At 38.7% G+C, this 213,297-nt stretch overlaps 9 protein-coding genes across 13 annotated transcripts; 4 read left to right on the top strand and 5 right to left on the bottom strand.

Annotated features, from left to right (window-relative positions):
• Nucleotides 1–8,676: 8,676 nt before the first annotated feature.
• YIPF3 (Yip1 domain family member 3) lies at nt 8,677–22,459 on the bottom strand. Its single transcript, XM_070950091.1, has 9 exons — nt 22,222–22,459; nt 16,552–16,752; nt 15,779–15,885; nt 14,962–15,007; nt 14,177–14,269; nt 13,810–13,941; nt 11,857–11,970; nt 10,155–10,278; nt 8,677–9,134 (listed from the first exon to the last, which is right to left on the bottom strand). Exons 1-9 carry the CDS (start codon nt 22,315–22,317, stop codon nt 9,019–9,021), a joined length of 1,029 nt encoding a protein of 342 aa, XP_070806192.1. The 5' UTR covers nt 22,318–22,459; the 3' UTR covers nt 8,677–9,018.
• A 435-nt stretch (nt 22,460–22,894) lies between these two features.
• POLR1C (RNA polymerase I and III subunit C) lies at nt 22,895–30,624 on the top strand. Of its 2 annotated transcripts, XM_070950080.1 has the most exons (10): nt 22,895–22,979; nt 23,879–23,950; nt 24,397–24,504; nt 25,333–25,465; nt 25,578–25,694; nt 26,058–26,207; nt 26,989–27,138; nt 28,398–28,514; nt 29,119–29,174; nt 29,885–29,954. In XM_070950080.1, exons 1-10 carry the CDS (start codon nt 22,911–22,913, stop codon nt 29,891–29,893), a joined length of 981 nt encoding a protein of 326 aa, XP_070806181.1. In that variant the 5' UTR covers nt 22,895–22,910; the 3' UTR covers nt 29,894–29,954. The 2 variants fall into 2 exon arrangements, with proteins under 2 accessions (XP_070806181.1, XP_070806172.1); XM_070950071.1 differs by lacking the exon at nt 29,119–29,174 and having other exon boundaries at nt 29,885–30,624.
• Nucleotides 30,625–31,815: 1,191 nt separating this feature from the next.
• Nucleotides 31,816–72,829, bottom strand: XPO5 (exportin 5). 2 transcript variants are annotated; one of them, XM_070932488.1, is made up of 32 exons: nt 72,673–72,829; nt 70,470–70,591; nt 69,701–69,773; nt 69,020–69,157; nt 68,406–68,588; nt 67,579–67,605; nt 66,660–66,845; nt 66,147–66,223; nt 65,605–65,704; nt 64,191–64,274; nt 63,670–63,795; nt 63,324–63,414; nt 62,783–62,911; nt 61,861–61,976; nt 59,882–60,037; nt 56,897–56,938; nt 55,806–55,895; nt 54,256–54,455; nt 51,888–51,987; nt 50,130–50,311; nt 44,128–44,228; nt 41,600–41,696; nt 41,179–41,315; nt 39,963–40,060; nt 38,578–38,624; nt 37,465–37,559; nt 36,673–36,735; nt 36,095–36,177; nt 34,518–34,625; nt 34,233–34,373; nt 33,878–34,042; nt 31,816–33,371 (listed from the first exon to the last, which is right to left on the bottom strand). In XM_070932488.1, exons 1-32 carry the CDS (start codon nt 72,775–72,777, stop codon nt 33,231–33,233), a joined length of 3,603 nt encoding a protein of 1,200 aa, XP_070788589.1. In that variant the 5' UTR covers nt 72,778–72,829; the 3' UTR covers nt 31,816–33,230. The 2 variants fall into 2 exon arrangements, with proteins under 2 accessions (XP_070788589.1, XP_070788588.1); XM_070932487.1 differs by lacking the exons at nt 69,020–69,157; nt 69,701–69,773; nt 70,470–70,591; nt 72,673–72,829 and having other exon boundaries at nt 31,816–32,926; nt 33,306–33,371; nt 68,406–68,583.
• A 2,017-nt stretch (nt 72,830–74,846) lies between these two features.
• On the top strand, nt 74,847–88,417 carry POLH (DNA polymerase eta). Its single transcript, XM_070932486.1, has 10 exons — nt 74,847–75,067; nt 76,126–76,260; nt 76,913–77,130; nt 77,908–78,077; nt 80,803–80,906; nt 81,160–81,279; nt 82,564–82,687; nt 83,438–83,503; nt 84,095–84,264; nt 84,782–88,417. Exons 1-10 carry the CDS (start codon nt 74,931–74,933, stop codon nt 85,578–85,580), a joined length of 2,043 nt encoding a protein of 680 aa, XP_070788587.1. The 5' UTR covers nt 74,847–74,930; the 3' UTR covers nt 85,581–88,417.
• Nucleotides 88,418–89,481: 1,064 nt separating this feature from the next.
• GTPBP2 (GTP binding protein 2) lies at nt 89,482–103,519 on the bottom strand. Its single transcript, XM_070932485.1, has 12 exons — nt 103,262–103,519; nt 99,124–99,150; nt 98,560–98,744; nt 97,420–97,528; nt 96,886–97,083; nt 96,608–96,782; nt 96,041–96,260; nt 94,845–94,980; nt 94,093–94,151; nt 93,524–93,695; nt 92,447–92,611; nt 89,482–92,048 (listed from the first exon to the last, which is right to left on the bottom strand). The coding sequence occupies exons 1-12, from the start codon at nt 103,436–103,438 to the stop codon at nt 91,851–91,853; spliced, it is 1,821 nt and encodes a 606-aa protein (XP_070788586.1). The 5' UTR covers nt 103,439–103,519; the 3' UTR covers nt 89,482–91,850.
• A 2,534-nt stretch (nt 103,520–106,053) lies between these two features.
• On the top strand, nt 106,054–110,090 carry MAD2L1BP (MAD2L1 binding protein). The gene is given in 4 exon segments (XM_070950062.1): nt 106,054–106,138; nt 106,141–106,191; nt 106,375–106,649; nt 109,254–110,090. Coding segments are annotated over 4 exon segments (948 nt in total). The 3' UTR covers nt 109,791–110,090.
• Nucleotides 110,091–111,295: 1,205 nt separating this feature from the next.
• LOC139321372 (epoxide hydrolase 1-like) lies at nt 111,296–128,847 on the bottom strand. Its single transcript, XM_070950047.1, has 9 exons — nt 128,734–128,847; nt 120,556–120,766; nt 118,044–118,224; nt 117,225–117,455; nt 115,796–115,925; nt 114,393–114,604; nt 112,382–112,490; nt 112,000–112,125; nt 111,296–111,631 (listed from the first exon to the last, which is right to left on the bottom strand). The coding sequence occupies exons 1-9, from the start codon at nt 128,760–128,762 to the stop codon at nt 111,427–111,429; spliced, it is 1,434 nt and encodes a 477-aa protein (XP_070806148.1). The 5' UTR covers nt 128,763–128,847; the 3' UTR covers nt 111,296–111,426.
• Nucleotides 128,848–151,116: 22,269 nt separating this feature from the next.
• Nucleotides 151,117–177,896, top strand: RSPH9 (radial spoke head component 9). 2 transcript variants are annotated; one of them, XM_070950037.1, is made up of 5 exons: nt 151,117–151,343; nt 155,271–155,430; nt 159,056–159,140; nt 160,991–161,137; nt 177,736–177,896. In XM_070950037.1, the coding sequence occupies exons 1-5, from the start codon at nt 151,117–151,119 to the stop codon at nt 177,894–177,896; spliced, it is 780 nt and encodes a 259-aa protein (XP_070806138.1). The 2 variants fall into 2 exon arrangements, with proteins under 2 accessions (XP_070806138.1, XP_070806131.1); XM_070950030.1 differs by having other exon boundaries at nt 159,011–159,140.
• Nucleotides 177,897–178,884: 988 nt separating this feature from the next.
• MRPS18A (mitochondrial ribosomal protein S18A) lies at nt 178,885–200,557 on the bottom strand. 2 transcript variants are annotated; one of them, XM_070950010.1, is made up of 6 exons: nt 200,442–200,557; nt 197,419–197,450; nt 195,480–195,584; nt 189,462–189,585; nt 188,309–188,378; nt 178,885–179,246 (listed from the first exon to the last, which is right to left on the bottom strand). In XM_070950010.1, exons 1-6 carry the CDS (start codon nt 200,539–200,541, stop codon nt 179,102–179,104), a joined length of 576 nt encoding a protein of 191 aa, XP_070806111.1. In that variant the 5' UTR covers nt 200,542–200,557; the 3' UTR covers nt 178,885–179,101. The 2 variants fall into 2 exon arrangements, with proteins under 2 accessions (XP_070806111.1, XP_070806119.1); XM_070950018.1 differs by lacking the exon at nt 200,442–200,557 and adding an exon at nt 200,223–200,405.
• Between the last annotated feature and the right edge of the window lie 12,740 nt (nt 200,558–213,297).

Below are 213,297 nucleotides of genomic sequence, written 5' to 3'. Positions count from 1 at the left end.
GTGGGGGGTGTTTTTGCCCTCCCCGGGCTCTGGAGGCTTTCGTCAAGCCTCCGGGAGGGCGAAAATGGCCTCTCCAGGGTCCGGAGGCCCTCTGGAGGCTGGAAGCAGGCCCATTTCCAGCCTTCCTGAGCTTCCGCGCATGCCCTGCACTTATCTGCATCCAAAACAGGCCACATGGGAACTCCGGGGAGGGGTGGGTGGGGCCAGCCAGAAGTGGGATTTGGGCGTTCTCCGAACTGCACAGAATCTTAGCTAGAGGTTCTCCTGAACCCGTGAACCCCCAGCAGCCCACCCCTGCAATTATATGTGGGCTAATAGGCAAGATGGTGGAAAATCAATTATTAGTTTCCCACTGCAGCAGGATTCCCCTCTCAGCGATTCCGCTCATCTTGGAAAGACTGTGTATACAATCTATTACCCAGTCCCATTTGCAATATCTTTGGTGAGAAACAGATTGGTGCCTAAAGGATATATTGGAACATGAGTTATAAATAAGGTGACCAGACGTCCCGCTTTTGGCGGGACAGTCCCGCTTTTGAGCAATTTGTCCCGCGTCCCGCGGCGTTTCAAAAAAGTCCCGATTTTTCTTGAGCCCCAGCTGATGGCTAGAAGAAAAAAAAACTGTTTAAACTCTTGCCCGGGGCTTCAAAGGGCCGCCCTACAGGCAATCAGTGTAAAGCAGTTTTTTTTCCCCCTAGCTAAGCTTCAGAAACGAAACTGAAACCGAAACCAGGGTCTTTGGTGCAGCGTGACAAAATGAGGCAGAGAGAGATTTATTTTTATTTTTATTTTTCCTCCCCAAAAAAGGTAGGTGAAAAACTGCAAACAATGGGAAATTTAGGAGGAGACTTCAAGATTTTAAAACACAAAGGAAAAAAAGCTGTATTTAACTAGGGAATTGTAATAATTGAGATACTATTAATTGTATATTGTGTTGAAAGCAGAAATGGTTAAGTTGTGGTTCGGAGGAATATATGGGAGAAATTATTTGGTTTATTATTATTGGTAAATATAATTAATTGATTTGTAAGAAATTGGATTGCATGGAAATAATTGGAATATTCATGTTCATATTGATTAATATACAAAAAAGATAGTTTTATAACTAATTGATTTATATTAAAATGTTGAATTTGTATTAAACAACTGTATTACATAATTACATAATTAAACAATGTGAGGATGGATATAAAAATAGATGATAATGGGAAGGGGTATAATATAGAATAGAAGGGAAAAATTGAATTTGATTAAGATTAGAGATGAGGATGAAGGGTAATATTGGTTTTTTAAAAAAATAGATGAGGAATAAATATGGCAAAAAGGAAATATAGAAATTGTAAATTTAATTGAAATGACTAAACGCTGTTTAAATTTGTGAACCAGCCAAATATTCTGTTCAAAGAAAATACATTGTATGTTTGTATGTGTGTTTCTAATTATTGCTATTTATTCATATTTGTTCTCTTTTATTCTTTAAAGTTTAACAATTCATTCTTTATCTTAATATCTTTATATTTGCTTGGGGTTGGCTTTCTTCCCTTTCATCTTTTTTATTGTACAGCAATCTTTCTCCTCAAACCTACCACCTCTCTCTTTTCTTTCCTTCTTACTTTCTCTTCCCCCCACCCTCTTTTTCTCCTCCCTACTTCCTCTTTCTTTCTCCTTCTCCTCCTCTCTTCCTCCCTCTCTTACCCTCACTCCTACTCTAATTTCCATTCCTTCATCCCTCTCTATTGCTGTAATCCTTTAATGCATATGGACTACTCAGAGGGCTGAAAAAGTTATTTTTGACTGGTCCTCACACTTTTGACCAGTCCTCGAACTTATGACTGTCCTCACATTTTACATTTTTGCCCTATCTTGTCATCATGGTGAAGAGAAGCAGTTGTGAAATGAGTGACATGGTTGTTAAGAATGCTGCATGGGCATAAATGTGAGGATGGTCATAAGTGTGAGGACCAGTCAAAAGTGCGAGGACCTGTCAGAAATGACTTTTTTCAGCTCTCTGGTTAGTCCTTTTGTGCATATGGACTACTCAGAGGGCTGAAAAAGTTATTTTTGACTGGTCCTCGCACTTTTGACCAGTCCTCGAACTTACGACTGTCCTCACATTTTACGTTTTTTTCCCTATCTTATCACTATGGTGAAGAGAAGCAGTTGTGAAATGAGTGACATGGTTGTTAAGAATGCTGCACGGGCATAAATGTGAGGATGGTCATAAGTGTGAAGACCAGTCAAAAGTGCGAGGACCTGTCAGAAATGACTTTTTTCAGCCCTCTGGTTAGTCCTTTTGTGCATATGGACTACTCAGAGGGCTGAAAAAGTTATTTTTGACTGGTCCTCGCACTTTTGACCAGTCCTCGAACTTACGACTGTCTTCACATTTTACGTTTTTTTCCCTATCTTATCACCATGGTGAAGAGAAGCAGTTGTGAAATGAGTGACATGGTTGTTAAGAATGCTGCACGGGCATAAATGTGAGGATGGTCATAAGTGTGAGGACCAGTCAAAAGTGCGAGGACCTGTCAGAAATGACTTTTTTCAGCCCTCTGGTTAGTCCTTTTGTGCATATGGACTACTCAGAGGGCTGAAAAAGTTATTTTTGACTGGTCCTCGCACTTTTGACCAGTCCTCGAACTTACGACTGTCCTCACATTTTACATTTTTGCCCTATCTTGTCATCATGGTGAAGAGAAGCAGTTGTGAAATGAGTGACGTGGTTGTTAAGAATACTGCATGGGCATAAATGTGAGGATGGTCATAAGTGTGAGGACCAGTCAAAAGTGCGAGGACCTGTCAGAAATGACTTTTTTCAGCCCTCTGGTTAGTCCTTTTGTGCATATGGACTACTCAGAGGGCTGAAAAAGTTATTTTTGACTGGTCCTCGCACTTTTGACCAGTCCTCGAACTTACGACTGTCCTCACATTTTACATTTTTGCCCTATCTTGTCATCATGGTGAAGAGAAGCAGTTGTGAAATGAGTGACGTGGTTGTTAAGAATACTGCACGGGCATAAATGTGAGGATGGTCATAAGTGTGAGGACCAGTCAAAAGTGCGAGGACCTGTCAGAAATGACTTTTTTCAGCCCTCTGGTTAGTCCTTTTGTGCATATGGACTACTCAGAGGGCTGAAAAAGTTATTTTTGACTGGTCCTCACACTTTTGACCAGTCCTCGAACTTACGACTGTCCTCACATTTTACATTTTTGCCCTATCTTGTCATCATGGTGAAGAGAAGCAGTTGTGAAATGAGTGACATGGTTGTTAAGAATGCTGCACGGGCATAAATGTGAGGATGGTCATAAGTATGAGGACCAGTCAAAAGTGTGAGGACCTGTCAGAAATGACTTTCCAGCCCTCTGAGTAGTCCCTATACACATAGCCATGGCCACCCGGTCACATGACCAGCTAGCCACGCCCACCCAGTCACATGGCCTCCAAGCCATGCCCACACAATAAGCCACGCCCACAATGGTGTCCCTCTTACCAATGTTAAAATCTGTTCACCTTACCCTATACACATAGCCATGGCCACCCGGTCACATGACCAGCTAGCCACGCCCACCCAGTCACATGACCAGCTAGCCACGCCCACAAAATAAGCCACGCCCACAATGTCCCTTTTTACCAATGTTAAAATCTGGTCACCTTAGTTATAAAATTCCTATCCTCTGGCAGAATATTTGGAAAAAGCTAGGAAGTTACGCATTCTCGTAGAGACAAGTTCCCTAAGGATGGCCTCCAGCACAAGTCCAAAAGTTCTGAAGACTAAACCAGGGGTGAAATCCAGCAGGTTCCAACAGGTTCTAGAGAACCAGTAGTGGAAATTTTGAGTAGTTCAGAGAACCAGCAAATACAACCTCTGGCTGGCCTCAGAGTGGGGTGGGAATGGAAATTTTGCAGTATCCTTCCTCTGAAGTGGGGTGGGAATGGAGTTTTTGCAATATCCTTCCCCTGCCATGCCCACCAAGCCACGCCCACAGAACCAGTCAGGAAAAATTTTGGATTTCACCCCTGGACTAAACCTTTGGTCCCGGTGACTGACCCAGATTGGATCCTGCAACATTATCCTGGGACACATATATTAGCCTTCATTTATAGGAAGTTACATTTATTTTAGTTCTCCCATTAATATAGCTGCCTATTTCACAAATGAGTACAGTACAATAAAAATTAACTGGCAGTGGCCATCTATTCAGTAAAATAGTCTGTTCCCTGTAAAGTTTAGTGTCTGAGCTGATCTGGCCATGACTTCTTCGTTCATCCTCATCCTAGAAAGTAACAGCTGGAATTAAAATAAAACTGGGAGGCACAGTTTTCATAAAGGAGCTTTGCTTACTTTAGCAATTAAATTGTGCAGAGGTTGCTTGGCTGAAGCTTTATGTGATTAATTAAATTCCAGGAATGCAGAGGAAAGGAGAATTAATTCCTGCTGTTGCTTTCCTCTTGCTCAGTGGATTATTGCAGGGTAGAGAATCATGAGGAGTCAAAGAAAAAAAATGGCAAACTGAATATAAAAAACATACTCAGCCCTTAGTTAAGGAAGAAAAAACATTTGTCTTAGATAAATATTAGATTAGATTAGGAAGAGCAGGATAATCAACCATAGTATTTCCACCCAGGATTAAAGTGCAAAAGCACTTTGAATGACAATAAATAAGACGACTTCAAGAATTTAATGCTAAAAGTGAAAAAAAAACCCCACAAGAGCTGGTTGCTCAGTTTTTAAAAATGAAGATTGAATCAACAGTTGATGCCTATTCCATGCAAATAGGCAAAGAAGATGTTAAAGTAATAACAGACTTCTAGGTTCAAAGGTTTACAAGGATGGTGACTAACAATCAAACGTCTGCTATTTTGGAGAAAGATGTATATCTAGACAAAATATTAAGCACAGAGAAAATACACTGATTACAAACATACTCATTACACATACAAATCCAAGACATGATACTTAGATTATTCTGGATTGGAGGTAGCACCAGTCTGAGCTTATCCAACAAATTGGCAGCAAATTGATGATGGGCTATTGTGAGGATTTTTTTGTTTTTCAAGGATTGGACATAACATAGCATGTATACCTTATACACAATGCTTTCTTGTAGCACACCTCTTCTCCAACTGCTACTCTTACTCTAGGTTAACTCCACCCTCCTAGCCTTGGAGGTTGATGTAGCCATATTAATATGTTTTTAATGCTCAGTCCTTAAAACAAACAAAAGCTCAAAATCTGTAAAGTGGCATACAACTTCAGTCTCCCACCAAAAATTCTTGCATTTGTTGGGATTAAGGCAGTGGTGAAATGTAAAATTTGTTGCTACCGGTTCTGTGGGCTTGATCTGGTGGGCGTGGCTTGTGTGGTTATGCGACTGGGTGGGCCAACTCTTTTACTTTTTTAAAGCATTTTTTACTACCGGTTCGCGAGAACTGAAGCAAACAGGTAGCATTTCACCCCTGGATTGAGGGCTGCTTCAGTATGATTGCCTTTTTTTTCTGGTTGCTGCTGAGATCCACTCTTAGGCAGGGTGGCTTTTGAGCACTCCAGCTGAGCTGCAGGAAGTTATCATATCAAGATAAGCTGCTCTCCATAACTTGTGATACTGGTAGTTGACTGATACTGTTAGGCATCTTGCCTACCTGTAATAGTTGTAAATTCCCAGAGTCGCTGCCACTCCCTTTTCAGCTTGCCATTTTATCTCTTCTCTCCTACACACCCACACATTTGTAGGCCAAGGGCCTGGGTGGGGTGAAGCTGCCTCTAAACATCCTAGCTCAATTAGCCAGACACCTGGAAGGCCTGTGGGATTGCTTGTAAATAAACTTTGTGTGTGGTTGAATGGAGGAAGGAACCCAACTCTCTCAAGTTTTGGAGACTGTAAACTTTATGGCCCTTTGAGAGAAAGCACGAGGGAAGTGGGAATGGGAAGTGTTTGGGAACTGTGCCCCATTTTGGCTGCTAGGGGCACCGTGGGCTGGTCCTTTGCTATTTCCAGCCCAGCAGGCCAGATTTAAGCACCCTGCGGGCCGAATTGGCCTGTGGGCCTTGAGTTTGACACCTCTGATCTAAGGGCTAGTAAATTTATTTGGCTGTTTAAAAAGTGTATCAATTTACTCTTTAGTAGGGAGAGAATAAAAGCAAGGAACTTGTTGCTGATGAAATAGAAACTAAAGATGACTCTGTAATTAGAAACATAAATTGTTTCCATGTCCTTTCCTTTCTTCCACCCTGTGGCTACAGACCACTGCTCAAATTGCAATCTCAGAAGTTCCATAGTGGTCAGCATGTTTCCTAGAGAAATAAAGCAGTTGACAGCATGTCCCTTTTTTAGGATATTAAATGGTGGTTGATAATTGAAAACATCTTAACAGAATTTGTAAATTTGCTTGTAATCTACTATATTTCTACAAGTGGGTGTCCTAACTAATTCACAGATATTTAATCTTATGAATTAGATCTGATCAGCAAGTTTATGATGTAATAAAGTTGGCTAGTCTTAAATATCAACAAATTCTTGTCTCTTTGGAAAAGAAATGTAACTATACATTACTTGCTTTTGGTGTAACAAAGTATATTTTTCAAGACAAACTATAGGTACATAATCCTCAGCAAGACCACAACTGGGACAGGAAATTCCATTGCTAAGCAAGGTGGTCATTAAGGGAGGCATGACTAATTTTATACCCATTTTGCCACAGTCATTAAACAAACCACTGAGGTTAGGCATTAAGCATTAATTGTTGTTGTGGGGAGAACAGGAGGATGGTGTATTGAATATGTTTGCCACCTTGAGTTATTTGTACAAATAATAAAAGGAAGGCTACAAATAAATATACTGTATTTTTCTGACTATAAGACACACTTTTTTGTCTCCCAAAAGGGGGTGAAAATGTCTGTGTGTCTTATAGACCAAATATTGCTGAAGCCCTGCTGTTTTTTTGTCTCTGCATGCCGTTTTCCGGCCTTTTTTCGGAGCTTTTTTCAGCCTGTTTTGAGCCTCAAAAACAGCCCAAAAAATGCCTCAAAAATGGGCCGAAAAAAGCTCTGAAAACAGGCTAAAAATGGAGTGTGCGGAGGCCAAACTTTTTTTGTTGTTTTCTTCTTCTAAATTTAGATGAGTCTTATAGTCCGAAAAATAGGGTAAATAAATTAAATGAATCCAGCTTCTCCCATTGACTTTGCTTGTCAGAAGCCGGATTAGAAGATTTCAAACCTTGGGACACTTCAACCATTGTAAACACTTACGGGTTGCCAAGTGCCCAAACTCCATGCTCATGTGACCATGGAGACTCTGCAGTGGTCAGCAATATAAGGACCAGACTTTTTTCAATGCCGGTGTAACTTTGAACAGTTGCTAAATGAAGGGTTACAAATCGAAGACTACTTGGGATAACGGTAGAAATGCAAGGCTGATGGTAAGTAGTCACTCATCCAGCATTACAGATCTGTACACTTTATGGCATTTGTGATCACTGCTATAGGCTTGCAACTCTCCACAGTGCAATCACGCAAACTCTTAGCTGTCAGGAAAATACAGGCCATACCGGAGATGATATTTCATCTTGCATTTGAGATATTATTCTGGAGCTCTACTTTCCCTTTAATCACTTAAAGTAGCTTGATTTTGGAAATAAGTTACAAAGTGCCAACACCAATATAGATCCTTGCAAAGGGAGGGAATCCATTTAAGCTTAAAGACAGTATCACCCCTTCCACCCATGGTTGGTACCATATCCATTCAATCCAGATATGGCCTTATAAGCTGCAGTAATTCTTCCAAAAGTTTGGAAAAACAAAAATGAAAACAAATAGCATAATGAAGAGATAGGAACTCAATGTTGCATGTACCATTTCTAAAAAGCAGAAGTCAAAAGTCAATATCCATCCAATCCAGATATGGTTACTATGAAATATTCTCTTCATGATGATTAGATTAAGCATTTATCTAGTCTTCCCCAATTCTACCTGTTCTGACAAATGACAAATGTTAATTTCAAGAAATAATTACTATATGCCTGTAGAATTATTTCAAGTTCCAAATAATGTCCTCTCTTATTAGCTACAGGTTTTTGTAGGATACAGTCGCTGCATCTTATGGGCTGCAGTAATTCTTCCAAAAGTTTGGAAAAACAAAAATGAAAACAAATAGCAGAATGAAGTGATAGGAACTATATGTTGCATGTATTATTTTAAAAAGCAGAAGTCAAAAATCAGTGTCATTTTTCCAGTGCGTTTGATTAAATAGTAGACAAGGAATGCGTGTTGCCTTCAGAGAAATACCCAACAGGTATTTGACAATATAGTGTATATTTGACAATATACACATTGTATATTAGGGAGACTTCTAAAAGCAAAAATAATTGCTGACAATCAGCTAAAGCTTAAACGTGTTTTGAAAAGATATAACATAATGGAGACTTAACGGGTGAGCTAAAACCTGTTATACAGATGCATGACTTTAATCAATTACTCAACTAAGAATGTTTCACTGTTGTAAATGAGCCCTTCATTAAATGTTAAGAGCATCATACATTAAGAAATTATTAGGCTAACCAAAGAATACCAGTCTTGACATACAAGACTCTGTAGGCAAGATGCAGTTAATTGTCAGCGTCAGAAAATGGCTGTGGGCACTTAGTGATGTACCTGATCTCAATTTATGATGAAAGTCCAATGGAAGAAACTGCTGAGAACCAATATCCATTTAATTTAATTCTTCCCTTGACAAAGAAGATACACATAGTCTAAAAAGACAAAAGCAAGCACAAAGAATATACGGAGGAAAAGAGTGACTTATGCAATCCCAGTTAAATATACAGGGCCCAATAGGAAGGCTCTATCCAATCCACTTTGGCCAAAGTTGGACAGAGGCAGCTCTTCTGAAATGTCCTTGGTTTCTTCTTCCAAAAGCAAATCTGCGGATAAGCCAATTACTTCTGCTGTTACTTTGTCCATTTATTGTGGTAACAGCAGCCAATGAAAAACAGGGTGAGCACACCAGTCTGTAAGGCTAGGTCTATGCAGCAACTGCTTTGTTTGTTATATTCATTACAGCAGAAGAAATGGCTGGAATGTCTCTGGCAACTCTCTGAAAGGGAGGAATGACGGGTCTTTCCAATGTGTCCAGGATGCCTACAAGTGAGAAAATCAACACTCAATAATAAATACTAGGCTGTATTGTACCAACACCCATCATAATTAATTTCATATTACCTTACCTTTTTTTTTTGTTTCACTCTAACCTCTATGTGCACATGGGCACTTGGCTTACAATTGCAATTGGGAGCACAATTGCTATCAGCTAAACTACACAGTTGTCACCTAGCAATGACAATTCTAGCAGTCCTGCTTGCCATCGTTAACCAAGTGGTAGCAACTTCTGATTTCCTGCTGGCTACCACATTGACTTTGCTTGTGGGAGGCCAGGAGAGAACAAGGGAAACCATGATCACAGCTTGCTGAGATGTCATAATTATGAACATTATGAAGATGGGATTTATTCCTTTTGGAAATAGCAGCAGTGCAAGAAACTGACAGCTTAGGTACAATGCAAGGCAAAGCTGGTTCCTTTCCAATCAAGTTTTGTGCTAATTCAGGTAGCCCTCAATTTACAACCACAATTAAGCCCAAAATTTATGTTGCTAAGTGAGACAATTGAGTTTTGCCCCATTTTACAACCTTTCTTGCCACATTTGTTAAGTGAATCATTGCAGTTGTTAAGTTAGTAACGTTGTTAAATGAATCTGGCTTCCCCATTGACTTTGCTTGTCAGAAGGTTGCAAAAGGTGATTACATGACCAGGGACACTGCAACTGTCATAAATATGAGTCAGTTGCAGGCATCTGAATTTTGATCAATTGAACATGGGGATTCTGCAACGGTCATTACATGTGAAAAACTGTCATAAGTCACTTTTTTCAGTGCCATTGTAACTTTGAATGGTCAGTAAATGAATTGTAAGAGTCTAGGACTCTAGGACCTGTAGTGCTTCTTCTTAAGTCAAAATCTGCTTCACTTGAATGAACGTATACATACTCTGGAAATACGGGCTGCACTATCAGAGGACTATGTTAGAAGAGTACATTTAGGCCACAACTTCTACAGACAGTGAGCAGTTCTTCCAAACCCAAACACTTCAATTTCTTTTCTTACCTTCCACAACCTTATGATAAGCAAAGTGCAGGTAAAGAAGGAAGAGCATGTGCAGGGTAGCAAGTGCTCCACACAAGATGAGTCGCTGGGTATGTCCCACTGTGCGTGATACCAACACAGCAACCTAGGAAAAATAGAAATCAGATCTCCTGGTTTACAATCTCCAATATAAAATCTGAACAGCATGGGGACGACAAAGATATCAATTTCTATGATTCATTTATGTATATTTCCTATTTCTGAACCACCCATCTCCCCCATTTTTCTTCAAAAGGAAGCTATTTTAGGTTCCAAATAATTTATCATTTTATACACTTTCCTAGCCTTACAAATATCCCTTTAGAGATATTATTTATTTATTTATTTATTTATTTAATTTGTATACCGCCCTTCTCCCAGAAGGGACTCAGGGTAGTGAACAGCCAAAATTAAAAAACATACAAATGCAAAAGTTAAGATAATTAAAAGAATTAAATCACTAGCTACCCAATTTAAAACCCCAAATCCATAAAATTTAAAATCCCAATTAAAAACCATTTAGGCTAGGCCGGCTTGATGAAATAAAAACGTCTTCAGGGCTTTACGGAAGGTCTGGAGGTCCGGGATCAATCGTATTCCAGGAGGCAGCTCATTCCACAGGGCGGGTGTCCCCACAGAGAAGGCTCGCCCCCTGGGGGCCGCCAGCCGACATTGCCTGACCGATGGCACCCCGAGGAGGCCCTCTCTGTGAGAGCGTATTGGCCGGTGGGAGGTTATCGGTAGTAGCAGGCGGTCACGCAAATACCCTGGCCCTAAGCCATGGAGCACTTTAAAGATGAGAACCAACACCTTAAAGCGCACCCGGAAGACCACCGGGAGCCAATGCAGCTCGCGCAGGAGAGGTGTTACGTGGGAGCGCCACGTCGCTCCCATAATCATTAACTAAAATAATTTAGTTATGGTGACCAGAACTAAATACAGTATTCTAAAGCTTACACATGATTCTTTTTATGGTTGCTTATTCACCTTTGGTTGCCACCTATATCCTAGCTCTCACCTGTAACTCCAAGTAGCTGTAGTAACATGGGCAGGAGCCACAACAGCCTTTGGGCCAAACCAGGTAAGGTTAGCCGATAGGTCTTGGACTCTCAGTGAGCTAGAGGATTTATCAGTCCCAGCATGTAAAATCTGGCCTTCATAGACTGAGGGCTGGAAACTGATCAATGGTCCAATAGTAAAAAATGCAGGCCACCAAGAACACAAAACATTTAGATATCCTAATCATCCACCGTAGCAGGAGAGATCTCCAGCCCTATCCACACCACTGGATTAAGGTCTCTTCTGCCAAAAGAGTGGAACTTTCCCCATGCAACAACTATTCCACTTAAAACTCTATCATAGCTATTTTTGTTGTTGTGCAGTTAGTTATCATCTACAGCTCACATGCAAATCATTTCAATCTAAACCTGATTTGTTGATCCCTGTACTGATGAGGAAGTATCAAAACAACAGGTAGAAATGATCACTGGCAGAGTGGCCCTTGGGCCAGTGGTCATTCGTCTCAGTACCCAGGGCAGCAGGAGAGGTTCTGGCAACATCTAGGGCATCCCACTCTAGGATAGCACTGCCCAACCTTGCACGAGGCAGGGGCTTAGAAAACATTGGCTGCCCCAGAACACTTCTATACCTTATGCAGAGCCTCCCAATGACTTCTATTACTCACCATTCGTAGTGTGGAGAGACCACCAATTCCCAGCCAGAAAATATAAAAAAGGGAGTGAAGATGGATATTGTAGGTGACAAATAGGGTGATACAGTGCCCAAAAAGTCCATAGCCCTAAAACGAAGGAAGAAAGCATAGCTAATAAGAGCATGAAGGCAGGGGAAACTCTCAGACAAAAATAACATCACTATATACATTCTGTTCCTACTCCTGATACAGGAGGAGTAACTGATTATCAGTGATCTGCAGATTACTAAAATAATGTTTGGCTATTACAGCCAACTCAGTAATATCAATGCAGACTAATGAAAATAAATTGTTTAGAAATTGATCAAAATTACTGAACTTTAGCATCATTTGCCTCCATTGTCCAATTTACAGTAATTAAAGTTTGTGAATCCATGAGAACCAATTATAATTCTGCAACACTGTGATTCAAAGAATTAACAAATACATTTGCTTAAACAAACAATATCCCAAACAATTTACTACATAATATCTTTATTGAACACACTGTGCCGATATTGACTGCCTTGTTTGGAAAAAATATACGAATAAACTCTCTAAAGGGGATAGGTTGAATCAGATGTTCCAATCAATGATATGACAATCAAATGTATGTAGGAAAGATCTCCCCTGTAAAAAGCATACACATATGGGTTGCCACCACTGGAATTAACTCTTCGCCGCACAGACATAATAAAATTAAATACCAGTATTGAAACAGAGTCCAGTGGACTTCATAACAAAGACTGTTGTTGCTCATGAGAAGGGCTAATGAGCCACTGCTAAAATGTATCTCAATCAATCCAAGGTCAGGAGATAATGTACAAATGGAATTACAGTACCACCATTTAACTATTTGCAGAAATGGTCATCCAACAAAAAAGTATCACTCCAATAGTTTAGGAATTCACAAAGAATTCTAAGGTAACGGCAAAAGATGTGCAGGCTATTCTTGCATTGTCTTGTACAGTGTTCATGAGTCCACCAGAAGAATGCTGAACAAGAATGAGCAGATACCAAGGATAAAACCACTGATCTCAGAAAACATACTGCTGTCTGTTTCAAGCTTGTCAAAGACCACCTGGATGATTCAGCAAGCAATTAGAAAAATGTCCTATTGACAGATGAGACAAAAATGAATCTATTGACATTAACGAGAAAAGTGTATTAATAGAAAAACAAAACAAAGCATTCCACAAAAAATGACAGTATTATGGTTTAAGCCTCTCTTAAAGTCTCAGAACTTAGATGAATCTCATAATCATTGTGAGAATGATGGATTAGATTGTATCTGCCAATTCAGTGTTTTTTTCGCGAGTTGAAGTTTGAAACAAATATAATGTAAATACAGAGATAACACTATAGCAGAATTTCTGGAAAAAAAATCTGCTGTTTTGTAATGCCTGAATCCAACAAACACAGTGAATATTATAAATTCCATGTCACAATACTTTGCTTTGGTTTGGTTAAGTTCAAATCACATTGTAAATTACAGTATTGCAGGATTATTAATCGTTCTAGGGACTCACAAACTTTCTTTCAATGCCATGTAATATTAATTTATTTTACATATTTATAGACTGTCCTAATAAAAAGACTTGGGCAGGACACAAAAGAGTAGTTATAAAAGCAATAAGAAACCAATCCAAGATGGATACCACAAACATTCAATTTGTGCTGTAGGCTCTGGGAATATAAAGACTGAGTTATTGGCTTCAGGACTAACAGAAAGTTGTTCATCTACACTTGATGTGGATATAAAAACATCAGTTTACTTAAAATGGAAGTATACACCGGTACCATTAAAGATACCATCATCTTTAATTCAACATTTGCTAGATATGGTGGACTATCTTAACTATGTTGTTTTGAGATGACTCCAGATTGAGAAAACTTGCTCTAGACTCCAATAGACCAGTCCTTGGTAGAAAACTGACTTTTACTTACCAGAAGTGACAACATTTGGACCATGGTGATTTGAGCGTTGCATAGGTATGCCAAGAAATATATGAAGGAGGAAACACCTATCCAGTAACCAAAGCAGGTGCCAATTGCTGTGCCCATCAATGTACCTTCCCTCTGCAGAAACAGCAAGTGAATATCAGAAAGGCATTCTAGGAAAAATGCAAATGGGGCTATCAACTAATACTTCCCATAAATATTCCATGTAGTGAAGTCTGCAGTAGGCATTAATTGTATTCCAAACAAATCTTTCTCCATCAATAATGTATATATGACTGCAACATCAAGAAAGTTCAAAAGATACATAGAACTGATCACTTATCACACAGGAAAACAATTCCCCTCTACTTACAATGATAGTATCAGATGTCTTCATTCCATGCAACAAAATAGCCACCAGCGTAAAGACTAGCATGAGAGGACCATAAAGCTCACCAGCTATCTTCTGGAAAATAATATATGGTAGCCATTTATCAATGTTCAAAGAAAGTTATTATATTAGCTGGTTAAAATATATTCAAAATCTCATTCATGTTTTCTTAAATATTTGCAAAAGTAATAGAACTATTAGGGAAGAACTATTATATTTTCATAAACGGCAAGTTATTCTATGCAATTGTTTGGGAAATGATTCTGATAGCGTTCAACTGACTTGATATAATATGAAAACCCATGTTGTATAGTTCTAGATGAAATCAATTTCAAAGTTTGAGTTTATTGAACTTGAAATTCAATTTCTATGATTAATTATGATGTCCTAAGCTTTTGTCTGTTGGGACAATTACATTTGAATGGTCTGACAAGTTTGGCTGCCCACTGTGCTGAAGGGCTATTCACTAAATATAAACTAAGAGATGTGACAATATAGTATTGAATGAAGCAATGTAAGCATTGCTCCACTACATTTTGAATATGGCCATCACTCTTTAGCATTCATTGTTTACTCTCTTCTATTTGAGCAGTTTATCAACTAGAAAACAGAGGGTTACCCCTGGTGAAACATAAGATAGATACCACTCTATCACACTAGTTTTATAGCTGAAAAAAAATTGAAGTAATATAATGATGACTTTTATTTTTATGATCACCCATCTCATCTAAATGACTTTGGGCATCTCACATTAGCAATAAGCTCACCTGGGGGAAATTGATCATCTTGACAGGTATCATGGATTCCAGCAATCTAAATTAAAACAGATTGTACAGATGAATAGCTAGAAAGTAAGCACCTGATTACTTAGACAGCCATCTCATTTAAACATCTGTTGGTTTTCTTAATAAATAAAGTAGGTTATGAAAAAAAATGCCAGAACCGAAACAACAGAAGCAGAATTATCTCTCCATATATAATCTTTACATGGCCATGGTCATATCAACACTAAGCTTTAGAGTGAAGCAAGGAAAAGAAGAGAAAGCTATAACTATTGCATAAAGTTGCATTTCTTGTTTTTTTCCTGTGATCTAGACAATGGTCACAGAAGCTATGGGACTCAGAAATGAAGTTTCTGACTTTTAATTATTTGTAAAGAAGGGACATTAATAGAACTTTGAATCAACATTTACTGGATAAAAGTGCTAAATCAAATACATATGATAACATTAATATTCTATAGTTTTGCATGTCATTCTTTCATCTTCTGCTTTTTAAAAACTCTCTTTGAAAAAGGAAAACAGAGCTAAGAATATCTTGAATACCACTTGTGGAAAAAAGGGTTGAAAAAGACTTCCAATAGAAAACAAAAGCAAAACCATTTCTAAACCTGAACAATATTTATGGAATTGAAAGACCTTTTTTTCATTAGCAGAAAACAATATAATGGTGGATAACTGATTTCAATCACAATGACAGCTCTGTAATTAACAAATTAAACTATTAATTGAACCTTTAATAAGTAGCACCTCTATGAATGGCACTGATAGATAAGACAGCTGATATTCTTACAGGCTTGCTTACCTGTTCCGAACTTGGTTTGGCTCAACGTCAAAGTAGGGCCTGAGGATATCAATATTAGCATAGAGATTGAAGGCTTTTGAGGCTTGTCTCTTCCCAGCCTGCCACATCTTAAAAAAGAGAAAATATTAATTAAACACTTTCTCCTTTCTCGTTCTAAAGAATTAGATAAGTCAAAAAGACAACAATTGCAGATCAAGGGCATTTGTAGTGTACCACATCAAAACAGAATTACTTAATATAGGATTATAATGTACAGAAAGATACTATAGGTCTAGACATTTTCCCCCCTTAATTCCATGAACAAGATTTACTTTACTTCTGAGATGATAAGGAAGTAAAATCAAATTTTCATAAATAAGTAGTAAGCATTGACTATGCAATTTTGCTAATACACTATGCTAAACCATGTTTTGATTAAACATAATTGTTTAATCAAACAATTGCCTGAGTTGAATGGTTAAGAGTCAAATGATACCCTAACTTATAAATCACAATGATATTGTTTGTACAATATCACAAATATGGCATGATTCTTATTAAATTCCCGAGACTTTGGGTGGTAAAGATGTCCATATATCTTTTATGTAAACCACATATTGTTGATCTAAAAAAGACAGGCATAAATTTAAGATCAATACTGTATTATGAAAGAAGGATCAGAACATTGTCCCCTTGAAGACTAGAATCAGAAGCATATTGGAAGCAGGAGTCTACCGAGCTCAAACATCATCAAATCGGAGGAACACTAGTAAACCAATAAGAGCTCCATTTACCTCATCAGCTACCTGCCGACTCAATTGCCCTTTGAAACCTTTCATTCCTAGGAACTCTCCATCTTCTTCATCTGCAGCAGCTGCTTCTGCATCTACTTCCTCTTCTTCCTTCATGCGTTGGTGCATTTCTCCCATGTCTTCAAAACTAGAGCCAGAGGTGTCATCCATGTTTTCCATATCAATTACAGCAGAGCCTCCACCCTGTGTAATGCAAAAATAAAGAAGCAGCTCAACACAGGTACGCAATCATCCTCTCTTAACAAGAACTATGGATTATCATCCGACACCCCCCCAAAAAAAACCTCAAAGGAGGAGGATCCAATTAAGAGCATGTCCACCAGGAAAAGGCACAGACTGTTACAAACATTAGAATAAGAATAATTCCCAGTTTGGAATTTCATATTAATTTATGCAGCTAATGAAGACTACTCAAAGAGCAGGAAAACCCCTATTCATCACTATTTGCTACATTCTTCCGTATATACGGAGTAAACTTAATATCAGGAAATAATTAGAGATTATTATCGGAAGTTATAAAGAAAAGCTCTTATGTATAGGTGTAAGAGTAAGAATTCGTACAAGTGCTGTTTTCAACATCACTAAATAAACTTGGAAACTATTTCAATATAAAAATATAACAGCCTGAAGAAAAGTTCAAGATAAGAGACAATATTGTTACCCAGCTCAGGAAACCCCTGAATCAGACCACAAAGTATCCTATAAGGGGTCTGGCTTAGAAACTACAGGTGGTGTGAAACACAGCTGTGAGGCCATGGCCCAATGGGAATGGGATCCTAGCAATCATATCATTCCTATATCATTGTTGTAGCATTTTATTAGGTCACGTCTGGTCTTTTTCTGAGCTAAAGTCAAAGTAATATGCTTATTTTTAAGTCTCTAAAATTGCCTGGGCAGTAGATATTGAAGAAATTCTGAGTTGTATCTACCTGAAAGGGAACACAGATAAACTGTTATCTGGGTAGACTCGTCAGGACCTAGAGAAAAACTTTTTCCAGATATTCCACACATCTGGGATCTTTTGCCTGATCTCCACTTTTGATACTTTTTAAAAGATTAAACAAACTGTTATTTCTGTTTCCTTAGGCCTTAGAACCTTCATTTTTTTGTACTGTTAAAAATATCCCAACTGCTTCTTCCTCAGCTAGGCCTGGTGAGCTCCCTTCAGCAAATGAGGCTCTGCTGTCCTGCAATGCTTGCCTTTATATGTTTAGTTTTTTTCCTGTTTTTCTGTTTGATTAAACTGAAATCACACAAAGCACTCTGGAAATATGTCCAGAGAACAAAATGTAAAATTACATGATAGAAAAATAGAGCTGTTACTGAAAAGAAAAAAACAAAAACAAAAGAGGTAGTTGATAGAATTATCATATCTGGACTGCAAAAATCCAGACAATTACCAAAGGCCATTAAGGAGATACAGAACATGTTAACTTTTTGCTGCAGTTTCCTTAGCCAAAACTTTATGTTGAACATATATCTTTAGACATAGTATTTACCTTAAGCTGAAAGAAAACCTGCTAAATTGGTTTGGGGGTAAATTGCTCCATTTGCAAAATCAACAGTGCTCTCTACATGGGGCTCCCCTTGAGGAGCACCCGGAGGCTCCAGGTGGTCCAGAATGCGGCAGCGCGGTGGTTATGGGAGCGACGTGGTGCTCCGATGTGACTCCCCTCCTGCGCGAGCTGCACTGGCTCCCGGTGGTCTTCCGGGTGCGCTTCAAGGTTTTGGTTACCACCTTTAGATTGCTCCATGGCTTAGGACCAGGGTACCTACGAGACCGCCTTCTGCCACCAGTAGCCTGTCACTGACCAGTACGCTCCCATAGAGAGGGACTCCTCAGGGTGCCGTTGGTCAAACAGTGCTGACTGGCGGCCCCCAGGGGGAGAGCCTTCTCTGTGGGGGCACCTGCCATCTGGACTGGCGCCCCCCCAGAGATACGGAGGATGCCGGATTTGCGCACTTTCCCCCATGCCCTCAAAACATTTTTATTCCAGCAGGCTGGTCTGGCCTAGCTTTCCTTTTAATTGCTATTTTTAAGTTTGTCTTATAAATTGGGGTGTTTTAAATTTGTTTTGGGCCAAAGTATTTATGTATTTTAAATGGTTTTTTAACGTTTGTATTATGTGTATTTTATCTTTTGGCTGTTCACCGCCCTGAGTCCTTCGGGAGTAGGGCGGTATATAAATTTAATAAATAAATAAATAAAATAAATAAACAGTAAAATGACAAATGCTACTATTTGGAATACTGCATCCAATTTTGGTCACCATGATGTAAAAAAGATGTTGACACTTTAGAAAGAGTGCAGAGAAGAGCAACAAAGATGATTAGGGGTCTCAGGGATAAAACATATAAAGAACGGTTGCTGGAACTGGATATGTCTAGTCTTATGAAAAGAAGGGCTAAGGGTGACATGATAGCAGTGTTCCGATATCTCAGGGGTTGCCACAAAGAAGAGGGAGTCAAACTATTCTCCAAAGCACCTGAGGTAAGAACAAGAAGCAATGGATGGAAACTAATCAAGGAGTCAAGCAACTTAAAACTAAGGAGAAATTTCCTGACAGTTAGAACAAGTAATCAGTGGACCAACTTGCTTCCAGTTGTTGTAAATGCTCCAACACTGGAAGTTTTAAAGAAGAGATTAGATAACCATTTGTCTGAAATGGTATAGGGTTTCCTGCCTAAGCAGGGGGTTGGACTAGAAGACCTCCAAGGTCCCTTCCAACTCTCTTATTCTATTCTATACTACTGTTCTACTCAGAAACGTATTCATATCTTCCCTTTTAAACACATGTACTGCTTTTCTTTTGATAGTACAGTACAATGGCAGTATACTATGCGTATACAGTTTGATCTAGTGCAGTGATAGCGAACTTTTTAGGCACTGAGTGCCCAAACTGCATGCACATGTCCTCAAACTGAAAGGTGAGTGCATGCACATGAATGCGTGGACATGCACATATGTATGCAAGGTCATGCATGGACATGTGCGGACATGCGCAGCAGAGACCTGAAGATCAGCTGGCAGGTGGGAAGCGGGGCTTCCCAACACCGGCAGCGCAGCAAGAGATAAGATCTTTTTCTTTCGTGAGCTTCTATTTCCCTGCAAATGATGAAACAGAAGCTCACGAAAGAAAAGCCACGGAGATCTGACCTGGGGCGACAGCGCCAGTGCCAGCAGAGAGGGTTCTCTGTGCCACCTCTGGCACACGTTCTATAGGTTCGCCATCACAGATTTAGTGGTTAAAGCACAACATTAGAAACCAAGAGTTTCCAGTTTAAGTTTTGCCTTAGGCATTAAAGCTGGCTGGGAGACTTTGGGCCAGTCACTCTCTCTCAGCCCAACTCACCCATTAAGTTTGTTGTTGTAGGGAAAACAGGAGGAGGAAAGAGTATCAGGTATTGTTCACTACCATGAATTATTTATAAAAAATAACATGATGTCTGGATAAAAAAAATATTTTAAAAAAGTGCCCAAATTTTGATCACATGACTGCAGGGGTGCTACAATGACTGCAACTTTAAGGACCAGTTCTAACTACCATGCTTTCAGTGCTGTCATAACTTTGAGTGATTGTTGAATGAATGTTTATAAAGCAAAGACCATTTGTATTGTATTGTATCATGAACTGCCCTGTCTTAAAGATACTGCTCTTCTCTTCTACTCTCCATGTCTGTATCACAACATTGAGGCAGGTTACTACACTGTTAGCAAAGAATGCTGGGCAGGATACTTTACTACTAAATTAAAATGGAACACAAAATAAACATTAATATTTATTGCTTTGGGGAACTATAATTAAAGCTGCTGCTTTATATAATCTGATGGACAATCTGCTAAATAAACATCTAGTGATAGTTACCCACTGAATATTAAATGCTTTCTATAACAGGGCATATGATAGGGAGCAACTGAATACTATAAATAAGCAATTTATGCAAAATCCAGAAATAATTAGAGAAAGAAATAATTAAAGATTTAAGGGACAACGTAAGAAAAAAACAACAACTAAAATTTAGTTTACATCAATGCCATTTACTGTTTTTTTTACAACTTCATACTTTTTTAGCCTTGTAAACTTTTTTTTTTGTCCAAACCCCGTGTGTTGCCCTCTTCTCATTTTTCAAAATTATGGAGGACCCCAAAACAACGTTTGTCAGTATGGGTTATATTTATCAATATTTACCTATTAAAAATTAAAGCTGATCCATTTATACAACAGTTGGGTATTGAATCATGTACAAATAAGAATATTAAACTCATTTGTTATTTTTGTTCATGAAAAAAACTTTTTTAACAAACAAAAATATTTAACAAACAAAAAATTAAAACAAGAGTGATCTCGTTTTAATTATTTGCAAATATCTTCAAGATCTGGCAAATAATTTTGATTTTGCAGATCCCTCAGAGGGTCTTGGAGTCACACTTTAAGAAACACTGCTCTAATGCATTCAACAGTATGGATAAATTTTTGAATCTTGTGCAACTGTGAGTATAGCAAAGGCAACAGAAATGGACGACAGAATTGTTTTCAGAGTTTGGCTGGATTGGCAGAAAGGCCGACAACAAGCAGGTTGGGCTCTTCCCTGTGAAAACTGCCAAATGTTCAGTAAGCTTAGCAAACAAATGGCCTGCAAAGAACAACAATGGAATGCAGATAGCTGTCTTTTATTAGTTCAATAACCAATCCAAGCACAAGCTTAAACTTAATGTTGTGAATATCTTTTCAGCTGCATAGCTATCCAAGTCTACCTGGAAACGAGGAACTAAGCTTACGCAAGGCGCTTGCAAAAAAAAAAAGCTAAGCAGCAGATCGGATATCTGTGTCTGGAATCCAACTTCTTTGTCGCACAATCTGGCTTTGGGACCTTTCCCTTGTATTTATTTTGCTGTGACACCATTCACGTTTTTTTGCTCGTTCGCATAACACGCAAGGACTCTCTTTATGGACTGCCTGAGTTCTAAGGGACACGCCAAGAGTGTCAACCGCTTCTCCTCCGTCCCGCAGAGAACACAGGCACATTTCCAGCCTTGTTGGTGTTTTTAATTTATTTTTATTTTATATTTCTTAACCGCCCATCTCCCTTGGAAAAGGGCTCTGGGTGGTGTACCATATAATACAGGTAGTCCTTGACTTACAACAGTTCATTTAGTGACAGTTCAAAGTTGCAGCGGTGAAAAAAAATAACTTAAGACCAATTTTTCACAGTTACCATCTTCTCAGCATTCCCCCATGATCAAAATTCGGGCGCTTGGCAACTGACTCGCATTTACGACGGTTGCAGCGTCCTGGGGAGGGGGGTCACGTGATCCCATTTTGCGGATCACCCCACAAGCAAAATCAACGATGGGGAAGCCAGATTCACTTAACAACCGTGTCGCATAACTTAGCAACTGCGGCGATTCACTCAGCAACTGGGGCAATAAAGGTCGTAAAACGGGGCAAAAGGCAGGTAAGAAATGTTTCACTTAGCATCGCAAATTCTGGGCTCAACTGTGGTCGTACGTCGAGGACTACCTGTGTAGGTGTTCCCAAAGCGAGCCCAGGAACGGGGCGACGGCGGCTGCGGGGAAGGGAACCCAATTCGAATTGAGGGGGTGGATCCCAAGAAACGGGAAAGCCCTTACCCGACCCCCATTCCCCTGACCTGCATGTTGTCTTCGAAGGCTCCCCACTCGGCAGTCGCCGTCGCAGCCCCGCTCCTCGCTCCCCCGGCGCCCGCGGCTGCCCCAGGGCCGGACATTTCCCCAGCAGCGGCTGCGGAGGCACCGATGCCCCCGGCCGCGCTCTCGCTAACGGAAGAGCCGGGGGGGCCGGAGATCCGACCGAAGCCAGGCGGAAAAAGCCCGGATGGAGCAAAGCCAAAGCAATCCGCGCTCGGGGGGTTAAGGAGCCGCACGGGGGGGTGGGGGGAGGACGTGGAGACTCAGGTGTTCTCGCGAGATTTCTCAGGAGCCGGTCTGACTACGGTGCCATCTTGGTTGTTCCGGGCACTCCAGACGAAACAGGAGCTTCACGCCATAACGACGGGACAAGCAGAAAAGCGGGACAAATCACCAAGACGTCTCCTTAATACGCGCTCACAACTTCCTTTTGACACGTGACTCAAAAGCACGCCGCCGCACATTAAAAAAAAAAACGCTCATTTTTTTTTTTTGAGAAAGCGCCACACACAACATGGCGGCACACCGCCACCCACTTCCGTTCGGTGGGAAGAGCCGCTCAACCGGAATTCCAATGCCACGTGACAGAAGGGACGTGCTTTCCTGCTCTATGATAAAACTTTGCGCTTGCGCACCGGGCTTGGCTGTACTTTACAACGCGTTTGCGTGAAGGATGGCAGCGCCCGGGACCGTGGAAGAGATGCGGACCCGCGTGGTTCTGGGCGAATTCGGTGTTCGCAATGTAAGCGAAAGAAAGCAGCGGGACGGGTGGAGGGATAGCCTTGTCTGGCCACGAAGCGGGTCTTGGCAATGATTTGAGTGGCTGTTTCCTGGACAGAAGCCTGATTTATATTAAACAATATAAATCTAATGCAGCTGAATGAATGAATGAAGCGCTACTTCGAATATTGTCCTGATACAGAGGAAGGGATTTGCGAATTTTGCCTGGGATATTTAACTGCGATTTGACAGTTTCCCCACGTAAAAGCAGGTTGCTGCTTGAATATGCACAGTATGAACTCCACCAGTTGTCCAGATAATTCTGTAAAGCGATTTTTTTTTTTTTTTACTAATCATCTTGGTTTTGAATTTGGAAACTACTGAATGAAGTCGTTGCAGGTAATCCTCGAATTACAACAGTTTGTTTAGTGACCATTTGAAGTTACAAGAGCGCTGCAAAAAGTGACCTGTGATCGTTTTTCATATTTAGAACTGTTCACATTGCAGCATCCCCATGGTCACATGATCAAAATTTGGATGCTTGGCAACTGACTCGTATTTATGACGGTTGCAGTTCCCCAGGTCATACGATCACCTATTGTGACCGTCAGACAAGCCAACTCAATGGAGAAGCCAGATTCATTTAACAACCATGTTACTAACTTAATAACTACAGTGATTACACTTAACAAACTGTGGCAAGAAATGTCATAAAATAGAACAAAATTAACAACTTTTAACAACAAATTTTGGGCTCAATTTTGGTCATATGTCAAGGACTACCTGTAGTTTATTGAACGCATACCCATATAGAGGACTCAGGTTGGCAACTGTTTAGGATTTCAGCTCTATTCAGGGATTGAACCTGGCATAATCTGCATTTTCTATCAAAGAATAACCAAGCGTTTCTTTCCTCTCCAGGTCCACACAACAGATTTTCCTGGGAATTATTCAGGATACAATGATGCTTGGGATAAGCAAAGATTTGAAAAGGTGAGAAAGAAGTGATTCTTTTTGTTAAGCAGTTTAAAGTCAAAAGTTGCCTATTTCCTTGGAACAGTGGTGTTTCTAACTTGACTGGATAACAACAAATCAGTGCAAAATACAATTTTTGAATTTTATTAGCTTGTGTGTAGTTTGGCTTAAGCTGTAGTATATTTTCAAATGTAGATATTGCTTGTATGGTGGAAACTTAGTTCAATTTCTTGCTGTTTATGAAAGATGTGCACAAGCCATTTTCTGTGCTCATCTGACTGGAAAAACTAGGAAGAATGTGAATTGAATAAATGAATACTTATAGAATATTGTAAAATAATGGAATACTCAGCATTGATAATGACATAAACATTTAATTGTATGTTAAGACTTCTTCCTCAACCAAGGTTTTTAACAAAAAGAGGATGCCTATAGATGCCTGTTTTCAAACTTTGTTTCCACAGAATTTCAGAATAGATATGATCCATATGGATGAAAGTACTTTGGAATTTGACATGGTGGGGATTGATGCAGCCATTGCTAATGCTTTCCGACGGATCTTGCTTGCTGAGGTATTAATTTCTTTTCCACAGAAATAAAATAATCCTAGCATAGTCATATTGGCATTTTAATGCATAGGCATATCCTTAAAAATACCACAACATTTGCATTGAAAAAGTTTGTCAAAGACACTGTTGTGAAAGACAAATTGTAATACGAAGTCTTCAGAACAGTTTTTTAAATGAGACAGTTTTATTAGACAATAAACATTGTAGAAGTTTAAAATACTTCTGTGTTGTAGAAACAGAGCAAGTATTATTATATGTAAGATAATTGAAATTTAGAAAGCTGTTGTCCAAAATGGCAAGCTCACTGCTATCTATCATCTCTCATCTCTCTCTCACCTTTATTATTTATTTAAATAACTCAAGGTGACGAGCATACTTAATACACCTCCTTCCTCCTATTTTCCCCACAATAACAACCATGTGACGTGAGTTGGGCTGAGAGAGAGTGACTGGCCCAAAGTCATCCAGCTGGCTTTATGCCTAATGCAGGACTAGAACTCATCTGGTACCTTAACCATTAGGCCAAAGTGGCAGTATTATATTACATGTGCATAGTAGGTATAAACATGTGGAGTGGGTACCTCTGGGATCTCATTTATTGTTAAAAATTTATTGCCTGTTCTTCTTATTAGAGCTTGAAAAAACTTTTCAGAAATAAAGCTGTAACTACAGGGTAGTAAATTAAGTAATACAAGAACATTGGGGAGTCTACAAAACCTTTTTAAAAAATTTCCATCTTAAAGCTTGATGTTTAGATCAGTATGTTAGACCACTAGAATTCAGAAATTCATAAGATACTGAGAACCAGTGCTTTGTTTAATTGTTGCCTAGGTGCCAACCATGGCTGTGGAGAAAGTCTTTGTATACAACAACACCTCCATTGTACAGGATGAAATCCTAGCTCACCGTTTGGGACTGATTCCTATTTGTGCAGATCCTCGTCTCTTTGAGTACAAGAGTGAAGGTAAGATAATGTTAAAGGTGTTTGTCAGGGGCTGAAGCTGGCTATTACTGAGTAGAACTTAAAACAATGTGTGTGCATCTTGCTTTACTTTGTTCTTCCTTGCTTTTTTTAGAAGATGAATGTGATGAAATTAACACACTGCAGTTTCGGTTGAAAATAAAATGCAGCAAGAATCTTCAGGCGGCTAGAGAATCATCTGATCCTAATGAACTTTATATCAACCATAAAGGTAAAATTTTTGCTTTCAAGTCATCAGTGACTACTGTTCTGTTTCTAATGCAAATATTCTTTTGACATAATCTCATATACAAGCCTTCTCAGTCTACCAAATCTTTTTCCTTCTTTAAATTGGAATAAAAAACTCAGGGCTTGCAAAATTGATTTTGTGTGTGTGTGTGTGTGTGTGTGTGTGTGCGCACGCGCGCCTTCCTCTATCTCCACTTTGAATATAATTGCTAGCTATTCCCTTTTGATTAAAAAGATGCCCTGCTAGATTGGAGCAGCATATAAGGCCTTGCAAATAATTGAATAATGCCATAGTTTGTCTGTGTAGTTGTAAGCACAACTCTTTTTAAAAATAGTCGTCTTATAGTTTACAGCAAACACATGGAATGGGTACCACTAGGATCTCAGGCTGACAACATGAATGCAAATTTCCGACCTGTCCATGATGATATCCTCATTGCTCAGTTGCGTCCTGGCCAAGAGATCGATGTACTTATGCACTGTGTAAAGGGCATTGGTGAGACAGCTAAAGTTCTGATATAAATTTGGCAATTTCATTTTTTTTGGGATGGGGGAGGGGAATACTCATTTTGTACATATGGCTGATATTTTCTCAATAGATCTAGATCTCAGTGATGGGGTCCTTTTTAAAGAGGGTAAGGCGTAGTTGATTCACAACTTGAATTATTCTGATTTATTTAATAAATTGGTGTTTTTTTTGTTTATGGGATAGCATAACTGGTCCACAGTACTTTGTAATTCTTGTCTTTGTATTGTAAAGAGTGTGTTTGAGTTTTGGGTTAGATAAAGTCAATAATGTGAAATATAGCATCCCTGTTGCTATTTCTTTTGTATTACCGCTTGTGTGCTTCAATGAATCTGTTTTAGTTGACAATTCATTTTTGTGAAGCAGCAAGTTGTAAAAGTTGGTAGTAGTAGTAGGTCGGAGGCAAGGGCTGAGGTGAATAGGGTACTGATAAGCTAATTGGCAATGAATTAGTGGGAAGACTCTTATGGAATATGTGGAATGCTGGCAATCTCCAGACCATAGTTTGAGAATCCCTGCCATGTGCATTCTCTGTCTATGCTCAGTTTCTTTGGTATATCAGCATTACTGACAAATGTTATGAAAGATTAATGGCCTATTTAGAAGAATGCAACTGATTTTTATTTAGAGGGTTGGGCATATGTGCAAAACAAATCCTGTTTGCTGCCAGCTTTCTCTCTCTGCCTCCATTTCATCCCACTGATGCCTGATTGCATTCATTTGCTTTTTAAAAGTCACTCTTTTTCTTTAGGCAAAGATCATGCCAAATTTTCTCCAGTTGCCACAGCCAGTTACCGTTTGTTGCCAGAAATCACTTTATTGCAACCTGTTGAAGGGGAAGCAGCTGAGCGGCTGAAAAAGTGTTTTTCTGCTGGAGTTATTGAGATTGAGGAAATCAGAGGTAATTTCAAATGTTTCATGTTTTATTGACCAATTTCCCCACCCCCACACACAATGACAGAACTTTATATCTTCTGTTTGATGAAGTGCATGTTTGCCTTCTTTTATGGTCTAATTTTTGATCTTCCAATTGGCTCAATGGGTATTACAAAAAATGGCAACATAGCCACAACAAAAATGGATCTTTGGTTGGATGCCTTCCTCTATTTTTTTTTTTTCTATTTGCTATGCAGAGACTAAGGCTATTTTCGACTATCAAAAAATTGAGTGAATGCTTGATGTTGGGTTCTCAAAAGTGAAGACTGATTACAAATCTTAAGACAGGGATACTCGAACTACGGCCTGTAGGCCAGATACGGTCCTCCGAATCCATTAATCCAGCCCGTGTGGGACCACCAAGCTGCCCCACCCACATTGCCCTGCCTACCCACAAGCCCCCACCTGCCTTCTGGAGGCCTGGGAGGCCAAAAACAGGATGCGTGGAGGCCAAAAACAGGACCGTTTTTGGGCGGCAGAATGCTACCGGAGGCCAAAAATGGGACGTGCAGAGGCCTCGGGAGGCCAAATACGGGCCCGTTTTTTGGCAATAGAGAGGTACTGGAGGCCAAAGTGGCCTCCTGGGAGGCCTCGGGGCTAAAAACATCATTGGCCTCCCCGGCCTCCAGAAAGGGGGAGAGAGAGAGGGAGACACACATGCACACCCACACAAACAGAAGTCCCTCATACACACCTCAAGGCAGCTTCATTAACCTGCTTTCCACCCCCAGGAGCATAACAAATTAAAATTTAATTTGTGTGTATTGTTTGGACTGCTAAATTGGCCATGCTCACCCAGTCAAATGAGCACCTAGCCCAGCACCTAGCAACCCACCCAGCCGGTCCGCCCACCCAACAGTCTGAGGGACCATGAATTGGCCCAGTTTAAAAAGTTTGAGGACCCCTGCCTTAAGAGAAAAACTCAATTAAATTCACTGAGGGGTATTTGGAAAAGTAGAATCAGACTGCCGGGTTGGGGGGCGGGAGGGGTGGGGTTGTTCAGATTTAACCAGGAATGTAGATGGGCAAGATGTTATTTGGAATCTGTTTTGTAGTTGGGTTGAAGCAGAGATGAACAAACATAATCCAACATATGTAGAAAAGGTTCATTGAAGATATATTAATAAATATATATTATATATATATAATAAATATATATAATATATTAAAAAATATATTAATATTTTTTGAAATGTAGGTATTGGTTCTTTTTTTTTTCCCTAGGAAAGAAAGTAGCAAGAGTAGCTAATGCTCGATTGGACACATTCAATAGAGAAATTTTTCGTCATGACGACTTAAAAAACCTTGTTCGTTTGGGTCGGGTACGAGATCATTATATCTGTGAGTAATCTATGTGTTCTTTTGTTATTGATCTTTATGGATTGTAAAATAGATACACAATTTTCCTTGGATCAGGAGCGATATTCCTTTTCCTGGAGGCAATAACTAGCAGGTGGTTTTTGACATCAGAATGGGGTGAATGTTTCACCAGTTTGTTTTTTTTTTTGAGGGGTGAAGGATTGGAGTCCTAGGCCTCTGAAAATCAAAGGGGTCTCATTTCCAGTATTTTTTTTTAACTCTTCACTTATCAAATTTGATGGGTATGATTTAGGACTGTTTTGGAGGCTGAAATAATGGAAATAAGAGTTGTGGGTGTGGCTCAGCCTTATTTTTAGATTTTTTTAAAAAATTGTACCACCGAAAGCCAGCCTTTTGATAGGACTGCGTTGGAGGATGCTTGCACTTACGGTTTGTCTAATACTGTTGCGTAGTAGCTAACCACTAGCTCGGAAATGTCAAATGACAAAGCACCTTGTGTAATTTCCTTGCTTTTTATTCTACAGTTCTGTATTTTATTTTATAGTCTTAGTTTTTGCATCAAAATGGTATAGAACCAAATAATCTCAGTAGTCATTTTAACGGAATTATATAATTCTGTCTTTAGATCATTTTGAGCCAGACCTTCATTCAGTGCGTAGAAATCTGAAAACATTTATGCAAGTGAGGTCTTAATGTTTGTTTTGGGAACATGATACATTTGAAAAGCAGAAAAAGTAGATTATTCTCTTGGCTCTGTTGAAGGTCATAACTTGTATTCATGTATCAGTGAATTGTGATGTACTGAACAAACCAGAGTTGTCATAGTTTATTAAAAATCTGATTTATATATTTCTCTCCAAGGCTGCTTGCTCCAAAGTGAAGTTGTCCTATAAGATATGGGAAATAAGCCTTTCTTGGGGTCCTATCACCAAAGTAACTTCTGTGGCTAGAAATTTCTGGGAGTTGGAAAAACACAAATTTTACACTTGTCCAGATTGAGAAACACTAATGTACAGAAAAAGGCTCTTCTCAGGAATGGTGCTGCCCCTGTAGTACACCTTGTCTTTACAAAAAAGAATTGTTCCTCATTGAGTTTCAAGAAAGAAGTGAAAATATGGCTCTGAAATAGACAATTTGGATTTTTGACCCATTTAATTGGGTTCTCATCTAGTTTTAGGACATGTATGGAGAACAGATTATATTTTAGGTCATATTTATGGAGAAATATTGCAAATTCAAAGGGTTCAGACTTTTAAACACAGCTTATTTTGGTGCCTAGTAATGAATCCTACTGTTCAACAGTAAGTTATCTGCTACTTAACTGTTTAATATGGTATCTTGTGTTTATGCTTTATGATAGTTCAAACTGAGTCCCCTTTTTCCCCTTTCAGTCTCTGTAGAATCCACAGGCATCTTGCCTCCAGATGTGCTGGTGAGTGAAGCAATCAAAGTACTAATGGGAAAATGCCAACGCTTTGTAGAGGAGCTAAAATCCATCCAGAAGAAATAAATTTGGGAACACAAAAGATTCTTGTGGGGACATACCACTATCAAAATCCTTCGATTTGAAGAGGAACAAGATTGCATCAGTCTGTAAGACAATGACCTTTCTGAGATGTCAAAAAACAATGGTTGCTGAACCATTGCTATTGCTATTTACACAACATGGACACGACTGAAATTCAGGATAACAAAGTGCCCTGTGTACTATTTGTAGTCTGGCAATGTTGGATGCCATTCTTTGATAAGGCTTTGCAATCACGTGTACACAGAGATTCGTAGAATGAACTGTACGATTTCCTGTGTTAGTCTTAGTTTCCATTACAACAGTGGGATAGAAATCTTACCTGTGTAGTGGATCACTTATTATATAGTACCTTTTTGCTGATCTGGTACTATATACTATGAGAGTTTCACAATTTAGCACCTATCTACTTGATGTCCATAGTTCCTATAGTCAGCAAAAAAAATCCTCAAGTCAGTTGATCTGTGCCTGAGCTGTAGTTTTCTGCTTCAATATCCATGAAAATACTTGATTCTTTCAAGAATTTAAATCCTGTTAATTGTCATTATTTAATACACTTTTGTATAATATTGGTATTATATGCTGGTCTAAAATATTTATTCCTAACATTTTCTCACTACGTTCATTTTAAAAGATTACTTTTTAGTTACTGGGAAAAAATGGCTCTCTTCAAAGTAGGGAAAAACTTCCTTGAATATTCCTCCCACCTTAAGTATGGGATTCCAATTGTTTTCAATGTTAAGGAAGTACGTTTTAGCTATTATCTGGCAAAACCCGAATCTCGTTCCAGTTTAATCCATTATTGATAGAGAATTTCTAATTGAAACAGGAGAGAAAATGCCTATTGATAAAATAGTTGAAGTAGATTTTTTTTTTTTTTTAAATTGATTTTTATGCCGCCCTTCTCTGGAGTCTCAGGGTGGCTTACAATGCATTAAGCAATAGCCTTCATACTTTTGTATATTTATACAAAGTCAGCTTATTGCCCCTACAAACTGGGTCCTCAATTTACCTACCTTAGAAAGGATGGAAGGCTGAGTCAACCTTGAGCCTGGTGAGATTCGAACTTACAGTAGTGTTAATCACAATGCAATCAGTCTGCTGAGCCACCAGGCCCAGTAGAAAAATTAAGCTTGACTTAATTTTGAAGGTTGACTCAGCCTTCCATCCTTTCTAAGGTAGGTTAAATGAGGACCCAGTTTGTGGGGGCAATAAGCTGACTTTGTATAAATATACAAAAGTATGAAGGCTATTGCTTAACGCATTGTAAGCCACCCTGAGTCTTCGGAGAAGGGCGGCATATAAATCAAATAAAAAAAAAAAGCTGCAAGAAACCATCTCTTAACAGGAATATTGTTGTATATAAGTCTTTGAAGTATATGAGCCAAGTATATAACCTTTGGTAACATATAACATTATGAAGAGTAGAAGGCACAGGACAAAAATTGTTGTAGCTCCTTGCGCTACTTTGTCATCAAAAATGTTATTTTTAATTTATGGAACAATCATATTAGCCTCAAAAAACTGGAGTTGCCCAACTTTGGTAAGAATGTCTAATTTTTACCCCAAACGTAAAATAATGTATTTGATAAATACATTAATAAAGCAAGACAAAACATTCACACAAAAGCTTGACGCATTAAAGCATCTGTAGGCTTTGCACCCTATGCTTATTTACTGTATGTGAAAAGTTTACTAAAGGTTTCTCTGAAAATACTTGTGCATGCACAATCAGGTACATCTTTTGAAGTAGTTGATCGGGCCTTCCAAAGGATGTAGCTGATTTAATGTGTTGAGCAGGAGTGCTTCAGTCAGGGCAGCATGTTTTGTATTAAGTATGCAATTCTCATAATTGCAGTGTTTGACCCAGAGAGCAGCCATGGTGGTGATGTTCAAAAAAGGTGTGAAGAGAGTCAATGCAAAGGAAGAGCAATGTTTGTATAAAATGAAGAGATTTTTACTGACATTGATTTGGAGACATCTTCAGATACATCATCTCTACAAAAAAAAACACCCTCAGTTGTTTTAAATGCTATTACGGGCACAGTAAATTAAAATGTAATTAAGACACAATAAATACAGTTAGGCTAGATTCCAAAGCTATTCAACAGGGGAATTTGGTTTAAATTAATGTTACACTGAGATCAGGATTATAAACAAGTCAGAGTGAAGTCTGGCTACTAGTGAGGATCCAAATATCAATATTAAGACCTGTTTTCTTTCATGTAACCAGATGCGTATACACTACTAAGCCGCTTAATTGAAAAACACCATTCTGTTATACCTGTAGTCAAGCTATTACAGCAGCCACTAAGGAAAGTCCTTCTATTTGATACTAATTCTTCAGACTGAAAATTAAAATCTGGCAAATTTATGCCCACATTCTATCGCTCTCTCGGATAAACAAACAATTAAGACCTGGCCTGGAGGCATTCTGTACCATCAGACACTGAACAAAATTATCCAGAACTGTACTGCATTCTACATTCAGGGGGAGCGTTTCAACAGAAGTTATTTTAGACCAGTATAAAATAGTTCTGAATTCCTTGTGTTTAGAAAATTCTTACTTTTGACAGCTGAGGACTGATTGCAGCTAGAATACCTATTTCAACAATGTTTCTAGGGCAAAGAAGAGGATGTTTAATCTGAGGCTTCCTGAGGCTTGGTTGAATTAAAAAAAATGTTTTCACTCCCAGTTTCTCAATGGTGCTTGGTTTGGTGGAACATATGGCCAAGTGCTACTTCTCAAAAGTAATAAAAGTAATACAACTTTTGAGTTAGCGTAACTTAGTGATTCATCATCGCCCAATATGCACATCTGCATTTATTCATCCAAGGTGTCTTTTTCCAACAGGGAAGCAGGAGTCTCCTATTAGTGTCATGTTGAGGCAGCAACAATACAGGTGTCCTGAAGGAGAAGTAGCAGAGAGAATGAGAGGCTGCAGAACCTTCTCCCTTCCCCGGTCAAGTACTGTATGCATGTATGAAGGGTTGTTCATAAAGAACTGGCCAAATGACAGTTGGACTGGAATGCCTGAGCAACCACCATCCAACAGCTGTAAGTGGAGCTAGAAAATCCCCCCCCCGCCCCCCTCCCAAAAAAAGGCCAGTGAGAATTGTATCAGGGCTCAGGAAAGGAGTAAACAAAGGAAATATGGCTACTGTGAAACAACACAGAGTATAAAGGAGGAAAAAGTGGAATTGTCTTCAGCTTATGGCTCAAAGAGGGCAATGAGGATTTCCTCTTCATTGTTCTCAAAAACATCTGTTCCTAGGGGTGCTTTCACCTTCTTGAAAAGAGATGGAAGGTTTCTGATGTGGACTTCTTTCCTGAATTGTTCTCCTAGGGGCTTCTGTAAGGAAACAAAAATGAATAGGCAAACAATGGATAGAAATATTCCAACAAGAATTGCCTAGGCTAAAATTGTAGAATTTCCTCCCCCCTCACTCCATGGTGTTATGACCCCCTGTGGAGACTTGTTCCTGTATCCTGGGTTGTTCAACATGGGCTGAGTTTAACTGGAATCAACTTCAAGTCAGTCAAAGCCAGAAACAAAGTATCAAGTGCTATATATTCTGTAGCAGTTAAGCAGGGAGTAGGTAATGAGCCATGGATGGCCTGGGAAAGATAAGTTCTGGAGAATATTTTGAATCATAGAATAATAAAGGCTACATGGTTAGATCTCCACAAGTACCCAGTGTTTCTACCATCACAGTTTAGGATTTGTGTAACATGAGTCACAACTAATGGGCTGAACAAGTAAGCTCTGACATTGATTAAAGTCTCACAGAGGGGAAGAAAAACATGCTTATCCTTCTGAGAAATTAGATATCTCTGTTGCTTGACATCATGTCTTACCCCTATGCAGCCGGCAATTAGGCGTTTGAAATGGTCCTTCCGCCGTTTGTCTGCCACCTTCTGAAGCGTTACGTTGAGTAGTTTGGAATCAAACTGCTCCAGGGAATCTTTCTGGATTTCTGGGACTTGTTCCATCACTGTTTTCAACTCAGCATAGCGTGGACGCTTTAAATAACAAAGAGAAGAATCAGGAGGGACCTTTGCCAGAAGAGAAATGGCTATTTCCAAAGAGGGAATTAACCACTGATATGTTCAGAACTTTACATCCCACCAAAATGAGCCTTGGATTTGGAGTGGCACTAAACTGCAAAAATAGCAGCAGATATGGAAATGGATTTTCTCCTCCATTCCTTACCAAAGCTTCATAGATCTGGAAAGCCAAGTGGACAAGTGCTGCCATACAGCCATCATGTTGTCCATGAACCTGTAATCCTTTCAGTACGCTTGTGAAAAACCAGGTCACTGCTTCAGGGATCATCATATTCTTTGTGAGCACCTATGGCAGAGAGATTGCAGTGAAGCAAGATGGGGAAAAGGGGCTGTTTTCCAAAATTATGATATTTACCCCTATCTTATTTAATGCAATACCCTTTTATCACATTCACCACTTTGTATCCTTCTAAACTCAGTATCGAGGTACCTGTTTGAGCAATGGCCAGCAGAGTTGGGTGGTAGTTCTTTGACAGGACAAAGTATCCTTCCAGGAAAGGGATGTGAAGGCTGTAATTAGCAAAGCAGTACAGACATTCTTGGGGAAAAATAAAAAGAAAGTTAGACCAGTTACAGCCTTACAGGATTTTTCTGTCTTATGGGTCAAGGCACTCTTCATTATGGGGCAGAATTTAATTTAATTAATTTAATTTAATTAATTCAATTTATATGCTGCCCCTCTCCGAAGACTCAGGACGGCTCACAATACATTTTAAAATGGTAACATAAGAACTCTAGATGTTTCTTGAAGCACAAAAATATATTTCTTTGTCAGATGAATCAAGCAGAAAAAGATGAATCACCCTATTTCCCCACAGAACTAGCATTGGCCACAGTATTTCTATATTCTTATAAAAAGACATTATTCATGATAAATTAATTTTTTTCACAAAAGCAATGGTTTTTAAGAGTGTTTAAAAAGCAGATTTTTACTAAATCTTCTGTATGTAATTTCTAAATTTACGGACATTTTTCCCCCCCGACAGGGATCCCAGTCTAGGGCTGCTGGAATATAACTGGTAATGTAATGAGGTTACAGGAGAAAGAATGCTTTTTGTTTTCTTCAAAAACAGAAGAAAGAGTCTTTTCCTGCTGAATCAGGAAGAGAGTCTACAGATAGTCCTCAAGTTATACTCATTAATTCAGGAACTTCAAAATTATGATGGCACTGACAAAAAAAGGATCTATGACCGATGCTCAAACCATTGCATTGCCTGCAGTCATGTGATAAAAATGTGGGCCTGCCTGCATTCACGATTGCCACCCCACCAGTTTATTTTTGTTATTTTCTTTGTCAAGGAAGAGGCAAGATTCCCAGGCAAGCAGGCCAACGGTTGAGAGCTATGGGTAGGGTGGCTAATTCTGTGGGTGGGCACTAGGGAGCATGGGGCTTGAGGCTGGCAGGTGCTGGGAACAGTGGCATGAGCCACGACTGCTGAAGGCCACTGCCAAGGAGTGCTGCTAGCAAGCCCCATGATCCCTAGCTCCCACAGCAACCCCTTGGCCTGTAGCTCTCATCCACTAGTCTGCTTGCTGGGGACTCCTGACTGTTCTTACAAGGAAGTCATGTGAAGTCACCACTTAATGGCTTCCATGATCCTGGGGTTATGTTGGCAACTGGGACTGCTGTAATTTCATACAAAATGACAGTTTATGACTGCATTTATATCTATTATCTATCTATCTATCTATCTATCTATCTATCTATCTATCTATCTATCTATCATCTGTCTGTCTATCTATCTATCTATCTATCTATCTATCTATCTATCTATCTATCTATCTATCTATCTCATCATCTATTTTGAACAAAGATGTTCAGAATTGCTCATCTCCTGAATGTATTCTAAAAAAATATATATAGGGGGCTAAAATAAAAGAACGAATTCCCCCAAATAATGAGTAGCAGGAAGAAGTATTATCAGACTTTATATTTGCAAGAGTTAAAGTGAATCCTTCAATTCTCACAAATAATATAAAGACAATATTGAACCAGAGTTTCCTTACCTCTTGTTTCATTAAGCATTTGCCCAATTCAGTGAGCTCAGAGCTGGTTGATGGAGTCACCTCTGTGGACATCATCTCCTCATCTATCAGGGAAAATAATGTGAATAAGGTTCATTACTAACCATATCTTGATCAGATATCTGCAGATGTATCAAAAATGCTGGCAGGACACACACAGAAATGTATTTCTTCACAGTTCCGTTTATCTTGAAGTCATAGTACCAGAAAGTGTCAAGAGGAGGCAGATGACCTATAGAACAGCAAGCCAAAATATGAATCTCTGGGGATAATCAATCTGAGAAAAAAAACTGCAGTGAAGAAATACTGCTCTTGGAGCCATGGATCATTAAGATTCTTACATCCATTTTTGGGCTAGGATATTGTGTCACTGATTCCTGAAGTGTTGCTTTGATTCCTCGCTAACAAACTACTGAAGTGGTTCCTAAGTCCAAAGGTATTTATAGAACAAGAAGAATAACCTTTTAAAAAAAAATAAGTTAGCCACAAAATATTTATACATGTAGGACCAATTCAATTCAAATCTCAAGGGCAGCAGAATGAACAAGACTTTTACCTACCGTCTCCATCTGCAGTAACTGTATTATTCTGCTCAGCACCTTTTTTTGACACACAGCAAACAGCTACAAATACATCAAAAAAAGATAAATATCAGTCAATGAGACACGATGCCTTCCTTTCAATAATTCCTTTCAATATCATTTAATTTTTACTTTGCAAAACTTTGAAAGGCATCTTACACTGAAAAATCTCAGTTCATTAAAAAAAAGGAATGCAAACCTTTTTTATATTAAGTGAACAAAGCAAAATGTGATTTGGAGCATTATTTCCTCTAAGCTGCTTCTGATATCACCATGGTAAGAGCAAGGAATTCCAAGTGTTCAAATGATTTGGACATAATAGTCAAATGATAAAAGCCAAGGAAGAAGAAATAAGGCCAGACTCTACATGAATGTGTATTCTGAGAAATTCCTTATTAAACTATCACACACTACAAGACATGCTCTCAAACAATTTTGATCTAGGATTTAGCAGCTGAGAATATGCTGTAGAAAATGGCTGATGCTCTTTTCTTGCTGCTTATTTGTCACTATCTTTTCATACTGGAGATCAACATCCAAGAACAATGTTTGAAAATAATTAGTCCTATCTTATTAACCTACCGCTGATAAAGGAACATCTTGACAATCATAAGACGAACAAGAGCATTTTTGAAAATAAAAGAAAAATAGAGAATACTTAGGTAATCCGGTAGCTGTCAAGTATTGTAATATCTAAATTCCTGTAAAAAGTACTAATAGCATTCCTCCTGCTTAGGGAGATGTGTGTCCATATATTATCATTTCACCCACCAATTAGATCCATAACTTCTCGGGTGAGCAGTCTAATCAGCTGCTCTTCCAACATCTCTTGAGATTCTGGATTGTCATCTACTGTATCTTCATCACTGTTGAATAATAAAGGAAACAGATTTTAGGACGGCAACAGAAATCTGAGGGGCACAACAGATGCTGACTATTATCATATTACCAATACTAAAATATTTATTTATTTATTATTTATTTATTATTCGTATTTCTATGCCGCCCACTCTCCGAGGACTCTGGGCGGCTTACACCAAAGACAGTATACTAAATAGCATATTGCCCCCAACAATCTGGGTCCTCATTTTACCCACCTCGGAAGGATGGAAGGCTGAGTCAACCTTGAGCTGGTGAGATTTGATCCGCTGATCTGCTGAACTAGCAGTCAGCTGAAGTAGCTGCAGTACTACACTCTAACCACTGCGCCACCTCGGCTCTCATATTAATGAAAGATGGGTCATCTGATCCATATAGTGATGCCCAACCTGTACTAAATGAGACGGCAATAGGATCAGGATCATAGCTTTAGGATATAATATCAGCAGCATCTGTGGCATAAGATATTTTTATATTTTTTTTAAAATTCAACTTGTTCAAGTATAACTGATAGGTAGGTTGTTGTCTAGGAGTAGCCACCAAGTGGAAGAATCCTTTCCATTTTAAAAAAATGCTGGTCTGTTTTTAAATCAATTCAGAGGGCTGGTTCAAACCTTTAAAAGCTCTAAATAGTTTGGGAATGAGGTAACCAAACATCTTCCAAATGAGCCGTTCAGGTAAGTCAGTGTGTTGATAATCTTCTGGGGTTCCACAATCAGAGAATTAGACAGATAATCAGGGAAAAGCTTCTGCATTATGCCACCTTAGTTTTGCGTACTTCATGCAAGAACATCTGTCCAGTGCCAAAAGTAAATAGATTTTTAATTCGTTTATCTACTTTACTCTGACATTATTCTTGTCTTAGGAAACCTTACTGCTTTATGACCATAGTTGACCCTTTCAGAAAAGGCTACTTCAAGCACAAAATGCAAAAAAGAATACAAAAAGAATAAAACGTAATTTTCAAAGAGCAGTCCTCTCCTGTTGTTTAAGCCTTAGACTTACCAAATCAAACTCCGCTGATTGATAACTTGCCATTTCTGAGTCAGCCTCTGGCAAAAAAAAAAAAAAAAAAAAAAGCAACATGACATAAAGGATTTCAATGATATACTGTATACCGGAGTTTTGTATATTCTACATCAAACCACTTCAAACTCAGTGACAGATAAAATTGAATTTAGTGACCTGTTCACGCTATGCAAGTCACCAAATTTACCTAATTTATTCTCCTTTGGTTATGCTCTACTCTTTACAAGAGTTATAAAAAGTACTGAAATCTTTGCAAAACATCTTGCTCAGCTGCATTTTTCAGAGTTTTAAGTATTTTGGAGGTTACTTTTATATACCTATGAATTTCACCGGGTACTTTAGTGGCCGACACTTCTCAATTTACTCTGCTTTAAAGGGCATAAAGATGATATCACATTACACGTAAAATTTATCCAGAAGTTTAATGCCAGAGAGAGAAAACCACATGCTATTACTGATATCTCCAGTACAGAGTCTATTCTTAGTACTTGTCATGAAATAACAGTACAACGCTGTTTTCAATAAATTTCTGAGTTGTCAAAAACTCTCAAGTATACTATAAGGAGGTAACAATAGCTAAAATATTATAAATCAATAAGGAATGCATCCCATATTAAGTTTGGGATCATTTTAAATCCTTACCAAGATCTGCTTCTATAAGCTAAAGCTTTAAGCAATAGTAACTAGTATCTATTAACAAGAGAAAGACGTGGGGAGTATGCTGTTAGACCTGGATGCCATCTTTCTACTTTTGTGCCTTCAGGCCTGCCACAAATTCTACGGTGGGAAAGTGGGAGGGGGGATTGTATAGAGTGAAGAAGATATGTAGTCAAAATAGAATTCTTTTAGAAAGTCAAGGCTATTGTGCCCTGTAGCTGTGCTGAGAAGAATGAGGAGGTATCTTCTGTCCCAGAGGGTACTTGATTGGTTCGTGTGATGGACATGTGGGTGAGGGCCAAGGACTTGAACTTTCTTTTGGGTGAGGAAAACCCAGAAGCTTTCAGATTTGGGGTTTCCCAGATGTGCCAATATGACATCTCTAATAAAAGTTAGTTTTGAGGAACTTCAAGCCTTGGAGTTTGATTTTGTTGGGGGTGTTACTTGGAACCCTGACATATGCATTCTGTGACTGGGTTTGGGTCATTCCTAATCATATGCAAAAATATCTCTAGGAATTTTGCCACATCACACCTAGCAAAATCCTTTGCTTAAGCGAAGGATGCTTTCAAGCATATTAGCTCCATGACAAGTACAAGGAAACTGAAAACAGATGTGATCTTGGTTTTTTAATCCAGCATTTTCAAAATTTCACCACAAAAAACTCACTCTCAGTATTCTCAGACACAGTATTTTGTTCTTACCATATGTAGGTAGGTGAACAGTGGTCCAAGTATAGGGCAGATCAAAGATTCGTAGTGTTCAGGTGGGCAGGAGACAACCAAAGGTTTCACAAAAACACCTTACATGAAACTAGTTAAAGAAGTGGAGCAGCAGAAATACACATCTATATTTCCCCCATGGAAAACCATTAGATTCATCTAGTCATGGCAATTTCTGTTCTTGAACTGATAATTTTGCTCCCAGATACCTCAGAAGAGGCAGATGCACTCATCTCTGAATTTTTCATAAATCTGATTTTTTCCAACACCCCTACCCCAAAAGACATTCTATTCTCAGTAGGAGACTAGTAGGAAAGAATGAGAGAAATCTCATTTAGAAATCTAAATCAGGATTTTAGAATGCACTGATATGGCCATAGTCCACTAGAGGCATCATGTAACAAAATTCAGTACGTAAGTGTAGGATGAAACAGCTAATATAACCATACTTGCCTTAGTAGACTACAAGTTCTACAAGTCTGATCTAAATGGGATGCAGATGTTCAGCAGGATCATATACCCACTGAACATCTGCATCGTGTTAGAATCATAGAAATGTCTGCCTTCATTCTGAGCTATTCAAACTGTTTAAAAACCTTGGGAGGTTTATGTTCTAGTCTGATACAAGTAGTCCTTGACTTGTAACAGTTCATTTAGTGACTGTTCAAAGTTAACAACAGCACTGAAAAAAGTGACATGACTATTTTTCACACTTACAACCGTTGCGCATCCCCATGGTCACGTGATCAAAATTCGGACGCCTGACAATTGACTCCTATTTGTGATAGTTGCAGTGTCCCAGGGTCATGTGATCACATTTTACGACCTTCTAACAAGTAAAGTCAATGGGGACGGCAGATTCACTTTACAACTAACTTAACAACTGCAGTGATTCACTTAACAACCGTGGCAAGAAAGGTCATAAAATGGGGCAAAATTCACCTAAGAACCATCTCACTTAGCAAAAGAAATGTTGGGCTCAATTGCAGTCATAAATTGAGGACTACCTGTATTATCTAGGTTGCTTTTAGTTTTTTTTTTTTTTAGGAATTAGATCTACCGGTACAATCTATAATGGATCTGATCAGTTGCAGAAGAAAAGTGTCCTAATTAAGAACAAGACTCAAGCTGGGACATTGTATGGAAATCAGAACAAATTTGGAAAGAGAATTATAAATAAAAAGCAGACAAAGGATACGAAGCATAGGGCGGAGTCTGTAGTCAGGAATATTGTCCAGATTGATGAAGGCTGAGTTGAGGAGCTCAGCTGCTAGACCCTCAACAACATAGAAATCTTGCTGCATGGATGAGCCAGCACTACCCAGAATGTGGAAACTGCAAATCAAAAAACACAGTCTAGAAGAGCCAAAAGATACTCTGCTTTGAAAAGCTTCCTTGTACTTTATCTGCGCAAAATAAAATTGGCATTTTGGATCAGGCCAATTTCCATCTAGCCCATCTACATTCCTTTCTTTTTATAGACGTTATAACAATCAGTTACAAGAACATATAAATCCAGCTGGGTCAAATAAAGATCTTCCTTGTCCCATAGTGGAAAAGTAGTAGAAAGCCCACATGTGAAGTAACATAGCATTATGGAAAATCCATTAATTTCTTACCAATTGTCATATAGTGTACAGAAGAACCCCTGCATCCTTTCCAAGACTGTTTTGTAAACAGGAGAATCATAAAGTTCCAGCAAAGGCTGGGGGAGACCTAACAAAAGAGGAAATACTATCAGTGGAGAGATTCATCTCCTCAGCAGTGACCTGAGCAGTTCTGGCTACCAAAAGCAGAAATTTACTTGTGGATGTCTGGAATAGGTCAATTTGGAGCATGAATGCTTTTAATTTTAAAGCTGAGAGAAACGGCAGTAAAAATGTGATGCTTTCAGAGAGCAGTTATAAACAAAACAATATTTTTTCTTGATTTTTTACAAAATAACTTAATTATAATCATGCTTGTGCAGACTTCTACCTGCTTGAAAACTAATGTAACTCATGATGCACTGAAATCCAAATAAATTTAGAGCAGAAGTATCCTCCAGACATAATACGTTACATAACATAATGTAAATAAATCTTTCCAGGCTTATCTGCATTATAAACTTTATATAATAAAAATTATTTGTAAAACAGAAGTAGCTTCAGATCCTTATCCCATACACAATTACCTTGTTTAATAGAATGTGATGGGTATACCATAAGTATTTTGAAAGAACACTTTTGTGTGTTGAGTTTTTTGAAGACTGATCAAATCAAATTATTTAGCAATTTCCACCTTATTTATTAAAACAGATGGGGGGACCAAATAAACACAATTTAAAAAATACTTTGACTAGGGATAAGCAAGTTGTAAACCAGTCACATGCTGGTAGTGTTCATTTCTTTGCTGCAGGCAGTTTATGTGATTTTGGTGCAAGTGGACATCAGCAATTTTCTCTGTAAAATTATTCTGCCAGTAGGCAAGGATAAATAGAAACACTCCTGAGAAAACCAGACAGAGCTGTAAATATATGAGGGGAGCTTGGCTTTGGTTTGAAAGGAAATAACATTCCTCCAAAGTTGGCAGACATGACTACCGTGTTTCCCCGAAAATAAGACCCTGTCTTATATTTTTTTGAACCCTGAAATAAACGCTTGGCCTTATTTTCGGGGAGGTCTTATTATTTTGGGGCACATGGAGCAAGATGGGGCTCCTCTTGCTGTCTTACCTGATTTCCAGCTCTGTGTTTAAATATTTTCGGAGAGGGCTTATTTTTGGGGGGAGGCTTATTTTAGCGCAAGCGCTCAAAAGCCCGAGTGGGCTTATTATCAGGGGATGTCTTATTTTTGGGGAAACAGGGTATTAGCTGTTCTAGTCTGTCAGTGTCCTAACTGCAAGAAGAGACCCTACAGAAAATGAGTAGACATTATTGTCCTTGCAAAGATGGATCAAAGACTCACCATTTTGCTAGACCAGTTTCTCCAGTTTTGATAACCAGTATAAATTTGCTAAATCTCTTCCTGTATAAATCCACATATAATACAAAACGGCAAGCAAGCATTTGAATTCCTAGCAGTTTAGAGAAGTCAAGTTCAGGCTGAATTTGGAAGGAAAAGTCAGGATTTAAACTTGAATTCTAAAAAATCTGAAAGTCTGTAAAGGTCACGTAAAAGTACAGCAAAACCATGATTCAACCTTATTTAGTGGACATGAGATACAATGGACATTTCTATATGAACATTCTCTGCTGAAATAAGGGATTTGCTGACTGCAATGTAGTCTGAATGAGGTATTTTTGCTAAATTATATCTAGTTCTTTTGCATAAATTTGTCATTTGTATACTAATATCATCATGCAAGAGATCTATATCATCCCAAATGATGTATTTTGCACTGGTTATAAGATGACATCACAAATGATGTACTTTCAGTTTCTATGGATGTCCCCTTTCCTCAAAAGGCCTATTAACAGAGGCATTACTGCATGTGATAACTGTGCTTCGATGACTCGGAGAAGGTGTATGTGGATTAGTTTGATTGTGTTGCACTTGAAAGCAAGGAAAGCAGTGCTGGGGAAGAAAGGGGCATATTTATGTCATATTTGCCTTGCCAGACCATCTGAAATTTGTTTCATTCAAAACCTAAGAAAATCAGAGGCTCTGGGTTTTAGTTTGACTGGACCATAATTTACTCCAATTTGGCTCAGCCTAATACAGATATTCCTCGACTTACAACCATTCCTTTAGTGACTGTTTAAAGTTACAACAGCACTGAAACATCTAATTTATGACTGTTTTTCACACTTATGACTGTTCAGCATCCCCATGGACACGTGGTCAAAATTTGCCTGCTTGGCACCTGACTCATATTTGTGACAATTGCAGCGTCCAGGGTTCATGTGACCTTTTACGACTTTCTGACAAGCAGAGTCAATGGGGAAGTTAGATTCACTTAAATGTAACACTTAACTGTACTACTAATTTAACAACTGCAGTGATTCACTTAACAACTATCTCAAGAAAGGGCATAAATAGGCCAAAACTCACTTAACTGTCTCTCTTAGCAACAGCAATTTAGGGCTCAATTATGACCGTAAGTTGAGGAATACCTGTACCAAGTGACATTTCCACTCTGGGCTTCCCTGTAAGAAGCAGCTACTTACCAAGGATGGCATTCTTCTCCACTTCCAGCATATCAAAGGCCTTTGCAAAGGTATCTCCCAATTTAGCCACCATCTCTGGCATATACAAATTGTTGTGGGTCCTGGAAGAAAATGTGATATTTTACAATCACAAGTTGAATCTAACAATTACCCTGACAGTGGAAGTCCGGCTTCAGCTTGTAAACAGCTCCTGTATCTGGTGAGGAGGAAGGTGAGACCAAGCACTTGTGCATGGGATCCCCCTTCCTTAGCAATAAAAAACATCCCTGCCTTGGGCATATGGAGAAATCTCGTTTGTGTGGAGGATTCATGTTACTCCAGACAACATTTTGCTCCAATTTGCCTGGCCTTGGCCCTCTGAAGCGCTGGCTGCAAGGACCCATGCAGGACACACTGCCTTCCTAAGGATGGGTCACGGTGCCTAGAATGGCAGGTAGCTCTGACAGAATGCAGCAGCTTATGAATACTCTCACATGCTACAAGCAATGTTGTGGCAGAAAGATGCCCCCCCGAAAGGCAGGACAACTCTGCGTTAACCACACCATGCTGCCAGGGAAGAACCTCCATTCAGCCTAGGGTGACTTCTTTCTTGCCATCCAGGCTAAAGAGGGACCCTCAGCAGCTGGATGGACCATCTGAGTGGGGAGGAAGGGTCTCTGTCTCACCTACCTCTCTCCTTTTGAGACCTCAGACCTCCACTCAGGGCTTCGGTAACTGCACAGCACAAATTCTGCAGCCAAGGGGCCCAACAGCCTTCGCCAAAACTGCCTCTGTGCCTGCTGCTAGAGGCGATCAGACTGTTCCCCCTAGAGCAGCAATCCCCCAAAGTAAGAGAGTGCAAGGAAAGAAAGGACTAGGTCGTTGGGTGGCAGGGGCAGGCCTCTCATTTGCTCTCCAGAGTCTCAGCTGTCATTTTTAGAAGTCTCTAAAAGAAGTCTCTATACTTGTGAAGAAACGGGACCAAAGTGAAACCAATTGCAGCGATGTCTGCCTGAGCTTGCAGAGGGCCTGGAACAATAGTTCTGAGGTGTGAACTGCCCATTCATTTCAAAGGGTGCTAACAGAGGCTGCAAGAAAGGAGAAGCATCACATTATGAAGAGAGAGTGACTATTTCTTTTGGTTAAGCCTTTAAGCACCAGAGTAGGGGCTTAAAATCATATTGCAATAGATAAAATGGCTTTTAAGCCAAAACTTTTTTTTTAAAAAAAGATAGAATATGTCTATGGAGATTCTCAGTCATCAGGTCATGGTTGTCCTAAAGGTGCTTTTTTTCAAGAGGCAATTGGACTTTGTTTTTTCTCATCCAAAAAGCTTCTTCAGCTCTGGAGAAGCTTCTTGGATGAGAAGCGAAACGTCTTCAAAGAAAAACCAGAAAGTCCAGTTGCCTCTTGAAAAAAAGCACCTTTGGGATAAAGATAGAATAGGATTTCCAAACTCGTGGAACTAACCAACATTAGATTGGGCAGCATGGTGGTAACAGTGCCTGCACTGGCATAAAACAATACATCCTGCTCAAAGCTTACTGCAAAAGCTATCCTCACTATTGCTCTAGGGAAAATTGAAGGAGGGAGAGGTATGAAGAAAATGCTCTCATCGTTAAGATTTTTTTGGAAAGCCATTAGCGCCTTCCAGATTGGTGATATGGGACATTTTTCTGCTATGGATATGGATGTGGTAGCTGTTCCTTGAACTGCTGTTGCTTTGTTAGATTTGTGGTACCATTTATTTTAATTTTATATGGTATTGGGTTGTAAACTGCTTTGAGCTTCACTGGATTGAACAGCATGTACTGTTGCAAATAAATATGTAAATCATCTTAAGTTCCTAGAGGACAAGGAGGGATGTAAACCTGGTAAATAAATCAGTAAGAAACAGGAGTTTGTCATAGGCCAAGTTAAATGTGTCAAGGACAATTATGCTCACATGGATCTCTGTTACTTCTGGAGTTGAAGAATGCTAAAGAGCTGAAAACATATTTTTAATGTTCGGTCAATGTGATTGACCACAACTTAATGCAGTCAATATTTCCAAACATATACTGGAATCAAAATGGCATGAGTGTGTGTGTGTGTGTGTGTGTGATATTTTAAATATAAAAAATTGATACAAAAAAGATTTGATATTTGAAATAACAGTGAAAGTTGATGCATTAGCTCCAGGGGAAAGCAAAACTCGAGAAGAGACACTGAAAGATGCCTTTCAGTGACCTGCAAATTCTTTTCCCATACTAGAAAGCACTCAATGGAATATCAATTAAATTTGCAGCATGGCAGTGAACATTTTGGCAATGCCACCAATGCCATCAATTTCCTTGTTGTGTTTACATGTCCCCAAATTGTGTAGGAAGTGATTATGATACTACTTTGGATGTTTATCAAGATCACACATACAATGCCATTTTAAAATGTGTAATTTTGCTTGGAAGGCATTTCCTTCTCCTTTTCATAGTAGCCTGACCCAGCTGCACAACCTTGCTGACCCTTTAAAACACCCTCTCCTGTTCCTCATCCAGTCTCCTCCGTTGCCCTCTTCCCTTTTGTTCCTGCATCTTCATAATATCAGAATGGTGGCTGCAGGAAGGAAAATCAGGGTAAAAGAGTTAGATTGCCTCTGCAGGTTACTTAAAGAATAATTTGCATAGTGACCACAGAACAATTCTGCATCTGCGTGCATTTGATTTTCTGGCAGACTATAAAAGTCAGGCCTAGAGGGAGATGGTTGCCATACAAGATTCTATGAGCTCTGTGTAACAGGCCCAAGTAACCATTAATTTAGCCAAGAAAGTTCTAACTAAAAGATAGGGCCCTCAAATCTGAAGCAGATATGCTTTGGATCTGCCATGAGTATCTTTGTTATACAGGTAGTCCATACTTAATGACCACTTGTTCAGCAATCGCTCAAAGTTATGAAAGCACTGAATAACGGGTCTTATGACAGGTCTTCAAAACTGCAGTCGTCACAGTTTCACGTGACCACTATTTGCAACCTTCTTTGCTAGCTTCCATCAAGCAAAATCAATGGGGGAACTGGCAGGAAGTCACAAGCCGTGATCATGGGACATCACACTTAATGACCGTGCTTGATTCCTTCAATGGCTGCAACCGGAACTGTGATTGTAAGTCATTGTAGTCACACATCTTTTCAATTTACAACCACCTTGCTTAGTGATGGAATTCTGTTCCCAACTGTTGTCATTAAGTGAAGAGTACCTGTACCTCTTGGTAGCTTGTAAAGGAGAGGCAGCCTTTCCTTGGCTCACCCATAGCTATGTAGGTTCACAGATATGCATGCATCAGAAACAGTCATGTGTTAATTAATTACTTAATTCAGCTGAGTATTTTCTTGAGCCTGGGTACTACATACAAGCCCAAGAAAAGGTGTGGCCCCTTTATAAGCTGTTAACATGTGTAGTGAAAGTTCCGTTCTGGAATGGAAGCATTATTTGCTTCACATCCAAATGCTGCATTAGCTCTCATTCTAGCAAAATAAAGCATGCAATAAGACAGCAATAACAAAACTACAAGGTGTATTAGAAATAATGAATTACTAATGATACATTTTCTTCAGACAACAGAAAAGGAAAAGACCTGAGAGACACCCAACAAGATGTGAATAATCAGCCAACACAACAGTTCAACTAAAAGCAACTTTTACTGCACCGCAGTAGATTCCCTAAATAAAAAAGCCTTCATGAGTGCAGTTTTGTGATATGTATACAATTACACTGTTCTCTACCCAATGACACAGCTGTGGAAGTTTTATACTCATAATTCGCCTTTTTTCAAATGGTCAGCTATATTCACAGCTTCATTTCTCACCCAGAACACAAATTTCCATGTGAGAAACCAAAAGAAGAGCCATTTACTTAACTCTATCATTCAAGATGGAGTGATTTACGCTGGGAAAAAGTTGTGGACAAACACAATTTACCTCCACAAAAGCCACCAAGACACAGATATGGGGCATTTAAATGAAAGAGGATATATGCCTCTGTAATTTCATTACGTCAACAAAAAAAAATATTAGCTGACATAATGAGACTGCAATGCTTCTAAATAGGGATAAAAACAAATTCTGAAAGAAGAGGAAGGCTCTAGCGCTCAAACCATTCCCTTTTGCATTAGTTCTGTACTTATAGGGGCCTTTCTTTATAAAGGAATATATTATTAACATGTCTAAGACACCATTTCTTTTACAAACATACCGGCACCCATATTGTTTGTTTCCTGCAAACTGTGACAGTCATAAATACTGAATTTTCCTTGTATTTTATACCCTATAGTTACTGTGAATGATTATGCATCCTAGTTAGTGGGATGTAGGCAGCAGTATGTTGATTAGTCAGATAAACCCTGGATTAGTTATTCTAGCTTGCACAGAGAAGTATGGAACAAAAACTAGCTTTGACTGTGCTTGTGAAAGAGCGTGCCAAACTTGACCACTGCTTCATCCTTACAGTTAACAGAAAATGCTGTCTGTGCCCTGGGTCCAACTAAGAATGGTAATCTAATGTACACTTGCTCTATCTTACTAAAATTTATTATATTAGAGCTACTATGTACAGCAACGCCCAATGTTCCGGCTCGCATCTGTTGGCAAGATGTAGATGATTACAACTTGGATTGTACAAGATATTTATGGTAGAGGATGTCAATGAATACATGTTAAGGAAAAAAATGGTACGTCCCATTTTTGTGAACCAAGGCAAGGTTTAAATTTAATTATGAATAAAACAACTAAGGTGTATATCAAATAATTTGAACTAGTGTCATCTAGATTGTCTGGTATGTATGAAAAAAGGAATTCATTGATCAGTGAAAATGCATGTTATGTTGTAGATTTGTAGGAGAACCAGGATGTAGTTTTAAGGAAAATTGTGCATGATTTTGAATGGATGCTAACCCAAATAGTATCTAACCCCCAACATTGTTCTGCTATAATGAATGAATGGGAACAAGTACTGAAAATAGGATTAGATCATTTGGAGAACCAATAATGAATAGTAAAGGTGATTATTTGGTATCTGATTAGAAAAAAATCTGCTTCAATTATGCAGTTTATACTTAAGTCTATTCTTGTGTACACATGACAAAGGAATGTATAAAGAATTTTATTTTACTATTTATAAGGAAAAATTAAAATAATTGGTAATTATAGGCCCTGAAAGAGAACTAGATCCTTCAGTTATATCTTTTCAGATGCCATCATGCTGAATTCAGTAAGGCTTGTTTCTGAGAAAGAGCATACAGCAGGCTGAGTTTTGATTCTCAAGCTGTGATAGGTACATATGCAGGACCCACCATTTCAAGATCAGTTCTCAGATGCAGCAGCTCCCCTTTCATTCCAATACTGGTGAAAAAGGAAGTACATAAGCTATGAGAAGTGCAGGAACACTGTTCTCTTTGGGTCTGATCACTCTAGCAAACTGCATACAAGTAAATATTGTTCCTCTGAATTAGGTTGGAATGATACTCTCTACTCCAAAGTTCTGGAAGATAAAGCTATTTAATATGGGATTGTACTATCAGATCAGTACTGCCATTTCATTTGATTATTCCTCCCTCCCTCAAGGTAAACAAACAAAAAATATTCCTAACCGAGAGGCTGCTTAAATAAAGAGAGCCACAAGACATTCACCAATGGTGTCACTGACAAGTTCCCTACTCCCTCAAGATGAACTTACAGGCTTAATACAAAAATCCTTTAACAATAGATACATGAGAAGCAAAGAGTTATCAAATAAGACTGAAGATGTGACTTGACTGACAGGGTTCAAAATATATGAAGACTATTAAAAGCTGGTCTTAATTTTATGTAATGGGAAATTGGAAGACTCCCACAAAATATACAGTCCAATTGGCAGGATAAAGCCAAGGGTTCCCTTTTCTCCTCTATTCTTTACATGCTTTACTATAAAATATTTCAACAGATGCCACCATTCACTTTAAGGGGAAGTATGAAGCACATTCTATGAAATGAGGATCATGTCATATTGACCCACCTTATCAGAGCAAGCAAGTTGTCAAAAAGTTTCAGGATCTGCACTGAGCAGGGGTTACGGTAGATTGGATTGCCATTAGGTGTATATCCCACCACAAATCCTCCAGCTTTTGCCTCTTCCAAGGAAGCGGGCCAACGAGCTCGTTTTATAACTCCCAGAATTGTGTATACACAAAAGCTTATCTATACAAAGTAAAAGACACAGAAATTACTTGAAAAGTCAGTCTAAGAACACTGAAGAGTTAAAATGTCTCAAGAAAATTGTTTTAGATATAACTATGTCCCTCAATTGCAATAAAGACATTCTTAACTATATATACATAATTACATGTGATGAATGCACATATTTTTTTTTTTATTGATTTTTCCAAAACAAAAAAGAGAATGTACAATCCATCTCTGCTTTCAGAGGTACAGTGTATTTACAGTATAATAAAACAAAATTTAGGAAAAATAAGGCTACAATCGTAACTATACATGATACTATACAATATGACTATAGTAGATGTGCCAAGTCAAGATTCTAAAGTCATGTTTTCGTCTTATTTTTAAGCCAGTGGTACCAAATGCCCCATACATCATAATATCTTGAGTTGTCCTCGTTTTTTAACTCGCCTGTCAGTTTCGCCATTTCTGCGCACTCTAAGATCTTATTTATTAGAGTTTCTTCTGAGGGTATAAGTTTGTTTTTCCACCATTTTGCGAAGGCTATTCTAGCCGCAGTTATAATCTGAATTATCAGTTGGGTTTTGTTGTTGTTTAAGCCCTCTTCAGTCATGCCAAGGAGGAAAAGTTCCGGAACTAGGGCTACCTCCTGTCCAGTTATTTCACAGAGCCAGTGTTGGATTTTGGACCAGTACTTTTTAGACTCAGGGCAGGTCCACCATAGGTGGTAAAAGGTGCCGACCGATTTTCCACATTTCCAACATATGGGAGAGAGATTTGGGAAATCTCCCAAAATATGAATGCACATATATATTACTTCATGTATCTTTGAGATGAATGGAACTGTGAATGGTTTTTTAAAAACCTATATAAAACTATTATTGTGTATAAATTATCCATAAACTCACTTTTCCCTGTCTTATTCCAGAGCTTTCTCTAGTCATCTCTCTTCTCCTATTTATCATTACATTCCAGGGTGTTCTAGACTCTTCTCAAAACATAGCTGTATATAAATCGGTCATTTAAAACCCAAATTAATTGAGAAGGCCTGACCATATTTAATTGATACAAAAAGATAATTACTTTTAAGAAAAACTGAGTGCCATTCGGGGAAGCTCATATCTCAACTATGAAAAGATCTTGTGGAACAATAAACTGACTGATGCAATCTTTATAGTCTATGCCATATAGTGTGACAAAAAGGAAATAGCAAATCTAAGAGTTTCAGATTAATGAGCTGAGATCTATTATGACCCATCTTGAAAGAAGTCAACCATTACTATGCAAAAGGAAACATTTTAGTATTTTAGGATAATCCCCTTCCAACTAGCACCTAGATAAGGCAAATAACTTTAAGCTTACTTGGGCCCACTTAAAATTATGCAAACAGAAAGACAAAACAACAACAACCCCTACTGTGATTTCTTCTTGCCCAAAAGCATGTGTAGATCTCAGCATATCTGTGTTCAGATCACACATCATATACCACTGTTATTTCCTAAGACTATCCACTACTCACTAAGGATAAATTTTCAGCAATATGGGCAAATCTCTTTTTTCTGAATTCCATATTTTCTGACAACTTAATACTCACTCTGGAACGATTCAAACCACAGGGATCTTCCATGATGGGATCTACAATTCTATTATCAGCACCAACATACCGGATAAAATCTTCAGGATTCATCAGAACTCTGTGTGTGATAGCAGAAAACAGAGCCACAAACATATTTTATTCCAAGAAACCAATTCAATCTAATGAGTTATGGAAGTTAGTTGAAATGAAACACTATTATTAAGTTAGATCCATGAATACTTGTGATATTAAATCTACAGTGACAGATTAGAGCAAACCAAGATAAAAAGATTTGTAAGTTGAAATCCAAACAAGCACCTCATTAAATTCAATAGGATGGATTTCTGAATATGTATGCGTAAGATGTTATTAGATATTACCATGTGTACAATCTGATCTCAATCTGGGTTATAAATGAGTTTGCTACAGTATCTCACTTAGTGGACTATTCTACATGTCTTTCTTGCAATTTTCTGTGAAGATGATTTTAAAGTTGAGAAAGGTGATCCCTACTGCTCTTTGCATAAGAAGTCTGCATTTTTTTTTTTTGCATTTGCATGCCTCTTAATTTTATTTTCTCACAGTAAAAGATGAAAGATCCATTTTTAATCACAATAGGTTAACCATTTATTCTCTTAACCTAAATCCCACTTTAACCATGAAACCAGATAGGTGACTTTTGGCCAGTCACTCTCTGTCAGCCCAACTCACCTCACAGAGTTGTAACAAGAGCCTGTAGTACAGTGGACTAAAGCACACTGTTATTAACATCTGCTGCTTGCAATTACTGCAAGTTCAAATCTCAACAGGCTCAAGGTTGACTCAGCCTTCCATCCTTTCAAAGGTAGATGAAATGAGGATCCAGATTGTGGGGGCAATAAACTGACTTTGTATAAATATACAAAAGTATGAAGGCTATTGCTTAACGCATTGTAAGCCGCCCTGAGTCTCCGGAGAAGGGCGGCATATAAATTAAAGCAAAAAAAAAAAAAAAAAGATGGACAAAGATATGTTGGATATATTCACTGCCTTGAGTTTTTCATAAAAATAATAAAGGCAGGATATAAATAAAAATAAATTTATACCATATTAGATGCCAGTGGAAAAAGCCCATCTACTATTTTTATCAACATCATCCATCGATATTAAGCACATTTTCTCTTCTCAATTTTAACTTTCAAAGATCTTTGATGCAGTTCACACCCATGGAACTCATATATTGTATATGGTGTGAAGTTGCCAGTAATTCTCATTTCTTGCAACAATATTCCATCAGAGGTATAAAATGACTGCCACAGAACTCTGCTGTTCTAAACTTTCCTGAAAACTGGAAATAAATGGTAATCAGAATAGCTGAATTGATTGGCTTCATTTCTGCATGTGCTAATTATGTCAACTGTACTGTGTGGTGAGTTTTCCAAAAATGACACTGGCATGGAAAAGGAGCTGGAAGTTGTAAACTCAATGGGAGGAGCAGCAGCTACTGTCTTTTATATTAATAGCTTCTACTGAAGACATGTATCTCTGTCCTCTCTTTTACTCCATTTTATTCTGGAGGCAACCTAAATATTTAATTAGAAAAATTTCTAAAGGTAAAAGAACAACATTTACCAAATGCCATATTCTTGCACACTGAACTCAAAACAAGAAAAGCTTTAATAAATGCCTGCACAAAAGCATTTCTTATGTACAACCACAATGAATTAAAATAGCTGCATACCAGAGGTGGGTTCCACACAGTGGTGGAATTCAAATTTTTTTACTACCGGTTCTGTGGGCGTGGCTTGGTGGGCATGGTGTGGCTTGGTGGGTGTGGCAGAGGAAGGATACTGCAAAATCCCCATTCCCTCCCCACTCCTGGGGGAAGGATATTGCAAAATCTCCATTCCCACCCCACTCCTGGGGGAAGGATACTGCAAAATCCCCATTCCCTCCCCACTCCTGGGGGAAGGATATTGCAAAATCTCCATTCCCACCCCACTCTTGGGCCAGCCAGAGTTGGTATTTGCCGGTTCTCCGAACTACTCAAAATTCCCGTTACTGGTTCTCCAGAACCTGTCAGAACCTGCTGAATTTCACCCCTGGTTCCACATATTTTTACCACTGGTTTGCTGCGTGCATGCTCACTTCACATGCGCACCTTCCGCGCATATGCTCAGCCTTCCGCGCATGCACCCGGCCTCAAAAATGTGGCTAAATAGGATGGCATAGCACCGGGACAGGTGGGTGGGCCCACCTGCGTTCTCCGCTACCAGTTTGCCTGAATCGGTCCGAACCGGCTGAACACCACCACTGCTGAATACATGCTTACTGAAAAGCTCAGCACAGATCTGTAGGGTTTTTTTTATATTGGAGTCTATCGGGGATTTGATTAAACTTTTCATACCTTTTCATCTCATCAGATAACCAAAGTGTAGCAACAGGAGCCATAAGCTCTTCCAAGAAAGCTTTTTGCCGCTGATAATCCTTAAATTGGTTGCTAATTAGGACCAAGGCTTCCATGAGAGCACACTTCTCCATCTGAGTCAGGAGCTGCTCATTTGATAGCAGCTGCTTCACATGGTTATACAGCATGTCAAAGTTGGGCTATAATCAACAGATTCAAGCAACTGGTTAAGTGAAAACACCACACAAGATTAACTGCAAGGATACATTTTGTACTACAAGAAGTAATATTTCAAGGTAAGGTTCCAGTTCAGTTCTGACGTGTTTTAGAGAGGGTGAAAAGTTTGTTTATGCTGGTTGTGATAAAGATTGAAAATCAATTCTTTACATATTTTTCTCTTTTTCTTTCTTTTTTCTTGCACTTTTTACACCTCTCTATTTTCTTTTAGTTTGTATTAAATGTTACTATTATAAATATTCTTAATAAAAACTCTGTGCACACGCACACACAAAGAAGAATTAAAGTCCCTTATCACTATTATCTTATATTTCGTTGAAAGGCCTTACAATCAAAGAACATACAATCAGTGGTGGGATTCAACAGTTTGCACCACTTCGGGAGAACCGGTTGTTAACTTTCTGAGCAGTTTGGCAAACTGGTTGTTGGAAGAAATCATTAGGGCAGAGAACTGGTTGTTAAATTACCTGAATCCCACCACTGCGTACAATCATAGGGTTAGATGAGAACATATTAGGCCTTTGAGAACAATCTCCTGCTCAATGCAGGGATCCAAATTGAGGTATGCCTAACAGATGGCAGGCCAACCTCTGGTCGAACAAATTCAGTGAAATGGAGAATCTGGGTATAACTGGTTCCAATAAGAACAGGATCTGTTCTTATAAGAAGCTTTTCGCCCTAATTTTTTAAATTTAGTTTTTAGGACCTGTCTTCTTCTAAGAACATTTTGTGTCTGGAATGACAAACTGGGTTTGACCTTTTTTGGTCTGATAACCTCTTGTATATTTAAAGAATATTGCCACATTGTTCATAGGATAAAACATGTCTAGAAAATTTATTATGGATTCCCAGCAACTAATTTCTAGTGTCTAGCGACTCTAGCCATCCACCCATTACCATTCACATTGCCTTTCTCTAAATCGGAATTTCTTTGAATTTCTCTTATTTGGCTCTAGAACTGCAGTCTGCTGTTATAAAGCTCCATTTACATTTTCATAGACACTGTATACACACTGCAATCTAAGATAATTCATAACTATGTACTTGCTATGAAAACAACCAAACTATTCTTGGAAATATAAGCTGACCTGTTTCTCATTTCTGACACCAATGAAAGTCAAAAACCAATCACGATTATCTTTTTCTATTAAAACATACAAAGATCTATTATTTAAACTTGCTTTGCTACAGACTACAAATAAAGAGCTAATCTTAGTGAGCTCTAAACCATCGACTAAAAATGTGCACACCTACCCCCAAAATAGCTTAAGTTAGAAAAACCGTTTCAAACTGAACAAAATGCAATTGAATACCAGAACAAGTTGAGGGTAATCCCGACACATCTTGATGATGGAGGAGCAAGCATGTCTTCTCACATTCTTTACTGCACGGGTTCTTGGTGTCTGGATAGACAAATAAAATTTAAAAATTGCATTGTAGTCTACCTGCTTTAGCAAACAAAGTTTCTTTAAGTATTTAATACATTATTTCAAGATATTAAGTAGAATAATTGAAAACAGCTTTAAAACAAAGAAATTTTCTAAAAGCTCTGTAGAACTCTTAGTACAACTGTCCTGTTTGGAGAACTAAAACAGCTTGGTTTCTATCCAAACCTCTAATGGTAGAACTTTTAACATGATGCCCTCCACTTACCACTGATCATGACAGGGGGAGCTATTGGGGAATTTTTTTACAGTGAATTCTGTTTTTGCTCTTAACAAGAAGGGACAGACTATTGCAAGGCTCTTAAAGCTATTACCTGACAATTTCCCCCCCAGAAACCATGCTAGTGTCTGAGATTTCAAAACTACCTACACAGCTCCTTGTTATGTTTACTTTTATGAGAAGATTGATATTCCCAAGATACTTAATTGTATATTGAATATAAAAATATCTGTTGTACAAAACTTGCTTTGCAGTGGAAATTCTATGAATGAAATTTCTTTCTAAAGTTTAGTATTACTGCAAAAATGGCTACTCAAATTTTTGTTTTTACACCATGCCTTTATTTATTTAGTTACCAAATTTCTATACCACCCATTATACATGCCTCTGGGCAGTTTGCAAATAAAAACTTTATAGTTTGAAGTGTCTCAATCCTATTTTCCCTGGCTACAATAGTCCATGTAGAGCTTGGACATTGAAGTACCCTTCTCATTTCACAGTCTCAACAGTATCTAAGACAGGGGTGTCAAACTCACATTGTGATGGTGGCGTCACGTGACATATCGGGACTTTTTTCTCCTTCACTACACTGGGCGTGGGAGTGACCAGTGCGTGACGCATCTGGCCCATGGGGCGGGAGTTTGACAGCCCTGGTCTAAGAGATCTTACATAATCAAAATGACCTTGCTCTGCAGCTTCATCAGGAAACATCATCCTCACATTTATGAAGTGAACTTACCTTGCTTTCTTCTACAACTTCAAAGGTGACAGAGGCAAATAGCTAAGAGAACAAAAGCAAAAAATTATTAATTATTTTGTGGGAACGTATTTTCTCTTTATGTGAGTTACTTGTAAAATACTCCTCCCCCTAAAATTATTTTCCAATTAAATTATTCCTGTTTTTATTTTAGGTAAGATGGTGTATTACAAAATCATATGCATGTTTTTCTCCCCCCCCAAGTAAATTCATAGAAATAATGAACAATATACTTCAGTGAATCTTTTCTAGCATTGCTTCACAGTTCCAAGGCTACACTGAAAAAGCTCTCTGCCTAAGTAGACAACTTTGACCTCATTCACTAATAAAATCAGGAGAGAGGGGGAGGCAGTCTCTGTTGGTATTTTATTTATTTAGCGTATGGCATGTGTTAGTCAGGGATCACAGAGGTGGCTGGCAGCTTGTGTGAAAGGAATTGTTTTGGGCGGTATTATCTTACCTGCGGGACACCTGAATACTAGTAGGCAATGGGGGAGACTCCTTTCTTGTCCCTGCATGGTTTATTAGCTCACAGATATCGAGCCGCCGAGTTCAGCAAAGCACTGGCTCAGCGTCTTGCCATGTGAGCCACCGTGGCCCCCATATCCCCTTGAGTGTAGCAGAATTAACATCTGCAGATATTAATTCTGCTGCACTGAAAGATTGCGATTCCAGCACCTTTTGTTGCAGTCATTAAACAATTTCATACATCATTAAGCATACTAAATCCCTTTCTGTACCTGTGGTGGGACACAGGAACACATTGGGAAAATCAGTCATGTACTGTAAATCAAATGATGTGAACACTGTCCCATTTAAAAACCAGCACCAGGACTTGAGCCTCAGATAAAATCATCAGTCAATTACAACATTAGCTACAGGGATTCTTTCCTCTTCAGTTCTCCAGTATATATTCAAAAAACCCTTTCCCTATCCTAGAATGCTGAAAAACATGAATGTGTCGTATGGAACATGGTCTAAGTCTAGAATTAAAATAGCTACTTCTTTATTACCCAAGAAATTGTATATTTAAAGTTCTGCACACATAAATGAAATTGAGTCCCATATTATAAGTTAATGTTACATTCCTCCCCATTTTCCATGCAATTTGAGCCCTGCTTCCTTCAAAAACCTGTTTCCTTGGGCATTTGGATGAGGGCACAGATGTTGGGAGGCTTGTGTTTGCTGGGTTTGTTTTAGTTTTGTGTCCTGTGACTGACTTGCATCTTTCAATTAATACCTGGAAGAGTGTTAGCCAAGATAAGCTAACTTCCTATTTCCTCTTTACAACCTGCAAGTAAAATTTTCAACTCTAAACCTCAATGATATACAGTTTGTCCTTTAACGACCACAACTGGAACCATGGCCTTGGTTGTTGAGTGAAGCAATTGCGAAGTAAGATGCCCAAGTGACTACTTCACTCAATGACAATGATCTCAGCACTCACTGTTATGTGTTGTGACCCCGACTCCCGAGCCTGTCCTAACAGAGGAAGAAGACTCAGAAGGTGATGGGGAGGAACTGATAAGGCCTCCCTCTCCAGGACCCTCCTCTCTGGCAATACCTCAGGTTCCATCTGAAGGCCAAGAGGAACAGCCTGGGATATGCCAGGAGGAAAGCATATTGGAACAACAACAGATAGGGAGCGAGGATGATGAATCCTGGCTTGATCCCAGGCAGCATCGAAGGGAGAAGCGTGCGCAGCAACGAAAGAGGCGTGGGAGGGCCAGAGATTGAGCTGAGTCACTGAGCCACACCCCACAAGGAATAAAAGTGGGTGAGATTGCTCTTCAGGCTTTGTGACGGTCTGTTGTGGCTCCGTTACCTGAGTCTGTGTTATCGGCAGGAGAGGACTCCGAGAGTGAAGGAGAAGAGTTGGCAAGGCCTCCCTCTCCAGGACCCTCCTCTCTGGCAATGCCTTCAGTATCCGCCGAAGGTCAAGAGATAGGCCCAGGGCCAAGCACGTCCACGCAGCCACAGGTGGACAGTAATGAGGGAGATGAGTCTTGGCTGGATCCTCGGCAGTGTCGCAGAGATAAGTGCGCACAACAGAAGAAGAGGCGTGCCCGGGATTAGGCTGAGTCACTGGACCACACCCCACAGGGTATAAAAGAGGGTGTGGTGGCTGGTTCAGCTCTGTGACAAGCAAAAAACGGATATCGGACGACCTTCTTTGTATTTACTGGACTTTGTTGATTATTATGTATTGGCTTTGTTCCCGGACGAAGGGAGAAACTCCCCCCTCGTGAGTAAAGAATACCTGGCACCCAGCCACTGGGTTGCTGCCAATTCTGATACCAGATAAAACTGTTGTCGGCTGAGTTCTTTAGCTGTTGCCTGTCTGTGGGGGTGCGTGTGTGAGACGGGGACAGAACACGGTCAAAGTTAAAAACCTGAGAGTCACATCGCGTTACCTGAAATCTGGCTTGTGCATATTTGGTTTGGACCTTGGCTAACTCTTGCTTCGTGGATTACTTTTTGCTACTGAACCGGACTGAGGATAAACTCTCTCTTGCTTAATGTGAGTGAAAACTGACTTGGCAGGCATTTCGCAGTTTACTGCCAAAACTCTTATCTGCAAGGGTTTCTAGTCTGATTGCTTAATAAAATCTTGGCAGGCATGCCTGGTTGTGTGTTTGCCTGTGTGGGGAAGGGGGACAGAACAGTTATGGCTATTAAATGATCTCACAGTAAACAATCCCTCTTTGTGCCTGTGGGGGGGGATTTTAGACCCTGTGAATGCTTGGATTTCAGCTACTGAGATTGAAGCAGGCATGGAGTCCTTCTCTCCCTGCTTCTGTGGGACTTTCCATGGAGAGAGGGAGAGAGACTCCATACATGCTTCAATTTCTGTTGCCAAGGTTCAAGCAGGCACAGAGCTGGGTGTCTTTCTCTTCGTGTCTCTGCACAGCACTGAAATAGATTCCAAAAACCCAATGTTTACTGACTGTAGTAGAAAACATTTACCTTGACAATAACTTCTGGCAGGTATTCTGGTCTGTACGTAACAAATGGAAAGAGCGCTGAGACATTAGAAAGGATGCAGGACAGAATCAAGGGGTCTTTTGTTTCAAAGCCAAGGACACATTGCAACAGTTCTATGCCTTGAGAAACCGGGATTTTCTGGAATGGGAGGAAAATGGACAGTGATCATGTATCTTTTTGCTTCATACAATATCAGTATTTATTTGTCAGAAAAAACTCACAGGTCTGACTAATTCTAGCTGGACAATTTTAATAGAAAGTAGAGTGGGTTCCTTATGCTGCTGTTAAGGTTTAAGCCTTAAACTTTAAGGCACCCATTGAAGAATTCTTTAAAACACACAAAATGTAATGTGGCTCTGGGAGGCACAAAAAAATTACTGGTATACCACACATGGTCCTTGAATTGCACTATTGTTATGCTCAACAGTAATCCATGTGGCTGTGGTTAAGCAAGGCTTGAGAGTCCTTAAGCAAGGACTTCCTTGCAAATTTCCCGTTGGCTTCCAACAATCCAAATCAGCGGGGAAGCCAGAAGGAACTTGCAAGTCCCAGGCAGCTTGCAAGCAGGCTGGCAGGCAGATAAGGGGGGGGTGGGGAATAGAGATCAGGGGTGAAATGCTCCTGGTTCGGACCGGATCGCCCAATCCGGTAGCGATGGCGGCAGGTGGTTCGGAGAACCAGTAGCAAAAATCCCTGCCCCCCCCACCATGCCCAGCTGAGCCGCACGATCATCAGAGGCTTTTTTAAAAAAACTTTTAAAAGCATTTTTTCTACAACCTCTTCCAATGAAAAAATGCTTTTAAAAGTTAAAAAAAAAAAAGCTTCTGATGATCGTGCGGCTCAGCTGGGATCATCAGAGACTTTTCAAAGCATTTTTTTTCTGCAACCTCTTGGCTGAAGAGGTGGTAAAAGTCTCTGACAATCCCAGCTGAGTTGCCTGATCAGCAGAGAGGCATTTTTTAAAAAGCCTCTGATGATCCCAGCTGAGTTGCCTGATCAGCAGAGAGGCATTTTTTAAAAAGCCTCTCTGACGATCCCAGCTGAGTTGCCTGATCGGCAGAGGCTTTTCAAAGCATTAGAAAAAATGCTTTGAAAAGTTAAAAAAAAAAAAAGTTGGCCATGCCCACCCAGTCACATTAACCCCCCCAAGCCACGCCCACAGAACCGGTTGTAACAAATTTTACATTTCATCCCGATAGAGATGGGTATGTGAAGTCCGGTGTGGCATGATAAGAGAGTAGAAAAGATTTGAGAGGCTGCTGTGGAACAGGGGAGAGGATGCAAGGATCCTGTGTGGTGCAAGGCTTTGGGTGGGGGCTGAGGAAGGTGCACAAGGGTATGGGAAGGTCTGGTGTAGTGCATTGTTTTTCTGGTGTTAATCTCTGTTTACCTGGGATTAATTCTGTTGTTGGTTTATATTTATATGTCTGAGCCATAAAAAGATACATACAGGTCATCACATGACTAAGTCATCAATAGACACATAGAGATAAACCATATTTATGCACCATTCAATAAAAAGGCTAAGGAGGAAACGAAAAGAACACATCTTCTTCAGCAACCAACACCCAGATAAGCAAGGATTAACACCAGAAAAACAATTAAGCAGAAAACAATGGCCTAATTAAGGAATTACCAAGGGGGAAAAAAGCCCACATCCCCAGCAACATTGGCAAGGCAAACTTCTGCATATAAATATGCAGAACAAAGCCAACGTTCACTATCCCTGATGATGTCTGCAAGCAAACAACCAAGCTCAGAGAGACCAAAGACTCCACAATGTCATTAACACAACAAGCTTGAAATATTTTTAAATTAAAATTTCCCCAAGGAAAAATGTTATAAATAATATAATCAAAATATAATCTAAAGGTTTGTATTCCCCAGAATGTTTCTCACGAGGCAACATAGTCACATTGTGTCAAGGATAACCAAAACAAGACAAAAATTTGGGCACCTACTTCTTTATCCAGGGTTCGGAACATCGGGCTAACGATGCTTTCTAAGAAAAAGGTCATAGCATCCCAATGCACAAAGGAAGGAGAAAAAATGGAGTAGGCTCTTTTATTTCTTTTAGCTATCAAGGAAGACAAAGTTAAGAAAACTTCAGAACATTCACAGTATCACACTCTGTTTTTAATAAGAATTTATTGCCATTAAAAAAATGACACAATGAATGCAGCTACAATAAAAATATGTTTTGCTGGAAAGCTGCTTTTACTATAAAAAAGCAGTAATTATGACGTTATGATTAATTGGAGAAATGTATGGATTTTAATCGAACTCTGAATGATCATCATGTTTCAAGTATCCCCATCTTAAATGGAAAGTCTAACTTGGAAAAATTAAGAGAAACTGCTAGAGCCGTGTTGGTAAACCTATGGAACGCGTGCTGGAAGTGGCACAAAGAACCATCCCACATAGGATGCGCGCCCTCGCTGGCTCCTCTTTCGCGTTCCTGTGCAGACATGTGCGCTGATCAGCTGACCTTCGTGCGTGTGGGAGCGCCAAAACCCGGAAGAGCAGTGTTTCCATTGCGCATGCTGGCACCCAAACTTCTGGGTTTCCATCGTGGGCATGTGTAATGGCCAACTGTTCGTCAGGTGCACCTCCGTGCCGGAAACCGAAGTTTGGGTGCTGGTGCGCACATGTGTGATGGAATGCTGCTCTTCCAGTTTTCGGCACTCCCGCATGTGCGAAGGCAAGCAAGGCTGAGTGGTCCAAGTGGGATGATTTTGCGTGCCATTTCCAGCACGCAGGTCAGCATGCAGTGACGTAAAAGGTTAGCCAAAGGTTGCTCTGTGCTAGAGCAAAGCAAACAAAACCATGTTGTGCACCACTGTTGAATACCGAGCATTTTCCCCTCCTGTTAAAGAAACTTACAATTCCCAGTTTCGGTATCAAGAGGAAGGGACAATTGGTATTTCAGCCATTCCCCAGCCATCTGGAAGCCAGTGTGAGGATCTAGCCGACATGCCATCCTTATTACGTCTCCCTGTTGTGCACGGAAAGCTGGCAAGGAAAACAACAATAAAAGTCTGACTTGCAGTTACCATAACTGAGAATTACTCATGTAAGCAACTTGGATGAAAAATCTGAAGGTTGAAGTGTTCATCCTGCAAAAGGAAACTGTTTGAATGGCTTTATAGATTGCTCCCAGTTTCTGGAGAATTCCATGCTGCTGGTGAATTCAAAAGCCCGTAGGTAATATAAAATTGGATAGATTGGAGAACACCCATTCTTTCTTCAAACATTTTTTCAGATATACTTGAAAATATCTACTTTCTAAGGAAAATTTAAATAGAAAGCATAACAGAACTTTGCAATAGCTTTCTGGTCTGAAAGAATGAGATTCTGTTAATGCTGTTCAAATCAAAATATATTGAAAATCTTTTAGTTGCGTTTTGCTGGAACAATAACTTACAATTGAAGAAGCAATTGAAGTCTTCGTCACTGTCAAAATCAAAACGAGAATATTCACAACTAGGACATTCTGTCTTTGAAGGAAACCCCAACTATAAAAAGAGAAGGATGAGATGAGAGGTAAAAACATTATGCACATATATTGTCAAATAAAGACTCTGGAGAATGATCTTAAAACAGATTAATGGAGATGGAACATATTTTACTGACTGGAAAGGATTCTGCTGTCATCCAGTCATATTAGAGGTAGCTTGGTAGGAAAGAGGTTGAGAAAATAGGTGACTCAGTTTGAAAACTTATTCTTTTTCAAACATTCATATTTACATTTTATTACAATCTTAACATACCTTCACTAGATTAGTCATGCATGCCCGCAGATAATTTGGGATAATAGCCAACAACACAGGATCACGCGACAGGACTTCATGCCGAAAAAGAGCACCCCATGTGATCTGAGTAGAAGAACGTAAAAACTAGAAAAACAAAAAGTTAAAGAATCTATTAGATAGAGATTGCTATAATAAAACTAGAACAGCTATGTAATCTACACTATTTCTTTTACCAAAACAAATCTGCCAAAACAAATACCAATATTATTTAAAATACACAATCATTTTCAATTACAAAGTAGATACTAGTAGTGCAAGGCACCAGACAATTACATACTGCAACATTTTATAGAGCTTCAGAATAGAAAGGGCAAAAGCCCAATATATTATAAATTGAATAAACAGATTAATGCAGCTGTATTTGAGAATCCATTTTAAAATATTTGTAATCCGTAAGATCATGACAAATACATACCACATATGACTAATCTTTACACTTAAGTATTGGAAAATATTTCACTTCAGCCCTATCTACTTACCTGACTGGGATGGGTTGTGAAAGCTAGAAATGACTCAAGGTATTTTCCCAAGTTGACAGGTATTTCTACATCAGAATCAGGGCCCTGTTAAGAGAGAAGCAATGTGAATTTAGACCCTAACATGATTTAGATGACAAGGATGTTACCAGCAGAAGAGCTTCCTGACGGCATGAAACTTTCTGTGGACAGGAGACTCGTACCTGGAGTGTTCACCCATACGATTAAGAGTAGCATTTCCCTTTTTTGTTCACTTCCTTTATATTTAAAGCAGAGAGAACAAATCTTTAGTACAGGAGAAGATGCAAGACCTGATGCCTCCAGATGCATTAAAATTGGAATTCCCAGAGGTGCTGGGATTGTCACATACTTAGGAGGCTGAGAATATGTAATAAATTTTTGGCAATTACCAAGTGGCTGCCAATTGTCCACACCAGGAGTCTGCAACCTTAAACACTCAAAGAGCCATTTGGACCCATTTCCCATAGAAAAGAAAATACCAAAAGCCACAAAACCTGGGTGGGCGTGGCCAACTCAACATCACTCACTCCCACCCAGTCACATGACCCCCCCTAGCCACACCTACCCAGCTGGTCATTAGGCAGAGAACCAGTTGTTAAAACACTGGGAGCCACAAAACACTTTTGACATCTAAAATGATGCCAAATGATGCCCCCCTCTATCTGTCTCTCTCCCCCTCTCTATTTCTCTCTCCCTCCTCTCTCTGTATCTCTCCCCCTCCCGCTCTCTCCTTCTCTATCTCTCTTTGTGTCGATCTGTCACTCTCTCCCCCCTCTCTCTGTATCTCTTTCTCCCCCCCCCATGTATCTCTCTCCCTCCCTCCCTCTCTCTTTCTCTGATTCTGATTCTCTAGCATCTCATCCAGGGGTCAGGTTGCCCAACAGACTGAAGCAGGAAACGGCGGGCGGCTTCTTCCAGGCTTTCTTGGTGCTGGGCGTGCCTCGGACACCCAGGGAGACACGCTAAATTTCACTGTGCTGCGCAAGGAGCTGCGAGAGCAACTGGCAGGCCATGAGGCAGAGGACATGAGGTGTCGGGCAGGCCATGAGGTGCTCTTGCAGTGCCTTGCGAAACACAGGACCCATTACGATGTGGAGCCACAATGTAACCCTGTCCCATCTGTCCCTAGCAACAAGAAGAGTGTGGCGCGTCTCTTCTCTTCTCAGGTCAGGCAAGTAGTGACTGGGAGGGGAGGGGCAACGGGCAGGGCCAGCCAGTGGTGAGATCAGCCGGAACTGCTGAAAAACATAACTACCAGCGGTGCGACAAGGAGCCGCAGGAAAGGGGTGAAAGAGCCGTTAGTCCACACCGTTCCCAAACTGGGCAAAAAAGCAATTATCTTTTGAAAACCAGGCTGATTGGTAAGAAGGAGATAATTTTTGTTATTATTACTCACCACTAATGCACACAACTGGCTGCCCAAAGAACATAATACTTGGCAAAGTCTCTTCAAGAAAACATATTGCTTTTCTACCAAACCTTCACCATCTGCAGTCCTGAAAAGTAAAGAAAAAAGCAGGAGTTATGTAAGTTCTACCAAATAATTAAGAACCATTTACACATGCGATAACACTGTTTGTAAAGAAATATGTAAAATTTCAAGCTGACACCTCATTTCATTGATACATTCATACAATTTTCTTGACAACTGTGATTTGCCATTAGATTGTTCTCTGTTTTTGACTTTCTAATCTATTCTATTCTCCTGATATTCCCTTTCAATAATAATCAGACCGAACCCTGCTTAGTTTCCATGCCTACCCTCCCCCCCCAATTAATTGGAGCCCGTTGATAAAATGGATTTTACTGGTGTGTAATTTAATATCTTCCATCCACTACTGTTGAAAGACTTAAACCCCCAAGTTTCACCATGATTCAACAATTACTTGACAGCACATAATCACCCATGCATTTATAACAGCAGAGAATAGTACTTACTGGGCAGCAGAGAGAATATAGTGCATGGCAACATCCCCGAACAAAACCATTAAGGGCTTGCGGTCCTCCAGTTTTCCCTAAAATACATAAAAATTTCATCACATTATTCAGAAACAATATTATCCACTGGAAGTGTATTACCTAGCATTATTACATTGAATGTTTTCTTCTCACAGTGATTGTTCAAAGCAGAACATGTAATTCAATATTCCCCCTTTTCTTCATTTAAAATGTTAGTAACAGTTCCATCAATAAATAACAGCAAATTAAATTGAAGGAGTAAGACTCATCCAGCACTCAAAGGTTGGAAACAGGACATTGGTAACCATTTTGGAGAAATTCTCTTCAATGACTAGCTTCTACCCTAGCTGCCTGAGGGACAGTCCAAAATACCAAATAGGAGGATATTCATAATAGATAAGAAAGGACTTTTACAGCCTTCCATTTGCATACACATCTTGTAGTGTAGTGTATGCCCAAAATATGCTTGTAAAGAAGAAAAGAAAAACTGACCTTTCTGCTGACCACAATCAAGAGGCATTCTGCTGCTCCTATTTGAAGCTCTGGCTCATTCAAAAGCAAGCAGAGCATCTCCAGTAGCTTGCAGTTATCTGCTGTGATATGATTCATAGCCACCCAGTCAATATAACCAGCCAGAGTATTGAGTGCTGCAATTCCTACTCGACAATTTGCTTGTGCCTAGAGGGGGAAAAAACAACAACAACTGTTGTTTTAACTGTTGTTAACTGTTGTTAACAGTTTTAATCCTTTTGCTAAATCACAGTGAAAATATTAAATGCATTTCCCACATGTCAACATTTAATGTTTTTGCTCCTGTGAAAGTAGTACTCAGCCAATCTGAAAATATTATTTCCTTTAGATGCTGGAAATCAGGCTGGTCAACCCACAGACCCTGACCTTTCTTTCTGTAGCTTCTGAAACCCACCTCTGATTGATGAGAAATGTACTTATGGTTTTCTGCCTTTCTGAAGTGGGGAATACGGGAAACATTACTCTAAATCCTAAAAGCGGCAAATTACCATTAAAAAAAAAAGCAGGCAAATCACCATTAAAATGATCTTCCCTATTATTCTATCACATTCCCCATGTATGGTGCATTACTCTCTTTGCAACCTTCAGTATCTCTCCAAAATGTTAATTGTGGCCCATGGCTACCAAAAATAGCTCATTCTGATCTATATGGGGAAATACAGTGGGAGCAGTACCCAAGCAAAGTTATGAACTCTGATGAACACTGTCCCTTATATTCCATCATATGTAATAGGAATTTATCAAGAGAAGATTTAATCAACAAAATAATGAAAAAAGAACATTAGCATTAATGGTAACAGATGTTTGGAAAAGAATGACCATATCCTAAGCATTATGACCATGAGAAATGTTTGTATTTCTTAATCCTGGTTTCACTTACTTTTGATTCTTGAGCTGCATCAATTTTCTGAAAAAGAAAAAAAGTGAATGATTTACTGAAACATAGTTTGGTTTCTCAATATTACAGTACCTCCTAATTCTCGTTTTATAGGAGACAATCACAGGATATTTACAAAGCTGCATTTCCAATTTTAGCAATCAAATGCATATTTAAATGAGATGGACAAATGTCAAGATTAATTATCTTCAGTCCTGAGGTTTAAACAGCAATTCTGTCAGAATCTGCAGTTCTATAAATGAATGCTAAGTGTTACTTTGCTTGTTTTACATTAATAATGCAGTAATACTTGAGGAAAACAAATCCATGATTGGCAAGATAAACATAGTGCTATGAAACAGTTCCATAAAGCCAACATGTGGTAGGAGTGCATAAATAATCAAATTACACACATTGTTCTTCTACAAAATGATAAATTGCTGTGAGCAATCCATGAATGATAAACAAAGAAAAATATTCAACTTCCTCTCATTCTAAACATGATAAGAATTAAGGCTAGTTCATCCCCTTTTGTATGTAAGGTCCAATTTTCAACATTTACTGATTTATTACAGGACTTATTTTAAAAGGTAAGATAAAAGCAGTAAACTACACATGAAAACACGGTCTCTGTGGATTTTTAAATAATTCTTGAGTCTTTATAAATCAATTTCACTCTTCAAAAGCTAGGTGATGCTTTCTGACATAAGGATCATTTTTTTTTACTCTACTTCACATCACAATTCAACCATTATCAATGATATTGTCATATTTTTGCCATTCCTGAAATTTGAGACTATGTAGCTCTTACTAAAATGGTAGGCTCTTACCGCACATCTGTATTTATTAACATTTTGCTGTAGTGTATTTAGCAGGAAACTAAAAATTTTCTCCATATTTTGGGAAAGAGTTTGCTGGATATCCCGTCGTCTTTGAGCTGGCAATGTCTGGAAAGTAACCACATCTTCTGCCAGGCGCAGAAGTATGAACATCACTAACTCTGTCTGGGTTTCCTAGAATGAAAAGCAAAACAAACTAACGAAACAATTCCATTATCATGGGAATAACATTTAATTTTCAGGCCGTCACTATGGATTATGCTAAAGGATTGTGCACATAATCAGATGCAATAAACTCAAATAAAATTATCTCCTAGAGCAGGATTGTAGCCTCCATGCCATTCCCAACACTCCCAACCTATACTACTGACCATCATTATCAAAGGATAACAAAAATTAATATTAGAAATGGGATATAAATTTTACAAGGTCGATGTTCTCACATGAGATCTATATTTTTCATTATATTTTCGCTTTTACAAATTTGTTTGACATGACCTCACTGAAAATCATAAAATTATATTCATGCCCTGTAAGTATGGCCAATCTGTGCTATAAAAACAAGTCCAAAAAGGGTATAGTAATATCACTGTAAAATGCCCTACCCCTTCTTCAGACAGCGTGTCCAGTTCCTTCAGCATATCAGGCCAGTGCTGCGGCCATTCACGTTTGATCATCTCTACCACAATGCGAGAGAGAACATCCTTAATGTGACTTTCTTCTTCTAAAATATTCTGGGTACCCTGTTAATCAAAAACTGAAAGATTATAAAATGGAAGATAGGACTACTATATTATTCAATACTCACAGACCTATCTTTAGAAATATAGTATAAATTTTTAAAGAATCCTTTAAATTAAATCAAGTAAGAACAGAATTTACACTATTAAGAGTTGGGATACTTTATAAAGTAGGACACCTATAAAAACAATATTTTGATCATTTATGTATTAAATGCGACAATTTAGATCCAGACAAATGTAAAAGTCCAATCTCATACTGAATTGTCTGCTTTACTACATATTTGAACAATATCATAAAGACTTTTGATACTTTATTCCTTGCTTTTGAGTATTGCACTACAAACAATTTGCAGTCCCTTTTATAGCTGATTAGTGCAGCTTTTCATCACAATAGATATAAATACAATAGCACTTTTGTTCAGAAAATAAATTATAAAGTCTATAACTAAAGAATGATTTAAACACTAACACTTTTTTTGTGAAAAATACTGTACCATTAAAATAAAATTTAGCAGCTTAAGTTCAAGAAGCAGTGAGACTTACATTGGATATTAGTGCCATGACACTGTTCTTCAAAAAGACTTTCTCAAATCGACCCATAGTATTCCATCGAAATCTAACCCCCAAAACACAGACATCAAATCAATGTTATTTTGGTTAATAATAAATAAACTTTTAAAACATTGATATAAGAGAGATATTCTGTACTCAAGTTGTCCTATCCAGCTCAACTTTCCAGTACCAAAGCAAAAGCAGTATAGATAGATTTAAAAGAATTAAAGGCAGTTCTCATTTAACAATAATTGGATCTTGGTAAGCAATGCAGTCATAAACAGCTACAGTATATCATGTGACCCCATTGCTTAGTAATGGCAATCCTAGCAGTCTCTATTGCTGTTGTTCAGCAAGGATCTCACATAACTGTGACTTCCTGCTGCCTTCCCACAAGCAAAGTCAATGGGAAAGCCAGCTGGAAGTCACAAATCCTGGGGGGAGCGGAGGGGGGCAAAAAGCAGTCTGGAGGGTGGGTGAGTACTAAAGAGAGAGGTGGGGATTGTCCCCTATGGCAAGTGCGTGCAAGCTATTTCATTAACACCAAAATACTGAATATCAATTCCTTCTATGAACTGTCACCAGGTCATCTTTGTTATAAACTACACATGTACTATTACTATTATAATGATATTATAATATAATTGTATCTATTGCTATATTATAATAAGAGTGATGCAAGTCTAACTTAATTAAATCAATCTAAAAACCTCTGGGAAATTGCAATATTACACCACATGGTGGAACTAAAAATTCTTACTTCACCACATGCTCCAAGATCTGAAGACCAAAATGCCTGACAATAGCAGTCTGGGATTTTTCTGCTAATTTCAATCCACAAGGAACACAAACTGGACTTTTTTCTTTAAATTCTTCACAAAACTGAAAAGGAATAAGAATTTATTTTAAGCGCTTAAGTGAATAATTTGTCCACTAAGGTAATTATGAAAAGGCCAAACAAATTCTGAGATAAAGTATTATTTTAAATCATTCCCACTATATTGTTTTGAAAATATGGGAAACAGCCTACTTATGTAATTTAAGGTATGGCACTATACAGCATACTAACTAAAAGTGATATATATCACACTTATGAACACAACTTTCAGGATATTAATAGCAAGACTGGTTTGCCTTTCAATTTGTGAATCCAATTGGATTACTTTTCCCCTCTTAATTATTGGACTATTTCCCTGATGATTTCTAGGTTACATAGGTATTATTCGCCACTAACTATACTATTATATTCACTCATTGCTAACTTTTTCTGGTTTTCTATTTTTTTAATGTCAATTTACAATGTTTACAATATTTTAACTAAAATTAATTTCTCCCAAACTTCTTTCTATATATAGTTATGGTTGATTTCTTCTATCAAGCTCAAGTTTGTATATCAGATATTTTGAAGGTTCTACTGTCTTCATTACATCTAAAAATGTAGCCAAACACATGCTTTGATATCACCCATATTATTCTCTTCCCCTTGCCTTCCTGAGTTTTAAATCTACCTGCCTGATGAAAACTTCTTGCAAACACAGACACGAGCACCTATTTCATCAATGTTCAGTGAGACGATTAAAAATATTGCTTCCATGTGGAATGTCGATTTCCCCCCTCATGGCTGACATTTTTGTTAGTCCTTCCTTGAAAGCTTTCATATTTGCTACATGTTGTCTTGATGCTTTCACAGCCAGAAGATCAACTCAGAGCACTATATCCGGAAGTCTGAGAAAAACAGTACAGAACAGAGTGTTTTTATTCCTGGAATACCACTGCATGCAGGCAGCTATCTGGCCTACTCAACCGGCAGCCAATATTACATAAGTAGGCTGTTTCCCATGTTTTCAAAACAATACAGATAGTCCTTGATTTAGAACAGTTCATTTAGTGACCATTCAAAGTTACAGTGGCACTGAAAAAAGTGATTTATGACCCTTTTTTCACACTTACGACTTCTGCAGCATCTCAATGATATGATCAAAATTCAGATACTTGGTAACTGGTTCACATTTATGACCATTGCTATGTCCCAAGATCATGTGATCCCCTTTTGCAACCTTCTGACAAGCAAAGTCAATTGGGAAGCCAGACTGACTTAACAACTGGGTTACTAACTTATCAACTTCGGTGATTCATTTAACAACTGTAGCAAGAAAGGTCAAAACTCACTTAACAAATGTCTCGCTTAACAGCAGACATTTTGGGCTCAATTGTGATCGTTAAGTCGAGGACTACCTGTGGTAGGAATGATTTAAAATAACACAGGTAGTCATCAACTTACAACAGTTCGTTTAGTGACCGCTCAAAGTTACAACATCCCTGAAAAAAGGGACTTCTGACCGTTTTTTCACACTTACAGCATCCCCATGGTCACTTGATCAAAATTCAGATGCTCGGCCACGGACTTGTGTATTTATGACGGTTGCCATGTCCAGGAGTCACATGACCCCCTTTTGCGACCTTCTGACCAGCAAAGTCAATGCGCAAGCCGGATTCGCTTAACATCCGGAATGACTCATTTAACCACGGCAGTGATTCACTTAACAACCGGGGCAAGGAGAAAAAAAAACACCGCAAAATGGAGCAAGTCTCCCTTAACGAATGTTGCACTTAGCGACCTAAATTTTGGGCTCCGTTCTGGTCGTAAATTGAGGACTACACCTGTACTTCAATCTCAGAATAAGCGGCCCCGTGAAGAACGGGTCGTGACGGGGTAGAGATGTGTTGCCCCAAGGGGCGTCGAGGCCCCAAAGGCATCAATAAAGCCGAAGAGGCGAGCGAGTTCTCACGTTCTCCACCCCGAACGAACCGCTCCAAAGGATGGCCAGGCGAGTAGAACAGTAACGGCAGCGGGAAAAGGCCCGCGGCGGCCATGCGTTTCCCTCCCAGTTTACTTCAGGCCGCTCGTTTGCGTGCATGCTTCGGAGGGGCGTTCCCGCCAGTAACCACCGCCGCCACGATACCTTGAGGGCCTCCAGACGGTAGCGCTGCGTGGAGGCCGGGTCCATCATCGCCGTTACCGCCTTCACCAGCTGCTCACACAGCGTGTTCACGGGGTCCCACGACATTGTGCCTGGAAGCGAGAACTTCCAGGGGGGGTGGGGGAACGGGAGGGGGGAGAGGTGCCGTTGCCCACGGCAACCAAGCACCGGAGGGGGGGGAAAGCCAAGAAGCAACGGCGTGCCGGTTCCAACGGAGAGAAAAATCACATTGCGCAGGCGCAGGAGGTCGGCTGATCTCTTCTGAACGGCGGCGGGACACGTTGGGTCTCTACGAAACTCTATGGTACGCGTATAGAGTTAGAAATGTAGTAGAATGCATCGTTTTCCTTTGAGGGACTTCGGTTCTTTCGGGTTTCCTCTCTCATCCCCCCCCACCCCCCCCAACGTTCGACTTTCTCTTTCTTCAGATAAAGTCATTCCACAAAGGCCAACCTGCAACAGGGAATATTCAGAAATATATTCATATTGGTGAAACGACATTCAGTTTTTTTAAAAAATGAACCTAAGCTTGACAGGGTTGTGTCTCAGTTTTTAGATTCATGGGCGAATGGGGGCTGGATGGATGGAGTAATAATGCATTGTCCTGGAGTCCTGGAAAATGCATTATTACTCCACCAGGAGTCATAATAGACAAGTTTCTTAAGCTAGTGGAAAGAAATCCGTAGGAGTCGTATCCTTTTTGACTTAAACCATTTTATGAAATGGTATTAGCTTTTGGTTAGGGTATTGCTTCAGGGTTTAGTGACCCTAAAAAATGAAGTATTTTAATATTGTGTGTGACCAGCTATATGCTAAATAAAATAAAGTGACCCTAGGCTAGACAACAGATTTCCTGACGTTTTTCTGTCAACTGTGATTGGCATATTCAGGGGAAAGTGATCTGCTTAGACAGACCACAGGGAAATGAGCAGGGATTCACTGGACTGTTATCTTTATAGCCAGGTATCTTGACTTCTGACTGGCAGAAGCTTTTGTGATCCCTTCATCAGCAACCTTTTCACCAATCTGTTTTCCCCACTCCGCCTTACCCCAGTTTAAATCCTACAGCCTTCTATCCTTCCGAGTTCTGTAAAATGAGGACCCAGATTGTTGGGGGCAACATACTGACTCTGGGAACTGCTTAGAGAGGGCTGTAAAGCACTGTAAAGCGGTATACAAGTCTAAGTGCTAGTGCTATTGCTATTGCAAAGCGGTATATTTTATTTATTTATTTATTTATTTTGTCAAGAACATATTAGGTAATAAGTATAAGCATGGATTGGATACATAAAATAGATACAAATAGAGGAAACATTAGGACGGGGCAGTAGGCAAGCTGGTGCTCTTATGCACACCCCTTACAGACCTCTAAGTGCTATTGCTATTGCTTATGCTGATGAAGAGAGCTGCAGATCACGAAAGCTTCTGCTTTTTAATTAAACGGGTTGATCAGAAAAGATGTTTAGCAGGCTTTTCCAATTTTTTGCCAACACATAGGCTATGTGGGAATCCCAAAAGTGCTTTTTCGAAAGGCAACTGGACTTTGTTTTTTTTTTCCTTGAAGACATTTCCCTTCTCATCCAGGAAGCTTCTTTAGGGAAAAAACAAAATCCAGTTGCCTTTTATAAAAGCACTTTTGGGACAATCCCATAGTGTGGGAAATTGAAAAAAAGAAAAAGAGAGAAGGCAAAGGCAAATCGTTCCCTCTCCAGAGAAGGCAAAGGCAAATCGTTTTCGTACTCGGAAAAATATGGATCTATCCATAAAAAAACACGAGGAGTTTTATTTTATTTTATTTTTATTTTTATTTGATTTATATACCGCCCTACTCCCGAAGGACTCAGGGCGGTGAACAGCCAAACAATAAAATACATAAATACAAAAAATTTAAAAACCAGTTAAAATCAAATTAAATCATTTTGGCCCAGACAAATTAAAAACACCCCAATAATTTAAAAACAGATTAAAATTTACATATTAAAAGAGGGAGGAGATTAGGCCAAGCTGAGCTTATATTCGAAGGAAATTACTTTTATGGTATGTTTCCTTTTAAAACTACGTTTCCCAAGGTGCCTTGAGTTTTGGGCGGAAATTAGAAAGCGTAGAAGGGAGGAGGAGTTGTTGTTTTTTTTCTTTAATCCTTTCCGACGGCGGGAACGTAACTCAGGCAGGGAGTTTATCCTGGATTCCTGTGCTTCTCCTACTTTTGGCTTCGGTTTAATCCTTTTTCGGTGGCCGTCATGGTTCGGGGGCAGGAGCGAGTGGTGGCTTTGGCGGATATGGACTGTTTCTATATACAGGTGGAGCGACGGCTGGATCCCCGTCTGCATGGAAAGCCGTGTGTCGTGGTGCAGTATAAGACGTGGAAAGGTGGCGGGTAGGAAGCTCCTCTTTATAGGCTGGGAACAAAATGAAGTGTTGGATCAGTGTTTCTCAACCTTGGTAGCTTGAAGATGGGTGGACTTCAACTCCCAGAATCCCCCAGCCAGCGTTGCTGGCTGGGGGATTCTGGGAGTTGAAGTCCACCCATCTTCAAGCTACCAAGGTCGAGAAACACTGTGTTAGATAATCGAGGCGAAGGAATAACTCGCTTCAGAAAACAAAGGAGCCGTGTCTCCTTCCGGCATTGTTGGTTAAAAGAACCACAAACAAACGGCAACTTCGCGGAGATACGTTTTAACTTAATTCTACTTTTCTTTGAGCCAGGTTGGTGTGATGAGGATACAAGCCGACTGGGTGACCTTGCGCCTCTCCCTCTCTCTCAGCCCTAGGGAAAGAGGGCAGAATTTATGAAATATTGCCAAGAAAACTGCAGGGATTAGTCCAGTCAGTCAAAAAGCCAATTCAAGGACACAGACAAAAAAATGTCTTCCTTCTGTTAACAAGCATATTATTTACCATAAGGGGAAAAATGCCGAATGTCTTCAGTATTTTGCTTTGCATACATATCTAGATTAAATAATGTATTCGTAAACAGTAACGGGAGAAAATGTTTCATGTATCCATGTTATTTCTGGGCCAGCTTCTGTTGTGTCCTCATTTTAAATATCAGGTCTCTCTCAGATTGCTTCTCTAAAATTTGTCTGGTCCTTTACTGTTGTGTTTTATATATAGAACTCTAGAATTCTTGAATAGGATAATTTTTGCTCAGCCTCGCCCAAAATATATATTTTTAACCTGGGGGAGGGGGGAACCCTAGCTGTCAATTATCACAGGTTTATAGCCTCTGAATGTCTTCTAAAAATCTTTAGGAATGAATGTTCCCTCAAAAATGATTAAATATTCTATGGTTGAAGAAGAAAATCCTGAGAAGTATTCAGTGCGTAGGTGATACTGTGAAACCTGTGAAAGTTCTCCTGTCTAATGCTAAACTGGGGGAAATGATCATTTTGTCCTTCATGTAATGTCTAATATATTTCCCCTCATGGTATTCAGGATAATTGCTGTGAGCTATGAAGCACGTGCTTTTGGAGTTAAAAGAAACATGTGGGCTAATGATGCCAAGAAGTTGTGCCCAGATCTCGAGTTGGCTAGAGTGCCAGAGGCCCGTGGCAAAGCAGATCTCACCAGGTAAACCTGAGATTGGTAGCTTTTTACAATTTCTCTTGTCCCCCATCTCATTGGGTGATTGTGAAACCATCTGAAACAAGCAAACAAAGATGTTTCCGTATGGTTCTTAATCACAGCTGCTTTTGGGTGAATTTTCTGCTTTTGGAACTTATGTTTGTTTTCCAAACAGTTTAAAGAAATATGTTAACCTGCCTCTTAAAAACTGGATGCAGTACGTTCAGTCTATTCTTCTTTAAAAAATATAATCATACGGTAACAGTATTCAAGACAGTGATGTAATAGTACAACTAGGAATGAATTAGATGAATTTCTGCATGTATGTGTATGTGTGGCAAACTGGACAGGGTTTTACCTCATTTTTTAAAGTAAAGCCCGAAGCTTTGCATATCTCATTTTCTATTCATTTTACTACTTCTTACTGAAGATCATAGAACTACGATCAGCATGAATAGTTTGTTGCTGAATTTTAATGTATAATTTCAGAGTTTCTGAAGCTATACAAAAACAAACAAAAATGGTGTTGAAGGGTTTTCATGTAAGTTGTCAAATGCTACAGATCCATCACTTTGATGGCCAGATTTTTATTAGAGTCCTGAGATGGAAAGGACAGGATAAACAGAAATAACAACATATATTTGGTGTCTCCATGTAGATATAGAGAAGCCAGCATAGAGGTGATGGAAGTGATGTCACGTTTTGCTGTGATTGAACGTGCCAGCATCGATGAAGCTTATCTGGACTTAACACAAGCTATACAGGAAAGGCTGAAGAAGATGAAGGGTCAACCTATTTCAATAGAGCAATTGGGAACTACGTATATTCAAGGATTCCCAAATAGCCTTGAAGAAGAAGAAACTACGGACAACAAAGGTAGTGGGGGGGTGGGGGGAGGGGAGAGAGAGACTCCATTTCAGGCCAGTTATGTTTTCTGGGGAATTGAATAGCATTTGCAAGCAGATTGGATTCTCTCACTCAACTGCATTCACTTGAACATCTGTGAATTTTGCTATTAGGGATGAGTTGAGATTGTCACATTGAAGCTGGAAAAACTTTCAGTACTACTTATTCTTTTTACCTAAACTAGAATATAGGGAACCAAAGACTGGTTTCCAACATTTCTTGTTTACTTATGGAACTAAAAGATTCATTCATGCATGCTTTTCTCACTTAAAGGTTTAGCTCAGTGTTTGAATTCCAGAAAAATCAAGATAGAATATCAACACAAAATGCTCATTCTGTGGGCTGACTCTCTAGGACTGTGGTCTCTTTTACACATGTATACATTCCAGCAAGGCTTGTTTAGTCCAATTTAGGGACTTTTCTCACATCTATTTTTTTTAGGAATCATGCTCTGATATATATTCTTCAAACTTTTATAATGATATTTTTTATACATGTTGTGTAAACTGAAATCTTCCTGAGCAAACCTTTATGCCATTTGAATGGGTCTCACATACTCCAGTCACACAAATGCATGGTGTAAGGTTATATATTATTACTGTACCATGGCATTATATAATGAGTGACATTAAGATGCTAAAAACAGTTTATTGGTATATTGGTATGTGGTTCATTAATGAATATGGTTATAAATGGTTAACAGTCTAGCAAGATGCTTACTTTGAATCTGTTTGTGTTCTTTTTTAGAGGAGATAAGGCAACGTGGTGTGTGCCAGTGGCTCAAGTCATTGCCTTTTGGAGATCCCAGCAATCCAGAATTGCAGCTGACAGTAGGGGCAGCGATCATGGAAGAAATGAGGGCTGCTGTGGAGTCTGTCACTGGATTTCAATGTTCTGTTGGAATTTCTCACAATAAGGTATTGCTTGCTTGTTTTCTAATGTTGAACTCACTAACACTCAACACGTAGAACTCTTGATTAGTCTATGTCAAAATCTGTAGCCAATGAATGCAGGAAATATAAAAGAGAGAAAGAGGAAAGGAAAGACCTTGAAACACTTGGGGAAGTTCTGTTGGATAATACTGAGGGGATGCTGTTTCAATCAATTGGAATAGAGCTGGAAGGGACCTTAGAGATCTTCTAGTCCAACCCCCTGCTCAAGCAGGAGACCCTATATCATTTCAGACAAATGACTGTCCAGTTTCTTCTTAAAAACCTCCAGTGATGTGAAACCCACAACTTCTGATAGCAAGCTGTTCCATTGGTTAATTGATCTCACTGTTAGGAAGTTGCTCCTCAATTCCAGGTTGCTTCTCTCCTTATTAGTTTCCAGCCATTGTTTCTTGTCCTGCCCTCTGGTGCTTTGGAAATAAGTTGACCCACTCCTCTTTGTGGAAACCTCTCATATACTGGGATATTGCTATCATGTCCGCCCCTCCCCATCCCCCACCCCCAGTCCTTATTTTCTCTAGACTAGCCAAACCCAAATCCTGCGACCATTCTTGATATGTTTTAGTCTCCAGGCCTTTAATTATCTTAGTTGCTCTTCTTTGCATTTTTTTCAAAATCACAACATCTTTTTTGTAATGTGGTGACCAAAACTGGATGCAGTATTCCAGGTGTGGCCTTACCAAGGCTTTATGAAATGGTACTAATACATCACGTGATTTTGATTCTATGCCTCTGTATGGGGTAAAGAATTATTTTTTAGTTGTTATGCCCTAAAATGTGCTTATGAATAGAATAGAATAGAACACAACACAACACAACATAACTCAACTCAATTCTGTATTGGCCAAGTGTGATTGTTTCCAGTGCATAAGCTCACATTGTACCTACAAGCAACAAGTGATAAATCATGATCATAATCATAAAATATATTCATCATAAATTATAAGGTACAACACTTAGTGATAGTCATAGGATACTAAATAAGCAATCAACATAAATTATAAGATATAAGTAACAAAGTTATAGTCATAAGAAGATAAGGAAATAGGAAAGATGAGAAGGACAATAGTAATACAGCCCTACTAGATAGTTTGACAGTGTTGTGGGAACTAGTTGTTTAGCAGAGTGATGGCATGGGGATGTCCTTGTGTCTAGTTGCTTTTGTGTGCAATGCCCTATAGCGTTGAATAGAACTGAGGAAAGAAGTTGAAACAGTTTATGTCCAGGATGTGAGGAATCTATAGATAATTTCACAGCCCTCTTTCTGGCTCATGCAATATACAGGTCCTTAGTGGAAGGCAGACTGGTAGCAATTGTTTTTTCTGCAGTTTTAACTATCCATTGAAGTCTGTGTCTGTCTTGTTTGGTTGCAGTGCCAAACCATACAGTTAGAGAGGTGCAAATGACAGACTCAATAATTCCTTTGTAAACTGTATCAGCAGCTCTTTGAGCAGTCTGATCTTTCTCAGTTGGTGTAGGAAGAACATTCTTTCTTGTGCTCTTTTCATGACATTTTTGATGTTAGAGGTCCATTTTAAGTCTTGAGATATTATAGAACCTAGAAACCTGAAGGTCTCTACTGCTGATACTGTGTTGTTTATAATTGTAAGAGGTTGTGGAATAAGAATGCTTCTCCTAAAATCTATCATTTCTACAGTTTTGAGTGTGTCCAGTTCAAGATGAGTCATCATCTGATTTGCCTAACTGCTCCCCACTGAGATATGTGCCACATAGCAGAGTGGATTGGGTGCTATTCCCCCATCTCTGGGAAGAGAAATAGTTTCTGCAAGCCTAATATGAGCGAGAGAGAGACCTAGGGCTCAGTTATACTCCAGGTCAACCTCCTCATCCATGGTCAGATCAAGGGGGAGGGAGATCTTATTTATTAACTTGGCATTTAGCAACAACACCCGCAGGCCAAAAGGCAAGCTAATATGATTATTACAGTCCACCTTCATAACAAAAGGAGGAGGCAACTGGCACAAGTTATCTCGTCTTTTTTCTTCATAACCTGACCTGTTATTTTTCCCAAAAGACACTTCCATCTGCCTATCTAACTGGAGCCACCTCATTCCCTTATATAATTGCAGGAATGTCCTAAACTCTTAGAAAGTTAGTCAAGTCTGAAGTGGCTTTCCCTATGAGGTGAACATTCTAAGTCTGCTACCCACTCAGGGTTAGTTTTACTCCACTTAACCCTTCAAAGGCTTTTGGGACAAACTGGAATAAGCACCCACAAAATGAAACAATTCTATTCTGGACCAAAAAAGCAAGTAGCCCAAGTTGAAGCAAATGTATTATTCTCCAGGATTCTACACTGCTGTGAACATATCACTGTATCCAAGTTTGCTTTAAAAGTTTTTGTAATTTTATACATCCTGGTATTAAGAATGAATACAATTCTGTTGGGTGTTTGGCCACAGGATGAACTAAATGCAAATAACAGATGAGAATAAAAATGAGGGAAAACATGAAAATTTATATTTTTGGACCAGATATAATTTCCTTTTGGTTAAGTGGGTTACATGTGTCATTGTGTCTTTGAAATTCCACAATATAGTGCTTATTTTTATGTACTTTTGAGTAGTTGTGTTTGCACTATGTCCTATATTTTGATTTCTTTTGTTCTAAAATTTGAATGTAGGAAATTGAAAAGCCACTGTTGCTAAACTAGCCGTTTGGTTCGTTTCAGGTATTAGCAAAACTGGCCTGTGGCCTCAACAAACCAAATCGACAGACTCTGGTATCACAGGGGGCTGTTCCTCAGCTCTTTAGCAAGATGCCAATCGGCAACATGTACGTAAAACTGAGGATATAGCCATGAATTTCAAAGTTATCCTTTTCTCCTGCATGTTACTACTTGGGCATATTTGTGCTTGATTCCTACTAGTATAGGCAGAAACTACTTATTCATTACTGTTTCTGTCAACATGCTTTAGCTATTTGTCAAATAGAGCAAATCCTGCAGTCTTTCCCTCTTTTGCTGATTGGTACCCAGATCTAGTATCTTTTTTTTTCTCCATCCAATTGATTTCTTTTTCTCCTGTAGTCGCAACCTTGGAGGGAAACTAGGTGCTTCTATTACTGAATGCCTCGGAGTGCAATATATGGGAGAGCTGATCCAGTTCAATGAATCACAACTTCAGACACATTTTGGAGAGAAGACTGGGCAAGTCACTTCTTTGAAATTTTGGATTCTATGTGTTTTCTTTTTCTGCTTAGGTCCGTGATGGCACGAGCCAGAGGTGGCATGCTGGCCAGCTGTCTGGTGCACATGTGCGCAACGGAACCTGGAAGAGCAGCTGGCCTCTATGCACATGCGTGCTGGCCAGTTGCTCCTTTCTGGGTTCCGGTGCTCTGGCGCGCATGCACATGTGCACTCCAGTTTTGGCACTCGGTTCTGAAAAGGTTAGCCATCACTGGTATAGGCTGTTTAGTACTTAACTTGGAATGGAGTGTGTAGAAAGTAGGCTAGTTCTGCTGAGAATGTGAATCTGTATGATCTGATGTTTTCTTTTGCTTATTCACTTATTCCAAGGGAAAAATAGACATTTTAGGAAACAATGAGAAACAAATGCAGAATTGCATGAAATATGTTCTATTTTGAAATGAAGGGTTTTCAGTTAAAAAAAATCAGCCAAATGTGATAACAAATAAATCATAAGACTAGTTGATACAATGCGAGGCTATTCTAACCCCCTTGGAATGCTGTTTGGATTGACAAATGGGATAATCAGTGAATGCGTGCCAAATGAAATCTTCCTCTAATAGCTTTCCAGCTAATACAGCAATGTATTGAATTATATCCCCAGCTTCCCTTCAGCCACAAATATTGATCTCTTGCAGTCATCTTTTTATGTTTTTTAAATGATATCTAATTTGGTCTTCTGTTTTTACTTTACTGAGCTCAGCGCAGAATTCATTGATGTCTTAAAATACAACAAATGCAAATGGGAATATGTTGTTGTAATGTAAAACAGATGGGCAGAGATGGATGGCCTCTGGGTGGCCAATGTTACTTTTGGTTTGTAGTACCCCACAAAATGATATTAAGAGTTTAAAAGAAGAATTTATGATTTCCAGTGTTTCAACAATAGGAGCAGTAATTCAGAAGATTTGTGGATATAAAAATGTAGATACATATAATCTATTTGGATACTGAAAACTAAATCCTGTGTCAGAGACTCTGTGTTCCTTAACTCTGTATCTGCCTTTTTGAGCCATTATTTTGCACCTAGTTGGGTGACTTTGGGATCTACTGAGCAAAATGTGGCTTTAATGGAAATATATAAATGGTACTTAATGTTCGTTAAATTATCCATTTTGGAATCCTTTATTTTAAATTGATGCAACTTCCAAATATTTTGGATAATTAAACGAATAGCAACATAAATCACGATTAGTTGCAAACTTAGAAGTATTATTTACTTGGGGTTCTATGTATGATTTACAGATCCTGGTTATATGAACTGTGCAGAGGAATTGACTTTGAGCCTGTGAAAGCTAGACAATTGCCAAAGTCCATTGGTTGCAGTAAGAATTTCCCTGGAAAAACAGCATTGGCTACTCAGAAGCAGGTAAAAAAGTGCAGAGAGAATAGCATGTGGTTTGGACTGGCAAGCGTTGAGCCAATTGGAATACATTTTGGCAATACATTTGGAATACATTTTGGCAAAATTTATATAGGCTTATTAATTCAGAAATCCAAAATAACTGCCCCTTTATTATACTCCTTAATTCTAGTGCAAACTATATAGAAATATTCACAGCCAACCAACTGCCTTCTCATTAACTGGAGTATAACCTATTATCCTCCCATTTTAGGGTGGCTGCATATTCAGATTAGCAATAAAGAGGCAGAGACACAAAATGTCAATTTAGAATAGCAAATAGCTCTTCTACTACCGTACTGCATGGATAAATATAATTTGCTGTTGGAGGAAGGGACTTGCACCCTTAGAATCATTGCACTTAGTTCTTCAGCAATCAGTAAAGAGACTGTTGGAAAACCTCCTTTGACAGTTCAATTAGTGGGAATACCCTATAGCTCTTATAATATATTGAAATAATTTGGATTATAGATTTCTTGGACCATAAGCAGAAAGTTATTCTGCTCTGTATTTCGGTACTTTTCCAGCTGCATAGATTATGTGATATTGATTTTGTATTGCTGTTATATCTCTGTATACAAAGATTCTGATTCTGATTTTGAAGAGATGGGAATCTGACAGTTCAGAAAACAAAGATTTTATTTTGATTTGATTTTAAGTTAGCAGCATATTAACCATAGTCCTAAGATTATAACTGTATTGTAATGTTGTCTGAAGGTGCAGTATTGGCTCTTGCAGTTGGCCTTGGAGCTGGAAGAGAGATTGAATAAGGATAGAGACCAGGTAGGCATAATGTTATCTAACCAATATATATTTGTATAGAACTGAAACATATATGGGAGAACAGCTTTTGCTATTTGATGGGATTTGAACAGTTTAATTCAGGGCTTTCTCACAAGTATTTTGCTGCAGAATTGACTACCATGATCTTGAGTATAATTTCTGGTGATAAATAAATGGATGTCTGCTCTGAAGAATGAAAATAGTGAAAAAAATTCAGTAGGATGGGCAAGGAGGAAACAAAAGATTGAAAAAATGAAAGACGATCATTTTAAAAGCCTGCTGAGGCCATTTTTTCTACAGTCTTTGTTCCTTTGCACTAGCTCAGAGTTTCCTGTTTCTTAATTCATTGTCTATTTCTTAATTCAATTAATCCATTCATGAATGGATGCATTCTACTGCCTCTTGGCCCAGATGGAAGAAAGAAAAATAGAACCAAGGCTGAGTTGGGAAGGGGCTACAGCCACAAACTATAGAAATCTTAGGCCTGCTTTTCTACTGGGATAAAATTCTAACCCTTTTCTGTTGTTTTCTTGTTACGGTCTTTTATGAATCTATTTCCATCATTTATTTAATATATTTATTTTCCCACAGAACAACCGGGTAGCTAAACAATTGAGCGTTGGGATCCATATGCAGGGTGGTAAACATACCAATCTAACGCGCTGCTGTGCCTTGTCCCAGTATGATGCTCAAAAAATTAGCAGAGACGCCTTTGCACTAATCCAGAACTGTAACACAGCAGCAGGCCAGCAAGCAACATGGTAAGAACTTTACTTCTTGAATTTAAGAATAAGCTACTGTGGAGGGGGAAAAATGGTTCCTATCCTTGCTGCTTAAATTTTGTCATGTGCAGTAATAGTTAGGAGATGAAATATAATAATAGAATGAGATCAGTAGGAACTTTTTTTTGTTTGAAAAATAAGGGTTACCAGGCATATACTGGCTCATTAGAAGATTCTGTGCATGATGTTGGCAAAGAAGCTAGTCATATAGTGTGAGAAGGAAAATTTGCATTAAAAATGGGACAGAACAAAATTTGGAGTGCTAGTTATCAATTAGAAGTCAGCGGTGTATCTTGCTTGGGTAGTTATTTTTGAACTAAAGAAAGAAAAAACCTGAAAGGAAGTACTAACTAGGAGAAAGAGTAAACAGAAAGAATAATTTTGGGACAGATTCTTCCATGCTTACAGAAGTCAAATTACTGGAAAAATTATAGTCTAGTTTAGTTTTGAGAGTGGTTTTCTTTTGAAATGCTTGATAATTTGCTTCTATCATTAGGTCTCCTCCTGTTACACTTCTTCAGCTCTGCGTAAGCAAGTTTTCTGAGGCATCTACAGTATCGTCTGTGGACATTACTTCCTTCCTGACTAATCAGAGCCAACGTACTCAACCCACCACTGCCATTAAAGAAACCATGAATGCAAAGTTCCTTGAAAGTCCCAAAAAGGAGACCAGCAAGAAGGCAGTTAATGCTATTGAAATACTCTTTCAAAGGGCAGCAAAAAGAAAACAAGCCCAGGCTGTCGCTGGCTGTTTTGTTCCTGGTGTAAGTGATATGATAGTACCACCGGCTATTCAGACCAAGAGTTCGCACAACAGCAGCCAAGTTTCAGAAGGCTTAACGGAAACAAGCAACCCAAACGTGATGCAGAAACAGCAGGTGATGGAACAACCGTTGCAAGATGCCACTTTGACTGGTGAAGGCTATGTATCATTTTCAGAAATGAAAATTCTTCCTGATTCATTTAAAGAAGAAAACATGCAGACTGCTTCTGGGCTTTTGCAGGAGGGAGCTATGAGTTTGGCTGATCCCTCTTCAATGGATGATAGCTTGTTGTGTGAGAAATGTAACCAAAAAGTGGCAGTGTGGGAGTATACTGAACATTTAGATTACCACTTTGCTGTAGAACTTCAGAATTCTTTCTCGGGGTCTAACTCTTTCAGATCAGTTGAATCTCTTGCCAGTCCAATGAAGGAGAAAAATAAATCAAGGGAACAGAGAACCACCAGTGCCAAACGACCAAAGCAAGATGGGACTAGGACTTTAGATTTCTTTTTTAAACCATTGCCACCATAGTTGCTCACTTGAGTAACTGGCGACTTAGAAAATGTACTTTCCCTAATAAACTAATCCTAATAAATTATTCCTTAAAACGTAATCTTTCTGGGAGCTAATGAATGGGAATAAAAATCTGTAATCAAAGGTATGCTATCTGCAGGGCCTTCTGTTACTTTATTGACAAGATGACAATGGACAATGTGACAATGAAATTGCGTTCTGCTAATAGTTCTGTAGTTGTCCCATGACTAGTTTTAAAATGGAGCTCTGTAAGTAAAAATTTTCTACCATCTTTCTATCATGTAAAAGATTTGCTTATTTCAGAAGTCTTGCATTCATGTAGAGGTTCTAAGAGCCAGATTACAGTCAAGATTACCATGAATGAACCAGAAATTCGTAAAATCTCTGATCTCCGTGTATTTCGCTGTGCCCTCAAAACCTTGTTGTTCTGCCAGGCTGGGCTATCAATGTAAAGATTTTTAATTGGTTTTAAATGGGATTTTAAATTTGGGGTTTTATAAATTGAGCCTATTATTTAATAATTTTAATTATTTTTAAACTTTGTCTGTCTTTGTGCTTTTAATTAGGCTGTACACCGCCCTGAGTCCCTCGGGAGAAGGGCGGTATAGAAATAAAATAAATAAATAAATAAATAAATAATAAATGAGTGAAAATCGTAAGCAATCTTGATATTAGAAAGCACAGAATTTTGGATTTGATTTTAAGACAGGAGAAAAATCTAGTCTTCCCACAGATGGTGGATTACAACTTCTATCACCCTTTTCTATCTGGCTCTGCTGGATTGATAGCATTGAGGAATCCACAACCTTTGGAAAACAACAGTTCAGTTCTCACTTTCTTGGTTTTTTTATTTTATTTCTTAAGAACCTTTCCATATGTTTGAATGCTTCTTTTTCTAAACTTGTATAAAAAGCCTCTTAATATGCTTTTCTATTTTTATTTGTTTGACTGTAGGCATTTCTCAGTAGCAATATTGTCTCTTCTGGGAGTAGAATTCTATGTTGTTTAGGTCAAGCATTCTTTTTAGTAAATGAAACTATCGTATGCTAAGACATAGGCCTTATGGTTCCAAAATGCTAAACCATAATGTAAATAGGATTTTTTTTGTGCGCAACATAATGCACCATCCCAAGAAAAAATACTTATTTATTTGAATTTATTAGCCACCCAACTCCAATGACCTTTATTTTATTAACCGCCCAACTCCAATGGCTTTTATTTTTCCAAAGCCAAACAGTAAACAACAGCCCAATGAAGGAGGCACCAAGACCACTCCCACCAAGACCACTCCCACCAACACTGACAGGGTAAACTACTAGTGTATAAAATCAGAGCAAACCCACTCCCTACTACTGTGTTTCCCCAAAAATAAGACACTGTCTTATATTTTTTTAAACCCCGAAATAAGTGCTTGGCCTTATTTTTGGGGAGGTCTTATTATTTTGGGGCGTGTGGAGCAAGATGGGGCTCCTCTTGCAGTTTTACCTGATTTCCAGCTCTGCATTTAAATATTTTCAGGGAGCGCTTATTTTCAGGAGGAGGGTTATTTTAGCGCATGCGCTAAAAAGCCTGATTGGGCTTATTATGAGGGTATGTCTTATTTTTGCGGAAACAGGGTAGTACTGATAATGTTACCTAGTTTGTTAATGAAACATCTGCAAGAAAACAACCAAGTTCAGAGAACACCAAAGACTCCACAGTTCAACCCTCAGCTACAAATATTCTCTTCTATAATTTGTTCTTTTTATCTATGACAAAATTGCACGATGGAATAATCTTAATTTAATTAAAAATAATGTACTATTGGATAAATCAGGACTGTCAAACTCCCGGCTCACGGGCCGGATGTGTCACACATTGGCTACGTCCACACCCAGTTTAGCGAAGGGAAAAAAAGTCCCGATACGTCACGTGATGATATGACGATGTGAGTTTGACACCCCTGGGATAAATAGTCTCATTATTTTGGATCCACTCATTTGGAAGAACCTGTTTATAGCCTTTGCAGCATTTATTTTGATCTACCGTAGAATACGTCTTGGCATTACAATATATGCAACTTAAGTATTTGTTATTTGAATCTGGATCTGTTAACACTGCAGTTGTCAGAAGAGCTGGAAGAATCATCTGTGGCTCCTAAACCAGTAATCCTTCTTTGTAAGAAGTTGAAGGAAATTGGTGAAATTGATATTATTTACATGATCTTTGGAACGCATGCTTAAATGTCCTGTCCTATAAACCAATGGAGAGTTGTATTAAATGTGAAATTAACTTCCTATAATCTTAAAATGAATGTAGTGCATTTAAAATTTGCTTTGTTTTATGAGATGCCCCAAATAAAATTTAGCAAGGATTGGTTAGTGTTCCTGCTGATGGAGATATAATTTAGGGGTTGGAGCATTCCCATATGGTTTGCTCTTATCCTATTACTGTTCTGATGACAATTTTGGATCAATCACATTATGTTAAATACACACATATGTTTCTTTCGCATATTCCAGTATTTGGAATCTAGCAAAAATTGTGAAAATTTTGGGCCTGGAACTTGGTTAAATGAATTTAAAGTAGGGAGAAGTCCATACCGGCCTTGCAAAAATGCAATATTGCTATATTTGAATTAATATTTTTTTTAAAGGGGGCAAGGAATACTGTCATCATCAATATTATCAACATTATTTGAATTCTGTTTGACATTATTTTCTGATCTTGTGTATTTCTGTCTTTATTACTCATTACTATGCTTACGAATTTTAGAATATATTGTTCTTTTAATGCTTGAGTATGCATTTTCTTTTTTGTTGATTAGTTTAGCAAAATAAAACTTATTGCTTCCAGATACAATTCAGATTTCTATTATTTCTATGATTTTTAATGTATTTTAATATGCGTTTAATATGTATTTTAACATGTTTCTTACTTGGATTGGGATTGTATATCTTAATTGTTGTGAGCTGCCCTGAGTCCTATGGAGATAGGGCAGCATATAAATCTAATAAAAATAAAAATAAATAAATACATATTTATAAAGTTTACATAGCATAAAGCCTGGTTACTGGAAGACCGCCCGACTCCCATAGCATCTATCCAGCCGATTTGAAACTACAGCAATGGCACACTCCCAATTCCTTTTGATTAATATTCTCCATTGGTATCCCAGCACACCTCCTCTGTAGCAGTGCCTGTTTTCTGGAATGAGATCTCTTCCACCTTGAGATCCATGCTGTTGTTTAAAAGGACTAGAAGACCTGGTTCTGTGCTGAGGACTTTGGCCAGGGAGAGTGAAAACATTTGTCTGATTTAAAAAAATTTTTTTTACTGGTTATTGTATTTTTCTTTAGTTATTGTGAGCCACCCCGAGTAGTCTATGTGTGTGTGCATGTGTAAGCCTGAAGTTTAATAGGAATGATTGACTTCTTTGTAATACTGCTTCATTCTATTGCACTTCAGAACAACAGGAACTAATATAGTGTAGCTGATGTTATATAACCACCATTGCAGCACCAACAAATGGGTTAAATAAAAATTCCTCTCACAATTAGGAGTGTCAGTTATTAGAATAAAGAAACAAGATATATGATTAATGATATACTATTTCAGTATTTATAAACTGGTCTTGAACTTTATTAGTCAAAGGATTTTTGCTTTTGTAAGTAACCTCAGGTATCATTAAGTATAGTGTATTTATTCAAGGCACTGAATCTATATCCCAAACTCTCATTATGAAATGCTTAGCACGTACTGTATTTGGTAATGTCAGATAAGCGTATACTAGCTTGTAAACATGACTGTTCAAACATCTGAAACTAACAAAGTCAGGGCAGGATAAGAACACTTTTTCAGAGCCAAAACTATTAAGGGACAGAGCAAATTACACAGTCCATTTAGAGCAAACCACAGCTTTGTTTTCTCAATAAAGCATCTTTATTTTGTGCATTATACAGAAAGATGAAAACTTCCCTCTCCTTTTAAGAAATCACAAACAGTGAATATGAAAGGCTTGGCATTGAGAACACACACACGTAATAAAAGGCAAGGGAAGGAGGAGACCAGGAAACGCCTGGACTTGAGGGTAGAAAAAGCACCTTGAATGTTTACATTTGCAATGGGTCAACTTAACCATCACTGTAAACTGCAGAGAAAGCATATATTCCTACCACAGGATAAAATCTCTCAGAAGGTATCTAGAAAGCCAGTTTTTCAAAATGCTTGTATGTAATTAAGGGGAACTTCAAAAGAAAAACTGCCAACAAATAGCCATGATATTGAACTATTTTCTTTTATCCAGGGAGGTGAGTAAAGACTTTTCTTAAAAGGCTATATTAAATAAAAATCTTTCTATATGCGCAGACTTAATAGTAACATGTTATATCCCAGGAGCAGTTGCTCTGAATAATCTAATCTCTGTACAACAGAGATGAAACAGCAGAATGGGGAATCGAGTGGAAGGATAAAAAGTCATATGTTTTACTGGCCATGTTAGCTCGTTTATTCGAGCCCTTGATGCAACAGTGGTTAAAACATATAATAAAAATAACATCACAAACTTTACAAATCTTAATAAAAAGTGAAGGTATCTTTCAGTATCTGAGACCATTCTATCTGATGGCCAATTCAGAAATTCCGCTGTACTTTCAATAAGTCATAGATTTAATCTTAGGTATAAAGGTGATTTTCTGCAAAAGATACTAGTAATACAAATGATAGCAGATGGCAAAGCTGAATGAGAGAATTAGAATTGCAGGAGCACTCCCTATATTGTAACAGCTAGAACAGCCTTTACTGGTACGACCATTGGAAATAAAGACTTGCCCCAAGAAATAGGTTGGACCTCCTGGATATCCATATCTCAGAAAAGTTAAAAATATCGAAAGATACAGCAATCAAAATTGCCAGCCACCACTCACTTCAAGAAACAAGCAACATAGGGTCTGATGCAGCGGTGAAACACTACCACCCCGGTTCTATCCGGTTCGCTGAACTGGTAGGGCCGGCGGTGGGAGGCTCCGCCCACCCATCGGGATATCATTATGTCCCGTTTTTTACCATCTATGCATGCGCAGAAGATTCTATGCATGCACAGAAGTGCGCACACGGACTCCCGCACACTCCTGTTCCCGAACTGGTAGAGAAGGTAAGTGGATTTCACCACTGGTCTGATGGTATACTGGGGCAATCTGCTCTAAGAAGTTGCTTAGGTAGGGCACTTGCTGAGGAACAAATGGCTAACAAAGTGGCAGGGAAATCTGACAGTATCAAGAACTGAGCTGGAGAACTGTGGTGCTATCAGATGAGGGCTATTTTAGAGCAAAGGATGGGCAGCCTGTGTCCCACACGTAGCTTTCCATTGCATCCCTAGCTCATGCTGGTGAAATTTGGTAGAACCACTGATTTTCAGTGGCATGTTTTTTTTAAAAGATTTTGTGATGAGTATATCTGCATAAGGCCTCAGAGAAATTATATGTATCCATTTACATAAAAGCTTCCACCCTCCTCTCCAGTTTAGGCAGAACATTTCAACCCATCTACCCTGGCAATGTCATTGCATCACCAACTATGGATTCTGCAGTTATAGGAGTGCCCGTTAAAAAAAAAAACACTTCATGGCTCCGGTCATGAAATTGTTACCTACCCCTGCATTAGAGGGATTTCTTCCTCCTGTATTCCCCCCTCCCTTTTTTTAAGCTGGTAGGGATTTACCCACAAAGGTGGAGGGAGAAGAGAGACTCTTCATTCCTGGCTTAATGTGAAACCAACAATAATTTAAAATGATTAGAAACATCCTGAGCCGTACTGTAGGCAGTACAGAACGTTAAGCTCTAGTTCCTAATAATAATAATTCATCTGCCATAGAAAGCCTGCAAAACCAGGCACTAGGACAACACTAATACCCTTCTGAACACAAACGAGTCCACCATTGTTGTCTCCCAGGCAGCAGCACCCCAAAATTACAGTCCAACTCACTATGGATATGCCCTTCTCTGGAAATAACTTCCCCCACAATGGTCAACAAAAGCAGGATGTCCAACTTAGTCAAAGATGCAGCTGTTTGCTTGTCTATTCCAGGAAAAGCAGGAATATGGAAGTAAGCAGGTGATGCACAAACAACAAGCTTAACTTGCTCCAGGAAGGGCACTCAGTCCAACAGGTAACTCTGGCTTCTGCAGTGCAGACAAGATGTGCCTATGTAAATTGATTGGCCAACAATGGCTCTGCACAATGGCATGAAATCTTTCCCTTATTCGGAGCACTGAGAAATGCTGGTGTGAGTCAGAAGCTGACCGGATCAGGACACAGATTGTGTTGCAGGCCATTTTCTCCAGTGGTGATAGCCTGGATGGATGTGACATGTCCAATACCTTTGGTAACTCCTTCACGAAACAATAATTTGGCTCCTATCTTCAAATATTCAGGATGTTTAATGAATCTGAAACGAACCACTGCCTTTTCTCCTGTTCGCAATTTGTCCTGAATAAAAGGGAAAGTATCTTAGAATTTTAAAAGTTCAATTGTTTATTTTAGGGATTCCAGAAAACCATGGAAAGCAACTTAGCATACCCTTGAGTTTCTGAAATTTGCAGTGGGTTTATCTGTGAAAACGACAAGAAGAATCCCCCTTTATTTTGTAATACTCAAGATTGAATATGTAGTGCTCCCAACTTGTATTTTCCACAAAACAGCCACTCCATGGGTGGGTTGGATTGAGAAACAGTGACTGATTCAAAGTCAGTTTCCATACCCTACAAAGGGTTAGAACTCAGGATTTCCTGGTTTCTAGTTCAGCAAGGGGAATCTCAAAATGGTTGTGACACAAAGTGAGAAGACAATCAAGCAAATTTCTATTTAGCAAGAAAAGGGAAACTTACTTTCCCATGGATTTTTTCCACAACTGCTGTTTGTCGTACATTTCCAACATGTGCTGTTACTTGGAATCCTTTCCGGAAAGTTGTGGCATGGAACAGTAGAACAATTTCAGCTTCAAATACTGAACAAATAGTTGGGTTCATCTCTGGGCTGACCATCACCATGCCCTAAATGATAGCAAGATTGGATAACTGAATTTTCTTGACAATGGTACTCAACTCTTCCAAACCAAAGCACTACAGAGTACAATCTTTCCAGAAAGAAATCCTCATTTATTGCCCCAAAAGCCAAAGAAAGAAGGGGAGATAAGAATGTGGATGGCAAGCAGGGATGAGTGGGAAACATCTAACAGCTGACTAATCCTGTTTAAGAGTTCAATCTAATTATTTCTTTGTTCTTTTGAAACTCAAGACAATCACCTTAATGCTATAGTTCCCAAATTTCCCATCCCTTGAACTTAAACTTTACACCATAAACTGCGAAGAATTTATTATCCATCGCATTTTGGAACATCTTCAAAAGCAGACGGTCCAGAGGAACCCAGCCAGCTATTGTAAGGGCCTCAGCTACCTTCCCAAGAAAGTAAAACTCTTGAAACAGTTTACATTTCAAAAGGAACTTTTACTGAGATAATGACTGCAGAGAAGTCAGGCGGAGTCTGAATTCAGGCGCAAAGTGTTAGGCTCAATTTTCCCCTCAACCCCCACCCCCAATGCCCCGTGTCCATTTGTAACCAATAAGCTGCCGCAAAGATGTTGTGAGAATTTCCGAGGCTGGATGGTGAGAAGAGATCCCTCGGGGCACCGCGATATTGAAAACCCGGCTAGAACTGGCAGAGAGGGAGTCAGTGCAGATGGCCACTTCTCCCACCTCAATTCCCAAGCAGTTACAGAAAAGTGAAAGCATGCAAACCATTCCACCTGCGGTGCCTCCCCCCCCCCGCCCTAGAATAGCAGTGTTCTGATAGGGACCTACATTTCCCAATATCCGTAAGGCAGGATACTTTATTTTCAGAAAAGGTATAGAGGAGAAGGTTTGTACAACCAAAGGCTCCAGAGAGGGATTAAGGGAGAGCTTACTTTGCGCAGCAGTGAGCGATCAAAGAGCCCAAGAGCTAGGGTGGCAGCCTGCCCAGCTCGAAGAACGCGACATGCTGAACGATTTCGTTGGATACTGCATACTTTCAGCTGAAGGAACTTGCCATCATCTGTTGGACCAACAACCAAATTCTCTCCCTCTTTGCATATCCCACTAGCAAGAGCATAAAAATGGAAAAGACCGCATTTAGCTGTCAGGAGGCAAGACAAGCCTTCTTTTGTGTCTAATTGAGATAATTATCTTGATGCAGGTTCTTTACTCTTGAAATATGAAAAATACCAAAGAGAAAATTTGGATCTGATATTCCAGAGAATAAATGTTTATGCTATATGCACAAAGAACATAGGACTCCTTTAAGGAATACTTTTATTTTTTTATTGGAGTTTTATCTTCCTTGACTCATTCAGTAAGATATAAACTTTTAACTACATTTACTTATAACAAGAAAAGGAGAATAAATGCTATTTCCTGGTTCTTCTTTTGGATCCAAGAAGTCTTTGAACCCATTCCCTATGACTGGCTTTTCCTTACAGAATCCATATATACCAACCTTGACAATGTTCCTCCAACAACTGTGCCTACCTCTGGCACAGTGTAAATTTCATCCACCTGTAGCAGAAAAAGAATGGAAGTTTCAAATATGTTGTGCTGGACTTAGTATTTCAAAGCCAGAGTTAACAATTTGACCTTTTTATTGTCAGACATAACAATACAAGTTCTTATTTAGGAATTCTAAGCCTATCTTTTAATGTTGCCTTCCTTATACCAGTTAGAAGCCTCAAGCATCCCAGTTCTCAATGAACCAATTATATTCTGGAAACATTTCCTAGGTGCAACTCATAAAAGAAATAACCTGGGAGTCAATTCAATGATTGGTAGGACGTTAACAATGAGATTAAATAAAGAATGGTAAAGACAAATAAAGGAGGAGGAAGAGCTACAGCGGAACAGTGGTTAGAATGCAGTATTGCAGGCTGACTCTGCTCACTGCCAGGAGTTCGATCCTTACCAGCTCACAGTTAACTCGGCTTTCCATCCTTCTGATGTAGGTAAAATGAGACTATTGGGGGCAATATGCTGACTTAAAAAGTGTTGTAGAGAGCTATGAAGCAGTATATAAGCTTAAGCACTATTGCTATTGCTAAATAATAAATAGCATTAATTTGTCTTTGAATCAGAAAGTAATTACACTTGCTTGGTTTTATCATCCTCCCAATTCTAAATCCATGGAGCAGAGAATAAATAACCTGCCTTCGCATACTACAGCTGGAGACTCTCAACTGAGAAGAGACTATTGTGTACCTGGAATTCAGTGAGCTGTTGCATCAGCTCTTCCTGTTCTTTGCTGTTTGTCAGAGGAGGAAGGATATTGAGAAATACTCTCAGGAGATCCAGGTTCTCTCCAGAAACACTGGACAAGGTGAAGATGGGAGTGATACTGCAAACAAATGAGTGAAAGAAGCTGGTGATCCATGATGTTGTGCATCTCTATTAGTACTGAATACAATAGGAATGAGATTGGCTTCCACATGTGTAAGTGGAATGTGTAAATAATTAGGGAACAATTTCTGTATCCTATAATTTTTACAGAATCAAAACTTGGTACAGGGTAGTCCTTGACTTACAACTGGTCACTTAATGACCAGTTAAGGTGGACTTCAAAAAGGTTGATTGCTATCTGTCCTCAAAGTTACAACAGATGCACCACCAGTGTTTGCATTTCAGGTGTTTGGCAACTGGCCTGAATTTTTGACTGACTGCAGGATCTTACATTTTACAATCTTTTACCATTTTCCAGCAAACCTACTCATTGGATAAGCTGGATTCAGACTTATGACCATGTAACTCACTTAACAACCATCATAAAAATGGTCATAAAATTGAATCCAGTCAGGTGGTGACTCAACTTATGACCGCAATGACTTAAACTTCCAGGCTCAGTTGTGATCATTAAGTCAAGGACGACCTGTATGCCCATAACTGTTCCATTCCTAAGTATGCAGTGTAGCTGCAGATGATCAAAGGCATCCGAAGCATCTAATGTTTTCTCAAAACAATGAAGCAAGTCTTGAGACAGTGTGACAGAAGCTCCTTTTCTTTCATACTTGTGTGCAATATCACAATATAAAGGGGGTGGAGCTTGCATCACAATGGCAGAACACTCGTTTCATCACTGTTGTCTTCCAGTTCCATAAGTCACTTCAGCAGACCATCCATTTATTATGTGTAAGCTATCCTGCAATATAAAAATCATCACCAAGAGTAAATACTATAAAATCAAAACAGCCCAAAGCAGAGAGTGAAGACATAAAACCAAAGAATATAATCACTTGAACTTTGCTTATTGTTCTTTGATATAAACCACTACCAGCTCCACAAATCTGACTCACTCACACCTTTCTTGCTAAATGCTTCATTTTGAAAGTGTGTTAATTTTAAACTGCATTCCCTACTTGCTAATCGTCTTCCCTCCCATTCAAATGGCCCGTGATTCATACTTGGGGGACTGTGCAAATTGCTGCGCTGCTGTAACTGCATCATCATCAGATGTTACGAGCAATGGAAGTTTGTTGCAGCCAGGCTGCTTCAGAATCCGCTCCAGCTGTTTCACTGTTCGCTCCACAGTGGCTTTTGAGCACAAGTCCACTTTGCTAATGACAATGAAGAAAGGCACTTTAAGGGCCATCGCCAAGCCGAGATGCTCCCGTGTCGTACCAGCTGTAAGAAATAGAAGATAGAGAAAATCAGATGAAAAAAGTAGGACTTCAGTGCAGCTAAAACACACAACTCAATGCCATTTGTTTGAAACTAGTGGAAGTATTTCTATGTTACTGTGGATGAGTCTTGTTTTAAACTACTGCAGGGCTATCAAACTCCTGGCCCACAGGTCGGATGCATCATTTGCTGGCCATACCCATGCCCGTTTTAGCGAAGGGGGGAAAAGCCCCGATACGTCACCTGATGACGTGAGTTTGACACCCCTGAACTACTGCTACCCACTGGTTAATTATAGGCGTTATGTCACCCTTCTGAAACCCCAAGGAGAAATCCGACTATCCACTTACCAATTCCAGTATTGGCACTCACCACCAACATTGCAAAATCTGGACAATAGCTTGTAAGCCCAAAAATGGTGGTTTTTAAATATTTGTGATGGCCAGCTAAATCAATGAAGGTAATCATTTTGGAAGAGCTCTCACAGATTTCTTCAGCTGTCCGTGAATCACTATAGTTCACCACCTAAAAGGCAGAAAACTCAGGTAACTGAGCTCTTATAAAAGGCCAAGTAAAAATTCATACCCAGAGCTATAGAATGATAAACTCGGTGTACAAATACTCGTACCTCTCCCTTACTGTTGAAACCAAGAATTTCAAAGCTAATGCTAGATGTTCTTCCTGACTGGATTTCATGCAAGTGCCGGAAAAGATTGAGTCGAGCTCGGCCTCGCCCATTATCCAGTTCTCCTTGCGTCAAGACGCCTAATAAGGTTGATTTGCCTGAATCCACATTTCCAAGCACAGCCACCCGCAGATCTAGAAACTTAAAAGAAAATTGAGGAGTTGTGTTAAATTGTTCAAAAGATCAACTGATAAGTGCAAGTGAGGCTTGACTACTTTGCAGATTAATGCACTAGGATACCAAATTTCACAAAGTTTGTATAATTCTGAGGTATTTACAAAAATTAATTCCCAAGTATTTGGAATTTAGTACTTTGCATTATAAAATATGCACAAGAAACTGAGTTTCAAAGTTTAACGTTTTCTATCAAGTCATTTCTATCAATTATAGCTCTTCAAAGTCCCAGCAAATGTAGCAATCTAGAATGAAATATCTTAAGTTTTTCTCTCATGATGTTTAAATCAGGTTGATTTTTACCTGTTGGTTATCTGGGACCTTTCGGACAAGAACTTCTGTTATCTTCCTAGGAATGTCACTGTCATAATCCACTTCTCTTTCTCGAAGAACAGTGATGTCAGCTCCCACTCTGCAAAGGGCAAAACAGAACACTGTTGGGGGTTAGTGAATCATCTGCAATCCCCAGTAGGACAAATATCTGGTTATCTTATAATGCTGCTCAGAAAAGCCTCTCACAAGTAAGCAATACTGAGGAAAATATATTTTCCAAATGATCTGATTTTTATCCACATAAATGTACATCTTTGCCAGTTTTGGAAGGCGCCATTCCCCTGAAATATATTTGCACAGATGTCAAACAGTTTCCTCATTTTAAGATCTGTAATAATTTGGGTTTATCTAGATCACCAGAAATGACAAATGTTCCACTAATTACATGTTCCCCATACCAGGACAGGGAGAGATAAAACTTTACCTAAATGAGGCTGAAGTGGGAGGGGGGGGGGAATGACAGCTATAGTAAAGCTACATAACTGTCATTAATACTCAATCTAATTAAGGTAAATGCTAATTGTATTTCTGTGTTCACTAGAAACATGTCAGGAATGGACCTCTTCCCAACATGAGCAAGCACCCACTCCCAAATGAATGAATGGGCACACTCCAGCCCTAGCCCTCCCATTTTGACACTCAACACCCATGGTCATGATTGTTGATAACATAAGTTCCTGCCATCTGGACAGGAGAAACTCATGAAAACTACAGAGACAATTGCCTACAATAGACAATCTTTGTCAAAAAATTGCCAAACCTTCTTGCCAAACTCTGCCCTATCTATATATCTATAGTGACCCCGTTCATTTACAGTTCCCTTCCCCTCCTCCCAAATATGACATATTTGCCCATCCAAAGGTTGCCCAATCCCACTTCAGTGTAATGGCACATAATAAAATATGCATAGCCACACACAAACTTTTTACAACTGAAACAATTAGTAGGTACTGTACCCATGTGGTGGTACTCTGAGAAAAATCTCTTGCTGAAACCATCTCCTCTGTTGGTTATTAGCTGAATTTCCAATATTAAGTCTACCTAAGACAGCAAAATAATAGAGGACACCATTGGCTAACTCTGGCCAAGAAGCAGGACAGATGCACATACTTCTCGGCCATCCGCCGTAGTGTTTTAAGAGAGGCGTGCATTTCTTCTTCAGACAGTCCAACAAGCAGCCCGTTGTCCTCTACACCAATCTGGTACACAGCCTCACCACGGCCTTCTTGTAGTCGCCACTTCATTTGCGTTACTAGATGTTCAAAGCGGTACTGAGATGGATTAACTAACTTCAGCTGTCCAAAGAAAGAAGTAATTATAATCAGCATCTAAGGAGGTCTGATGGAGCTGAACATTTTTTTCAGTATGTTCTGCACAATACTCTTAACATTTGTTAAGCTCCATGAAATTAAGCAAAGAAAGATCAGTGGGCAAGAAGACTAACAATTATTCAAAGGCACTCTGAAATAATTGAATAAAAAGGTTTTTTTAAAATATAAATTTAATAATACCCAGGTTCAGTATTCAAATGTAAAATAGTCAACACATCTATAAATAACGTTTTGGCAAAAATCATTCTTTTCTGTTATTTATCTCTCTCTCTCTCTTCCTAGACATGGAATTTACAGAATCATTTGGCTTAGAACTCTTAAATGGCTTGCACAAGAGACTCACCTTGTATTCTATGTTCCCATCTTCTGCCTATATACAAGAAGAAGAGATCTTAAATTAATGGATAATATGGTGTTCAACATTTCATATACAAAACTTGACAAAAGAGATGACAACTAAATATAGTTGCCAGACAGCAATGACAGGCTAGTTTAAATTATAGTAGTTAAATCAAGTCACTTAACATTATGGTTCTTTCATCTTTATACAAAAGAAGTTACACTGAATTAATTTATTCAGTTCAAACATAATTAACAAGACATTTAATCTTAAAAAAAAAACAAAAATACAAAATACAAACTAAGAAAGAAAAGAAAAATATAAGAAAATTTATAAGAAGATATTCATATTTTGTACTTATTCATTGTGATTGGTTTACTAATGAATTCATTACTACATGACCAACCCAAAATATTGTTCAAAGACATCACAAACTCTCTGCCATATTACAGATTGTTGCATTCTTTGATTATTAGAAAATACTTTTTCCAAAACAGATTAAATCATACATTACCGAAAACCATTCTTTGAATGGTAGTAGTCTGAGGATAAGTAGCTTAATCTAGTTTATGACTGCTAGATGAAATACCTTGTATTTTGCTCTGGGAAGTCTGGGGGGGAGGGTGGGATGTGGGGAGGGAAAGGGTGGGGGGAATGTGGGGAGGAATTTTTTGTTGTTGTTTGTAAAACTTTTCAATAAAAAAAAAAAAAGAAAACCATTCTTTGATATTTCTCAGTATAATTCCCTTAGCCACTCCCAGGCATGAAAATTATGTATCATTCAGTACAGTTCAAAGTACCATTTGATTTACCTGCATCTAAAGCAATTTATGCACTAACATAAATGCCCCAAGAATTCAATAAGGATTTTAATAAAATGTTTCTATCAACTGTAATAAGTCAAATCATGCAGAAATCATTATCTCATAAATGATAGACAAGTTTTAAATAGACTCCTGACTCTCACTCTGTTTTCATTAAATACCTTTTGCTTTCCTGTTCTGGTATCATTCACTAGACATTTTCTTTAGAAATAAAGTAAAACCGCAGTGGTGCAGTGGTTAGAATGCAGTAATGTAGGCTACTTCTGCTGACTGCAGGCTGCCAGCAATTTGGCAGTTTGAATCTCACCAGGCTCAAGGTTGACTCAGCCTTCCATCCTTCCGAGGTTGGTAAAATGAGGACTCAGATTGTTGGGGGCAATAGGCTGACTCTGTAAACTGTAAACTGCTTAGAGAGGGCTGTAAAGCACTGTGAAGCGGGTATATAAGTCTAAGTGCTATTGCTAAATACCGTAATTGACATGCTTGAACATTGGTTTTGTTGAATATTGATTTTTACATCTTGTCTGTGGATTATGTTCTTTGGTTTTTTATATTGCTTTGTGATTTTTTTTTATATGTTTTAATACTGTATTTTGCTTTTTGTATTGTTTTTAATTGTTGTAAACTGCCCAGAATTCATGCATTTCAAATAGGCAATTAAATAAATAAAAATTCTAATCTGTTTCAGGCTTTAAGCTCACATTAACAAGTGCCCTAAAAAGTCTGGATTAGTAATTGATAAATGTTTTATTAAACATTACTGAAGAACATCATAAACAGGAAAATTGGAGAACTGGCGAGAGATGAACAATTCTACACTTTGTTCATCACTAATCACATTTTTGCACTAACCTACTTTATTTGGCCCCTGTCTCAAAGGTGTTCTGCTATACATTGTCAAACAACTCTAGCAAATAACTAATGTTCCTCATGACCTGAGCATAATGTTAAGTGAGAAAGTAATAGTGTGACCTATGTCATGGCAGATCCAAGGAACAATGGTTCTTCAAAACTTCCTTCATAAATTATGCTGATATTTTTCCAGAAGACATTTCTATCTGGTTGTAATAGTGAGCACATAAGATTATTCATAAAACTCATAGTAAGAAAGTCTATAATCTTTCTCTAAAAACAGGTATGTGACATTGATTCATATCCTGCTAGTCTTGAATCAGGAGAGTGAGCTTTTAATTCAAAGGGAAGCATTATAAATCAGATTAACAATAACATAAAATGTATCTACTCAAGTTTAATTTCTTCCTAAAATAATTAACCATTTTAGATCCAGCATTGTTCTCTCTTTAGAAAACTTTCCTTCCTATATCTTAAGTTACTTGTAGTAGCCTACTGTTTTCAACCTTAAACCTATGGCGTAAAAGGGCTGGTGAAGGGAAATACCATACTTAGCAAAGAATATCCTGCAATTAGACACCCTCACTTTGTAGATTAGACTAGATACATAATAATTTATTTACACAGCACAGGTTTATTAACATGGCATTATTCTGCAATGTATATAAACACACATATCCAAATTCATGGAAGTTAAGAAATTATGCCTACAATACAAATTAGCAATGTTGAAGAAGCACTAATTATCCACTGGGTTGCTGTGGAAGTGAGGAAGGAGAAACAGGTTTGGGCATGCACAGCAATACTTCATGCTGTTAACTGAGGACAGAAAAATAGTACTATAACACTGAAAACTCAGGGATAGTGTAAATAATAATTCTTATCTTGGTACTTGGAAGAACTCAGTGTTATAAAATATGAACAAAAAAAATTGAATAAAAGTAGTTATTTTCATGTCTTAGATCACATAGAAAGTATAATTCTGCTATAATTGCTGGCAAATCACCAAGAGAAATAGGAATAGAAAATGAAACCACTGTTATAAAAGAATCCACACTACACATTCATATCCACATAAACTGTATATAAATATCAAAAAGCAGGTTTAGCAGGATGGGCCTAGGATTATATTGGATTTGTGATTATATGAACTTTATTCAACCTTTCATTAAATTCCATTTTCTACTTTCATATACTAATGCCTAGTTTTTATATGACCGAAGTAAGCCAAATTTTTGCAGTAAAATATTTTTTAAAAGGCTACTTAAATTTAAAAATCAAAAGCATCAATTTTAAGACCCTGTTCAAAATATGTGGGTTTAAAGATCTTTAAAACCTGGGAAAGAGTCATCTGTTTGATTTGATAGCCTCAATTTGCCCCCAAACGAGTCAAAGAAAACCATAGGTAAATAATTGCAAATTATCTCAATGAAAGAAGTAATACCAGCACTTTTAATCTCACTCGGAAACATATTCTGAGATCTTAAATTTGTCTGTATATCATACAATCTTAGACTGCAGGAAAACACACAACTTTTAACTTTTCTAGACATTCATATACACACACGCCCAAATCTTAAAGAAATTCATAAAATCTTCTCCATACTGATTATTATAATTTATTATAGTCTGTAGATGTATAGAGATGTCTATGCATTGTTTTCTAGTGAGTCTATTGAACCATGTAGTTTGATATCAGCTCTACCTGTCTTTACCATTAACAGAGGGCTGGTTTTGAGGGTGAGAGTGGGCTAGAAAATTAGCATAAGGAACTAGCCCTTGCTAGTCCCACTAACTAGTAAAGTTCAGAGCCAAAGATTTACAAAAATATATGCCAGTAATCTTAACTGAAATTATCTTAGAACCTCGATTTTGAAGCTTCTTAATTCCTTCCATATTTGGTTGGCTGGCTACCTATCCAGAAACAAGCACCAATGTAGTTTAAAAATGCAATTTTAGTGAATCAGCATCAGCAAAAGGGGAAAGAAGCTCCTTTCGGTGGAAACAAAAACTGAAACCCACTTTTTGCCTTCCCTATTCAAAATCAGGGTCCCAAAACTCCCTCAAAGCGAAGCCAAGCTCAAAGTGCCTGCGATATTTACCAGAGCGAGGTAGACAGCGGCGGAGCTGTCAAAGAGGGAAGAGTTCTAATCCACATCAGTCAAAGGACCCCCGAATGGAATCGAAGAGGGGTGTGTGAAAAGACAAAACACAAAACTCTAACCACAACAGCACTCCCCCCCCTCACCCCCCCCAAAAGGCTGCCCTCTCGGGATACGTCGTATCTTCCTCCAAAACACAAATCAGCTCTTTATTTTGCCCTTTAACGCCAGTCCCGTTGACTTCCAACTATCAGCATCTTCGTTCGTCCCAGGCAGAACCTTGGAAGACGGGCGCCCTCCGCTTCGTGCTCGAAAAAGCTCCTGCCCACCCAACCTCGGGCTCGGCAGGGTGTCTCGGCTCACCTCCGGAGGAAGGTAGGGCGGGTTGTTGGCCTTGCCACCTCGGTATCTCCCGTTCTTCTTCCTCCCCTTGGAAGAACCACCGCCTCCGCTTCCGCCGCGGCCTCGCAGGGCACCCCCATTGCCGCCCCCCACGGGCCGGCAGCAACCCCCAAACAGCTCGGACACCCGCGAGTCCATCCTGGGGCCAGCCGGCAGGACCTCCGCCTCTGCGGATGCCTCTCAGCCCAGGACTGGGCTTTTGACGGCTACCCTCCACTCTGGCGCTTGGCGTCAGAAAGAAGCGCAGGGTACCACGGGAAACAGGGCCCCAGCGGCAACACAATTGGACTACAACTTCCAGCGTCCTCTTTCCCGTGGAAGGCAGCGCTTTTCGGACAAACGCTGAGGCGAATAGGGCCGGTGCCAGAGCCTTCTCTCATCATTTTGCACAACGAGAGCAGAGCTTGTTTGTGCTAGCCAACCAACGGAGGGGCCTGGTAGCATTGCAAATTGCATTAAAAGGCATAAGTTTTCGTGTCACCAGGCTCCTATTTTTTTTTTAAATGCTTCCAATTATTTCAGTTCTCTGAACAGAACGCAGGACTGCAACATCGAGCAATCTCGGGGGCGATTAAATTTAGGATTTATTTTTTTTTGGTAGCGCCTCGAATAAAAACATCCCACTAAAATACTTCTGCTTGCTTCAGCTTTATTGTTGTATGCTTTATAGAAGGAGCAGCATCCTAAGACATCCTTCAACTTTGGAGTCCTAAGAAATGTGCGATTTATTATACTAATAAAGCCATTTTCCAGACAGAATTGGGCCTCAATTTAAATTAAAACTCTGTTTCGTGTTGTATCCTAAAAATGCAAGATTTGTTTCCTGCATCTTAATTCTAATCCTGAATTCAATTTTTTTTAAAAACTACTAATTCTCAGGAGAAAGATAGAAGAAAATGTTATTACATTTTAAATTGCAGGCATATACATACTCACCTGTAAATTCGCAACTTACATCAACTACTGTATATATGTTGAATTATTAGAGAGGGTCAGTTATCACACCTATTTCAAATGACTAGTTTTATCTATCATTTTGTTCAACTGATTCTTATTAACAGATCTTCAACCATCACAAAAGCACAGTGACTTTGAACAAATATATAATTTCACAGAATTTAAATAGCAGGAAAAAGCCCTTAATTTTTCCAATACAGTTTTCCAGAGGAATAATGTTTTTCATTGTATATACTTTGTTTTGTATTTTATCCCTATGTTCCTTTTTATTGAAATATGTGACTGTGCCATATGATAAATGTTTTAATTGCCTTGATAGCTAGCAGTAATAATTATAAACAGTACAACAGCATATTTTTACATTTGTGTACAGTAATATTTCAGTCACAAACTAATAATATCCATCAAGTTCAGATTTAATTTCCCAGTTTAAACAAAACAAAGCACATACGTTTTAGCCTACAAACTTTAACTAAGTTTGTAACTTATTTACAAAAGCAGCTGAATTACAGATTTTTTCATGTGGTCAAATAATGCCTCATGTAACACCCTCAATACGAGATCGCTGTTAGAGGTAGGTATTGGCAACATGTTGCATCAGTTGGAATGAATTGTCCATTGTAGGAAATACCTTGCATCAGATTCAGCTGACTATATACAAAACACTGCATGATTAATGTATTATGAAAATGATGTAGAAATACTGAAAGCATTACTCATCGATTGCCAGTGCAACTCAAGTTCAACTACTACCTGGGTTTTCAGTCGCAATCACACCATCCTTTTAAAAATGCACAATGCTTTATAAAATGTATCTTTTTTTTCTCAGAACTTGTTGAAGTAAGTTTGTCATCATAATGAAGTGATGGGAAGAATGTTCCAAGATTCTGCCCTATCCCATAAATATTTTAAAGGAACGAATAACGGTATACCTCTCAAAATATTTATCACACACAATAGTCTCAAGAAGCTGTTAACGAGTTAATCCAGGAGATCCTGCTTATATCTACGATTATTAACTTTCATTTGGGCAAAACGATCCCATTTTATCTTTTAAAACGGGGAAACGTAAGTTAAGTGGAGACATACACCGGAGGCAAATTCGTTTTTTATATTTTCCTGGAAACGGGGGAAGACAGGTCATCTTACTTTGGGCAAATATTTGAAGATCTAAATTTAGCAACGTTTCCTCGACTAAGTTTCGCTTTTGAGCCACCGCCAAAGTTTAAAAGTTTGTTTGGGGGCGGGGATAATCAAGACAGTTCCTTCTAAGGATCATGCAAATAGCTGCCCTTAGACCCGTGTTGGATTCCCCGCGTAGCATCTATATTTTAATCATACTATAAAGTCAGACATCAAGAGAAGGCGGACAAATGAGACTGGCCAGCTTGACCTTTTCAGAAAAAGCCAAGGAAACATACAATCTAGCCCAGGGGGGAATCTCCAACCTTGGCAATTTTAAGACTTGTGGACTACAACTCCCAGAATTCCTCAGCCAACTTTGCTGAAGTCGAAGCCCAGAAGTCTTAAAATTGCCAAGGTTGGAGACCCTCCATCTAGCCCATACAGGCAACGGAGCTCAACTTACCCGAGACAAAGATGGCGCCGGGAGAATCTGCCCACGCTCCAATGACGTACGGGCGAGATTCCCACGATGCTCCGTGAAGGCGGCCATTCAAAGCTGGCTGAGGAATTCTGGCAGCTGAAGTCCGCAAGTCTTCAAGTTGCCAAGATTGGAAACCCCTGAATTCTAAGCCCATACAGGCAAAACGGCGCTCAATTTACCCGAGACAAAGATGGCGCCGGGAGACTCGTCCCGCGCTCCAATGACGTACGGGCTCTGTTCCCATGATGCTCTGAGAAGGCGGCCATTCAAACCGGAGTAAAGGTGAAGGCACCGAAAATGGCCGCCCCGATAGCAAAGCAACGGGAAGGTGAGGCTGCAGCGCCACCCGGGTGCGGTTTCCCTCCCTCCTTTCGAACCGTCTTCTTGGACAAGTCTTCTTCTTTCCTCTCCTCGGGGCTTTTTCTCTTCGTTCTCGGGCAAAGCAAGATGAGCAGCCGCACACTACGTTTACCTCTTCTTCCTCCTCTCTTTCTTTCTTTCTTTCTTGCAGCCGACCTGCTGGAGGCCGCCGAGACAAGCTTAGAGCTCGACGAGGCCGCCACCGTATCTGTGACTGTGGCGCTGACGACCCAACCGGCGGCTCCGGCTCCTGGAGGCGCCTTCTCGTTGTCTGTCGTCTTCCCGGGCTCCGTCACCCGCGAGGGATGTTTCCGTTTCATCTGCGAGCTTTTAAAGCACGTCCTGTACCAGAGGCAGCAGCTGCCTTTGCCTTACGAGCAGCTCGCCTGCTTCTGCCGGATGCAGCTGCCGAAGCCGGCTAGCCAGGTGAGACACAGTCCGGCGGGAAACGGTGGCTGCTGCTCCACCCTTTGCGTGAATGGGCTGCTCCCTCCCTTTTGCTTGAGACCAGAAGGAAACCGACATTGGGCCCGAATGATGGTTTGTGTAACGGAGGAGTCTACAGGTAGTCCTCGACTTATAACAGTTTCTTTAATGTCCGTTCGAACTTAACCAAAGCGGCTTGTGACCGTTTTTCACACTTATGACCCTCGCAGCATCCCCAGGGTCACGTGATTTACATTCAGATCAGGGGTGAAATCCAACAGGTTCTGGAGAATCGGTAGCGGAAATTTTGAGTAGTTCAAAGAACCGGCAAATGCCACCTCTGGCTGGCCCCAGAATAGGGTGGGAATGGAGATTTTGCAATATCCTTCCCCCAGGAGTGGGGAGGGAATGGGGATTTTGCAGTATCCTTCCCCTGCATGCCCACCAAGCCATGCCCAGCAAGCCACACCACGTCTGCCTAGCCACGCCCACAGAACTGGTAGTAAAAAAAATTGGATTTCACCACTGATTCAGATGCTTGATATCTGACTCACATTTACGACAGTTGCGGTGTTCCCAGGATCATGTGATCCCCCTTTTGTGATCTTTGAAAAGCAGAGTCAATGGGGAAACCACATTCACTTAACAACGGTATTGCTAATTTAACAACCACAGTGATTTGCTTAACAGTGGTGCGCTGGCCTAGACATTGAGCTCTCGCGTCACAATCAGGAGGCTGTGACTTCAATCCTAGGTAGAGGCAAATATTTCTCTCTGGGCACAATGAGAATATATCTGCTGAATATAGCTCCGCGTTGGCGACAGGAAGGGCATCTGGCCAGTAAACACTCAGCTCCATTCAGTTGCCCAGACTCCACCCTGCAAGGGATTATGGGGTTGTTAAAAGCTGATGATGATGATGAGTAATTCGCTTAACACATACTGGAAGAAAAGTCATAAAATGGGGCAAAACTCAACAAATTTCTTAGCAACATAAATTCTGGGCTCAATTATGCTCATAAGTTGAGGACCATCTGTATTCTCTGCCGCTTTTCTTCTCATGGAAAAAAAAAATCTCGGATGCTAACATAAACTGGTAATAGGAAGGTTGAAATTTCACATTTTAAAAATGTGAAAGCAAGAAGGGGGATGTTTGTATGCAGAATCTAGCCAACACTGACTGTTCTTATGAAAAAGCTTAATGCCTTACAAAAGACTCTCAAAGCTGAACCCATGCAAAAATATTAGGGAGTGCCGTGTTCTATAAAGTAGGTGCTGCAATTGAGAGGTTATGCTTACATCGTTCCAGTAAATGGTCCTTTTTAAGAGGGGGCCTTGAAGCATAATTGTAATATTTATGGAATGAATAAAGAATACAGGTACTACTCAACTTACGACCACAATTGAGCCCAAAATTTCTGTAGCTAAGTGAGGGGTTTGTTACCTGAGTTTTGCCCATTTTACCGCCTTCCTTGCCACAGTTGTTAAGCGAATCACTGCAATAGTTAAGTTAGTAGCACAGTTGTTAAGTGAATCTGGCTTCCCCATTGACTTTCCTTGCCAGAAGGTCAAAAAAAGGTGATCACATGATCACTGCATCCATTATAAATATGAGTCAGCTGCCAAATCACATGACCATGGGGATGCTGTAATGGTTGTAAGTGTGAAAAATGGTCATAAGTGTCTTTTTCAGTGCCAAATAGTCATTAAATGAACTGTTGTAAATCAAGGACTACCTGTATTGGAGACAGCCATTCCTACAAAAAACTCAGCCTGAAGTATGTTCCTGGAAGTCCATTGGAAGCTAGTGCAGATGTTATATTTAGTAGAGCTGTTACATAAAGCTGTGGCATGTCAATAATTACTGATACGGATCAATTGTAACTTATTAATGATTTTCAAGGGTAGCTCCGTGTAGGTGCATTATGAGAATCCAAATGTAAGGTTGTTAAATCATAAATGGTAATGAGAAGGCTTTCTACTACTATTTTCCCTGCTATCTAGGGAGGGATCCAACTGCTGCAAGTGATAGAACTGTAGAAGGGCCTTCCTAGCTATGATAGCCACCTGGTGTTTGAGGAGGAGCCAGGAGTCTAGGAGGATGCCCAAATTGTATACCATCTTGGTCTGTTCAGAGTGCTACTACATTAAAAGCCAAATATGGTTACTCCCCAACTCAGAGGTCCCAGACCTATAACCACTGTTTTGCCAGAACCTGAATAGCCTGAACCTATTCCTTCCCATCTGGCCTTGAGACTTTGAGGAAGCATCTTGACAGCATCATTTGGCTGGCTTGAGTTGAGAGGTATAATTGGGTATCAATATCCTACTGATGATATCAATCTTGTATAGCTGGAGGACCTCAGCCAGTGATCTTGTGTTGATGTTAAATAGGAGCAGGATGACAACTGAATAAATATGCATGTACCCATTTATCCTAACAGTAGACACCGTTATTCTATTTATCATAGCAGTAGATACCATTTCTTATAATAAGCCGGGATTGGTTTCTAAATAATATGTAAATACTTTGTTTTGAAATAAAGTGTTTCCTTATTCCTTTTATGCTAAATTATGCATCTCTTAAATCCCCTAATTTCATAGGAAAAAGACATGGTCAGGAAGGTCTATCTGAAAGATCAGGACAACAAAAAGTGCCAGCAAGTGCTGAATGATCTTGAAGGTGTTTTCCAGCACTTGGAAATTATGTTCAGTTTGACACTGGTCCCACGAGTTCTTATTTTGCTTGGAGGTACATCTGTCAGCCCCAAAGAGCTTTATGAAATCAACTTACAAGATATATCCATGAGTGGCACTGAAGAGAGTTTGTCAACCTCAGCCTGTGTTCGCAAGCTATTCCGTTCTCTTTTCATGGCAGATGTGTTCAGTGAGCTTCAGGCTGTTCCCACCATGAGTGTCATTGTTATGGCTCAAGGGCATCGCGACTGTGGTATTGACTGGTTCAGACCCAAACTAAACTACAAAGTGCCAACTCGAGGAAGGAAATTGACTGTTAACTTATCGTGCAGTCATGAAAATAGTACAGCCCTTTCCACTTGCCAAGAAATAAACTCTGCCTGGGATGATTATATATGGTTCCAAGCTCCAGTAATAATCAAAGGCTTTAATTATTTTTCTTGATAAATATTTTAAGGAAAAGGTCTTAACTAGCTAGGTTAATCTTCTGTTTGTTCCATCACAAAGAACAATTCCCGTTTAAAAGTTGTTTTCCTTTCAGAAGTAATGTTAAACTCTGCAATACAGAGCTGAAAAAGTACATGTGCTATGATGACAGAAAGTATCTCTGGAGAATTGATTCAATGTATTGCCAAAGCCTTATGCAACCCATTAACCTGTATTCCGTGCTGCAGATTTTACTATAAAAGGATACTTGAAAATATCTGTGCCAGTATATGCCTGATTCAATACTGAATTTCCAGTGGGATATGTGCACCTATGCAAATTTGATGTATTCTAGTATTTTTTCCAGAAATATGGTGAAAGTTATATAAATTGCTGCTTTTTTTCAATAGTGAAAATTGTCTAAAGATTGATTGTATAGTTCAGGGCAGCATAGTTGCCCTCCCATTTGGAAGAATAATAGCTATTTAAAGTTGATATTTTCTATAGCGGATGTATTATGGCACTTTTAGGTGCATTCCTATCTCAAGCAGCAATTCAGAGTATGTTAGGTGATAGGTGTGATTACAATTATATACATGCTTATCTAAGAATGTGTGAATGAACTCCAGTTTTCAATTTCAATATTCACTTTTGGAATACTAAGCTGCCTCTGATTTTTATTAGAGCTTACATTTTAAAATTACCCATTATGGAATTAGAAGTTGTGTTCAGTTGTTCCTATAAATTCATGTTAAGATTGTAAAGTTTGGTTTTTATTTCCTGTTCAGTTTGGTTTACCAACACTGTCAGAAGTAATGCAATGGGTGAAAAAGAAATCTTTTTCCCCATTAGCTATTGCACGTGCTCAGATTGTATGAAGACAGATTAATATTGAGCAACCATAGGATAATAGCTAATCTCATTTTGAAAGAAGCCTAATGAAAGAAGATAGATGGGGCAATATAGTAACTCTGAAAATGGATATGTTTCTTAATCAGTTATTCTGAGGCACAGGAAGATATAAGGGACTTTTGGAGGCAGTCTTAAATATATTCACACTAGAGTTAAATCTGGGGCAGATGTAGCAATGGCCAAGCACACTCTGTGGCTGTGGCCTTTAAATAACAAGCACACTGCTTAAGGTGTTTTATTATATCTACACTATAAAGGGTTGTCTTCCTTTATGGCATTGTGTACTATACTGTAAGTGGACCAATCTGAAGATATAACTATTGTATGTTTGAATACTTCCTTGCTTAGAGAGAAACAATGCTTCTTTACTTAGAGAGAAAATAACCATATCTAAAAAGTAAAATTCAACATTTTGCCAGGTGCTAATCAATTTGGATAAATGTATAAAATAATGTTTAATATCTGATTGTGAAAGTGCTGCTTCAGTGAACTGTAAAAAAAACTGTCCTATTTCAGTTTGTATAATGAAGTAAATCTGAACAAGAACAACTACTTTGTAGAAACCTTGCTTTAATGTCATATAGTCATCTTGTATGACTATAACAGTCGGCTTCACACAAGAAAAAAAAATCTCTTTAATACTTGAACAGTAACAATATTTTGCTATAAGTGATTCAAGCTGCTCAGAAACTTGCAATATTTGGTTGATAAAGCATTTTCTGAAAATATGTTGCTACGTAGTTTAATTCAGATGTTCCACCTTCTTCACAAATTGTCTGATGTCTTGAGCCAAGAGCTCTGGTTCTTCAAAGGCTGCAAAATGCCCTCCCCGGGGCATGTAGGTATAGGTGACAATGTTCTTAAATTGCTTCTTTGCCCAGGAGCGTGGGCAGTGAAGAAGTTCATTTGGGAAGGCAGCAATGCCAGTTGGAACAGAAATGTCAACCCTGCGGTAGAAGAGAACATATCTAACATATCTAGTTCATTAATTACTCGCTGTTTTTTCTTAGTTACATTGGTGTCAGCATAGGTCCAAGATGGTTTGGAGTATCTATATTTTCACATATATAGTTGAATTATTAATCTTTTATCCCATTTTAAATTAACAATCTGCTTAATAGTAGCCTTTGAATGTCTTTTTAGAAATTGAGACTTAACATTCTCTGGGACATCCTACAGAATTAAACTCTAGGCATTCACAACAGGTTTCATATGAGCAAAGTAATTTTGATTATGGCCTTCAGTTATAAAACTAACAAGCTTCATATTTACATCTAACTTAGTTTCAAAACCAGAATAATTTCTTCCTCCTTACTTGGCATCAGGAGCAGTATTTGGATCCTGGCAGAGATTCTCTTTATAAAAACGCATTGAAGGCACAATGGAGGAAGTCACCCAATAAATCATGACATTTGTCAGAAGTTCATCCAGAGAGTATTTCCTGAAAAGGGGCATCACACTTTATTAGCAGATCTCAAATGCGTATTCTTAGTTCACGTGTAAAGCAGAGAGTAAATTGTTGCCCAGCAACTATTGGCTGATGCTTAGAGAATTCACAGGATTAAACACTTGCAAGTCATCTTCTATAACTTGCAACTGTTCATATTTCAGCAATATTCTCCAAATCATTCTAAGCCAGCAGTTACATATTTGCAATTTCTCTTTTTCTTTTAATATATAGTTATACATAATCATACCTTTCCAAATTCCCATCTTCCATGTTGACGAATGATTTATCTGTCCATGTGGAAAACTTCTCTAGGATATATGCAGCAAGACCTACAGGGGAGTCATTCAGGCCACACCCTAGGTGAGAGAAGTAGCAAATTTACTTTCATATTACTTGCTTACATTCGAATTAGAAGCTCTATTAAGATTTGTGAGCAAGAATTAGGGATTTGGATTTTAGCCAATTCTCATTTTTGACATTATGGTGGCTTAACTCTTTTTGTAGGTATGAAACTAACTTGACTGAAAAAACTATCTTCCCCAGCATAAGAAATATTGAGTGTTGGGTTGCTGCTAAATACAGCATGCTAACTCAAAGCATCTGCACACTTTTTCCCATGGAAGTACATAATATTTGAACAGCATCTTCTGTAGTTCAGTTATAGGTTTGAAAATGGTTTTTGACTTTCATTGTCTGGAGGTAACGAACATACACAAATGCAATTTGTAATGTATTACCTACAGCTGAAATAATACCATTTCAGATTTATAGAGCTCAACTTAGTGAATTAAACTTGAACAAGGGTATCTTAGAGTTCTGAAGAATTGAGAAAAAATTGCTTAGGTGTATACAATCAAAGTATAGATTTGTTGCAGATCTTGGTATCCTTCCAATACTGTAGTCATTATCAATGTGCAAATTTTAATGTAACAGAAGAGTAAAATGTTAAGTTGTGATTTAAATTATATTTGTTGTCATATTCCAACAATCAAAAAGTTGACTGCAGTCCCTTGGTTTAGATGATGCGTATGGGACATGGAAGATAATATATGTCTTCTTGGGTAGGAGAGAAAATTGAAAATGCTTAAAGCATTGTGAATCTGCAATTTGGAATTCATTTTGTTTAATCTAGCCAATTATTTAACATATCCTTTGTGCTTATTTTTGGTTTCAGTTGTTTAAAATGTGTTATGAAAAAGATAAAGGTTTTCCCTGTCCAGTCATATCCGACTCTAAGGGGTGGGGGGGTCAACACCATTTCCTAGCCATAGAAGCCAGCATTCTCCAAAGATACTTCCTTGATCATGTGGCTGGCATGATTATATGTTGAGGAAAATAAATAAATAAATAAATAAATAAATAAATAAATAAATAAATAAATTTCTATACCGCCCTCCTCCCGAAGGACTCAGGGCGGTGTACAGCCTATTAAAAACACAAAGACAAACATCAGTTAAAAAATAATTAAAATTATTACATAATTTCGGCTCAGATTTAAAACCCCAAAATTTAAAACCCAATTTAAAAATCATTACATTGATAGCCCGGCCTGATGGAACAGCAGGGTCTTGAGGGCACAGCGAAATACACGGAAGTCGGAGATCTTACGCATTTCCGAGGGCAGTTCATTCCACAGGGCAGGAGCTCCCACAGAGAAGGCCCTCCCCCTGGGTGTCGCCAGCCGACATAACTTGGCTGATGGCACCCTGAGGAGACCCTCTCTGTGGGAGCGAACTGGCCGGTGGGAGGCTGTTGGTGGCAGAAGTCGGTCTTGAAGGCACTCGGGTCCTATGCCATGGAGCGCTTTAAAGGTGGTAACCAACACCTTGAATCGCACCCGGAAGACCATGAAAAGCTGTTGCCTTACCACCAAAGTGGTACTTATTTATATACATGCATTTGCATGCTTTCAAACTGCTGGGTTGGCAGGAACGGGAGTTCACCCTGTTACACGGTATTTGGGTCTCGAACTGCCAACCTTCTGGTTGACATGCCTAGCATCTTAACCACTAGGTGCCCCCTTAAAATTCTATCAGAAATATAAAAACGAATGTGTCTTGATTTTTTTTACTTTTTGAATTTATTTTTTAATCCAAGATTTGTGGGTAGAACAATATGACTCTGAAACTTATTATATTGATTCATTACTTCAATAGGTGCTACATGCCTTCCTTAAAAATGTTTTGTACGTTAAATTCAAATTTGTTTTATCTTATGTCTGAGTTTTTGATCTTTCATAAAGCATTGAGTTTACAAACCTGCTGTATCTGGTTTGGTGGCTTGGATATGCATATACCCGGATTCACGCAACATATAAAATATGTGCTTAAAAAAAGGGAACATGCGCCGTGCATCTTCTCTGGTTAGACCCACCAGCCATGGTACGTAGGCTCCCAGTAGTATATCTATCATGGCTCCATAACCATGTTTTGATATAAAGATCATATTGACATGAAGTCCTTTTACAGATCTGAAATCAAGGAAACAAAAGTGATCCCAAATACACTTACTGGGTGGTAATTGAGACTCATTAGTAAGTGTGCATAATATAGCATGTTTAAAACAAGCAAAATAGGGAAGAGTGTTAAGAGATGTGAGAAAACTGATATTGACAAAGGATGCAAAAGGCAACTAACTAAAATTATTTTGTTGTAATATCTGACATTTTTCAATTGCTTTCTATGAGTATAGTTAAACAATCTAGAAATTCTTCATGAGGAAAAAATATTTTTTGCGGGGCTAGAATCCACAATCCACAAAAGTTATTTGCTCTGATAATTTAACAGAATATTTTTTTACAATAGATGTTATCTCTCCAGGAATAGATTAGTCACAACATGGAAAAACAATTAGTACAGCTATATAATAATGGCTGCAACTTTAATTTGCACAGTAGAATCATTCTTGTAAATTAAAGCTCCTGCTTTTCAGTGGCCCAACTAAACTAGATGATGAAAAATTGATAGTGCATACATCATCTAATCTGGATACCATGGATATTGCAACATTCCAGTTCCTGTCATGTTGTTGTTGTGGCCTGTCAGCGGCCTGTGCAGTTAGTAGCTGATTCCAACAACAAGGAGGCTGGTGTGGTGCTGTGCCAGCAGCCTGTGCAGCTGGCACTCGAGTCAGACAATGAGGAGGCTGGAGAAAATGTGGTGCCAGAGGCGGGGATTCAGCCAGGGCCTTCAGAATCTCCCATAAGTGAAGAGGAAGAAGAGGAGGAGCTTCTTCTCGATGCACGGGTGCACAGAGCTGCCAAAAGCCAGGAGTGGTTCCTCAGGAGGAGGTCTCCTCGAGAGTAAGGCTTGTGGCTAATTGGCCACTCCCTTAGCCTATTTAAGGAAGGATGACGACTGAGGCAATTTGCAGAGAACAACTTCGTTCACTCTCCTTCGCGTCTTGATCTTAGTTCTCTGCAAATTGCTTCTGGGCTTTCTGCCAACCATAGTAAGATTACGATTATTTATTCTTTGGATTCTTGTAGGCTGTTAAGAAAGTTAATTAACAGCCTTTGTTTGAAAAAGACTGATTTAATTTAGTAAACTAAGGTTTGTACAGACTTTGTGTGTGCTGCGTTCTTTGGGGTCTGTAGCTGGGGCAGAACAGTTATGAAAGTAAAAACACCTGAGTGAGTGACACAGAGATTCCAACCACTTACTTTGGCAGCATCTGTGCCATGTTCTTGGTGATTCGGGAGCCCCAGTCTCCACCTTGCAAGTAATATTCCTGGAAACCCAGTCTCTGCATCAGCTTGTGAAAAATCCGAGCAGCAGCTATTGAGTCAAAACCTGTTAGTTGGGATAAATGTGATATTAAAATGTGTTTGTCTTGAACTTAACTTATAATCAGAATACGCCAAACAGAATAAAATACAGATCTGACATCAGAAAAGTCAATATTCAATAAGAGTATAGGAAGCATTTCAAATTTATAGGATTCTGGAACACAGAAACTACTAAAAATGATTTTATTATGACACGACACTAGTTTAATCTGTGGCATGAACACTAATGTGCCTTTTAACCACTCGTAGCGCTCATCACTTCATAATGCAAGAATGCCTGTATGTGGCCCAAAACTGTTACAGGTAGTCCTCAACTTATGACCAAAATTTATGTTGCTAAGTGAGAAATTTGTTAAGTGAGTTTTACCCCATTATACGATCTTTCTTGCCACATTTGTTAAGTGAATCACTGCAGCTGTTAAATCAGTAACACCGTTGTTAAGTGAGTCTGGCTTTCCCATTGGTTTTGCATGTCAGAAGCTCACAAAAAAGGATCATATGACCTCGGGATATGCAACTATCATAAATGTGAGTCGGTTGTCAAACATCTGAATGTAAATCACATGACCACAGAGTACAGCAATGGTCATAAGTGTGAAAAATGATAAGTCATTTTTTCAGTGCCATTGTAACTTCAAACGGTCACTAAAAGAACTGTAAGTCGAGGCTACCTGTATATATAGGCCAGGTGACCACTAGATGGCACAAGTAGACACAAGAACTAACTCTGCTGCCAGTTGTGCAACATGGATTAAGCAACCCCAGTCACAATTACTAATTTGCCAATAGTAATAGCACTCAGACTTATATACCACTTCACAGTGCTTTATAGCCCTCTGTAAGCAGTTTACAGAGTCAGCATATTGCCCCCAACAATCTGGGTCCTCATTTTATTGATATGATTTTATTTTACTGAGGATGGAAGGTTGAGTCAACCTTGAGGCAGCCAGGATTGAACTGCCAAACTGCAGGCAGCTGGCAGTCAGTGGAAGTAGCCTGCAGTACGGCATTCTAACCACTGTGCCACCACGGCTCATAAATAGTCTGGGCCTTTTGCATTTCATTTCTCTCTTACCTCATGTTGATAATCTCTTCTCTTCCTATACTTGAAGAAATAGTCCATCCAAACAAAAGTCACAACAAATTCACTAACTCTTAAAATGCCAGAAGACTGTATTGACATGCAGTTTGTACAGCCACAGAGTGTCCAACATATTACTCCATGTTCCTCCATAAAGAAAAAAAAATCACAGTATGATTTAATTATAATAAATTAAAACCGTTTGCTAGGAAAATAACTTACCCTGCTGGTGGGGAGGCTCAGAAAAGCCATAGCCTGGAATGGATGGACAAATAATCTCAAAGACTACATCTTCACTGTTTGAAAGATGACTGGATGAGCCAGTAAGCAAAGGAATGATCTTGTAAAATTCATAAAAGGAGCCAGGCCAGCCATGCACCATCAACAAAGGTCTGACAATTTGGTCTTTTGAGATATGAGATGGTTTCACATGAATGAAATGAACTTCTATCCCTGTAGGAAATTCAATACAATTAACAGTGAGTGCCATATGAGAGCCAGTTTGGTGTAGTGGTGAAAGAAACTGGGAGACCATGAGTTCTAGTCCTGTTTTAGGCACAAAGCCAGATGGGTATCCTTGGGCCAGTGGTGGGTTGCCCCCGGTTCACACTGGTTCTATAGAACTGGTAGTAAAACCGGCGGGAGGCTCCGCCCACCGACCCTGACGTCATCAAAATGCTTCTGCGCATGCGCATAAGCTTCTGTGCTTGTGCAGAAAAGTGCGCGCGCACAGCCCCGCTGCAAACCGGTAGTAAAAGTAAGTAGAACCCATCCCTGTCTTGGGCCAATCACTTCCTCTCAACCCTAGGAAGGAGGAAATGGCAAACCACTTCTGAAAAACCTTGCCAAGAAAAATGCAGGGATCTTTTTCAAGCAGTCTCTAAGAATTGGACACAATTGAATGGAACAAACAACAACAACAAAAAACTGCCTACTGAATAGCAGAGGAAGTTTAATGTGAAATTCAGAAACAGGCGAGACACGAGATCTTTGCTCCATTACAGGAGAGATATAAGTAAAGTTCAATGGGGAAGAATTTACCTTCAATAGTAGTTTTATAATGTGGGTACTGGTTAAGGATTTTAACTTGTTTCTGCCAGTCGAACTGATTTCTCCAATAGGAGACCACTTTCTGCAAATAATTTGAGTTGAAACCATAATTAAAGGCAGCTCCCTCTAGTGGTGGTGTATAGCGGGTCTGGTCAAGCCGAAGGTATAAATCCTAAAGAGAAGAGACAAAGAGAGCATTTCTTATGAGGATGATATTATAGCAGGTATTTTAAAAGCATGTTGTTGCTGGAGAAGGCAGCCTAAAAAGACAACTGTTTGTCATTTTATTTGAACTCATGTAACACTGGACAGAACTGATGGCTGCATGCTGTGGTGGGCTTCAAACTTTTTAACAACTAGTTCTCTGCCCTAATGACTGCCTGGGTGGACTTGGCTGGGTGGTCATGTGACTGGGTGGGCGTGGCCAACTTGACGTCACTTCTTTTCCTAAAAAAAAGATATACCAAAAGGTAGTTTTTTATTTCGTGCATTTAATACTTAAATAAGAACAATAAAAGAGGTACACAAAACAATAAAAGAGGTACACAAATACATATATAAGAACAATAAAAGTGTTATTTAGCTTTAAGGAATTTCCAAATTGCTGTTTGATTGGTGTCCTCACTTTCACTTTTCTTCAGTCTTAACCCCAGAGCATCATCAGCTGTGTGATGTGCTTGCAACTATTTTTTGACTGTAGGAATAGGGTCCCCATTCTTTTAGAGTTAGTTACACTAATGGTCATTCGGTTTGTTATGTTGGAAACAGGTGACTTCTCTGAACATATGATGTTCATTTTAGAAAAAAACCTTTCCGCTTCTGCTGAACTTAGAGCAATTGTTCTGACAATATTTTTAGCTTTTTAACCTGAGGCGAAGGGTGAGTGGATGGCATGCGGGTGGAGGCCCCAGGGAAGGCGCACCCCCGGACCCTGACCTGAGGCAAAGGGCAAGTGGGCAGCATGCAGGCGGAAGGATGGTGAGAGCCAGGCCCGAAAGGCAGCCGGGCCTCGCCGTGTCAACCCCAAGGCGGCCCTTCGGCCGAGCGCCTTACCTTGGTGGTCAGCAGCAGTGAGCAGAGCTGGCAAGGCGCAGCTGGGCTACATGGCCGGCATGGTAGGCCACGGCGAAGGCAGGAAAGAGGGTGAGGCGTGGAGATTAGCTGGATCACGTGGCCGGCATTGTAGGCTGTGATGAAGGCAGGCAAGTGGGCGAGGCGCGGAGATTAGCTGGGCTGTGTGGTATGGGCAAGCGAGCCAGAGAGTAGCTGGACATGACTCTAGCCACTGGCCAACGCGGGTGAGGTGAGATAGTGAAGGGTGGGGCAGGGTGGGAGGGGCCAGCCAATTGTGGGATTTGCTGGTTCGCTGAACTGTGCAGAATCATAACAATCGGTTTGCCCAAACCAGTCCGAACCGGCAGCAGCCCACTTCTGGCTACATGATATTCTACATCAGGGTGATCTGTCCCCGTCCACACACACACACAAACACAGCCAGCCGAGGGTTAAGAAAGTACTTGGCACGCACACAGGTCATTATCTCAAACTTGGCAGCAATATAAGCACCGTTTGCCAAGAGCTTTTACTGCAACAGATAACATAAAATTACATACGCATTGCAAATAGTCCAGCAAAACAATATCCCTTTCGGCAGCTTCAGACGTTGTTCAAGTGACTAGCCAAAGTTAGTTTTTGTTCGTCATGGAGTTTTACCAGCCACCACCCTCTCTTATATAGTCTCTGGGGTGTGGTCCAGTGACTCAGTTCTAATCCCTAGCATGCCTCCTTAACTGCTGCAACCGTTTATCATGCCTTCGTTGGCGTACATCCAGGAATGACGGCTCTCCTTCTTCGCTCTCATCCGAGACACCTGGCTCCTGGCTAATCTCCTCTCCCTCGGCTGGCACCTGAGACAGTGCCAGAGGGGAGGGGCCTGGAGAGGGAGGCCTGGCTGACTCCTCTCCCTCATGTTCGGAGCTTTCTTCCTCCAATGCGATAGGCTCAGAGGGCGGGGCCACAACACAGGGGTGTCAAACTCATGTCATCACATTGTCATCACGTGATGTATCGCAACTTTTCTCCCCTTTGCTAAACCGGGCATGGGTGCGGCCAGTGTGTGACGCATCTGGCCTGTGGGCCATGAGTTTGACACCACTGTTCTACGTAGTAAGTAATGGGACCCATAAGTATGCATACAATCTACAATAAATGGCTGATGTATATTCGACATGCCAAATGTAACATAGTTATTATATAGTATGAGGTAAAAGATGCACAAGAATACACAAGGGCAGACATGAGGAGATGTTCATAGTTAAGTTGCACTCTGCCACTATGGGATTGAAGCCCTGCCTTTTTTCCCCCAGCAAATAAAGGGGTTTGGGTGGGATGGTTGTGCCGTTGCAACCTCCATTTTGACTTCTCTAATCTTTCATGTGACTCATCACTCTGGCGGTATAGTTAATTCTCAAAGTCTCTTGAATTTGCTCATGTTTGTTCATACCTGGATTTCTTTCTCAGAGGTGAAAACTTGGAATGGTCTAATGGTTTCATCTTCTTGACTTCTTGATGGTTTTTCACCTAAGCCCCACCATCCCTCTCCTATTTCTAGAGTCTTCATCCTGCGCCTTGTCAGGAGCCAGTAAATCAGGAGGCTTCCACCTCCTATAACACAAGAAGCTGTGATCACATTTTGCTGAGACGTGTCATAAGACCTATAAAATAATCAAAATAATGTGAGGTAGAAGCTGAAAGGATCTCTGATTAAAGAAGAAAAATGACATTTGCAGCCAGAACCTGCAGATAAAATGACAAATATATGGGGGGAAAAGTTTCCCAGGATTTAAAATATAAGTTTCAAGATAACAGATAATTGAGATAATATGGATTTTATCTGGACAGGGATGTTGGAGAGCGGATCAAAAGAGGCAAGATGATATCCACTGTCATGAGCTCTATATTTTTTATATATCTTCCACTGAACACATGTTAACAAAGGGATGGGACTTCAGTTTTTTGGCCACTTTGTTTTTAACCACACCTTAAAGACATAACTGCATCTTCATACATTTCTGCCACCGTTTCATGCTGATGCTTGCTACACAACAGAAATGGTGAACCCAGTTTTTATCAGTAAGGTAAGTAGTGGTACCTGAGATAAAAATTGGGGAACAGAAAACATACAATAGGTAAAGTGTGTAAGTCCTACTTTTTTTCTTGATTGATATAAGGACAGGCAAGTTTGTCCCTGATCTATTTATCTACTCCCCTAATAAACCCAAAGTATAACAACTTTCAACATAAACAACTTGTTCAGAATCAGAGTCTACAGATTCACTGACCGAAGAGCTTATAGAATAGAATAACAGAGTTGGAAGGGACCTTGGAGGTCTCCTAGTCCAACCCCCTGCTTAGGCAGGAAACCTTACACCACAGCTTGACTATACTGAGTCCCAGCTTGAGCTACAAGCATTACCTAAATCAGGGGTGTCAAACTCAAGGCCTGTGGGCTGTATCCGGCCTGCGCGGTGCTTGGATCTGGCCCATGAGGCCACCCTGGAAACAGTGACGGACCAGCCTGCAGTGCCTCTGCCAGCGAAAATTGATTCCCAATCTCCGTTTTTGGCTGGGATGGTCTCCTGCAACCCTCTGCCAGCGAAAATGGAGTTCGGGAGGGCTGCATTTTTTCTGGCAGAGGGTTGCAGGAGGCCATCCCAGCCGTAAATGGAGATTGGGAGCCTGTTTTTGCTGGCAGAGAACTCGGGCCACATAGGCATCCCTGACACGAGTGATGTCAAGCTGGCCATGCCCACCCTGGCCACACCCACTCCGCCCCCCCCAAGGTCAAACACAACCCTGATGCGGCCCTCAATGAAATCGAGTTTGACACCCCATATCTAGATCAGTATTTCCTAAATGTGACAACTTGTTGATATGCGAACTAACAAACTTCAACAGATATTAATCTGCATATGGGTGGAACTTCAAATTATTGAGTGTGGAAGCTGGCTGAGTAAAGAAACTTGAAAACTTGTAGCAATTTGCAATACTGTAATTAGTTTATTAAAGGTATCGGCTTTAAAGCTTTGGATTTTTCACCCCTCATGATCAACATAGTTACTATGTTTTTGTTTTTTTTCAAATTTTTAGCAATAAAAGAGGGAAGACTTTCAGTGGAAAAAAGCATGTAATTTTCCAAAAACAAGAGTACAATCCTTTATAGAAAATGAGTAACAGCTACATATTGTCAGGGTGGGTGTGGTGTGGTGAGGAGATCACCTACCTGAAAAAGAACCTTAACTAAATGATTGACCTGTTAACGCCAAATAAATAGTGCATATTTCATTTTTGAAAACCTTACTCCAGTGTCTTCTGCAAGGTCTCTTCAGACAACTATTAACTTAGTACATGATTTTGGATTATACATTTACTTTTTTTCGCAATAGAAAAAGCCTGACATTGCCCTTTGACTTGGGATCAGTGGCATATGAAGAAAAAAACAAAAAACCAGAGAAATTATTTTAGTTTCTATCCAAGCAGAGAAATAATAATAGCATATCATCTATATGGTGTTTGGGAATTTAAAATGTTTCCTCTTCTCATCTTTAAACTTAATTCTAAGGTGCTGCTATTATTTCCCAACCTTTAACTGAATATAGAAAGACAGTAACTAATGTAAGATCATTTAATGATTTACTTAATATTATCCGGTGCTTTCCTGGCATAGGGAAGGAACCTTCTATTTTCTGTAATGTAGCTGGAAATATTTCATGTAAGGGCACTCCTCTAGGGCAACATTTCTTAATCTTTCCAAATCATTTTGAAGTCAGCAGTGTGATTGTCATTCACTCCTATAGTGCTGTTTCAAACTGACCAAAAGTGGAGGGGAAAATTGTCATTTATTCTCCCATTCCTAATTATCATGAATTTTGAATTAAGATGATTATTCTTTCTGAAAAGAAGGACTAGGGGAGACATGGTAGCAGTGTTCCAATATCTCAGGGGTTGCCACAAAGAAGAGGGAGTCAAACTATTCTCCAAAGCACCTGAGGGTAGAACAAGAAGCAATCAAGGAGAAGCAACTTAGAACTAAGGAAAAACAATTAATCAATGGATCAATTTGCTTCCAGAAGTTGTGAATGTTCCAACACTGGTAATTTTTAAGAAGATGTTGGATAACCATTTGTCTGAAATGGTGTAGGGTTTCCTGCCTAAGCAGGGGGTTGGACTAGAAGACCTCTAAGGTCCCTTCCAATTCTGTTATTCTATTCTATTCTTTCCCCACTTGGTTTCTTTTCTGGTTTCCTGCAGGTTCAGGCTCTTCTTCTTTGGATCAACCAGATATTGATCCATTAGTTGCGACAGAAATTGAACGACTGGCTTGTTGCCTAAGCCTGATATTATAGGCTGAGAAAGTGTGACTGGCCCAAAGTCACCCAGCCGTCTTTCCTGCCTAGGGTGGTACTAGAATTCACAGCCTCCTGGTTTCTAGCCTAGTAACTTAACCACATGAGAAAAAAACTGGGTCCCTCTTTCCTCACTTAATGTCAAAATGATTTTTTAAATGTTAGTCTCCTCCAGAACCTATCCATATTGTTTCATTAGGAAGCTGAGTCCCACAAGAGCCTGATATTTGTGAGCCCTGTTGCTGATTTCTATGCTGTCTCTGCTGCTTCTGTATAATTTCATTAATAAATGGAACTATTCTGATTATGCAGTTAATGTGAATATACAAAGCATTTGGATGGATTACCCCCCTCTTTTGCACATTATCACCTGGTAAGGAAAACATCACCCTCTCATTGTGTACAGGAGTCGGTCTAACCACAGAACACTGTCATTGCTATGTTCTTTTCTATATCCTACCCCTGCATTCCATTCAATTGCATACATTTATAAAAAAAAAGTCAATCACAAATGGAGCTAAGTCTAAGCAGAACTTCTACGTATGATATCTGCCTTCCCTGTTTCTTTTCTTTTTGATATATATGCAATAAAAGCTGATTCGCTGATTCTTTTGTATTACTTTCAGGAGCCACAGGGATAGGGGCGGGGTTGGTGTCATCGTTCCATTTTTACATGCTTTCACCCTTGCACTAAATTGATAGGAGTTTAGGGAGATAAAAATGCTTAGCCAACTGAGCAGTTTAGCATTATTGCATAATTGTGATTAATCTTAGCCTCAGGAAGTCTCTATCTGTCTTTTGAAAAATAAGGGCAGAATGCCAGGTGAAAAAGCTGGCCACAGACCAAAGGGGAGGTCCTGTGTCTGAAAACCTGAAATTGCCAATACATCCTGCTTTGATCTCATTCAACTAATGAGTGCTGGACATGGCCGCTGATAGCTCTTGGAGGCCCCATCTTCTTCTGCCATGTTTCTATGATGTTGTTTCATCTTAACCTCAGGTCATGAATAAATCATGCTTAAGTCATCTAGGGATGCTTCAATATTAAAGTGCCAACAGTATTCAATGACAAATGCAATGTATGTAAAATCTGTTGTGCTCTTTCTTTCTCTGACTTGGCCTCCCATTGTCCTCAAAACTGAATAAAGTAAAATTAAATCCAAAACCTCAAATATGGGAATTGCAAAGGCTGCGAAGTCGTATGTAGTGCTGTCAATCCTCTATTGAGGCCGCCTTAATTTGAATTTCTACACAAAACCAAGGGTGAAGCTTGGTAGCCGCAACTAATTCTCTGATTCTATGACTCCACCTTTTTGAAGGATTTACTTGAACCGAGGAGCCTGGAAGTATGATAAGGCAGCAACAATCTTAATGGAAAATTGGGCGGTCCAAGGCTGCGGCTTTGTGAACATAGAATAGAATAAAATAATATAAACCCAATTTTGTTCCAGTTTTTATTAAAAATTTGTCATGACATAAGAAAAACACAAGTCTCTTTTCTTCAAATGCACCAATATTATGTGGTTGGATAGGTGCAAATATAGAACTGAAGTAATTCAAAGCTGCCAGGTAGAGGTGCCCCCAGGTGAGTGAGTGGTTTTGAAGTTGGGTACTTCTCACAATGCTGCTAACATAGTTGTAGGTGGTGTAGGAGAGGAAGGTAGGTCTCTATAATTGGAGAATGGTGAAATTAAGTGTCCCTTATTCCCAAGAATTGAAAAGTAAGTTGAGGCAGGATTTCCTAACAATAACAATTTCCTAACAATAAGGATATAAACTGTTTAGCTGCATATTGTATAGAAAACACACATACAGTCAGGTCCAGAAATATTGGGACATCGACACAATTCTAACATCTTTGGCTCTATACACCACCACAATGGAGTTGGAATGAAACAAACACAATGTGCTTTAACTGCAGACTGTCAGCTTTAATTTGAGGGTATGTACATCTAACTCAGGTGAACGGTGTAGGACTTACAGCAGTTTGCATATGTGCCTCTCACTTGTTAAGGGACCAAAGGTAATGGGACAATTGGCTTCTCAGCTGTTCCATGTCCAGGTGTGTGATATTCTCTCATTACCCCAATTACAATGTGCAGATAAAAGGCCCAGAGTTCATTTCAAGTGTGCTATTTGCATTTGGAATCTGTTGCTGTCAACTCTCAAGGTGAGATCTAAAGAGCTGTCACTATCAGTGAAGCAAGCCATCATTAGGCTGAAGAAACAAAACAAACCCATCAGAGAGATAGCAAGAACATTAGGTGTGGCCAAAACAACTGTTTGGAACATTCTCAAAAAGAAGGAACGCACCAGTGAGCTCAGCAACACCAAAAGACCTGGGAGAACACGGAAAACAACTGTGGTGGATGACCAAAGAATTCTTTCCCTGGTGAAGAAAGCACCCTTCACAACAGTTGGTCAGATCAAGAACACTCTCCAGGAGGTAGGTGTATGTGTGTCAAAGTCAACAATCAAGAGAAGACTTCACCAGAGTGAATACAGAGGGTTCACCACAAGATGTAAACCATTGGTGAGCCTCAAAAACAGGAAGGCCAGATTAGAGTTTGCCAAACAACATCTAACAAAGCCTTCACAGTTTTGGAACAAGATCCTATGGACAGATGAGACCAAGATCAACTTGTACCAGAGTGATGGGAAGAGAAGAGTATTTAGAAGGAAAGGAACTGCTCATGATCCTAAGCATACCACCTCATCAGTGAAGCATGGTGGTGATAGTGTCATGGCGTGGGCATGTATGGCTGCCAATGGAACTGGTTCTCTTGTATTTATTGATGATGTGACTGCTGACAAAAGCAGCAGGATGAATTCTGAAGTGTTTCGGGCAATATTATCTGCTCACATTCAGCCAAATGCTGCAGAACTCATTGGACGGCGCTTCACAGTGCAGATGGACAATGACCCAAAGCATACTGCAAAAGCAACCAAACAGTTTTTGAAGGGACAGAAGTGGAATGTTATGCAATGGCCAAGTCAATCACCTGACCTGAATCCCATTGAGCATGCATTTTACTTGCTGAAGACAAAACTGAAGGGAAAATGCCCCAAGAAGAAGCAGGAACTGAAGACAGTTGCAGTAGAGGCCTGGCAGAGCATCACCAGGGATGAAACCTAGCGTCTGGTGATGTCTATGCATTCCAGACTTTAGGCTGTGATTGACTGCAAAGGATTTGCAACCAAATATTAAGAAAGGAAAGTTTGATTTATGATTATTATTCTGTCCCATTACCTTTGGTCCCTTAACAAGTGGGAGGCACATATGCAAACTGCTGTAAATCCTACACCATTCACCTGAGTTGGATGTACATACCCTCAAATTAAAGTTGTCAGTCTGCAGGTAAAGCACATTGTGTTTGTTTCATTCCAACTCCATTGTGGTGGTGTATAGAGCCAAAGATGTTAGAATTGTGTCGATGTCCCAATATTTCTAGACCTGACTGTATACAAACATGTGGCCCTTTCTTGCTCTGGTTTCAAATACACTGGACCAGGGCTAGCAAAAACTTGTTTAAGCTTCTAAGCAAGCCAATATTTTATTTTGTTTAATGTAGATGATGCCCAATTCCAATCAGCTCTGTGTGGCTCACAATAAAGCAACATAAAACTTAAATATTTGATAAACTGAAATGGTTTTAAATGGACTCAAATGATTATGTGGAGGTGGTTCCTAAGGAACAGATCTTGCAGTTTATGTCTGTCAAAGAAGACTAGATTTTAGAGGTCCAAGACCCTAAATTTATTCCCAGATTTCCTCAGACTTTGCTTCTTGAAAATTTAACACATGGTGTGTTTCCAGGTGCAATTCAAGGAACTGAACTGTATATTGTATTTTTGGCTTGTTTGCCCCCTAGAGTCACTTGTTCAAGACAAGCAGCCATAGAAATTGAATAAAATAAATTTTATATCTAAATCTATCTATCTATCTATCTATCTATCTATCTATCTACCTATCTAAACTGAGATAAAAAAAGAGAACTATAGATGTTACCATAACCACGAAATGGGTCCTTTCGCATATTCGAAACCTCAGGTCCAGGCACATAACCAGGCCTGGGCACATTTTTTTTAAATTTTTTGATTTATATGCCGCCCTTCTCCGAAGACTCAGGGCGGCTTACAATGCGTTAAGCAATAGCCTTCGTACTATTGTATATTTTATACAAAGTCAGCTTATTGCCCCCACAAACTGGGTCCTCATTTTACCTACCTTAGAAAGGATGGAAGGCTGAGTCAACCTTGAGCCTGGTGAGAATTGACTCGTAGTAATTGCAGGTAGCTGGAAGCTAAATACTACCTTTAACAGTAGCATTAGTCTGCTGCGCCACTCAGGCTCCGTTCTTCAAGACTTTACAAAACACTAACAAGTTTGGGCATATCCTAATATCTGGAGGATGTTTGTTCAGCAGGGTGGGGGTTACAGCAGAAAAGCCATCACTCCTAACCAGTAACATTCCTTGGCTATTGGAACCAAGAGCATGTCCAACCTGCCCAACCGGATTGGATAAGTCAAAACAATCAAGAAAAAAATAAATCCTTCAGGTAACTGAATCCCAAAGCCACAAAGCATTTTGAAAGTGACAACCAGCACCTTGAATTGCACTTGGAAGCACATTGGTAACCAATGCAGCTCACGTAGCAGTGGGGTCAAAACATCTAACACCTTTTGCTACCTGGGCAGCTGCATTGTGCACCAGTTGAAATTTTTGAAGGTGCTGAAGAGCAACCTCATGTAGAGCATTGCTGTGGGTTACATAAAAAAATATCGCCTAAGAATTTAGCGGTTCAGAGTACTTCAGCACCGAGGAATTTTAGGAATGTTAATTTGAAACAGACTGCAAGTTCACTTTCTCAATATTTGCAAAGGGAAAACTATGGTATGGTTCTTCCATTATATCCTTTCATGATATCCTCAATACAGAATGTACTTTCCTTCATTCCATGCATATACTATATGCACATTTCATTATGTCCAGGATTTTCCATTATGTTTTCTATGCATGTTTACATAAGAGGCAAGAATTAAGATACATCTGGAGCCTGAAGCTGCAAGCACTGCAACTTCATTGAGCCATAAATAAAATCTTATCACTTTTATTGCACCATTTGTCCACAACAATTAGGAGTGGCTGCCTTTATATTGAGTAGTGCTTCTTCACTACTCGAATGGCTTCCTTAGTAGAAATCCAGGCAAAAGTCAACTGCCTGTCACTCAAATGCTGCCCCCTCCCCAGTTTGGTTGCCGTTTTTACACTTACCGGACAGTCTGCAGAAACTGCTGCCACATGTCTGCAACAAAGAAGAGCCACAAATAAATTCAATTTAGCTTGTGCTGGGTTGAAATAATTCTGGATACTTCCTGCTTCAACTGACCTCTGATATGTGGGTTGAAGGATATAGATTATGAAGTTAACATAGTCTTTTAGCGCCACCTACCGTCTAAAACTTGTTTCCATGGTTGCTCATGAAGATACATATCTTGGATCCTGTGATTAAAGGTAAAGGTAAAGGTTCCCCTTGCACATATGTGCTAGTCGTTCCCAACTCTAGGGGACAGTGCTCATCTCCGTTTCAAAGCCAAAGAGCCAGCGCTGTCCAAAGAAGTCTCCGTGGTCATGTGGCCGGCATGACTAAATGCCAAAGGCACATGGAATGTTGTTACCTTCCCACTAAAGAGGGTCCCTATTTTTCTACTTGCATTTTTTACATGCTTTCGAACTGCTAGGTTGGCAGAAGCTGGGACAAGTAACCGGAGCTCACCCCGTTACGCGGCACTAGGGATTCGACCTTTCGATTGACAAGCTCAGCATCTTAGCCACTGAGCCACCGCATCCCTTATCCCATGATTACCCATTTATTTCGCAAAGAATTTGGGCCGTATTTCTCAAAACCACCGCCAAAACAGGAAGCTGGATTAGATTTAAGGAAAATCAAGTTCAAATTCACCCTCAACTATGGAAATTCATTGAATAGCTTTGGGCAGATGACCATCATTCAACTTTACCCTAGTCAATATTTTGTTTTGGGAAAATAAATGAAGGAAGGAGTCTTGATGAATGCCATTTTGTTTTTTCTGAAGTAAAGGCAATATATAAATCTAGCAAATAGATCAGCTATAGGTGTCTATCAGCTTTCTCATTCTTGGCTTTTGTACACCACCCAAAGTTGAGAGTTTTTTTGGTTTTTTTTTTTGGAGATGGGTGGCTGTACAAATTTGATAAATAAGATCATGGTGAAACCATGTCAGAAACACATTTTAATCTTGGTATACAAATCTGATCAAAGCACCTCAAAATATCCTACCCTCTTCTTTTAGGCAAGGCATTTGAGACCTTTGATCAATTTGTTAGCTCCCTTTTAACTTTTTTCAGTTCCAATATACTGTATTTTTCGAAGTATAAGACGCACCTTTTTTCCCCAAAAAAGAGGGTGAAAATCTGGGTGCATCTGATACTCTGAATATAGCCCAGCCCAGCTTCTCAAACTGAGGTTTCAGAGGCTGAAAAAAGCATCAGAAATGAAGCTTCAGAAAAGAAGCCCCCAAACAGAGCTTCAGGAAAAAAAGCCCCCAAACAGAGCTTCAGAGGCTTTTTTTCTGAAGCTCTGTTTCAGAGGCTTTCAGAGGCAGGAAAAAAAGCAAAAAAAAGCAAGGCACAGAGCTCACAACCAAGGAATGTTGGTGACCCGTTTAGACAGTTTTTAAAAACAGTCAGTCAAATACTGGGCCTGGTGGCTCAGCAGACTAAAAGCATTGTGATTAACACCAACTGTCTGCAATTACTGTAAGTTCGAATCTCACCAGGCTCAAGGTTGACTCAGCCTTCCATCCTTTCTAAGGTAGGTAAATTGAGGACCCAGTTTGTGGGGGCAATAAGCTGACTTTGTATAAATATACAAAAGTATGAAGGCTATTGCTTAACGCATTGTAAACTGCCCTGAGTCTCCGGAGAAGGGCGGCATATAAATCAAATTAAAAAATAAAAATAAAAAAAATACATAGGCAATAAGTGGTATCTGAGGACTTTCCCCCCAAGCTGGCCTGGGTAAATGTGAGCAGGAAGGTCAGGGTAAGACTATTTCTCCAATGAGAAAACTGTTCAAGTGTGTGAGTTTTCCTGAGAATAGAAATCTAGTTTGAGCAAGAATTAGTGCAATAGTTTATAATTTTAACTGAAATAAGGTTATATATGCATATAAAATATATGAAAGGGATAGGCAAAACTAGCACCTACTAGCTAGCTATATCCTATCATGAAGAGAGGTAAGAAAAATGTGTGTTTTGGGAACAATGACAGATTAGTAATTTGAGTTTAATAATATCATGAAAAGCAGGCAGACTGAAAGACAAAGACAAAACATAGAACAATCCCTAATTTTTTTTCTGCCACTTATGGTCAGTAGATTGTGAGGTGCTGAAGAGTTAATGCCACTGAAATCACATTTCCAACAAAAACATTTACAAACAATCGGAACTTCATGATAGATTAGGTCAGGAAACAGATACCACAAGAAATGCCACAACTGTACTTTATTGATTGGGGCGCGGTGTCTCAGCAGTTAAAGATGCTGAGCTTGTCAGCTGGAAAACTGACAGCCTGGGTTCAAGACCCGAGTGCCACATGATGGAGTGAGCGCTTGTTACTTGCCTCAGCTCCTGCCCACCTAGCAGTTCAAAAGTATGCAAATGCGATTAGAAAATAGGTGCCACTTCGGTGGGAAGGTAACAGTGTTCCGTGCGCCTCAGTGTGTATAGTCATGCTGGCCACATGACCACAGAAGTGTCTTCCAACACTGGCTCCCTTGGCTAAGGAATGGAGAGGAGCACCACTCCCTAGAGTCGGGCATGACTGGACAGGGGAAACTTTTACCTTTACTTTTTACTTTATTGAGGGTCTCAGTTCATGTTTTGCTAGTGTCTACATATCTTCTACAGTGTTATCTTTGTGCTTCTCTACATTGACAGAGAGGTTGAAGTGTTGAGTGGAAATGTGTGTACCGATGAGAGGGAAGTTGATTTCTATGGTAGCAAAGGCTATACATTGATACTTACAACTCACTAGTGCTGGTTTGCAGTTGGCATCTTGTAATAGGCTTGAATATCTAAAGCAGCAGAGGCATGGTAAAATCTTTAGGCGGTAAGGATGAAAAATAGTGCTTACTGAGTCTTTCTAACTCTCTGATAGATATTTTCCTCAGAGAACAGTTTCTAGTATTCTTCTCGGTCTGTTGCTACCCATAGCTTTGCTGTATACTGTACACCTCTCTCATGCTTGGTTTTCTAAATTACAGTGTGATAGATACTGCAACCTTTCTTCAAAAAGGAGTTGCCTCAAACCTCTCACCATTTTGCTTCCCCTTTCCCATACCTTTATCATTCTGAACAGGTCAGCTTCCTCCTGTTTGCTGTGAGGCTGCTCACATTCAGAAGGTACATTCCAATTTGTTTTGAAATAATCTAAAAGAGCAACATAGAATGTTTTAATCTGGATAAGTTACTGGTGTAGGCAAGTGTTCATCAAAGTCCTCCTTCTTTATTTTTTAAACAGAAAAGGACAAAACTCAAATGAGCTGAGAGGTTAATGTAGGCTGGTCTGCCTAAGCAAATAGAGCATCAGAAGGACAACAGCTGCAGTGGGCTTTTTCCCAGAAATGGGGTGGACATCCCTAGAAAACATCTGTGCTTGTTTAATCCTTCGTTCCTTTGTGTTTTGGATTAGAATTCTTCTACGATTCTGTAGCCCCCATTTGGCCCCTGATGTTCTGGAGCTTCATGGTGGGATATTAACACTTTCTAGCACTCAGCACATTCCCAAAAAGCTGTTGAGGTCTACAGCATGACAGGACTGTCATGTTGTCATTATGGTCTTGCATTTCAACCATCCCTGCTGTATGTTCAGAACATCTTCCAACAGAAAGATGACAGTCAACAGCTAGGTAACAGCAATAACAAGGATGATTAAGGAGAAGAGTTCCATATGCTAAAGAGAGGATGAGAATTTGCAGCATTAAAAGGAAAAGCCAGAACCGTTTTTAATTAGCCAGTGGGAAGTGGGTATGCTCAGTAACTGTAGAATGCGAAATAATTTGGGAGGTGGGGGATCGAACTGGGTTGGAATGCCATACTGCTATTATTTGTCGCGGATCTCTGTTTTGTGATTACAGTCTTCTCCAATCTGAAGCCTCTAGAAATGCTGGATGTCAGTGCATCAGATGGTAGATCTCTGCCCTCCACCCCCGCATAGAGGGCTTTAGATTTGGGAAAGGCTGTAGACCACATCTTAAGAATCAGATGATGGTTGTTTGTAAGTACTTTATTGACCTTAGCATTGTCAGCCACTTTAAAAAAAAAATTACACTACCATTACTCAGTAGATGCTGTTCCACCTTGCACCTGGTTGTTGCAGCTTTGCCTGCAGGGTAGCAGTATAAAAACATCCTGAAAGCACTGTTGCATAGATCAAAGCAAAGAAAAGGAAACAGTCAATGTATAATTAATCCTAAAATCCATGAAAGGCCTTGGGGCCTTGGACAGCTATTAGCTCCTTCTACCATCAGAAGCTCAGCTGGATGCCCGAAACCCCCCCACTAAGAGAAGACTTTTGCTGGAATAACAAGCTGTTTACAATATATGTAAGGCCTTAGCATATAATTAATCATTGGACAATTTATCCAAATGCACCCAGGGCTCAGATTGTGATGCAAACATTATTTCAGTGACACCTGTCCCCTGCAGGGCAAATCAAAACTAAACCATACAGGAAATGTCAGATAATATTATAATTTCTGCTTGAAGTTCTGACTTGCCTCTTCTGACATCCAGAGCACAACAGAGGAGAATATATAGCTGAATGAAATTAATTTGGAGATCTAAAGATTTCTTTCTCCCCTTCCTTGAAACAAAGTAATAAAATTGAGAGCAGGGACTCTGGAGATAAAACCAACAGCGATACTAGCAACAAAGATGTATCGAGGAAGTTTCATTGATAATTTCATCAGCTAAGGAAGTTTCCTACAAATGGGTAGAAAACATCTTTGGGTAGTTCTGAGCAGTTTTTCCACGTACTTCAATGGTTGTTCCTAGCTCTTCTAGTTCTGGCATAGAACTAGAGAGAAAACCAGTTGCAATTGAATGTACCCAGTTAAAGAGATGGAAATCTTTATTTTTTGCAATTGATTGGAAAAGAGCCATGGTGGCGCAGTGGTTAGAATGCAGAACTGCAGACTAATTCTGCCAACTGCTTGTAGTTTGATTCTCACCGCCTCAAGGTTGACTCAGTCTTCCATCCTTCCAAGGTTGGTAAAATTGAGGATCCAGATTGTTGGGGGCAATATATTGACTCTGTAAACTGCTTAGAGAGGGCTGTAAAGCACTGCGAAATGGTATACGAGTCTATGTGCTATTGCTAAAAGCAGATAGCAGTCTGCTTTGTAAGGAAAACAGATATTTTCCTAGCATCGTTCACCTAAAGTGTTTAAACCATTGCCTAGGATAGGTCTGTACAACTTGTAAAGGTGAAAGAGCTACACAAGTACTTTTGAAGATAATTGGAAGCCATAAAGGAATAGATGACATGCTCATCAGGTGTTTGGTGGCTAGTGGCAGGGGTGAAATCCAGCAAGTTCTGACAGGTTCTGGAGAACCAGTAGTGGAAATTTTGAGTAGTTCGGAGAACCAACAAATACCATCTCTGGCTGGCCTCAGAGTTGGGTGGGAATGGAGATTTTGCAATATCCTTCCCCCAGGAGTAGGAAGGGAATGGGGATTTTGCAGTATCCTTCCCCTGGAGTGGGGTGGGAATGGAGATTTTGCAAATATCCTTCCCCTGCCACACCCACCAAGCCACACCATGCCCACCAAGCCACGCCCACAGAACCGGTAGGGAAAAATTTTGGATTTCACCCCTGGCTAGTGGAAATCTAGACTGGCAGTGTTGGTGAGACTAGAAGCTGCTTGGAAGACTTTCTTTTGGGACACAGGTGGCTGAGAACAGCTAGGAGGCAGTGATGGTGACATTTGGCAGCAGTGAATTTGCTGTTAAAAAAAGGCGGTTGAGTTGCATGCAGCCTGTGGCCCACCTGTGTGCCAGCCTGCTCTAGGAAATGACGCCTATCATGGCTATTGCAGGTAATCTTCGATTTACAACAGTTCACTTAGTGACCTTTCAAAGTTACAATGGCACTGAGAAAAGTGATTTATGACCTTTTTCATACTTATGACGCAGCAGCCCCATGGTCACGTGATCAAAATTCAAACACTTGGCGACTGATTCATATTTATGGCGGTTGCAGTGTCCCGGGATCATGTGGATCCCCTTTTGCAACCTTCTGACAAGCAAAGTCAAGGGGGAAGCCAGATTCACTTAACAACCGTGTTACTAACTTAACAACTGCAGTGATTCACTTAAAAAACTGGGGCAAGAAAGATCATAAAATGGAACAAAACTCACTTAAAAACTGTCTTGCTTAGCAACAGAAATTTTGGCCTCAATTGTGGTCATAAGGTGAGGATGACCTGTACAGATGTTTCAAACTTCACCAATCTCTTTATTAATGTATCTTCAGAGGTCGGCTTCGCATAATTTAACAGCCGGTTCGCCGCAGCACCAAAAATGTGAGCGCGCGCATGCAGCTCTCTGCATATGCACTTTGCTTGCACGCAGCTTAAAAAAACACAGCTAAATAGGATGGCATAGTGCCGGGGCAAGAGGGCGGGTCCACCTGCAGGTCACATCTACCGGTTCATTCGAACCAGTATGAACTGGCTGAATCCCATCCCTGTGTATCTTGTATATTAGAGCTACAACTTCAGCAAACCCTTTGCTTTGCATTCAGATTTTCCAAATCCACCAATTTCTTCTTCTTACACCCAGTCCTTTCTTATAGTCCCTTCCTCAATTTATTTCATCCCTAATAATTTTTCACTTTTCCCAGGAGCTTCCGCTCATTACCTTATTTAAAGCCACCCCAAAGATTCTTACATGATAGTAATCAGGGGTGAAATGCTTCCGGTTCGGACCGGATTGTCCGATCCGGTAGCAATAATTGCGGGTGGTTCGGAGAACCGGTAGCAAAAATCCCTGCGCCCCCCCCCATGCTCAGCTGAGCCGCGCAATCATCAGAGGCTTTTTTAAAAAAAAAATTAAAAGTATTTTTTTCTACAACCTCTCCGGCCGAAAAAATGCTTTTAAAAATTAAATTATGATTGTAAGTTGAGAACTATTCCCCCTGTGTATATTTGCCTGGTGCCAAATGTCCCATTTCTATATGGATACATCAATGAGAATTTTTACATCATTAGAACTTTAGTATTCATAAGTAAAGAGTTCCGCTTACAAAAAGTATTTCTCAGCTGAGCTGGAGGATACAGGGCTATGAAACTCTACTAAATAAAACTGAAGTGTCATTACCCTATTACATCTATACTTCTGCTACTCATGGGTTATTTGGTGTTAGTACAAATGGAAAGGACAAGTTAATGAATTGTCACAAGGTCTGGAGAATTGCATAAATGTGTCTGGCTATCCAACTAGAAAAGCAAACTGGCAGGCTTCATGGTCCCAAGAGGCAAGAAGGAATATTAGATTCTAAAACAAAAGAGTTTTTCCAGTTCACAGATGCTCCTTTCTAGTGTGCAAAAGAGTATCTTCACAGGATGATTTCATGTAGTCCAGACATAGTTATTGCCAAACTATATTGTCAGAATGTAGGACTACTAACATGTGCTTCCTACTAAATTGGATCTGGAAGCCATCTAATTCAGTTTGGACTCTACTGGCCTTCCCCATTGTCCAGATGTATTGGGATTGCAACTCCCAAAATCCCAGTCAGCGTGTCCTTTGGAAAGCCTTTTAAAAAAACTTTTAGCTAAGAACCGCACCTTTACAACTAAGCAGCTATGCCTAATGTCTGTAATGTCTACAAGGATAGTGTAGAATGATTGAAAAAATCTATTTTTTTCTCCCTGCCTTCATCCCATTCCCCCTTCAAAGAAAATCTGTTTAGAAATTCAAATTCAAATTTTTATTGTCAGTGCACAACATACATACAATGAGATTGGTTGAGCTCCCTCAGTGCAACCCCCCAACACAATACAACTCACAGTGAAGACAGAATGAAGCCTACCCAATTACTACTTTATATTTTAATTTTTTTCCTCTTAAATTCTAGAACAGGGGGGTCAAACTTGCGGCCCATGGGCCAGATGCGTCATGCGCTGGCCATGCCCACCCCTGATTTAGCGAAGGGGGAAAAAGTCGTGATACGTCACATGATGGCATGACAGCGCGAGTTTGACACTCTTGGTCTAGAAAGTAGATAATACAATCTTACACAGGTCTATTTAGAAGACAGTCTCAGTTTCTCTCATGATACTTATTCTTAGATAAGTCAACATGAAAGCCATGAGTTATAAAAAGAGTCATGCTCGATCAGGCTCTAGGAACAATCAGATGCATTCAAAAGTATCAAGGAAGGAGGAAAAAAAGGGCCTTTTGACTTCCTGGCAGCAGGACTGTGGTTTTGCTGCTGTTTGTTTGTTTGTTCGATAATTGGTAGATGAAAATACAGAAATAATCAGAAGATTTGGGACAAAAGAGATGGGAAATAATTCTCTACATTTGCAAGCAGAACAAGTGCTTGCTACCGGTCCTGACTTCAGGCAGGCAGAGGAAAGTTGCTACAAAGGGAAATTTAGGACATCTGAATAAAATAGCTCAGAAAATAAAAACGGAAGAAACGAGGACCGACTTGAGAATATAGGGTAGAAAAAATAAAACTGGAAATAAATAAATAAAGACGAGATGCAAGATTATTTCTAATCTAAAACATCTGAATTGACAATGTATCACGTATATATTAAACTATAAAGCAATATATATTTTGATGATGACCAAAGCATATATGTAAAGTATGGTGTGGGTAGGTTGGTGGTGGGAATTCGTTATGTCTTTGTAATGTCTTTGTATTTTTTGTATTGTTTTTATATCTATGTTTAAAACTCAATAAAAAAAAAAAAGGACATCTGAATAAAATAGCTCAGAAAATAAAAACGGAAGAAACGAGGACCGACTTGAGGTCAAAAGAGCCCTGGTGGCACAGTGGTTAGAATGCGGTATTGCAGGCTAATTCTGCTCACTTTCAGGAGATCTATCTTGACCATCTCAAGGGTGACTCAGCCTTCATTCCTTCCGCGGTGGGTAAAAGGACTCAGATTGCTGGGGGCAATAAGCTGACATTGTAAACTGCTCATGGACCGCTGTAAAGCACTATTTACTAATAAATAGCATCTGTTAGATAAAGAGACATAGTACTCAAAAGCTAGGAAATTTAATGTGGCCCATGGAAGAGGGTATTCCAAATATGGCAACAACCTGTCAGCGTCTCACCGCTGGCATAGAGAGGAGAGAGATAAGCCCTGAACTTTTGCCTGCTAAATCCCTTTGAAGCCCGGTCGTCGTGGAAATGAGGAGGGGGGAGACATTCCTGTGAAATGACGAGACAAGAAGTCAGTGGAGTGACTTGGAAGATAGCCAATGAGAAGCAGATAATTGGGGATCGGAAAGGGAGGGATTGGGGGGCAAAAGGTCAGTCTTGTCCGCATCGAGTCATGATCCGGTTGCTGTGCTCAATTAAAGGGAAGATTTCCTTAAAGATTGGCAGTTTGGAAATTCATTTATTATGAGATAGCATCGAAGTCTGACACAACCAGTTAATTAAGCAATTATCACATTGGGTCCCTTCCATTATGCCCATAAAACATGGCCTCACTTTCCATAATGATGAGGGTGGTCTTATAGAAGACAAATATGTAGCAGTATCTATGACATTGGCCCTTGCCTTTATGTGTGACCAATGGAAGAAACTGGGGTGAAATCTCACTCCTCCCCAACCCTGCAGCTAATCCCCTTAGGAATTCTTTTCTGAGAATTAGCCCATCTGGCTTTGCAAATACCTTCTCCTCCCGCGCCCCTTCCTTCTTTCTGTTTGCAACAGAACGATGTTAAAAAAACAAATTGCTTCTCTGCAGAGTTGTCTAGAAATAATTAAAAAGGAACGAGTGGGTGAAGGATCTTTAATACGGATCCTGCTCTGGTGAAAGAAATTAGAAGAAGCCTGCCTAGAAAAAGAGATCCATGAGAAATCTCCCTTCCACTGTCCTTTTCACATGCCTGGTAAAGCAAAGCCTTTGTCTGATTCAGCTGACTTTAATCATACTATGATTAACTATGAGTTTAATTGGCAGGGACTGTGTGATCCTGGGAGGATATTATTTCACCAAGATGGTCCCTCGTAGTTAGGGGTTGCCTTGGCAAGAGAGCGATTTTCCGTATGGCTGTTGTAGAACGAAACTTGAAGCACAGATCTTTGGTGAGGGAAGAGACATTATTACACACATACAAAACGAGCTGGGCTTTTTTAAAATTCTGGTCCCTGTGTTTCCCCTATTTGCCATTTAGAATAGTTGAGATCAACTTGTGAATATCTTTTCACTTGACCCCCAGAAGCTCCTATTTGGAAGCAGATGAGGTTATCTGGTCCACTCATCAGTGATTTTTGTACACAGTGAATAGTGTTTGTTAGTCTAGGGCACATCTTCTTCCTATCTCTAATATCAATAACTTCTATGTTTCATTTTAAGAGGTCATTATAAACAGGACATGGTCAGTTCATGTGGAGACGTGTAACTGCTTGTTCCAAGAAAACAGCCTACAGGCAAAGATCCTATGTAGACTTGGAGCAGTTGCCAAGCAAAAATAAACAGCCAAGCTACCACTCCCATTCTAGGATTGCACTGTACCTATCTCTTCTTGATTTGTTTACTTTTTACTTTTAGTCCAGGCAAGACAACAATCAGAAGCATTCATGAAGCCAATGTGGGCCCAAAACTGATAATGAGCCACCCATTTCTTTTCTTTGCCTTTTCTTTTTTTTTTATCTCAGGGCAATCAATTTCATAAAAGCTTGTGAAATTCTATTTTTTTTTAGCCTAAAATGTCACTGGTTTCCCTGTTATTTTCACTGGGATTGCTTCTATGTCTCGGTATAAAGGCCACCCAGTAGCTGTTCCCGAATGGTTCAAAATGATCTTCCTTGCTTTGTTCCCTTTTCATCGTTGATTTACATCCACAGTGGCCCGTCCTAATGTGTACAGTACAGAAATGGACAACATGATAGAAAGTCATGTATATTATGCATATTGTCCTCAGTACATTGGGAGACACTAGTAGGAGGGAAAACAAAGTTGTGTGAATCTCCTGGGTGTTTTTTTTCTTTATTTGTAATAAGGACAGAACAAATGTGGTGACTTACTTTGAAAAAGTAACTTTGTTTTTGCAAAAAATATGCCCATTACAATCTTTTTGTTCTTTTTAAAGCATAATTCTTAGTCCGATTTATAATAGCCGTATATACTTTTGTACCATACTCATTAGATACTCTTCTTAATAATAAGATATATGCCTAGAGCAAAAAGAGAAACCATTATTTCTCAGTATCCTGAGATGCCTTCAGCTATTTAATATGCAGACTTGATGTTGTAATTGAGCTGTCAGTCAGTGACTCTGTGTAAATGTTCTTCTATTTAATAACCCAGACTCCATCACACTAATAATTTTGATGATCTTCCATCATATAAAGAACCCACAACCTTTTTCTTTTTCAAATTTAAATCTTTCAAGATTTCAGTATTTGCAAGTTGACATAGCTGGAGCTTGGCAACCTAGATACTTGGGCAATTGCATTTTCACAGAGTAGTACTAATAGCAATAGCACTTAGACTTATATACAGTTTCACAGTGCTTTCTCTAAGTGGTTTACAGAGTCAGCATTTTGCCCCCAACAATCTGGGTCCTAATTTTACCCACCTCGGAAGAATGGAAGGCTGTCAACCTTGAGCCGGTGAGAATCGAACTGCCAAACTGCTGGCAGCCAGTGATCAGCAGAAATAGCCTGCAGTGCTGCATTCTAACCACTGCGCCAGCACAGCTCATCCTGTAAGTCAGGGCTGTCAAACTCCTGGCCGGCAGGCTGGATGCGTCACATGCTGGCCACGCCCATGCCCATGCTTGGTTTAGCGAAGGGGAAAAAAGTCCCGATACGTCACATGATGCTGCAGTGACGATGTGAGTTTGACATCCCTGCTGTAAGTGAACTAGTTTCTCTAATAAATGGGACCAATCTGCAAACTAAGAACATCACATACTAGGGTAAACTGGAAAATGTTTCTCTTTCAGGTATCTCATGCTCTACAGTATTTAAATACTTTACAGCACTGAATCTGTAAAATTCAAAGAGCAGATCAGATTCAAACAACTGCATCCTTTGGGTAAGTATAAAATATATTACAACTTTTATCATTTCCAGGGAGTGTTCATTGTAGAGCATTTGGTTGTGGGATGCTGGAACAGATCTTTGTAATCTACCAACTTCATTTTCAATCATTGGGTACTCTGGGATGTTAAATATATTATTAAATTTGACTTTTGCTTTGCTTCAGCCTTTGCATTTCAGAGCCAAAGCTGAAGGAGTGCAATATCAAATACAGTTTGATTTGTTTGCACAAGTTATAAAATTAGAAACTGAACAATTACCCTGGCTATGTCAACAAATACTCAATTATAATTGGATTTATAATTTAAATATCTTCCTATAGATTATTTGGACTGTTCCCTTAATTTTGTTAATATTTTACAATTCATTGGGTTACAGTCAGAGCAGTGGTGGGATTCAGCCAGTTCTCACCACTTCGGGAGAACTGGTTGTTAACTTTCTGAGCAGTTTGGCAAACTGGTTGTTGGAAGAAATCATTAGGGCAGAGAACCGGTTGTTAAATTACTTGAATCCCATCACTGAGTCAGAGTATAAATTAACATTTCAATAACATGTCCTGTATTTTAACAAATGGAGCTATTCAGAATTTTTGAATAAATACCTAATCATATTCATATTATGCCCAGGAAATAAAAGCCTTTGGAATTAACAAATTCCAGTTACCATCATCCAGTTGACTAGATGATATTATTTTCCCCTAAATTAAGAATTACACTCTAAATAAACTCATAGGCGGTCTTTGGTGTTCAAGTTTTCTTGAAAACTTCTAGACAACATGGAGCTCAGATGGGTCGTTCTTACTATTTAAGGTTATCAGAATGCTACAGAAGAGAGCAAGCTGGCAGATTCAGCTTGCTGAGTTTGCTGTTCCTGATCAACAGATCAGAGTTATCTCAGGCAATAAATTTTTGCCCACCCATCAGCTTTGTGCCAAAATAAATATCAATTCCACTATGAGAAAGTAAAAAAAGAAAAGAAAAGAAAAACAAAGTACATTGCATGCCTCTTCTCTGTTTATCATGATGGCATATCTCCTTGATGATTGTCATTTGGACTTTTTTTTAATGCAATTATGCCATCTCTGTCATGGCAGGACATCAGGAGATGTTAGGCGGGGTGAGTCAAGCACACTTTCCAATGGCTGAGCAGATTACCCCTACGTAATGAACTTTGCTTGCAGCAAATCTTGAATACGCTGTTTGCCAAAAATCTTATGATTGCAGCAAGAAGAAACTGGGCATAGAACAGTAGTAAATGTTCCATGATGGCATCAACTTAACAGTAGGCATCTGAACCTAATTTCATGTTGTAGCTTCTCCTTTGGAAGAACTTTAAGGCCATTCTACACTTCATGCAAAATGAAACAAGTACTATGGACTGTACCTAGGCATCCCTACACAATGTATGCTTGTGTGTTGTGTGTGGAATAACTTATCCTTTACTAAACAATGTTTTATGGTTTGGAGTATCCAAAATACTCTCCCACATATGAAAGGGAGGGTCAGGATAGAGTTATAATATAGTTCTAATAATTATAGAATTATAATTACTATATATTATAATTATAATATAATTCTGCCCAGAATTAATTGCATATATTTATCTGTCAAATTATGTTTCTATGGCAACTTAGTAACTGATAAATAACTATATTCACTTAGGAACACCATTTGGTCTCATTTCCTTCTGGATTAAAACAAACGCACACCTGTCAGGTACAATTAGCTGATTTTCTACATCTTTAAGAATTAGTGGAAGCAAATGAGATTTGTTTAAGGAAATGGCACATTTAAAAATAACAGATTCATTATAAGACCTGAACATGAGTAAGATCCAGTTCAACTTTGGGAGCAAGAGGGCAGTATTTACTAAGGCTTTTTTTCCCTCCTAGCCAAATTCTTTTCAAATGCCCTGCTCTGAATTTCCAGAAAGCTGTTGTCTCAATTGTCCTTTCTAAACCCTTTAACTTACAACATTTTCATTATCCCAATGAAACATTCAGTCCATATAAATTGTCTCTCTAGTACTCTGCACATCTGTTCTCAGTACACAGGGAATTAGAAATGGCTCCTTCTGGCTATCCAGATGTGTTTTAAAAGGTCAATGACCTGAAGAAATAAGAAGCTAGGAAAATGAAGCAGTTAATAAGAAAGAAAAGAAAAAGAGATTAATTCCTCAGACTTAAAAAGAGCAAACCACTTCACTTTCTCCCCCCCCCCCTCCCCAAGAACACTACATCAGTAAATCACTGTTTGGAACAATCAAAAATAAAAGAAATGTCTTTTCCACCTTATTATCAATGAAATCCTTGAAAGGTTTGAAAGAATAAGGTTTGAATTACAGGCTGGAACCTCCTGGATGCCATCTTCCCCTAAAAGCGGGGTCCTGCCTGACATTCTTATAAGGACAAAGGAATATTTAAAAAGAAGGATTTAAAAGAGGACAGAGCCAGCTAGCCTACCAGTACGGTTGCCACTGGCTCAAGCTATCAGCGTAATGTATTTAGTTATAATGATACCATTGTACAAGTATGACCAGAAATCTCATCTTGTCTGAAATAGATCCAATGTGCTATAGGAAGCAAATTTTCCTATTCAAATCTTTTAGAAGTATTTTGTGAAAGTAGAATCGTCAAATTCTCTCTGGCAGAGGTTTTGATTAAGGTATTTCTACCCTACTACTATTTAGCTCTTTAATAATTTTGAAATGATACCTTGATTGCCCTTGTTGCAGTTATCTTAATATGTGGAAAAGTCTAGAGAGATGACAATCAAGCCCTCCAACTAAAGGAGGCACAACATTTGGCATCCAGTTAGCACCCCATTCCCTACTCCTCATCCTTGGCTTTATCCTCTCAGCAATTTCAGAAAAACAAGACTGGTTACCATGAAGGTAAGAAGCAAAAGTGCCACCTGCTCAGTTGACCAATGTGAGGATACCAAGTATGAGCTGTAAGAGACAGAGAGAGAGACAGAGAGAGGAAAAGAAACCCCCAGAGGGCTGGGCAAAAGATGCTTTCTCACCAAGGAGAAAATTTCTCACGTTTCAAAACTGCCTTTTAAAAACCAATTTTATTAAACCTCGGCTGAGCTAAAAACTAATCCCTATAAAGTAAGTAGTAGAGAAATATATAGCATCTAAAATTAAACTGGAAAGAGGGGCGAACAAGAGCCTTGGATGGATCTGGATCATGCCTGCACAGAGTCACTCTGTTGGTGGATGCTGGAAGGCCCCTAGTTGTCAAAGGAACTATGGGAGATGAAGCAGCAGAAGAGACTCCTGGAATGCTGCCAGAAGAGAAAAAAAGAACAAACTTAAGCATGGGTAAAAGTCTTTACTTAGAATTACTCTGGGCAGCAAGATGAAGGGCAGAAAAATGCAATTAGTTTTCCACCCTTGTCATATCTGCAGATAGCTGCTGGTGGTCCTGCTTAAAATGATCTGGTGCCTCCAGATTATTTGAGATATTTGTTGGATAAAGTTGCTTGGATCCAATCTGAGTTGGACACCAGCTGTGGAGGTTCTGGCTTAGTTACTGGGAACAGTTCAAGATTGTTAGTCCCTTGGTGCTTTCTGAGTTAGGTTGTTTGTTTGCAGATATTTTATTACCCAACTAGGTAACATCATTGGTAAACAACTAAACTCAGAGAGGACAAAAAACTTCCCAATTAAACTGTGAGCTACACACAGTCTCTTCTCATTCTTTTGCAATATGCTCTACACAGAGCTTCCAGAGAAGATTATTAAGAGAATCATAACTGAAGATTATTCAGAAGCTGCAATTAATCCAAACTGCAACAGCATGAAGAATTAGGGCATACAATACCATTGCATCACTGGTTTCTAATAAGCTTCCGGGTGCAATTCACATGGTTGCCACCTATAAAGTCCTTTTAAACAGAGCAGGCTTACTTTCTGTGTCCATCCTATGAGATCTGAGAGGATGGGCATGCTCTAGGTCCCTTCTATAAAATAGCGTCATGTAGCAAGACTCAAGGGTCTGTCTTTGTCTGTCATGGAACATTCTTTTTGAAGCAGCATACCCCCTGATATTTGGATATTCTTGACTCTATTGGTCAACCATAAAACCTCAAAGACCTATCTTTCCTTCCGGGCATTGGGCCGGGGTGTTGGATGCCCCTGTCTGCAACAGTTGGAATATTTAATTGTGGATTGGCCACAGTCAAAAGTGCAATTTATTACTTGAATGGCCATGTAAATTGATTAAATAAATAATATAAACCTGGGAGCAGTATCAAAGTCCCATGGTGGAAGTGTCATTATCCTTGATGGAAGGTGGCTTCTCTTTGTTAAATTACATTAAATGTTATGATTTTGAGATCACTCATCTTTAAAATAACTCTGGGTAGTTTACAGAAAAATTAAATTTATTAAAAGACAATGAAAAAGAAACAACAAACTAAAGGAAAAGAATACAATCAGGCAGAAGACTGACCCCCAGAACACAAAAAGATAAAAAACACCCCAAACTAATGCCTAAAACTAGCCTAACACAATCAGAATCACCAGATTTTAAATGATTTGTGAAAAATTAAGGTGGGAGTGGTATGGATCTCTGAGGAACTCTCCTTTTAGAGAGCTGGAGCCACTGTTTCTGAATCTCACAAGATGACATTGCTTAATAGATAGGATTATGAATCTATCCACACATATTCACCCATTCAATTTCTAATAATTTTATTAAGCTTCTTTGTCGCTGCCAGAGGAAAGACCTCATTCTTCTTGTACTAAACTAGCATTGTTACTTTGAAGGAAATGGAATTTTGACACTTTCTACTCTATTACTTTTAAAACTTTGCTGCTGTTCTTGTCAACCAGAGATCAAAGGCCAATAAGATTGTTTTTCCTATAGTATCTTGCCATTTGTGCAGATTCCCAAAATTCTGCCATTATGAGACTGCCCACATTAACTTTTAGCTACCTACATACCTGATTTTTCCTAATTTCAACAAAAAGCAAAAAATATTGAGGAACCAAGGATCACACTGAGAATATTCGAATGCCATTGGAGGACAGAAAACATGATTACCTCATGAGCCCCTCACACATGCAACTGATATAAGAATTGCCACATTAAGCTAAATGGAATAGTGAATTTCCCATTAGTAGCTCTTTAAGTGGTCTGAAGTCATGCACACAAAATAATTGTGCCAAGGAATTGCTTCAGATGTTTGATTTCCTTGCCTAAAGTGACATTCTCCAAATACGTTACAAAATCCATATTTTGAATCCATACCCATATTTTCTAGTTATGGTACTATAGTCATATTGATTGGATGTTGCAGTCCCCAAACATTTGAAAGCTGCCAAGTTGGACGAGTGCATTTTACTTCTGAAGGCTCAGCTCTTATCCCGGCAATCTGCTTCTAGCAAAGTCCTAGATCTTTGTGTAACTCTTGCTCCATTTCCAGATTTTCTTGCAGGCAGGATCTTAGATATTTAGAATTATGTGGTTTTAATATAACCTTTCACCGATTGGTTAAAAATCTGAAAAATGAAGCAAGTAGGGTTCACCCACCTTTAGCTGTGCAAAAAGGGTTTCTTACTTCAAAGATAAACCATCCTTTTCCAACAAAATACCAGATGTTAAACTGGTATAACTGCTTTTGGCAGAAGAGTAAAAGGAGCCATTAATTGTTTCCACATTGTGAAAACCGTTATTCTGCTGTTTGCAAATACAAGTTGCAGAACACCCAGGTCAAGCAGAAATGGCTGTAGAATTTTTCCTGGACTGTTTTGAAAGGTAAATGAATCACTTGTATTATGCTGCTAAGTACCTAACACCCACCACCTTCTTAAAATAAAGTTTGTTGTCATCAGTGCACTTCCTATGTGATATTAAAGTAGGTATACTGTGGTTTTATAACTACATTTATACAGGTGTGTTCTACCACATGATTTCCGGGTAGGCGAACACAATTGTTCAATGGAAAACTGTTTGAAAGGAATTACTATCTTAACTACTTAATTGGATGGACATTCTGCCCCCCTAATTCCACTGCAGTATCACATGGGGTTTATATTTACATGACATACTATGTTAAAAAGTTAACAAGCATGAGCTTCCATTTTGTCTTGTTGTTTGCTGCATTTTAACCAAGGTTTGAGACTTGCTGAACTGTAAAGTTTTCCTTTAGAACAATGTTTCTCAACTTTGGCAATTTTAAGATGTGTGGACTTCAACTCCCAGGGGCATTTGGGGTAATGTTGGCTGGCAGCTGAAACCCACCCATCTTAAAATTGCTGAGTTGAGAAACTCTGGTCTAGAAGGCATGTCTTTTCATGCTGCACCAGATTTCAAATAAAATGACAAATAGGGTCATTTATTCAACTTCCCAATACATATGACCTAGTATGCCAAATAATTTATAAGATCCTGCTTTCTTGGGGATTCTGGGATTTAAAGTGCAAGTCGCACCCTAAAAGTTCCCAGTTAGGGAAAAGTAATCTCACTATGTCAATTCATGAGCCAAATTTTAGCAAAAGCAATATGCACCAATCCTTATTGATTGAAGTATTTATAACGAATTTCTTGGGTTCCTTTTGGCCAGAAAAAAAAATCAAATACTTTCTCAGCTCAGAAGGAGGTAAAAAATACTAATGTTCTGCCTCTGGGAAAATGCAGCATAGTCTGTGTCTGGTAACATATTACAATTTCAGCCTGATGGCTCAGAAATAAAAGGGAAGTAAAGATGCAAGTTAAAGCACTTTAGTTTCCGAACCGGGTGACTTAAAAGCAGATACTTCACTGGCACTCTTTAAAATCAAAACAGATGGGTGATCCTTCTTTTATTAACAGCAGCCTCTGGGCCAAAAGCAAAACAAAATCCTGTAGAGAGCAGGCATTAAAAAAGAATATTAGCAAAAATTATTTCTCAACACAATATAAAACACAACAGGGAAGCCTATTACTTCATCTATAATGTATTTCCCAAGAGACACAAACTCTGTGTTCTGCTGTAGCTTAACAAGGATATAAATCCATTAGCTGTTAAAATTTTTTTTCAGAACTTAAAGCTCTTGTGTGTTCTGCATTATAAGCTAATTGACAGGATTGCTCGTGTAATCTGAATAAAATGTATACATCTCCAACCCCCTAACTTGCATCATGTTTGGTGGTATTTGTTGCTTAAATAAACTAGAAGATAATTTGATGATAGTGGTGGCTTAGGTTATATGTAGTGACAATGCAACATTCAGATCTCTGCTTAAACTTAGAAGTTCCAGGAATTATTGGTAAAATGCTTATTTTCAGTCAAGTCTACTTTTGCAGGTTTTTACTTTTATCTCAACCTCATAGCAAGAACAAAGTGCTCAAACTAGAGTGGGAATGCAAATTGAGATTTTTTTCCTGTTTCAAATAGATCTTGGCTACTTAAATGGTGGAATGGACAAGAATTTTTAACGAAGGTAAATAGTTGAAAGAGATAGTAACCTAAGAAGACCTTACTTTTTACCTGCTCTAATTATCTGGTGGTTGCATATCTTAGTAATGTTTTCCCTAGATGTTTGACTCCTACAGGGATTTCTTTGATCCAGAAATTATATCCAGGCTTGGCTAAGTACCATAGAATTTTAAAGGTATGAGGTAGATGGTTATAGCCATTAATATGAATAGGACAATCAGTGCTATTCATGGAAAGGCAGCTTTAAAAACTGGAATGATATGCAGGGGCATACAAGGTTTTCGGGGCAAAATGTTTTTTGAAAGTATTTGTTACAAGAGGAAAAATTCAGCATAATAACATATTTTAGAGGCAAACCTATGAATAGATTTATTTTGTTATTTGGTAATAAATTTGCCTCTGTGTGTGTCCTGTTATATGTATCAACATTCAACTAATGCAACTACTGCTTGCCCCTACTCCCTCAAACTGTGGTAGCAAAATTTTTGTTTGAATGTCATGTCTAACCACTGTCAACAAGTGGGTTTGTATGAAACACTAAGCATCTCAGATTGGCTGAAAGAAGCATATGTGGTAACACACAATAAGAAGGATTTATTACTCACCATAATCCTGCACCATCCATAGTTCCATTTCCAGTTAAAACTACTGGAATAATATAAAATATTAATACAATGCAATACAATAGTACTTTGAGTCTTTAAGGGTACAAATGTAAAATGTAACCTTTGCTTAAAAGACCATATGGTGGGCAAACTGATCTTGTTAACTTTATGAATGGCTACCTTCCACTTGGATATATCAAGCAAAGTGAGCAAAATATGCTGCTAACCTTGGATTCAGCTGTGTAGTACTTTTAAAGCTGACTTGAATGGCTGTCAAGATTCTTCTTCTCAGGTATGGCCACGGTTATCCAAAGGTCATCTTTCTTGGGTCATTCCTAGTTGCTCCCATTTGAATCTGGGGAGTGTGCCGCCAAAGAAACAGCTTTGGTGGCAGGAGAAAAAGATCAATGTGCTATTCAGCACCTCATTTTCAGAAGATTCCTCCCATTGTTTTGATTAGTAGCAGAGAAGTATTACATTTGCAGGCATTCCAAATAACATCTTCCAAACTACTTTGAAGTATGCCTGTCCTATATTTAATACTTTCTAAATCATGGGCAGCATGTGTTAGTATTGGTTGATGTGAAGCAACCAGTATTTTGTGAAGCCCTCTTAGCCAAACATTTGAGCTTCCCAAATACATCCTGTTAGTGATTCTGTTTTATATTCATTTCCATGAATATAAGTTCCAGAAATATTTCTTCTAGGAGTAATATTGCTCACACTAAACATTTAAATTTTTTATTCCACCTTTATTGCTTTATAAGTAAGTTAAGGTAGTGAACATACATAATACTTCTTCCTCTTCATTTCAAATGCATAGCATCATTGTAATATTTCCTTTACTTCTAAATATGCCAGTAGATAATGAAAAGACAAAATATAAGGCTTCAGTCACATGTGTTTCCAACAGCCTTGTGTAGAGGTCAGAGTCCCTCCCAAATTTATCTCTAATTTATCATTCTTATTGAGATTAAAGGGAAGAATCCAGTACATGAAATCAAATATTATTCTGCCTTTCTTGTCTGAGTTCCTGAAAGGCACTAAACTACTAACTCTGTCAAATTCATATTCATGTCAAACTGCCCTGATAGAAAGTATTATAACAAATAAGACTAATTTGTCACATATGGTGGCACATTTAGAAACCTCCACAAACATTCATGCAACATAAATGGCCATAAAATAATACGTTGCATAAGTTTAACTTTTATTTTTGGCAGCTAAGACATAATGTATGGGAATCTAAAGGCTTCAATATTATGCCCAGAAAAATAAACTTTTATAACTGCAACTGTAGAGTTTAAATGGAAGGAGAATTACATAGTTCACCAACAGACACAACTCTTCCTATCTAGTAATTGTGCTATAGTTATCATCTGGCAAGTTTATTCCAATATCACAATCCCACCACCTACAGTACTTATAACATTGTAGGCAAGGTCCTCCAACTGTTGCCTAGGTTTTGTTAACATTTTCAATGATTTATAATCACTGCCTAGAATTTTTTTGTAAAATAATAAAGGCAAGATACAAATACTTTTTCTACAGTATATCATCTTACTAGCATTTCTGGAGAGCACTGTGGGAATTAAATTGGTAGCATAATTGTTTAGTGCAAAGCAACTTATGTAAGAACACATTTGTTCAAGTTCTTCTCCCAAGTTTGGAGATTCAAAGTTATGTAATATAGAAAAAGATTCTTATTTAGGTTGCATTTCTATTTTTAGGAGGAAATAGCAAGGAGTTTCTTCTGGGAAGGGCCCCTCCCTTGGCCAATAAAATCTGGTTATGTGTGCACGTTTTCCTGTAAGTGTGCCTGTGTCCAAGGTTTCTTCATATGGGTTATTCGGGAAGCAGATTTAAAATTGTGCGTGACACTCTTATCTACTGCATTGGAAAGATTACATTTTTACGCTTTCCCAAAACAATTCAAGCCAGGTAACATCATGATTTTCCATCACTTTTAAAACCGCTATAATAAGGTAAAATGAATTAAGAGCCCCAAACAATCCGATTTCCCTTTCTGGAACGGGAGGAAGGAAAAAGCTGCATCAACTCCTACAGTTGTTCCTACAGAAGCCTCCTCTTGGCGGGGAATTCAAAGACCCGCCTAATAGAGCAGAAAAAGGCTCGAACGCATCCCGGAACGCAGGCAGGGATTTTTTTTGGAAGGGCTCAGATCTCGCGATAATCGGGAGAAACGCGGCACCCGGGAAACCGTTGCTCGGCAACGAGACGCTCGTCACCGGGCTTGTCAATAATCTCAGGCCCGGCAGCGATGGATGCTGAAACGCTGCCTTACGCGCTGGACCTCGTGGCCAGCAGCGGGATATGCTTGAGCCCGGAAAAGCGAGCCGCCTTGCGGAACTCCCTGCTGCTGGTGCGCAGGGATTACCGTTTCGAGCAGGTCCGCCTCTGGGGCCGCATCCAAGGCGTCCGAGGAGCCTACTATATCGCCGAGGGCTTGGGACCAGACAGGGCTGGGCTCAGAAGCCGCCTCTACAGGTGGGCGGCCGCGGCTGGGAGACCTCCTATGCTTGTCCAACTCGAGGGTGATCCTACAGCAGGGGATCTGGTGGAGATCTAGTGGGTTGGCCCTAGACTCCCCGCGCTTGAACACTGTACAGGTAGTCCTCGACTTACGACCCCAATGGAGAGGTCTCTCTCTGATCGTGCTGGATTTCTTGCAGACGTTTCATTACCCCGACTTGGTAACATCATCAGTGCCTAGTAAGGAGTGAAGGAATGAAGTTTGATTCTTGATTAAGGTAGTCAAATTGACTAGGTATTGCTTACTTGATGGTTGGTCTGAAGCAGTGGTGAAATCGAATTTTTTTTTACTACCGGTTCTGTGGGCATAGCTTGGTGGGCGTGGCAGGGGAAGGATACTGCAAAATCCCCATTTCCTCTCCACTCCAGGGGAAGGACCAGAGGTGGGTTTCAGCAAGTTCTGACCGGTTCTGGAGAACCGGTAGCGGAAATTTTGAGTGGTTTGGAGAACCGGTAGTAAAAATTCTGACTGGCCCCGCCCCTATTTGTACTCTGCTTCCTGAGTCCTATCTGATGGAGAGGAAATGGGGATTTTGCAGTAACCTTCCCCTGGAGTGGGGAGGGAATGGCGATTTTACAGTATCCTTTCCCTGCCACGCCCACCAAGCCACGCCCACCAAGCCATGCCATGCCACGCCCACCAAGCCACATCCACAGAACCGGTAGTAAAAACTTTTGAAACCCATCACTGGGAAAGATACTGCAAAATCCCCATTCCTTCCCCACCCCAGGGAAAGGATACTGCAAAATCCCCTTTCCCTCCCCACTCCAAGGGAAGGATACTGCAAAATCTCCATTCCCACCCCACTCTGGGGCCAGCCACAGGTGGTATTTGCCGGTTTTCTGAACTACTCAAAATTTATGCTACCGGTACTGCTAACTGCTCTAAATTTATGCTACCGGTTCTCCAGAACCTGTCAGAACCTGCTGAATTTCAGCCCTGGTCTGAAGTTAATCAATAATCAAGTTAGCAATACCCCAATCAGGAAGTGCCAAAGAGCCAGCAGTAAACAGCCTAACCAAAGAATCTCTTAAAACTGCCCCCACCCACACAGACAGGCAAGATACCAGAATATAAACTGACAGCAAATAGCCCTCCTTACTAGCACTGATGATGTTACCTAGTTACGGTAATGAAACGTCTTCAAGAAAACAAGTAAGCTCAGAGAACACCAAAGACCCCTCATTGTAACCATGAGCTACAAATATTCTCCTTTATTGGGACGGGAATTGAGTCCAAAATATATGTTGCTGAGGGAGAAATTTGTTAAGTGAGTTTTGCCCCATTTTATGACCTTTCTTGCCACATGTATTAAGTGAACCACTGCAGTTGTTAAATTAGTAACACTTTTGTGAAGTGAACCTGGCTTCCCCGTTGACTTTGCTCGTCAGAAGGTTGCAGAAGGTGATCACATGACTCCGGGACACTGCAACCGTCATAAATGTAAATCAGTTGGCAAGCATCCAAATGTAAATCATGTGACTATGGGGATGCTGCAACAGTCATAAGTATGAAAAATGGTCATAAGTCACTTTTTTCAGTGCTGTTGTAACTTTGAATAGTCACTAAATGAAGTCTAGGACTACTTGTACTGGGTTTCCAAGAGCCTGATTCCTTGATAGGAGAAGCAGAACCTGTTGAATTTCTTACGTTCTGGTTATCCAACAGGCAGAGGAGCCTTGTCAGGCGGAGAGAATATTGCCAAATACAGGTAATCCTCATCTTACAACAGTTCACTTAGTGACTGTTCGAAGTTACAACGGCACTGAAAAAAGCGACTTATGACCATTTTTCACACTTATGGCCGTTGCAGCATTCCCATGGTCATGTGATCAAAATCCAGTTGCTTGGCAACTGACTCATTTATGACGGTTGCAGTGTCCCAGGGTCATGTGAGCACATTTTGCGACCTTCTGACAAGGAAAATCAGCGGGGAAACCAAATTTACTTAACAAGTGTGCTATTAACTTAACCACTGCAGTGATTCACCTAACAACTGTTTGTAAAATGGGACAAATTTCACTTAAAAATAGTCTCACTTAGCAACAGAAATTTTGGGATCAATTGTGGTTGTAAGTCAAAGTCTATCTTTAGCTGATAGGAACAATAGCAATCAGTGTGCTTCTGGAGCTCCTGCTGTCCTAAAGACCTGAAACCAGTTGATGAAAAAAATAAAACAAAATAAAATAAAAAATGATTTAAAAAGGAACTATTTAGCTTTAATAACTTAGCTTTCTTTTTTTAATGATGCCTATAATGCAAAACTCAACTTCTCTTCAGGGACAGGATTTTCATTTGCAGTTTTTATTATTGATCCTGGAAGAATCAGGACCATTTTAAAAGTCTGTTAATGTGGGCTCAGCAGAGCAATAACAATTCACCCTGCAATGTGAAATGACAATACAGTTCTCAACCCAAGAATTGGATTCTGCCAATTTCTTATAAAAAAAAAATATAAAATCCATGATCAGGAATGATTTATTTATTAAGACCAGCCAAATATGAACAAAATTTGTGACAATCACAATTTGTCAACATTCCATCTTTTAAGCAGGCAAAATATAAGCGTTCTGCAAATCCTCCCAGAATGGGGTTTTGCAATGGGTGGGAATGCATACAAAGAAGCACTCTGTCGGTATCTTTTCTTCCAGGGTTAAATGGATGCTTTGTAAGTTACCACGTGTTCATGCTTGCATAATCATTTCATTTTACTTTTTTCTTTCAAATAATTTAGTCAGGTCTAAAAGGTACTATAAAAAAGAAAGTGAGGCAGAAGTTGGGGAGAGAGGGGCTTACATAATGTTGAAATCTTAAGGTCTGCACAGTCAATCTTGGAACAGAAGAAAAGCTATTGAACTAAACAAATGACTGATTTTCTGTGATTTCCCCATATTTAAACATTCAATACTGTATTCCTGTGGAAGAACCTTTGTGGATTATAAAAAGAGAACAAAAATAATTAGCAATGTTGGTTTTAGTAAAATAAGATTGATTTTGTTAGTGTGTTATATAAATAAAGGCAAATAAAAGCTTCATTGAATGGTAGAGATATAGAAATAAATACTTGAATGTTTAACATAAAGTTAATGTTTCGGTACAAAACTTTAATGTTCTTTTCAGTGTTACGGTTTTGATCTTAATGATTTTATGTGATTATTGAATATGATTGAGACATACATAAATCATGTTAATAAAATAAATATTTATACAGGACATAATTTATACTAAGAAGTTGTAATCCTTACAACTACCATAAGGTCTAATACAATATATTTTTTTAAATTTATTTTTATATGCTGCCCTTCTCCGGAGACTCAGGGCGGCTTCCAATGCGTTAAGCAATAGCCTTCATACTTTTGTATATTTTATACAAAGTCAGCTTATTGCCCCCACAAACCGGGTCCTCATTTTACCCACCTTAGAAAGGATGGAAGGCTGAGTCGACCTTGAGCCTGGTGAGAATTGAACTCGCAGTAATTGCAGGCAGCTGGATGTTAAATGCTGCCTTAGTAGGAGGCATTAGCCTCCTACACCACTCAGGCTCCTCATTATTAGCATAATATACTCCTTATGGCAAATGATGAAGAGTGGGGTGTGTGAGAATGTGTACCTACTTGGTTCATGGCACTGCTGCAGTTGAAATTGGGATTGTTTGGCTTAAAATTCAATCTGTGAGCCATTCATGCTAATTGGATGAGTCTTTTCTGATGTCCTATTCCCCACTGCAACTCTGCTTGTCAGTTGTTGACAGTTTTGACAATTTTAATGGGATTTTTGATAGACCCCCATAAATGTCTATAAAGAAAAGGTTCTGATTTTTTTAAAAAAACTTGTTTAATAACACTAAGCCTATTTGATTTTTTTTTTTGTGGGGTGGATAGCTTGAACGGTGTGGATTGGAGTCTTCTGCCACCTGCCTCAGAGGAAATTATTGCAATGACTACAGGATTAAAGGGACGTTTCCAAGGGGACCCTTCTTATGAGTATGAATCCCCTGAGAAAAAAGAAGAAGGTGAAAGATCATATGAAGAAGAAATTGGAGTAAGTCAATGAGTGATAGTTTGACCTTTGTACATAAGTGTTTATGAATATTCTTTATCATCTGTTTGTATGTTTTCTTAAAAAATATTTGTTATGATTTTCTTTTCACCATGATTATTTACTTTTGGTGCATTTCTAACTCATCCTTTTATCTAACCTGGTTAGAGAATGTGGGATTCCCATTGACTTTTCAGACATTTGTCACTCTTTGCTTCAAGAATGAACTACAGTACTTAAGATTGCAGTCTATGTTTTACATTTATTTTGCTATAGATTAAATGTTCTTTTTGAATTTGGTTTTAGTGACACTGAGACAGGAATCAACAATCAACATCCTGTAAATTAAACCAGTATCATAGGTTTAGCCAACAGATTTAATTTTCCGTCCATTCTTTTCTCTCACAGTGACCTTAAGGGAGGGGTACAGAGAGGTCCAAGAGCCATCTTAAAGCTTGAGGTGACCCCAGAGCTTCTTTTTAAAAAATGGGAGGAGAAAAAGTAAATATATACATTTATGCTCTTATATATATATAAGAGCATAGGGAAATCCAGAGAAACTATATATATCCTTAATAATCCTTTGCCTATCTTCCTTACCATTTCCAATGTTTAAATTTTTGTTTAATTTAAAAATAGAAAGACATTCTCTATGATTCTTTCTTCAAATCCCAAAGGAAGAAAACTATCTTTAAATTATAAGTTCTATCCTGCTAGCCATTTGCTTCCTTCCCTCCAATCTCAAAAACCAACACATGTATAAAGAAAATTTAAAAACTACAAATACATTAATTGGGAGTGGGAAATTCAAGATACGTCTTCCATAATTGAATGCTTGAGTGCTGCTGGCTTTAAAAGAGCAGATTAGAATGAAAAACTACCTGACTGTTTGAGAGGATATTTTGTCTGCTGTTTCCTCTTTATTTTTCTCAGCTGATCATTCTTTACCCAGTTACAGATGGAAGAAATTAAGAACAGGCATTGGTTGGCACATTTGGAATTTGGGTATTTTAAACTCCCACCCACACATTTGCCAGAAGCAAATTTGAAAAATAGTATAACAAACAAACAAACAAACAAACACCGTGTTCTAAATGATGTGCTGTTTTTGGAGGAAGAAAAAGATTATAGGCAGAACATGACCCCCATTTTCCCAAAATGAGAAAAATCCTTTATTTGTATGATTTCTAAATTGCTAAAAATTTATAATAATAATTGGTGGTTTATTAGCATGGTTGGCATACAGTCAGTCAGATGTTTAGACTGGATTTTTGTTTTGTTTTACTGACAACTGTTAAATCTGGGGTTGTTGTTAATACAGTATTCTTCAATTGGTTCATATGTATTGTGAACTTCATAGTGATGAAACCACAAATAGCAGTCTGCTATTTTGGCTAATTTAGGATAAAATTGCACAAAAAGACGATTACTAAAATAATGGGAAGTACATTTGTTCTTGTTTTTTTCCATTGTTAGCAATTTCATGTTGATGTTTAGTCCAGAATGACTAATACTAGGCACAAATGGGTGTTGTCCACAAGACTTGAGAATTAAGTTTCTGACTGGATGAATAGCTATTCTTTACAAATAGAAGGGATGGAGATCAAAATATGCAATTATTTTGTTCTGGACTGGGGAATCTCTGGCCCATGTAAGTTTTCTACATGAAAATTCTACAATTCACTACTGTAGATTCTTTTTCTCTCCTGGTACAAGTTTTTCACCTCAGATCAGCAGCAGAGACAATATTTTCTTCAAAGTGCTCAGAAAGAGAGGGACCTTTTGAGTGCTGAGAAGGGAAAATGAGACTTGTATTTTTGCAGCAGTAATGAAAGAATAATTCCTTATTGATTTTCTTTGCGTAGGGAAAGGAGTCCTGAATACGGTTGTTTTAAGAGATGGGAGACTACAAGAGGTTTTAAACAACAGCCTTCACATCATTTGGCAGGGTAGAATTTCTTCCCCACCCTGAGTTATTCTTAATAGTCACTAAGATATTAATCAGACTTGGGAAAACATGTTGAAAGGAGTGAATGTGAATGGAAACTAGATACTTTCAATACAAATACATGTTCAAGCTGACTTTAGCTCATAGATTTTTTCTAAGGCTTAAAACTTACTGATGAATACTGGATAACTAAGTAAAAATCCCAAGATTCTTGTTCACGCATTCTTCAAGCATTGAAGAAAAATACAGAATATGAGGTATACAATGTATCTTTAGTCTGAATATTAATTTCTCAGTACTTTCCTAGGATTCTCATAAACACAACATATTACAGTTACCCATACTATAATTAAGGTACACATCATTCAGGCCAAATCAACATTATATTTAATTGGGATAATGGAAAAAAGTATTTTAATGGCTGTGTCTTGGCTCTGGAATTCCCCTTAAAATAAAGCTCCTTTCATCCTCCCTTGAAATACTCAGAAATGAGTAAAGTTAGGAAAAAAATTAGACCGCAATCTTAATTTGTTTTGTCTTTCTTTAAAATATTTAAAATATTTTGGTTAATATTGTATTCTACATTTGTATTTGATATAAAAGGAAAATAATTTTTAAATGTAAAATTGAAATTTTATATTTGCTTTAGAATGTCTTAGTGCAGAATATAAATGCAGGGTGTATTTTTTTTACATCAATCAATATCAGAAATTCCTGTGACCCCGTGTATATTTATTTATTTACTTCATTTTTTGTCTACTTTTCTATTAAAATAGTACTAACAATAACTCAACACAAATTACATTTTTAGAAGTAGATAATCATAATATAAAATAAAGTATAAAAGTATATTGAGAAATGAGTCACATTCATCAGATTAAACCAACATCAGATTAAACCAAGACCAACAGAGTTAACCAGGCCTTTGAATCTCCTATTCCTGTCAAGTCTGCTTCTGTTGGTCCCTATTTTTTTATATTTTAAAAAACCTAATGAGGTTCCTATAGGAAATTGATCTTTTATATAGCTGATCATAAGCCTACAGGTAGTCCTCGATTTATGACCACAATTGAGCCTCAAATTTCTGTAGTGAAACACTTGTTAATTTTGTCTCATTTTACAACCTTTCTTGCCACATCTGTTAAGTGAATCACTGCAGTTATTAAGGTGTTAAGTGAATCTGGCTTCTCTATTTACTTTGCTAATAGTAAGCACTGTTTGTAATCTCATAGAATTCCTTTCTCCATAATTCTCCATAATTGTATTTTCCTTTCTATTTTTAATAGAAGCAAGATATTTAAGTAGGAAGAAAGCTACTTCCTCTCCACCATTTTTTTTGCAATAAAAATATATTAAATGCAGTGAATATATCTGAATATAATTACCTCTAAATTCATCAGGAGGGAAATGTACTAATTTTATAAAGGAATTGATATGATTATTCTAATTAATTTTTTTCATTAGTAATGTAGGAATAATATTAACAATTTATTACATTTTTATGCCCACCTGACTTCCAGTGACTCTAGGCAGTTTTCATACTTATTGTATTAGATTGAAGGAATATTATTCTCTCCCGAGTCTCATTCTTATAAAATATAGGAAATAGATTTTAATGTTTGCTTTTTCTTATAGCCCTTGGTTAAGGAGGAGATCCGTCTGGTAGCCACAATACATCAGATAGATCAAGAAGTGGGTATTGTTCCACGGGGCGCATATGTAAAATCTCCACTTGGACCCGTGCATGTGAACAGGAGCTTTGAAGGTAAATTTGTGTGAGGACAGTTCTGTTGTCTTTGAACTCTAAAATAACCATAATCACATATATTGGTTTGTAATTTTGTTCAACAGTCAATCACAGCTCATATATGACAGACATACCTGTGCACATGGCAGATACCCAAGTTTTATGTATTGTGCATATAAGGAAGCGGGATGTGTGTAAAGCACACATAAAAATTTCAGAATAGGAGAGGGTAAGTTATTCCTGCTGCTCAATTTTTTGCTGTACGTACTGCATAATGGAAATAGAAATGTTAGCCATTAGAGTTTCTCCACATAGTTCTTCACTTTTAGTGCACCAGAGCAAAGTGGAAAGATGTGAATATCAAGCCATACAGTTAGTTTCCAACTTCTGCCTCATGATTTATAAATTCATGTGTAACATGTTTATTGGTTCGAAATCTTGGTGGCTGTTATTGTATGGAACCCTCATGGGGAAAGGGCACTTTCTTCTTTAAGCCACATTGACCCTTCTGATTGAACAGTTTGAAGGCATGCAGTCCTCTTTTTCTTTGTTCTTGCAAAATGCACACGCACACACAAACGCACACACACACACGCACACACAGACACAAACGCTCAGGCTTTTTCACCATCTCAGTTGCAGAGTCAGTGTATTGTGCAAATAAACAACAAAAAATAAATAAATAAAAAATGAAGAGATCTAGATGGAAGCTCCTCTTTCACCCCAGTGTTGTAAGTGCTGCTGTGAGGAAAAGAGGGGGAAAAAAGGGACATGCCGTTTGAACTCCTAGTTTATTATCTGGCAACAGTAGCTGTAAAATAAGGGGGAAAAGGCACCCTTCTCCAAGTTCACATTTTTGCTCAAGACATTCTAGCTATTCTAAGAAGTGCTGTTACCATGCTGACTAGGTTTCAACAGTGCAGAGGGAAACTCTGAATTCACAAGAGTGTAAAGCAGGGGTATGTATGCAGTGTTTTTCAGAAATGTTGTGCTACATAGCTCCAACTGATGAGAAGAACCATGGAATTTGTCCCAAACATCTGGAGGGCAGTAAGTTCCCTCTCTTTGCGGAATACAGTCTTATATGTCATGAGTTATCCTATCCTGATGAGTACTCTTTTCCATCTAGCAACATACGGGCTTAGCTGGATGTTCACATTTGCTATACTGACATAAACTTAGCAGAGGAACATGTGTCTTCTCCCCTCAGCTCTTTTATGACATGGGTTAGCAGGGCCTCTTCTTAACTTTTACGGGTGGGGATTAGGGATGCAGAGTGATATCATTAGTAGATCAGGATGGCTTTTTAGCAGAAGAGTTTGGGAATTTTTTTTTATTTTTAGTGATTATATTCCTATTTTACAGTTAATATAGCTTTCCATATTTTCCCATGTCAAAATGGTGGGAAGCTGTCCATGTTGTTTTCACAGCCAGAGAGATCTCTGAGGCTAAGAAATGTCCTCTGAGTTTAGGTATTGCAACATTTCGTGTTAATATGCTTCAGAATTCTATTGGACTTTTCCACTGAAAGATTTTTTTTTTTATCAACTCCCGGTTTCAAATGTGACTAAAATTACTTAATATTTCTCACTATCCATTTCTAATGTATTTGTCCATTTACCTAACTAATACCATCAGTGCCCAGGGTATTGTGTAAAAAATAAGAGGTAGGAACCTTATGTATACTACCTTCAGTTGTACAAGTAAAGATGGGATATCAATCAATCAATTAATCAGTCAAATAAATAAAATGCCTAAATATTTCGTAGGTCAATTAAGAAAGTGAACTTTCATTAATTGAAGAATGGCAATATACTAAAAGAGGCTACTAAGCAGTGCTGATTTCCTTTTTTCACTTTCATCAATAGGTTTGTCCCTGACAGAAGCAAAAAAGTTAAGCTCCTATTTCCATTTTACTGAGCCTGTAAAATTGAAGAATAAAACTCTGCTGGAAAAAGCTGACTTGGATCCAGCCATTGACTTTTTGGATTCTCTTGAACATGATATCCCTAAAGGTAGGAAAAAGTACTATCCCACATGCAAAATGAAAAAGGCAGTGGGTGGCACTTGGGGCCTAGTAAAGAGGAGGTATTTGTTTTTTGTTGTGTAAAAGAAACAATGATTAATTTCATAAGTTTCACTTAGCATGTTTTAGCCATTCAGCTTTTGGATTAACCTTCATTTCTCTTATCCTTAAACTGAAATTGGGAGGAACACATAAGATAATACAGGTGCATATAAGTAAATTTCATTCTTTGACTCAGGTTGAATTGAGTGAGAATTTGTGTATAATGTTCCCATTCTTAAAATTTATTCCCTTCTCTGAATATATGAATTTACTTTGAAGAGGCATAACTGTTTTTCATTACAGCAATTCTCAAAATAGAAAACAAAATCAAATAATATGTTTTACGCTATACAAAACCTTGTAGAAGAGCCTGCATGCTCTGTGGAAGACTCTCTTTGAATTGTTAAAGCAGCTTCAGAAGATTCACTAGTTGTCTTAATATTCATCTGTATGCACAGAAACACTTTTATACTGGCAAAGTTTCTGAAATTGCTGAGCTTTTCACGGGATGTGTCTGTTTTTAGCACTTTGAGGAATGCTGCTACATAGTGCCAGTATGTTTTGTGAAATACCCCTTTCAAATGTTTTCTGCAGTCCTAAGATAAATGCATGCAGCCATTCAGCTCTGGCATACATTTTTACTAAATAAAATAATAAACAATAACCAGTAAATCAGATTCCACAGACAAAAGCATGTAACACATGCAAAAACTAAAATGCTGCACCAGTGTTCATTTAAGGATATAAAAAACCATCACAATTTCTTTTTTTAATGAAAAGAAATAATTTGAGGAAATGAAAACTATCAAGACATGGATGGCCTTATACAGGTAGTCTTCGACTTCCAGCTTGCTTAGTGACCATTTGAAGTTACAACGGCAGTGAAAAAAGTTACTTATGACCATTTTTAACACTTATGACTGTTGCAGCATCCCCATGGTGACATGAATTACATTCAGATGTTTGACAACTGATTCACATTTATGACAGTTGCAGTATCCTGGGGTCATGTGATCATTTCCTGCAACTTTCTGACAAGCAAAGTCAATGGGGAAGCCAGATTCACTTAACAACCATATTACTAATTTAACAACTGCAGTGATTCACTTAACCAATGTGGCAAGAAAAGTCATAAAATTGGGCAAGACTCACTTAATAAATTTCTCACTTAACGACATAAATTTTGGGATCAATTGTGGTCATAGGTTGAGGACTACGAGTATTGTCATTTTTGAAATAATTTGTAACTTTATTATTTATTATTTAGCTAGGTCCAAAAAGTACAGGTAGCACTCAACTTACTATCACAATTGAGCTCAAAATTTATGTTGCTAAGTGAGACGTTTGTTAAGTGAGCTTTGTTCCATTTTACGACCACTTTATGACCTTTTTTTGCTGCAGTTGTTAAGTGAATCACTGCAGTTGTTAAATTAATAATACAGTTGTTAAGTGAATCTGGCTTCCCCATTGACTTTGCTTGTCAGAAGGTCGCAAAAGGGGATCACATGATCCCAGAACACTGCAAAGGTCATAAATATGGACCAGTTGCCAAGTGTCTGAATTTTGATCATGTGATCATGCAATGGTCGTAAGTTTGAAAAACGGTCACGACTCTCTTTCTTCAGTGCTGTTGTAAGTTTGAACGGTCACTAAATGAACTGTTGTAAATCAAGGACTGCCTGCATATGTTATGGGTAGTAGTGTGCAAAACTATGCATGTTGAAAAATCACATATAATCTTAGGACAATTAGCTACAGTACTAATTTTGTAGAAAACTGGAGAGAAAACAGAGTCTTCGGAGAGGGGTGGCATATAAATTTAATTAATTAAATTAAATTAATTAATTAAGTTAAATTAAATTAAATTAAATCTACTTAAGGATTGAGTTTAAATGGAACTGCCACATTCCCTTTTTATATAATAACAAAATAAATTTTCGGTGCTGTGCGTTTTTAAACAAGAGCCCTACAAAGCCTGTCACATCTTTTCAGTGGGCAGTTTTGTCTGCTTCATGTGTCAGCACCCTGAGCTGTTTAAACTCTTCTGTTTCCTCCTAATTAGGAAGGGTTTGTAGCAGCCGGTGTCCTGCTGTGTGAGATAAGACTCCCAGTGATAGAGAAGCTTTTATGAGCATTTTACATGCCCTTTCCATCCAGTATTGCTTTGTCTTATCTAAATGTGGCCTTGTTAACTCTAACCTTCTATCTTGGGGAGGTTTGGTTCAATCTCTTCTTTGATGAACTATTGCACTTAAGCTACATAGTCGGTAATCTGCAGCAGTCTGAGCTGTGGAGAATTGTGACCATACACTTGTTATGGTATGCAAAAATTGTAGCTCCTAAGGCAATGAAAATCCATGGTTATTTAACCGATGCCATTCCTTCTGCTTCCTTGACTTGTATTTAATAAAATGTTAAAGCAAGATGCTCACAGAATTATGGAATTATGAAAGCTAGGTTTAGGGTAGGAACTGATTTGTAGCAAAGATTTTGCCTTGTATCTGAATTTTTGCTTCATTCTTTTTAGTTGGCAACCGCATTAGATTTAGCACACGTATGCCATCTTGAAGTATTTTTGAAACCCTTGTTTTTATTTCAGGTTGTTTGTTTATGAGCTGAAATTGCTAAATTGGAATTAGGGACAATTTTACATTTTAAAATACTTTAAGGGATAGATTTTTGCATTTAGATATTATTGCAAAAAAGCAGAAAGAGAAATAAAAGTTACCATATTAGTGAATCATTTATCTTTTAAAAGATTTAGACCATCCGCTACCTTTCTTAACTTCATAGTGATTTTTCACTATGTGATTTTCACAATTTTTCACATTCTTTTTATTATCACAAACTTGTCTGCCTCATGAGGAGGGATTAGTATGAAATATGATATGATATAGGATAGACAGTATTACCAGCAGATGGATTTGCAGTTGGCTGACCAACCGCAGCATATGGTCCTCAGTGGAATGGCATCTATACGGAAGGAAGCATGCAGTGGAATATCTCTAGGTTCTGTCTTGGACCCAATGTTCTTCAACATCTTCATAAAGGACCTAGATGAGGGGATTGAAGGGGCAGATGACACCAAGCTAGGGGGAATTGCTAACCTTTTGGAAAACAGACTCAAGATTCAGAAGGATCTTAACAGACTTGAGTCTTGGGCCTTATCCAACAAGAAGTAGTTCATTGATGAGGGGAAAAAAATTAACTTTTCTCACCACTGAACTGCACCTTTGGAAGACAGTCTTAAGATTCAGAAGGATTTTGACAGACTTGAGCATTGGACTATATCCAACAAGATGCAGTTCAGCGGTGAGAAAAGTACCGTATTTTTCGGACTATAAGATGCACCTTTCCCCCCCTAAAAGGTGAAAATTTGGATGAAAATTTGGGGATGAAAATTTGGGGGTGAAAATTTGGGGGTGAAAATTTGGGTGTGTCTTATACACTGAATGTAGCCCCACCCACCCACTGGCCCCCACCCTTTGGCCTTTGCCTCCCAGCAATTTACCTCCTTGCAACAAGCAGCAAGAAGAAACAACTCCTTTCTGCTTCAGCACAGCCTAATTAGCACAAGTTGATTGGATCAGCCTCCCGACTCTCAGCTGTTTTCCTCTTAGCTGTTTTGGGTGGGCCTCTGCTGTTTGCTGCAAGGAAGTAAATTGCTGGGAGCAGATTTTTCTTTTTCTTGTGCTAATCAAGCTATGCTGAAAACGAAAATGAAAGTAAAGCAGGCTGTTTGCTGTTTGCTGCAACGAGGCAAAATTGCTGGGAGGCAGAGGCAGATTTCTTTTTCTTGTTTTCCTCACCAAAAAAGGTAGGTGCGTCTTATACTCCAAAAAATATGGTAAGTTTGTGCACTTCGGCAGGAAAAACCAAATGCTCAGAATAGGTAGCACCTGGCCCAACAATAAAAACTGTAAGAGGGATCTAGGTGTCCTAGTGCACCACCACTTAAGTATGAGCCAGCAGTGTGCTGCAGCTGCCAGAAAAGTCAATGCAGTCCTAGGCTGCATCAACAGAGAGATAGCATCAGGAACATGAGAAGTGATAGAAGTAAGGCCACATTTGGAATATTGCATCCAGTTCTGGTCACCATAATACAAAGATGCTGAGAACCCAGAAAGAGTGCAGAGAAGAGCAACAAAGATGATAAGGGGGTCTGGAGGCTAAACTGAATGATGAAAGGCTAAGGCAATTAGATATGTTTAGCCTAACAAAGAAAAGGCTTAGGGGTGACATGATAGCTGTCTTCCAATATTTGAAAGGCTGTCACAGAGAAGAGGGGGTTGATTTATTCTCCAAAGCATCTGAGGGCAGGACGAGAAGCAGTGGTTGGAAGTTAGAGATACAACTTGTAACTAAGGAGAAACTTCCTGACAGTGAGAACAATTAGTTAATGGAACAGAAGCGTAACTTCTGGAGTTGTGGATGCTCCATCACCTGTGGTTTCAAGAAAAGATTGGATAACAATTTCTCTGGGATGGAATAAAGATTCCTGCCTAGGGCAGGGGGCTGGACTAGAAGACCTCTGAGGTCCCTGCCAGTCCTTTGAGTCTACAAAAAACTAATCCAATCCAAGCCAATCAATTCTAATCCAATATAATCCAAGGCTTTAGTCCAGTATAAAGCTCATCATGTCACACCATAATATAGTTTATTTGCTTGTGCATATCTTGTGACATAACAGAGGAATTGTGTTTTACATGACCCAGTCATTGTTTAGTTGATGATGTACTATACCGAGTTTGGAAGCAAAATGCTGGAGTGAGAAAGGAAAATATTTCCACAGCAATATATATGGCTCGAAGCAAGGCTTCCATCATTCGTACTGCTCTGTATAAATGATGTTATTAAATAGCCTGGGGTGTGTAAAATTATATAAGGTAAATCACGGTCAACATTCATTCATATTATCATAAATACATAACCAAAGATATATTCAGATTGATGGGGAAAGAACCACTTTTTTTAAAAAAAAAAATGGCAAATTGTGTGAAAGCAAATTTTTCTTCTCTTTATTTTCCTCAAAGAAAGTCTTTGCAGGAAGATACAGGAAAAAAATTGTACAGAAATGATCATGGAATGATGACTCCTGTGTCTGGGAGAATGTAAACATATCTCACTACAGAGCTGTGAAATCTGAAATATGAGAAGCAGATTCAGCAAACGTAGGCTTCCTATGGATGTTTTGTTTCTCAAATGTAGCAGATGTGAGAATCGCTTCTCGATGCTAAACATATGGTGTAATTTTGTATTGTACAAATTGCTGACCTGGGTTTTGTCTACAGTTAAGTTGGCATGCTTTTAGAGTTAGTCTCAGGATATAGATCTTCCTAACATACATGTGGCAGTAGTTCAATACAGTACTATATTTTAATAATAGTCTCTTAGAACTATATGTGACTTGTGCATATGCCAGCTTTTCCGAAACTAAGGAAAAATGATGTAGCTCATTACTAGAACTGAATTCTGGCTTCAGATTGGCATTAATCTTTTTTTGCAGGCCTCTGAGAATTAGCTGAATTGTATAATATTGAACTACAGACAGGAGGGGCCAAGTGTTATCTGGTAGGGGCTCAGGAAGAGGGTCTTTATGCCATAGTGCCTGCCCTTTGGAACATCATCCCCCATCACCCCCAAAAAATTAGAATGGCCCTGACCCCATTGGCTTTTTGTAAGGCCTGTAAAGGCATGGTTTCACCACTGGGCCTGAGGATCTGAATGTGTGGCGAAGCCTGTGCAATGGCTGTGTTGGTTTATCATTAGTAATTTTGTTTTTGTTTTTACCTGTAATTTTTTGGCTGCTGATTACATGTCTGTTCTTGTTTTTATTATTTAACTTTCCCCCCCATGCTGATAGCTACCCAAAATAATAAATTTGAGGTAGGTGGCTATAGAAATTGAAACAATAATAAATAAATAAACAGATAAATTAATTTACATTCATGTATCTAACAATGAATGGACCGTTGGTGGAATTTCTCCAAATATTTGCAAAGTCTTTGTGATACTCTTTTTTCCGGATCTTACAAAAGCCACAAGTACTGGGAGGACTGAGGCTGAGAAACATGAACCTGCTTTATCTCTAAGCATTAGCACAGCTAATTAATTCCCCTTCAAAGCCCCCCTCCTAAAGTGATTAATCCCCTATCAAGCTCTGTCTCCAGCCATTCAAGAGGCCTAAGTCTGCCAAGGTATTTACGGCCCCCTAGCCAGCAAGCAGACGGCAAGGCAGCTTGTTATCGGGATAGGATGGAAGTGGTTCCAAGACAAATGGCTGCCTATCTCCCAAGTGGCTTTGCAAAACCCAACAAAGTGTTGTGCTGTGCTGGCCACCTACTTTCCTCATCCTCCTCTCTCTCCTAACGTTTCACAGATGTGACCCGAGCCTTCCCCCTTCATAGTTTAACACTAAGCAGCACCTCTACAGTCCTGTGAAAGATGGGAGCCAAAGCACTTTACTTTTGAGTCTGCCAAAAGCCACACGGGGACAAGACCCTTTCAAGCTGTTTTATGAAACTAAAAGGCCTGTTAATGGATGAGGGCGAAATAATGGTGTTGGGGAAATAATAGGACCGGGAAGGGGATGAATCTGGAAAGATGGAGTGGAACAGGGTCAGAGGAAAAGTGAGTCTGGTGCATTTGTCAGTGGAGAAGGGCATCATTCAAAATCTGTACTTTCAAAACTTGGAAATGGTACAACACTCAACAAAAAAGAAAAATCCATGAAGCAATGCCAGGATCCACGTATATGAGTTGCTGAAGTAGCAAACTCATTTGCCGGTTTAGAAAATAAATTATTCCCCAGACTGGAGGGATATAATAATCTGGCCGCTAGCCAAGATAGCAGGTAAATGGACTTTGTCTTTCCTTTTTCCTCTGTCTTCAAACTGTTTAAACTTTGGGCTGTTATGTCAACCAACTCCAGTAGGGGGCACTGTGGTGCCAGGCTCAATAGCACTGCAGGAACAAATCCTAATGAAGTAATATGAGAAAGTTTTGGACTCTTTTAGTGAGGTGAAGACAGAGGAACCAGACTGTGTGTGGTATATATTGACCTCTTGAACTATGGATATGGAGAGGAGACTGTCAGCTCCGCTGCAGCTCACACAATTTTCAAAAAGACATATTGGCCTTTTCAGTAGATTTCTTTAGTACCAACATTTTATGTGTTTAGATCAGGCTCTCTCATGATTTTTCTTATCAAAGGCCGCACATTCAGCCTCTTCATGCCAAGAATCTTATCTGTACTAACATTTTGCTATTCCTACACTGATCATTAGGGTGTTCCCTGGAAGTATGATTTTTTTTTTTCTGGAATCAATCCTTATGGAACATAGTAATATGAACAGAACCAGTCAGAATGACTGCTTTTCATTTTTCTAACCACCCATATTTTTCCTGCACTACTGAATATTTGAGGACACAGACACAGTATTATTTTAACATTTCAAGAATATAGCTGCAGATCATTTTTCATATTTTAACTAAAGGGATTTAACTGACCCTCTGGGATATATACTGTGATTCCTGAGTCACCTTTTCTTTTAGTGATGTTATACAATTGAAGTATCTCTTCAAAGATTAGATAAATCTAACATTTGCCATTGTTTCTGATTCAGATTGATGTTGTAAGCAGATGTGCTGAAAAATGACTCCATCATCATTCAATATTGGTTTGCTATTTAGAGATGATGGACAAAACATCTGGAGTAAAATTTGGAGGACACAGGTTGATTACCTCTGTATAAAGAAATGTAGTATGATGTTAGCTTGATTATTTAAAAATATATCAATTATGTTTGTTATCTGATTTCTGTGTGATCTTTTTATTTTTTTTGAAAGTAGTTTATTATTTATACTATCTAATAGAGATGATAACTAACATTGAAAAACAGATGGAGAAAACTATATGGCAGTGATGGCTAACCTTTTTGCCATCGCGTGCCAGGAGAGAGGGGGGCAGGGGAGGTTCGCGCGTGTGCGTGCCCACACCCATAATTCTATGTGCCCTGCCCTGCGCATGCATGCACAACCCCCCCTCCCGCTCCTGGCACGCGATGGTCTGGTAGGCCCGTTTTTGTTTCTTACCTGGCTCCAGATCCTCTCTATGCATCTGGGAAGGGTGAAAGAGCCTTTCCCACTCCCTCAGAGGCCTGAAAGGGCCCATTTCCCAACTCTCAGTGGGACAAGGAGTGACATTTTTTGCTGTCCCCAGGCTCCAGAGCCTCTCTAGGTGTCTCTGGAGGCTGGGGACAGCAAAAAACGTCACTTCCTGTCCCACCGAGAGTTGGGAAATGGGCCATTTCAGGCCTCTGGAGGGCCTCCGAAGAAGTGGGAAAGGCTGTTTTCGCCGTCTGCAGATGCATAGAGAGGATCTGGAACCAGGTAAGAAAGAAAAACGGGCCTTTCCCCTCCTCCCCCCAGGCCCTCCGGAGGCAGGAAACAGCCTGTTTTCCTACTTCTAGTGGGCCCAGAAGGCCCGAAAATCAGCTGGCCGGCAGAGCTGAGCTGGCGTGCCCACTGATATGGCTATGTGTGCCACAGGTTCGCCATCACGGCTATATGGGATGTAATGCAAAGGAAAGATTTAATATGACTCATTTTTATATGGAAGGCATTCCAAGACCAATTTCATCCATATGTTTTGTAGAGCATGACAAACAAAAATAGGATTCACTCATAGTTCTAAATCAGAATTTTTAAAACCACATCACAACTTAATGCAATGAATGGTCATAGTTATTGAATGGTCTTTGTTTTAGTCTTGGCAGTATATTCACAAAATTTCAAGAATAGCCATAACAGGACTGCTGTGAAAATAAATGTTCTGGGAGTAAGTCATAACTGAAACTCATTTTTATAATTTATTACATATTCTGATATGATGTAATAGAAATGAAAGAACCAATATCTTATCGGCTCAGATTTAGAGATTCTTTAAAAGAGAAAGGCTACCACAATATTTGGTGTAATAAAAGAGAAATTAAGTGTATATACAAGATATAGAGAGGTATAATGAATTCCCATTAAATATTCAAGCAACAGGCCGCCATAAAATAGATTGTCTAAACTGACAATTTGCAGATTTTTTTCTTAGAAGGAGTACATTATGTAATCCTAGTATTGCTGGGAATCTATACCTAATTTAAGTAGATTAGTTCTCTTTTTTTAGATGACATAGGGAGCTATGATTTATTTAAAATAGGAAGGAAAAAATTCCATTCATTTTCTTATGGTTGAAAGTAACATAGCAAAGCCTATTTATTGCTGTATATTCATGTTTTGGGAAAAAAGCAGATAAGGGATGAAAAGAACAAGAATTTCATAAGCTTTACATCAGGGGTCAGCAACCTATGGCCCAAAGGCTGGATCTGTATTGCTACCCTAAATCAGGGATGTCAAACTCACATCGTCACGTGGCATATCAGGATTTTTTCCCCTTTCGCTAAACCGGTCGTGGGGGTGGCCAGTGCCTGACGCATCCAGCCCGCGGCCCAGGAGTTTGACAGCCCTGCTCTAAATCATCTGACTCATAGTTCCAAAAAGAAATAGCAAATCTACCTGATCTATGGTAATCCTAAAAAAGAATTCAAGTTTGTAATTCTGGCTCAGGCCTGATATAGACTTGTATTATTTTAATAAATTGTAATGATTTGGATCATACACTGTAAATATATGTATGTATTTTATAACATATGTTTGGTTACTCAGATCTGAGAGAGAGAGAGAGAGAGAGAGTTTTGACATGGATTGGCACCTGGGAATCCTCAGATCATCCATTTCAAATAAATCCTACTTTTCCAGTGCCTGAGTTTCACGCAGAGATGCATAGAGTTACTTTCATATCTGGGATCTGGAGGAACGTGATAAACTTTTGTCATCAATGGGTCTTATCCTGTATATCAACCAGACGACAGAATGGCTCCACCATGACTGATCTTTAGGAATACTTTAAAAACAAACCTGTTCAGAAGGGTATTAATTCAAAACCTATTATCAATATACCTATTATTTTCTGTTATAGTAATTTATGATATAGTTTCTGTATTTATTATTAATGCATATATTTTGGTTTATTGTAGATGTGGGTCCATTTAGAAATTGATGACATATTAAGTAATATATCATAATGTAAAGCTTAGATTCAAACCAATGGCAGAGAAGCTTTGATGTCTTTAATTAGTTTAGATTTAGCATATGAAAAGCCGAGAAGTGGAAAATTATCCAAGTTAGTCAGTGATCTTTGTAGATTAGAATATTCCTTTTTTTATTGGATAATAAGCAGATTATTTGATGAGGTAAAGTACTTGCCAGACTGATCCATTCTGGCAATACAGATTTTTACTTTATTTTGGGATAGGCTATTCAGAACAGTCTTTTAATCATAATGGAACTCCTAATTACTGTTTTTCTTAACTCAAAACCAATAATCAAATCAAGACATGAGGTGGCTATAACATTTGTAAAAGATAAATATTTTAACTTGATTTAAGAAATACCAAAAATACAAAAAGCACTCTATTATTATTGTTGCTGAAATAGCCATTACTGTGAAAGCAAGAATATCTAAAACCAAAAAAAGCAGAAGAATCATAATGCTAAAACAAAGCAAGTCATTGTTTCTTTGATCATCTGATGAATCTTCTAACAAAGGGTACAAATTTGAAAAAATTACCTCAATTTGGAAACTAACAGTAATGTTTAAAAGAGGCCCAATTTCATTTGATATAATGAATGAGGCAAAATACTATTTCCATTTTATTCTGCTTGATCAATAGGATTTGAAGAACTGTGAAGATGATATATTAATCCAAGGGCTTTTCAGGTAGATGCTACGTACTGCCTAGCATGTTCCAAAGATGTTTCTATAGCAACTGCCTTTGCTGTCTCTATTAAAATCCTGCAGAAGCATATAACCAAGAAAAAAGGTTCCATGTAATTTAAGGGTCCTCAGAACTTATGACTGAAATCTTAGTGATTACTTGGAAAACTTTTTGTTCTGAATACGTTTTAAAAATAATATACTTGGACTTGAACGGAAGAATTAATAGACTAGAATCTGTACTATTTTATTAGCACAGACTGCTCCAAGACTAAAAATCTTACGTCTTTTAATGTTGTTATGTTTTTCCCTCTGAATTAGATAAACAGTCACAAAATTGTAACTCAGGGTTCATAGTTTTAAAGTCATGAACCTTAAAAGGCTTGCAAAATAAGCACAACTAGACTGTATTCATTATCTAAAAATTTACATGATAGGCTGAGATAAGGCTCAGAGCTAAGCTCCAAATTGAATACGCTTTAGCAAGAAATATTGGGAAATATACTATCTTTGCCATACAATAGTTACTACTGTCATGTAAATGGGGGAGATAGGTTTTAGTCAGCTGTCCATCTTGTGCTTTTGGGCTCCTTTCTCTTTTCTGATATTAACGCTAGAAGCTGGAGAGGAATATTTTGCTAGCTGGTGAAGTTCAGTGCTTATCCATCAAGTCCCTTCTCCATAAGTGCTACATCTCAGGACTGCATTTTCAGTCCTGCTACAGTTCATGCTGTGAGTACAAGGGTAGGTACTGACTATGATTTATCACTTCTCAAGGACAAGCACAATTTGTCCCTTGGGAATAATTTAGAGAAAAGTTCACAGTAGATCTTCATAGATTAAAAAAGTTATTAGATGAACGCTTTCCTATCACGGCAGTTAGGAGGCTAAAGTATATATCCAAGAATTTCTCTTGGAAGTATTTCTATAGATTGGTACTAGTTTATTTAGTGGTCCATGGTGATATGCACAATGAATATAAAATAGATTTAGGTAGCCTGCTTTTAGCAAAGAAATATCATAGACAGTGAGATTTTTGCTGTTATATGAAGTGACTTTTAAGAATGTTATTAAATTAAGCTTTTCATTTCACTACTGATAATCAAATAAATTCAGATACGTTTTGAAAGGCATAAATAATTTAATTATATTATATTATTTATCAGACTTATATACCCATCTCACATATATGACTCTGGATGGCATACGATAAGACAGCCAATTAAAACAAAGCAATTAAGCACAAATATAAATAAGAATGAGTGGAATGGAGAACATCCTACATCCAATGTTAAAAATCTTGTGGGCTCCCCTTTTCCTAGGATCACCAAGAACCATGTTTTCAGGGATTTTCTAAATGCCAATAGGTCAGGGCTAATCTCTTCTGTGGGAGAATGATGTTAATAATGCATCATATTAAATTCTATTAAATTGATAGTATGGATTGCCCTTCCAGTTAAATCTGTACAAAGTGCATAAGATTTGGGAAAACTATATATAGTTGTATAATGATATCTATAGAGCCGTGGTGGTGCAGTGGTTAGAATGCAGAACTGCCAACAGTTTGATCCTGACTACCTCAAGGTTGACTCAGCCTTCCATCCTTCTGAGGTCGGTAAAATGTAAACTGCTTAGAGAGGGCTGTAAAGCACTATGAAATGGTACATAAGTCTAAGTGCTATTGCTATGCTAAATATATAGGGAAAGATACAAGCATTATAAAATCTAAATGGAACTTTACATACGAACGCTAAAGAAATAAACTAATGTAGTTCTGTTGAGATTCTAACATCTGGGAAGTGAAGACCAATAAAAGACACAAATGTCTATGAACTTAGCCAATTTTATATGCAAAATAAATGTGTGTTAGTATAATTCTGCTACTCTCTTAATTGTAATAACTTCAGAGTCAGGTGTTTTTGTTTTTATTATCCTGATACTACCTTTTGGGACCATCAAATTTTACTAAATGATGACTTACTTGCTTTCCTGCCAGGCACCACACCAGAACATAAACTTTGAAATACATCCAAAGCAGCAGTGTTATGGAAGAGTGGATTTGAAGTGGATCAGCTCTCTGTTGTTTCAAGCGCTTCCCAGTTTAACATTAGTTTTTAAAATAATCCCCATAACTAAATTTATAGTAAATGTTTCAGGCCAGAGACCAGACAGACATGAGGGTGAAATACGAATTTGGTGACAGACTAGACAAAAAGCAGAATATGAGAGGGAGGTAGATGGTTTCTGACAGATGGTCCATCAAAAAGGCAGTGGTTGGTTGAGCAAAAAAACATTCCAAGCAATGTCTTGTTTGGAAAATTGTAGGCACCTCCCTAGCATTCCCACCCATATTTGGCAGGGTGAAGACTGTAGCCTGCTCCAGAGTGGGAATCGGAAGTTCACAATCTTCATCCAAAGGATAATTTTCCCAGGCCCTTTCCTCCCACACCTCTTTCTCCTTTTGGAGCTCACAGGCCAATTTTTTTTTTAAAAAAATTGAGGCAACATTAGGTTTGGGTATCTCTGCCAAGTGCAGCTTGAAAAGCAAATTTTCTTTATTTTAAAAATATTTAAGAAGTAACTCTGCAAAGCCTCTTTCATGAGTATATTATACTCTTGATCTTCAACATAGCTGACATAATGCAGCTGGGGTGTCCCATGAGCAACTCGAAGATTTGTCTACTTACTACTGCTTCCCTCTATCCACTGAAGATAAAAACTTCAGTACTGAGGTAGGAAGTGCCCGTTTTACTTATAAACATATCAGTCTTGTCCAATTAACTAAGATAGTAATTAAAAGAGGTTAACAGGCATTAGCATTTGCCACAGTACAAGGAAAGCAAGTTTGTTGTAGTGATTAAGGTATCAGGCTAGAAACTGGGAGACTCTGAATTCTAGTCTCATCTTAGGCACAAAGCTAGCTGGGTGATCTTGAGCCAGTCACTTTCTCTCATCGCTATCAGTTCTAGTGGGATGGACAGATATTCTTAGGAAAAGGTAGCCCTGCAAATAACCAGGTCCTTTAAAGGTGATAACCAGCACCCTAAATTGCATCCAGAAGAGAACTGGCAGCCAGTTCAGCTTTTGAAATAGAGGTGTAACATGGATGAACTAATGGGCACCTAATACTATGTGTACTGCTGCATTCTGGACCAGTTACAATTTCTGAGTGGTCTTCAAGGACAGCCCATATAAAACACATTGCAATAATCCAAATGGGAGGTGACTAAGGCATGAGTGACCATTAGCGGGGCCTCCCAGTCCAGGAAAAGACACAGTTGGCATAGAAGACTTGCAGATCAGTGCATCTGTGCAACCCCACCCAGAGTCAAAGATGACAAGTCAGCAGCCCTTGGGGGACCAAAACCCTAGAGCCATTCCATCTTGTCAGGATTGAGCCAAAGACAATTTATCAGCGGCTTCAAGTAGATGTTAAGAGGAGAGGGGAGAGACCCAAGCTCTGAGGCACCCCATACTGCAGGGGCCTATGGTTTGACCTCCCCTTCCCCACTAACATCTCCTGGAATCAATCACAGAGAAAGGAGGAGGATCACCTCAAAATGGTACCTCCCATTCCCAAACCTGCAGAGCTGATACAGGTTATTGTTGTTGGTATTAAAAACAGCCGAAAGAGCAGGCAAAGTAATCATGCCCATAATTCAACACATTTTAAAGGAGTTTCTCTCCCTCTGAGAATTTCTGAGTATTGAAGAAACTATAAAATGAATAGTATAATTCTTTATTCTGCCTGTGATAAATTTGACATTTGGATGGCTTACATAGCATATACTGAAATAAAAGAGTTGGATAAAAGAGCAGCAACAATAACAGCCTTTTATGCTAGAGTCTATGTGGCAAAAACCAGGTTGGAATTTAGCAAGATTTACAGCCTTCATAGATCTCCGAGTATTTGTTTTATTTTCGGTGATGATTTATCAATGTTCTGAAAAAGTTTTTCCTCCTTTAATGCTGCTTGTCATTTGCTTCCTGATGATGGTTAGATGCTGGCAACAATTAACTAGAAAGCACCATGGCAGCTATCTTTAAAAATACCTATGAAAATTACCTTTCTTTGTTGACAATTTATATTTAAATCGAATGACTGATCTTTTAAAGGAAACTTTAAAGAAACTGCATCTCCTTACTTCATAAAATATCATTAAAATTTCATTAAATTCCACCTTGAACTTGATTATGTGAAATGTTTGTGTTGATTATTAACAAAAAAGGTAATGCTCAGTCTTGGATTAGGTGAGGCTTTGATTTTGCTGCTTCAAGTCTAACAAAGGAGAAACAGTGGATCTGACATTTGTTTGGCAGGAACCCGGTAAAAAAAGTTGTGCTTGTTATGTAGTTTTCTGCTTATAAAGGAAGCAGCTGCTCTGGTCACCAGCTGTAATTTGTGAATGGCCTTTAATGGCAGTCCCAAAGAGGATATCCCACGGAGAGTATGTGGTGGAAATTAAATGGGGTGGGGGGAAGACACAGATCATTATTGGTTGAATTGGAGGGACTGGTCAGCTCAACTTTCAGCAAATAATAGTGTGTGTCACTGAAGTATTCAAAAGTGCATCATTAAGTAAATTATTATCTTAACACCAGTATTACAGTATGGTGATCAGTATTGTGGTATCTAATTTAGATTCTTGAACACTCATTTTGATATGGAATTCAGAAAGCACAAAGAATTTGCCACAAGAATAGCATTGTATTAAGATATCTATAGTTCTTTTTCTAGGAACTACCTGAACATTTCCATCTGTGAATATTTCTATTTAATATTTACTGGGATTATTCTCCAATTTTGTCAAGTTGGACGAAGCGTATCCACTATAATACTCCTTTTTTCACTCCCATAGTTCTCTGGTTATTAGTTCAGAACCCATTGATCAGTCTAGGTTTGAATGATACTTTAATATTCTTGGCATCACCAAAGCATAAATTAACATTGAAACTAATCCTTTTACTACCTTAATACTCCTTTTCTTCAAAGTTGGAACCACATAAGATACCAAGGAAAATGAATTGTTCTGTAAATTAATGGAGGCTTTGTGACTCTCTCTCTGCCGTTTCTTTTTCTTACTTTTGCTTTTCAGGAACTAAAGCACTAATTTTACCCTTAGAACAATAATACCTCATCACAATTCAAAACACAGTAGTATGATATTCAATACATCTGAATTCTTCCTTTAGGGGGAAAAGAGCACTTCTCTCTTCCTTGCACCTTGCTTCAAAATTAAGAAGAGATTGCCATTATTAGAAAAGGAAAAGATAACTAATTTTGCATAATAAAACAAGCGCAAAATATCCAGAGGCAAATTATTACTCTTGGAGTAAGGGAGACCTTTGTAGATATTACTAGATTTATTTTAGGAACTAAATAAACATTACTTTTCATGGTATAGTTTGTATATATATATATAATAGATATTTTTAAAGCCTTAAATCTGATAGGAAGAGGATTCAGATAACTCATAGAAATATTGTACTTTTTTCATTTCCAATATGTGAGCAACACATAGGAATGATGGCGAGGAGATGTTCCGTTTTATACAGGAAAGATTACTGCAGTTTCCAAAGAAATTACTGTACATAGATTGCGTGGAACAAAGTATACGTGCTTGTTGCTCCTAATTCCTCTATTGCTGTTTTTCTGCTAAAGTATCTTTGATCTCATTGTATATGGTGATATTTGTAAACATTTGTTTTTTCTATAGGGTCCTGGAGCATCCAAGTAGAGAGAGGAAGCAGAGTAGTAGTGCTGCGAAGTCTACTCTGGCCTGGACTCACATTCTATCATGTTCCTAATACTAAACAGCATGGTTATATCTATTTTGGCCATGGAGAGAAGAACATAGACTTACCCTTCATGTTGTGAAGTTCACAAACACAAGAAAATTAAGGAAGTTATGTCCTAATGTTGCAATTATTTTATGTCTATATTTTTGATTTAATAAATCGGTGTGAAATCAGGCTACTTCTTTGTGACCTATATTTTAAAAACATGTTCAGTAGTTGAGTTGTTTCACACCCACTTTCACTATTCAGGTAACCTTGAGGGATAAACCTCCAGGTGGCCCCAATGACTCTCAGAAAGAGTGCCAACGACCAGACAACTGCAAGGAATATAAATCCTTCCATCCTCCACCATTCAGTTGGAACTGAAGACGCTTCTTGGATGAGAAGTGAAATGTCTTCAAGGAAAAACAAAGTCCAGATGCTTTTTGAAAAAGCACCTTTGGGACAACCTGGATAACTGAGAATCTCTATAGATGTTTACAATAGTGCATGCACACACAACAAATCAAAGATCTGAACATAGAGTTGGGGGTAGAAAATCATACGGGGCAGGATTATATGCAAAAAGAATCTGGGAATCCTGTAGAATAGTTACCAAAAAAAACCCAAATGCAATCCTTAGCTCCATCCACAAAAGTATGGAGAGTCAAAATAGATTTGTCAGACCACACTGAGGATATTGCACCCAATTTTTGATGTGTATTTTAGGAATGACAAAGTAGTGTGTGTCCAGAGGACAGTAATCAGATAATAAAGGGTCTGTAAGGAAGGAAAATCTTAGATGAAAAAAAATTACTTAAATTACAAGGAAGCAGACTGTGATTGGACAGGAAAATGTAATGTTATGCTATTCAACAATAGACTACTTAAGGAGAAAGTGGACATTTTCTGGAGATATTCTAGCACTGGTGATTCTTGTACTGGGCAGGGATCTGGATTCTATGATTTTTTAAAAAGAACTCTTCCAAATCTTACATTATATGATTGTATTCTTCAGCAATTCGTTTAGGGTAGTATAGGATGCAAATCGTACAGGCTATTGAAATAACTGAAAAACGCTCATGACAAAAAATTCATCTCAAGTGTTTAATTGGAATATACATAAAAATGTGATATGCCTCCATAGAGATGACAATTTGGTTGTTCAACTAGCCTTCCCAGGCTCCAGCAAAACAACATCGCCAACTGCAACCATTTTGTTTCTTCCAGACTCTACAAAACATCTATGATGCACACAGGATTTGAATGATCGTCATCTACTGTCAACTCAAGCTGCACTCTCCTTCAGTGGTTAAAACGAAGGGGCTTTGATCCATAAGTAATATTATCTTTAAGTATTGGATGAGATATAGGCATAGGAACTTTGCACCATTTTCTCCCCTTATTGTAAATGGGTCTCACAGAGTCGATAGGATATCTGGTATAGTACCTGTGAAGAGAAGCAGAAAACCATGCCATGAATAAAACTGGCAATCACAAAACATGCTTAAAATGCAATAAATATTTACAAATGGCATCCTCATTTTATTTTTTATCAGCACAGAAATGGCAGCTAGGGACCCATGTGCCTCTGTGAAATGATCTAAGCATCTTAATTGTGGGCTGTATGTCTTCAGTTACAATAGCAGGAGTCATTAATTAAAATGCTCCTGCTTTGTGCTGCTTTAGATTTGTAGGAACGATATCAAATTTTGAAACGATATCAAATTATCTGGTGAATCTTTGTTGTGTTCACAAGACAGGCACAAGGCAGTTCTACTAAATTGAGAAGGATTTGAATTGCCAAAGGAATTAATGTCTATTTTGTTAAAAAACTTGGTTTCTTAATACAGGAGAATAAGAATTGGCAGGACCATTCTTTTTCACACATTCTGATAAGAAAGTGCAGTGAAGTTCTTTTTTAAAATGATTGTTATTGTTTGTAATATAAAAATATATATAGAAAGAAAAAAGAAAAATTAAAACATAATAGAAACTAAATAAATGAGAGAAAATAAAATAAAAAAAGGAATGAGTCAAGTTGCTTGCTAAATAGGATTCAATCACATTTTTCCTATGAGTACTCTTAACATAAACCAAGGAGCTAAGGAAAGTGGATTGGTTATACTGTATCCACTAGCTTCAGAAGACAAGATTAACCAGAAATATTTAGAATCATCACAGCATTTTGCTCTCAAGGGTTCCCCCCCACTTGCAGAATTTTCAATTCAGTTTAACAAAACTCTCTTGATAAATGCAACAGTGCAGACAAGGAAGTGATCAATAAAGTTGCATATATGCCTCTCTGGTGAGGAATAATATGCACACATGAAATGTTAAGTGCTTTTGATGGAGCTGTGTAAAACTGATTTGCGTCTTTGCCCATTTAGGATGTGCAAAATGGTAATAAAATCCCTGTAGCCTGAAGCAGTTTTGAACATATAAAAATGTTCCCATTGCTCCAACACTTTTCAAAATGAAAGATTCCAAAGAAGCTTTTGCTCTCTGGTGCTGTCAAATGAAGAAATAAAGCTGTCAAGTACATAATAGCTTAAGTTGTAAGCACATGGCAAGCTATAAGGTTCAGAAATGTAAAAAATAGACATCAAGGAATTGAAAAAATAATATTTTTCATGCTGAAAATATTAGTAAAGTTTGATTTTTTTACTTCACATAATATATTTAGTACGAATGAACTCATGTTTCATTCTAGATATAAAAAAAGAGAAACCTGTTGAGAATCATTTGGAAAAAACAGTTGGAGTTAATAATTCTTAATGGCTCAGTAGATTTTATTAGGGAGCCAGCCTGGAAGAACAGTTAAGGCATCTGGCTAGGAACCAGAAGACTGTGAGTTCTAGTCCTATCTTAGGCCCAAAATCAATGGGTAACCTTGGGCCAGTCAATCCTCTCAGCCCTAGGAAGAAAACAATGGCAAACCACTTCTGAAATCTTGCCAAGAAAATAGCAGGGACTGGTCCAGGCAGTCACCAGAAACTAACCGAAAGATATTCCCCACCAAAATATACTGCTCAAAAAAATAAAGGGAACACAAGCAGAAGACATCCGAGATCTGAATGAATGAAATAGCCTTATTAAATACTTTGTTCTTTACATACAGTAGTTTATACACTGCTCAAACAACTAAAGGAAACACAAAACTACTGTATGTAATGAACAAAGTATTTAATAAGGCTATTTCATTCAGATCTCGGATGTCTTCTGCTTGTGTTCCCTTTATTTTTTTGAGCAGTGTATTTCATTACACAGGACAAATCAAAGCCTAAAATTTCTTTTAATTTAAACTTCATGGAGAAACTACAGGAAGAGCAGAAAAAAGGCTTTGCTGAAATACATCATAATCTGACAAACTAATTTTATAGATATTTAATATGGCAGTGTGAAGTATGGAATATATGCCAATTCCGGGAGGCCTTTCTAAATTGTATTGTGTAGGCTGTAGTTATAAACTTTGGTTTGTCTCTGTCTGCTTTACTAAGATTAGAACCTAATTTCCCCTTCCCCTTCAAAACCTGATCTACTATCTTGCAGAAAGTGAGCTGAACCAAGCCTGCTTATGAAAATGGGCAAAATTTCAGAACAGCAGTCAAGTCTGGACTGAAATCTGAACAGCAGATAAGAATAGAGATGAACATGCTGGATGCTACCTTAGGCTTAATAAAGCAAAAAGCAATAGATAAAATTCAAAGTATTAAAGCATGTAGATTAAGTCCAGACCTCTTCCTTACAGTCTTATTTATACCGGCCATTAATGTCTTAAAAACCTGTATGAGGAACAATTCACTTAGTATTGTTTAGATTCCAATGTAATATTCAATAGCCATATTATGGCTTTTGTAGTAAAAATAAGACATATTAAATCTTTCATTATCTTTAGGTGAACTTTCTCTATATAAGCTTTCCTTATTATATTTTCATATAAGACCATGAATTTGTAATGCATGGCATCAGTTTAACTTCCCTATTACAGCATATACAGACGTTATAATATTATTTTTATGATGTAATTTACCAGGTGCTGATCTTCTCTACGTAGTCTAGACATAATTTTATTGCAGCTTTGAGAAACAGATGTTGGAGATGATATGACATATAATAAAATCTAAAAATTATACAACTGGGATAACAACAGATAAAGTTCGTAAATTACTTTTTAAAGAAAAACTAGATAGATAAACCTTTTGTCATTTTTTACTGTGGGCACACTGGCACACATTAAAAATGAAATTCTGTTGCCTGCTCTCAAAAGTGTACATATACATAATACATATATACCAGGGGTGGGTTCTAAATTTTTTTTACTACCGGTTCTGTGGGCGTGGCTTATTTTGTGGGCGTGGCTTGGCGGGGAGGTAATGTGACTGGGTGGGCGTGGCCAACTTTTTTTTTTAAACTTTTAAAAGCATTTTTTCTACAACCTTAAGAGGCTGCAGAAAAAAATGCTTTTAAAAGCCTCTGACGATCAGGCAACTCAGCTGGGATCGCCAGAGGCTTTTAAAGGCATTTTTTCCCTACAACCTCTTCGGGCGAAGAGGTTGTAGAAAAAATACTTTTAAAAGTTAAAAAAAAAAAGCCTCTGATGAGGTGGGCGGGGTAAGTGAGCAGTGACGTGGCCGGGGACCGGTTCGGGGGTGTGGCCAGCCAATGTTATTACTGGTTTGCTGAACTACTACAAATTTTTACTACTGGTTCTTGCGAACCGGTGTGAACCGGGAGCAACCCACCACTGATATATACACATTGTGTATATGTGTGTGTATATGTGTATTACATACACACACGTACCTACATCCATCCATATAAATAAAACTAATCCTAGAATAATGCAATGATGGCACAGAAAAACTCCTTTACAGTAAATATGGGACACTGGCAGAGAGAGATAGGGGTGGCTGGAAAAACAACAGGCAGGAGAATGCCAAACCTGGGATGAATGCTATGCTGCTTTGATGCACAACCCTTTTCTCTTTGTGTATCCTATGTTCAGCTGGAGTCCAGGGTTTTCTTGGACTGGATTAGGCTTTCAATGAGCATTTATGTTGTGATTTGATGAAGGACAGTATTTTATTTATTTATTAAATTTATATGCCATCATCTCTGGGTGGCTCCCAAACATCATTAAAAAACCAAGGTACAAAACATTAAATATTAAAATGAATCTAAGTAAGTTAAAAAAAGACCCAGAATCCTATGGGTGGAGGTGGGATTTTCTTCATAACACCTCTAACACAGAACACCCTATTGGGGCCCAAGGCCAATTGGCAGAACCAGGTAATAGAAATATTTTACATCAGGAATGGGCTCCTCAGAGCCTTCCAAGGGTTGAAGAAGATAAGGTGTTTTCTTTTGGTGATAATTAATGAAAATGGGAGGAGGGGGTTCATGGGAGGCAAACTAATCACGTTCCCACCCTAAACCCATTTTTGGGGCTGTTTTTTCATCCTATTTTGTGGAGTCATTAATAACAGATTTACCTACCTTCCCATACAAGTAGCCCTCATTTAATGGCCACTTGTTCAGCAACTGATCAAAGTTATGACAGCGCTGAATGAATAGTAGTTATGATGGGTTCCTGTTGTGGCTGTTGCAGCCTCTCTGTGGTCACGATTGCAATATGGAGGTTGCAAATGGCAATCATGTGACCATGCAACACTGCAGGGATACTGCAACTGCATGGGATTTACTTAACAGTGGCAACTGGGATTGCTAGAACTCCGGTTGTACATCAGTGTTGTCATGTGATATGCCTTACAACTGTGACAGAGTTCCTCTTCCCAATTCCTATTGTTAATTCCCATTGTTAATTAGTAATTATTGGGGGTGCAACAGCTTAGCTGTTAAAGATGCCGAGCTTGTAAATTGGAAACCTGACAGCCCAGGTTCGAGACCCGAGCACCACACAATAGGGTGAGCTCCTGTTACGTGTCCCCAGCTCCTGCCCACCTAGCAGCTTGAAATCATGCAAATGCAAGTAGATAAATAGGTACCACTTAGGTGGGAAGGTAGTAAGAGTTTCGTGCGCCTTGGCATATAGTCATGCTGCCACATGACCACAGAAGTGTCTTCAGACAACGCTGTCTCCCTCGGCTAAGAAACAGAGATGGGCAATACCTCCTAAACTCGACCATGACTGGACAAGGGAAACCTTTACTTTTACCTTTAATTAGTAATTATCAATAGGAATTGGTAAGCGAAGACTACCTGCACTGAGTTCCTCTAAATCTTGAAAAGCAGTCCCCAATTGTGCATGGCAATTTCAGGCCCTTGAATGATAGTTGATATATTTAATCTTTTTCAAACATTATCCCTCTTCCCCCAAATCCAGAACAGATATTAAAAATATGAAAATCCCTGCTAAAATCTGAAATTTAGCTAATTTGCTGTCAAACTTCAGTGGTGTGATTTTTCAGATTCCGGGGTCAAGGGGTGTTGAGACAAGATTTCATGCAGTCATCATCTCATCTGCTACCAGGGGAGAGAGCCAGAACTCTACACCTACATCAAGGCAGGGCACTGAGCCAAGATATTCAAAGGGTTACTTGTCTCTTTGCTCATGGGAATAATGAGAAGAATTTCTAGGGGAAATGAGCACAGAGAACGGCCTTCAGGTTAAGGCAAAGATTTAATTATTACATGTAAAGCAAAATTTCCCATGAAGTCACGCACTCTGTATGCTTGACCTGTCCTTCAATTCGGGGAAAGTTTCAGAACAAAATTCTTGTTTTCATCCTATTCAGGGGAGGGCAATGTTCAACACTTTGAAAGCTTGTGGTGAGAGAAAATAGCCAGTATGGCACCGAGTTTTGTGTTCAGCTATTACCGTTGAGAACTGGATTAAAATCTTTACTTGGCCATGAGTCTGTCCGGGTGACCCTGTCTAGTTGCCAATTCTCTATCCTTCCTACATGGGGGAAGGACTCTGTCCAGCCATCTTGCAGAAAAGCTGGGAAATCAAAATTGGTACTGTAGTAACAACAATAACAATCATATTCTGTAATATTTTTAGACCGCTAATTTCTGCAACCATTACTGACATTTCAGTTCAGCAATGCTTTTCTCACTTAAAAAAAGAAGAAATGGAAGAAGAAATATATACTGGGAATAATTTATTCCTCACCCACAATATGTTTCCTAAACATAATTAAAGTAAAATGCATCTTGCCATTATTTTTAAATGAGAGGCCATGAAATGTTAGTGCTCTAAATCACACAATTTTACCATGTCAAGAACCTAAGCATTTCCCCTCCAATTACCTTAAAGGTATATTGTGCATGTGGGAGCAGAAAGCACAAAGACAGATACTTAAACAAAGTTCATAACAAAGTTGGAAACAAATTTCCAAACTCGGGTCCTGTGCCTTGAAGACCATTGCTTCTTCTGAGGCTGTTCTGAATAGAGAAAGTGGCAGTCTGAGTAGTGTGTTACAACTTAACCCATCAGAGTTATGAAAAGAAATGTTTAAAAAGCATCCACTTTTTCTGCATTGCTGACTGTTCCAGAAATCAATGTGGGAGGCACAGGTGGGGGGTAGGCACATAGCCAAATCCACAACCTTTTTGTCCTGGTTGAGATATGGCAACCGTCCAAAAACGAAACATTTTCTCTCTGCAGTCAACAGAGACAAAATCCCAATGAGTTGGAGAAGCGTTCCTAAAAATGCCTCAGCAAAGACAGCTCTGTCCTGCTAGTTCTACTTACTGTTCCAAAAACTTTGCATTTCATTAATGGTCTGTCACTTTCAAATACAATTCCTTGTTTTGTCCCCCGTTACCAAATTTATTCCAGCCTGCCTTCCTTTCCCACCCTCCAGGTCTGTGAGCTCTACACCGGGAAAGCAAAGGAAAGACAGACGTAAGAGCTACCAAAATTAAATCTCTCTTACAGCAGTTTGTTAAATTGTTTGGCTTAAATTCTATTTCTGTTCCATGGGGAAAGGAATGGAATTGATCACTGCTGCCTTCATCTAGTAGGCTGAATTCAGACCAGTGGAGTTAATGTTAGAGTTAATAAATCATCATATGACAGTCCAGAAAGAAGATTTCATAAAAGCAATCCTAGGGAGTAGTAGGTATCCTGTTTCTTTTTTACTTTTTAAACAGGGTCTATACATACAAATATGTATTCAAATATTGTCTATACACATAAACATGTTCCTAAAAATATCGTATTTTTTGCACTATAAGACACACTGCACATTAGCTTTAGAGGAGGAAAACAAGATTTTTTTTTTGCCTCTGCTTCCCAGCATCCATCTGATATTCATCTGGCTAGTGTCCTTGCAGCAAACAGCATGGTCAGCTTCAGCACGTTACTGTAGCCTCAGCACGTGGCTCATCAGGGCTCTGCACTGTTGCGCCCACCACTGGTAAACTGAACTGAGCTGCTGCCTCCGCCGGGGAACACTGGAGCCTTCGCTGCCGAGCAACTGATTGGTGGTTGGATTGGCCTCCCAGAATACTGCCAATCAGCTGTTCTAGGCGGTGACTGGTGGTATTATGGGAGGCCAATCCAATCGCCAATCAGCTGCTCGGCAAAGAAGGCTCCAATGTTCTCCGGCGATGGCGAACGGTGGCAGCAGAGAGAGGTGACAGCGAACGCCGCCACACCAACCTCCCCTCCCCCCCCACCGCAATATTTGCTCTATATGACATACAGAAATTTCCACCCACTATTTTTGGGGATAAAAGTGCATTTTATAGTGCAAAAAAATATGGTATATCCCTGTAAAAACATAAAGACCACCCAGAAAATAAAAATAACAGAAGCACTTCTAAAATTTATACAGAATACAATCAACAGAAAAGGGATTGAGCTATGACCACATCCTTGGAAAAGGACAAGGATGCAACCTCAAAGTTTCTGATTTTTCCTAGAGAACAGTGACTCTGGCATTTGGTAACACCATGGCTTGCAAATACTGTCTTCATAAAGTGCTTTGACATTTCCATGGGAACAAAAATCAAGGTCATAAAAAAGGGATTAGCTCCTCTGAACAGACAGCAAAGCAAAAAAAAAAAAAAAAAAAGGCAACAGGAGGTTTAAGTTTCCCCATTAAGGAACTAGGTGTGAAAGCAGGATGGAGAGGAGAAAAAAGACTGGAAGACTGGAAGAGATTTAGGTAAATTTAGGTAAACTATGAAGTGCAGGCAAAGAAAAAAAAAACTAAAATAAAAAGGGGGAGACAGAATAAGTGCCACCTTCGTGTTCTTTTTGCCACCCATTGATGCTAATAAAATAGCTTATCTATTATGTAGCTCACAATTGCCAAATGATTAAAAGTGGACAATAGATAACAGAAAATTAAAGGGGGGGATGGAAAAAATGAACGCATGAAGACTAAAAAAGAACCAGATGGTTTGTATAATACATGGCTCTTTTTACAAAAAACTACTAAGATTCATTATATGTAGGAAAATTTATCAACTAAGCAGAGTTTATCAACTAAAAGATCAGTGGGTTCCGATACTCATATATTAGAGAGGCTTCTACTCCAATTAGAGCACGGGTGTCAAACTTGCAATGTCATGTCGTCATCACATGACGTATCACGACTTTCTGTCTTTGCTAGCATGAGGGTGGGCGTGGCCAGCGCATGATGCATCCAGCCGCAAGTTTGACACCCCTGAATTAGAGGGATGTTATATCCCACAAACTGGATCATGGATCTATTTGTTGTCTTCACCCCTTTAGGCTCAAATACTTATCATCTCTATTGGAAAGAACAGCCCACTGGGATCTGAATCAGGTTGTCTTATTCCCTTCTGTGCTCCAATGTACATACTGTAAAAGCAGAACTGCTAAGTTTATAATTAACGCAGTTGAACTAAGATCCTGATACATTGAACAAACTGGTGTTCCCTGTAAAGGTGATGCATTTATTTGATTGCTGACTCTTGTATGACCACATATGCATTTTATCATTGTAATCCCAGAACCAGATCATGTATTTTTGTTTTCTGATTGTGTGATTAATCAATTAATAAACTAAACTATACAGGTAGTCCTCAACTAACAACCATTTATTTAGGGACTATTTGAAGTTACAATGGCACTGAAAGAAGTGACTTATGACTGGTTTTCACACTTATGACCGTGGCGGTATTCCCATGGTCACGTGATCAAATTTTGTACGCTTGCAACTGGCATATATTTATGACACTTGCACTGTCCTGGGGGGGGGGGGGGGCATGTGACTACCACTTACACTCTTCTCCTGGCTTCCAACAAGCAAAGTCTATGGGGGAAGCCAGATTTGTTTAATGACCGAATGATCCTCTCAACAACTGCAGTGATTCATTTAACAACTGTGGCAAGAAAGGTTGTAGAATGGGGCAAATCTCATTTAACAACTGTCTTGCTTAGTAATGGAAATTTTGGGCTTGATTGTGATCATAGGTTGAGGACTACCTGAACTGTTGTTTTCGGTCCACTTCTAAGGAGTCTAAAAATTTCCCCTCCCTCACCCACTTAGTAGTCAAAGAGCACCTGACCTGTTGAGGATTAGCTTAGGTTTGCGAACAAAACCTTCAGGAAGTTTAGGTTTATGATCTGGCAGCAAACCTAAAAATGGGGGTGGTGGGGTGGAGAGAGAAAGGAAAAAAATTAAGCGATTTCCTAAATACGCATCCAATTCTAGTATGTAAGTTACGTTACAAACTCAAATACAGTTACCCATTCATCTCCAATAAATGGAAATCTTGCTATCTTCTTTATTTTCGAAGCATAAAAATCAGCTGCAAATGATTATTTAAAGTGTCTAAAATCATATGGGACAGTAGGTTGATCACATTGTAGCACTTTGATTTTACACAGAATCCAGTGGTGGGTTTCAAAATTTTTTACTACCGGTTCTGTGGGTGTGGCTTGGTTGGTGGGCATGGCTTGGTGGGTGTGGCACAGGAAGGATACTGTAAAATCTCCATTCCCACCCAACTCCAGGGGAATGATACCGTAAAATCTCAAATCCCAACCCACTCCAGGGGAAGGTTACTGCAAAATCCCCATTTCCTCTCAATCAGCTGGGACTTGGGAGGCAGAGAATAGATGGGGGTGGGGCCAGTCAGAATTTTTACTACTGGTTCTCCGAACTACACAAAATGTCTGCTACCGGTTCTCCAGAACTGGTCAGAACCTGCTGAAACCCACCTCTGACAGAATCTTGGTATATATGCTACAGTCCATCAGATTTGTAGCTTCCATTTATTACCAAAATGTTGCTGGCTTTTAGTTCCATGCTTTTATTCCTAAAATGTTGCTGACCTTTAGTCCCTAACTTTTTGCCTCCTTATATCTTGCACAATGGAATAAGACAAAGAGATCAGAGCAGGAACTGCTCTGTCTCAGTTTTCTTTGTAAGACTGGAGTTAACAGGATCTTTTGCCCAGGTTCTATATTATTAATCCATTTGCTGATGTATCTTGCTAGAGATTGCTAAATGTATCATACAGCACAAAGACTACAAGGTTCTATCACAGTTTAACCTTAAACAGTAGAACTGAAGCTCCGCTGCGGGGATGTTTGCAAGCAGTGAAAGCAGGGTTATTAAATATCATTGAGAACGATGTTTTAGAGCAACTAAGATTCATTTTTTCCAGCTGATTCTTATTCACACAAAAGAGAAACAAGGAAACTGAAAGTAGTTACCTGCTCGGTGAGCCATTTGCACGCACACTGAAATCTTTTCATGCTCTTCGTTACAAAGCCCCGTGATCTTACGAGATATCATCCCTCCTTTAGAGTTTATGAACTGACTTAGCAGTAAGACGTCCTAAGGAAGCAAAACAAACCAATCCAGAAGTACCATTATCAGTTGAGCTCACAAGGGATGGGGACGCAAAAGCTTCCGAAAAGCATTATGAAATTAGCCATCTGAATGTTTCTGCATAATCATTATGTGCATCACTACCAGATGTTTTGCTCTGCTCCCTATGCTAAAATTATTCCCCAATGGTGCTTTAAAATGCAAAGGATGATACACGAAGCCACGAACAGCCAAAAGTGTAAGGGTTTTGTTATGAGCAAAATCTTCAGTTTTCACTGTATTATTTCTGTATTAACAACGTTCTCTTGAATTGCATGCCAAGTGCATAGAATTTGACAACTGCATATGGATTCTCCATCCCCTTACATCTGAAAGACTGATATTGCAACATTAGAAAGATAAACACAATATACTGCCAATTTATTCAATGGATTGAAGATCTACTTACATTTGCTATTTATGAATGGATTGCTTACATATGTACTTTGTATGGATAAATATAATAAAATATGACTTATTTATACAAAATACAGCAGGTAAAAAAGCATGATCATTATCTAAGGGGATTAGAAATGAATACATTTGCCTATTTGCATTAGATAATTATATGTAGACTTATAATTGTTTACTATTGTAATGACATATTATACTCTCTCTATATATATATATATTAATTTTTCACTTACTTTTTAACCACTTGTGCCAACTACTGCCAATCTAGCAGGTCGAAAGCACGTAAAAAATGCAAGTAGAAAAATAGGATAGCACTGGCTCTTTGGCGTTGAAATGGAGATGAGCACCGCCCCCTAGAGTTGGGAATGACTAACACATATGTGTGAGGGGAACCTTTAAATTTATAACAGAATAACAGAATTGGAAGGGACCTTGGAGGTCTTCTAGTCCAACCCCCTGCTTAGGCAGGAAATCCTGTATCACTTCAGACAAATTGTTGTCCAATCTCTTCTTAAAAACTTCCAGTGTTGGAGCATTTACAACTTCTGGAGGCAAGTTGTTCCACTGATTAATTGTTCCATCAGGAAATTTCTCCTTAGTTCTAGGTTGCTTCTCTCCTAGATTAGTTTCCATCCATTGCTTCTTGTCCTGTCTTCAGGTGCTTTGAAGAACAGCTGGATTCCCTCTTCTTTGTGGCAACCCCTGAGATATTGGAACACTGCTATCTTGTCACCCCTAGTCCTTCTTTTCATTAAACTTGACATACCCAATTCCAGCAACCATTTTTTATATGTTTTAGCCTCCGGTCTCCTAATCATATTTGTTGCTCTTCTCTGCACTCTTTCTAGAGTCTCAACATCTTTTTTACGATGTTTTGTGGCGACCAAAATTGGATGCAGTATTCCAAGTGTGGCCTTAACAAGACATTATAAAGTGATATTAACACTTCATGTGATCTTGATTCTATCCTTCTGTTAACACCTTTAGTTTTGCCTTTTTTAAAATGACGTACATATCTTTGTATTTTGTTTCTTTTTCTGTTTTATCTTTACAGAAATAAAATTGATTAAAAAAAGAACTTGACAATGCTCTAATTTTCTAGGTACTTTTAATTTTTCCCAATTAATAAAAATATGATTTTACTCAGGGTTTTTCTTCAGAAAGAGAAGAAAGGCAGCACTGCAACCTATCTTGGAATGCATTCCAGGGCATTCAACTAACGTTCTCAGGCAATGATTATAAGGCAAACCAAGCCACAAGAAGAATTTCTAGATGTTCTTGGGTGAAAGTATAACTAGAATATTTAAAGTTACTAAATTACCGTTACAAAGTTATACAGAACTAAGACAAAACAACAAGTCATGGAGTAATCTAATACTAAAGTTAAAAAAACACATTAGCAAAAACATGAAAATATCGCTCTATACTGTTCTACACTGTATCTAAGAAATATAAAATTCAAACATAGCAGATACCTGCTTGGAAATGTTATCTATTACCTACTTATTTGTCAAGATTACTGAGTTTGGAATCAAGCAGCCAGAATTTAGAAGAATTACAAGCAGAATTATTAATAATGTAAACTATTCACAGGACAAATTAGTTTACTCAGCTGAAAATAACCTTTGAGCAATGCTAAATTTCTCTTTTCTGCCTCAGATGAACTAATATTTGAAATTCCAGAATTATAGTACACATGGATCACATTAGGAGAACGCCCAGATTGTGTACCAGGTCTGTCTGGGGTAATGCAAAACCCATCCAGAACTAAGGATGATAAACATACAGATCCTGAGGCTCCTTACGCTCACAGCCATTTCATCTTACCAGGGTTCAGCTGAAGCCTCAAGTCCTTTGTACACAATAACTGCAGCAAGATTATTATATGCAAAAGATAGAAAGATTGGACACTACCCACAATGGAGGAATGAATGGTGAGGATGATGGAATTTGCTGACATGGTCAAACTGACCCATTTGATCAGAGAAAAGCCATATTTATTTATTGTTGACTGGAAACTCTTATGGACTTTGTGCATGAAACATAAACAAGTAAATTTATGATTTACGATTTCGATTATTAGAAAAACCAGTTTACAGAAAAAAAGACTGCCATGTTGTAACCATAGAGTATGAGTAAGTAAAATGCACATCTATACTTAGAACTGCTGTAAAGAAAATCAGAAGCTGCTTTTTTATACTTCTTTCTTTTGCACTTTTGACTTTGTCTTTCTTTTCTTTTTCCCCTCTTATCTTTATTCTATATTAGTTTGTTAGTTTTTATCTTTTTACATTTTTTAATACACAAACAGACTCCAATTCGAACAATGTAATATTGCTCATTCAGAGTTCATCTATGCTACAAGGCAGTGCAAAGATACAGTGTTTTAGGGTAACAGAGAAACAAATGCAAAAGGGTTAAAAGAAAAAAAAGTATTCTGGAAGAGATTAGCACTGCCGTCATGTTCCATGAAATTAACACTGTGTGCTAATGGGCAGCCAAGACTGCAACTACAGCTTTGCTTTAATCACTGGGCAGCTCCTGGGAGAGGCTGAACCCAGATTCCCACCCCTGTAATCTGTAGGATCTGATGAAAACAACTTGGATTGAATTAATTTGGAACTCAGAAGCAAAGCCTGGAGTTCGGTCTCCATTCTCCACTGCCAAAGTGAGATGACATTTACTCATGGTCAGACTAATCGTGTTCCAAGCAAGAGAAGAGGAAATAAAAGTTTTGCCTTCATCTGGACAAGAGTATTTGATTTCTCCTGTTAGGTAAACAAAATCCATCATGAACAATGTATTCTCTGGAAGCAGAAATCTGGCTGCAATTGTGGGCAGGTCCAATACCCAAGGCCACCTGGATTCCTGACAAGTGCTAATATTTTGACTAAATGACCTTCGGGATTTGTTTATACAACCAGCACACTCTTCTCATCCCATGCTATTATTTTGGGTTGCACAAGAGCTGCTTGCTTATTGTAGCGCTCCTTTGGCAATTCTAATCACTTCTGTTTCAAACAAAGCCATATTGAAAAAAAAAAAACTTCTAAACATAATTAAGTGACTAGGATATCATTAAACTTAAAAAACTGTAATAAAAACAAAATTCCCTTTATCTTCAAAACTTAATGGACTTCTTTTAATTCTTTTAACGCCATAAACTTTTCAAATCATCTGAAGCCTCCTGGTGTGCTTTTACGTGGAAAAAAAACCCCAAGATGAATTGGTGAGTTTTTAATTGCAGGATCAAGCAGAGAAGGAGTTCAGGACCAGGTTCTGAATGGAAAAAATCACTTGGTCTTGCTTTCAGAAGCTCTGTTTCAAGGGCCCCATGGGCAGGGTCTCACTCACATTCCCCAAAGGGGGAAGCAGAAAGCAGCTGGAGTAAAGGCATGCTGGGAAAGTAACTGATAGTATCAGAGAGGGATTCCAGGGAAGCGGTTCTCCTTGTCCGTGTGCAGGCTAGATTAAGCCAGAAAATCACATGTTCCTTGTCCTTGCATTAAAGCACTTTCCAATGATTCAACAACTATTACAACTCCTTCTCCAAAGGAGGAGGTAGGTGTTCCATTAAAAAGCTGACCATAAATGACTATGGAATACTTATTTCAAAGTATTCAAATCTCCAGTGCTAGGCGAACAGTGCATCGGAGAAAGAGTGTCTTGTGAGAAATGTTTTCTGCCCATAACTGTGCATAAATTCAGGATTTCAAAACTGGTCCGCATATGTGACCATTTATAATGCTTCAAAGTCAGACTTTATTTTGCAGTCTGATGTTTTATCCCAGTCGCCTAGTTTGCTATTTTTTTTAAGTGCAATATACCTGAGTGGGGGACAAATGTTGCAAAGTTGGTTGCAATAGCCCAACGATTTATTATAAATATGAAGGATTTCTGATATAACATTTGTGTGGAGTTAAAAGCATAGCTGCAAATTCTCTTTCCTCCTATTTCATGGGCATAATCTATCCTCTTTTGGAATAAGACTTGATGTCAGGACAGCTTGATGCTTGGCTGCTCAGAAACTATGCTTCCCCATGCAGTGTAAAGAGTTGCATTGCCAAAATATCCAGTTATCTTTTTTGTGATACTGAGGCTGCAGAATCATGGGATGGATTATAAACTAAATAAAATGACACTGCATATTTGACAAAAAAAAAAAAAAAAAAGATTTATATTCAGCCTTCCTTAAACAATGCTGCTAAAACTATTTAGTAACTTTCCTTGAACTGCCTTTTAATCAGCCAGGGACACAGCTGTCTAGTTTGGATTAAGTGTCAATTTCTTTTTCTTCATCCAATCCATGATTAATATGGGTCTTCAACAGTTTATGGTATTTTACTCATGAGAATTTTAACTACAGCTGGAAAGAGATTGTCTAGATCCAAGACTTACTCACTGGAAGATAGAAGGGTAGACCTATAATACTACTTTCTTTTTTATTTATCTTGGAAATCTTATTGCCCACTCACCAGAAATTGCTGGAAGTAGACCTCTAATCCTAATTAGGACTTCGTTTTCTTAAATGTGCAATCAGTCACAAAATCAATGATTTCATGAAATAAGTTATAGTTCCAAGAATGCTAGTTCAGTATGAAATCCAAAACATGCACAAGTCATATTACATTCAACAACATGGCTGGTTAGCAATGTGAAAATAAACGGAGTTCCAACAATGTACAGATACTAATTCTGCTACGTACATAATTGTTCACCAATGTTCCAAGAAGAAATAAAATAGCTATTATTCCTTTCTAGGTAAGATTGGGGTAGATTTCAGTTTTAAGATGCTGGAAGTCAGTTAATGCAAATAACTTTATAAATTTCCTAGATTCCCATCCTAGAAGATGAAAACTTTTCCTGTCATATCATGTTATCAGATTTATAAAAGAGATCATTTTGCCAGCAAACTTCAGTAGAGAGTTTAACTTATACATAACTTAACTTATGCACACTTATACATGTGTGCACAGTACAGTTAGAGGTATATTAATGTTGTGCAAAGTACATATACACATTATAAACATACTATATCCTTTACTGCAATTCTTTCCCTCTGAAAAATTTCTGCCAACTACTATTACAAAAGAATTGGCATTTTTGCTTGCTAATTTTGTTTTTCTTCTATTTTCTTTTCCTTTTGTGTGATGCCTCTAAGAATGTAAATTATTATTTTCAACTAAAAACTATGTTCTAGGCATTAGGTTTTGCTGGTATGTAATTTAGCAGTAACAAAGTCTACACATGTAATTTTGCTTCTCAGCAGTCCTGACATTTTGTGCAAAGAAGAGTTGACCTCTAAGACAGTTGATTATTTCATTAGACAATACTAGGCATACAATTATGAGAATGATCTAGAAATAACTGGATTTAACTATACTTTATCCTCAGCAGAAGGATGTCAGCATAGCTATATTTGAGCAAGTATTAGAATAAAAACTCACCATATAATCGTACTTGTGTTTCAAGTTCCAGCGACAAATAGGACAGTTACCAGAAGGATTTGGAGGGCTTGGGATTTCCACATTGTCTATAATTTTGCCTTCGATCTAAGATATTTAAGAGCAAACTGATGAGGGAAATTTTCAGTCCAAGTTTTAAAAACTTCTGTTTGATTTCCTACATTAATTTATTCAGCACATACAACATCAATAGATCAAACTGCAGAAAAGGATAATTAGACTTAACTGCTACCAATTTACACTTCAGAGAATGAACTTGAAAAAAGGAAAAAAAATACTTTGAATTTTAAGTAGCAGTTTGCAAGTACCACTTTGTTCTGAAATACTAGAAACAGATACTGGATAGGATCCTATTAGGAGGATCCTGTCTTAGAAAGGGGACACATTCTATCTATCTAGCTAATAACTCCTCCTCAAAGCAATAGGGTCCACAGTCCCACCTAATCATGCTCGAAGATGTAACTTATCTCATAATTGCTTCTTTTCCCACATTTCCCAAAGCTGCTCCACTAACTTTAAAGTGTCTAAAGTTATGGGAATTCATAACATGTTCTTTGAGGAAGTATTTTAACAAAAAGCTTAATTGACAAAAGGCTTTTTCTGTCAGCTAGGTTCCTATTCCTATTCTAAAAGAAGGTCTGAGGACATCTTTGCAAATGTGGCAAATTATCATGGACATAATCACGAAGTATTTGACTTGGAAATCTGTTTGCTGCAAAAGATACTTAATCATTTTCTGGGGAAGATTTAAAGGAAGAAGCTGGGTTTAAGATCCAAATGCTAAAGCCCTTATATTTATTTTATCTTCAGTCCAATAGGGTATTTCTATAAATAAAGCTCATCTTCTGCTTTGAATTTTGTTCTTGACCTTTTTTGATGCCAGCAAACCAGTCTTGAACACTATTTAGTACTGCTAATAAAAAAAAAAAAAACCCTAGGGATAGAGTTGTAGGACTAGTAATCCACACTTACATAGACAAGGCTGTCACCTTGAAATGACTTATTCATAAAGTGGGTAAATAAACGAACTGATTTTTTTTAGATGCTAAAACTTGACCTTTGATTTAATGTGGTTATTAGTACACAAGAACTATATTCAAATGAACCAATCTATCAGAATAGAGCTGGAAGTCGTCTTCTAGTCCAGCCCCCTGCTTAAGCAGGAGACTCTATACCATTTCAGACAAGTGACTATTCAGTCTCTTCTTAAAAAGAGTGATGAATGTGTCACCTGGTTCAAAAAATTGTATAGCAATTTAGACAGCAAAAGCCTTCATTATACAACTCCATATGAAGCATAGATTACTTTGGAAAGGTCCTGAAAATTAAAGTGTTATGACTATGACTTCACCACAAGTGTTTTCCCAAAACGATGCTAAATGCTGGATGGGAAGGCAATGCACTTTTCTCACAAAAGAGTTCTTTTTGTTTTTCAACTTGACATTTATGATGCCAAAGAAAGAAGCAAACTATCCAGGAAAACATTTTCAGATTACACTAATAAACCAGGAGAGAAATAAAAATCAAAATTTGCAAAGCACATTTAATTTTATCTGTATTATATTCTTAACATCACAGAGCATTCTTTTCCTTGTGAGTATATTCAATCAACAGCAATTCCATACTGTTTCAATAGTTTTAAAGAGGGTCCTGGAAGTCCATAGTCTTTATTCAGACCTGCAGACATCCCTATCCTGTAAGAAGCAGTGGTTTTTACTGAAGTAACAAGGGATTATAAAAGCAAGTTCTGAGAACATATTCAGAAGGTTAATATAAGGAATTAGATAAGCTTTGTTCATAACCATACCAAGATTTAAATGCATATTGATTATTCATTGAAGGTTACTGTTCCATTTTTCAGTTGAAAGTTGATGGTTTATAAAAGTTAATATTTGCAATTCAGAAAATACAGCATGCTTACCGTTGTGGTGTCCCCTTCAGTAGTTTCTACAACTGCAAACACAAAAATGTGAAGAAAATGTTAGATATATTTAAATCCAGTAAAGAAATTGGGATCATGAAGAGCATTTTATAATTGCTGTGACCTAGTAATAAATACAGTATTAGAATGGAAATGATATTTGAGGAAGTTAATATGAAATCCAATACTCAGCATTTGTCCAAATATTTTCTCTAATATTACTCCACAAAACCCTTAGTCAGGGAGAAAGGGCAATTAAAACAAATTCAGTTTATATGAAAGGGAAAAAAATCTATTTTCCAGATTACTGAAACATTATACATACAGTAATCATCAGCAATAATTATGTGAGAATAACCTGAACCGATTAGCCTACCAATCGGTTTAATTGGTTAAACAACCGATTGGTAGGCTATACCAATGGTACCTACCAACCTATTGGTAGGTACCAATAATACCTATTATTTTCAGGCAGAAAATAATAGGTAGCATGTAATCTTCTAAACATCTTGCCATTCTGGAGAATGTGGAGATTATCCTCTACTAAGTGGAACAACTTGAATTCTGGGGAATTGAGAGAAATAAACAAGCTAAAAAGTGACTATGACACAAGTGATGGAAGAGTCATGACAATGTACAGTCTCTTGTCAAAAGCTTCTTATCACTATGACTATGGGGTCAGCAAAAAAATTATCCTTTTTCAACAACTCAGAGAATACTTCCCAATAGTTCAGCACTTTTCATACTATAAATGATTTTTCTTTTATGATACATATTCACAAATAGTGAAAATACAATCATTAATAGCCACATAATTTGGAAATGGCTATTTAATCACCTACAAAAGTGGGAAGATAAAGAAAATAAATAAAATCTCACATGAGAGATGCAGCTTAAAAAAAAACCCAGCCTTTAGAGCAGATCTGGGCATTTTATGGCCTGCAAGTCACATCAAGCCCTTTAGCTATCCCTGTCCAGCCCACACTGTCATGTCATTGACATGGGGGGGGGGCATTGGTGGCAGGACATCAGTGGAGACTGAGGCAGAATCAGTGGCTCCCCATAATTGCCTCAATTTCACATGTGGCCCCTTGGGAAAATTAATTGGCCACCCCTGCTCTACAGCAGTCAATGATATCAGGATTCCTGTACAGATTACAGATCTACTGCATTCTTACACAGAAAAACTAAAGTTGTACAGTGCAACATCATAATATTTAAAGAAAAAACATACAAAAAACACTAGTATTTCTCCCTAAATGCTTAATAGAAACAAATTATATTAAATCAATGGAAAATATGTGGGACAAGAAAATGGGAACAGCACATCTTTATGCTGAGTCAGACCATGAACCCCAGTGTCTCTCAATGGTAGCAGTTTTCTGGGTTCCAATAAATGTTTTTTTCCAGCCTTAACCTGGAGAAGCAGGGATTAACTGTGTGTGCATGTGCACGCATGCACACACAAGCAGACATATGATACTATCAAACACCTCCCCCCCTTAAGAAAATCCTTAACAAAAATTGGGAAACCTAAAGATCTATCAGAATTTTAACTGAACATCTAGATATGCTTCTTGACCTTTTTCTCTCTGAATCCCAACTTTTAAAATTTATAGAGGATTCCAAAAAAGCTTTGTTTGTAGGTGTTATATTTATTATTTACTGTATTAAAAATTAACACTGATGCATATGTTGCTGATACGCTCCTCACATTATTTGATGGAGTTTTAATATTGTATTATTTTTCAACATTGTCTGGCAAATTATTTTGATTACTTGGACCCCTGAAAGGCTCTTGGATCCTTTCAATGGACCCAATGAATTCTAGCACCACATCTGAATTAACACTGATCAAGACATTTGATACTATTTTAAGACTACTAATTCCACATTCTTATTATGGCAGGTTTCCCCAGCTTAGATGTGCTGGTTTCCTCCCCCCCCCCAATCTACATCCATAAGGGCCAATCCAATGCATTGCTCTATTATTTGCATCTATGTTTACACCTGAACTTTGCAATACAGGTAATCCTCGATTTACGACCACAATTGAGCCCAAAAGTTCTGTGGCTAAGTGAAACATTTGTTAAGTAAGTTTTGCCTCATTTTACGACTTTTCTTGCCACAGCTGTTAAGTAAGTAAGTGTAAGTAAGGTTGTTAAGTGAATCGGTTTCCCCATTGCCTCTGCTTATCAGAGCTGATGACATGATCCTGGAACACTGTAATTGTCATAAATATGAGTCAATTGCCAAGCATCTGAATTTTGATCGGCTGCCCACAACGGGATGCCGCAATGGTTTTTAAGTGTGAACAATGGCCATAAGTCACTTTTTTTGTGTCGTTGTAATGTTGAATGGTCACTAAATGAACTGTCGTTAAGTCGAGGACTACCTGTACTTCCAAGTGCATTTGCTACAACAGAGGGAATTCTCCGACCATACAGACCCAAGAGGAAGAGGAGAAGTAAGAAAAGATATGGCGAAGATACCCCATAGCAGGGGTGAAACCTCCAGCAGGTTCTGGAGAACCAGTAGCAGAAATTTTGAGTAGTTCGGAGAACCGGCAAATAGTGGGGTGGGAATGGAGATTTTGCAATATCCCTCCCCCAGGAGTGGGGAGGGAATGGGGATTTTGCAGTATCCTTCCCCTGCCACGCTCACCAAGCCACACCACACCCACCAAGCCATACCCACACAACCGGTAGTAAAAAAAAAATTGGATTTCACCACTGCCCCATAGCTGTACAGGCATAGGAATTTTACAGATTTGTGCCCTTGGTAGGGTGGTCTTGCTTTTCTACCTTGCATTAGCCGTGCATTCTCAGGGATTACGAGTACGTGCACCGACACATCCATCCTCGGGCTCTAAGACTGCACAGAAACAGCACGTTTGTTTCAGCGGCTGCCAAGGCATCATCACCATCACCCGGATGGCTCAACCACCCCGTCCTCGGCCAGCGCTGCACCCCGGACGTTGATTTTGAAGCATTACGTGTGGGAAAGGAAACATCGGCACTCACCCTGCCGGAGTCCGCGAAAGGGAGGCCGGCTCCAGCCGCTTCCCAAGAAGCGAGGCAAAAGCGCGGTAAACCGAGAGAGTAGCCCCACGGGAGCCGCCATCTTTAAAGTGCTGAGGCGCTTCCTCTTCCGCTTTCAGAGTTCTGCCCTCCGATTGGAGCAGGGAGGTTTCCGACTCCGCCCCCTCGGAATTCTCACGGGTAGAAAAGCGCTGCCGGTGTTTCGCCTTAAAGCTCCTCCCCCCCCCACCTTAGAGGCAACTGGACTTTCTTGTTTTTCTTTGAAGGTGTTTCGCTTCTCATTCAAGAAGCTTCTTCAGCTCTTCTTCAGCTTCTTGGATGAGAAGCGAAACGTTTTCAAGCAAAAACAAAGAAAGTCCAGTTGCCTCTTGAAAAAGAGCACCTTTGGGATAACCATGACCTGGATCAGGGGTCTCCAACCTTGGCAACTTTAAGCCTGGCGGGTTTTTACGTGTTCAAGAATCCCGCTGTTTCCCCTCGTTGGAAGGAAGGATGGGGCGCCTGCGGATTTCGCTTCCCGACTGGATTTTGTGGCTTTTTTCCGCGTGGATTCCGTAGTTTTGTACATACGAGCTCTTAAGTTCCAACACCGAGATGCTGCTGTTTGTTAAGCATCAACGGTTTTAATTCTTAACACCGCTAATTTTGCTTTCTCGGACACAATTTTGAGGAGGGATAGGAAAAAGCCACAGTTAACATATTTAGACAGGCAAAGGACATTTGGGATTCATCACAAAAACTGGAGAAAAAAGTATTTAGGCCTACATGTATGTGAAATTACTATTTCCAGCTTTGGAAAGATTGCTTTTTTTTAAACATTTTTTTCAGACACACAAATATAAAATACATAATTTCGGAACGGAGTATTTACCGAGTCAAAATTCATACATCTTATTTTCTCCATATTTACTATATACTATATATACTCCAGTTTCCACCAATTATATATAATTGATATATAATCAATATTACCATCTGCCCTGGTCTTGTCTTCACTTATCACAATTTTTTAATCTATCGAAACCCTTTACTTTAAGCACAGTCATTCAAACTTTTAATTTTTTGCAATTATTTCTTTAGTATCAATTTTTCCCCAAGATGAACCAAATTTTATCTTATCTTGCTACTTTATCCATTATTTTATATTCCATTAAATTTGCTTTACATCATCTTTATCATTAATCATTTTACCCAAAATAATACAGTTCTTCCCATTTACTTTTATAACCCCCTTTTTAAATAAACCTAACTTCCATTTCAAATTAATTCAATTTTTACAATCCCAGTATTAATGCATTTTTCTTTACATTTTCAGGGTTATAAAATATTCTTCACCTTCTTCAAATAGTAAAATGATCAATATTACTTCTATCATGATTATTTATACAGCTGTTTAATCCCTTAGACATATCCACCACCAAAAACAATACAATCCTTCATCTTTGTTTTTATGATTCTGTTTGCATAATTCAATTTTTACAGATTGCTTTTTTTTCAATTGCAATATTTTTCCAACAAATCTGTCCAGTATTTTCAAGAACACGTTAGTAATATACAATCAACAACACGGTTTTCAAATTTTACCATAGAAATCACCAATAAAACAGCAGTTATGATACTGTTTTTTTGGATTTGGATAATGAAGCAAGATGTGCCCATCAAGATGGGGAATAGTAAGGGAGCAACTCTCATCTAGATTTAGTTTCTGTTGGAGAGTTGGGTTAGTATCTTGTGTTTTCAGTAAATCTAGTTTTCAGCTATTAACATTGCTCCATGTTGGATACCTCAAATTGCCTTCACACTTTCAAGAGTCCATAATTCTACCCTCCCTCTTACCAATCTAGGGGACTAACAGGTTTGTCTCAATGTGTCTCTTGTTCATTTCTGCAGGTAAGTGCATCAGCCTGCCTTTTCTCATCTTAGCTGAGGTAAAAGATGTTATTCTTCAAGTGTTCAGCACATTTTGCCAGCATGGTTGAAGGTCCATTTGAAAATTTCCCTTAGGCCCATCCTTTTTCTTTATACTTTAGAAAGTTTGTTTTCTCTTATGTAAAATCACAGTTGCTTGAGGTCACAAGTATCATCTTGCAATTGACTCATGGCACAGATTACCAGTAGCTTGTATTGCAGTATGACAGCAGTTCATTTTCACCACCGTTAACAAGGCAAGTAGCTACTTACGAGCCTAGTTTAATACATTTTTCATGGTTGTTGTTACACTTTCCTCGTAATGGTGATATAATTAAGAGCGATTGTGCATAGAATGTCACTTAATTGAATGCAAATTAACTGTTCTTGTAGCAAATTGGAACCAGGAGAGAGCCTGAAACTTTATTTACTTTTCCTTATCTGATTGGAGTGGATTTTCTCTCCTGATTGTTAAGTATAAGTAATTTAGTCCTCAGGGTAAAAACTCTATGCCAACTTGAGCAGAAAGCCATTTAAAATGTAAGCTTATCGTATTCAGATCCCCTCTCCCAGTTCTGAATTTGGAAAGATTATATCTTTAATCTTCCCCTGAAGAAGAAAAGAAAGAGAATCCTTGAGCTATTCCTTGTACATTGGAAAGAATAAAAAAGGTGTGCAGTTTTCTACAGTTATCTCCATCAATCGTGACTTGAGGGTATTGAGCCAGTAAAAACTCTTGTTCTTTTAATAGGAACCTTAAGATGAATCCTGGAGAAATTCCATGACTCAACATTTTGGAAACGGGGGATACAGAACATGCCATATCCTAATATTTTTTTTCAAGGCTTTCCAGGAGAGTTCACTTTTCTCTAATCTTATTTTGCTGAGAAAAAAATGTTTTTGTAATATGAATGTTCAGGAAACCAGTTTTTATTTTTCTTAAGGCACTTTGGAATGGGAGCAATGACTATTAAAATTATAGTCAGCTATAGCTTGAGGCTTTATTTTTTTGTGAAAAAAAGTGATACATTAACTACTTTTGATGGAAATCCAATACTTGAAAGATCACAGATTCCCTTATTCTGATCTAGATTCTGGAAATCTATTGGTACTTAACAAGAGAAATAAAAAATAAAATGAATTAATTATAAAATATCTGAAAAGCTGTCATAGAAAAACAGGGTAGAATTATTTTAGTTGGATACCAGAGGAAAAAAAGTCCTAATGATAAAAACTGTCCAACAATTGAAAATTAATGGGAAATAGTGGAGTCTCCTTTACTGGAGGTGTTTAAACTAAAACTGGATGCCTATTTGTTGGGTAGGCTATGTGAGGGATCCTTTTACTAGGCACAGGTTTGGACTAGATTATTATTTATTTTTATTTTATTAATCAAATGTATTTGCTGCCCATCTCACTATCTAAATGACTAATAAGAGATGATTTCTGAAGTCGCTTCATATATTTGCATTCTGTGTTTTTATGATTCTATGAAAATACCTGCTTTATGTTTTTATTGGTCCAAGATTTCATAACTTTGCAAGGCATCAACTCAGAATCTTGTCCCTGCAACCATCGATATTATGAATTGCATTCTTGGGTTTATCTCTCTTTCAAATCATTTAATAGATTTTATAAACTACACAATGGTTTTGAACCAACTGAGGAAAAAACACAATACTCTTTGTTTCCTTTTCCAAAATTCTTGTTAGCCGTTGTCCATAAAGATTCTCAGTTATGCAGGCCATAGCTGTATCAAAAGTGGTTTTTATTTTGAAAAGGCAACTGGACTGATTTTGAGGAAAAATAAAATGTTTTGGTTTTCCTTAAAATCAGTCTGGTTACTTTTTCAAATAAACACCACTTTTGATACATCTTGTTAGCTATGATAAATGCAGAAAATGATCCTGTAATTAATGTGGATATCAGGAATCTCACAAAAATGTACTTTTTGGATTAGAAAAGATGGAAACTCAAAGGATGACCAGCTTCTGTATAAAACTTGTATGCTGTTTGCAGTGAAAAATTCACATACTGTATGTTTTCCATAAGAGGTTCTATAGGCTAATTTAGTTAAGCATTGTAGTTTACTAACTATTTTGATGATAGATATTCCAGTCAGGTCACTTCAACTTGCAAATCATTATTTAAACACTGCTCTGTAGCTTATTCAACCTGAGAAATAATGTGAATCAGCAGTTAAACCAAACTAGCTAAACTTTTAAAATATCCCACTTTTTAGGGGTGTCAAACTTGATTTCATTGAGGGTCGCATCAGGGTTGTGTTTGACCTTGGGGGGCTGGGGGGTAGGCATGGCTAGAGTGGGCAGGGCCAGAGAGGGTGTGGCCAGCTCCACGCCACTCATTGAGGCTCTGTTTTCAGTCGCGATGGCCTCCTGCAGTCCTCTGCCAGCGAAAACAGCTCCCTGAGCTCTGTTTTCCCTGGCAGAGGGCTGCAGGAGGCCGTCATGACCAAAAATGGAGCCTGGGAGGGTTGCATGTGCCCTTCCCCCCCCCCCGAGCTCCATTTTTGCTGGCAGAGGCACCACGGGCCGGTCCTTTGCTGTTTCCAGGACAGTCCCGCAGGCCAGATCTAAGCACTCCTAAGCCTTGAGTTTAACACCCCTAGTCTAAGGCATCAAATTTCTGATTCAAATCCAGAAATTTCTAATTGAAATAATACACCCAAGGTTTTTTATCTTGTCATTCTTAACACTTGTATATTATAGTAAAGAGCTTTTGTAATAAACAATTACGTTTGACTTTTTTTCTATTCCTGAGCCTGCCACACCAGCAAATATTCCTACTTAGAGGCAGAGGAGGATCCTTGTTTTCCCTGTTTCCTTGATTTTAGATCATTAATAAATATAATGAAAAGTACCATATGTCAGGCCTGGAAGCCATGTTTGCATTGGATCTTCAGGCCTGCCATATTTAGTGTTGTGGGAAACTGGGAGGGGGGGATTGTATGGAGCAGGGGAGATATATAGTCATAATAACATTCTTTTCTCTGAGAGTCAAGGACATCTGCCTTGCACCTTGAGTGGTGTGACTGGGAGACATCTCCCATTGGGACAGTGCATTGATTGGGCCACGTGATGGACATGTGGGTGCTGGGCAGGGACTGAAGAAAACCTGAAAGCTTTCAGATTCGGGTTTTCCCAGATGTCCCAATATGACATCTCTAATAAAATGGAACTTTGAGGAACTTCTAGCTTTGGAGTCTTACTTGGTTGGGGGTGTTACTTGGAACCTTGACTTTAACCCAAATCTCCTTTAAAACTTCAACCAGCTCCCCAAACTCTGTGGTGCTGTCCGGGGTCCTGAGCCCCGAACATCGACCCAACACCGGGCAGCGTGAAGACCCAGGGAAGATGGAGGTGACACCACAAAGCAATAATTTAGTTAGAGAAAGTGATTTTCCCCCCCTGTTTAGCAATTTAGCAATAAAGTTTAAGGAAAAATAAAACATAACATGAGAGAGACTTAAGGATCTAGTTATCTCATAACCATTACAGCTGGAAATTTACCCCTTCTGGTACTGCATAGTATAGCACATATATTTATTTACTGGATTTATAAGGCTGCCCAATTCAAACGACGTGACTCTTCTAGAGAAGGGAAAAGAGTGACAAGAACAAATGGGATGGAAACTGAAGTTAAGATGTGGCAAGAAAGTGCAGGAGATGAGTTTGAAAATCAGAAGGGAGAGAAGGTGTCTGGAATATAGTGAAGGCACCAACAGAAAGAAAGGAGAACAAAACGTTCCTCCTTTGATTTTTGGCTATGAAAATAAAAGATGGACACATAAAGATGCTTGTGCTCACCCTGTGGACAAAAATGCTTCTTGGCTTTTGACAGCACAGGACATGCTAGTAGGAAAAGAAGTCCATTTGATAGAACCAATGAAGTCCCCAAAGTCTTTGGTGAAGCTCCTAGAGCTCCAGTAATTGTGAGTGCAATTTGCAGCACATTGGTATGTTACAAAAATTCAAGAACGATGACTGAAAGACTCCATGGTTTGCATCAGAAACTCACTAATCTAAGAAGTTTTGAAAATTCAACATTGTTGGCAATGTGCTATGCTGTTCCATTATTTCTCCCCAGCCCTTGGAACTCCAAGAGGGTGCTAATTAAGGAATGCACTGCACAAAAGACAGAAGTACCTTGAAATTCTCCTTCTAGATATTATGTCCTTCTTTCTCTGCTAAGAAAAGAAAAAGGACAGGCAGTGTTTTCAGACTGATTTAGTGTGCATAGTTTCGCACAGAAAAATGTTAGAACAGTGACCCTGATTATATATTTAGAATGTGTAACAGAAAATGTTTGCTGCCAGTTTGATTTAGAAGAGCAACTAAAGAGCACACAATGAATATTAATAGTGGAAAAATACAAATAACAGTGAATGATGATATACTGGATAAAGAAACTGGAGAATAAGTTCCAGGATGACAAAATGGAGAAGATACACTTGAAAACATGTTTATATTTTCAGGGTTCCCTGCTTTTCCCACTGGATTTGATCATTTTTCATAGTAAATTAGTTATCATAATTTTATTAGGGTTCTTTCAGACTAAACAAATCAGCTCCAGTGAGGAAAATAATTGAAGTTTGCAACCAAGTTTGAGTTTGAAATGATTGATTTCTGCTCAAAAGAAAGGAAAAAAAAATTGTAGTGCAGATTTAAAGCCTGAAAATCTTGCAATTTCCTTTTTCTTCACCGCGTCCTAATTGTAACAGGAGAGACAGGAAGCAAAAATAATTGTGATCAGTGATTTTTGCTTCAGTTTTTTTAAAATCAACCTCTGAGAGTGCAATGATGACACAGTGATGTAAATTGGAAGGGACAGGACCAAACATTTTGTTGCATAATCTGATTTTTTTTGTGGACACAATGTACCATTTGTTTCTTATTGGATGTGCATGCAGGGGGTGGGGAGACTGCCAACATTTAATAAAATATTCTAGGCGCTCCAGTAGCCATAAAAAAGATTTGGGAATGAAGTATGCTCAGTGGGCTATGAGCTGCCACATGAAAAGCAAGAGGTCTTTAAGTTAAATTTATTTTCATCACGTGAAGTGTTGGTACCGCTTTATAATGCCTTGGAAAGACCATACTTGGAAAATTGCACCCGGTTTTGGTCACCAAGATGCAAAAAAGAAGTTGAGATTCTAGAAAAAGCGTAGAGAAGAGCAACAAAGATGATTAGGAAACTGGAGGATAAAGCATACAATGAATAGTTGCAGGAATTTAATTTATCTAGTCTAATGAAGAGAAGGACTATGGGTGACTTGATAGGAGTCTATCAATATTTGAGGGGCTACTGCTGTGAGGAGAGGTTGACCTATTCTCCAAAGCACCTGAGGGCTAGACAAGAAGTAATGGTTGGAAACTTATCAAAGAGAGATCCAATCTAGAAACTAAGGCGAAATTTCCTGATAGAACAATTAATCAGTGGAATGGCTTTCCTTCAGAAGTTGTGAATGCTTCATCACTGGAGGTTTTTAAGAAGACATTGGGCATGTATTTGTCCAGAAAGGTATATGATCTCCTGCTTCAGCAGGAAGTTGGACTAGTAGGTCTCCAAGTAATTGGCCTTCCAATTACTGTTATATATACATGTCTCCTTATAATATATATTGTAAGATGTCCAGAGACTCTTCATTTATTAGCTAGTTGTTGTTTGACCATTTGGGGTTATGTAGTATTTTCCATTTTGTGACTAGGGATCCACATTTCGCCTCGGTATTGCAAGTTCAGATGGTATTCTGTAGTGCTAGCATCATTGTCTGTATTTTGGACTCAGGGCAAATTTGCCCTGCAGCTTAAGCTGCTTGTTTTCCATGCTGCTCAGGCTGTTTCTTAAGCCAAACTTGGAAATCTCAATTTATGTTGCAGTGGATAGCAAGGGAACTAGGCTTGGGGTAACTCCAGGCTCCTGCTAAAACTAGATCTGGTTGGTAATTCCTTCTGTCCATGTAGTAGAAAAGACAAGCCTTGGGTCCTATGTGCGGTGGTCTACTAGTACGGTCTTTTCCTTTTAGGGATTGTTGCCTCCTCACTAATCCCCATGTATTTCTTTTGTTTTCCCAAAACAAAAGGAAAGTTTATAAGCATGGATGCCTTCAGCCTACTGAGCTCGCTTTCTACATTATCTTCTTTGATTTTAACATTAAACTTTCTTTTTTCCTCTTTTGGTATCGTTGGTAGCTCCAGTGCTGCAGTAGTTAAAGCAATAAAGGAACTGGATCTATAGAGCAGAATTCCCCAAGCTTTGCAGACTGGTGGTGGGGGGAGGGAGGAGAGGGGATATTTCCGCATGAGTGGCCAGCAAGCACACGTGCATGCGTGCAGTGAATGGAAGGCATACGTGTGCATGCTTGCAGCCCCATTCGTGCGAGCAGAGGGCACACATGCCCGCCACTCACACAGATGGAGCACGCATGCACACACTTGCCTGCCCTCCCCTTCCATGGCTCTGTTTTGAATAGCTCACGGCCCAGTAGTGGGCTGCGGTCTGGCAGTCGGGCACCCGTGCTATAGAGAACCAAGGTTTTCTGATTTGGCCTACCTTAAAGGGAAGACACAGTTGCAGACAGAGTGGCTACTAGGATGTGCTGGAGAAGTTTTTGAATTAAACCTAGAAGAGTGGATATGAAATGTATTTCCAATTGGCTGGGAGTGAGAGGAGGCAATGTCATATGTTTCTGCACCTGGCAAGGAGGAATAGTGATAGCCAAGCAGAAAGTGCAGATCTATCCTCAGTTTCAGAATCAAGATGATATTTGAAATGTGTTTCAGGATATGCATATGAAGCACAGAATAAATCTCGGGTTTTTTTTCTTATATTTTGTTTGATATATTTTGCAGTTACAGGGGATTTCGTCAGAGAGATAAAACTCCAGAGAAAATGCTCTGTTCTTGCTCGTCCTTTCATTTACTTCCAGCGCCAGTGTGAGAAACTCAACACATATTCTAACAGCAAAGGACCACAATACGGATTTTCTGCAGGGCTGTCCTATGACATTTCTAGCCAGATGGTTTTAATCTTCTGTTCAGGCCTTTGTGCTGTGTAGGAGGTCTTTGTTCATCTCTAGTACAGCCAATTTTTCCCCTCTTTTTTCCTTTTCCCATTCTGAATAGATGTGTGACTTAACTCCCCATTTTTTTAATCTGTAGGAGGAAAAATGTTTTCCGTCTGTTTTGAAAGATCCCATTTTTTATTTGGCATGTTTAATAATGGGGCCAGCACTTTTCAGGCAAACAAGTTGGTGCCATAAATAGTAACGTAGCAGTTAACTCTGGACCATTTAGTCTTTTTTTTTCAGTTTTCTGAAATCATTGAACATTATGAGCTGCATTAATAATTGCTGCCTTTCCCGATTTTGTATTATCTTCTAAGTTTCCGCTTTGTCAGCTCTAAAAAGGTTGATTTCAGATTCCCAGCCTGACTTGTAAACTTGGAAGAGATCCAGTGTTAATTCTTCAATATCTTTTGGATTCTTATAAATTGGACAGAGCAGGTGACTTTTTGGTAACCTCTCAAAGGTAAAGCACTGAGTAAAAAGAAAATTGGAAGGGAAATGATGTTTTTGATCTTACAAAATCTTAATATGTGGATGTGAGATTTCAATATAGATTCAAGCTGGTTGAGTTAGAAATTTTAGGTGAAGATTCATGTTGACAGTTATATTATCCAGGCCAGTTTACCTCATTTGTAATCAATGTGTGTACCCTTTACTCTGAATTACTTATTTCTCAACAAATGTTTGTTGATACTGAGAGTTATTTCCATATCTCAGAAAACTGTGGTTAAAAGGTGAAATCTGCTATGATCTATAGAACCCCTTGATTTTCTATTATTTGAGAGACTACAGGCCTTTTCATGAGGTGGATTTAATTTCTCCCAAAAGTACCATGAGAAGATATTTGAGAAATCGTTGGTGCAACAAGAGAAGAAAAGGCATATGATTACTTAGACCTAGTCATTCTCGGGAGGTTATTCCACCACAATTTATTTAACTGTCTATCTGCTTAATTCTCATTTCTGTTTTCCTTTCTAGCTCTGGCATTTGATATTTGGTTTAGGTAAATGCTCTGAATCAGCATCTGACACTTATTAGTCTGAATTTTAATCTACATTGGATAGAGGTAGAACTGCTGCTGTCGAAAGATGAAACCGGTCTGTCTTAGTTGGGCAGAACTCAAAGACTCAGAGTTATGGTCTAGAGGTATCCTTGATCTGCCTTTGCTACTGTTGGGTGTTACGTTACTTTAGCCATTCAGTTCCTTTGCCCTTCGTAGCTTGGTACAACAACATATCATTTCAGGCAGTTCTCTGATCCCCTGTGCCCAAAATAGGTAATAGCTGTGTGAAACAGCATTGCTGATGGGCAGTGCTTAGAACAGCTGCTCAGTATCTTTCTCTCCTCTCTCTTTTAATATGTAATTCAAAGCATGTGACATCATAGAACATTGTGCAATTTCCCCACCCTGACATTATCATCACTTATGGTTTCAATCTGAGTCTCTTATCTAAACTGGCCTTTTATTAGCACAACAGTGTCCAGAGGAAGAAGCTTCATCCAGAGTATTCCAAAACTAAAATCTCAGTAGATCCTGCAAGTAAAATGCTTAATTTGGGAGCTTTCAAAACTTGAGTGAAGCGAGCCATCCAGTGATCCTTTGGGATTGGGGTGGGTTATACATGTTGTTAAATAAATGACTGAATAAGCAGTAATAACAAACGAGTCATTTTCATGGCTGCCTATTATCATAACAACAGTGTGTAGATGTATAAAGCACTGGTAGATCTATAAGCATCTGATGTGGCATTGCTGTAAGTCAGTGAAGAGTGCTTGTGCTACTTTCTTGCTTGCAGTAATCTGAAAATCGTTCTTTTGTTGTTTTACCCCTAAGATCACTGATCATAGCAAAGAAGAAAATGCTTGAGAAAGTTTTCTTTTAAAAGGGCAGATTAGAACAACAATATCAGTGCTGATCTGTAGCATGACATTGATGCTTACGTAGCTGGGCCAATTCATTGCAACTGTAGTTCATTAGTAGTTTGAGCTTGGGTTGTGTCTGTATACAACTTGAGAAGTTGGAGCAGGAAAGTGTGTCCAAAGCTTAGACTCTTGTCCACTCAGGGAGTTGGGCTTTTCTTTTTTGGTGTGGGTCTCTTGTATTCATTTTAGTGAAAATCTAAACAAAGCCAAAATTAAAGTGGTTGCAGAGAAATGCTGGATGAGTTTAAAGTGGTGCCTAATGGGCATTTCTCCAAAGTATAGGACAATCTTGAGTTTCCCTCTAGTGTCTGTATTATTAACAGCATCCATCTTAATAAAGAATGATATTTTTGAAGGTTTCTTTTACGTATTCCTATAGATCGCCAACTCACTTTCTGTCTGTCTTACCTCTCTGTTAATAATAAAAAGAATTATAACCTGTTTTGCAGCTACACAGAAAAATGAATGTCTGAATGCTTACTACATTAAATGTATAAGTTATAGGATTAATATTTTAGATTGTTTATATACTTATTAATACAATTTATGATGTTCTTCATTAGAGAAGAATCAGTTTCTTCTAAGTTAATAGACTTTCCTAACTGAAATACTTTTTTTTAAAAAAAAAACAATATTAGAAAATCTAGAATTAGTTTTGTTATGGTTGTTCAGCCTTAGATGCAGGAACAGTTTTTAGGTGATTTATAGCTGGTTTCTGGTGCTTTTGATCCAATGTTTTCCATCTTAATTATTTGTATAATAATGACATTGTTCTTGATCAAGCAATTTCTTATGAAATAAGAAATGAAGCAATTTCTTATGAAATAAGCATTTGATAACATTATATTTTATTTTATTGAAGTTGAAATGATGATTTAATTCAAGCAAAGAAACAGTAGAAAAATTCATTTCTTTTAATTATCTGAGAAATGTGAGCTTCACTGGGAATTTTTAACCTTTATATTATTTATTTACTTCCAATGAGCTATAGTTGTCAAAAGATTGTATATTTGTGTAGTGGATACATAGTTAGTTGTTTTATAAACTTAAAAAAAAAAGATTTTAAATAAAGCCAGTTTATTTGTGTCCAATTTAATGAAGTTTGTTCTAGAAAAAAGTTTTGGTGCAAGGCCACTGAAAGCTGCATATTTTAAAATCTTCAACCAGCATTTGAGGATTCAGATTCATTTTTCTTAAGTGTGAGAGTGTCCTGAAGCCCAACCAATCACAATCAAGTAATTGACTTGTTTCTTTATTATATTTATAAGGCAGCCTGACTCTGTTGCAACTCTGAGTGACATACAGATAGTCTGCTCTGACCCAGGTCATGTAGGCAGATGCAGAAACAAATAAATCACCCATCTCCTCTCACTTAAGACTATATGACTGTAACCTTGTTGCTGGTATCCTTAGGATTTATATTGACTGTTTCCTAATATGATTTGATTGCTTATTTGTTCCCTACGACTATCATTAAGTGTTGTACCTTATGATTCTTGATGAACGTATCTTTTCTTTTATGTCCACTGAGAGCGTATGCACCAAGACAAATCCCTTGTATGTCCAATCACACTTGACCAATAAAGAATTCTATTCTATTCTAAGGACTTTTATTGCACTGCTTTCAAAGCATTTACAATAAAATAACAGATTTGGAAGGGACTTGGAGATCTTCTAGTCCAATCCCCTGCTCAGGCAAAAAACCCTATTCCATTTCAGACAAATGGCTGTCCAATCTCTTCTTAAAAACTTCCAGTGTTGGAGCATTCACAATTTGAGGAATCAAGTCATTCCACTGATTAATTGTTCTGTCAAGAAATTTCTTCTTAGTTCTAGGTCGCTTTTCTCCTTGATTAGTTTCTATCCATTACTTCTTGTCCTGCCTTCAGGAGTTCAGGTGCTTTGGAGAATTGTTTGACT

Source organism: Pituophis catenifer, unplaced genomic scaffold (assembly GCF_029215685.1).
Source record: "Pituophis catenifer annectens isolate HBS135680 unplaced genomic scaffold, rPitCat1.0.hap2 SCAF_1, whole genome shotgun sequence".
Taxonomy (NCBI): domain Eukaryota; kingdom Metazoa; phylum Chordata; class Lepidosauria; order Squamata; family Colubridae; genus Pituophis; species Pituophis catenifer.
The sequence above is the reverse complement of the archived record's forward strand: the minus strand, read 5'-3'. Positions and strand labels throughout refer to the sequence as shown.

Excerpts from the sequence above, each read along its gene's own strand:
- XPO5 (XM_070932488.1), bottom strand. The coding sequence starts at position 72,777 with ATGTCGTGGGACCCCGTGAACACGCTGTGTGAGCAGCTGGTGAAGGCG. Across the intron at positions 55,896-56,896 it reads AAGTTGTAGAAGAAAGCAAG|ACACCAAGAACCCGTGCAGT; the intron begins GTAAGTTCACTT and ends TTGTCTATCCAG. Across the intron at positions 54,456-55,805 it reads ATTACCCTCAACTTGTTCTG|CCCAACTTTGACATGCTGTA; the intron begins GTATTCAATTGC and ends TGTTGATTATAG.
- POLR1C (XM_070950071.1), top strand. The coding sequence starts at position 22,911 with ATGGCAGCGCCCGGGACCGTGGAAGAGATGCGGACCCGCGTGGTTCTG. Across the intron at positions 23,951-24,396 it reads ATAAGCAAAGATTTGAAAAG|AATTTCAGAATAGATATGAT; the intron begins GTGAGAAAGAAG and ends TTGTTTCCACAG. Across the intron at positions 26,208-26,988 it reads GCACTGTGTAAAGGGCATTG|GCAAAGATCATGCCAAATTT; the intron begins GTGAGACAGCTA and ends CTTTTTCTTTAG.
- GTPBP2 (XM_070932485.1), bottom strand. The coding sequence starts at position 103,438 with ATGGACTCGCGGGTGTCCGAGCTGTTTGGGGGTTGCTGCCGGCCCGTG. Across the intron at positions 96,783-96,885 it reads GTTTCAACAGTAAGGGAGAG|GTGGTGAACTATAGTGATTC; the intron begins GTACGAGTATTT and ends TCTGCCTTTTAG. Across the intron at positions 93,696-94,092 it reads GTTGGAGGAACATTGTCAAG|TGGGATATGCAAAGAGGGAG; the intron begins GTTGGTATATAT and ends TGCTCTTGCTAG.
- RSPH9 (XM_070950030.1), top strand. The coding sequence starts at position 151,117 with ATGGATGCTGAAACGCTGCCTTACGCGCTGGACCTCGTGGCCAGCAGC. Across the intron at positions 159,141-160,990 it reads TGTGAACAGGAGCTTTGAAG|GTTTGTCCCTGACAGAAGCA; the intron begins GTAAATTTGTGT and ends TTTCATCAATAG. Across the intron at positions 161,138-177,735 it reads TGAACATGATATCCCTAAAG|GGTCCTGGAGCATCCAAGTA; the intron begins GTAGGAAAAAGT and ends TTTTTTCTATAG.
- POLH (XM_070932486.1), top strand. The coding sequence starts at position 74,931 with ATGGTTCGGGGGCAGGAGCGAGTGGTGGCTTTGGCGGATATGGACTGT. Across the intron at positions 80,907-81,159 it reads AAGATGCCAATCGGCAACAT|TCGCAACCTTGGAGGGAAAC; the intron begins GTACGTAAAACT and ends TTTCTCCTGTAG. Across the intron at positions 84,265-84,781 it reads GCAGGCCAGCAAGCAACATG|GTCTCCTCCTGTTACACTTC; the intron begins GTAAGAACTTTA and ends TTCTATCATTAG.
- MRPS18A (XM_070950010.1), bottom strand. The coding sequence starts at position 200,541 with ATGGCGGCTCCCGTGGGGCTACTCTCTCGGTTTACCGCGCTTTTGCCT. Across the intron at positions 188,379-189,461 it reads GCAAATGGCTCACCGAGCAG|GTTTGCTGCCAGATCATAAA; the intron begins GTAACTACTTTC and ends CCCCATTTTTAG. Across the intron at positions 179,247-188,308 it reads CCTAAGCTAATCCTCAACAG|GTACTATACCAGATATCCTA; the intron begins GTCAGGTGCTCT and ends TTCTCTTCACAG.
- YIPF3 (XM_070950091.1), bottom strand. The coding sequence starts at position 22,317 with ATGTCCGGCCCTGGGGCAGCCGCGGGCGCCGGGGGAGCGAGGAGCGGG. Across the intron at positions 13,942-14,176 it reads AGACATCTGATACTATCATT|AGGGAAGGTACATTGATGGG; the intron begins GTAAGTAGAGGG and ends CTGTTTCTGCAG. Across the intron at positions 10,279-11,856 it reads GTCTCTCCACACTACGAATG|GTTGCTGTGTTGGTATCACG; the intron begins GTGAGTAATAGA and ends TATTTTTCCTAG.
- LOC139321372 (XM_070950047.1), bottom strand. The coding sequence starts at position 128,762 with ATGTGGCAGCAGTTTCTGCAGACTGTCCG. Across the intron at positions 118,225-120,555 it reads CCTCTGAGAAAGAAATCCAG|GATTTATACCTTCGGCTTGA; the intron begins GTATGAACAAAC and ends TCTTCTCTTTAG. Across the intron at positions 114,605-115,795 it reads ATGGCACAGATGCTGCCAAA|ATCTGTAAAAGGACTTCATG; the intron begins GTAAGTGGTTGG and ends CCTTGATTTCAG.